Source organism: Myodes glareolus, chromosome 22 (assembly GCF_982192425.1).
Source record: "Myodes glareolus chromosome 22, mMyoGla1.1, whole genome shotgun sequence".
In the NCBI taxonomy this organism is placed as follows: domain Eukaryota; kingdom Metazoa; phylum Chordata; class Mammalia; order Rodentia; family Cricetidae; genus Myodes; species Myodes glareolus.
In genome coordinates, this window is record NC_142047.1 from 58,609,501 (window position 1) to 58,897,858 (window position 288,358).

Here is a 288,358-nt window from a genome sequence, read left to right on the forward strand (position 1 = left end):
TATCTATCTATCTATCTATCTATCTATCTATCTATCTATCTATCTATCTATCTATCTATCATCTATATCTATCTATCTATCTATCTATCTATCTATCTATCTATCTATCTTGCTTTAAAACTCATCTGTGGTCCACTGAGAGGCACTAAACACGATGAACTATTTTGAATCAGGCAATAGGGCCTTTGATGGTTGTATATTATATATTAAGCTCTCATAATAATGTGCGAAAGAATGAAGTCTAAATGTGGAGACTTAAAAATGTATTGATTTTTTTTCACTGCTGTCGTCCCTTAGCAAACCTTCCAAAGATGCACCTGATGCCTGGTGTGTATGTGTGTGTGTGTGGGGGGGGCGTCATCCCTGTGATTCTAGAACTTGGGAAGCTGAGGCAACACAGTTCCCATCCAGCCTGGGATATACAGTGAGATGTCTCAAAAAATAAAAGGGAAACAACATGAGACACTGGAGTGGGCAATGATGATCACCCAGAGTTGGAGGAGATAAATCAGACAACACAAAGACACTGGGTGATGCAGATATTCACAAACTTTCTGTTTATCATTTAAAAAAAATATTTTTCTTTTATTTCATTTTATGTGTATGAGTGTTTTGCCTGACTGGTGCCCTCTGAGGCCAGAGAAGGGATGGGTTCTCCTTGCCCTGGAGTTACAGATGCTTGTAAGCCATCATTCTTGGAATTGAACCCAGGTCCTCTGGAAGAACAGTTGTAACATGAGGGATGGCTAGCTTGCTGGGGTGTCCTCTGAGGATATGGATAGTTGGACTGGACGAAAGGGATATAGCTCATCAGGGGTGTGTAGGAAGAGCGGAAAATTTGCTGTGCCATCTGTAACATGAAGGCCGGCTTGTTGGGGTATCTGTCCTGCCCAGTACCCCACAGCCGGCAAGTCCCAAAGAAAATCACACATAGGACTCCATAAGATTATAAACTGATTGGCCCATTAGGTCAGGCTTCTTGTTAGCTCTTTTAACTTATATTACCCCATTATCCTTACCTATGTTAGCCACATGGCTCAGTACCTTTTCTAGCTGGGCGGCTCACATGTTGCTTCTTCGGTGATCTGGGCTGGACTGGAGGAATGAGCTTCCTCCTTCCTAGCCTTCTCCTGTTCTCATTGACCCGCCTCTACTTCCTGTCTGGTTGACCTGCCTATACTTCCTGCCTGGCCAATCAGCGTTTTATTATACAGGATTGACAGAATACAGATAATTCTCCCGCACCAAACAGTAAATACTCCTAACTGCTGAACCATCTCTCCAGCCCTGGTTACTCTTCTTAATGTTCCTCTTAACTAATATCAACCAGATAACTATCTCTTTAATTAGCATGAGTTAAACTTGACATTCATTAGTGGAATTGTCATAGAAAAAGACTGAGTCTGTGAGCAACGTTTTTGATGCAGCTAGTAATTTTACTTGCATATCTGTGCTAAGTGCTACGAACTGTTAAAGAAGCAATAGCTACATTTCTTTTTAAATTGCAATTATATTTATTATATTACATATTTGTGTGTGTGCCTAATATGTGTTGGTGCCGGCATGCCATGTCATGAAAGCAGAGGTTAAAGGTCAACTTTGTGAAGTTAGTTCTCTTTGCCCATGTTTATGTGGGTTCTGAGATTTGAACTCAGGTCTCCAGACTTGTGCAGCAAGTGCCCTTATCCCTGAGCCGTCTCACCAGCTCTCTGTGCTTTCTTTTCTAAACAAACCAATCTATATGTATGTGTGTGTGTGTGTGTTTCATGTTCACATGTGAGCTCATACATACACCTACATGTGTGCACAAGGAGGCCAAAAATCAACCTTGGGTGTCACTTCCTTTGACAGAGGGTTTCTTATTGGCCTGAAGATTTCCAGTTAGGCCAGAGCGGCTGACCAGGACCTTCAGAGAGTTTCTCTACCTCCCTAATGCTGGGCTTACAATCATTCACCATGCCTGGCCTTTTTTTCATGGGTTTTAGGGATAAAAGTCAGGTCCTTGTGTTTACAAGGCAAAGCCTTTTCTGACCGAACTATCTCTTCAGCCAAAACTGATGATTTTAATGTGAAAGACATTAAAACAACATATTTTCATTTCCTGAAAGAAATGTCCATGCTTGAAAGTGGAAGTGACGTGTCAGAGTAAGTTTCTTCTTCGACAGGCTCATGCAGAATAGTTCTGCAAATCAGACGATGCGCAAAGAACTACTCCTTTCAAACACACAGAGCACAAATGTCGTTTAATTGCTTTTACACCACACCAGAAGGTACTGCAAGGATCTTAGCTAGGAAGCCCAAGTTGGAAGCCAGCACCAAGAGGGCCATCTTAGAGACTGTTTCAGTGTTTCAAAGCTGTTTCAATGTTTCAAGCTGCTTCAATGTTTCAAAGAGTGACAAGGAGTTCTGAAAAGAAAGCGGCCTCGTCACTATCAACATGGACACACTCTAGCTATTCTGACACTCTCAATTTTCTGCAGTTTCGGTAACCGAAATACATTTTATTCTCACTACCTAATTACATTTTATTGTCCAACTATCTTAGATTTAAACATCACTGTTCATTCTGAATGGTAAAACAGAGTCCAGAGCATCCGTCTAAGGTATGTCCACGAAGCTCTTAATACACTGGACCCTAGGAATCAGTGTCCCCTGTTTGTTGGTCATTGCCTCAGCTATGTCTATTCAAAGTCCATACCCCACAAATTTCAATGCAAAGTTCCAGCGGCATGTGCTGCCCCGGTGCTCACTGATCTAGACAAGAAGACATTTGAGACTTGCTCTCCAAATAAGACGGTAGGGAAGTTGCTTCTGCAACTATGTAGCTAATTACTTAGTCATTGCTAATTATTGAGCTGTGCTTGCCAGTATGAGAGTCATTAGCTACTTATGGCCTTAAACAAAGTTACCTAAAATTAATCATCTCAGTTTTCACTCACTGTTTCTACTCACTGAGTACTCCTACCTGACTCACAGGCTCTACGTCAGAGGGCAGCATACACATTTACCCAGAATTCTAGTGGACTAGGGTGGAGGGTGTTCTGGAGAGACATTAAGTCCCCTCTGGGAGTAGATTTGACTGAAACAGATGCTTGCTGGTGTGCTTGCTTGAGTTCTTATAGTAATTTAGCAACCTCACAACACTCAGCTCTGGCTGCACATTAATGTCACACACAGAGAATCTGCCTTAACTGGACAGAGAACCAAGGTTTTTAATTTAATTTTTTTCTTTTATTTTTATTATTTATGTGTTTGAGTGTTTTGCCTACACACACATCTGTGCTCCACGTCTCTGCCTAGTGCTCAAGGAGGTGTTGCGCCTCCATGCGGGAGCTGAGAATCAAGCCCAGGTCCCTTGCAACAACAACAATTGCTCCTAATCACTGAGCCAACTATGTGGCCCCAAGAACCAAAGCTTTTAAAAGTACCCTATGTGGGCTCTATTTTGTGGACAGGCTTGAGATGCACTGCCTCTGCACACACATCTGTTCAATGTGGGGATGGGGAATCAAACTCTGAGCTATTACAATGATAGTAGGCACTCTTAACTGCGGAGCCATCCATTGCTCTATTTCTTGCTGGGGGAAAATAGGTGCTTTTAGGTTCAAAATAGTCACTGAGTCTAAAACCTTTGTCAGTGATAGCCCAGATTAGATTTAGTGTAGTCACATCTGGTATTTATGCTTCCTAGGAGATAATAATGTGATTAAAATAACATTTGAGCATTCAAAAGCATTAAGTTGACAGAAGCCATGCCCTTTAAATCCTTGGCAGTTGACTGTGCAATGTTTAGACATGAATGGCTTGAATGGGGTGAATACTTTTTCTTGTGACTTAAAGTTCCTATTATTTTTCCCCCAATCTCCCAGGGTCCTGTCATGACAGACAAGCTCTCCAACACTGAGCTGCATTCATTCCCAGCTCTTTCTTTGTGATTTAAAAGTAATTATGACTAAAATTAGGGGAATAAACATAACAAGGTGACAATAGAACCCACCTGCTGCCTCTGAAGGACTCTCACGATCTGGTCCTGCCCGTCCGTCACGGGCCTTCTGCACTGCTGTTCTGTGTGCAGGTCCGCGCACAGGGCTTCCCACACATGGGTTCCCAGTGGCTCCTTGCCTCACTGTGTCCTTGAACTTCCTGGTGTTCACTCTTGGGATTCTTTCTCTTAAGTATGAATGTGTGGCACACTTTCACAGAATGGTACTTAATTCTAAAGGAAAGATATTCAGGCACTTAATGTTACAGGATTTGATAATGTTGTTATTATATTCGGTGTCAGGGACAACAGGATATGAAGGGACTCTAGCGAGCATGGCAAACGAGGCTCTGAGAGCCAGGCCTTGTCCTTCTCCCCCATTCCCTCTGCCTTGCTCAAAATCGTGAGATTATATTCCTATAGCTAGCCACCAATGTCTATATACTTATTTGGCTGCTTTCTGCTCCTGAGGCTGACTACCAAGGTTCAGCTAAGGAAGTATTGAAGTTCAGCAATCAAAAGCCTTCTTTGGCTCACCTAATGACATGCCCAGTTAAAGTTAAACACCTCATCCTAACACAGGGGTTTCCCCTTTTACCTTTATAAACTGCCACTTGCCTAAACTGCCACATCTGTCTCCTCTCTATCCAGAGGCACTCCTTCGGTGTGCTCCCCCTGCCATGGAGACAAATAACCTTCTTTCCCCCCTCCCTCACCATCTATCTCCCGTCTTTGTCTCTTCTTCCTTTGTCTTGTATTCGCCCTGGGACAAATACATCTCCTTTGTGCTGACAACTTGGTCTGGGAGAGCCTGAGCATCACGATACTGGTCCATAACGGGATGCACAAGTCAAGCAATGGCAATGCAGCGCAGTGAGAGGTTGAATGCACACCGTCCATAGGAACGATGCGGGGACATTTTAAAGCGAGAGCAGTGTGAGCTCTGGTGGATCTCCAGCCCCCACCAGCATGAGGCAAGCTCAAGTTAGGGCAGAGGGCTGAATCTGGGCCCCAGAGCTCTGGCTGTCTAGCACTGTTTGGTTGGTTGTTTTTTTGAGACAGTGTCTCTCTATGTAGTCCTGGCGGTCTTGGAACTCACTTTATAGACCAAGCTGCCCTCAAACTCACTGAGGTCTGCTTCTTTTCTGCTTGAGCCACCACTACCCACGGGATTTGCACTCTGACTGCCCCAGGCTACACACAGTAGCGCTGCTGGAGAAATCTTTCTCAAACTGTGTGGCCTTTTGCCTTTTTGATATAGACTACATGCACTTAATATGCCTGAGATAGATGCCAAGCAAATAAAAAGGATGAAGAAATGTTGTTGAGTCAGGAAGGAAATGGCTATCAATCTGGTTAGAGCAAAAGACACATCTGGAGGTTGAGACAAACCAAGACTGGCCTGGATCAAATCATATGTGGAGAGAGAGAGAGAGAGAGAGAGAGAGAGAGAGAGAGAGAGAGAGAGACTTTGGAGCAGGCAGCCGCAAATGGGATAAGTTTGTGTGGAAAAATGCCTAAGCGTTCTAGTGCTATTTAAGAAAAGGGGAAATGGGTTTCCAAGCATTTACTGTCCTAGCTATTAATTACAATCATTTAAAATGTGTATGGCAGTATCTGTGAAAATTTAAAGACTGTATTTCCTTAATCCAAAAAATTGCACCAACATACTCTACCTTCTAGACACAAACTAGCATAATAAAGTTATTAATAATAAATAATAAAAATTAAGATAATAGCTATCTATTGAGCCAATGATTGCAGTTGCAACAGAAATGGAAATGTGAATCACAGAGAGGACTTTGGGATGGGTCATAATATAGTTTCTCTTTGGAACACCATACAGAAAATTAAGATCCATGATAAATAAAGAAACTAAACAGTTTAACCGAGGCAAAAGTAAAGAGGATCTATGCACAGGATCCCTATACTACATGGAAAGACAAAGCCCTCCACATAGGGTCTACTTAGAGGAGAAGTGTGAGAACCCATGCTGGGCTCATAACACTTGTTGGAAGGGCTGGCAGCTGAAGATACTGGTCAACAGAACCATAAAGCAGGGCTTGTTTCTGTATTTTAGTTATCTCCTTACCTTTAAGGAGATGCTTCCTTGTAACAGAGGCAGAAGGTTGCGAATTATCTAGAAGTTTAAAATTCTTTTCATCTGATTTTTCAAACTTAGGCTGTCCTGAAAAATGAAAACATTAGTGGATGATACCCCCGATTAAACAACTTCAGTTTTAAAAGACTTAAATATCAACCCTCTCCAAAGCACAGCTTCCTTCTAAGTACAGCTGTAACCCATATAAAGCGGTGTAACCAGTGCCAATGGTTTCGGTCAAGAATACCCACTATGGTGTCATCGCACACCCTGGTTCCAGCAGTCAGGTGGCTGAGACAGGGAGATGGGTATCAGCCACCTAGCCTTCCTACATGTGGCATATGATACCAGCCTTCCTAAACACAGCTCCCCTGTCTTAAAAAAACAGATAGGAGTCTGGAGGAATAGCTCAGTGGTTAAGGACATTGGGTGTTCTTTGAGAGGACCCAGTTTTGATTCCCAGGCTCGACATGGTGATTTACAATGATCTATTACTCTCATTTCCTCTTTTGATCTCCCCATGCAACAGGCATGTACACAATCCATTCATGCAAAATACTCATACACATTTAAAATCAATATTTTTTAAAGCAAATAAATTCAAAATGTCAGTAGGACAATTAATCATGAGTTTATGAGTATGAGTGGCTAAAATGTAAATTTTTGGTTGTAGTAATTTGTATATGGAAATAAACTTATTTTTGGAAAGGAAGGCGATATTCCAACAATGGGAAATGCAGTGCAAGAATAGAGGTAGGGCTGGAGTGTGGTTCCGTCCAGCACAGATGAAGCCCTGAAGGAACTCCTGGCAGAGCATGGCCAATGTGGTGGCATGCTACTGTAATGGCAGCACTTGGAAGAGTGTGGGTGGGGTGATCAGATGTCCAAGGCTATCCTTAGTTGTATAGGGAGATCTTTGCTGTCCATCCAAAAATATATTGGAAAATTAAGTATTGAATAGGGGTTTCCTTCTGTTTTAATTGTAGTATTTTTGTAGTTTAGCTCTTACTTATAGGTCCTTGATTCATTCTGAGTTGGGTTCTGAACATAATTTAAGGTAAGGGCCCTCATTTCCTGGTTCTGTACAGGATATCTAGTACCCAGCACCATCCCTGGCAGATGTCTCTCTCCACACTCTGTGGTTGGCCACAGAGGGATCTCTCTTTGTTTCACTGGCCTGGGTGTCATCTGTCTGTGTGTCAGGACCACAATGCTTTCACTTTTGTAGCTTGGGAGTAAGTTCTGAAATCATGAAGCATGACTCTTCTTACTGGGTTCATTGACTAGATTATTTGACCACCATAGTCTTTGGAGAGGTCATCTGAATTTGAAAATGAACTTTTCTATTTCTGTAAAATGCCTTTGGAATTCTCAAAGGGACTTTTCAGACTCTTTAGATCATATTCTGTAGTTTTGCTACCTAAAATATAATTCCATGCCAGGCATGGCAACACATGCCTTTAATCCTAGCATTTGGGACATACAGGCAAGTAGATCTTTAGGAATTCAAGGCCAGTCTGGTCTTCACAGTGAGTACTTGGCTATCTAGTGAGACCCTGTTAATATCAACCAACCAACCAACCAACCAACCAACCAACCAACCAACCAACGAATCAAACAAACAAACGAGCAGACAAAGAAATATATAACATTGTTAGCATTTCAGTTCATGAAGAGACTAATGCTGGCTAAGATAGAAAGAGGTATAGGATTACTAATTTGTCACTTATACACTGGAATCTATTAGGCGGTTAGCTAATCGATATGTTGTGAATGTGGCTATTTTCATTCTGTGTATGTTTCAGTGTGGTTTCCCTGTGTGAGCAGGTATGAGGTTAGCAGTGAACGCTGAGTTTCATTCCACGGGTGCTAGTCGCTGTGTTTCTTTTGAGACAGGGGTTCTCTCTGGCTCAGAACTCATAGATTAGGTTGAACAGACTGATTAGCGGGCCCCATGGGTCCACGTGTCTCTGCCTCTCCAGTTTTAGGATTACAAGCCATTTACTGAGCTATCTCCCCAGTCACACTGCCTGTTTTCCTTTCTCCCTCTCCTCCTCTCCTCCTATCCATCCCCCACCCCCATAAAAGCCAAAGGTTGATGGCAGGTGTTTTCCTCAACCATTCTCTACCTAGTCTAAAATTATTTATTTATTTGTAGTGTGTGTGTGTGTGTGTGTGTGTGTGTGTGTGTATGCCACTTATGTGTTTGGAGTCCCTCTACCTTGCCAGGTAAGAAGAAGATGTCTAATCCCTTGGATCTGGAGTTACAAGCAGTTGGGAGCTGCCTGTAGTGGGTGCCAGGAATTAAAATTACAAGTGGAAGAATAGCAAATGTGCAAAACCAGTGAGTCATCTTTCTAGTCCTCCATCATGGCCTTTGGGAAGAGTCTCTTCCCACCCAATGAACTCACCATATTGGCTAGACTTGCTGATCAATGACCCCCAGGGACCCACCTCTCTCTGCCTCCCCAGGGCTGGGATTACAGGAATGTAGGTTTTGCGTGTGGCTCTGTACGTGGTGCTGGGGATCCTAACTCAGGCCCTGGGCTGCACCACAAGCACTTGGCTGACAGAGTTCTGAGTCCATCCCAGCTCTTCCATGTTTGGTAGAAACAAAAACAATGTAATAAAAAGTGTTCAGTGATACCACAGCTCCACTGATGGTGGCTGTCACAGTAAAAACCTAAAGGTCTCTCAATAAGTGAGATATTGAGTAACTATGACCCCCCCTTTTCAGATCATCATGCAGAAAACAAAGCTGTGAGAGATGAAGGAACTGCATCCACTCACTTAGGTTAGTGGTAAGGGGGGAGGTCCACACACGGGGTCCTTTGTTGTACAGAACCGCAAAGCCCTCCACACCCCCATCTCTTTAGGTAGAGATTGTGCAAAACCTGCTGTGCTTGTCACAATGGCCACTCATTGGAAGGGCCCATGCTTGAGTATACAGGTAAACAGAAACCACGGACCTGGAAGGCAGAGAATCACCTCACAGGTCTGTATTACAGAGACTCCTTTACCTTTAAGGCCGCCCTTACTGGAGATAGATGTTAAAGGAACCAAATTATTTAGAAGGTCAACACCTTTCTTGTTTAATGTTGTAGGTTTAAGCTGCCCTGGAAACACAAGAACAATGTCACTCAAGGGTACTAGAAATAAACTAAGTTTGTTTTATAGAGACACAGTTTTTTTTTTTCTAGCCCTGGCATATCTAGGGTTCACTTTGTACACTAGATTGGCCTCCAACTCACAGAGATTGCCACCTCTGCACTGGGTGCTGGGATTGATAAAGTACCCCACCATGCAGGCTGGAAATAAACTAATTTTAATTCTTAAAAAGTTAAAAATGACCTTAATCTTCTTTGTAAAGCAGAGTATCTGACAACCCTCTTCAGTTATTTAGAGAAAGTGACTTAACCAACATAAATACATTCTATCAGCACTTTGCTTTGCTCACAGTGGATGTGTTATGTCGATGTAAGAATGTGAGTCAGACAGGTGGTGGTACACGCCTTCCCCCCAGCACTCGGGAAGCGGGAGCCGGCAGATCTCTGTGAGTTGAAGGCCAGTCTGGTCTACAGAGTGAGATCCTGGACAGCGAGGGCTTCAGAAAATCAAAGAAAGAGTGTAAGTCAGTGATGCTGAAGAAGAATTGATTGTGCCAGTATACACCAACACTTTTTAGGCCAAGGTCTGAGGGCGATGGCAATTTGGAGACTCTCTGGCCAGTATAGCCAGCATCCCTGCACATGGCAAGATCCTGTCTCGAAAGAAGAATGGTATCCTAATTCAAAGACTGCACACATGACAGAGAATATTAAGTACTTGTATTTCTGGGTCGGATTTGCCTCACTCAAAATTATTACTTTCGTATTTTCATCTTGATTTGTTTATCTTGGGTTTCATGACCTCAGCTTTTCTTACAGGTGAACAATATTCCACCGTGTATGTATGTGACTTTTCCATTATCTATTTATCTATTGATGGGCATCTAGACTGTATCCATTTCCTTGCTATTGTGAACATGGAAGCCATGAGTATGCCTGTGTAAGTATCTCTTGTTATAGGAGCCTGCTTGTTTGTTCCCGGCTGCTCAGCCCCAAAATAATCACACAGAAACCATATTATTAGCAATGCTGTTTGGCCAATAGCTTAAGTGTATTTCTGGCAAACTCATATCTTAAATTAACACATCTCCATTAATCTGTGTATGGCCATGAGGCTGTGGCTTACTGGATGAAGTTCTAGCATCTGTCTCTGGTGGGGCTACACGGCTTCTCCTGACTCGGCCTTCTTTCTCCCAACATTCAGTTTAGTTTTCCCCATCTAGTTCTACTCTGCCCAATCAACAGGCCAAGGCAGTTTCTTTATTAACCAATGGTATTCACAGCATACGGAGGGGAATCCCACATCACTCTCTATAGTAGGGTGCAGAGTGATTTGTGAACACACTCAAGAATAGTAAAAGTAGTTTTCTATATGAAACTTCATAGTGATTTCCACAGTGCCTAACAACAACTAAGTGTTTTTCTTTGTGCATATCTATGCCAATGTTTGCTGTCATTTTTTTTTAAATTGTAACTATTATTACCGGGGTAAGATGCAATCACAAAATAGCTTAAGTGTACTTTTTCCTAATGGCAAAGGATAATAAACATTTGAAAAATATTTGCAAATATTCTTGGCCATTTTTTTCTTACACACACTACAGTAGATGGTACTATACCCATATTCAAATAGGCAGCACTAAGTGGACTTGTGGATTTAAAAGCATAGTCCATGAAATTGTGAGGAAGAAATGGTGGATGGATGGGATGGCTAAGAAAAGGGTTAGATTTGATCAAAACACAGCACATGCATATGTAAAATCATCAAACAATAAAAGGAGTAAAAATAGAGCTACTATATACAAATGTCAGCGATAAAACACTTTCACAATAGTAGCATGATGAACAAAATCATGAGTAACTATATTATAAATCCTCAGATACACATCTAATATAAAGCCACATGCATAGCTAAATAGAAGGTGAAATTCTCTTTATGAAAATTACAGTGCATGCATGAAGTGAGGAGCTAAGAAATGCTATTGTGTGCCCATTTGAATAGTATTTTATAGAAAACATAATGAAGGTAGTTTTAATATCTGCTTATTTGCAGGCAAATTCTAACCTAATAAAAGGCAGAATGTGGAATCATTAGAAAATACTTTTAAAACTTAGTGGGCAAAATTTACACAAGCATGTTGAATTTTCCCAATATATTTCTTCATAAAAATGAGTTTTTCTCATTTATTAAGACAAATGTTTGAAAAATGTACATGTGACATTCTTTTTAGATCCAACGTTGGATGCACTGATAGAAATTATTTATCCTCTCATAATTTCAATTGCACACACGAAAGGTATTGATCGGTGAGGGCATGTGTGTTGCAAATGGTAGGGCGGATCAAGGAAGTCTGCTGCAGGTCAGGTGACACCGTGTGCTCGTGGCTCCAGCTTCTTGACATCCCTCCCAACATTTGTAGCGGTACTCTAGGGTCCCCACAAGGACTTAGAATACTGTGGTCCCAAAGAGCCAACCGACTTCTCAGGCTGGAAATATAACTGGGGAGCACTGGAGTGTTGGCTTGTCTGGCGTGGATCATGAAAACAAGAGGGGTCATGAATATCGGCTCCACAGTTTTAGAGAGCTGGTGTGGGTCAGAGTCCACGCAATCAGGTCCCAAGAGGTCACCGTGCGAAGCTATGAAGGTGAAGCCCAAGTTGCAATGGAGAACCCGGGATATTAGAGCTGCCAGGACTGTGGGATGTCTGAGTAAAGCTGCAGTCGTGAAACGAAGCCAGCTTAACCAAAGGCAGTGTGTGCTGTAGACAGCAGAACTGGAGGGGTGGGGCTGCTGAAACCCATTAGAACTCAGATGATCCCATTCTGCGTCCCAGATGCTGAACATGCAGCTGTAGATTTGGTGTTTTCCCTGCTGTATTTAGTCATGCTTTGGAATGGGAGACTCATTTGGTGTCATGATGAAAATATGTCCCAGGACTCTTATTTTAGGGGAGCACACAGAAACTGTCTTGTATCTTAGGTGACAATGTAAATTTTGGACCTTTAACCTATTGGAACTGTTAAGGATTACAGGGACTTTGGAACCTGGATTGTATTTCCATGATGAGAGGACCACGATTTGCTGAAAAGAGGCATGTGACTAAAGTGACATTTTTGGGTGCCAAGTTGACAAAAAGGCAGTGCTGTGATTGTTAGTGTTAATTGTCAATGTGATATATGTGTGTATATATATACCATATATATATATATAATCATCTGAGAGATGGATATCTGCACATGACTGTACAGGATTATCTTGTTTATATTCACTGAAGTGGTGGGAGTTCTTAGCGGGGATCCTGAATTTGCTTATCTGTTTTTCTGACTTGCCAGACCTACACCTGTTCTTCAAACTATCATGGCCTGCAGCTGTTCCAACTGCTGTGGTCTGCTTCCGGGCAGTGGAGGTCTGCCTGTGTCGGGGCCTCGGGCACAGAAGCATGGTCTGCTTCCGGGCAGTGGAGGTCTGCCTGTGTCGGGGCCTCGGGCACAGAAGCATGGTCTGCTTCCGGGCAGTGGAGGTCTGCCTGTGTCGGGGCCTCGGGCACAGAAGCATGGTCTGCTTCCGGGCAGTGGAGGTCTGCCTGTGTCGGGGCCTCGGGCACAGAAGCATGGTCTGCTTCCGGGCAGTGGAAGTCTGCCTGTGTCGGGGCCTCGGGCACAGAAGCAGGAGGGGATGGTGGTGGGGTGGGGTGGTACAGTAGAACGGGTCTTTGGGAATCAGATGCTAATTGTAGTTTTCAGGAAATTGTTTTCTAATACCTATTAAAACTGAAAACACGTATAGGTTGTTAATTTAACAATCTCTTCTAAAAAACTTCATAGAAACATGAGTAGTGTAATAAAAATGTGTGCAATAATACTTATACTTCCATTGACTGTGGTTACAACAGAGATTTAAAGGTGATTCAGAAAGGGACTATTGATGTGTGATATGTTTACATTTCAGAATATCATGCAGAATATTAAGGGTGTGAGACAAGAAGGAAGTTATTAATTCCTTTGGGGTAGAGGTAAGAGGCATCGATGCAGAGGATCCTATCAGTGTACAGAACCACCAAGCCCTCCACAGACATGTGTACTCCCAGGAAAAGACTGAGAACATAGACAGCGCTTATAATGTCAGCTGTGTGTCGGAAGAGACCACATGCCGGGGAATACTCAAACAGACACGGAAGTGACAGGGCAGGGCTCTGTCTCGCACACGTGGAGGCCAGGTATCTCATTACCTTTCGGCATCTGTTTCTTTACGGAGGATGTTGAAGTGTTCAGACTATAAGGACCATCAGCAACTTTCTTGTCCACGTTTACAGACTTATTTTGCTCTGAAAAATAAGAACATCAGTAGATGATGCTAGTAATAAAATGATTTGCAACTTTTAAAATAATAAATTTTAATTTTCTCTAAAGCACAGTTTCCTTCTGAGTGTTTAGCCATCTATATAAAGTAGTTCAGTCAACACAAACGGATTCTGTTAGAGCTGCCCTAGCCTGGAAGTTGATACGGAGTTGGTGCACCCCTGTTATCCCAGCACTTGGGAGGCTGAGGCAGGAAGGCAGGTACCAGGCTGTCAGTCTTCTCACACATGGAGCGCGGGGTACCAACTTTCCAACACACAGCACCTTGTCCCAAAACCAAATACAACGCTATAGATAAATAACTTTAAAAATCAGCAGAAAAGTAAATAAAAACCAGGAGCGGCTAACATGTAAAATTTAAGTTATAGTTTAAATCCCCAAGTTTGTTTGTGATTGTTTTGACTACAGCAGTCTTCTCAACAGAAGGTGTGATCCCCCCTAATAAAGGATACAGTATGAGGATGGAGGGAGGGGCTGGGGTATGGTTCAGTCAGTAGTGCCTGCCAGCACACGTGAAGCCCTGTCCTACCCCAGATCGAAAGGTCTTTGCTGTCCATCCAAAACTACACCGGCAAATCAAGTGTCACATAGGGTTTCTCCTAGGTTTTCTTTAGTTACATTTATAGCTTAGTTCTTACTTATGGGTCTTTGATTCATTTTTAATTGGGTTTTGAACATAATTTGAGATAAGGGCCCTCGTTTCATGCTTCTCCATAGGATATTTAGTTTACCCAGCACCATCTCTGGCAGACGGCCCTCTCCACACTCTGCAGTTGGCCACAGAGGTGAGTTTAATTCTGGGATCTCTCTTTGTTTCACTGGCCTGGGTGTCGTCTGTCTCCTGCTTGGGAGTAAGCTCTGAAATCATGAAGCATGACTCCTCTTACTGGGTTCTTTGACGAGATTATTTGACCATCACAGTATTTGGAGAGGTCATCTGAATTTGAAAATGAACTTTTATATTTTTGTAAAATGTCTTTGGAATTCTCAAAGAAACTTTTCAGACCGTATTCTGTTGTTTTGACACCTAAAATATAATTCCACGCTAGGCACGGTGTCACATACCTTTAATCCTAGCAGTTGAAAGACATAGGCAGGTAGATCTTTATGAATTTGAGGCCAGTCTGGTCTACATAGTAAGTACTTGGCCATTCAATGTCCATGTAGTGATTCCCTGTCTCAAAAACACCCAAAGTAACACATAGTTTAATATTAATATTTTTAATCTATCAAAAGATTAATGCTGGTTAAGGCAAAGGAGATAGCTTTTTTCATCATGAATTTTCTGGCAGAATTATTAACTTTTATCCCTCAGGTACTCTGTAATGGTTTGAGTAAAAATGGCTCATTGAGAAGCACTATAAGTAGGTGTGGCCTTGCTGGGGGAAGTGTTGCTTTGTTGGAGCTCTGAGTCCATCCCAGCTCCTCCATGTTTGATAGAAACACAAACAATGTAATAAAAAGTGTTCAATGATACCACAGCTCCACTGATGGTGGCTGTCACAGTAAAAACCTAAAGGTCTCTCTATGAGTGAGATATTGAGTAACTATGACCTCCCTTTTCAGACCATCATGCAGAAAACAAAGCTGTGAGAGATGAAGGAAGTGCATCCACTCACTTAGGTTAGTGGTAAGGGGGGGAGGTCCACACACGGGGTCCTTTGTTGTACAGAACCGCAAAGCCCTCCACACCCCCATCTCTTTAGGTAGAGATTGTGCAAAACCTGCTGTGCTTGTCACAATGGCCACTCATTGGAAGGGCCCATGCTTGAGTATACAGGTAAACAGAAACCACGGACCTGGAAGGCAGAGAATCACCTCACAGGTCTGTATTACAGAGACCCCTTTACCTTTAAGGCCGCCCTTACTGGAGGCAGGTGTTGAAGGAACCAGATTATTTAGACGGTTAACACCTTTCTTGTCTAATGTTGTAGGTTTAGGCTGCCCTGGAAACACAAGAACAATGTCACTCAATGGTATTAGAAAAAAAAAATTAACATCAAATTTTAAACCACTCTCATAATGAAAACAACACTCAGGGCTTGGTATCATAACGGTTAAGCCTGAAAAGGCATTTGCTCCCAAATCTTGGTAAGCTGAGTTTGTTTAGCCAGAATCCGTGTAAAAGGAGAAAACTAACTCCACAGTGTTGTGTTCTGATTTCCATAGGCACACCACGGCACACTGGTCTGTGCCTTTCATGTATATACATGCTCTAAACTAAAAATCCAGAGTATTAAAAAAACAGAAACAAGAAGAAATGTATAGGGACTGAGTGGAGCCAGAGACTGACATACTGATGTGACCACACGGCAATGGCACTGAAGCAAGAACACGGAAACAGGCTCAACTGGGGAGTGCGAACTTGGATTGGTATGTAAAATGAAAAAAGATAGTTTGTTTTCTTTTTTTTTAAAAAAAATATATATATAATAAAAAAAGAAAGGAAGAAAGAAAAAATAGGATTGATGTCTATTTGAATACAACTGGTAAAATAAATTGTAGCATGCAGGGTCATTAGAAGATGTCTGATAAATGGGACCCCATTTCCCAGTCCCTTCAGTGGAAACTGACCTAGAATGGGATCATATTTGATTCCAGGTTAGGGCCGCTGGTGCTTACAATGTTCCACATCTTCTAGAAGCTTCAGAGGTGTCTATGAATCCAAGTTAAGGACCAGATTTGTCTTTGGGCAAGGCCTACAGGTGTGCAAAGGGGTTCGCAGCTCACATGAAAGCTTAAGAACCAGGTAGGAGACACTAGGGGACACAGAACTCGGACTAACAATTAGAGGAAGGTGCCAGATGAAGCCTCCGGACCTAAATGCCACCCCACAGAGGGAATGGAGACCCCAACCCTCCTAGGCCTTAGTCTTCTACTCAATACTGCAAATACCACCACTGAAGAAAAAAAAGATGATTCGGATTTTAAAAATAAAAATCCAAAAGAGAGAAATGTGCAGGCCCTAGTGCAGATGCAGAAACATGATAAACCAAGACAACATGCATTCTTCACAAACCACTAGTCCCATAGTAATGGTGACAATGGAGAAGTCACTTAGAATTAATTCCTTAGCCAAGGAATTAAAAAGTGCAGTGTAAGCATTTTGAACAACTCAAAGAACGCATGAGTGTACTTCCAGAGAATGGAAACAGATTTCAAGTGAAACGAGGCGGTCAATACAAGATGTGAAACGGAGATAACTGGAGGAGAAAATCCTAAACTGAAATGGCGCTGGAAAGGAAAACTGAAGAAGCCAAACAGAAGCCTCAGGGGAAAGCTTCGCCTGTAGAATCGCTTATGCAGGAAGCAGAGAAGCAGGGATAGGACTCAAGGTGCAGGAACTGGACCACACGGCAAAGGTGGGAACAGCCTTCGGAAGACACATGAACAGAAAGGAGAACGCTGTGAAGCCTTTCTCTGTAATAGATGGGGTTTTCTGAGAACGTGAGACTGCCGCGCTGCAAACGGCAGGGGTGTAGACAGGAGGCCGCCCGTGCCTGCTGGAGGTGACGGAACCTCTGCTTGTACGCTGACACCCTCGCTGATATTTCCTCTGTTTTTTGATTGTTTGAAGTAGGTGTTTCGCATGTCAGGTAAGTTCTCCACCGATGCACTGCATCCATTCCCACCCTTGTTCTCACTGAAAAATTTGAGACCTGACCACACTCTGCTGCCTAGAGGGATGTTGTCTGGCGCTCAAACTGCTGAGCCATCTCCACAGGCCCCAAAATGGACTTTTCTCGTTCTACAGCATGTCTTTGAATTCCAGGGGTGTCCCCTAGACTCTTCATATTACATTCTGTGCTACTGTTAGCTGACCGGTATAACCTATCTTCTTAATATTTTCAATTCATTAAAAAAAAAAATGTCGTGCCAAGAATCAGGAAACAGTTCTCCCAGCAGTTGCTTCCATGGCTACTAACTACAGCCATTCTAGAATGGTTATGTAGACACCTTGTACAGTATCTGTGGAATGAAGAGCGTACGTGCCCTGAATCCAACAATCCCATGTAATTGGAAGTTGAGCATTCATTTTCCAGCCACCCAGACCCGAATAATCACACAGAAACTATATTAATTACAGCATTGTTTGGCCAATGATTCATGCGTATTCCTAGACAGCTCTTACATCTTAAATTTACCCATTTCTATTTATCTATGTATTGCCACAAAGCTGTGGCCTACCAGTAAGGTTCCGGCATCTTTCTCCTTCGGCAGCTACATGGGTGTCTGCCTGACTCTGCCTTCTTTCTCCCTGCATTCAGTTTATTTTTCTCACTAACTCTATTCTGCCCTGCCCTAGGCCAAAGCAGCTTCTGTATTAACCAATGGTAATAAAACATAGTCACAACATACAGAGGGGAATCCCACACCAATCCCACTTATACCTTCTATGGTATAGCCAGAAACCGGTAATTTTCTGTGCAGTGGTAGTTATTATACTTCTGATTGTGTTTGCAGCAATAGAAATACAGAGATCACATAAAAAGGAGTCACTGAGGAGGTATGACATACTCTAATTTTAGAATATCATGCAGAAAATGAAAGGTTTGAACTTTGAAAAAAAAAAGGACCAATTTTACTGGGCTAGAGACCAGAAGGATCCATGCACAGGATTCTATCTATTACTGTGCAGAACCACACACGTATCTGCTTATGGGAAACATGCTGGCATCGTAACTGGCTGCTTGTTGGGAGGTCTGGTAAATGGATCAACGGGGTGGAAGACTTCTATGCCCCATAGGTGGATGACAGGGACTCCCTACCTTTAAGCACATTCTTCTTGGAAGTCAAATTTGAAATGTGAAGACTAATTGGAAGTTGAGCGCCTTTACCGCCTATCTTTGTAGACTTGGACAGACCTGGAAAAAAAGTGTGGGGGGACACATTGAATAATACTGGCAATAAATTAATTTCTCAAGTTATCCTCTCTCAGTTGTTCAGTTAAAGCACTTTGATCAGCACAAGTGGACAGTGTCTGAAGTAGACTTGCCTAGCGTTGCTGTTTTATGGAAGAGCACCAAAGTGCTAGTCAGGAATAAAAGAGAAGAGTGTCTGTCCTGGCATTTGGGAGGGCAAGCCAGGGAGACGGCTGCCTGCCGGCCAGTCTGGCTACACACCAAGCTGGATGCCAACTTTGCTGTGCACACTTGTCTCGGAAAGTAAGTAGAAACGCTACGTAACAATGCCAGAAAACGAATTTAAAAAGCCATCATGTCAGAACGAAAACAAAGAGTGACTGGAACATAAATTTCCAGATAAAATTTAATTTCTATGTAAAATTTTCTTTTTAAATATTTTGTTCATATGAGTGCTTTGCCTGATTTATGCCTGTGTACCACATGCACGCCTGGTGCTCACAAAAGCCAGAAGATTGCCTGGGTTGGGTTTCTGGGACAGACAGTTTTGAGTTGTCCCGTGGCTTCTGGGAATCCAACCCTGGTCCTCTGCAGGAGCAACAAGTGCTCTTAACGCCGAGCCATCTCCCTAGCCCCCTAAGGTTGTGCTTTTAAGTAGAAATTGATATTCCTACAAGGAAAAAAAGTGCAAGAATAAAGGGAGAGCATAAGAAATATAGCTGTGTATATTTGGGATACTACTAAAAGGAAAATATGACAAAAAATGTAGATTGTGGGGCTCAGGGGCTAAGAGTTCTCACTGCTCTTCCCAAGGACCCAGAATCGGTTCCCAGCACACAAAATAAAATAAAAATGTAAAAAAATATAGATTCATTATCTCTCCATTGGGACACATGCTGAAGTAAAGTAGACTCATGTCTGTTAGAGAAGCTGCCCTCAAACTTGGCTAAGTATATAAGAATGTTTTCAGTTTCGACATTGTATGTCTTGCACAAGAATGAAACATTCAAATGTTCGTTCATCCAGGCAAGTGCATCCAGGCAAGTGCTTGTATGAACTACATGCACTTGGGAGTTTCCTTCAGTTTCCCGGGTTGGATGCTCTGGAGCAAATCCATTTACTCTCACATTCTGCACACACAAGGAGAACATCTCCCTCTCTCTGTGATCAGATGGTCAAATGTGAACGAGGGTGTGGCAGTTTGGCAGAAAATGGCCCCCACAGGGAGTGACACTGTGAGGAGATAAGACCTTGTTGGAGGAAGTGTGCCACTGTGGGGGCGGGCTGTGAGGTTTCTTTTGCTCAAGCTTCCCTCAGTGTGACTGAGACCACTTCCTGCTGCCTGCACAACGTAGTACTCTCAATTACTTCCTCAGCACCATGTCTTCCTGCATGCTGCCATGTCCCACCAGGATGATAATGGACTGAACCTCTGAACTGTAAGCGAGCCAACCCAACTAAATGTTTTCCTTTAAAGAGTTGCCACGGTCATGGTGTCTCCTCCCAGCAATAGACACTCTAGGGTCCAGAGGGTCACTGAGATTGAGAGACCAGTTGTACTGCAGGTGGCAGGGATACAGGAGAAGCTGGTTAAGCCTACTGCAGCATAGGGGACACCATGTGTACCTAGTCATGACTTCTTTTTCTCTCTGAAAACATTAAATTACAGTGGATTTATTTGCAACTGTCGATGTCAAAGGACAACTGGAACAGGTAGGTTCTCTGTTTCTAGCATGTATTAAGGGGATGGAATTCATGTTAGGTTTAGTGGTAAGTGCCTTTATCCATTGATAACCCTCCCCCACCTGTTTATAATTTCTTGACATCCTTACCAAAATTTATTCTCCTTTTCTGTTTGTTTCAAGGCAAGTAAGTACTCCACCTCTGAACCATATTAATCCCACCTCTTGCTTCTGACAACTTTGAGACATGGTCTCACTGTTACCACTACTCAGGGTAGGTGTGAACATGTCATTCTCTTGCATCAGCCTCCCAAGGAAATGGGGTTACAGGCCGCACCCACAGACTGTTCTTTCTTGCACACTTGTAAATGTCAATAATTTTTTCTTTCGCTTTCTGCTTTCCTTTCTGTTTTCTCTCCAATAGCCATACAATGACTATGAAGTGTTGCCTCTCTGTGATTGGGGTCAATGTTTCCCGTGAATATTCTTCCTCCTAGTCCCACGGTAGATACAACAATATGGAAAAGAAATAATGCAATACACATTGATAGTCGCCGTGTCCTCAGAGTGGGTGGGGTCTCGTTGACAAGCCCTCCATTCTTGATGGATGATTGAAAAGATCAATGCTGGCTAGTATCCACAGCTGCTCTGTGTTTATGGTTACAGCAGCAGTGTTGTATCTTCATGGAAGCAATTCATGGCAATGACTCCCATCTTCCTGCTCTTAAATTGTTTGGGACATCTCTTAAGTAATGTTTCCTGGTCCGTTTGGGTATGATGTTTTAAATGTCCCATTTAGGTGGTGGACCAGAGAAGTCTGTGAGCCCCGCCTCCCAAAGAACATATGCTATTGTCATTGCTTTTTGTTACCCACCAGACTTACATAACGAGACGTGATTGGTTAACATATCACACAGTTTATCCAGGGCACAGAGATATCAAGACGGGACTACACTACAAAGTTGCTCCTTATTGACTATTGTTCACTGTGCTTGAAAGCGCCATGCATGCTACCTGGGGAGAAGGGAACTCATTAAAGTTCTCAACCAACTGTGTGCCATGTAACCCATAATGCTAACTGTGCAGCAAGGTTTGTCTACTGGTACAATCGTGGCATGACTGTTTTGGAGATAACCAAGTACTTGCGACTGCATTTGAGGGCAGCTCCAGGAACAGTATGCGCATGGTCAAAGCCTATTCCTAGTAAAATCATGGGCCTGGGGGTCTTGCACTACTGTTGTTTGGTGAAAGAGACATGTCAAGAATTTTAATTCTGATAAAACCAAATTTGTCTGTAATTTTCCTTTTTGGCTGTGTTTTATGTCAACTATGAAATACATAGCCATATTTATTATTCTGTACATTTTCCCTATATATTTTTCTATTATTTTGTAGTTTAACATTCACTTGTAAGAATTTTGACTTACACTGAAGTATTTTTGTGTATAATTTAAGGGCTCAGGCATCCTTCTATTTGGGGACATTATGTCTTCCCGCACTATAGGGGCTAGACTGCCTTTTCCCATTAAGTTGTCTTGGTGCCCTTGACAATGCAGATGAGAGTTTATTTCTGAGGTCACCTCCTTTTCCTCTTCTTCCTCCCCCTCCTTTTCCTTCCTTCCTGCCTGCCTTCCTTCCTTTCTTCTCTTCCACTTTCTTTATTAGTTCCTTGTGAGTTTCACACAACGTGTTTATATACATTCCCTTCCCTAATCCTTCTCGAGTTAAATCTGTGTTCCTAACTTTGTGTCCTTTTTCTTTGAATTAGTTTTTTTTCCCAAGACAGGGTTTCACTGTTTAGCTCTGACTGTTCTGGAACTCTATTTTGTAGAGTAGGCTGATCTCAGGCTTACAGAGATCCACTTGACTCTGCCTCCCAAGTACTGGGATTAAAGGTGTGCACCACCAGTGCACAGGTTCTTTTGAGTTCTTCTTCTTTTTTTTCTCTTTGAGACAGGGTTTTCCTGTGTAGCTTTGGAGTCTGTCCTGGAACTCGGCTCTGTAGACCAGATTGACATCGAACTCATAGAGATCTGACTACCTGCTTCCCAAGTGCTGGAATTAAAGGCATGTGCCATCATTGCCTGGCTTCTTTTGATTTCTTTAAGACCAATTTGTGGAGCCCAAATATTCTTGGAGTGTAGTTTTTCCAATGGAGTGGCTATCTTGCCAGTGACTACATTCTGAGAGAAAGACAGGTCTCCAACTAGTAGCTAATAATTTCCAATAGCTCCATGCCTCAGTTGGGATTGTGTGTCCAACCCCTCTCCATGCTGAGATTTGGTATGACTTGGACTTACACAGGGTTTGTTCATGCTGTCATGACTGCTGTGAGTTCGTATGTGCAGCTGCCCTGCAGTGTCCACAAGAAAATATTTCCTAGCAGTCATTCACTGTCTCAGGCTCTTACACTCTTACCATCTTTTGGGTAGTGATCTTGAAGGTTGCATGATCTACGTGTATAACCACATTATACTGTTAAGTAGATATATTGTTAAACTGATTCCTAACACCATATTGTTTTTATTAGTCAGGGCTCTCTAAAGAAACAGGACTGGATAGCATGAATGTTTATGTATTAAAAGAGGGTTTGTTTGAGCTGCTTCCATTCTGTGGTCTGGCTGGTCCAGCAATGGCTGTCTCCTGATAGAAAGGCTGAGACTAGGAAGTTGCTGAGTCCTTGCAGCTCAATGTCCCGGAAGTCCCAGCCTGGTGCTGGCACTCTGGAGGATTTCTAGAGGACTGCTGGAACTCAGTCTGTGTTGGACTCCTGATGAAGTGGGTTCTAACACCCGTGAAGGAATGCCTCGGCTGCAGGGCGGATGGACTTACCAGTGAGGATGAGGGAAAGCAGGAGAAAAGCAAAAGCTTTCGATTTCCATGTCCTTGTACGTGGGCTGCCGCCTGAAGGTGTCGCAAGATTTAGGGTGGGTTTCCCCACCTCAAAAGAGTCAGAAAAACCCTCACAGGCGTCCCAATTACTTGGGTTTTAGCTGATTCCCGATGCCGTCAAGCTGGCAGCCGAGGTTAGCCATCACATTGTTGTACCTCTGGGATTAGTCTCTGTTTCACTGGTCTCTGTTACCTGCCTTTTGTGAGAATCATGCTGTCTTTATTAATGTAGCTCTGTAGTAAGCTCTGCAATTACGAAGTGCGATTCATTCTCAGTTGTTCTGAATTAATTTACCTACGACACTGTTTCAAGATTCCATGTGGATTTGAAAGGGATCTTTCCCTTGTTCTATTTACGTGTATAACTGGGGCGGAGGTATTTGCATATATTTTTGTGAGACCAAAATATATTTTTGTGGTGGTCAGAGATGTTTGTGAAGAATCTTCTTCCTTCACTCCTTCTTCTCATTCAATGAGACAGTGTCTATTGATCCAACCCAGAGCCAGTCCATGTGACTAACCTCAGCAGCCAGATTGCTCCGGAGATCCTGTCTCTGCCCTGTAACCTAGAATTACAGATGGGCTGCCATGTGCACTCTGCATTCTACATGGGTTTTGCGGATCTGAATGCTGTCCCCACTTTCTTTCATTGCAAGCCCTTTTAACTACTCAACAATCTCTGCAGCTTCCAAAATGGAATTTTCTAGTTCTACAACGTATCTTTATCATGTGGAATGTCCTTCTGTATGCTGCGAATATGTGTTGCTTTTATTGGTTGATGAATAAAATTGTGTTAGCCAATGGCCAGGAAAAATATAGCTAGGCAGGAAATCCAAATAAAGATGCAGAGAGAAGCAAGGAAGAGTACAGAAGATGCCACATAGCCGCCGAAGGAGTAACATGCTGGAGCATTGCTGGTAAGTCACAGCCTTGTGATAATACACAGACGAATAGAAATGGGTTAATTTAATTATGAGAGTTAGTCAGTAATATGCCTGAGCCATTGGCTAAACAGTTGTAATTGATATTAAGCCTCAGAGTGTTATTTCATAAGCAGCTATGGGGACCCGTGAGCAGGAAAGAAACTGTTCCGGGGGACCAATGTGACAGAGGAAAACATTCAACTACATCTTTGAGGTTCTAGGGATTTTTTCCCCCAAAGTTTGTAGCTCATTTTTTTGTGCTACTGTCAACTGACTAGTATAATTTAATCTTTTAAATGTTTCAGTTCCTAAAAACTCTAGTGCTAAGAACCAGGAAAGAGTTTTCTCATGCAGTTACTGCTATCACTAAACATTACAATAATTTTAGAATGGAACATAGATATTCTATCCTGTAGCTACTGAATTAAGAGCAGACATGTCTCGAATTTAACCACCCCACTCACACAGTCTGTTGTACAGACACAAAGTGGCAGAAGAAAATTGTGCAAGGATGTTGACTGCACCATTGACTGCTGTCATGACCACAGAAATATAAAGGTGACTTTAAAAGGAACTAGTGAAGAAGTCTCAAACATTCTCAGTTCAGAACATCACACATAATATCAAGAGTATAGGAGACGAAGGAAACCCACCAATTTACCATTGTTAGAGGCAAGGAGGAATCTCTGCCTAGAATAACAAAGCCCTCTACCCAGGAGTCTGTTCACAGGAAACATACCGGAACACATCTTGCTTTTGTAACTTTACCTGTATGTTGGAAGGGCCCAGAGATTGCAAATACTGGAAACTAGAAACAGGGAGGAAAGAACAGGGTTCTGTTTTACACATCTGTGCGCCAGCTACTGCTTTACCTTTGGGCCCGCGTTTCTTCGAGGCAGAGGCTGACTTGCGCAGAATACTTGTCCCCTTAATCATCTGCATCTCTAAATTTCTGGTTTTAGAGGGATCTGGAAAGTAAAAACAATACCATTCAGTGTATTGCAAGTTGACTGTTTTAGCTATTCAGGTACAAAGTGAACCATCATGAAGAGCTTCTGTCAAGCCCTTGTGTTCTACTTTGCTTTCTATTACGGTGATAAAGACCACGATTAAAGCAACTTAGGGAAGAAAGGATTTATTTGGCTTACACAATCTAATTACAGCCCATCAGAGATAGAAGCCAAGGCAGGAACTCAAGCAGGGCAGGAACCCGGAGGCTGTAACTGGAGTGAACACTAAGGAGGAAGGAACACTGCTTACCCCTCGCTTTCAGCTCATTCAGTTTGCCTTTTTGTGTACCTGGTTACCACCTGCCTAGGGGGCACCACCCATAGCGGGCCCTTGCACTTCAGTCGTTAATTGAGAAAACACCCTACAGACTTGCCTACAGATCAATCTGAAGGACATATTTTCTCAGGTGAGGTACCCTTTCCTAGCTGACTCAAGTTTATGTCACGTTGACAACAAACAAACAAACAGCAGACTCTCTGGTAGGTGATACTTAATAAAAGTATTTTATTAGAGCATAAATCATATAACAGGAGGACTAGAGCTGGGTGATGGGTCACACGCCTGTATTCTAGAACGTGGGAGATCCATCGAGACAGGCACATGAGCAACTGCCTGCCAGGCTGCCTACATACTGAATAAAATGCCAGCTTTGATAATCACAGAACCCGCATGCCAAAATACACATGGGATGCCCTTTATAAATGTCATAAGAAGAACTTAAAAACAGTAGGACAATGAACAGAACCACAAGGGACTGAAATATAAGATATCAGAATGTTTTATCCTGATGTGTAAAATGTATACAGGTTCTCCTGACTTTTTAAATCAAAGACATTCTGGAGAGTTGGAAGGGGGAGAATATGTGTGGGGTCTGGTTCAACTACGTTATATACCTGTTGTTGGAGACAGCTTCGGTTAAGACACCACTTACCAGGGTAGGGGTATGGGGATTAGAAAAATAAGTAAAGAGAAGGAAGACATGAGTGAAATAATAAAACTGAAACATAAAACCGTGCTGGAAGGGAGTTCTAGTGAATTCTGAAATCACCCGCGTTTAATTTCCATTTGCTTAAAATACCCTGACCCCGAGAGGTAGGAGTAAGATAAAAACTGCATTAACATGATACAAGGGACAAACCGACAAGTTGGAGATTGTGGGCTACATTCTTAGTTAAACATTCAGTTGCCAGAACAAGGAAAGTCACGCTTACGACCAAAGCATTCTATAGGCAAACCACTCCCTGGGTGGGATCCATTGTTGTCTCCCTAAGGGAGGAGACCTAACCCTCTGCAGTAATGGACTTTCTGCAAGTACTCCTAACCTCAAGCTTCAGCCAACTAACTGTTTATTGAGTTTAAGTGCTGAATTTCAATGTTTTCTGTCTGGGAACTCTGACCACTTAGAACTACAATTCCTTCTTGTGGATAGCCCTGTTGCTCCATTGGCACTGCCCCACTTTATTTACCTTTTAAACGCATACATAGTAAGTGCAAAATTATATTTTCCTTGGTGTTTATAAGTTTTTAATTTTGATGAACTCTAACTTGTCTATATTTTCTCTTGTTGACTGTGTCTTTAAGGCCAATACAAAAATACATTTCCAAAACAACCATCATGTAGTTTTCTTAAATATGATTTATGTTTCTTAAATATTAATTTACATTTTGTAATATGTGTCTCTGTGTGGAATATGAGCTCACAACATCCTATCTACTGAGTCTTTCCTGCAGCCCCATTATGTAGATTTTCACCTATGTTTTCTTCCAGTGTTTTTGTATTTTAGCTTTTTCTTGTAAGGTCTGTGTTCATGCTGACTTATGTAGCACAGGCTCCTTTCACGCTTCTGCTTCAGGATTTTCCCTGCACTGCATGGAGCAGACCCTTCTCCCCTATTATGTGGTTTTGAAATCATCAACCATGTAGGTTAGAGTTCATTTCTCAGATCTCTCTGGTATGGTTACTGCGCCTTCTGTGTGCATGCCAGACCCATACTGCCGTAGCTTGGTCAGGAACTTTCAGGTTAGAAGGTCTTTATTTTGCTCTTTTACCTGATTATTTAAACTATTATGGTCTCTGGAAATTCATGTGAACTTCCAAATGGACCACTTCATATTCCTGCAAAATACCTTTGAAATCCTAGGGATTTTCCTAGAGCTTTTGATCCCCATAATGTAGTGTTGGCTATCAACAATGCAATTCATGATTCACATTTCAAATTTATAAAGTCTATTTCTGGAGAAGATACTTAGAAATAGGTTCTCCACTTATTTACTGGCAGAACTATTATCCATAATTTTCAAATAAACTGCTGGTCTCTTAAAGTTAAAAGTATCCAGGCCCCTTAGCCGACAACACACTCTATTTTGTAGAAACATAAGCATACATAATAGGAAAATTAAGAAACCCTGACACCGCAGCTCTGATGATACAAGCACTACAGACTTAAAGGGCACCGAAGAAGCAACTGGTGGATAGGTCACAGCACATTCTCCTTTCGGAACATCGTGCAGAAAAGAGAAGATGTGATGGATGAAGGATGCGTTCCCTTTCCTACCTCCGAGTACGCGCTTCTTCTTAGCAGTGGCAGACGTACGCAGCATAGATGTGCCTTCACCAACGTTCTTGCCTAACGTTTTAGTCTTGGACTTATCTGAAAAATGAGAAAAAGGTCTTTCACTAACACAGCTAATCAGTATGACACTCAGGAACGAGGACTAGATTCTGTCTGAAGCAGCCAAGCTAGAGTTATCTGAAAGAAGAAACCTCAGTTGAGAAAAGGCCCCCATGAGGTCCAGCTGTAAGGCATTTTCTTAATTAGTGATTGATGGGGGAGGGCCCAGCCCATTGTGGGTGGTGCCATTCCTGGGCTTGGAGTTCCTGGGTTCTCTAAGAAAGCAGGCGGAGCAAGCCGTGGGGAGTAAGTCAATAAGCAGCACCTCCACAGCCTCTGCCTCAGCTCCTGCCTCCAGGTCCTGCCCTCATTGCTTTAGATGATGAAATGCTGTACGGAACAGCGAGTGAAACAAACCCTTCCTTCCCCAAGCTGCCTCGGTCATGGCACTTCATCACAGCAATGGAAGAAGCCTTAGCTAAGACAGCTGTGCAGACAAATTTGCATGCTTCCAGTGTCTACTCGTATTTCTCAGATGAGAATGAAATGGTCACACTTCCATCCGCCAAGGCGAATGCCTTTGCCAATCGTGGGCTCTTGGGGTTCTCCCACAGACCCAATGTCAGACGCTCAGGTGGAAAATTACTGTCCTCATGTTGTCCCCGTTCAGCCTACTGGATGAGGCAGAGGTTACCAGACAGGGGTCACCTGGGAGGCAAATGGCAGAGCTGTCAAGGGAAAGTTGCTGAAGCCTGCTGGAGCTCAGGTGATACCATGTTACCTTGGTACTCATTTCTTTCCTCTCCTAATTTTTTTTAAATTATATTTTTATTTGTCTCTGTGTGTGTGTGTTTGTGTATGTGTGCGTGTGTGTTTGTGTGAGCACACATGTGTGAATGCCCACACAGTGTGTTCATATTCTGTATACCATTCCTGTGGGGTCAGACGACAACTGGCCCAAGCCAGTTCTCTGTTTCTCCCATGTGAATCTAGGGCTCAACCTGCGAAAGGTTTGGGTCCAAACACCCTCTGAGCCACCTCATCAGTCACAGTTTGACAAACCTGCCAGCGCTTGGTCTCCTTTTCCTCCTTTTCTATTTGTGTCGAGCACTGTGATCTGAACCTGGGCATTCTGTATGCAAGACAAGTGCTCCACCCCCGAACGCCACCTGTCCCACCCTGTTGTTCTTGAGATTTTGAGACACGGCCTCATCATCTCAGCACGCTGCACAGGTTGGAGGTGCAGCATTAGCTTTTTTTCCTTCCTTCCTTCCTTCCTTCCTTCCTTCCTTCCTTCCTTCCTCTCTCCCTTTCTTTTCTTTTTGGAGACAGAGTCTCACTAAGTAGCCCTGGCTGTCCTGGAACTTGCTATGTAGCCCAGGCTGGCCTCAAACTCAGAGATCTGCCTGCCTCTGCCTCCCAAGTGCCAAGATTAGAAGCCTGAGCCGGCATACCCTGCCTGATATCCTTTTCCATCAGCTTCCCAAGGACCTTGGATTTCAGGTTGTAACCACAGGACAGGGTGCTCTCTCACACTTATAAATGAGATTTTTTTTTCTCTCACATTTTTGTTCTCTAATAACAGCCATTTAATGGACACAGTGTGCTATATCTTGGCAGTTTGGGTCCGGTTTATCTCACACTACCAGTCATCATGTTCATATTCAGTGAGCCATTGCAGAATCGTCTAAAGGAAGTATCTATTAGATATAATATTTTCCAGGTTTATGTGCATTTTATATCTCTATTTTCATGTCTTTGAATACGAATCCTTACCATACATAAAAATACATATTTTCTCCCATCCTATGAGCAGCTTTTTTTCTGCTGCAGCTGCACTTCTATTTCTGTTATACTTATCTATTAAATAAAAATAATGTTTTCAGGGACTGGAGAGGTGGCTCAGTGGTTAAGGCCACTGATTGCTCTTCCCAGAGGACTCCGGTTCAATTCCCAGCACCCATATGGCAATTCACAACTGTCTATAACTCCAGTTCCAGAGGATTTGACACCTTTCCAAAGACATACATACAGGCAAACACCCATGCACATGAAATAAAAATAAATAAAAGTTAAAAATACTTTATTCATGCACAAAATTTATTTTTTCCTTACTTCTAGAGTTTTCTAAGTTCATCCACTGAGCTATGAGTGCGCTCACCGGCCTATTGCCCTCTGGTGTCCCCTCTCCTTTATTTCTGCGTACATCCTCTTTTCTTAGTACTGCTGAGAATTAAGAAAAGATCTTCCTCTGCCAACATTTGCAGTCATCAGCTCCTGACATTGGACGGAGCCTAATTGGCAACTCCTCTTTCCTTGAAGGACAGTTGAAAGGTCCAATCCTGGCTAGAATCCATAGCTTTTGTGTATCTATGGTTGCAGCAGCAATGTCATAGCTTCAAGATCCCCATCTTCCTGCTTATAAGTTCTTTCTGCCACCTTTTTGCAATATTTCCTGAGTCATTTGAGCAGTATGATACAGTCACCTCATCCCATTGTTGGTGAGGAAGGTCTGGGAGGTGCCCACCAGGGTTGGCTATTGTTACTGCTCCTCATTACCAATCAGGGCTAGATGGCAAGAAAGTGTGCACTTTGTTTCTGTCACAGAGATATCAAGACAGAACTGAGCTGGAGACTCTTTCCTGTTGGCAAATGTCAACAGGGCTGGAAGCTCTAATGCAGGCTGCTGGGGAGAAAGCTCAGTCTCATTCAGCCATGTATCATGTAAACAACAATACTGATCATGGGCAGGCAAGACATGTCCACTGGTGCAATGGCGACATCACCATTTTGAAAATAACAAACTCCTTGTGATTGGAGTTGAGGCCGGCTCCATGAGGCGCAATGCATTCCTGGTAGTAGACACATGGTCCACAGCCTGTTCTCGGGAAGAAGTGGAGCCAAGGAGCACCTACCACCATTGCTTCTTTAAAAAACTGGTAAAAAAACCTTAATTCTGATGAAGCCTAATTTGAAGTTTTCCTTTTTAACTGGGATCTTATATCAGCTCCACAATATATGGCTAAATCTGCGATACTGTAAGTTTCTGCAATATTTTTTTCTAAGTTTTTTTTTTAAGTTTAACTTTCATTTGTGAGGATTTTGATTTATGCTGAAGTATTTTTTGTTCACAGTTTAAGCTAAGGGCTCAGGTAACCTTCTGTTTGGGGACATTCATTTTTTTTCTGCACCCTATGTGCTGGACTGCCTTTTCCCACTGAGTAGTCTGGGTGTCCCTGACCTCATAGGTGGGACTTTACTTACGGGTTCTCTCTTCTAAATCACTGGTCTATGTCACCTCTCTGTTGTGACTCAACTGTGTCCTAAGTTCTGAAATGGTGAAGTGCGATTCTTTCTTGGTTGTTCACAATTAACTTTATTATGACTTTGCTTCAAGATTCCATAGGAGTGAGACTGATTTTTTCCACTGTGCTCTTCACATGCATAGGTGTGGCAGGATTATCTGCACTAAGTGCGCCTATGTATACTTCTGTGTAGCTATTTGTGCTTTTGGGAACTTTTTTGTGGTGGTCTGAGGTGTTTGTGGAGAATCTTCTCTCGTCACTCGTCCCTCTTATTCCACGAGGCAGTATCTATTTATCCAACGCAGAGCCGGTTCACATAATTAATCTCAGTCGTCAACTTGCTCTGGGGATACTGTCTCTGCCCTGCAACCTAGAATTACAGATGGGCTGCTGTGTGCACCGTGCATTCTACATGGGTTTTAGGGATCTGAATTCTGACCCTCTTTCTTTCATTGCAAGCTATTTAACCTCTGAGCCACATTTGTAGCCCCCGGAATGGAATTTTCTAGTTCTACAACCTATCTTTGGGATTCCAGGGATTTTCTCAGAATCTTTAGGTCATTTTCTGTGCTATCATCAACTGACTAATACAATTTAATCTTTTAACATTTGGATCCCTAAAAGGTCTAGAGGTAAGAACTAGCAGTTTCCTCATGAAATTACTGCCATAATCATTAACTACACTCATTCTAGAATGGGTATGTAGAGATTCCACACAGTAGCTACTGAATTAAAAACAGACAAGTCCTAAATCTGGCCACTCAACTCACACTCTCTACTGCACGGTTACAAAGAGGCAGAAGAAATGCATGATGATACTGTTGGCATCCATTGACTGTAGTCACAACCACAGACATGTAAAGGCAATGTAGAGAGGAGCTACTGAGAAAGTGTCAAGGACTCTCACTTCATAATATAATGCAGAATATTAAGTAAGGGCGTGAGAGATGAAGGAAACCCATTGGTTTGCCTGGGTGAGAGACAAGGGGATCAGCACACAGCATCTTAGTACTATGCTGAACCACAGAGCCCTCCACTGAGGTGTCTTTTTACACAAGAAAAAAAAAAGGAAAGTATTGTGTGTTTAATATTGGCTGGATGTTGGAAGGGCCTCCGTGTTGAGAATACCGGAAGATAGAAACAGTGGGAAAAGAGCAGAATTCTGTCTCACACGCCAGTATGCCAGTGAGTCCATTACCTTTGTGCAAATGCTTCTTCACAGAAGAAGTTGATTTGTGCAGAAGGCTTGATCCTTTGACTACTTGCTTCTTGAAGCTGCTAGTTTTAGATGACTCTAAAAAGTGAGAACAATGCCATTCAATGATAATGCAAAAGGAAAAAAACCCACTTCTGAAGCACAATAATCTCCCAGCAACTCAGGTGGGCAGTTAACAAGCACAGACCCTGTTCTATTCAGCTTTGCGTCATACCTGATACTTCCTTAGACAGTGGTATTAGAGTATAAGTCAGGCAACAAAGAACAGAGATGAGAGAGTCACCTGTATTTCCAGAATTAGGGAAGCTGAGGCAGGGGGATGGTTATCAGCTTGCCAGTCTGTTAACCTACTACTGAGTGTCAATCTTGCTATATCCTGCACCTTGTCTCAAATAACAGATCATATGCAAATGTCAGAGGAGGAACTTAAAAAACGCCAGTACGACAATATATACCACTACAAGTGACTTAGATAATTCGCAAATACAGTTTAATCCCTCCATAAACCTTTCTCTGCTTTTCGATGGCATTTCTACAGTGAAAATTAAGCTATGGAAAGGAACGGAGATGATAGATGACAAGAAATGGTATAGTGTATATATTTGGAATACTGTTAAAAAGAAAGTACAAAAATACAGATTCAATTTATCTTTATTTAGGGATGAATCCTAAAATAAAATGTAGAATGTGGGTTTGTTAGAGAGTCCTATCTCAAAGTTAGCTGGTCAAATTTACATGGGGAAGTTTTTCCACAATGTGTTTCTTGCATAAGATTAAAATGTTCACACTTCCGTCCACCAAGGCAGGTGCTTGTTAGAACAACGTGCCTCTGCTTTCTCTCAGATCCAAAACCATTTGCCCTCACGTCATTTCCACTCAGCACACAAAAGGAGTCCATTATCCTTTCTCTCTAACTGGAGAGTTAAAATTTAGATGGGCTGACTGGGAATGAGGCCACCTCTGCTGCAGATGGCAGGGCAGGCGTGGAGGCTGCTCCATCCTGCCGGAGCTCGGCTGACCCCATGTGCCCTGCATACGAGCTGCCCACGTTAGAGGAGAGCTGGTAGAATCCAGTTCTCCGTTTCTACCAAGGGGGTCCTAAGGAGTAACGCCTGTCAGGTGTGGCAACAGGTGGCTTTACCCATCAAGCATGTCAACTCCTGCCAACCTCAGATACTCCTGCATAATTTCTTGACAACCTTGTCCATATTTGGTCTACCTTTCTCTCTCTCTCTCTCTCTCTCTCTCTCTCTCTCTCTCTCTCTCTCTCTCTCTCTCTCTCTCTCTCTCCCCCCTCCCCCTCCCCCTCTCCCTCTCCCTCTCTCTCTCTCTCTCTCGTACTAGGGACTGAACATGACCATTCTGTAAGCAAGGTAAGCACTCCACAACTTTGAAACAGGGTCTCACTGCGCTGTCCTGGGTGACTGTGAATTGCCACTCTCTTGGATCAGTCTTCCAAGGAGCTGGGATCACAGGCGGCACCCACAGGACGGCTCTTTCTCACCCTCTTGTCTTCCGTTTGCCCCGTGGCTTCTAGCGTCCGTCAGACAGTGAGCACAGAGTGTTAAGTCTTTGTAGCATGGGGTTGTCTTTCTCATGTTTAGGTGTGAACATCATATTTTTACGTTATGTTGGTGATTGCAAAGTTTGTTAAGGAGGAAAATGTCCGTGAGAGTACTTCTCAAATATGCTTACATTTTAGATCTATTATTGCATCTTTGGATAGGAATGCTTACTAGATATAAGTGAAATATTTTCTCCAATTCTGATTTTGCTTTTTACTCTGTTGTTATCGCCCTCTTATTTTCATTATTCTTTAATTTACCTATTAAATGAAAAATGATATCGATGTTTATGTATAAATATTTTTCTTTAGTTTTGAAAGTTTCATAACTATGTAGGGCACATTATTATTATATTCACTTTCCTTTTATCCTCTGGCGTCCCTTCCCCTCTCCCCTCTCTCATCTTCTCCCACATTATCCCTTAGCGGCTGTACTGATAGAGAAATGTCACTCCCTTTTCCTAAGTCTGTCAGCAGTCATTAGCTTCTCAAAGTGATTAGGGTCTCACTGGGAACTTCTATATCCTTGAAAGGGCCCATCCTGGCTAGAATCCACAGCAGCTCTGTGTTCGAGGTTGCAATAACAATAGCAATGCCCTATGCTCATGATCCCCATCTTCCTTCCCATAAATCCTTGCTGCCATCCTTTTGCAATGGTTTTTGGGCCAGGTGGTTAGGATGCCACAAATGTCCCATTTAAGCTTCTTGGCAGAGAGATCTATGAGGTACCCCCAAAAGAATATAGGGTATGGTCATTGCTCCTGGCTACCCCCAAGGATTTGATGTTAATACCCTACTGGCGAATAGATCACACACGTTGGTTCTAGGGCCCAGAGACAGCAAGATGGAACACACTGGACACTCACACCCACTTGGTCAGTGTTCATGGTGCTGGAAGATGCTATGCAGGTGGCTGAGGAGACAACGTACTAATGACCTCACCCATATGTGTGCCATCAAAGTCAAAATAGTAACTGATTTAGGTTAGACATGTCCATTGATGTAATAGTGGCATGACAATTGTGGACATAACCAGATAACTCCTTGTGGCTGCATTTGAGGCCAGCTCCATGAGAGGGAATATACCCCTGTTAATATACACATGGTCAAAAGCCTATTCCTGGGGAGGATGTGAACCAGAGGGCACAATACACTACCACCGCTTCTTTCAATAAGCATGTAAAAAAAATTTTAAGTTGAGACTAAGTCAAGTGTTTGTGTATTTTTCTTTTTTGACTGTGTGTTTTATGCCAACTGCCAATATAAAGCCAAGCCTGCTGCAGGCCTGTAAGTCTCCCCCACATTTTCGTCTGATATTTCTGCACTTTAGCTTTCATTTAATCAGCAACAAAAAGGACGTTGCTGTATGTTGAAGTGTCCGCGTATGAGAGGGCTCGAGCACCCTTCTGTTTGGGAATGTTCGGTTTTCCTGGCACCGTATGTGCTAGACCGCCATTCCCGCCTGAGTGATCTGGGTACCGTTGACTATGCTGGTGGGAGTGTCTTTCTGTCTGTGCCGTACCGTAGGCCTGTGTTGTCTGACAGCCAGCAGAACCATGCTGCTTTCATTGCTGTAGTTTGGTACTAGGTTCTGCAATGCTGAGATGCAGCCTTTCCTAGTTTGTTGCCAATATTTTTTCTTAATTTTATTTTTGAGATTATAATTCAACTACAATATTTATCATTATTAATAAATATTAAACATTTAGTTTAATATTTAATATTATTTAATTAATTTAATTATTTAATTTATTAAATATTAATATTAATATTATTTATTTTTTGTCTATTCCCTTCAACTGTCCTATATACCCCACCCTGCTCTCCCTCAAATGTTATTGTATGAACATGTTTATATATATATACATATATATTTCTAAATATAACCTGTTCAGGCTGGTAAGGCTATCTATCTGTATGTTTTTAGGGTTGACCATCAGACACTGGACAATGAGTTGGTGTACTCTTTTGGCTTTGACATTCTTTCAAGATTCTATATGATTTTTGAAATGGACTTCATTCCCTTTTTCTATGTGTATGTGTGTGCAGTATGTATATATATGGATGGGTTTGCACACAGGTGTTTGTGTGTACGTGTGCCTGAGGTGTTTGTGGAGATTCTTCTTTCTTCACTCCTGCACCTTGTTCATCGAGGCTATTGTGTCCATTGGTCAAACTCAGAGCCAGTTTGTGTGGCCAATCTCGAAGGCTGCACTGGGAAGCCAGTCTCTGCTTTGCAACCTGGAATTATCGTTGGTGCTGAGGATGCTGCATTTTACAAGGGTTTTTGGGAAATAAACTCTGTTTCTTTCTTGCATTGTAACTGGCTTAACTACAGAACCATCTCTGTAGCCCTCAAAATAGAATTCTCTAGCTCTGCTCTGTAACTTTAGAATTCTAGGGATTTTCTCAATCTGCAGGTCACTTTCTGTCCTACTGCCAAGTGACCAGTGTAGTTTAATCTTGCTGATATTTTGTATCCCTAAAATGTCTAGTGCTAAGAATCAGGAAATAGTTTTCTCACATAATTAGTGCCACAAATATTAACTACAACCATTCTAGAATGGATATATAGATATTCCATACAGTATCTATTGAAACTACATCCTGAATCCAACCACTCCAATCACACACTCTACTGTAGAGTCACAATGTGGCAGAAGAAAACTGTGTAATGATATTGATTGCACCATTGATTGCAGAAGTGTAAAGGTGATTAAAGAAGAAATTATTGAAAAACTGTCAAGTATAAAGTATGTCACTTTATAATGTCATGCTGAAAATTAAGGATGTGAGGCATGAAGGAAACACATCACTTTACCTGGGGTAGAGATAAGGCAGGATCCACACATAGGATCTGTTAGTGTGCAGAACCACAAAGCACGTCTCTATTTATAGGAGAAATACCGGAACACATTCTGTGCTAGTAAGATTCACTGTATACTGGAGGGGCCCAGAGGTTGAAAATACTGGTATATAGAAACAGTGGGGAAAGAACAGATTTGTTTCACGTGTCTGGATGGCAGTGGATTTTTTACCTTTAAGCAAATATCTCATTAAAGTGGAGGTTGACATGTGCAGGAGATTTGTCTCTTCACCAGCATTCTCATCTAAGTCACTGGGTTTACGTGGCTCTGAAAAGTGAGAAGAAAATCATTCAGTGGTTCTGGAAATACATCAGTGATGAAGCACACCTTCCTTCTGGCATTCGGGCACACAGTAAACAATCAGGAAAACACTGTCCTCTCAGCCTTGCCTCTTATCTGGTATTTTACTGAGGTTCATTACCCAGGTGCTTGTCAGACAACAGGAAGGACAGAGCTGGGGGCGGAGGTATTATAATGCAGCACTAGGGAGGCTGAGGCATGGAGAAGGTTGCCAGTCTGCGACATGCTGAGCGTGACTCTGGTCCTGCTGTATGCAGCACCTTTGCCTCAAATAACAAATAGAAATGCCATATACAAATGTTGGAGAAAGAACTTAAAAGGTACAATATGACAATATAAGAATCTTCAAGTGACTAAAATGCAGATTTTCAGATATAGTTCCATCTCTGAATACATTCATTTTCACCCCTGTGGTAGTGGACATTAAGTGCAAGAAGGAAGGGAGATAATAGGAAGTGTTACAGTGTATGTATTTGGACTACAAAGAAAATATAATATGGCTAAAAAGAAAATATAATAGATCAATGCCTGAAGCTGGTGGGAGAGCTGGCCCTGAAGTCATAAGAGCAGGAGTTGTCCTTGTCCCCCACCAGCTGCAACGCTCAGGAGAGCAGGTCCTGCACCTCACGGCACCCCGGGCAGTACGACAGAGCCAACCGTGTTGGCGGAGGTGTGGATGAGCCAGCCCCTAAGCTGTGGGCATGGGAGAGCTGTCCCCACTACTCTGCTCTCATGTGGAGACGTGGGTGGGGGAAAGATAGCCCCCCTACCCTTTGCCCCTTACTGCCTGTGACAGATGAGCAAGCCGACCCTGCCCTTATCAGCTGTGGCACTCAGAAAGTGGGCCCTACTCCTTGCCTTGACCACACAGTCGAGCTGACCCTGTTGGCAGAGGTGGGGGAGAGATAGACCTGGGGGCGTCAGAGTATTATATCTGGCCATGCCCTCCCCATTTCTTAGGTAGCCCTGAGAGGAAGATGCCCTCCCCTCTTAACTCTGCCACCTGTGGTGGGCCAGGGAATTGACCCTCTCCCTCACCAGTTGCCGCACTCGGGAATGTGAACCCCGAACCTCTCTTGGGCGGCACAGTGGAGGTGACCCTGTTGGCAGAGGTGCTCCTACGCTGTACCAGCTTGTCTTAGGGTTTCTATCGCGGTGACAAAACACCATAACCAAAAGCAGGTTGGGGATGAAAGGGTTTGTTCGACTTCCATTTCCACAGCACTGTTCACCATTGAAGGATGGGAACTCAAACAAGGTAGGATCTTAGAGGCAGGAGCTGATGCAGAGGCCATGAAAGGGTACTCTTTACTGGCTTGCTCTCCATGGCTTGCTGAGTGTACTCTGTTACTACTCAGAACTACCAGCTCAGGGATGGCACTGTCAAAAATGGGCTGGGCTATCCCCCCATTGATCACTAATTAAGAAAATGCCTTACAGCTGGATCGTATGGAGGCACGTTCTCAATTGTGGTTCTCTAGTTGGTGTCAACATAAAAACCAGCCAGAGTGGTCTATCGCTAAGTTTGTGAAGGAGAAAATTGCCTATGAGAATACTTCTCAGTTTTGCTTACATTTTAATCTATCATTACATCTTTGGCTAGGAATCCTTATCAGTTTTGAGTGATAGATTTTCTCCCATCTGTTTCTGCTTTTCCTTATTTTATCGACTTCTTATTTACATCATTCCTTATCTATTAAATGAGGAATGATACTGACATTTATATCGGTCAGGGTTTTCTAGAGGAACGGAAATTATAGAATGAATCTCTCTCTCTCTCTCTCTCTCTCTCTCTCTCTATATATATATATATATATATATATATATATATACACACACACACCTGTATCTATCATCTATCTATCTATCTATCTATCTATCTATCTATCTATCTATCTATCTATCGGATTTATAAGAATGGCTTATAGGCTGTGGTCCTGTGGTCCAGCTAGCCCAACAGTGGCTGTCTATCAACAGAAGGTCCAAGAATCCAGCAGTTGTTCAGTCCATGACGTTGGATGTCTCATCTGATCTTCAGTATATGCTGGAATCTCAAAGAAGTAGGCTATAATGCCACTAAAAGAACAGACCTGCTGGTGAGAGCAGGAGCAAGCAGGCAAAGAAAGAGCAAGCCTTGCTCTTCCACCTTTTTTTTTTTTTTTTTTTTTTTAAAGAGGCTGCCAACAGCTGTGGCCTAGATTAAAGGTGTATCAGGCCACCTCAAAGATCTGGATTAGAAGTGGATCTTCCCACTTCAAATTCTTTAATTAAGATGTGCTCAGTCATTTGGGTTTTAGTTTATTTCAGATGTAGTCCAACCAAAAATGGCTATCATAAAATTCATGTATAAAATTTAATTTTTAGCTTTAGTTTTAAATGTTATATATATGCATATATATGAATGAATGCTGTGTTATGGTTGTAGCTACCTGTGTGCCGTTATCACACTTCCTGTCATTACATGCCTCATCTTTTCCCAATTCATCCCTCAGTGGCTACAACATTAGAGAAAATACACGTTTTCCTTCTGTAAACCTTAATAGTCATTAGATCATCAAAAGGGATGGAGCCCCATTGGGAACACCTTTGTTCTTGAAGGGGAGTTGAAAGGCCCAATCCTGTCTAGCATCCATTGCTACTGTGTGTTCATGGTTGCAACAGCGATGTTCTGCCTTCATGATGCCTATCTTCCTCCTCACAAATTCCTTCTGTCATCTCTTTTCAATGTTTCTTGGACCATTTGGTTAGGATGATGCAGATAGCCCAGTAAGTTGTTTGCCAGAGAGGTCTAGTCATTTCGTGTTTACTCTGGATTTGCTGTTAATACCCTATCGGTGAGTAAACCACACAGTTTTGTTCCAGCACAGAGAGATAGCAAGGTGTTCACAGCTCTTGAATGTGAAATGCAAGCACCTGTGAAGAAAATGTATTAATGGTCTAACCTGGATGTGTAACGTGTAAGTCACAACACTGAATAAGCATGTAAGGCTTTTTTATTCATCCAATAGTGGCATGTTTAATTGGGGAAAAAAAACCCCAAACTGCTTGAGATTACATTTGGGGCAAGCTCCATGAGAAGGAGCACACCTGCGGCAGGACACACATGGCCGAAATTCTATCCCTGGGGAGGACATGAACCCAAGGGGTTAATATGCTACCACTGTTTCTTTAAATGAAAATGTATCAAAACTTTAACTCCTTTGAAGCACATTTTGTCTGTTGTTCTCTTTTGGTGGTGTGTTTTACTCCAATGACCAAATACAAGTTCAACTCTAGTATCCTGTAGGTGTTGCTACAGTTTCTTCTAATATTTTTCCCTTTGAGTTTTCATTGGTAAGTATTCTGGTTTATGCTGAAGTATTTTTTGCATATGTTTAGGCTAAGATCTCAGGCTCATGTCTGTTTGGGGATATTCAGTTTTCTCCGCACATAGATACCACATTGCCATTTCCCACTGAGTAATCTGGGTGCCTTTGGCCATGCAGGTGGGAGTTCACTTCCAGGTTCTCGCTTTTCACTGGCCTGCCCTTGTATATCTGTCATTAGAACCATCATGCGTTCATCTCTATAATCTGATATGAAGTTCTGAGTTTGTGATGTGTGACTTCTTAAAGTTTGTTCATGGTTATTTTGGCTTTGACATCTTTTCAAGATTCTATATGGTCTTCAAATGGACTTCTTTTCTCCGATTCAATGTGTGTGTTGTGTGTGTCACCTGCTTATGTCTATGTGTTTTTTGTGTAGGTGTTTTTGGCCACACTCAAATGTGTGTGTGTGTGTGTGTGTGTGTGTGTGTGTGTGTGTAGAGTTTTCTTCTGTCACTCCTCTGTCTTATTCACTGAGGCAGTGTCTACTGAAGAAACTCAGCACTTACCCATATGGCTAAATCTAAATAGCTGTCTTGCATTGAGGATCCAGTGTCTGCCTTGCAACTTGGAATTAGAAGTAGGCAGTCATGTGCATCCTGAATTTCACATGTGTTTGACCTGGTTGCTAGTCCTCTTCCTTGTATTGGAAGTCCTTTAACTGCTGAGCCAACTCTGTAGTTCCTAAAATGGACTTTCCTAGTTCTTCAGCATATCTTTGTGATTCTAGGGTTTTCCCCAGTGTCATTTTATGCCCTATTGCCAATTTATTTATATAATTTCATCTCATTAATGTTTTCAATCCATAAAAAGTTGAGTGCTAAGAACCAGGAAATAGTTTTCTCAAACAATTACTGTCATAACTTAACTATAATCATTCTAGAATGAATAAGTAAATATTCCAATTACAGAATCTACTGAATTAAACACATATATGTCCTCAGTCAACAATTCTACTCACATGTTTAACTTTCTAGATGTAAAGTAACACAATATAATGTGTAATGGTTTTGATCACGCTGTTGATTGTAGTCACAAGGTGATTTAAATAGAAAGTATTAAGTGTGGTACCTTCATACTTTAGAACATCTCACCGAATATTAGAGGTGTGAGAGATGAAGGAACCCATCAATGTATCTGGGTCAGATGTAACGGGCTTGGATGCCCAGGACTCTCTTACTGTGCAGAACTACAGAGTCTTCTGCGTGGGTGTCTAGCTACAGAAAAAGCACAGGAACAACTAGGGTACTCACAGTATTTACTATATGGTGAAAGAGCCCACAGGTTGAAGATGGCGGTAAATAGAAGCAATGGGATAATACAGAGGTTTATTACCTACATCTTTATGGCAGTGACTCCTTTACCTTTCAGCTCATTTATTGTAGCAGCCAAATTTGGTATCTGCAGATCAGTTTCAACTTCATCATATCCCTTCTCTAAATTTGTCGTTTTAGATGTCTCTGAAATATAAAAACAACTTCATGTGATGGTAGTTAAATATTACAATTTCTGAAGCACAGCTGTCTTTCCAGCTACTGAAGCAGAGTGGTTTAGCAAGCACACATGAACTTTGTCTTATTTTGTCTTGCCTGGTAGCTGAGAGTATATAAAAGTGTGCTGCAAGGGTATGGGTCAGATAGGAGGAAAGAGAAAGCTGGGAGAGGTTTTCCACATCTATACTCTGAGCACTTGGGAGGCCAAGGCAGGTCAATGGGTATCTTCCTGCCAGTCTCTCTATATTAGAGAGTGACTGGCATTGTTGTATGTATCACTCCTGTAGCAAATAACAGTTGGAATGCTATATACAAATGAAAAGAGATATCTTGATTGAGGGAGCCATTAAAGGGCTATCAAGAAACATGGAACTAGGGAAATGCCCAGGAATTCACAAAGATGACCTCAGTTAAAGCTCTAAGCAACAGTGGAGAAGACGTGTAAACTGGCCTTCCCCTATAATCAGATTGGTGACTCCCTTAATTGTCATCATAGACCCTTCATCCAGCCAGCTGATGGAAGCAGATACAGAGATCCACAGCAAAGCACTGGGCTGATGCTGTGGGACAATGGTCTTGTGCCCTGTAAAGATTTGTCGCTTTTATTGGTTTAATAAAATGCGGATTGGCCAGTAGCCAGGCAGGAAGTATAGGCGGGGCAACCAGAACAGGAGAATTCTGGGAAAAGGAAAGGCTCAGTCTGCAGTCATCACCCAGACCAGAGGAAGCAAGATGAGAATGCCTCACTGATAATAGGTACCAAGCCATGTGGCTAACACAGACAAGAAATATGGGTTAATGTGAGAATTTGTTAATAAGAAGCCTGAGCTAACAGGCCAACAGGTTTATAATTAATGTAATCCTCTATGTGTTTCTTTTGGGACTGAACAGCTGCAGGACCTGGCAGGACAGAAACCTCTGTCAACAGGCCAAGCTACCAGAGACCAGTCCAAGAGAGGGAGGATCAATAATATGAACATAGGGGTCAAGACCATGATGGTGACACTCATAGGAACAGCTGACCTGAGCTAGTACAAGCTCACTGACTATGGACTAATAGCAGGGCAAGATGCATAAGGCCAAATTAGTCCCACTGAGTGTGGGGGGCAGTTGTGAGGCTTGGGCGGTCTGTGAGACCATTGGGGGTGAGACCAGAATTTATCCCTTATGCTTGAACTGGCATCTAGGAGCACATTCTCTTTGGAAGGACACCTTCCTCAGCCTAGATATAGTGGGGAGGGCCTTGGTCTGACCTCAAAGTGAAGTGTCAGATTTTATTGACTCCCCACAGGAAGCCTTACCCTTTCTGAGGAGTGGAGGGATGGTGGGGTGGTGAAAAGATGGGGCAGGAGGAGGGGAGAGTGTGGGAATGGGAATAGCTATGTAAAATGAGAAAAGATTGTATTAAAAATTCTTAATAAAAAAGGGGAAAAAACAAATGTCACAGAGAAAATGTTGAAAAATAATAGGACAATAATAATAACCATGATTGACTGAAATAAAAAATTCAGCATGTAACAATATATATACCCATCTGCTCATGTGCGCTCAATTTCATAAAACAAGTACTACTCTATGTAAGATTACAGATTAACCCCAGAATAGTAACCATGGGTAACTTCAACATCAACTTGAAACATTAGGTGTGTCACCTGAGAAGCAGTAGAGACATGCGACATTAGAAATTAAATGGACCGAACAGACATCTAGAGGATATTTTGGCAAAACTCTAAAGAATACACATTGTTGTAATCAGACCATGAAGCTTTCCCCAGAATTATCAACACATTAGGAGACAAAGTAAGTCTCAACAAATATAGAAGAACTGAGATAATGCCTTGAACTGTATCTGACCATGACAATTGTATCTGACCATGACAGAATAAAGCTAGGCATGGACTGCAAGAGAAACTACAGAAACTCAGAGACCAAACAACGCACTATTGAATGGTGAGTGAGTCAATGAAGAGCCTCGTAGTTGCTTTGATACGGGAGGGTGGGGGGTGGCGTGGAGTTTTTGATGCTACAACTATTAATTATGGTCACTCTGCAAATTATTTGTTAGTACTTATGAAAATTAAAGGCATGCGTGTTCCAAATCCAGCGACCCCCTCACATACTCTACTGTATAGAGCAGGAGAATAGCAATGTGTTAGGACACCATAGTCGCCACAACAGAAATGCAAGGACAACATAAAGAGAAAGTCTACACAAATGCTGTTTCTCCATTTTGGAGCAGCATGCAAGCACGCTGAAGGGACAGTTCACCTTGGTTAGAGGTAAGGTGGCTCTGTGCGCAGGATCCTACTATTGTACACAAACAGAAAGCCCCGCAACAGGGGTCGCTGCACAGGAGAAGCATGGAAGGCAAGCTGGGCTTATAAAATTGGCCGTCTGAAGGGGTTCACGGGTTTGAGAATTTGGGTCAATAGGAAACCATAGGAAAGGAATATTTGAATTCACACGTCTGTTTTACAGCGTTCCCTTTACCTTTGGTCTTACGTTTCCTTATAGCAGACATGGACATGTACACAGCACTGGAACGTTGACTGACTTCATCGTAGAAATGAGTCGTTTTAGACAGCTCTGAAAAATGAGAACAGCGTCATTCAGCGACAATAGAAATAAACTATTTTTGAGCACAGTTTCCTCCAACTATTGACACAGAGCGATTGACAAGTCCTTCCAGACTCAGTCTGATGTATCCATGCCTGGCAGACGATATTTCATAAATGTGTATTGTAAGAGTGCAAGTCAGGGAACTAATAAGAGAAGCAGGAGGGCCTGGCCTGTAGTCACCCCGTTTCTTCTTGACATTTTTGGTTTTTTCTTTCTCTTTTTTTCTCTTCCTTTCATTTCCTCTTTATTTTACTTTTATGGTATTAAGGATTGAATACAATTCCTTGCATATGCTGGTTGAGAGCTACACAAATGAGCTACAATTAATTAATTAATTAATTAATTAATTAATTCTTTTGATGGGATGGGGTCTCATGGCCAGACTAGACTTGAACTCTGGGTATTATCAAAGCTGACTTGAAATTGTGATTTTCCTGCAGGACTCTCTGTAGATTCCTGAGGGATCTACAGGGACAGCTATGTAACCCAGAACCAGCCAGTTTTTCTTCCATGTCTCTCTTGGCCCCCCTTCCTGGAAATATCACCCCATGTGTGTGAAGCCTTTTTCTCATTCTGGTTTTGAGCTGAACTTCTCTAATGAGAGGAGACATTCCTATGTTCCTGTAGGTATATAAAACCTTCTCAGGAAGAGCGTTTCTTAGAACATTTCCCATGTGTGTTTTTTTTTGTTTTTGTTTTTGTTTTTGTGAGTTTTGATGTGGCTGAGCCGCAGACCATTGTTAGTCTATCATTGGAAGGTAATTCTTTATGGAACCCAGATAGGGAAATATGTCCCTTTATTTGGATAGCCCTTTTACTTTATTGATATTACCCCATTTTTGTTACCTTTTAAAAGCTACCAAATACAAAATTTAATCCTCCCTGACATGACCAAATTTTAAAATCTGATGAATCCAAATTTGCCAATATTATTTTTGATGCTAATCCGTTTTATATTGTCAAAACGAGCATCTTATTGGCTATGCCTGCTTGTCCCCATATTTTTGCAGGCGACTCTAACTTGTAAGGTTTGCCTTCAAGTTGATTTATGTTTTGAAAGCGGTTTAGCTTGTGAAACCCTTTCATGCTGCTGTTTGTGGATATACAGGCTTCCCTGGACCATGTGTGGATCTCTCCAGCATGGCTCTGGTCTCTGTGCCCCCTGTATGCATTTGAGAACTGCAATGCCCTCACTGCTGTGGGTTGGTCGTATGCTCTAAGGTTATTAAGTATTATTTTGTTTTCTTACATATTTACAAGGATTCTGTGTGAATGTTAAATGGGCTTTCTATGTATGCAAAAATACCTTTTGCATCCCAGGGACTTCTCTAGAGTTTTTTAAAATCCATTTCCTAGTATGGACATTTAACAATTAAATTTGTGCTTATGTTTTTTTTTTCCCCACACAAAGTTTGTTTCTCGATGTGACACTTAGAATTGAGTTTTTAATTTATTCTCTGGCTGAATTATATTAATTGTAAATTATTTGTCAATATGAATTAAATTTAAAAGCACACATGTATTTTCCCCACAAATCACATTACACAGTCTATCGTATAGAAACATTAGTGAAATAAGACAATTGCACACGACAGCTACTGAAGCACTGATTATTGACCCCTGCGATAAACACTGAAGACTTAAAGTGTAAGAAGGCATTAAAGTGGCTGCTGGGTAAGTTACCGCACATTCTCCTTTTAGAGCATCGTGCAAAAAAGAACGATGTGAGGGATGAAAGAAGTCTATCCATTTACCTGAGTCAAGGCAAGTAGGGCTTACTTACGCACAGGATGCCAAACTTTACAGAGCCACATCCTCGCACAAGCACATGCATGCACTCTCAAGAATCATGGGACATACTGTGTTCACAATACTGTCTGTTGGGCCCACAGGTTTGAAGGCGGATATTCGTAAAAAGCACCAGCATGAATGGTACGGAGTTCTCTCCCACACATCTGTAGTCTCACAACTCCGTTACCTGCAGTGAGGTGTTTGTTTGTGGCAGAGGTCGAACCACGCAAATTATAGTAAACTATGGCATCTTCGTCATTTAAGTTCACAGGTTGCTCTGGAAAATGAGAACAATCTCAATAAATTACATCAGAAGTAAAGTCATTTCAATTTTTTAAAAAGTTAAAATAAATCCTAATTCCCTTCTGAAGTCGTTCACTCATTTTTAGTTATTCTAGATGCTGCAGCTTAGCCAGCACAAATCAAGTCTTTCAGCTTTTTCTTACCCTAGCTGTTTGTGTATGTTATAATAGCACTCTATAAGGGTGTCTGTTGAGGAACAAAGAATTAACACAAAGCTGGCTAACTACTCAGTGCTAGTGAAGCCGTGTTTACTGGAGAAGAATCTTAAGGCTCTAAATTACTTACTAGGCCCTATTAGCCCACAGATAAGCAGCTAAGTGTGGCTTTCATCCCCAGTCAAGGAAACTTCTCTTTGTCACAGAGACTACTGCAGGAAACCACAACCAATCAAAACGCAAGAGCATGGAGCCCAAGCCCAATGGCGACAAAGAGCTCTCACACCTAAGGCACAAGGGACATTGCAGAAGAAGGGGTGAAAAGATTGTAAGAACCGGAGAGGTCAGGGAGTTTGCTGTGAGACTATGTCACCCAGGAACATCAGAAACTAGACACCCATAAAGTCTCACCAACACGACTGCTCAAACGTGAGATGAACAAGGACGAAACCAAAGAACATGCCAAAGTTGACAAGAAAAACCCATGGGGCCTCAAGCCTATACAAGAAACCACAGGCATTCAGGTAAAGACAGGAGCATGAGAGTTAGTCCTCCCCAGAGATGAACACACCCTTTGGTGGTCCAGTGCCAAATGGTCATCCTTGAAAACCTACAAACAATTAACATTATATAGACTAAACAGGTTATATTTAGGAATATCTATGCATATAAAATACATATACGTATTCAATAGCAATTAATGACTAAAGAGGCCATGGATTTGAAGGAGACCTGGGAGGGGCATGTGGGAGGTCTTGGAGAAACCGGAGGGAAGGGAGAAATGTTACATTTAAATTACAATCTCAATAATATACGACAACAAAAATAAATATAGTAGACACACTCACAGTCTTTGCTATACATTGCCTCTTATATTACTTCTTAGGATATCATCTAAGGTGTTTAATGCTCCCACTTCCTCATCTACACATGGAAATGATAGCAGTGCCGTTACCCAGAGTGGATAAAGATTTAAATATTGAAACGATGGAAAATACTCAGATCAGGACATAGAATTTCACAAGTGGTTAGTAAATGTTGGCTATTATTACTGGGGAACATGACATTTATTCCTTGCTTGCTGTTTTACCTGTGCTATTCTCTGACATGGGAGCTGGATCTTAACACAATGGCATTTTATTCCACTAAATACCCGTGATGGACTCTCAGAGATTTCAGTTGTAGTTATGCTTGACATGTGTCAAGGGGCAACTTTGGCTGCCATGTAGGAAGCACTACTAGCGATGTATTTCAGTAAAAATAATATCTTCAAAGCTACTGCTCTGCTAGAAAACTTAAGGAAATCTTATTTGAAGGATTTAGTTTTTTTCTTTTAAAAGGATATGGCAATTCTGAACACATATGCAACAAATACAGGCATACCCAATTTCATAAAACAAATACTACTAAATGAAAAATCACAAGTGAATTCTAATACAGCAATAGTGGGTGACTTCAACGCTCACTCTTACCATTAGACATATTGACTGGACACACAAAAGAAATCAACACTAAGCTGGGTGTGGTGGCGCATGCCTTTAATCCTATGGTCCAGGAAGTGGCGGAAAGTGAATCTCACAGAGTGGATCTCTGTGAGTTCAAGGTCAGTCTGCTATACTTAGTGAGTTTCAGAGCAGTCAGGGCTACACAGAGAGACCTTGTCGTGGAAAAAAACCAATAAGCAACATCAACACACTTTAGTTAAATAACATCATAAAGTAAATGAACTAGAAGACCAAAACAGTAAAGAATATATATTGTTATAATCAGCCATGAAGCTTTCACCAGAATTGTCAACACATTAGAAAATGAAGTAAGTCTCAACAGATAGGGGAAAATTGAGATAACATCCTGTATTCTATCTAACCACAATGGAGTATAACTAGATATCAACAGTAACTCTTACTACAGAAACGCATGGAGACTAAACAACACACTACTGAATTCTGGGTGGCTCACAGAAACATCTTATAGTAGCTTTGATACTTGGATATAGTTTTCATGCTCTTATTGCCACAGCTACTAATTACAGTCATCCGACAAAGTATTTGTGAGTACCTATGAAAATTAAAAGCACGCATGCTCTTAATCCAGCCACCCTACTCGCACACTCAATTGTATAAAGTAGTACAGTAACATTGGGAGCTCTCTTGGTTGCAGTTGCAACAACATAAATGTTAGGGTTCCATAAGGAGGAATGATAATGAAGGGTTATGTTTTTTCATTAGGAACATAACATTAGAAGCTCAAGCTGTGACATGAAGGAAATCCACCAGTTCACCAGAGTTAGAAGTCAGGGAATCTACACCCAGGATCCTACCACTGCACAGGAAGACAAAGCCCTCCGCACAGGCTTGGAACACAATTCAGCTGCTTGCTGGAAAAAGGACTCACGGGTTTGGATATTCCAGAAAACAGTAACAATGGGAAAGGATTTTTTTTTTTGAGACAGGGTTTCCTGTAGCTTTGGAGCCTTTCCTGGAGTTTGCTCTGTAGACCAGGCTGGCCTCGCGCTCACAGAGATCCACCTGCCTTTGCTTCCCGAGTGCTGGGATTAAAGGCGTGCATCATCACTGCCCAATGGGAACGAAATGTTCTAATTCACACATATGTACTACAACATCTCCTTTACCTTCAGTCCCAAGTTTCTTTGCAGCAGACCTTGACTTTCTCAGGTTATTTGAAAGTGAAGTTTTAGACAGCTCTGAAAAAATGAAGACAAAATCATTCTGCAGCGATGGAAACAAACTATTTTTGAGCACAGCTTCCTCCAGCTATTGACACAGAGTGCTGCCAAGCACCAGTAGACTCTGCCCGATTTATCCTTGCCTGGCAGATGCAATTTTATAAACATGCATTCAGGGATCTAAGAGAGCAGCGGGATGCCCCGCAGGCTTGCAGTCACGCGGTGCGTCTACTGCCTACTTCTTGACACCCTTGAAATTATCGTTTTCTCCCTTCTCTCTTTTCCGTCTCCACTTCCCTTCCTTTCCTCTTTTTGTGGTACTGAGGACTGAACATAACTCCCTGTGTATGCTGGTTGAGAGTTTCACGACGGAGGCTCCCTCCATCCCCAACATTCTACACACTTTTTACACTGAGATGGGGTCTCATGGCCAAACTAGACTTGAACTATGTTTGCTGTCAAAACTGACCTGAACTTGTGATTTTCCCGCATTATTCTCCCAGGGAGCTTGAGTGATTTGCGTAGACTTCCAGGACCAGCTATTTCCTCCCCCACTTTCCCTTTTCACTCTGCCTCTTTTCCTGCTATTAATAATATTCAAGGAGGTAAAGTATTTTTCTCATTAAGGTTGATTTCTATGTTCCTGTAGGTTTGTAACACTGTCTCAGGAGTGTCTTTCAGACTATTTCCCATTGTCTTTATGAGGCTTCTTGTGGTTTAACTTCAGACCTTCTTTAACTATGTAATTCTTTCTCGAATGTAGATATGAAGTCATGACCTCTCTCTGTGCATAGCCTTTTGAGTCCACTGGTACCTTCCCATTTTATTTGCTTTCTTTTTGACTAACATTTGTATCAATTGTACAAAATTGAATTTTCAATCTGAATTTGCCTACATGTATATTTCTGACCATCTCCTCAATGCTAATTAAAAATACATCCTAAGGCGAACATCTTGTATACTTATGCACACTTTTTTCTAAATATTTTTCTGGTTGGCATTAATTTGTAAGGTAATTAGTTATTAAATTCTCTAGGGTTTCTCTTATTTTACTGTTTCTCGTTATTATTTAGACTGTTACGGTTTCTGATGATGCCGTATGAATTTCTACTTTTCTACTCTAGTAAGATATCTTTGTAATTCTAGGAATTTCCCCACAGGTTGTAGCTAATTTCTGTGTTAGTGTCAGCTAACCAATACAGTTCAATATTGTTACTATTTTCAATTCATAAAATCTAGTGCTAAGAATTATGTAAAAGTTTTTCATGCCTTTATTTCCACAATTAGCAACAGTAATTATAGAATGCATATAGAAGTATCTATGGACAATAAAAACATGCATTTTCTAAATACAATAATCTCACTCATATACTCTACTCTACGAGACACAATAGCATTGTAAAATGTGATTAGCAGGGTATGTTGACACACACCTTTAGTCCTTACACTTGGGAAGCAGAGGCAGTCCATCTCTACGAGTTCTAGTCCAGTCTGCCTATATAGTGAGTTCCGGACCTGCTGTGGCTGCATAGTTAAGTCCCTGTCTCAATGAAAAAGTGAATGATTTTGATGGCACTATTGATTGTAGCTGCAACCACAGAGATGTTTATTTTAAAAGGGACTACTGATAAGTAATATATTCTCCTTTCAGAACGTTACAAAGAAAATGTAAAGTGTAAGACCTGAGCAAAGTCGATCAATTTATCTGGGGTAGAGGTAAGGGGGTCTGTGCACAGGGTTCTATTTCTGATCACCATCACATTACTGTCCACATGAGTCTATTTACAGGAAAAGGTTGTTTGTTGGAAGAGCCCACACTGAAGGATACTGGCACATAGAAACGGTATGAGCATGATACAGAGTTTCATTTTAAACACGTATTACAGTGTTTCACTTACCTTTAAGGACTTTGATTTTTGGAATGGAGTCAAGCGTCTTCATATTGTTTGGAAGTTCATCACTTCTTTCAAATGACGTTACAGGGTTATGCTGTTCTGAAAAAGTGAATAAGATTATTAACTGATACAGTAAGAAAGCCCTAACTTCAAAGTTTACAGTTGCAAAAATCAGCTCATTAATACATGTTTTTATCTAAACACATATAAATTGAAATTAAACCACATTACTTCCCCCTTCCCTTTTCTGCCTTCAGGCCTTCCCATGTTATTTCCCCCTCTCTCCAGGTGCCCCATTCTGAAATTAATAGCTTCCTTTTCTTTGATTATCATCATCATCATCACTTATATATGCACAAATATAGAAATACAATCTGCTGTGTCTGTTTTTGTTGTTGTATGTATATGGTTTCAGGGCTCACACTTTATAATAAGAAATCAGGGAGCTCATGTCTAGAGAGGCTAATTTCCCCTCTCTCTGTAGTCATTACATTCCTTCAGTTCTTTGTCTGGGGGTGGGGCCCTGTGAGAATTTTTTCCCTCTTCTGTTTTAGCATGCTTAATGATATTGTAGTTGTTCAGGACTTGAAAAGATCGGTCCTCGTCTCCTCTAACCCTATAGCAGTTTACACGAAGCAGTTTAATCAGCAAACATAGATTCTCTTTGAATTTACGTTGTCTGGTTGTTGTTGTTTTATTTAAGTTTATTATAACAGTGCAAGTTGGGAGCTAGGGAGACAAGCTAGGGATCAAGGGCTCGCCCTACAAGCGTGTAGACCTGAGATCAGCTTTCCAGCACCCGTCTGTAAAGTTCAGAGGTGGGGCAAGTGATTGTACTCCTAGTGCTAGGACACGACTCGAGAGGCTCCCCGAGGCTTGCTGTGCAGACAATCTAGCTCTGTGTGAGACACTGTGCCTCAGAAAATGGGCTTTTATACTGAAAGTATAAAATTTAATATGAGGCTCCAGGGCTCTGTTCCAAATGCCTACTCTAACTCTGTAGAAGTTTATTGAGTTCTATAGACTTCAAGTCTGGTTAATTTGATTGAGTGGTAGTTCTTATTTTTTTGCAAGGTTTCTTAAACAATAAATTTTATAAAATCAAAAAAGAAGAACAAATATGTTTGAGAGTGATATATATGGATATCAAACTTTGGCTTCCACAGGAATGCACCCACGCATACAGACCTACACATACATAGGAACGTGTACACATGTAACCCCCCACATACTCATAGAATATCATCTATAAGGGGGAAGAATAGAGCTGGGAGAGAGGTTTTGCGTGCCTGTCCTCCTGGCACTCAGAGACTGCTGCAAAGAGGTGGGCATCTGCCTGCCAGCCTGCCTGCCCACTAAATGTGACTTCAGCCTTGCTACACACAGCATCCCTGTCTCAGAAAACAGAGACGCTATATGCAAATGTCAGAGGAAGAACTTAAAAACAAACAAACAAAAATAAGCTGTAGTACAATAAACAAACCCGCGAGTGACCGGAACACTTTTTAGGATAGTTTATACCCATGTCAAGCTTTTTACCTGCTTTTTAAATATACGGTGACATTCTCAGAATGAAAACTACAGGGCAAGATGGAGAGAGAACATGAAACACTGCCATGTGTGAATTTGGAAAACAGTGTTAAATGCAAAGTGTAACAATGCAGTAGTTTCAGTATCTTCATTTGGGGGCAAATGCTAAGTAAAGTAGAACGTGCGTCTGTTCAAAGACTCGCCTCAAGGTTTGTTGGCCAAGTTTGTAAATTTAAAAACATTTTACTTTGTGTTTCTTGCACAAAAGTGAAACATTTAAACTTCCACTTACCGAGGCACGTGTGTGTGTGTGTGTGTGTGTGTGTGTGTGTGTGTGTTGTGTGTGTTGTGTGTGTGTGCGAACACATGAGGCTGGGGTTCTCTATCTAATTCCAAGTTGGATGCCCTTGTGGGAAACTTATCTGTCCTCACATTGCTTCCACCCAGCACGTGGAAGGAGAGAATTATCCATTTTCTCTAATCAAAAATCAACATGACGTTCTTGAGGGGCTGAGCCGGCACCTTTATTGCCAATGAAAGGGCTGTAGATGGAAGCCTCTCAAGCCGGCTGGAGCTCACGGGACAGTTTATAATCCTTCTTTTACTTCCTTGACAGCTTTACCAACATTTGTCCTTACTCTGGGTTCATTTGTTTCATATACTAAAGGAGAAACTAAGGCTTTGTGTGTGCTAGGCAAGGACCTCCATTTTCCTTCTACACAACAGAGAAATGCAAGGGCCTTGACCTCACTATGCACCTTCGTGTGCTAGAACCTGTGATCCTCCTGTCTCAGCCTTCCTGTTAGTAGGAAGGATTACTCATAATGCTATCTTTTATATTTATTTTTTATTGTTGGTTTCTCAAGACAGGTTTTCTCTGTGTAGCCCTGACTGTCCTAGAACTCTCTCTGTAGTCCAGGCTGGCTCTGCCTTCCGAGAGCTGGGATTAGAGGTGTGCACCACCACTGCCTGGTGCATCTTTTATTTTTTCCTTTCACCATGATCTTTCCTCTCTCTCTTTCCCTTCCTGATAATACCCAGTCAAGGTTATTAAGTGGTTTTCTTCCTTGTAGTTTTGGGTTGTTTCCCAGTCATTAGTGATGTTTACCAGGAATGCCTATTAGCATGTTTTTCAAGGGGTTTACTTGAGCTTTATCATTGTTGAGATTTGGGTATCTATTGGCAGGTATCTATTGGCATATCTTTGGAAATGTTAGCCCGTTAACAGTATCTGATTTGGATCCACTCGGAGGAGTCTCTTTAGTGTAAAGTTAGTTCATTAAAGAACTCCAAACATTTATTTAGTGGCTGGAAAGAGATGCTCAGTTTAGGTTAAAACATTTGGTGTTCTTGCAAACAAATAGAGGACTTGGGGTTCGAGTCTCTGTACCTACATGATGGCTAATGACCATCCATACCTCCAGTCAGAAGGAATCAAAGCCCCCTTCTGGCCTCTCCAGGCACCACAGTGCACATAAATACATGGAGGCAAAACACTTATACATATAAGATAAATTGCTAAAAATATGTATTTATTTGGATGTGTCGGTGTGTGCACACATGGAAATTGGAGCATAACTTTTGAGAATTAGTTTTCTTCTTCTACTGTATGTACATTCTGTATGTATGTATCTATGTATGTTTGGATGTTCCAAGGTTTGACTGAGGGTATCAGGCTTGGGCAAACAAGCACCTTGACGTATTAAGCTATCTGGCTAGCGCCAATTCAATTCATTTTTTATAAGCATTTATTAAGTGATGTGAAAAGCTTTAAACGCTTGTGACGTCAAATTTTCCATATTATTTTCTTTTCTGACAGTGTCTCTGTGGCCAGTTCAAAACTACAGTATCAAATTTATTATCATGTATGTTTTATCCTGTTTTCTTTTAATGTTTTTACAATTCAGTTCTCGCATGTGTTTCCTTGATTCAAGCTGAGCTATTTTTGAAAAGAGTCCAAGCCCAGGTCTCAGTTTTGTGCTTCTGCTTAGGGATGCCATTTTTCCCAGCACGATGTATGACAAACTGTCGTTCTCACTGAGCAGAGTTGGTGCCCTTCACCAGGCGCTTTACTTCCCATTCCCTTTTCTATTCCATGGCCTGCCTGGAATCTGTCTATATGCCAGAACCATGATGCCTGCGGCTTGGTAGCATGTTTGGGCTTTTGGAAGTGTGACTCTTCCTAAATTGTTCTTTTTATACCATTTTGATTATTACTGCTTTTCAAGAGTTCATATAAAGTTGAAAATGGACTTCACAAAACGTCTTTCAAATTCTGACAAGGATTTTCCTTACTCTCTCCACCACTTCCTGCTGTTTTTATATTTACCAGCATGATTTAATGTCTGCCATAGTTTCATCCTGTAAAAAGCCTAGTGCTGGATACATTAATGAAATATAATATTCTTAGGCACATGGGCACAACCATTTATTACACTTTTCAAGAAATTATTAGGTAACGCCTATTAAAATTAAAAGCATATATGTGCCCTTAGTTCAACAATTCCTTTTAAAACCTACTTCATTGAAACATAAGTAACACAATAAAAAAGTGTGCAAGCTACTTATAACTCCATCAATTATGGTCACAACAGAAATATAAGGGCAACTCAGTAAAGGACCTACTGATGAGTGTGGTACACTCTCGCACCAGAACATCATGCAGAAAAGGACAGGTATGAGACAGGAAACAAATCTAACGACTTATCTGGGTCACATGCAGTGGAGTTTACACACTGCATCTTATCCTCTAAGGAACCACAAAGCCCTCTGCACACGCATCTGTTTGCAGGGGAAGTGTGAGGACACATGTGGAGCTTGCAACACTGACTGCTTGTTGTGAGGGGCCCACAGATTTGAGCAGATTGGAACATGAAATAAAGTTTTATTTCACATGTTTGTATTACACTGTTTTATTTTACCTCGATGGCCATAGGTGTTTGCAAGGGAGGATGGAGTGTGCAGACTATTTAGAAACTCAAAACTTTTGTCAAGTTTTAGTTTTCTTTGCTCTGAAGTCCAGGAACAATATCATTCAATTATACTGAGAAACTGTTTTAACTTTGAAAAAGTTCAAATAAATCTCAATCTCTCTGCAAACCACAGCTTCCTTTCACCATTTTCAGTGGTTTGGGTAAAGGTCTGACACAGAGCTGGTCTAGTCTGAGTTTCCCTTTCCTTTCCACAAAAGTGCAAGTCAGGAAAGTTACAAAATTGCTGTCTCTCTCCCTCGCTCTCTGTCTCTTGCTCTCTGTCTCTCTTTGTCTCTGTCGTTCTCTTTGTGTGTATGCATAGCTCTAGTCCTAGGAGATTGGAGGCTAAAGCAGGAGGAGATCCTAACAAATGCTATTCTGATATCACTTGAACCCTGTTAAGAAACAAGATACACACATGAAAATGTTCAGTAAGCATTTAGAGGCAAATGCTTTAATACAAAAGCAGAATGTCTGAAAGTTACTCAGTGGGTAGAATGCTTGTCTGACATACACAAAGACTCTGGCTTAGTACTGCTCCGTATAAACTTGGCATTGTGTTTAATGCTATGACATAAAGTCAGGTACATCACATGTTCAAGGTCATTTTCAGTTACAAAGCCAATTGTCGGCCAGTCTAGGAAACATGAGAGCCTAATTCAAAACCCACACAGGAAACAAAATGACAGAAAACAGTCCAGAACAATTTTAGCAAATGTTCTTCTACTTATGACTGCACACATCAGCTCAAAGAATACACAATTGGCCTTGCCTTTTAGAGTCAAACCTTTGACGCTCTGATAAAAGTGTTTTATCCTGTAATCATTTTCATTCAACACACAAGAGCAGACCTTTCCCTCTGTATGCTGTGAATATATTTTGTCACCATTGGTTAATAAAGAAGTAGTTTTGGACTACGGAGGGCAAAACACAGAATATAGTAGGTGGGGTCAGGGAGATGCTATGTTGCTGCTGAAAGCGGATGCTGAACCCTTATCGGTAAGCCACAGCCTCGTGGTGATACACAGATGAATAGAAATGGGTTAATTTAAGATGTGAGAGCTAGTTAGGAATACGCCTGATCCATTGGCCAAACAGTGTTGAAATTATATAGTTTCTGTGTGATTAGGGTCTGGAAGCTGGGAAACTGAACGTGCAGTCTCTTCTTACAGAGTCTGTCGTCATTTCTCTATAATCAGAGAGTGAACATGCAGATATGGGTTACTGAGACTGAGTAGTCACTCACGCTGTGAGTAGCCTGCTGGAGCTCCAGTGATGCTTCCACCCTTGCTAATCATAACATTTGCTGTATTTATTTATTCCTATACCTTTGTTTTGCTTCTTTGAAATCCCGAGAATTGACTGTCCGTGTTTCTGTACGCTAGACAAGTGCTCTACCATTAAGCAACAGCAACCCTGACTTCATATTCTTTCTCTTTTGGGACAGGTTCTAGGTTGTTCAGTCTGGTCCTGACCTCACTCTGTATCTAAGGCTCATGTGAACTCTCAGCCTTCACAGTACCTGGAATTACAGGTCTGTTCCACTAGGTCTATCAGATTTCTCTCTTTCTTCTTCCCCCTTCCCCTTTATTTGTGATTTCAGCCGTTCATGATATGCTATCTGGCTGCAGTTTGGGATAATTTCCAAATGATTAGTGATATCTACCTTTTGATCTTTTGTGTATCTCTAGTTGTCACGCGATCTTCTTAGGAGACGTGTCTATTAGAGCAGTTGGCTCAGTTTTATCAGAATTTTGTTGCTCACCTTTAGATTTATGTTGATACATATTTTCATATCTTACCCCGTTTCTTCTACGCCTTTGAGGTCATTGTAAAAATGCAGTGCCAAATCTTGTGTCATGCAGGGTTTTCCCCATTATCTTGTAAAATTTCTACAGTTTAGGTCTTACTTATAGGTCTTTGCTTTGTGGTGAGCTATTTTTGAATGCTTCATCTTCCCGACTGGGGATTCAGTTTCCCCTGCACCATCTGCTGTGGGATGCTTTTTCTCACTGAGTGGCCTCAGTGGCCTTGACCATGTACTTGAAGGGAGGTCACTCCTGGGATTTCTTTGATATTTCATTGCTCTACAGGTCATCTGTCAGGATGCCAGACTTATTTTGTGGGAGGGGACAGTATTTGGAACAGGCCACAAAGATGCTCCTGGATCTACACTTGATACTAAGTTTTTAAATTCTATATGAATACTTTTCTGTACCCCCTGGTGGCATGCTGAATGTTTTTCCTTTTATTGAAAATAGATTATTTTCTTATACAATGTATCCTGATTATAGTCTCTCCTCTCTCTACTTCCTTCAGGTCCTCCCTACCTCTCCTCCAGATCCATTCCCTTTCTGTTTCTCATTAGAAAGGAACATCTTCTAAGAGGTAACAACCAAACATGTTAAAATAAAATACGATGAAAAAAACTATCATTTGAGGTTGGACACGGTAACTGGACAGGTAGAAAGGAGTCCCAAGAGTAGGCACAAGAGTCAGAGACACACTTGTTCTCACTCTCAGGACTTCTGTAAAAACGTCAAGTTAGAAGCTGTAATAGATATGCAGAGGACATGTTGTAGACCCATGTCGGCCCTGGGCTTGCTGTTTCTTTCTCCGTGAGCTCATATGTACCTTGCTTAGTTGATTCACAGGGCATTGTTCTCCTGGTGTCCTCCATCTCCTCAGCTTCTTACTCTCTTTCCACCTCCTCTTCCAAGGGATTCCCTGAGCTCTGAGGGGAAGGGTTTGATGCCAGACATGTAATGTCTGAGCTTAGTAGCATTTTTGACAATTATTAAGTGTGACTCTTCCCAGTTTGTTCTTTCCCAAGGCTCCGTAGAGTAGGATAGTGTCTAAAGTTTCCATAGAAATCTTACAATGGACTTTTCTATTGCAAGAGGTTTTGCAATTCCAGGAACTTTCCCCAGAGTCTCTAGATCTCAGCTCTGTGGTATTGTCATCTGAACAGCATAATTGTCTATTCTTACAACTTACAAGTAGTCCAGTGCTGGCTAACATATCTGGAGATTCTGGGCATTTATGGGCAAAATTGTTAACTGCATTTTTTCTCAAAAGTATTTGGGAGTATCTATTAAACTTTAAAATATATCTTTAACCCACAAATCCTACTTCTAGTCTTTTGCAGAAATGTGAGCAGCCTAATAGAAACGTGCGCAGTGACATTCACTGCACCCCTGGTGGAACTGCGAAAAACACAAAAAATGAAGGCCTTTGTAACAACAAAGCCCTCCACACAGGAAACAGGGCCAGCACCCGCCAGGCTCCTAACCCTGGCTCTCTGTCCGAGGGTCCAAAGGCTGGGGACACTGGTGAGCAGGAGTGGGGGGAACGAAATGCACTGGTTAGTCACACACCTGGAATACAGTGACTCCTTTACCTTTAAGCTTCTGCTTCTTGGTGGACGATGTCGAAGTGCGTAGGTTACTTCGAGACTCAGCTCCTTTTTTCCTTAACTTTCGTGTTTTAGATGTCCCTGAAAGATGAGAAAAAACGTCATTACGTTTTACGAAGACTAAACTAACTTCATCCTTTGAAAGGACAAGTTTTGTGCCTCTTCTGAAGCACAGTGATTTTGATGAGGCCGCTGAAGCAGCGCACATATATGAATTTTACTTGCCTGATAGTCATAAAACTGTATGTAAGGAAAATTGGCAAGCGGAGTTAAGTGTGTTGGCACATGTCTGCTCGTGTTTCTGCCACAGGGGGGCGCTGATGAGGTAAAGAGAGACTTGGGGGCCAGGTTGGCCCAAAGAGTGAATTTAATGCCAGCCTTGCTGTACATAGAAAGATCTTGTGTCAAATAATAAATCATAACACTGGAGGGCTGAAGACATTGTTCGGTTGATGGGATGCTTGGCTACTGCCCACAAGTCCCTGAGTTCAGTCCCCAGCGCAATGCCTACCAGACAAGACAGTACACGTCTGTAATCCCAGCACTCAGGAGGTGGATGCAGGAGGATCAGAAGTTTCAGGTAACTGTCGGCTACATAAGGAGTTTAAGGCCTGCTCGAGGTATATGAGACTGTTTTCAAACCTCTTCCCATATATAAAACCCCAAACAAACAAACAAACAAAAACCCCAAAATATATATAGTGAATATAGTTTCAGTGTTTACTCACTTGAAAACAAATGCTGAAATTAAAAAGCATAATCTGAACAGCAGGAGTGTTTTATATCTACAATTTCTTTTTTTCTTAATTTTGCTTTTATTGAGCTATACATTTTTCTCTACTCTCCTTTCTTCCTCCCCTCCCCCGTGACCCCTACACTCCCAGTTTACTCAGGAGATCTTGTCTTTTTCACTTTCCTATGTATATTCATGTATGACTCTCTTAGGGTCCTCTTTGTTGTCTGGTTTCTCTGGGGTTGTGGTCTGTAGGTTGACTTTGCTTTATGTTTTAAAGCCACTTATGAATCAATATATATTACATTTGTATTATATTAGGTTCCCCAGCTGTTAGTCTAGAGTCTGTGAACTCCCAAGAGCTCAGGTCAGCTAAGACCCCAATCTATACTAGCTCTGGGGGTTACAGATATGCACAGTTACAACCCACTTTTTCTTTTCTTTTTAAAAACTCATTTATCTATCTATCTATCTATCTATCTATCTATCTATCTATCTATCTATCTATCTATCTATCTATCTATCTATCTGTGACAGGGTTTCTCTGTAGTTTTGGGGCCCGTTTTGGAGCTAGGTCTTGTAGACCAAGCTGGCCTCGAACTCACAGAGATCCTCCTGCCTCTGCCTCCCGAGTGCTGGGATTAAAGGTGTGCGCCACCACCAGTTGACTTTACAACCTACTTTTAAAAGTGGGTTAGGGAGGTCTGAAATCAGGTCCTCATACTTGTGCAGTGAACACTACCCTGTGAGCCATATATCTGGGCACACTCACTCAGATTTACAGAAACGTCAGTAGAAGCAGCCCAGTAAAAATGTATGAAATAATATTGATTGTGATATTGATTATAGCCCTGATAAATAAGCATCACTAAAAAGTAAAGCATTGAATGTACGTGACAGCCATATTAACATTTTAGAACATCAGATGGAAAGATAGCAATATATCATTTAACCTGGTTTAGGGGTAAGGTGTATCTACGCACAGTATTCTATGACTGGACAGAACCCTGAGCCCTGCAAGCATGTATCTGTTCACAGAAAGGCAGGGGAGCACATGCTGGGCTCATGCAGTTCTTTCTTGGATGGGGTCGCAGAACTGAGAAGTCTGGCGACTAGAACAGAATGTTATTTCGTGTATCTGTCTTACTTTTTTTCCTTTTTACCTTTATGCAGGTATTTCTTTGGAGATGTGACCAAAATATGCATCTGATTTTCAAGTTCAGTCTTTGGCTTGTTTACATCCTGTTGTTTCGGAGCCCCTGGAAAATGATGCCATAAAATTATACAAGAAGTAAGCCAACTTTAAAAACATAGGATAAACCCCTGATAATGCACAATGCCATCTTTTTCTAATAAATTTAGATAAAACACAAAACAATTGCATTGTGAGAGTGCAAGTCGGGAAACTCAAGACTAAATCTCTTTCGGAGGGATGGGGAAGCACCTTGGCATTTGAGATGCTGGGGTGGAAAATCTGGGGGTCAACCTGGCAAATCTGATGCAAACCTTACTATATACACATTGTAAAAAAATAGAAATGCTACATAAAACTACTAGAAGAACGTTTTTAAAAACATAGCATAATGTACAATCCTAAGAGCCAATTAATTCTTTATTATAGATGGAATTTTACCCCTAGGCAGAATAATTTTTATAAAGAGAGTGGCATTTGTGCAGTGAAAACTGCAGAGAGAGATGCAGAGAGGGGCAATGAATACTGTTAAGAAAAACACATTTTTAACATTGTAACAAAACAAATGTCATGAAAATGTTTGACTTGGAGGGCAAATCTTGAAATAAGGAAGCAGAATGTTTGCGGGTAGAGAGTAGTTTGTCAATATTAACGGGCGACAATAATATGAAAATATTGAGTTTCTACAGTCAACTCTTCCATTGATTATGCCAACTGTCTGCATGCAAAATGTCCTGCTGTCATTGGTTTTTAGACTGAAAGTCTAACACTCTGGTAGAAAATGATTTATCTTCTCATCATTTCCATTCCAGACGGAGCAAGAGAACATGACTTCTTTCTAACCAGAGAGACATGGTGTGTGTTCTGAGTGGATGGTATTCTGGGCAACCGGTGCATATTCTGAGTGGATGGAGTGTATTCTGAATAGATGGTGTATATTCCGAATATGTGGCACATATTGGTAGGTTGTACATATTCTGTACATGGGTGGGTGGTGTGCATTCTTAGTAGATGGTGTATATTCTGACAGAGAACTCAAGGGTGTTGGAAGTGACAGGGCCCTTGGGCTTGGCTGCGCAAGCCTGCTGGGGCTCAGGTGATGGCACTATTTGCTAGAATATGGGACACGTGGCTGCAGAATTTTGTGTTTGGCCAGCTGGGTTTTGGTCTGGCTTTCCTCTCTTCTTCAGCGATAGCAATGTTTAATCCACTCCATTTTACGTCGAAAGGCTGTAACTTGCTCTTTGGTTCTTCAGGTGTTTGCTTTAGAGGTTCGGCCTGCATTTCAGAAGATACTTTGAATTTCTGCATAAATGTATCGTTGTTTGTGAGTCTATGGAGATAGTTTAAGTGGGATTAAATACCTTTTATGTTATAGGATGGTCCTGAGCCTCTGGAAGGCCTAGAATAGAATGTTAAGGTTGAGTCTAAAACGCACCCCGCCCAGTGGTTCATGGTTTGAATAGTTGTTACCAGGGTAATGGTGCTAATTTCAGAGACTACTGAGCCCTTTGATGTGGGACCTAGCTGGCAGAAGTTGACCTCTTGGGCAGGTCTTTAAAGGTAAAAAGCTCAGTTTTTGTTCCGGTGCTGTTCTCTGCTTCCTGTCAGCTCCAATCAGAGCAGTTCGGCCATCTTCTCCTGTCCGGTGCTGGGGCTTCGTGACCATGTCTTCCTGCCATGGGGGACTGAAACAAACCTTTCCTACCCTACAGCCTTGTTTCCAAGCAGTTTGGCTCCAGCCACGGGAAAGTCAGCGACACTCAAACTGCATGGTGATTTTCTTGTCTTTTTGTCCGTTTCTTTGGACGGTGCTATCACTGACACTGAATACCTTCGTTCTTTGATATGTGCTGTAATAGAGTTTCCTTCCCGAAGGCCCCACAGCTTCAGGGAACAGCACCGCCAACTGGGGAAGACTTCAAAACGTGAGCCTCAGTCTGACACATCACGTCTAGCCCAGAACGTGCCAGCTTGGCCCCCAGAAACTTTGGTTAAGAGCAGGAGTCCCGGGTTAGAGCTGAATCTAGGGCTGAGCCAATGGGAAGCAGCACTGTGGGTTAGATAATGGCTCAACCCAGGTTCAGTTACGTTTGTCCACAAGGTACAGGCAGACAACTGACACCAGCTTGAGAAGGTTTGAAAAGGGAGGGTGTGCCACTGAGAAAATTCCTGTCCACCTTCTCAAAAATTTTTTCAGTCTTCTGAGACTTGGCTCATTGCTTTTAATTGTTCTCAGCCATCAGACATAATTTCTGATCATTTCCTTCTAGTTCACAGCGGAAGAAAATGGCCTCACTTCCTTTACTTGTATTCCCCTTTCCTCTCCCAGAAAGCAGACCCCAAATCGTTTATCACTAAATATCCTCTGCATGTGCTTGTAACAGAAAGAGCCCAGTCATCTTTTTCACTGCTGCTGTCATTTTTTTTCCAGGAAATTTTATGGTGTATGTATTTCTCTTAGGCATTAGGGTGCACAGTACACCAAAGAAAAACCATTCATGTTACGAAATAGTTTGTACTTGCAGGGGCAATTACAAAATGCCGCTATGGTCACTAACACAGTCTTAGATATTAGAGGAAGAGGACCATGGAGGAGCTGGCGGTGAAAGAAGAAGGAAATGTGAACATATGGCTGTTTGTCTTTCTGCCGCGTCTCCTGCTTCACTTTCCCACAGCACACTTTGCTGGGACTGCAAAAGAGAGGGGTGTGTATGTGAAAAGAAGAGGATTATGGGTTTCTACTACACATCCTCAGAAGGAAAAAAACCTCTGGGAAGGAAGTGGAGCTCCAACTTTGTCCTTATGCCGAAAGACGAGAAATGGTGGAGATGCCGCTCCCCTTCTGATGAACGTGTGTGAGCTGAATGGAATTTGTTACGTGTCCACTTGCATTTTTTTTCTAAATTCTATTCTGATTAAAGCTAATACACTTGATCATTCCTATGTAATGGAAGTTTTCAGTTAAATAATCACGCTGCACACAAACATTATTAAGTGTTACCTGAAGTCCTTCTGTTTAGTAATTGCTGGAAGGTTGTGGGTAAGCCGGAACTTCCCCTGGATGTCCTATAAAATGGCTTTGGAATTACGTTCTCATACGGTGTAGAGTTTTCCACATTTTCCTCTAGAGAGATTTAGATTGGTAGTTGTAAGACGCCTCACATTTACAGCTGCCTTTAATAGTCACGGTAAACTAGGTGTCTATAAAGCGGAACTAAAGGAATGTAGACGACTTAAAATATTTTGAGGTTATTAATTTGATTGAGACTATAAAGACAGACACTGCGGAGTGAAGAATGGAACCAAACACCTTACTTTTCCTCAGTTACAGCAATCAACTCAAAGTGGATTCAAGATTGACGTGTAAGGCCTGCAATTATGAAAAAACTTGACGAAAACATAAAAGATTATGTTTCTGGACAATAGAATGCCAAAGGAGGTTAGGACGTAGCTCGGTGTTGCGCACTTGTCTAGTCTACACAAGAACCTCAGGACCACCAAGACTTGGTAGCCCCGTTGTAGAACCCAATGGCTGCACACTCTTATGAGATGTTACAGGTAGTTATGCAGACAAAAACATTCCCCTTCTAAGATGGTTGCTGCGGTCAATATTAATTTTAATAGCCCTTTAGGAAACCAGACTACAAATGTCTTTTAATATTAGAAATCCACATATATTTTAAAAGGAGATCTCAAATCTGGGCATTTTTTTCTTCCAAGGAATGCTCCAGTGTGTGTGTGTGTGTGTGTGTGTGTGTGTGTGTGTGTGTGTTTCTGTCTGTATTTATGTACCTATGAATGCATGCATGGGTACATTTACTGGTGTCAATAGCCTTTAAAATTCAATGCCCTTCAGTGGTTGAAGAAAGCATTCTCTAACTCTGAAACGCTACGCTTTCAACAGAAAGAACAACTAAAAGCTATTTCATCTTCAGACACCAGGAGAGCGCTCTATAATATGGTTAAATAAAAAACATATGGTGCAAAAAGAATAAGTGAATAGCGATACTTCTGAACTATTTTAGGCAATTAGAGCTTGTGATTTGTCTTTGTGTATACTCCCTTACCTTGATTGGTGAAGGGTAATAGATTGATCACTTTTGTTGGAAATGTCTTTGGTGGGTGGTACTTGGCATTAACATTTTCCTGAGGTTTGGTTTTCATTGAACTCACGCCTGAAGCAAAATTGGAAAAGAAAATTGGCACGACAGTTCTGGTTACTCACAAATTATGTACCAAACTCTGTGTACTCACTCGTATTTTTCATTCACCTTTTCTTTCCCATGCTTTATCAAATGCTTACTGTCTATTACTTCAATTTCTAGAATGACTTCCATCATTTTCTCTTTCTTTTCTTTATTCTGTGTCCTGTGCTAGCATCTTTCTTAATTTGGACCTGGACCCACGGCCCAGCATGCTCGTTTCTACATTTGAGCTACAGACAGGCAGTTAGAAGGCTAGCTTTAGAGAAAGAAGCTTTGCACATAAACTGCTGAGTCCCCCAGCCCAAACACGACTAACGATTACTAGATTCAGTCGTCACAAGTCACACTATCATAAAAGTAGCATATGTGACTGTAAAACAGAAAACCTGAACACAGTCAGCCCTGTGGCGTGGGCTAGTAACATTGGAAAGTTAGAAGGCTGAGGCAGGAGAACCACAAATTCAAGTCCAGCCAAGGCTTCAGGATAAGCTAATGACAGCCTGGACAACTTAGCCAGATCCTGTGTCAAATACACAAAAGTGTGTGTGTGTGTGTGTGTGTGTGAGAGAGAGAGAGAGAGAGAGAGAGAGAGAGAGAGAGAGAACACAAGACAGACATGCAGACAGAGACACAGGCACAGAGATTACAAGATTCATATACTTTAATCTTTAATTATTGGCTAGATATTGAACTAAACCTGGATGGTAAGAGATTTTGTAAGGCCACAATGATAGACCATGGAAAGAATGCATTATTACCGTTGAAAATTTCAGAAGCCGTGACTTAGGCTGTCATTTGTTAGGAAAGGAGAAAGCTGAGGAAAAGGTTGTAAGTCAATAAAAATAAAAACCTTAATGTACAGTAGGATGATGCCCAACACTGCAAATTTATTCTTATTATGTATATTACTTTCTTGAAATCATCCACATGTAATTATTTGTGTGGAGAGTCTTTGATATAGCTTAATACTGTAAATTGGATGCAGTTTTGGGTACAGTTGGCTTAGAAGTCTACCCCAAGTGATTTAATCTCAATAGATAACATTTAAATATATTTTCCCAAATATTGCTAAGATATAAAAGAGTAAATAGTAAATGCTGACGACCAAACTCAAAGGAAGAAACTTTTAGTTGAGAAAGATTTTTAAGAAAGTATTTTAAGAAAGATTCATGTGGGTAGTGTATGTTGTGAAAATTCAATGTGATGTCATGAAAAGAGGATCTAGGAAATTCACCAGTTAGTGGGAAACAAAACAAAAAGCTGTGGTGAAATTTCTAGAAAATACTTGCATAAACCATCACGATACAAATCCTACCACTGCACATGACGTCTGAGAAATCAGAGTGAGACGGTGACGGTGTAGAACAGACGCCGTCTGTGTGTTGCTAATATGCATCTTTGCTGTGCTCTGGATGTTTGGGTCCCCTATCCACACCCTGACACACAATCATCTTGTGATGGTACCGGATGCAGTCTTTGTCAAGTCATGATCGCTGTTAGTGTTGTCCTGAGGCCCCTGAGCTCTGCTTGCTCCTTCTAGCACTTGAGGATACAGAAAGAGTAGTATTTCTGAACCAAGCAGTAGCCCCCCCATGAGAAATATGTTTCTACTGTATATAGACCATCCAGCCTAAGATCATACAACTTCTCTCTCTTTCTCTCTCTCTCTCTCTCTCTCTCTCTCTCTCTCTCTCTCTCTCCCTCCCTCCCTCCCTCCTCTCAAATTTTAAAGTATTTCATTGAAGTAAATAAAAGCCCCACAGTATGAAAATTCTTCGAAGCAACCACTTACCTTACATGTTAATATATTTTCTTTACTTTGATTGTCCAGGTAAGGGAACTTACCTGGAGTAATATCTTCCCTTGGAGAGAAACTCATATCTAAAACAAATGTCAAAAAGTCACCCAATGATACTGTGGAATTGTGTGTACACATTAAGCCCCCAATGATACTGTGGAATTGTGTGTACACATTAAGTCACCCAATGATACTGTGGAATTGTGTGTACACATTAAGCCCCCAATGATACTGTGGAATTGTGTGTACACATTAAGTCACCCAATGATACTGTGGAATTGTGTGTACACACTAAGCCCCCAATGATACTGTGGAATTGTGTGTACACATTAAGCCACCCAATGATACTATGGAATTGTGTGTACACATTAAGTCACCCAATGATACTGTGGAATTGTGTGTACACATTAAGTCACCCAATGATACTGTGGAATTGTGTGTATGCATTAAGCTCTCTGTGCTGATTTTTATTTTTAAGACTTTTTTCATATATGAGTGGTCTCTTGTCTGCTACTCAAATTTATTTCCTTCCTTCCTTCCTTCCTTTTCTTTTTTTCCTTTTTTGTTTTTTTTTTTTTTGAGACATTATTTCTCTGTGTGACAGCCTGGCTGGCCTGGAACTTCCTTTGTAGACCAGGCTGGCCTTGAATTCACAGAGTCAGAAATCTGCCTGCCTCTGCCTCCCGAGTACTGGGATTAAAGGCGTGGGCCACCACTGCCCGGTCATACTCTGGTTCCTCTTCAGATCATATAAGTCTTTTGCCTTTTACTCCGATTACTATGAAGTATCTTGTCATGTTATCATCTTTGCCTGTGCCCTGTATCCTACAGTGGCATCTTTGTTAATTTTAACCCTCATCCAAACTCTGTTTTACTCTGAGTAAAATTATTAATTTTGACATCTGTCAGTAGTCTCTTTCCAAATTGTTTCCTCTTCCTAACTTTCAACTTTTAAAATTTTTAATTTGGATTGATTTTGTTATACCCTAACCACTAACACATGCATATAAATTGATCAGAAACATGGTCTTAACAAATGTGAATTGAAGGTGCAATGTCCCCACAGGCTCATGTGTTTGAACACTTGGTCCCTAGCTGGTGGTACTGTTTTGGGTGCTGTGGAATATTCAGGAAGTAGAGGCTCACTGGGTTAAATGAGTTCCTGAGGATGGGTCTTGAGGATGCATGACCTAGACCTATTTTTCTCTTTACTCTCTGCTTCTTGAATGCAGATGCAATGTGATCAGTGGACCCTCACCTTTGGTGCTATGCCTTCCTTGTCATGTGATCAGTGGACCCTCACCTTTGGTGCTATGCCTTCCTTGTCATGTGATCAGTGGACCCTCACCTTTGATGTTACACCTTCTTTGTCATGTGATCAGTGGCCTCTCACCTTTCGTGTTATGCCTTCTTTGTCATGATGTAATATTTCTCCTTGAACTGTAACCTAAGTAAATCCCTTTTGCCAGTTACTTCTGTAGGGTGGTTTTGGCCAAAATCAGATAAAGAACTAATAGAAAAGATAGATAGTTGAAATTGTCTAGACTTAAATGGAGCATTTTATTGCTGTGTCTAAGGATGTCACTCAAACATGGTAAGGATCTAACTAGTAAGAATCACCTAAAGCAGCCATACCTAAATGAAAATACTGAGGAAATAGCTCATTAATTTCAGTGTTTTTAGGGTATAACAAAATACAAATTTGAACATGTATTCCAAATAATGTCAATTTTCAATCCTAGTTTTCCCTCAGTTGTAAGCTTTTGGGTGAAGAGGCCTTACTTGATTCATTAACAGTATACACTCAATTCATACTTAATAACACATGGAAGTATGACATTCACAGTTAAAGTTACAAAAACCATGCCTTCCAGTAAAGCCCCTTCCCAGCACATATGTCTGTACTGGGATGGGAAGATTGTATGGCAAATGTCGGACTCAGCAGGGAGGTCGATGTTGAAGACTCCTTCTCCTCGTGTCCTTACAAGGAGGCAAGCATGGAAAGTCCCTGAGGACACTGATCAGGACCAACTCTGAAAAACTGTTCATAGCTGAAGAATTTCTTGGATCAAGGAGAAGTGTGTTTAACACCATTCAAGATCAATGATCTGTGACCCATACAGCCTAGGGGGGAAAAACCCACTGCAGGGCTGCACCATCCCCTCTCACCAACTTAGTCTGGTGAAAGGAGGTGCAGTGAGGGGCCTGTGCGCTGTCGTCCTCTTCTGGGCACGCTCCCCACAAGGACTTCCTGCTCATTCAACGTCAACACAACGTCTTAACTCTAAGCCAGAAATGGAAAGTGAGAGGAACAGCATCAGGGTGATCCCCCCACCCCCGCCACCCCGAGATGCTCCAAGATTGATGGGCACTGGGTTTGGATAGGTTATTTTCAATATTCGTATTGTTTATCTTATGCCTACTAATAATGAACACTAGAATTTATTTGTAAGAGAGAATCCACAAAAAGTGTTGTTTATGCAATGACACAGTTACTGTTACTATAGGTTAGAATGCAAATCATAAACATATGACTTGAAAAATTATTTTTCTTACTGTGTTGGTCTCTCAGTGTCGCCAGTAGTTTTGTTCCTTTAATAATATTTAGGTCGTCATCTAAAGACACAAAACACATTTCAGAATACTATGTAACAGAAAAAAAATAAATGCACATTCCCAATTCTGCCAATACCACGCTTCACGGACATCAGGGTGGTGGTTAATTTTGAATGTCAGATGAAACTGGATTTACAATCTCATAGGAGGCAAACCTCTGAGTATGTCTGAGCGCAGGTTTCCAGAGAGGATTAATGGAGAATGAAGGGTGGGTAACACTAGCCCATGTATGAAAACGAGACTCGTCTGTGTGTCCCACGTCTCTCAACAGTTCTGCACTACTGTCACGTGAAATACAACTCCATATTGCAGAGACTGTGCTAACGTCATAATTATTTAAGTCATGCTATGCCTATTAAAAAAGTTGAAAGAAGAAAGAAGTAGCCATATATTTACTAATATATATACAAATATTTATTAATATTTGGTTGAATTACTTGGTTCTTTATGTTTGTTACTGTGAACCTGAGTTAACAGCCGGTATCATTTTCTTATGTGAATACAGCGATGTTCTCACCCTTCCCCTCTGTGCTGCACTAGGAAATTCCTCAACTTCTCTTTTAGTATTTGATCAGCATGTGCTACTTTTGCAGAATAGTGTGCTTCGCTTCAACATTTGTGCTATATTTCCACGATCATATAGGCCCAAAGACAGATTGATAATGTGTCAAATTAGTAACACAAGAGAGATGTAATGAACATACACACTGTCTTGTAATTATAGAATTATTGCTAGTTATGTTCTTTTTGGGTAGTATTAATTACTGTGTGAGGCCCCCAAGTCTCACCCAGAATAGCGTTTTAAAATCAGGGTGTTTATTAACACACACTATCTAAAATTTTGCTTTGTTGATATCCCATCTTCATTTTAAAAAGACAGTTTTGCACATTGTGAGATGCCTGGGTGAACTTCTCCTCGTGTTTTGAATGTATATGCCCAGTGTTTCCCAGGGTTTGTAATTTCTGATCATCTCAGGGTCTTCCTTTTTAATGCAGAGTTATATCTTTTCTCACCGAGATTTGCTTTTCACCCTTTTTTTTTGTTTGTTTTTTGTTTTTTGAGACAGGATTTCTCTGTGTTGCTTTGAAGCCTGTCCTGGAACTAGCTCTTGTAGATCAGGCTGGCCTCAAATTCACAGAGATCCACCTGCCTCTGCCTCCTGAGTGCTGGGAATAAAGCTGTGCGCAACCACCGCCTGGCCTGCTTTTCACCGTTTGTAATACAGGGGATGGGTCTGGCTATGGATTTCATGGTGCTGATTTCATTGCAGTCTCCCAGTTTGGGTGTGGACATTAATAGCCATCCAATACATTAGAAATCAATTGTGATCTCTTCAGCCACCTTCCTGCTCTTTTTCTCTTCCTGTCTGTCTTTATATCGTCCACTTGCAACTTCTCTCACCCTTGCTTACATTTCAGAGCCAGTCCTCTGATTAGTTTTTCCTCAGAGTTACGTCCTTTCCCAGTCCTGTTGCAATCGTTGGTACCCTCTACAGGATGAGACAATGTTATGAACTGCAATATGTCGCTGTGATTCGCATCTGATGCTCTAGCAGCCAGTGAGCTACGTCTGGAGCCAAGGTCTCTGAGAAGACCATTAAGGCTCAACCAGTTCACAGGGTGAGTCCTTTCTGGTACTGGTGGTGACACTCAAAGAAAAGGGAGGGACTCGGGGAGGCTAGGGAGCTCTCTGCTTGTGTACTGACGCTGCTCCCTCACTAGAATTCTATAGGGGTGTTATTGGAGTGGATCGGTTTCAAGCTAGTAGCATTAGCTAACGGTCCATGAATGGTAGGCACAAGAGAGCCAGTTACAGGAGAGGATCTGTGGATAGCTGCTAAGGGGACAGCCGGTGCTCACTGTCACCTTGACATACTCTAGAATCATCCGGGAGATCCTCTTCTAGGAATGCCTCTGCCGCTTATGGAGACTGAGTTAACTCAAGTGGGAAGACCTGACCTGAGTCCAGGAGACTGGGACTGTCTAAGAGTAGAAACAGTCAGCTAAGGACTAGCGTGCATGTATCTATTGTTGCTTGCTTCCTCCCACTGTGAGGTGAAGTGGCCAGCTGCTTCAGGCTCCTGCTGCCTTGATTTTCCTGCCACAGTGGATTGTACTTGAACCTGTGAACCAGAATGAACCCCTTCTTCCTTAGGATGCTTTCATCACACCAATAGGAAGAGAAAACCAATATAGTTGGCAACTTAAGGGTAGAGCATTTAAGTCTAGCGGAGCTAATAAACATACACGTTAGACTTGAAAAGAAAAATATCTCTTCTTACCCTGCTTTCTCAATCCCATTTTCAGTGGTTCCTTTGGTTGGGATCTTGAAGGTATCCCTTTTAACTCTGTAAAGTAAAACTGGTTTGTAAGATACTTTGAAAGACAAACTGTAGCATCCAACTTTTTTCTCTTTCTCTCTGCTGTTTGCATACATGCATAGTAAAAATTATTTAATATTTATTATGAAATAATAATAATCAGAAGCTGGAAAGACAGTTCCATAGTTAAAAGACCTTAATGTTTTTAATGTAGGAGTGGTGTCTGGTTCCCAATCACCCATGCTGTGCAGCTCACAACTGCCTGTAACTCTAGCTCCAGGGCACCTGACCCCCTCTTAGAAATTCAAATTCATAGTATTTAAAATAGAACAAATACAAATAAATGTACAGCACATACTAGTTATATAAAACAATGGGCTTGGCCATGAAATTCTTATGCATCCACCCAACATTTTGATCATATTCTCTTATTACCGTTTCTAAATACCACCATGTCCTTTCTTTTTCTTCTCTGCATTAGTTTCATGATTTTCCCACCCCTAGATTCCACATATGAGAAAAAACATCCAGTCTCTAACCTTAAGCGTCATGGAAGTTCCCTAGTAGAAGAATATCTCCTTAGGTTATGTAACTGCACCAAGCGACAACAATGCCCACAAGAGAAAGTGTTCTCTCAGAGAAATAAAGGATTATTGGATACTGTGGCCATCAAGAGGGGTATGAGTAGCCAATGAAATAATTATCAATAATATTCTTCTTGTTGCTGACCATGGTGATCACTAACTCACACACACACACACACACACACACACACACACACACACACACACCACACACACACACACACACACACACTCACACAGCAGTCAGTCTTCAGTTCATCCAGAGGTGTTTCCGTGGTTTTCCTGTTACATAACTCTAAATCTAACAGGTGCTGGTGATGGAAAGCAATAGCCAGCAATGCCAAGGAACAAAAGCCTTTCTACATCATCTTAGTAGGGAGATTTAGTACCTCAATGAGAGAAAAAGGAAAGAATTTAAAGAAGTTTTGGAATTAAGATTGTGGTTTTCTTCCATTCAGTGTTTTGTGATCTATACTTTTTCTTGTATTTAGAAATGGATATCTAGATGCATCACCAAAAACAAACAAACAAACTCTAAAATGAAGCATGTTAGAAAGCGTCTACTTTGAGTGTGGTAGTTAAACATTAACTGGGAGGCCTATCACACCCAAAACGTTTTGTGTAGAAGCTGATTGCAGCAGGACACATACGGAAAGCCGAAGAATGTGTCCTGATACTGACACAGAATGGAGAAATGGCTGCAACTTAGACATCTTTATTGTTATGTATTTATTGTAAAGAGTGAAGGGATTTATAATGGAATTTTTGTTCAAGTACTAATGTACTTAGGTTATATTCACCCAGCACTTTTTCTTCTACTCCCTTCCCCTGCCCTCTTCCTTTTCCCAGAGAAGAGATTGTCAGCTAGTGTAAACAACTGCCAAGTCTATCTTCTTTATTTTCATCAGTCTGTAAGTCAGTGTTGTCCCTCACTGATTAAAAGCACCTCACCACCTAAATTGGAAGTAGAATGTGATAGAAATAACACTATGCACCAGTTTCTGTAATCTATGCTTGCTAAAACTGTGACTGATTTTGGTGGAACATTTCCTAAATGAAATGCTATCTAGCTAACTTTCAATTTTTAATAAATACCTGGTCTACAAAAAAATAAGAGAGTGCACAGACGGCTGTCCATGTCACAATAACAAAAGTTTTGTCATTAAAGGTGCACATTAATGAAGACAATGATGAAAAGTATTAAACTGAAGTTTTCTTACCAAGTCCAGTCTTGGAGCGTGCCTTGAATTCACTTTTTAATAAATGACGTTCAAAGGCCTCCTTCAAGTTTTGTAGGTCATTCTCTGTAGAAACGATGGATTTCAAAGACATTTGGTAAGGCAATTTCAAGATAGAAATGTAAATTTTTTTGTATGTGTGATATTCACTTTATTAGACTTTGACATTGATGAACTCTGGACTGTCACACCATGTAACTTTGGAACAGGAACATCTATGTGCACACACATAAGCCTCCATGCATTGAAGTTCAAGATCTTTGTTCCAAAAACACACATCCAAGTAATAATGTCATTCTTCCATGAACCGGTGCCTCAGAGTTCTTTAACTAACATTTGCCACAGAGACATCTCCTATCAAAGTTTGCTACCGAGCTTACTGAAAAGGAGATGTGTAGGTGAACAGTGATGATCTAGATTGGTGACAGAGTCAACTGAATCCACAAGGAAGTGTTAAAGCCCATGGTCAACTTTAGAAGCCATCTCAGACTGGTGCCTCTTCACACCCGGGAGGCAATGGGAATGTGCAGCTATGGCTCCCTCCTCCTTTCCTATTTTATGCACATTTTTACACTTTGCACATATAAATATTCTACACTATTATATTTTTATTTTTATACATTGCACATATAAATACCCTGCACTATTACATTTTTATTTTTATACACTGCACATATAAATACTCTGCACTGTTATATTTTATTTTTATATACTGCACATATAAATACCCTGCACTATTATATTTCTTTTTTTTTAGATTACTCCCATTTTATTCTGAGTGCCAATGATGAAATTATTCTGAAACAAATCATTGGGTCACAAAATGCCATTTCTTCAACAAATAAAAATTTAGTGGAAAAATTATACCTTAATTACATACAGACAAAACTCATTAAAGTGTAGTATATTTTCCTCCAGTGTTTTTTAAATGAGACTTGTTTAAATTAGGTTTTTTTTTTTACCACTCATAGATTTACTTTTTATTCAATGTAATGTTATAGACTTCTTACTTTGTTGAACCATGCCTGAGAACTCAAAGAAAGAAACGGTGCGATAGACAGCCATATCCACCAAGACAGTGTATGAAAACTTGATTCATGTGCGTTTTGATAATTTTACAATCTTAAAAAAAAAGTATGACAAGGCTTGGAATTTACATCTGCAGCAGGTCTTCAGTATTCCAGTACAGTATGCCATTAAACAAACCTCTTCACATCTGTCTCCAGTCACTTCTCAAACCTTAACCCCAAACAGAGTGGGGGTGAGGGAGCCTACTTTAGGGTAAGTCTGTGACTCAAGGTGTGAGATTACTTTTTAAGGTTTTTGGTGCCCAGTTTAACCAAGTTTTCAGTGTAACCAAGAATCTCAAACTTCTAACGACCCAACTTCCTCCTGACTGGCTCAGATCATGCCAACGTTATTGCCCAGAATGGCAAGCAGTTGGTCAGGAAACACTGGCCAACACCTCCCGCTTCCCACACAACACTGCTGCGTTCATTCACCAAACTGCAAGACATTGTCTCAAGTTGGGAGAGCTTTCCTCGTTTCCTGTGGCATGCCTGTCAGTAGTGAGCAAGTCTGAACTGCTTAAATTAGTTTTTAATCACACTGTAAATACAACTGTGTAAACCACTCCTTTCTTATAAGACTATTTTAGCATACAAATGAATCCTATGTCACAGATACTAACCTGCATTTGGGAGAAGGAAGCCTGCCATTCCAGGGCACAGCAGTGATGACAATAATATATTATACAGTTGATATCTAAAAGGGGACCCTGAGCATTTGTGCCACAGAGGAAGGAGAACTGTGTGAAGCACCAGGTCTGACAGCTACTCTGGTCATTTCTTACAGAGCATCTACACATACTGAAATGTCACAGGATACCCCAAGAGCACGTTCAATTATGCGTCAACTGAGATTTTCTACGTTGGTGGCTTTGTAGGCAGCAGTTGTATATAACTGCACATGGGTGGCTCTGGAAGTTCACAGTGAGTACAATTGGATCCTTGTGCGTAAAGTGTTTTCCCTTTTAATTGAGGCAAAAACCTGACTGTGGTAATGTTTCTGACACACACTGCTAAGATCTTTCCAACTCTGCCAACACCAGCAGCCATGCACACAAAGGTCTGTTCTGCTGCCCTGTGCCCTGATGACCTTTCTCATTCTGATTGCTTTTTTTCTTTTTTAATTGTTTTTATTGAACTATATATTTTTCTCTGCTCCCCTCTCTTTCTCCCCTCTCTCCTACTTCCATCTCCTGTGTACTATTATATTTCTTTATGAAGCTTCTCCCTTTTAAAGGAAATGATTCATGAAAGCATACACAACATTTGTGTTCTGCAAGAACCTTTGTTTTTTGACATTTCTGGATCTAGGCATTTGTTTCTCTGTGAGCTACCTCCTTAAGCATCATTTTCTTATTCCTTGATATCCTACCTGCTCCCACCTGCCCACACCATCTGGCTGTAGAGCAATGGGTCACATAGTTCAGTTATAAACCCAACAATGTGTTGTACGTGTGTGTAGTATTCAGCTGCCTTTTCAATCAATTGAGACAAGAAAGGAGATGACATGCTCACTTGCATACTCTTTTATAACTGGAGAGCCACGTTCTCTTTTTGTCTGTGGGAGTTCAGATAATTGAACTGTTGGCGTGTCTTTATCTTGAAGTTTCTCTGAAAGTTTCTTGGGTATTCGTTAGTATATATTTGTTGCGATGGGTTTCATCATGATGTTTTCATCCAAGTATATGACATAACTTGAAGATTTTTACCTCCGCTACCATCCCATGTTCCCCCCTCTCCGCTCGTCTGCTTCCCCTTCCTAATCATTATACTTTCATATCACACACGTGGACATACACACACATGTGTGATTCCATATGTGAGAGAAAACATGCAACATTCATCTTTCTGACTTTGGATCATTTTTTAAAACTATGACAGTCCATTATCATGACAACAGCAGAATCTCTGTGTCTGGTGAGGACGAGGGAAACTCCATTACGTAAGTGTGCCACACTGCCTGCGCCTGCTGAGACAGGATCTCTGGTGCCGCGAGTCGTACCTTCATAAACAGGGGCGCACAGCTCTCTCTGGGGTACTCCGACTTAGATCCTTTCAAGGTTGTACCGGGGCGACATAGCTGGGTTACCCCGTAGTTCTCATTCTAGCTTTGGGAGAAGCCCCTATACCCTCCAGTTTACATCCATCCTTCCTCGCCAGCATCCTTGCTGTTTGTGAACTGCACCCTTCATTCCTCCTTGTAATGGCCGGCTTATGTTCGGGTAGGGTTTGATCGGATGTTCGGCTGACAACGGCTTTCTCCTACTCTACAGATTGGTAGGTGTTTGCTTTGCTGAGCAGAGGCCTTTTCTCTCATGAGAGCCCATCGGTCAGTTCTTTGTCTATACCTGCATGTTGAAGACTTCTCCGTGCCTCTCCAGCAACTGTGCTTCATGTCTGTCTTCCTTGGCTCAGAATCCTGTCGGAGTCTGTGTGAGATCAACCAAGGACACCCCTCCACCTCTCTCATCTCCTCTCCCTGCAAGGCTGAAGACACGGAGGAACATCTGCAGCAACATTGGAGTCTAGGCCCCCGAGAGTCAGGAGAGGGAGCCATGGAGATAGCAGTCATTCATGGGGGTGAGGCTGCTCTGGACAGACTGATCCCTTCACACGATGACAGTAACCATAGCTTGTTCAGAGAACCTGCAGAACCAGGACTGAGGCCACACCCTCACTAGGACTGTTTTCTTGGGCTTTCTTGACCCAGTTCTTCCTCCGCTCATTTTTAAATTTTTTTGGTTTTGTTTTTTGGTTTTTTGTTTGTTTGTTTTGTTTTTTTGTTTTTTTTGAGATAGGGTTTTGCTGTAGCTATGGAGCTTGTCCTCAGCCTAGCTCTTGGAGACCAGGATGGCCTGGAATTCACAGAGATTCCTTTGCCTCTGCCCCCACAAGTGCTGGGATTAAAGCTGTGTGCTACCCCTGCCAGAGGATCTTCCTCTATTTAATCCAAAGGCAGACAGATTGTTGATCCCCTTCCCCAGGGTGCTGATCAGATCTCCCTTCTCTGTTTTTTTTTTTTTTTTTCTTTTTCATTACTCCTTAAGTCTTTAGTCAGCCTAGCCTGTTGGGGCTGCTGAAGCTGAGGATTCTAGCCTAGAGCTCTGGTTACAAAGACGCCTCATATGGTGTTTTATATCCTGTGAATTTGTTCCTGTTTTCTTTATCAGGGTGCCCTCTTCTACATAAGCTTTACAGTCAATGTATCAATTTTCAGTAAAAATGTGGTTGGCGTCTTAGCTGTAATTTGCATTGAGTCCATAGATAAATTTTAAGGAAATGAGTTTTAAAAGCCCCATTTTTCAGTTTATAAACCTGTAATGTGCTCCCATTTCTTTAAGCTTTTTAAGACTACTTTTATTAATATTTTGTAGTTTTCTGTGCAACTATTATTCACATATAGAGACTGCTGTATTAGGCTATTTGCAGAGTTAATGCTTACTATATTCTGTACTCTAAATTATATATATTTTTTACTCATTGAGTTCTCCATCTCCAAGATGTTTAATTCTACTTTATGATTATCTGTCTGTGTTGCTTTTCTCAGTTAGAACATGAATTGCTTTCCCGAGTCACTGAACTGTCTACGTATATGTTTTCAAATTTCTTTGATGTTATTTTAAATTATTTTTTCATGCAATTACTAAAATTCCATAGTTTGGGGGTCTTTTAAACATTAGATATAAAAACAAATACTACAATTCAAAACTCCAACAGCCCTGAAGTTCTTTCTTTTTCCTGTGGTTTAGTTACTGCCCGGCAGCTCTTTGTTTGAAGTGAAGAGGGCGCCCTTTAGCACTTAGTAAAGGGTGTGTCTGCTGTTAATGCCTTCAATTCCATAAAACTTCCTTTCCCTATTGAATGTGGCTTTTCCCCTCTGGTTTCTCAACTGAACTTTGCTGTGGTTTCTTGCTTGCTTGTTTGTTTGCTTTTTAAATTGTTTCTGTTTGGGAAAGACAGCTTGGATGTTGTTGGCTTGCCATTTTGTTGAAGTTTGGTGGTTACTTTTGGGATTGAAGTTTGAAGGATGCCATTATCAGCACACATCCTAAATTCTGATGTATTTTGATAATCTTTTCTATTATCTAAATTTCCCACCTGAGTGACAAGCACACTCTAAGCTCATCACAGGCAAAGGTGAATACACTATACATCACATGATTGGTTATTTGACGGAACAAATGATACATAATGTAAAAATACTAATACATAGGGCTATTAGAGCTAGTTTATTATTGAGAAAGGGTAGCTCTTGTTTAAACTTTCTTTTTTTTTTAACTAGAAAGAAACAAATTGCAAAGTTGAAACACCGTACCGATTGGACCGTGTTCCGTAGTGTTAAGGCATCAACATGTACTTACCAACCACTTTGTCCATATCCAAGCGAAATATGATCTCACTAATAATTGGGTTTAGTGTTTTTAGTGGTTCGGATGTCTTCTGAAAGTCTGTGACGGATTTGGTCTCAGCTGTAATAACAACAGACTCCAGATCAGTTCATTGCCCGTGAACATTCTGAGGTAAAGTTGAATCACTTAATAGGATGATGAGGAGGACTTGTTAAGCAATTATCTTGAAGAGGTGGAGCCAAGTTAGGGTGTGGCTTTCTGGGACCCAGAGGGGAAAAAAAAAAAAAACGGACACATGGCTCAGGTGCCCTCTCTCTCTCTCACTGTGGTTCCCACACAGCACAGCTGAGCTTGGACTTCTCGTTCCTTTTTTGTGAGTTTTTCCCTTATACTAAATAAAAATAAATTACTTTATCTTTTAGCTAGCCTGGTTATTTACCGAATCGAGCTGCCTTCTACAATGGGACTCCTTAGAGACAGCACACACTACAACTGCTCAACTTTATTGACTTCACAACCTGACATTAGCTGAAGAAAAATGCATCAATATTTCAAGATTTACTTTTATTAATGTGCATGTATGTTATGTGAGTTAAGTTTGTGCGTCTGTATGTGTGAGGGTCGTGTGAGTGCCGGTGCCCACAGAGGTGAGACGTTTTCTTTGGAGCCCTTGGAACTGGAGTTAAAGGCTGCTGTGAGTAACGGGACTGGGAACTCAATTCCAAGAAACAGAAAGTGCTTTTAAGCACTTAGCCCTTTCTCTAGCCCTAACTCATCAATTTACAAAAGCTTATAAAATACATGCTATACAACAATTATCCTGCTGACACTGCTTTGTGTGTGTGACGTATGTACATTGGTACACACTCATTTGAGTGTAGGTGTGTTGGTGTCAGGTGGCCTCTTCTATCACTCTCTGTTTGTTGAGAAGAGATTTTTGTCACTGAATCTGAGGCTTGCTGATTCATCTTGAATGGCTGCCGCTTGAGACACAGAGACCTGCCTGTCTGCACTCCCTCCAGCCCTGGGGAACAGACATGAGCTGCCATGCTCAACTGAAATATTTTTAAACTCTATCTATCTGTCTGTCTGTCTGTCTATCTATCTATCTATCTGTCTGTCTGTCTGTCTGTCTATCTATCTATCTATCTATCTATCTATCATCTACCTACCTACCTACCTACCTACCTATCTATCTATCTATCTATCTATCTATCTATCTATCTACCTATCTATCTATCTATCTATCTAACTATCTATCTATCTATCTATCTACCTACCTACCTATCTATCTATCTATCTATCTACCTACCTACCTACTTATCATCTATCTATCTATCTATCTATCTATCTATCTATCTACCTACCTACCTACCTACCTATCATCTATCTATCTATCTATCTATCTATCTATCTATCTATCTATCTATCTACCTACCTATCTATCTAACTATCTGTCTATCTATCTATCTATCTATCTATCTATCTATCTATCTATCTATCTATCTATCTACCTATCTATCTAACTATCTGTCTGTCTGTCTGTCTGTCTGTCTATCTACCTACCTACCTACCTATCTACCTATCTACCTATCCATTCATTTATGTGTGCATGTGCGTTTGTGTGTATGCAGGAAGGCACACACATGTATATCACAGTGTCAACGTACAGGGGAGTCAGTTTTATTCTCCCTCAGTTTGGGTTCCAGGGCTTAAACTCAGGTCATCAGGCTTGGCAGTAAGTACCTTTACCATCTGAGCCATCTTGCTGGATTCCATGACCAACTTTTTAGGAGGGTTCTAGGGATCTGAACTCAAGTCCTCATATCTGGGTATTTCTGCAGCCTCAGAGATGATCTCACTTTATCCTCACAGCCCCTGAATAGCATTTAAGCCCCGCCCAGACGAAGACAGTAGAGTGTAGAAATACATACTGTACATATATGTACATAACAAATACATACTGTAAAAAGGTACTTCGTTAGGGAACGTAGGAACTTGGGATGGAATGATTCCCTTTTATTTCATAACCTGTTCTCTAGGTCACAGCTCAAATGTGCAATGGGACCAAGCATGTAATGTGTGGGACATGGATTTGGTAGTGATTGGTAGCATGAAGAAGGGAAGGGAGGTGTGGAAGAGCTGTTTCTCTCTTGTCAGAATGACCCTTACTCCCATCTGTCTATAATGTTTTAGTCTAGTCATGGACACTTGGATGATCTCCAAGAAGATGAAGCCTTGCTATGTGCTTTCTCTACATCTCTAGTCATCTGAGGCCCACAGAAACAGCACTGTCTGGTTCAGTATCTGCCACTAGGGACACCGGATGGTGCGGGATTGCAGCCTATGGGTGCTGCCCCTCTGTAGCTTCACATGGCACAAGAGAAAAGGAACGAGGCATTCCCTGACACTGTTTTCGAGAGAACTTATCCCTTTCACAAGAGTGGGGCTTTTCTGGCTCAGACACTTCAGAGTGAGCATTACTATCCAACAAATGGAGTGGGAGGGAGGTGGCCATTTATATTTAGAGCTTTCAAAATTATACAAAAATAGAATAATTTGTCTGGACAATAGCTAATACAATTTATCAGACAATGGTAACTGATAAAATTGAAATATGAATATAAGAAGAATATACTTTAAAAATGGAAATAAATGTGACATAGCTACACAATTCTTAGAAAAGTATTTCTTAAAGTGATAGTTCATGAAATATTACTACAAATAAGAAAAAAGAAGAGCCTTTTTCTCAAGTGGGAATGTTTATAAAAACTTCATACATGTTGTTTGTGTTCATGTGTATGAAAGCATGTGCACACATGCTACGGTGTGTTTGAAGGTCAGAGGGCAGCCCTGGGTGTTGTCCTCACCTTCCATTTTGTCTGAGGCAGGGCAGGGGCTCTCTTGTTCATCCCTGTGTGCTTCTGACTAGCTGGCTAGCAAACTCCTGGGCATTCTCCTCTGTCTCCCTGGAAGTACAGACGCTATGCCATCTGGCTTTACATGGGCATATGGGTCTTGTGCTTTAGGGCCAGCGCTTTCCCACTGAGCTATTTCTCGAACTCCAAATAAAACTTTTAAGTGCAGTGTAGGTTGGGGACATCAAGAACTGCAGGGCGCAAAGGGCCAGTAGCGCTTTAACACTCAGCAGCGCCGTCAACTTAAATCCTGGTCAGTTAAGCTCTGAAGTGTTCACTCTGAGAAAGATTTAACTATAAAGCCACAAATAAAGTTGACCCACATTTAAAACAGTTGTAAATCATTAAACATTTCACGACTCTTATTTGAAATGTATTTAAAATATGCTACACACCTTTCTGTCCTACTTGATCCATGGATTGTAATTTTAGGTCTTCATTTGTAAAGACTCTGATCACATTTTCACCTACCCAAAATGAAAAGAAACACACAGCATTTTAAATATTAAACATAACAACATTGAGGCTTATGAATTATAGCCTAGTTCTAAAGTTACTCAAATGTCTGAAAGTTAGGTACATTTTTTACTCATCAAGAAGAAGAATGTTATTTAATGTCAGAAGTTAATTTGACAGATCAGGAATCATTATGCTCAAACTGAACAGTTAGGATTATGTTTACTCCTAGACATTTATTCCCATAAGATAATATCATTTCTGTTTTAACCCTATAGCTGACACCTTGATTTCCATATTCAAGTTGTGAATACACAAGAATTTAAACAATAATTTTCCTACAATTACTTATTTCTGTGAAAGTGAGTAGCATGAGGAGGAGATCGATTGAAGTACAAAGCAGCATGGTATTAATGCTAATATTATTTATGTGGCTACAGAGTTTTCCAGTAAAGATAGACTTTATATGTGTATGTGTGTGTACATGTGTGTGTGCCTGTGCATATACGGATGGGTGTGTGTCTGCATGTGTGTAGAGCAGAGGTCAGTGCTGGGTGTCTTCCTCAAATACTGTTCAACTTATGTTTTGCACTGAACCAGAAGCTCACTGATCCCACTATTCCTGGGAACAGGAACCTCAAGGTTCTTCTTGCCTGTGATTCTCCAGCACTGATGCTATAAGAATATACTATTACACTTTTTATATTAATTCTCAGGAATTAATTGGATCCAAATACTTTTGTGTGCGGCCCTTTACTGGTTAAGTTACATTCCTAAGCCTGTCACAAAGGTTTGCTTTTATGAAAAAAAAAATAGATTCCTCATAATATTCACAGGTAACCGGGACGGCACATTTTCAGGATCACGAATACTTAAGGGTAGAGTTTTAAAATAAGATTAAAAAGCATTTTCATACAGTCATTCCCCAGATGTTTAATCACAACCCAGTATATATGCTAAGCTCTGAGATCTTCTTCTTAGTAGGTGTTTTTCTTTGTCATCGACAGATGTCTTTAATTGAGAAAACACTGCTCAGGAGAGCTGCTACAGCCCAGGAATTAGATGCTCTGAAGTGAACTGCAAGTGACTGTAGCCTCTCCTCCTAGGTTAGGAAGAAGGAAGGAATGATTCTTGAGAGAAATCCTGTGGCTATACGATTCTGCTGGAGCGAGCAAAAAATCTGGCACCAAACTCTAGGGTTGTCCGCACCTTCACCGACCACCAAGGCAGGCAATGGCACCCACAACTATGTTTATATAAGATGCAAGCTGAGTCTGACACATGCATGGAGAAAGCAAATGGGGTCCTGGTGTGACGGTAGAACACAGTAGCAATGGTAAACACCATTCCCCCTGACCCCGAGTCTCTGTCAGTGAAAATGACACACAGAAAACATGACCATACAGCATTCCAGAGAGAAGGCAGTGGTCGCTGGAGTTCAGGGAGAAAGTACTTAAGGAGGCGATCCCCGAGGACTGGGACTCTCCAATAGAGGGCCTACCTGTGTGCAGGACTGACACAGCAAAGAAGTCATTCTGGTTGTAACTTGTTGGAACACACCAGAATAGCATCAGACCATTCTGCAGTGCCCCTAAACACTGGGAAGAATACACGAATTATTTCAATACCTGAAAGGAAGCAACTGAGAACCAAGGCTACTGTTTAACTAACTGAGTGATAAGAACACTTATAAACAAGCACAAAAAGGCAGTTCATGACCACCAAGCTAGCGAGCAGACGCTGTGTATAGGAGCATTCAGGCAGAGGAAGAAAGTCTCAAATACGAGAACAGAGGCAAGAAAAGATTACACGACAGGAATGAATCAATAAAAACAGAGAAAACTAGCAAGGCCCTGATACTAATGGGGAGAGAAGAAAGCAGGAACAACAATCCAATCATTCAGGAAAGCAGACAGCAGAACTATACGAATGAATAAATAGTTCTCTATTATAACCTGCGTTGCAGATGGCAGATGAATAAAGAGATGCAGACCAGCTGATGTGATTAAACAAACAAACAAACAAACAAACAAAAAAGACCCAAATATCTGTTGCCTTCAGAAACTATTTCTCACTGGGCAAAGATAGCTACAGATTACAGTCAAATGACAGACGTTTAAATGAGAGCTGAAAAATAGTTCCTTCTGGTATTGGTATCTTGAAGGTATGTATATATTTCGCAGAAATGTATTTATTTCCTCCAGGATTTTAAAAATATAAGTTCTCAAATGTTCCCTAATGCTTCTTTGGGTGTAGAAGACTTAAATCATATAAAGTAAAATTAAAAACCAAAGTTAGAATAGATGAGTTAGACTGTTATAGATGAACAAAGATAACGAGACATCAAAAAGACATAAGAAGTGTAAACGCATGTGCATTGAACACTGGGGAACTTCAGTTTCATGAAAAAGAAAAAAACACTAATGATCATAGTACTTCAGGGAGACTGGAATACAGTAATAGTGGGAAACTTTCATGTAGTGCTAGGTAATACAAAGTAAAAACCAACAAGAAAACTCCAACGTGCAATTACACCCTGAATCAAGATCAAATGTCCTTTCAACAAATATTCTAAAGAATATTTGACCCACCAGAGGCAAAATAAATATTTTCTTAGTAGTTCTTGAAACTCTCTCTAAAATAGAATATATTCTAGGCCACAAAGAACCTTTTAAATGAGAATAGACATATTTTATTCTTTCTTTTCAGATTTAAGAAGAATAAAAACAATATATCAATAGCAAGATGAACCATTGAGAACACACAAACTGAAGACTGAACAATATATGTTGAATGGTGAATGAATCTCTAAAGAAGTCAGGGAGGAAGTTTAAAAATTCCTAGAATCATCATCAGGTTCATCTTCTTACTTAGCTTCTCTAGGATCACGAATAATAGGCTCAAAGACCTTTAATTATGGTTAGAATCCACTTATGAGTGAATACATACCGTGTTCCTCTTTTTGGGTCTGGCTACCTCACTCAGTAAAGCGTTTTCTATTTCCATCCATTTGCATGCAAAATTCAAGATGTCATTGTTTTTTACCGCTGAGTAAAACTCTAATGTATATATGTTCCACACCTTCTTTAACCATTCTTCTATTGAGGGGCACCTAGGTTGTTTCCAGGTTCTGGCTATTACAAATAGTGCTGCTATGAACATAGTTGAACAAATGCTTTTGTAGTATGTTAGGGAATCTCTAGGGTATATTCCCAAGAGTGGAATTGCTGGGTCCTGAGGGAGGTTGACTCCCAGTTTCCTGAGAAACCGCCACACTGATTTCCACAGTGGCTGCACAAGTTTGCATTCCCACCAACAATGGATGAGTGTTCCCCTCATTCCACATCCTCTCCAGCATAGGCTATCATTGGTGTTTTTGAGTTTGGCTATTCTGACAGGTGTAAGATGATATCTCAAAGTTGTTTTGATTTGCATTTCCCTGATCGCTAAGGAGGATGAGCATGACCTTAAGTGCCTTTTGGCCATTCGAAGTTCATCTGTTGTGAATTCTCTGTTCAGATCAGTACCCCATTTTTTAATTGGGTTAATTAGAGTTTTAGTGTCTAGTTTCTTGAGTTCTTTGTATATTTTGGAGATCAGACCTTTGTCTGATGAGAGGTTTGTGAATATCTTCTCCCAGTCGGAAGGTAGCCTTTTTAATAGGAAATAGACATGAGTCCCAGGTAACCTCGGGTGCATGGGGGGATGGGAGGGTTGTTGGAAGGGGAGATGGTTAGAGAGAAGGGAGTAGGGGAGGAATGGGGAAAGCTCGGTGGACTGGGATGGGGGGAGGGAGGAAGGATGAATACGGGATCAAGGAAGAATATATTTCATCTAAGGGAGTCATTTTAGGGTTTACAGGAGACCTGATTATATATGGGATCCCAGGTCCAAGAAGAGATCCCCAGATTGTTCTCTGGACAGAGGAGAGGGTGCCTGAACCTGCCTTGGCCCATAACCATACTGATGAATATTTTGCTTATCACCATAGATCCTTCATCTGGCGATGGATGGAGATAGAGACAGAGACCCACATTGGAACACTGGACTTAACTCCCTAGGTCCAAACGAGAAGCAGAAGGAAAGAGAACGAGAGCAAAGAAGGCAAGACCAGAGGGAACCTTCATCCGACAATGGATGGCGATACAGACGGAGACCCACATTGGAGCACCGGACTGAGCCCCCCAAGGTCCAAATGAGGACCAGAAGGAAGAAGAAAATGAAAAAGTAAATCAGGACTGCGAGGGATGCGATCACCCACTGATACAAGGGGACTGATCTAATGAGCGTTCACCAAGGCCAGTTGGACTGGGACTGAATGAGGACGTGATCCAACCAGATTCTCTGAATGTGGCCGGATTCTCTGAATGTGGCTGGCCCGGAGTCTTTCTGAAAAGTCATTGACAATAACACTGGAACTTGTTTCCTCTGCTTATACTGGATTTTGGGGATCCAGTCTGTCTGGACACTCACCTTCCTGGACATGGAGGGAGGGGGGAGGAACTTGAACTTCCCACAGGGCAGGAAACCCTGACTGCTCTTAGGGATGAAGAGGGAGGAGGAGAGGGAGTGGGGGGAGTGGGGGGGTGTTGGGAGGAGGGGCGGAAATGGAAACTTTTATAATTTAATAAAATTACTTTCTAAAAACAACAAAAAAGAAAAAAATTCATAGAATCAGATGAAAATGAAAGCACAGCTTACAGGAATGTTTGGGTACAAGAAAGACAGTTACCAGAAGGAAAAAAAAGCGATGAATGACCACATTCAAAAATCAGAAATCTAAGCCGGGGCGGTGGTAGCACATGCCTTTAATCCCAGCACTCCAGAGGCAAAGGCAGGAGGATCTCTGTGAATCTGAGGCCAGCCTGGTCTACAAGAGCTAGTTCCAGGACAGGCTCCAATGCTACAGAGAAACCCTGTCTCAAATAACAAAAAGAATCAATAACAAAGAAAGAAAGAAATAACATCATATATGTTGTTTGTGTTCATGTGTATGAAAGCATGTGCACACATGCTACGGTGTGTTTGAAGGTCAGAGGGCAGCCCTGGGTGTTGTCCTCACCTTCCATTTTGTCTGAGGCAGGACAGGAGCTCTCTTGTTCATCCCTGTGTGCTTCTGACTAGCTGGCTAGCAAACTCCTGGGCATTCTCCTCTGTCTCCCTGGAAGTACAGACGATATGCCATCTGGCTTTACATGGGCTTATGAGTCTTGTGCTTTAGGGCCATCGTTTTCCCACTGAGCTATTTCTCGAACTCCAAATAAACTTTTAAGTGCAGTGTAGGTTGGGGACATCAAAAACTGCAGGGCGCAAAGGGCCAGTAGCGCTTTAACACTCAGCAGCGCCGTCAACTTAAATCCTGGTCAGTTAAGCTCTGAAGTGTTCACTCTGAGAAAGATTTAACTATAAAGCCACAAATAAAGTTGACCCACATTTAAAACAGTTGTAAATCATTAAACACTTCACGACTCTTATTTGAAATGTATTTAAAATATGCTACACACCTTTCTGTCTTACTTGATCCATGGATTGTAATTTTAGGTCTTCATTTGTAAAGACTCTGTTCACATTTTCACCTACCCAAAATGAAAAGAAACACACAGCATTTTAAATATTAAACAAAACAACATTGAGGCTTATGAATTATAGCCTAGTTCTAAAGTTACTCAAATGTCTGAAAGTTAGGTACATTTTTTACTCATCAAGAAGAAGAATGTTATTTAATGTCAGAAGTTAATTTCACAGATCTGGAATCATTATGCTCAAACTGAACAGTTAGGATTATGTTTACTCCTAGACATTTATTCCCATAAGATAATATCATTTCTGTTTTAACCCAATAGCTGACACCTTGATTTCCATATTCAAGTTGTGAATACACAAGAATTTAAACAATAATGTTCCTACAATTACCTATTACTGTGAAAGTGAGTAGCATGAGGAGGAAATATTCTGAAGTACAAAGTAGCATGGTATTAATGCTAATATTATTTATGTGACTACAGAGTTTTCCAGTAAAGAAAGACTTTATATGTGTATGTGTGTGTACATGTGTGTGTGCCTGTGCATATACGGATGGGTGTGTGTCTGCATGTGTGTAGAGCAGAGGTCAGTGCTGGGTGTCTTCCTCAAATACTGTTCAACTTATGTTTTGCACTGAACCAGAAGCTCACTGATCCCACTATTCCTGGGAACAGGAACCTCAAGGTTCTTCTTGCCTGTGATTCTCCAGCACTGATGCTATAAGAATATACTATTACACTTTTTATATTAATTCTCAGAAATTAATTGGGTCCAAATATTTTGTGTACGGCCCTTTACTGGTTAAATTACATTCCTAAGCCTGTCACAGAGGTTTGCTTTTATGAAAAAAAAATAGATTCCAGATAATATTCACAGGTAACCGGGACGGCACATTTTCAGGATCACGAATACTTAAGGGTAGAGTTTTAAAATAAGATTAAAAAGCATTTTCATACAGTCATTCCCCAGATGTTTAATCACAACCCAGTATATATGCTAAGCTCTGAGATCTTCTTCTTAGTAGGTGTTTTTCTTTGTCATCGACAGATGTCTTTAATTGAGAAAACACTGCTCAGGAGAGCTGCTACAGCCCAGGAATTAGATGCTCTGAAGTGAACTGCAAGTGACTGTAGCCTCTCCTCCTAGGTTAGGAAGAAGGAAGGAATGATTCTTGAGAGAAATCCTGTGGCTATACGATTCTGCTGGAGCGAGCAAAAAATCTGGCACCAAACTCTAGGGTTGTCCGCACCTTCACCGACCACCAAGGCAGGCAATGGCACCCACAACTATGTTTATATAAGATGCAAGCTGAGTCTGACACATGCATGGAGAAAGCAAGTGGGGTCCTGGTGTGACGGTAGAACACAGTAGCAATGGTAAACACCATTCCCCCTGACCCCGAGTCTCTGACAGTGAAAATGACACACAGAAAACATGACCATACAGCATTCCAGAGAGAAGGCAGTGGTCGCTGGAGTTCAGGGAGAAAGTACTTAAGGAGGCGATCCCCGACGACCGGGACTCTCCAATAGAGGGCCTACCTGTGTGCAGGACTAACACAGCAAAGCAGACATACTGGTTGTAACTTGTTGGAACACACCAGAATAGCATCAGACCATTCTGCAGTGCCCCTAAACACTGGGAAGAATACACGAATTACTTCAATACCTGAAAGGAAGCAACTGAGAACCAAGGCTACTGTTTAACTAACTGAGTGATAAGAACACTTATAAACAAGCACAGAAAGGCAGTTCATGACCACCAAGCTAGCGTAGCAGATGATGTGTATAGGAGCGTTTAGGCAGAGGAAGAAAGTCTCAAATACGAGAACAGAGGCAAGAAAAGATTAAACGACAGGAATGAATCAACAAAAACAGAGAAAACTAGCAAGGCCCTGATACTAATGGGGAGAGAAGAAAGCAGGAACAACAATCCAATCATTCAGGAAAGCAGACAGCAGAACTATACGAATGAATAAATAGTTCTCTATTATAACCTGCGTTGCAGATGGCAGATGAATAAAGAGATGCAGACCAGCTGATGTGATTAAACAAACAAACAAACAAACAAACAAAAAAGACCCAAATATCTGTTGCCTTCAGAAACTATTTCTCACTGGGCAAAGATAGCTACAGATTACAGTCAAATGACAGACGTTTAAATGAGAGCTGAAAAATAGTTCCTTCTGGTATTGGTATCTTGAAGGTATGTAGATATTTCGCAGAAATGTATTTATTTCCTCCAGATTTTTAAAAATATAAGTTCTCAAATGTTCCCTAATGCTTCTCTGGGTGTAGAAGACTTAAATCATATAAAGTAAAATTAAAAACCAAAGTTAGAATAGATGAGTTAGGCTGTTATAGATGAACAAAGATAACGAGACATCAAAAAGACATAAGAAGTGTAAACGCGTGTGCATTGAACACTGGGGAACTTCAGTTTCATGAAAAAGAAAAAAACACTAATGATCATAGTACTTCAGGGAGACTGGAATACAGTAATAGTGGGAAACTTTCATGTAGTGCTAGGTAATACAAAGTAAAAACCAACAAGAAAACTCCAACGTGCAATTACACCCTGAATCAAGATCAAATGTCCTTTCAACAAATATTCTAAAGAATATTTGACCCACCAGAGGCAAAATAAATATTTTCTTAGTAGTTCTTGAAACTCTCTCTAAAATAGAATATATTCTAGGCCACAAAGAACCTTTTAAATGAGAATAGACATATTTTATTCTTTCTTTTCAGATTTAAGAAGAATTAAAACAATATATCAATAGCAAGATGAACCACTGAGAACACACAAACTGAAGACTGAACAATATATGTTGAATGGTGAATGAATCTCTAAAGAAGTCAGGGAGGAAGTTTAAAAATTCCTAGAATCAGATGAAAATGAAAGCATAGCTTACAGGAATGTTTGGGTACAAGAAAGACAGTTACCAGAGGGAAACAAAAGCGATGAATGACCACATTCAAAAATCAGAAATCTAAGCCGGGGCGGTGGTAGCACATGCCTTTAATCCCAGCACTCCAGAGGCAGAGGCAGGAGGATCTCTGTCAATTTGAGGCCAGCTTGGTCTACAAGAGCTAGTTCCAGGACAGGCACCAATGCTACAGAGAAACCCTGTCTCAAATAACAAAAAGAATCAATAACAAAGAAAGAAAGAAATAACATCATATATGTTGTTTGTGTTCATGTGTATGAAAGCATGTGCACACATGCTACGGTGTGTTTGAAGGTCAGAGGGCAGCCCTGGGTGTTGTCCTCACCTTCCATTTTGTCTGAGGCAGGGCAGGAGCTCTCTTGTTCATCCCTGTGTGCTTCTGACTAGCTGGCTAGCAAACTCCTGGGCATTCTCCTCTGTCTCCCTGGAAGTACAGACGCTATGCCATCTGGCTTTACATGGGCTTATGGTCCTTGTGCTTTAGGGCCATCGTTTTCCCACTGAGCTATTTCTCGAACTCCAAATAAACTTTTAAGTGCAGTGTAGGTTGGGGACATCAAGAACTGCAGGGCGCAAAGGGCCAGTAGCGCTTTAACACTCAGCAGCGCCGTCAACTTAAATCTTGGTCAGTTAAGCTCTGAAGTGTTCACTCTGAGAAAGATTTAACTATAAAGCCACAAATAAAGTTGACCCACATTTAAAACAGTTGTAAATCATTAAACATTTCATGACTCTTATTTGAAATGTATTTAAAATATGCTACACACCTTTCTGTCTTATTTGATCCATGGATTGTAATTTTAGGTCTTCATTTGTAAAGACTCTGTTCACATTTTCACCTACCCAAAATGAAAAGAAACACACAGAATTTTAAATATTAAACAAAACAACATTGAGGCTTATGAATTATAGCCTAGTTCTAAAATTACTCAAATGTCTGAAAGTTAGGTACATTTTTTACTCATCAAGAAGAAGAATGTTATTTAATATCAGAAGTTAATTTCACAGATCTGGAATCATTATGCTCAAACTGAACAGTTAGGATTATGTTTACTCCTAGACATTTATTCCCATAAGATAATATCATTTCTGTTTTAACCCAATAGCTGACACCTTGATTTCCATATTCAAGTTGTTAATACACAAGAATTTAAACAATAATTTTCCTACAAATACCTATTTTTTGGAAAGTGAGTAGCATGAGGAGGAGATCGATTGAAGTACAAAGCAGCATGGTATTAATGCTAATATTATTTATGTGACTACAGAGTTTTCCAGTAAAGATAGACTTTATATGTGTATGTGTGTGTACATGTGTGTGTGCCTGTGCATATACGGATGGGTGTGTGTCTGCATGTGTGTAGAGCAGAGGTCAGTGCTGGGTGTCTTCCTCAAATACTGTTCAACTTATGTTTTGCACTGAACCAGAAGCTCACTGATCCCACTATTCCTGGGAACAGGAACCTCAAGGTTCTTCTTGCCTGTGATTCTCCAGCACTGATGCTATAAGAATATACTATTACACTTTTTATATTAATTCTGGAGACTGAATTGCGTCCTAATATTTTTGTATAAGACCTTTTACTCGTTAAGTTACCTTTTCAAGCCTCTTCCAAAGGTTTGCTTTTATGAAAAAAAATAGATTTAAGATAATATTTATAGGTAAAGGGGACGGCACATATTCAGTATCACTGATACTTAAAGGTAGATTTTTAAAATAAGATTAAAAAGCATTTTCATCAGTCATCCCCCAGATGTTTAGTCACAAGCCAGTTCGTATGCCCAGTTCTGAGACCTCCTTCTTGGTAGGTGTCTTTCTTTGGCATCTATACATTATCAATTCGTTTTTATGAGGTTACAGTTACCCTGAAACCGAAACCACATAAAAACTCAACTAGGAAAGAGAATTTAAGACCAATCTCTCTCATAAACATTGATGCAAAAATATTCAATAAATTACTGACAGACTGAATCCAAGAACACATCACGAAAAAAAAAAGAAAGAAACATAGAAAGATAGAAAATCATCCACCATGATCAAGTTGGCTTCATCCCAGAGATGCAGGGATGGTTCAACATATGAAAATCTGTCAATGTAATCCACCATATAAATAAACTGAAAGAAGAAAAACATATGACCATCCCATTAGATGCTGAAAAAACACTTTACAAAATTCAACATTCCTTAATGATAAACACCCTGCAGAGGTCAGGGATACAAGGAACGTACCTAAACATAATAAAGGCAAATACACTGCAAGCCGACAGCCAACATCAAATTGAATGGGGAGAAACTCAAAGCAATTTCACTAAAATCAGAAACAAGACAAGGCTGTCCACTCTCTCCATATCTATTTACCATCGTTCTTGAAGCTATAGCTAGAGCAATAAGACAACAGAAGAAGAACAAGGGGAAACAAATCGGAAGGGAAGAAGGCATGCTTTCACTATTGGCAGATGATATGACTGTATACAGAAGGGACCCCAAAAACTCTAAATACCTTCAATAATGTGTCATCATACAAGATCAAATGAAATAAATCAGTAGCCCTCCTATATAAAAATGATAAAAAATCTGAGAAAGAAATCAGAGATACATTACTCTTCACAATAGCCACAAATAAAGTAACATATCTTGGGGTAACAAAAGATACCAGAAAATGGAAAGATTTCACATGTTCTTGGATATGTAGGATAAACATAATAAAAATGACAGTCCTACCAAAAGTAATTTATAGATTCAATTTAGTCCCCATCAAAATCCCAACACAGTTCTTCACAGACCTTGAAAGAACAATAGTCCATTTTATATGGAAAAACAAAAGACCCAGAATATCCAAAACAATCCTGTACATTAAAGGAACTTATGAAGGCAGCCTCATCCCTGACATCAAGGTCTATTACTGAGCTACAGTAATGAAAACAGCTTGGTATAGACAGGTTGATCAACGGAATCGAAATGCAGACCTGGATATTAATCAACACACATACGAATACATGATTTTTGACAAAGAAGCTAAAATTATACAATGGAAAAAAGAAAACATCTTCAATCAATGATGCTGGCATAACTGGATGTTTGCAAAGAGATCCATGCACAAAACTAAAGTACAAATATATTAAAGGCTTAAAAATAATTCTAACTACACTGAACCTGATAGAAGAGAAACTGGGAAGTAGTCTTCAATGTGTGGGCACAGGAAATCACTTCCTAAATATAACCCCAGTAGCACAGACACTGAGAGCAGCCATAAATAAATGGGACCTCCTGAAACTGAGAAGCTTCTGAAAAACAAAGGACACTGTCAGTAAGACAAAAAGGCAGCCTATAGAATAGGAAAATATCTTCACTAAACCCACATCAGACAGAAGACAGATCTCCAAAATATATAAATAACTCAAGAAATTACACTTCAAAATACCAAATAATCCAATTTAAAAATGAGGTACAGTTCAAAACAGAGAATTCTTAACATTAGAATCACAAATGTCAAAAAGACACTTAAGGAAATATTCAACATCCTTAACCATCAGGAAAATGCAAATCAAAATGACCGTGAGATACCATCTTACACCTGTCAGAATGGCTAAGACAAAAAACACCAATGATAGCTTATGCTGGGGAGGATGTGGAGTAAGGGGACCACTCCTCCATTGCTGGTGGAAATGCAAAGTTGTCCAGCTACTTTGAAATAAGTAAGGCAGTTCATCAGAAAATTGGAAATCACTCTACCTCAGGACCCAGCAATACCACTCTTGAACATATATCCAAAGGATGTACACTCATACCACAAGGACATTTGCTCAACTGTGTATATAGCATCATTATTCACAATAGCCAGAACCTAGAAACAACCTAAGTGCCCCTAAACTGAAGAATGGGTAATGCAAATGTTGCACATTTACACAATCGAGTACTACTTACTGATTAAAAAAAAATGAATGCTATCTTAAAATTTGCAGGCAAATAGATGGAACTAAAAAAAAACATCCTGAGTGAGGTAACCCAGCTCTAGAATGATGAACATGGAATGTAGTCACTCATAAGTAGATACTAGTTGTAAAGCAAGGAAAACAAGCCTATAGCCCATGACCCCAGAGAAGTTAAAACAAGGAGAACCCTAAAAGAAACACATATAGATTCCCCTGTAAAGGGGAAATAGATAAGATCTCATGAGAAGATTACGAGCATGGGGTGTGAGGAGACAGTAGGGCAGAAGGGGAAAAGGAGGGGAGAAGACCAGTGGGGAGGAGAACTTGAGGGAATGGGGTAGTCGACCTGGGGAAGGACAGAGACATAAAGCAAGGACAGAGATATCTTGATTGAGTGAACCGTTATGGGGCTGGAAAGAAAGTTGGCACTAGAGAAATTTTCAAGAGCCTACGACAATGACCCAAGCTAAGACTCTAAGCAATAGTGGAGAGGGTGTCCTAACTGGCCTTGCCCTGTAGTCAGATTGATGACTACCTTAAATGTCACCATAGAACCTTCTTCCAGTAACTGATGGAAGCAGAGGCAGAAATTCACAGCAGAACACTGGTGAGCTCCCAAAGTCCAGTAGCAGACAGGGAAGACCTATAATATGAGCAAAGGGGTCAAGACCATGATGGAGAAAACCCACCGAAACACTTTACCTGAACTAATGGGAGCTCACCAACTCTGGCCTGACAACAGGGGAACCAGCATTGGACCAAACAAGGCTTTCTGAATGTGGGTGACAGTTGTATGGCTGGGGCAGACTGTGGGCCCACTAGCAGTGAGGCCAGAATTTATCTTTATTGCTTGTACTGGCTTTTTGGAATCCATTCTCTTTGTAGGGATACCTTGTTCAGCCTAGATATAGGTAGGGTGGAGGGCCTTGGTCCAGCCTCAAAGCAAAGTGCCTTACCCTCTGGGAGGAGTGGATGGGGGTGGGGAGGGAGGAAGGTGGAAGAAGTGGGAGGACTGGAGGGAGTGGGAACTGGAATTGGTATGTAAAGTAAAAAGATAGTTTTTAAAGATAAAATAAAAAAGAAAAACAAACAAAAAGAATAGTTTATAATTCATTTAAGTTATAATAAAGCACACAAGCAGACAGAAGGGCAGTAATAGCATAATCATCTCAGTAGATGCAGAAAAGGTCTTAGGCAAAGCGCAACTTTCCTTCGTGATAGAAGTTATATACACTACATCTGTAGACAGCATCATAATAAATGGAGGGATATCTAAAGCATGGGCTCCAGAATGAGGAGCAAGCAAGGGTTGTCCTCCCTCTCTGCTTTTACTCAATAACGTGCCTGACATTTTAGATAGAGCATAAAGCAAGAGCAAGAAATAAAACGGACACAAATAAGAAAGGAAGAAGCTAAATTATCCCTGTTGGTGAATAGCATGATCCTTTACTAAAAAGGACACTGAAGAGTACCAGGAAAGTCTCAGATTAACAAAGAATTAGGATACCAAAGCAATACACAAAACACATAGCTTTTCCAAATACCAACAATGAAGTTTCTGAGAAAGAAGACAGGAAAAAAAGAGGAAACATTCACAGTAGCTTAAAAAATATGTAGGAGAACCAAAATGAATAAGAATAAATTATAAGTATGTATACCACAACAAAACCATTACCTTGTGATGTACAGATCACAGGGTTTTATGTAAGCACAGAAACTAGTGTGAGTGTTGTTATGGATTCTCTATAGGAGAAGCACACAGCCTTTTATCTTCGCTCCCCCTGTTGCCTTCTACTGCTCTCCCCGCTTTGGAAGACATAGATTCTGCATATGAGGGAAATTATGCATATTTGTCTTTCTGAAGCTGGTTTATTTCATGGACATGATGATCATTTTTTACCAATTTTACTACAAATGACATTTTTCAGGATTTCTTTTTAGTGCTTAAATAAAATTCCATTGTATACATTATAATTTCTATATTCATTAATGTGTTGATGGACATTGGGCTGATTCTATGCACTGGCCGTTGTGAACAATACTACAGTCTACATGGATGACCAAGTGCCTCTGTACTATGGATGATATAGATTCGTGTGTGTGGCCGGGGTGGTGGTATAGCTTGATCATATGGTGGTTCCGTTTGTATTTTTCTAGGTTTACTTAGAACCTCCATAATGATTTCCATAGTGGTGACATAGTTTATATCTCCACCAGCAATCTTTTATATCCTTGGTTAGAGTTATTCCTTGATAGTGTTTTACATTAGCATACAAATTAATAGCTTTCATTCCAGTATATGTCATTAGACTTTGTGTTCACTACCTTCCCCCTAAGTATTTTTTTTTAAATCTACTGTGAATGAATTTTTTCCTAACTTCTTTTTCATCAACTTTATTATTAGTACTTAGAAAAGGAACTGATTTTTGTGTGTTGACTTTGCATATGTATGTGGGAGAGGCATGTTTGCCTGTATGTGGATACAGATGTGTGCACACATGCATGTGCCCAAATGTGGAGGCCAGAGGTTGATGTCAAATGTCTTGCTTGATCACTCTCCATTTGATACACCGAGGCAGGGTCTTTCACTGAACCCCAAACTTGCCAAAGTGGCTACTCTAGCTAGCTACATTGCCCTAGGGTCTCTGTTTTTGTCTCTTGAGCACTAGGATTAAAGATGGACTCTATTCCAGGCTAGCTTTTGTGAATTCCAGGGATCTAGACTTTGGTCTTTATGCTTGAGTGACATGACCTTTATCCACTGAGCCATCTGTCCAGTCTCTGATCAGATTTCACATCTGTTCTTCTCATATGCATCGTTACAGGTCTCAAGGTTATTTGCTGTCATTATACATACCAGGTGTTTTCTATGTGGGTAGTTTTCAGTTTCTTAAATTGAGGATGATCTTTTGATGTTGGGTGTACTGACATACAATTTTCGACCTTAGCTCGATGTTCTGACCTACAAAGCAGATGTGTGAAATTCATTGAAGAGAGTCATACACCAAAATCATGATAAAGCACAATGGCATATTTCTTTCTTCATTTTATTAAGGTGGTGATTTCCAATATTACATCGTGTAGCTAGATAACCATCATCTAAGTTTTTTTTACAAATTATAGAAATATTAACATGGTCAAGGAAGTCATGAGTTGGAATTTTTCTCATGAAATTAAAAAATACCGAGGGAGAGGGGAACAAATGTGGGAGCTTTAGGTCAAGGGAATGAGACTAGATAGGCTCAGTAGTTTTTGTTCTTAATGGAGAACCTAGATATTGAAATTTTGGAGTCTGGAAGGGCACAGAATCTGAACCTTATTGAGTATATTTTTGAAATACTCTCTTTTCTTTATCATTATACGCTTTCACTACATCAGACAAGTCTGTTTTTCTCAACCCATTTCTGTCTTTTGACTATTTATTTCTCAGATTGTTTAATATTGAAGTTTATTTTGTGCACTAACCCTTTGTTTGGCAATATTTTTCAGTTACTTTAACTGGAGACCATGAAACACAGCAATAAAGAGAAATCTTTGTAGGTAAAGCTTGGGGCAGCACAAAGGCTCAATGCTGTGTGGCCTGGAGAAGGTCTAGAACTCAAACTTTTGATCACGGACAAAAACTAGTGGAATCAACCAGGTTACCAGTGTCTTGGGAATAAGAGTGAGGAGAAAAATGGAGTAGTGTAAGGAGTTCACATGCACAGAATTCACAGGAATGAGTACAAGCTCCACCGCCCACAAGTCACAGTTTTGGTGTGCTGTGAAAAGCAGGGCCAATGCCTTAGTTGCTGTGGCGTCTTACGGAGAATGCTCTGGAAGACTACAATGCAGGATGTGGTATGTGCCTGAGACCAGATGTCAATATCCAGTCCTAGATGCCCCACAAAATGTATGCTTTTTACTTAATCCCCCAAATGACTGGACTTGAAAAGAGCTCTCACCAAAAGAAACAGTCATGTTCCCAACACACTACAAGGTAAGGCGTCATTTTGTCTCTCAGGCTGCTGTGCCATTAAAGCAGTAGGCAGAGAAAGTGGTTTCCATGCTGGCTACAGGATTCACTTTAATGACTGGGGAAAATGAGATGTTTTTAACTGAGGCCCGAGGCATTCCCTGGGTCACCTTATAATACTCTCTTGCTCGAAAGTCATGATAGACAGAAAACTAGCCATTTATAATGATAAAATTATCAAGGTATCATGAGAATAAAGGTTTGGGTTACCTCACTGGGTATCAAGATGGAGTTGAAGATAAATGAGAACGTGGAGGGATGACGCAACTTTACTCATGGTGAAGATGCTGTTGATGTGACAGCCAAAAGCTTAGAATATCACAAAAATGTAGTTGGTGGCATCTGGAAAGGTTGACTAATTTTGCAAGGAACTCTACCATGAGTTAAGTTATATTCTCTGCACATTTCTATGAAGTGGCTCCTCACTCATTTAAACTGAACTCTGAGAGTGTGGCCACGAAGATGTGTCCACAGGCTCCCCTTCTGGTTTGTCTTCTCTTCCTCTTTCCACACTCACAGTTTCTTCCTCTACCCAAGTCCTGGACGCCTCAAAGCCCTCAAGGCCGGAATCAGCTTCTTCCATATTCTTGTCAATGTCAACAATTTAAACTCTTCCTGGGGATCATGAATATTCTTGATGACATCCAGACTGGCGAGCTCTTCCCAGCGGTTCCCATTTTTTTTTTTTTGTGCAGATTCATCAGGAGGGACAGCAGGAGCCTTTGGAGTGCATTTCTTAAGACTCAACGGCTGAGGCTTTCGTGTTATCCAGCATGCATGTGCATTCCTTTAACCACACGGTTTCATCACAGATCCTGACCAGAGCATCTTTGAAAGCAGTCTTTGCTTGTGGGCAGTAGGTCTCCCAAAGGGCTTCTTCAGCAAACTGTTAATAAAGACATGAGCTGTCATCCAGGCAATGTTGCTGTACTTAAAGAGCACAGGCAGAGTAGATCCAATCCAATCCTGAGGTGTCTTAGGATTAATGAGATGACGGACACAGGTTTCAATGTGAAGTCACCAATCTGCACTCGCTCATAACAAAATCAGACTGTCCTGTGAATTCTCAGAGTCGGGCACTGACTTTCTGCAGTTAGAGTCCTGGATAGCATCTTCCTCTAATACGAGGGAACTTCGCCCGCGTTAGAAACAAGCTGTTCTGTCTAATCACCTTCAGTCATGCAGCTTTCAACGCTACTGGCCACGCCTCCAACGTTACACTTTTACATTAGTAGTTCCACTTCTTTCTTTGTAAGTCATGAGTCAGTTCTGTTGCAGCAAAAGCAGTGTTTGTAAGAAAATTGATAGCACCAAATGCATATATTAGAAAAGAAGGCCACAAACCAGTAACTGGTCTCTACTGTAGGAAACTAGCAAAGGGCGACCAAATGAATTCTAAAGTTAAAGAATAAAGTAGCTAAAGTAGGAATCTATAAGACTGAAAATAAAATTAACAGAAAAAAAATCAAGAAAACAAAAACTAGCTCTTTGAGAAGATAAATAAAATCCCCAACTCTTTAAGCAGGCTAAGTACAAAGAGGGTATAAACTGTTTAAAATCAGATAAAAATCCTGTAGACCTAAATGACAATAAACTGTAAATAAGTCTATGTTTAAACCTGGTACTCTAAATGAAATGGGCCAAGGCTTTGCGAGACACAACCTCAGGCTGCAGAGATGGCTCAGCAGTTAAGAGCACTGGCTGCTCTTCCAAAGGTTCCCAGCCACTTCTTGCTGACTCACAACCAACTATAGTGGGGGTCTGATGCCCTCTGCTGGCTAATGTTGTACATACAGATGGAACGCTCAACATTTTTTTAAAAAGAATAAATCTTTTAAAAAAATGAGACAGACACTACCTCTCAAGTTTCACATAAGAAAAATATAGTTAAAACGAGTCCATTAAATAAACTGAATATGTAATTAATAACCATTCATAATAGAAAACAGCCGAGTCAAAGAGACTCTCTGGCTGATTTGAACAAACATTCAAGACAAGCCACGTACCAAATTGCTACCATCTTTTCTAGAAGAGAATAAGATGGGCTCACTTCTACTTCTCTGAGGCCAGCACTACCCTAATACAAGAAGAGAAAATGACACAGAAATAGCACTAAAGCATAGACCCTCAAAAAATATGAATAAGCAGACTGTGCACATATGCAGAATTGGAAGCCATTGGGATTTAACTCAGCCTAACACAGAAGCATAATATCTGAAAGTTGATTATCTATCATTAGTAATAGGCCAAGAAGAAAAGATCACAATATCATCTCCATAGATAAAGAAATGTTTTAGCTAAAATTAAACTCTCATTCACAAAAAAAAAAAAAAAAATACCACCGGCAAAAGCAGAACAGAAGGGTATTTCCTCCACTTTGTTAAACCACATGTGTTGGAACTCAAAGTTATTATTGCACTTAACAGTAATCAGCTAGAAGCTTTTCCACAAAGGTCAAGAGCAAGGCAGGGATGTTCAGGCCATCATTGTTTCTCAACATCCAAAAAAGAGGTTTGAATAATCCAGCAGTATAATAAGTTAATAAAAAGCTTACACATAGGAAAGGAAAAATAATTCATTTGTGAACAAAGATTGTTTTATCTGTGTAGAATAAAGAGTCACAGTGGTGTTTTATTACTGTTGTTTTTACAAGATGATATATGTGTACTATGTAAGTGTGAATTAATTTTAAAAACTAAGTGTATGTGTGTAGAAGACCAGAAGCAGACATCAGATGCCCTGGAACTGGAATTAAGGAAGGTTGTGAGCACCACGTGGGTACTGGAACAGAATCCAAGTCCCCTGCAAGAGGGGCAAGTGCTCCTAAACACTGACTCATTGCTGCAGCCCATAAGTATAAATTAAAACAGCAGTGAAATACCATTTCACTATTACAATGGCCCTAGTTTAACCCTGCACCCCCAAAGTTAGGAATCTTTTAAGTGAGGTAAAACCAGGGCATGCTGATTCTTCTGTCTATAGGAGCAGCTATGAACCAGTAGCTTCGGTCAGGTAGTAATTCTATGTCCGGGATGTCTGTGACTATCTTAAATGGGATACTTTTGCCTGCTGATAAAGATAATTGCAGGAAGGCAGATTTCTGTGTTTACCTAGGAGAGAGGAAGGAAGGCCTGGCAGTGAGACTGTTTTCACGTGTACCTAGCAGAATGTGATTAGCAAACCCCAAAGGCATAGGAGACAGTTCCGAGCTGTGGGAATTAATTCCCAAATACGTTAACAGGAGGGGAGTCAGCTACAGTGAAAATCTACAGCAAAGGACAGCCTCTTTTTTCCATAAAGCAATAATGCCACAATTTCCTTGAATTTTGGTTTAACATTTACCAAGACTCTTGGCTCTGATAAATCACTCATAAAAAGATGGCCGAACAATTGCTGTATAATGCTGCGGCTTGTAACACCCCAAGGGCAGCAGGGATGTAGCAGTAGAAAGCCTCATTTATCACTGATAGGAATGAAAACCACCAACAATCAATTAAACATAATGGGCTTTCCCAGTTAGGGCACTGAGCAAGAATAGCATATCACTTTAACAATCCTGCTCCATGTACTACTCACTCATTAAGAGTTCTGGATCATGTTTAATACATTTAAAAAGTTATATAAGGTGCAATTTCTGATCTGCCTCAAGCAGTATTGCTCTAGGGATAATGGAGGTCTGACTGGAAAGAAGAGATGAACTCACAGAAACAGAGCAAATCTGGCATCTGGTGCCCTGAGCTCTCTGGTGGAGACGTTAAAGCATCCTTCAAGCTCAGTAGGATTGCTATATACAGTTGAACAGGGATATGGGGGTTGTTGCAAACAGCTGAATCAATGAGGCAGGTTAAGCCAATCTTGGTAGGGGCAGTCTCTGTAGGAGAGCTGCCTTTAGCCTGTATGGAGAAGGAAGCTATGGTGGTCATTTTCTGCACACAGTATCAACACGTCCTTGAATGGCTGAGGCAGGTTTTGCCATCCATCTGAGCCTCACTCTGGGTTGCCGCTGCCATCGGGTTGAAATACTGGATTCTTGATAAGGCTGAGCTAATCTCCACAGTATGCATTCACTTAGGGCTTTATTCTCTCAGAAATCCCTTCACTCCACATGAGTTCCCTCTCCTGCTTTTACTCTTAGGTGTTCATGAAGGATCTTAATGCTTAATCCTGGGGCAGTTCACAGCAATGCTTCACGCCAGGCCACATGGATAAGAAGGAAGGTCGTAACAGCTACTCTATCCAACAGACACAAATGAAGAGTATACGGTGTAAGGATTGAAGCCTCAAAGGTTGTCAAGGGTCATCTTCACAATATTAGCAAGAGAAACAGTTTTATCTTAAGCCCTTTGCTTCTCTGGAATGTGCCAGAGATACTGGCCTCATCCATGTTATCATTACTGTGGCTCCAAACACCTATGAGGTGGGTCCCAATTATCCTGTCTTAATTGCAGAACTATAGTCGGACAGAGCCCACTGGGACTCCATGTTGTTAGAGACAAGTTCCCTACCCCTGCCCCCTCAAAAAGAGAGAAGTAGTCATTAGCAGAAACAGATCAAGGAAGCTGTGGGACTAGACCACTGGATGAAGAAGCTAGGCCCACTAGGCTCTCCCTTGACCAGTCTTACCTGAGTGGATACAGTTACCAGACATACCAGACATCTCAGAAATACAGCTCCTGGGCTATTTGAGTAGGGTTGTTTAAAGATAAAAACAAACAAACAAATAAGCAAACAAAAAAAACAGATAGCACTTAAAGACATCAGGATTTTTCCTTTGGGTTACAGCCTCTTCCATGTGCCCACTGTCGACTCCAGGGTCCCACTTTCTCACCTGGCTGGGCTGAATTGGCTATATACCACTGCAGACATCTGTAAAGGATCAACTAAGCCCGCACCTGCTTAGAGCCCACGCTGCTGGCCGGTCAGGGCCTCCTCCTGCCCGCCCAGAACTCCACATCCCTGCATCAGGGCGGCCTCCTGCCCGCCCAGAACCCCACATCCCTGCGCCGTCACTTGTGCACAAGAAAGCGGCGAAAACTGAAAGCTAACACTGAAGCATACTCGGGTCCCTCTGCAACGCATCTGTTCCTCAATCTCCCGTTTCTTCCCATGCAGATAAACCACTGTCCCTTCTTCTGGAAGTCAAGGGCATGTCTCTCTGAACACCAGTTCCGGAACCAGGGAAACTGCATCGCCTCAGGAAATCGCCCCCAAGCACCAAAGTCTAACTGCCTATCTCTAGATTCTGCCTGGCAGCATATAACTAACTGCCTGTCTCTAATTTCTACTTAAAGATAACTGACGGTCTCTAGAGTCTATTTGTCTCAATGTGCTACACACAAGGAATTGAAATGGGCTTTCTTCTGCTCCTTTATCCTTATTTCTTTCCTTTTTTTTTCTTTTCCATGTGTTATCCTGCTTCACACAGGAGCATTCTCTCGTCTGACCAATGAGAGTTCCTTCTAGTCAGGATCCATTCTTTGTTCAGATGTCACCTTGCTCACTTTAGTATGGTTCCAGGGATTTGACCTCACTGGGGTGGTGGAATTAAGGAAATTAAGAAAGAACAGGCAGGGCAGACACAGCAAGTGTGGCATGAAGTGGAGAAGCTGCGGTACCCTGGAATCCCATCATATTTATGACATACAGTTGGACAGATGTGGATTTCTGGCACACAACTGAATCAAGGAGGTGGGTTTAGCTAATCTTGGTAGGGGCAGTCAACGAAGTGGAGGTGGGGAAAAGACTCCTGTGAATGTTTCCTGCACAGACTATTAAAATCACGGGAGGCTTTGCCATCCTTGAGGCTCACCCTGGCTGCAGGGAGGCTTTGTCACCCATGGGACTGAGCCAGGGGTCCTCGACATGGCTGTGTTCCTGTCCTCAGCATACATTAATTCAGAACTTCATTCATTCAGGGCTTCCTCTGCTCTTCACACCGATCCATTGAATTTACAATGTGTTACCTTATACCAAAACCCAGATGGACATTATAAGAAAGAAAAACTACAGTTTGATATCTCTTGGGACCAAAGCTACAGTAAAAAAAAAAAAAAGAAGAAGAAGAAGAAAATTTTGGCAAATGGAAACCAGTAATGTTCGAAAAAATTATTTACCGAAGCCCAGAGAAATTTCTTTCATGTATGCAATGTTCAATGTAAAACTAAAGAGTGGTCCATGTCATCAACATGGATAGAAAGACAGGGAAACTGCGTACATGGCAGGAACCAAGAGAACCCTCAAGCAGAGTCTAGCTGAAACCTCTCTTCCTATGGGAAGATCCAGCACAATTGACATACAGAGTTTTTATCCTTCTACACGTTCTGTGTTAACATGAACAATGGACCAGCCTATGGTCTGAAAGCCTGGCCTCGTGTAGGACCCCTTTCATTTCATCAGCCATCACGTGAGAATTTTTAGCAAAACTGCTTTGTCTGCAATACGGAGATCCTACCTTTTGTGAGCTAGACTTTTACTTTCCCCATTGTCGTCCTGTCAGGGGCCCCTCAGGAACCATCTTTTAAGGTCATTTAATTCTTTGGGTACACTTTGAAGAAAGTAGCTTCCACCCTCACCCAAAGCTTACACGTGGCTGTTGTTAGAAATGATGGGCAGTGATTCTGAGAAGCCCACAGCCAGGCTCTGGGATGTGTCTTACTTTCTACAGAGTATGGCTCCCACAGTTTTCATCCTGATGTCCATAATAACACAGCTTTATTAACCCCCAGCTCTGCTTTAGCCCTGAGATTCTTTTCTGTGCTGAAGCTTTTAATTCTGCTTTGGACTGCTTTATCAAGGCCCCTGCACGTCTAGGAAACCCCTTAGGCTGCCGAGGGTAACAGTGGGAAGCTGTGTCTTCTGATTCCATTGAAAGAGCCTCCATAATTTGATAAATAACGTACACAAGAACAGTGAACTTCTTACTTAATAAAAAACCAGGCATTTCCTCTAAGGCCAGAACAGAACGAGGGTAACCCTGCCATTTTCTCTTCATCACTGTACTAGAAATGTTAACTAATGTAGGAAGACTCCAAAAGAGGCCTGGCTTTCACTACCTAACGTCTGTGCCTCCAACTCTTTGGGTGGCCACCTAGGGTGGAGTTCAGTTAGCATGCCATCAAAATAGAAAAGGTACTGCTGTCACTTTCAAGGGTGGGCTTGGCAGGCAGTGGCCTGTAGCAAAATGTGATTGCTATAGAAGTCACTGACTATGTGATCCCAGACTCAGGGAGTTGTCCAGGATTATCTGGAGGTGAGAAAAATGCTTCCCAATCAGATGCACTGTCAACCTGTGAAACTTGTCTGTACTCTTTTCTGCAAAGAATTCCAATGTGGAACGCTCCTCTGTATTCTATGAGTACGTTTTATTATCATTGGTTAGTAAAGAAGCTGCTTTGGCCTATGGCAGGACCGAATGCAGCTAGGTGGGAAAACTAAACTGAAGGTAGGGAGAAAGAAGGCAGACTCAGGCAGATGCTGTGTAGCTGCCCAAGAAGCAAGGTAACAAACCACAAGTCCCATGATAAAATATAATAGACATGGGTTAATTTAAGATGTCAGAGCTAGGTAGGAATATGCCTAAGTCTTTGGCCAAGCAGTATGTAATTTATATAGCTTCTGTGTGATTATTCAGGTCTGGGTGACCAGGAAACGAAAGCAGAGTTCCCATTTACATAATGGCGCTCAACATTTGGCAGCATACTTCCATATAAAGCCTAAGAAAGCTTTAAAAGAGCACTTCTAAGCTTCTTGGTGGCCACACTTCTTTCAGATAGGCCCTGTTTGCTGGTGGCAAGCAGAAGAACGGCTTCCTTAAGAGACAGCCTGCTGGTTCATGCTGCCAGCACGAATGGCTCTGGCCCTTTCACGAGGTTTGTGAGCAGAACGCTACAAGTGGCTTAATGGTGACATAGGCCTGCTGTGACCCTGGAGCTGGGTCGGTGAGCATGGCTCGCAGAGGTGGTGAACATTACCTCCTTCATATTGGATGGGGTGGAGCCAATGGGGAAAGCAGCAGTGTCAGTCCTAGCTATGCGTGTTTAACACGAAAAAAAAATCTCTCTATTCAGAAAATGATTCCAGATACACAATAAGACAGATTCAGGAAAAAAAAAAGACCTTAGAATGGGTCACATTATTGGATAAATGCAAATGGACTAGCAGAGTGAGAAGAAAGAGAACAGACAATCATAGATTAAAGGAGTAAACATAATAAAAATAAATATTAAAAAGTGATAGAGTAAAAAATAAGCCATGAAAAGATGAAATACACACAGAGAGTCTGGATTATAAATATTATTGTTTTCTTTGGATTGTTGGACTCTTAATAAGTTAACTGTTGAAAAACATCTGATTCTGTGGGTCTTTTAAACTAAACCAAGAAATATAAAGGTATTTTAACTTTAAAATTTGAGTCTAAGGATATGTTACTTTGGAAAAGAGGTTTTGCTTTTGTTTTCACAGAGCATAGGAACTTGTGGATTCTTTCCAGGCTAATGTGATTTGATGGAACAAGACCCCCTGAAAGGTCTCTGTGAACCCTAAAAATATTTTGCCCAACAAACATCAGGAAGTAGTTCGGAGAAAACAACACCAAATTCCCTAAATGATTGTTTATAAATGTTTGTTTTCATTTAAAGGGGGTTGATTATAAGTGGTTAGTAGTCACAGTCAATTTCTTTCTTAAAAAAAAACAGAGGGGGTATGATATAGAAATGAATATTTTACATTGGTATGGACTTTGCTTTATTAGTACAAATTTAAGGTCAATTTTGTAATATGTATACTTCTATTTTTATTTAGGTATTATGTTTATACAGATCCTTTAAAATGCAGTGTATAATTAAAAATTACAGATTAATAGATAGTTATTTATAAAAGTCAAACTTGTAGTCATGTTAGATTTTCTAGATACACAGAGATATATTTCATTTAGATATATAATCTTCAACACTTCAAAGACCTACAGAATATGGCATTTAAAAGATTTTAAGAACTTAGAATTTTTTTGACAGTGAGACAAGCCTGCTTCTGGTAGCATCAATTACTTCAAAGAGGTTGATGGGCATTGAGAAAATTCATTATGGAATTTGGCTTCAATGTGACAAGGCTAGCCATTTGGGCAAGAAACTGCTTTTGCCTGGATTGCCTGAGGGTGTGCTGTATAAACTGTACCTGCAGGACCCATAGAAAAATGCCTGCTGAATTTGCCAAAAGAAGATGAGACAGTCCTTCAGGGTTCCTACTTCAAGAAAGAGTCTGCCAGACATTCTGCAGGACACAGAAGAAAGTAACTGACAAACTGCCAATATAGGTGAAACAGTCTTTCAAATTTTCTGCTTCATGACAAAGTCTGCCAGATACTATGGTCCTGTATGCTGAAGATGGATGCCCCAATGATACAGAAGAACTTTGGGTGACTGTCCAGGTAGTGAGCTGTCTCCATCAATTCTAGAGTTTTGGAAGTTGCTTACAATGTACTTCTTGTTTACTTAGGTAATATTGTATCCTTCTGGGGTATTTGATAAAGTTGAAGACAGATAGTTATAGTTTTCCTTAGCTATGATAAAAGAAAAATTAGATATGAAGCTTCAGATTATAAAGATAAAATAGAGGATAAAATATTTTCTGTAATTTTACAAGATACAAATAGACTAAATATTATAACTGTAATTCTTGCTTGATATGTTTTGTTATATGTAATTTTACTATGTTAAAATTAAACCCTTTCTTTTTATCCAGACAGAAAAAGGGGATTCTCCTCTGTATTCTATGAATAGGTTTTATTATCAATGGTTAATAAAGAAGCTGCTTTGGCCTATGGCAGGACCAAATATAGCTAGGCAGGAAAACTAAACTGAATGCAGGGAGAAAGAAGGTGGACTCAGGCAGAAGCTATGTAGCTGCCCAAGAAGCAATATGTGAGGTAACAAACCATGTGCCTCATGATAAAATATAAAATAATATAAATGAGTTAATTTAAGATGTAAGAGCTAGCCAGGAATACACCTAAGCCTTTGGTCAAACAGTGTTGTAATTAATACAGTTTCTGTGTGATTATTCAGGTCTGAGCAGCCAGGAAACGAAAGCACAGTCTCCATTTAGAGAAGTATAGTGACACTCCTGTCTCCCTGGAAATGGGGAGTTTTTAGAGAAGTGGCAGGCCTAATGCCTACATATCATAACTTCAGAATGTCCAGCACCGCCAGGACAGACTGTGAGTCCTTCTGATGACAAAAGGTGTCTGTGTTACGGGGGACAAGGTGTGTGTGGGGGGGGACAAAGTTTGTGGGGGAGGACAAAGTGTGTGTGGGGGGAACAAAGTGTGGGGGGCAAAGTGTGGGGGGGACAAGGTGTGTATGGGGGGACAAAGTGTGTGTGTGGGGGACAAAGTGTATGTGGGGGGACAAGGTGTATATGTAGGGGGGACAAGGTATGTGGGAGGGACAAGGTGTATATGTGGGGGGGACAAGGTGTGGGGGGGACAAGGTGTGTAGGGGGGAACAAGGTGTGGGGGTGACAAGTGTGTGTGGAGGGACAAGGTTCAGCAGCAGTACCAACGTACAGCAGGAGTTTGTCTTTCTTCCTAGAATCAGCAGGACGTGTTTGGCAGATTAGAAGACTGTCCTAGAGCTGCCTTTCCTGGAGGAGCCACGGGAAGGAGAATGTTGAGTGTGCAGAACACCCTGGAAGAGCAGTGGTGGGCGCCAACTCTAAGCACTCTATCCAGCGAATTCTGAACACCTATACCAAGCAAAGCAGGAGTGTCGGTCCGACTCCAAGCAGCCAGCGGATGTAGGTTTGGTCACCTGCAGCGTGAAGGTGCAGGAACCGCTCCACTCAGAAACACGTGGAAGTTGCTCTCACAAGTGAATGGAAAGGAAAAATTGCTGCACTGTTCAAGGATATCAGGGAGGATGAGGCCTTCAGGAGGCACTGTAGGTCCCCTAGTGAGCCCATGCCCACAGGTCAAGTGGTGGGCATTCTTCAGAAATCCTGCTGATATTAGATAGTGGCATATTCTCTCAAGGAGATGTCTAACCATGGGGGAAATCAAATGGTCAGAAAATCTGACTTATACTTCAGGATTATAAAATTCTCCAAATCTGAACAAGTACTCAGCAAGCAGAGACCCTCCAGGATTTCAGGGTGGCTATGCACACTGCTCCTGGGAGTCAACACTCATGTATCCATATACTCGAGGAAGAGTTGGTAATCTGGGCAGTCTGCAATCACTCAGGTGGGATTCTTAGAAGCTCACATGTATGATGCCAGTAAACATACCAGAAAAATCTCTGGAAGGTGAGTCGGAAGGATGTGGTCACGCAGACCCAAGGACTATCTGTTTCTCGCTCAGGACCAGACCGAAGGGTTGGGAAGATACGGGCAATGTACATTCAGAACCATAAATGATGGCCTCATGGGGTCCGTCTTGCAGGTGGTGCCTAGGTTTCCAAACTGATGTCAGAACTTAGCAGACGGGTGCTATACCACGCTGCCTTTACTCTCAGCGAGGATCCACGGTCCCTCCAGAGAGGCACTGCTTGATATGACGTGCCCTATGGGAATTGGATAAAACTTCTTATGAAATTAAGAAGGGGACACGAGAGACCCCTTATCCAATCGGCTTTACAGAGTGTTTATGATGTTTCCCGGGGTTACTGTGTAGAAACTTCAACATTCGTGGTGATCATCCAGAACCGAGAGGCTCAGAGAAGGAGATCAGACAGACCAAGGTGGAAGACTTTGTGTGGCCAACTGGAAAACTGAGCGATAAAGCTTTCCACATTCAAGCAAAAATAGACCCCTGGAGTGCCCTGCAACTGGAAGACATGGAGGTTTGAGTCCAGCTGGGTGACAAAAGGAATAATTATGACCTTATCTTCAAGCAGGCCCCAGAAGCTCATGAGACTGTGGCCAAATGTATAACCCTGGCAGACCACAGAGCAGCCAAGAAGATCTTGGAGAGCACCCCTCCTCAGGTCTTGCCCTATTAACATCCTCCTCCACATCCTGATTTCTTTTTACATTGTTTATTTTTGAGATTGTAATTTAATCACAAAGTTTTTGTCATACCTTTCCTCCATCCAGAAACCTTGCTTTCCGTTAAATTCATGGCATTTTTATTAATTTTATTGTATGCATACATGTATGTGTATATAATTATAAATATAATTATATATATAATTTGTTATAACCTATTAGGTCCATATATTACTTATATGTATGTTTTCTAAACTGACCATTTAGCACTGGACAACCAATTGGTGTGCTCTTTCCCAGGACAGTAGTTTATTTCTGACTTATTCTCTGGATAATAAAAGCTTGCAACAATCATGTTGTACACTGCTGGGAGTAGTGAGCCCTCAGATCCCTGAATTTCTTGTAAACAACTTGTTTTCCCCTGATCTGAGTGCCTACAGCTGCTCTGAGCATGAGACCCTCAGGAGTTCCTGATGGCAGGAGAGTGGTTTCTGGTGGGTTTGGCTATTTCTATATAAGCTGCCCCTGAACACAATACAGGGGGCATTCTTGGGGTGTTCTAACTTCAAGGAGGATGACTCGTGTCTCTGTCTGTGTGTCATTGTGGGCTTCAATCTCCAGCCCCTCGCCCGAGGCTCAGGAACGCAGACAGGCGTGGCGCGCTGCAGCACTCGGGTTGCTGGGAGCCACAGCTCCACAGTTGTGTCCAGTGTGCTCCGTCTTCTCTACTGGATTATGTGTAGAGGACAAGCTGCCTCTGCGAGGAGAAGTTCAGATCGTGTAGCATGAGGACTATGAAGAGAACCATTTCAGGGAGCAAGACGTTGGGAGTGAGAATTTGTTTAACAACAGAGGTCTCAGGTGCTACTGAGACGACAGCCTCCTCATCCTGTGAGGAACCACAAGGAGCCCTTCCTTGGCACCGATTTTAAAGGCAAGACCTGGAGTCTGAGTTATTCATTTAGGACAGAGGGCAATGCTGCTGCACTACACCCCGAGCAATGGGGCTTCTTCATCACAGATTGTACCCGCACTATCACAAAACCACCCTTTTCTTCTTCTAAGTTGACAATCTCAGATGTTTAGTTACAGTGGTGGAAATCAGCAAGGCCAGTGGAAGACTGGTGAATCAACTAGACCACAGTGAAATTAGCAAACCCACAAACAGATTCAATGACCCTAGACAAAGAACCAAAGGAATCTTTTGAACCAATAGTGACGGATAACTATCCACTTGCAAAAAGCTACATCCAGACACAGACCTGATATATAATATATAAAAAACAACTCAAAATGGGTCATGAACATAAATATAAAATTCAGATCTACACTCTCTACAAAATTAACACAGGAGAAAATATATGTACCACAATCATTAACAACAAAAAAAATCAATGTTACATTGTCTTAAAGACTTCTGTTCTGTGAAAGACACTGTTAGAGAATGAAAGCCCAAGACATGGGCAGGGAGAAAGCGCCTGGACCCAAGGCCCCATCACAACGTGCGGATGTGGGCTGAAGAGTTGAAAAGACGCTTTGGCAAGACTGGTGGCAAATAAGACAACAGTCAGATGCTCAACATATTTATCACTATGGTGTTGCAAATGAAGTCTGCACCGAGTCCTCAGCACAGCCCTGCTCAAAGACTGAAGCCTGAAGCACCCCAAACACTAAATGCTGGCAAAGGTATGCCATACAGGAGCATGCAAGCATAGCTGGTTGGACTAGGACACAGTACATCCACTGTAAGACCGTTTGAGGGCGCAGAGTCAGTGATGCTCTAAACATAGGATCCAGAAACCAATCCCCTTAGTATTTATTTGTGTCTCCACAACGGTGTATAGTGCCCAGCAAGTTCCAAGGTGTTAGACATAACTAAATGACAAGGACAGTGCTGGGCTTTTCCTGTAGTTTATGATAATCTGGGAACCTCTGTATGAACTGTTTATGAAGGAGTGAGTAAGAAATTTGGACATAAAATAGAGGTAGCATGGGTGTGGTAGGATACACCTAGGTTTTTAAGACACCAAGTATTAAAACAATAAAATAAAAAATAAAGTAGCAAAAGAACCAAAGACAGCAAAACAAATATCCCTACTGGCACCAAATTCAACGCTCACAGTAAGCCTATTGTAGGAGAGTCTAGAATCTCATCACAGAAGAAAAACCTTTTAGTTTACATGTAATTAGTGAAGACACATGGATTGTCTAGTTTCCAGGTATGCAAGCAAATATGACACAGCTATCAGAAGGTGCAGAATGATCTGTAACCACAGGGGGGAGAATTTAACATTCACTTCTTACTAGCAGAGCGTAAATAAAACCAGTAAAAGTAAAAGCGAAGAAAACACAATTATATGGTCTTGTAAAATCGTACAAATGCTATGCCTAAAACTAAGTTTTTACATAGAACTTAGTTTATGTAAAACTAAGAGCAATGTTCTTCAGTTAACTTTCGCGATAACATTTATCCTTTTCACATATCCTTTCCTTTCACTGTGACTTCTCTCAAAGCCCCAGGCTGACCGAGTTTGTAACCAGGGTACATGTCTTTACTGTAGCTTCCTTGTCTACTGTTAGGCAAAACTTCCACACCTTCTCTCATTTCCTCCTTGTCTGCTCTTCCCACTCCTTGAAATGTTTCCTTCTCTAAAGTCCATTCAATAGCTTAATTCATTATAATCAGTAGCCCTACTGTGATTGCTTTCTTCTTTTTATCTTTGTTTGCTTTCTGCTCATACTTACAGCGATTAACATATTTAGTGTGAACAAAATTATCCGGGTCCCTTTCCTGCCTAAAACAACAATGGGTACTTAGCACATGTTTGTTTCGTCATGCACTGCTCCTCTCTTTAGAGTGAGTTATCATCGAGCAGTGACTGTCGCTGCAGTGTACCAGAACACATCAGCACAGCTACTAGACCTAGTGAATCTAAATCCGGACGGGCAGATCCCAGAGCAAAACCACAAATAACATAGAAAAACCAAGACAACACACCTCCTTCAGAAATTATCAATCCCACTGCCATGCTCCCTTATGAAAACCACTTATGTAACATTCCCCATGAAAGGCTCAAAAAGAATGGTTAAACCAAAGTTTAAACAAACCAAAAATTAATATTTTCCAAGAGAATGCAAACAGCAAAATAAAATACTCCATTCACAACACAGAAATAGGATTAAATAGACAGAAATACTGAAGAAAACCCAAACTCAAATGATAATGGAAAACATAATAGATCAAGTAAGTTTAATGGAAAACTTCATGAACACAATGGATCTTGTGGAAGACAAAGTAGAGGAACTGGTCATTCAGTAAAGAGAAGAAAAACACAAGTATGAATGGACCAGGCAAGAACTTTGGAACACCATGAAATGGCAAAACTGATAATTATGTGCATAAAAGAGGTAAAATAATTCTAAACAACAGACATAAAAAATGTTTTTAATGAAGTCATAGGAAAAAAATCTAGAGAAAGAGAAGCCTATTTATATATACACTCATACACATAAAAGGCAAATCTAAAAAAAATTGAAAATGAATATTCATACTTTGATTACACATGTCCTTAAAAGCTTATTGAAAAATAAGTATCAGAATAAGCACAAAAGCATCTGCAGTACCACATTTCCTATAAGAGAAACATTGGGATCATAAAACAGAAGAAAATTAAAGCAATGGAGACAAAAAGTCATTGAGAAACTAGCCAGAAGAAGGTGTACTGAACCACGTAACAGCAGATAAGGCAGTTATTAAGGGCAATGAAGAAAATTATTAAGCCATGAGTGTCCCTTTAGCAGGATAATATGCTCTGACCTTGAAGACACGACTTTCAAGTCTGTATTTACATAAAGACTATAGCATTATAAGCTTAAAGCAGAAGCAACACTACAATAAGAAGTAGAAATCTAGAAAATGGGCTCTGAGCACAGGCAAAGCAGCGGTTAATTATGAAAGACCCCTAGATTATCAGAAGATTCAGAAGTGGGGTGCATGGATTAGTCCAAAGAAACATATGGCTACAGACCTATTCACAAACCCACAGGAAGGATTTTCGAGTTTAGTTAGAAACAATGTAAAAGAGGAGGACATACTCTCTGCACTTTCCTCCTGAGGAGAGGCATACTTCTTGATCTGAGTCGGGCTTCTGGTTATAAGAAGTTTCTTCTCAGGAAATATATTGTCCACTGATACATCCTTTTTCTGGTATTCTACAGGAACGGCTAAGGAGAAAGAAAACATAGGTGTTAGGGAGTTTCTGAGCACTCAAACTTCTCACTTCTATGGGGAGTGTGGAAAGCCACGTCCAAGACCCACGAGCACGTGACGCTATGTCTCAGCAGCTCCTGCCTAGCAAAGCAGCTCCCAGACTCCACTGATCACTGTTTGCTTTCTTTCCCCATTTTGCATGTTTTATTCATTCTGACTGCCCTCTCTCCTCCTAGAGAACCTACACTCAGGTCAGGGCACAAACTGTCCACAGAACACGCTCCCACGGAATCCAGGACAAGGAGACGCGGGCCTCCTGTTGGGTTTGACGTCAAGCTCTTTATGCTTGGTCTACTCACGGCTGAATCGCGCATCCTCAGAAGTTGTTCCTCTCTCTGCTTGGGCCTGGAATTTTAATGAGGACTCTTGATGCAAATGAGCAGAGATATCATCCGGTACTGCAAAATGAACTACATAAAGAGATACATTCAGTCTCTTCAACACAAAGGAAAAAAAAATCTATGGAACATCAGGGTTCAAATTTCTAATGATATGACAAGCATATAATAGCAATTCCTCTGATTTTCATAAAGTCCAAAATTGCCATGTTATATCTGGTGTGAGTATGAGGAGAGTTTTATCGACTGATTATGGAGATTGTCAAACTACTTCATAAATATTCTGTGGCACCAGCCGTGTCGGAGTCTGTCTCCTAGCTTCACTGACTGACTTCTCATGCCTTCCGTTATCATTTGTTCCCAGACAGGCCAAAGAAAACCAATGGCCTCAAGGCTACTCACCACCACAGCATTATTTGCAACTGTGAAATGTCCAAAGTCACATAAATCAAGCATGGGAGAAGGGCTAAATAAACAGACACATGTAGCAGTAACTGGTATAGAATAGAAACTGCTGGATGTGAGGGGCACAAGGTGCTGAGCACAGCTGTGAAGAACAGCATAGAAGCATTTATATAATGCACTTGGGAAGATTTATTAAAAGAATGTTAAGTAAAAACAAAAACAACAGCAACAACAAAAAACAAAACCAAAATTCTGGCTCAGAGTTTATGGGAGTGGCCAATTAATACTCATTTAACATATGGCCCAATCCATGAGGAAGTCCATGCCCAATACTACCTGGATGGATGGCCCAGAGATCTGGGGTAGAGCCAAAGAAGACTGACATACACAAAAAAAAAAGAAGAAGAAGAAGAAGAAGAAGGAGAAGGAGAAGGAGAAGGAGAAGGAGAAGGAGAAGGAGAAGGAGAAGGAGAAGGAGAAGGAGAAGGAGAAGAGGAAAGAAAGAAAGAAAAAAAAATCAATGGGGAATCCTGTGGAAGATGAGGAGAAAGGACTGCAGGAGCCAGAGGAGTAGAGGATACCTTGAGAACAAGGCCCAGAGAATCAACTAAACAGGGCTCATAGGGCTTCACAGAGACTGAAGGGCAATCATGGAGCCTGCATGTTTTGCTAGGTTCTGTGCATATGTATGTTGTGGTTGTTCAGCTTGAGGGTTTTGTGGGACTCCTGACAGTGGGAGTGGAAGGCTGTCTCTGACTCGTCGCTTGCTCTTGAGATCCTTTTCCTCCCACTGCGCTGCCTTTTTCAGCCTCCACATGAGGGTTTGTGCCTGGTCTTACTGCTTCTTGTTATGCTTTGTTTGGTTGATAGTCCTGGGAGGCCTGCTTTTTCCTGAGGGGAGGTGGAAGAACAAGTGAATCTGGGTGTGAGGGGAGGTGGTTGTGGGGGGACTAGGAAGAGTGGAGAGAGAGGAGGCTGTGGTCAGGATGTATTGTGTTGCGGGAGTATCTTCCACTGCCTCAGCCAATAGCCGCTAAAATACCAGCCCACTGGGGCGTGGTATATTTCTCTTTTAAAAAGACCCACAGATCCCGGATCAGGCCTCTTGGTTCCGGCGCTTGGTCCCGGCTCCTGCTCCTGGCTCCTGCTCCAGTGACTATTGGCTGAGGCAGCGGAAGGTACTCCCGCAACAGTATTGAACGAGAGAAGAATAAATAAAGGGATAAATAAAAGGGGAGAGACCTAAAAATAAGGTGTCTAGTGTGCTAATGTTTGGACTGAAAGACAAGCAGAGAATGCTGTAGCTGGGGAGTGTGCGGACTGTGGAAGGAAGAACAGTCCTCTTGGGGCACCTTGGTGATCGTGCATGCTTCATTCAAAAATAAAATTAAATCAATGAGGAGCGAGGAACAAACTGCAAACAAGCTACAGAGGTGAAGCAGAACCTCACACGAGTAACTAGGGAGTGAGTGCAGCCTGGACACCTGGGGATAGGTGGGGTCTTGGTTCCTCCTCCTGTTGCTGTGATGAGATCTCTGGTAAAGGCTCCTTAAGGGATAAACTTTTATTCTGGCGCACACTTTAAGGGTATAGTCCACCTTGTGGGGGAAGTCACAGTGGGCCATGCTGCACATTTGGGAAGCAAAGTGACGAATGCCTGGCAGCATCTGCTTGTTCTCTCTCCATCTTATCCCATCTGGGATCTCCTGCCAGGGAACGACCTTACAGAATATACACACGATTACTCGTCAATAAAAATATCTGAAAAGAAAACCCTTTCTCTATTCTGATTTGATGTTTCTCTTTCCTTGACTCCTTCCCTCTTCCTCCCAGCAGTACTTGGGGACTGCATTTGAGGCATCTTCCACTATGAGGGACTTAATCCACTATAGTCATTCTGTAAGGAAAAATGAAACCCTGGTGGAGTTTGGTCATTTTTTTAACTTTTACTTTCACTTATTCCAATGCAGGGTGTGAGTAAATGCTCAATGGTTACTTCTAGTTGGGCTTAGTATTTTAACTGGCAAACTTAAAACCTAACATTTTTCTATAACGACATAGGCAACAAGCAGGTTAGCAAATGAAGCCCTTCTAGGGCAACGAAACCCTCAGAGACCCCACGGAACATGTTGAGGGGGTGCTGGAATGTCTGGGAGCATGCTCACACCCTCGCTGTCACAGTAAGACACCATGTCAATGTGTGCCCTAAGTGTCAGTGGCGTGCAGAGATTCCCAGTTACCTCCCCTTCGCAGTTCAGTGCCTTAGCTTCTGTGCTAGGACAATTTAGAGAAAGCACAGAGTGATTGGCTGGTCCATTCACTGCACAACGAGGGGGCAGAAAACAACGGAATGCAATATTGTTGACCAGACTCAAAGATTCTTTTGGGGGCCGGGTTAGTTGCTTTATATTGGTTATCAAACTCAACCAAACTTACGCTGGGGTCATTCCAATCGGTCTATGACAACTCAAAACTTTAGTTGATCACTTTGGGGGCATGGAAAAGTGGCTGCTCAGACAGTAAACATGGCCCAGCAGAGAGATGGAAACACAGCATTTGACCATCTGCTGGACACTGCAGGCCCTTCACTACTGAAGGTTTCATTGGTTTTGTGTTTTATGTGTGAATGACCTTAGGAAAGAGATGTTGGTACTACTAAACAACCTTGTGTCAATCTACTAGACGGATGGCCTCTCCATTAAACATGAAGACCAGATAGTGAGCCACGGTGTGTGTGTGTGTGTGTGTGTGTGTGTGTGTGTGTGTGTGTGTGTGTTTGCCAGAAAGTACCAATATCCAGATTTGATAGGCTTCAAGGAAGGGTAATTTGTTCCAGTCTTCCCAGTAGATCCAGAGGCTTGTGTGTTTTGCCTCCTTGATGAAGAAAGGAGTTAGTACAAGGGGTTCCTTAATACAGATTTCAACTTTTATCCAGACTTTTCAAGTTCCATAACTGAGCATGACCAGGGCTTAGCAGTAAACTAAGTGTTGCGATCACACAGTTCCCACCATGAGAATGAGAGGAAACCAGGCAATTCCTTCTAGTTTTGTTCAGAGGCAAACAAAAGTGAGCTTTTACATTCTCTGCTATTGGTAAATCTCCTTCAGGCCACTAGAAACTCCCACTGTCACAGCCTTTACAAGGGCACACACACTCTGAGAGAACTACCCACAGGAAAGAGTCTCCCACATCCTGCACCCAGGCTACCGCCACAGCAAAAACATCTTCACTATCCAAGGAAGAAGGCGAGCATGATTTTCCATTGTTGCTGGAAAAAAAAAAGCCACAAGCTGTTTTTCTACTTAGCAGCTAAGTCCAGCTCAAGGGCAAGATGTTGGGCACCCAGACAGATTGAGAGCCCATACAGCCTCGCTGCCACTACCAGTACTGTGGTTACCTGAGATGGTGACAGCGATAAGCATAGGATGCAGATTAGCACCCCAATCATTTTTGTAACTTTTCAGGTACAGATGGTCAGGGTTGGTTAGCTTTGTGAAGGGGGCATCCAACACATTTCTTGAATCTTTCCATGGCGGACCCTGATGTTCTAACTACCGCACAGATCATGATCTGGAAAAATCCATGTCTGGGGAAACACTAGTTTCCCACTACTGTATTGACAGAATCATCTAAATAGGCTTAGGATAAGGGCACAGACCCAAAAGAGTCACATGTTGTCTTCCACACGTGGCACGTGACTGGGGCTATTATTTTCTGTAAGGCACAAGAAATTCCTGGTGTGTGAAACTCGTGAGCAGGATCTGAAAGCATCCTGGCCTCTCACTTTAGAAAAGATGACCACGTGTAGTTGGTCCTCCCACCTCTCATGCCAAAGTAACAGGAAAACCTGATGGGGCTGCACAGCTATTTCTGCATCCGTGGTCTAGCCAGAGAGCTCACATGGTACTCATCTCCCTGCTTCTCACGAAGACCCCTCAACTCTGAGTAGGCCACAGACAACATGGTACCGCAGACCCTTCTGCTGACCATCCTGGTGGGCCCCTTTCTGGACCCCTGTGACTTGCATTTGCCATTTCAGGGTCATACGAATGAACCATCCCTCTGCTGACTGCAGCCTGTAGTAGAGCATTTGTCTTGGGGCAAGCCGGAGGGAGGTGCTGGGATCAGCTGGAAACACTAACTGTTCATGCAAGAGTGATTTACCCATCACTATTCTTGGTATTCATGAACCATAGTCTTGTTATAGGAAACAATAGTCAAAACACTGATGATGCTTTTGATTTTGAGTGAGGCTGACAGTGCTCAAATTTCGTGTTTAGAGTGTAGACTTTTCTATAAGATATGCAATTGCATATACATTTGTGAATCAAACAAAAGTTCTAATGAATTGAATTTAAAATAATCTAAGATAGTTACAGTCATTGTACTTACTAGTAAATATTTCCCCTCCCAGTGATTTTTGTTTCTTTAACTGGACTTGGGAGCTTGACTGTGCTTTTTGATCTTCCAGTTTAATGTTCTTATCTGATACTTCACTTTGAACTATATTGAGAGAGAAATTTCACCACTTATTAGAAAAAAAAACAGATTTGAAAAGCATCCAGATTTCAAATTGATACATGCATAGTCATATTTCATCATCTTGTAAATGTAGAATGATCAGGATGCTAAGACATGCTGAAGACTGGTAAGCAGCTGTAATGTACATTAAGGTTCCATTGCTCTGTATGTTGAGGTATTTAATGCCTTATATTAGCCTCTGACTCCCTCAGGTTCTTTGCACTTTATACTAAGATCTAGTCATAGACGCACTGATGAAAACACACATTTCCCAGGCATTATTTACCACTGAGAAGTAATTAAGACCATCCGTGTTTTCCAGCACAGGAAGTTGGTCGAAGGACTCCTATGCTCAGTAGGCACTGAATGAAAAGGATATGTGCCTGTACATACGCAGAGGATAAACATGGTGTGGATGACTGCTTGCTTCTGAGCCATTCCCCCTCTATGGTCAAAGACGTCCCCTAGAGTCTTCCTAGTGGATGCGGCCCTGACTAATACAAGTGCAGTTTCTTCTCCTCCCAGTAAATTCTGAAACAAATCCATCAGCCCTGACAAATTTTACGCCAACGCTTGACTCCAGCCTAATAAACAAAAAGTAAAAATAAGACTACGAGATGGCCAGTGTTCTTCTGGCCTGCTTGGGGAAACGGTGAGCCCGGCTCAGAGCTAAAGTTTGAGGGGTGGGGGAACGCCTTTCGCTCATGTCAGTTGGGTGCTAATATACAGGTGATGCCCACTCCCTGAGTCACTGGCATGCTGAACCCCTGGCATGTTGAGCCCCTGGTATGCGGAACCACTGACATGCTCAGCCCCTGGCATGAGGAACCACTGACATGCTCAGCCCCTGGCATGAGGAACCACTGACATGCTGAGCCACTGGCATGCTAAACCGCTGACATACTGAGCCCCTGGCATGCTGAACCACTGACATGCTGAACCACTGACATGCTGAGTCACTGGCATTCTGAGCCACTGGCATGCTGAGCCCCTGGCATGTTGAGCCCCTGGCATGCTGAACCACTGGCATGCTGAGCCACTGGTGTGTGAATGCTGGAGAAGCATGACAGCATCTGGGTTCTGCTGAGAGGGTCTCTGCAAGCCCTACACTCTTCACTGTCATAGCAGCCAGTATCGATTGGGTCCTTGTCAGACACAAAGTGGCCAAGATACAAAATTTCTATAAATTCTATGTTCATGTGCATATTGATGAACAAAGAGAAGGATTTGATGAGACTAACGCTTTAAATTTGAAGTTAACTATAACTTTTACACTTACCACTTTCCGGTTTGAAAAATTTTAGCTTCTTTGCCTGGATCTCAAATTTCAACTCGTTGTCTTGATGTTCAAAACTTTTGTCTGGCACTTCATGAGAGACTGCATGAAGAAACGCATTTTATCTCTCATTAGAACATAGATCCATTTTCGGTTCTCTAGATTTCAAAGTTGTAATAATAGTGTAGCAGGATTTTCTCTCATTTTGATAGTTGTAGATACATTATCACAGGATCCAATGCAACAAGAAAATTGTGAAGCTATTCTTAGAGGTTGTGTGTTGAAGCGCGACTCTACACGTCTAGGTGTCTACTCTCTGTTCATCTCCAACTGCCTCGGGTGATGTGTTCTTTAGGCAACAGCGTATTCATAGAAATAGGAAGGAAGATGCACATGTTCAATGTTCAGAAAGGAAAAAACCTGCCATGGAGAAATCTTGCATGCTCTCTTTGTGTTTAGGAAGAGGAATAACTAGAAAATGGAGAAAGAGCAATGGTTATTTGTTTACATTTGTGGTATTGAGGTTAAACCTGGAGCCTTGTTGTCTGTAAGGCAAGCTCTGAACAACAAAGCTACAATGCCCAGCCTTCTTTTTGCTTTTTACTTTGAGACAAGGTCAGGGTTGCCTAGGGAGGCCTTGAAGTCTTCCTCTTGCTGCTCCCTACATGATAGACATCCAAGCCAGCACTGCCTGCCTAGCTGAGATGGCTGTCTTTTCAAAACCAGCCCAGGACTGAGAGAAGAGATGGCGATGGTTACCTACAAAGTGAGGGGCCAGAATTAGGGAAGGAAGGAGACCCCTTTAAGTGTATTTTTCTAAGTAGATTTTTACTTTGTGTGTGTGTGGGGAGTTCAGGTTCTATATATTCGGAGGAGAAAATTTTATCAATAAGTACATAAGGCAGAATGAAAACAGAAAATGAAATTAAGGTATTATAGGAAAACAAAAACAATGACTCAATGATATAATATTGGACACAAACCTGCACTGTGGAGTCGGATTGGCAGATATGAAATAAACCTAAAGGATTTTAGGATATATAATACACATTAGTTTTTTGAGACAGGGTTTCTCTGTAGCTTTGGAGCCTGTCCTGGAACTAGTTCTTGTAGACCAGGCTGGCCTCGAACTCACAGAGGTCCACCTGCCTGCCTCTGCCTCCTGAGTGTTGGGATTAAAGGCGTACACCACAGCTTCCCGGCTAGGCTATATTATTGTTCCAGAGGCATGTGCTCAGCAATTCCAAACTGTCTGGTAATGGGGGTGGGGCATCTTGGGTTCTAGCTGTCTTGGCCTCAGAAACTACAAAACCAAAAAGGCCTTTGGTTTAGTCTGCTGGGGCTGAGACACCCACCATGCGCGCACGCCCATCTGCTGCTTTCTGTGCTAATGTGTCTGTCCCTTGTAAAGAGCTATTGGGTAAAGGAAATCTAAGCAGTTTTTTTAATGATGCAGTAAGTCATGGTTAACTGTTACCTTGAGATAGGTTTGTTGTTTTAAAAGCCCAGCTGAAATACTGGCACTTGTCTCTGTCAACATTTCTGAACATAGAGCAGTTACCATTAAGACAGCATTGTTTGAGTGGAGGACAAAGGGGCCTAACAGTGATATGGTGTGGGACAATGGTCTGTATTCTGTCAATTATATTTTAAATAAACGCTGATTGGCCAGTAGCCAGGCAGGAAATATAGGTGGGACAATCAGACAGGAAGTAGAGGCAGGTCAATGAGAACAGGTAATTCTGGGAAGAAGGAAGTCCTAGTCTGCAGTCCTGACCCAGCCACAGAAGCAGCAAGATGTGACTGCCTTGCAGAATAAGGTACCGAGCCACATGGCTAGCATAGACAAGAATAATAGACTAATATAAGTTATAAGAGTTAATAAGAAGCCTGAGCTAATGGACCAATCGATTTATAACTAATGAAGATCTCTGTGTGATTTCTTTGGGACTTAACAACTGCGGGAACTGGGCAGGACAGAAAACTCAGTCATCAGTGATAAGTGGACACCCTTCCTGAATGACCAAGTAAGGGTTCCTGCCAAAAGAATCTCTGGCCCTAGTTACTTGACAATCTTATCTGAAGATACTTTTATTTCAAGTCCTCACTTGCCTTCAGTCTCAGGATCTCAAGCCGTGGTCCTCAACTTTCCTAATGTTGCAACCCTTTAATACACCTCCTCATGTTGTGGGAAGCTCCCTCCCCCAACTATGAAATTAGTTTTGTTGCTGCTTTATAACTGCAATTTTACTACTCTTATGAATTACAGTGTAAAAATTCTTTGGAGATAGTGATTTGACATACATCCCACAGGTTGAGAACCACTGTTCTCGGGGAACCTGCCATAAAAGAGGTCCAGCTGTGGCTAGGGTCCCTCAGGTATCTGCAGGCATCTCCTTCATGTGGATGTGTTTCTTGAGACCCACCTGTGAGGTTACCAGAGAGGCTTCTTCAGTTCAGGGGCCGTGAACAAGAGGATGCCTGGATGTCCTAACGAGGCCTCCTATGTGCTCCTTAGGCTCTTTGGCTCCCTGATTGTATTTTACTCGCTCATCTCAATAGTGTCTGTATTCGTGACTGCAGTCTATGGCAGGGGACCATAGTCCAGGTCAGAGACACCACAACCTCTAAGGAACTCTGTGTGTGTGTGTGTGTGTGTGTGTGTGTGTGTGTGTGTTGCAGTGTAACCAGGGGGTGAGATGATGTTCTCATGTTCTGCTTCTGAGGCCACCAGGAAAGAACAACCCTGGTCAAATTCTGCTATGGGCATACCATTTTGGGCTAACATGAGACTCCAAAGACACACCAGAACTCTGAAGAGGACACTGCTTTGGGAATTTATGAGACTCAAGCAGTTGGGACTCAATGGTAGCATATTCTGTGACCATTAAATAATATTAGAGCCAGAACTTCTATTTGGGAGGACGAGGGAGGGGAACTTAAGTTGGAGGCCACCCTGAGCTATGTAATTCTATTATTAATTCTTTCTTGTTAAGAAGTTAACATTTTAGTGGAGGGGAAAGGTTTCAGTGAATGTGTGCTTATATGGATATTCATGAAGCAAAGTGAAAGACCAACCAGAGAGACTAATGGAGAGAAACTACCGTGTGTGTGTGTGTGTGTGTGTGTGTGTGTGTGTTGCATACTCACCAGGGAGTCTTTCTCTTTTGTAAATTCTCTGTTTCTTTGTTTGCTCGTCTCCTTTTGATACCGAACCTTGACTCTCAGGGCTGAGTGCTCCATCATCTGCTTCATGAGCTGCACAAAACAGGTGCATTTAGTTCACTGCATGAAGACAAGCATGCTCGAAACTGTGTCTGGTGGCACGTGCCTAGAATCCCAGTACTCAGGAAGTGGGTACTGGGGGATTCAAGGTCATCTTTGGCTACATAGCCAGTTGAAGACCAGCCTGGGATAGATGAGACTTTGTCTCCAAAAATACTTAAGTTTGAAATCCTAAGTTCAAATTTCTGACAAGTTTGCTACAACACTGTCCCTTGTATTTATTACTTCTTTTTTAAAAAAAAAATAAAGAATGCAAGTGTCTGCAGTTCAGTCACCATTGATCTGCAGAGATGCAGAGACCTGAATAGTTTCTTCTGCCACAGAGGAAGGAGTCTTGTTAACTCAGTGTATGAAAGTGGCTGCTTCTGCTAGAAGACTGTCATAGCCCATGGCAGTCCTGGGGGAGGGTACTACCTAATAAGAAATTCATGCTCTGCTGACTCTTATACACCGTTACTGGTCCATTAATACAGATAAGGTGTGTAAGACCATATATTTAAATGAAATTCTTTGAAAAAGTTGGTAGGAAAATAGAGTCTCATTCTTGCTTAGCTAACTGCCAAACTTTGGTGTCTTGGTCCCAATACAAAATAAGTGGTGTTATTTGTGGGCCTCTTCTGCTCTCATTCCCATCAGTGGGATGCCACCAGAAGTAACTGCTGAGTCTCCGGAGCAGACCTCATCTTATGAGTGAGTCTGAACCTACAAATAGCCGTGGGGGCCATCCAAGAGGCCCCATGGCTGCTGGCCTCTATCCTCATCAACCCCTCTAAACTACATCTAACTTACAATTCCAGCAACAATTTTGCTCCACAGTGGAAGCGTAGGGAATGAGCTCACTGCACAGGTTAGTGGAGTGAATTGGGTTTTACCAGCTTCCTGGACCTGGAGAACGGGAACACACATTGCTAGGCAGCCTGTAATCAAGTCTTTGAAATGACTACATTCACAATGACTGAAGAAAAACAATGTGTACCTTGGCTTTTGTTTATCAGTTATTGCATAGGTAAGTGCAGCATTCCCATAACACACAGTAAAATACAGATTCTTGAACCAAAGACAAGATTTTTGGATCTGATTAAGATAATTTTAGTATACATTGGCACAATGGTGTGCCTATGTAATTCCAGCATCCTGGAAGCTGAGGAAGGAAGGCCAGTCTCAGCTGGTCCCATTCTACAAAAACAAAAAAACAAAAGAGTAAAGTAATCTGTAGTTTTTATACTCACGAGCAAGTTCCTTTCCTTTAGAAGCATCTGGTTTCTTTGCTGAAACTTTGGCTTTTGCTGCCTCTTCATAGACCATCCTTTCTGATTCCTCCTCATGAGCTATATATAGAGAGAAACAGTTTGTGCACCCACCAGAAAAAATAGAACTATTTTAAAGCCTCTAGTTCATATATCAAACAAATTCCCAGTGTTATTCTGTGCTGTTTTCACAGGGTCATAAATAAATGACCAAAGCGATAGATCTGACAAGACATTGGTGGGGAGTTCAGGGACTGTCTCCTAAACTTTGTCATGTTATATTTTATGAGGACAATATAGTTAGTATTTACTCTTCTCACTTTTGGACATAATTTTTATGCATATTGGTGTGTGTCGGTGCCTCCATTGCCAGAAGTATTGTATACTCTGGATCTCAAGTTACAAGTACTTGTGAGCTGCTAGATCGGGGAACTGGGAAATGGTTTCAGGCCCTGCAGAAGAGCTGGAAGCGCTCTGAAGCTGCAGGATCATCTCTCCAGCGCCTCTCCTTTCTTAAGCTGCTTTTATTTTACAGATCACATAGGTTTCAAAGGCAAAACAATAAAAATACATGTGTGGCTTTATTCATTATTTCATTGTAACTGAACATAAAAATATAAATGTTCAATCATGAAAATGAGTTTGAATAAGCATATTATATATCACTGTAAGACTAGTACATGTTAGATGCTATGGTCATGTACATGTTTTACCATGTACATTATGATAAAACAACTGTACACAGATCTGAAAATGGATTGAAAAAGGTCTCTATAATGGGAGAATATGCCTAGAGGAATGGGCTTGAACATTGCCTTTTAAACAGGAAGAAAGGTAAGCAATGAAGATAAGAGAAAAATCACACATAGTCATCTTTAACAACTGAAATATAAGAAGTATCAGAAAGTAGTACACATGCTTAACTACAAAATGGAACAGGGATGCCTTGGGAAGAAACTGTATTTCCCTAACTAAACTTTTCTTTCATGTCTTAGCTTAGGAATCTTGTGCATGTTCCCCACATTTCAAAACTAAAATTAAATTACAAACATAAGGGGACACTTTTTTTTTTAAATGTCACCCCCAGGAAAGTCACAAAACACTTTGTAAAGTCAGGTCATTGCACATGACCCAATCTGGCTATTAACTAGAAAATTATGAAATATTAAAAAGAAACTAAAGCCAATAGGCAGTGACTGGTTAGTAATGAACACAATGTAATAAATGATAATTAGTGCTTATACTTGGACATTAAGTGCAAAGCCCTTCTGGACATAATGTTTGGGGGCACAGTGAAGTCTTAAGGCAGCACACTGATGGCCTCTCTACAGGGATCTCAAGGCCCAGAGGGAAGTCAAATGATGCCCCAAAGGTGACACAGTGAGGACACATGGTTCCAGTCCCTACGCCAAATGGAAGCTCCATTACTCAGTTCTTGAGATGGTTTAAACTAAGAGACTGGATAGATACATGGGGATTGACATCACAGGTGCTGTCTCAGAAGCCTGTGGTCAGGCTGAAGATGGTCAGTGTGACCTGTTCATGAAATAGCTTGTCATATGCTACCCAATATTCCACGGGGCCATAGAAAACTCTAAGGATAACTGCCATCAAAGGGAAAGTCCCATCCTCAGAGGAAACACTGGGCCAGCGTTTCATTGATAACCTTATCTGAACATCAAATACTGCCCTAAGGACCCATATATGGCAACCAGGTGGACAATTATTGCCCACAAGGTGCAATTACCAAGAAGCCTGGGGAGGGTCTGGACATGTTTTGGAAGGGGTATGATGTCTCAATCTGAACATGGCCAACAGTTGGCCTTCTTTGCTCCAACAATTACAAAAGGGACCCGCTACCATGAGGTACCTCAGCACCCTGCACTGCCATTTCCCCAGGCGAAATCCTTAAGAACCACCCATCTCGTGTCAGGTGCTGTTCCCGTTGACCAGGGCTACCGTCAAGAAAGAGCTGGGGCTTTCCAACAGCGCACTACTGTCCTACTGGGGAACGCTGACACCCACTGCTGTTTGAGTTAAGATCTGCAGCCACATCTCTGCCTGCTTATCTGAGGTTGTGGCAGGGGTCGTTAGTACAAGGAAGAGACACTTTCCATAGTATTTTGTAAAATATATAATCTGTAGGAGGAGCACACACTTAAAAAGTCAGTTACTGGCCTGTTTCAGGGCCTTGGTTCATAGGAGCTTTATTCATGAAGTAACTACAGAATCAGAAATTACGCACAAAGGGTACAAACTCTTTGTCATTGTTCTCCAGTTATCTTAAGGTATTTTAGGACCAAATAAAGATTCCCATAAAATAGATCTCAAATTTTCATAAATAGAAAATGGGGTAATGAGTTTCATTCAAGATAACATAATATCACAGATAATTCTCACACTTACTATATAATCTCTCAGTCTTAGAACTCTTTTGTTTTGGTTTTATGTCTGCTACTGAATCTTCGCTGCCAAACTTTTTATCTTGTTCTTCATAGTCATCTACATAAAAATACATTTAGTATAGTAAATAACAAGACAGATACCCACATTTCAAATTCATAAAATGAGTGTAACAACATTTTCCAAATTAACCAGATTACTATAATGTGAGGAAAAGGTTAAAGAGATCTAATGGATATTATCAAATTTGTACCCTTAATTTATACACATGTATTAAGTTTCTACCTTAGTGCCTAGCTATGCTCTGCTATTGTGTTTTTATGCTAATGCACATAAATAATAGGGCGGTGGCACTGTATCTGTACACAATGTACACAATTCTTGTAGCAATTACAATATAGCAAAAACCCAATGATGGGGGATAGGTTAAAAAAAACTAGGGCACATACAATATTGTAAACTAAACATCTCTGTAAAACAATGTATAGGAATTCATTGAAGGTAATGTTAAGTGGAGAAAAAGAAGGAAAAGCATCGCTTATGTGTTAATAAGAAAGAAGGGCAGGGCATAGGGGAGAAGAAGAAGCAAAGAGACCCATCCTTATAAAAGAAAATACAGTAAAGGTATCAAAATCAATGCAGCACTTCTTATGACTACCCATAAGAAGTGGTGGAGGAGACAAAAGTCTGGATGTTCTTTTAGGTGAATAAGACTTCCTACAACTTCCTTTAGAAACAGGTTGATTTCCCACATATTCCAGAAATTGAATAAAACCATCAAGTGCGATATGAAGAGAAAAGTTGAAACAGAACAAAGGAAAAATGAAAATTTAAATAAGTGGGTCTCCTGAGAGGGAGGGTCGAAAATGGTCCGAACAGTCAGCCAATATATGGGAAAAAGAGAGGGACAGACCACAAGCAAATCAAAAATCTCTCTGGATTCAAATAAGCAACCTCAATTCTCAGAAAATGATGAACAAAGAAAACAACCGCTTCCTTTTGCAATACGTAGGAGATTTGGCATTGCCGGCCTTCCATGCCATCATCAGGCCGCACCGAGCCCGCCTGACAGAGCATCCTGTGGACTGTAGCCTCCCTCAAGACCTTCAGGAGCTGTCTGGAAGCATACTGTCGGAAATGGAAAGCCAAAAGCAGCACTATTGGCCACTGATATGCGAGCAGAGCAAGCCAGTCACACTAAAGCTGGTCACCCCCTGGCTAGTCAAAGTGCTTGACTTTGGACGGAAACAAGACGGCACTAAGGAAGAGCAGGAAAGGAAAAGACGAATCCGGCAAACACAAGCCGGAATTTAAAGGCGCCGTCCAGGAGATCCGAAAGGACAATCAGTTCCTGGACAGGATTCAGCTCTCAGAAATCATGGAACATGATGCGGAAAGGAAGCGGAAGGTACAGCAGCCTTTGAACCCGAGGACCCACAAGAAGGTGAATGGAAGGCTCTGAAGAGGAAAAAGTTAAAAAAATAAATTGCATTGTAAACGTAAAACAAAACAAAACAAAACAAACAAACAAAAACTCAGAATGTGCCAAAACCTTGAACATGAGACAAAACAGTAAGTGCTTGAGAAAAACAGACAACACCTTCTGGATATTAATAGAAGCAATGATTTTTCTCGATAAGACTCCAAGATCACAGTAAGCAAAGCAAAGCAAAGCAAAGCTGACGTGTGGGGATCCTAGCAAACTCACTAACCTTATAGAAAAGAGAACAACCACAGAGTAAACCAGCAGCCTACACAAACGGAGAAAACCCTTGACAGCTGTCAGCTAATAGCCAAGATATGTCAAAATGTAAAAGGCCCTAACCTAACACCAGAAATTAAGGAATGCAATTAAAAATGGCTACCATAGACACACTTTCAAAGAAATGCAAATAGTCAATACATGAACAAACTATGTAACACTAGCTCTCAGGGATATTCAAGTTGAAGACACAATCCAGACCAAGACAGAACGGTTATGATAAAACAGATATTGCCGAGGATGTGAAGGAAAAGAACCCTTGTGTGCTGCTGCTGGGAATAAGCTAGCACAGAAAGACAAGTATCACAAATGGTGCATGTTATTTTGTGGGTGGAAACTAAGAAAAAAATGACTTACAAGTGGAAGAGGGGTTTCTGTGGGCTGGGGAGGAGTCAGTGCTAGGGGACAAGGGTAGAAGAAAGTTTGATGGAGATTAGTACATCTAAAACTATAATGTGATGATGATATAACACAAATAAAAATGAAGAAAATAAGAGACCATATTAGAATATCTGACTTTACAACAGCAACAATATTAAAACAGCAATAATATTAAAATTGTGTTCTTGCAGTGTTGTGTGTGTAATTTTGAATAAATCAAACAAATTATGAAAATTATAACAGTGATATTACCAAGAGAATACAGGGTCAATCTGCTACTGCACATAGACATGGATAACTTTTTATTTCTATGGGTGTTCCCTCTTTGAAAAGTTTAAGAGTGTGTGCATGCATGTGTATGTATTTGTGTGTGCATGCATGTGTAAGTATTTGTGTGTGCATGAACGTGTAGGTATTTGTGTGTGCATGTATGTGTATGTATTTGTGTGTGCATGCATGTGTATGTATTTGTGTGCACATGGTGGAAACACTATATTTAAATACAACCTAGCTGTAAACTGTTTGCCTCAAAAGAAAGTATATAAAAAGGACATGTCATGAACGAACTGACAAACAAATCAGGCTGGAAGTGCTCAACAGGAGAGACAGCCTATGCCGCCTGAGGCCTTGGGTTCAGTAATCCCCTCCCCAAAGGATAAATACAACATGGTTCTATCAATGTTAGAAAGAGAAAAAAGATGAGTTCTTCAGAAATATGGGGATCTATATATGGTAGATACCAATAACGTAAGAAGTCTGAACAGTGGAGAGAATGGGAGCTTCTAAAAGAGCAACAGGATGCGCGTTCACTGTGCTCAGAACAAACACTACAGCTATTTTCACTGTAGCATTTCTCATCACTCTTAACTCAGGCGCAATATTTCTATCAAAGCTGCCCCCACACTTAGGGCTACAAAGACAAAGTCTTCTAAAGCTCAGAATTGAAGCCATACATGTTATATAAATACTAAGTTCATAATATATAGTAATCCAGACAAAAAGAATTTCATACTTCATGACAATAAACTAATAAAGGAACTGCCTGAACTACAAACATTATGCTACTTTTCAGATACACAGGTAGATGATACGTTCTCTAGTGTTCCTAAAGTATTAAGATAAGATTATCAAAAATTAAAAGTTTAAAATATTTGTTATTAAATGCCTAAGTAAAAAAAATGTGGTTATAAAACTATACAGCCTTAAGGACAGTTATAGAAACAAATTTAAAAATATCAAGACAGAGAGAATATGCTGTATTTAAACTTCAAAATAAGGAGTAATTATATTTAATGTGAGTATGAGTACTAATTAAAAGACAGCCAATTGTACTTAAAAATATATACCATTATCATTATAAGCATCATAAAAGGCATGTGAGGGAGATTACACTGCTAAGATGGAAAATGAGGCATCACAAAAACATCAGATTAAAAAAAACAGTAGAACTTCACGAACAGAAAAAATAATAGTTTTTAAGTCAAGCATATTTCTACTGAAGTGATAAGACGGTGTCTTTCATCAGGACTAAAGTAAGTTTCTGTATGATGGGGTCAGTAGAAAAATTAACAACTGCTATAGTAACCACAGGTAAATCATTAATAAAGAACAGCAACTAGGAATAAATTCCTTACAAACTAAAAAGCTGACAAAACTGTACATGTAGCTATGAGGTGAGAGACAAAGTTATCCTGAATTCCACTGAAACCAGATTAACAATATTTTAATAACTACTTACTGATCACATTCTCGTATCTGGTGGCTTCAAGATTCTCAATTTCAGATTGCGTTCTTGAAATTAAACTCAAGTGTTCAGGTGGTTTTGCAGTGATAAAAAGTGCTGAAAAAAGACAGGGTTATGATGAGGCTTCTGAGCAGGCAGCACCCAAGCCAGTTGTGCAAGGCAACACAAAGAGGATGCAGAGCTGAGTTCACCAACTATGCAGCCGAAAGGGACAGGCGAGCTGACGAAGGAACATGTGAGGAGCTTCCCCATGGGTGGAGAGCAAGCTGCAGAGTGGTCACTGACCGTACAAATGACAGCCAGAAGGTGCCAAAGCTTGCATTTTAGTTCTCCAGGTATCTTAAAGTATGCTGCATATTTAGATGAGAAAGTTCTAAGTATGAATATGGGAAAAGGAATGGCAGGGATGTGAGTATGTGTGATAGCAATGGGAGGGAAAGAGGGGGGAGGGTGGAGGAGGGAGTAGTAATCAGAATACTATCATCTATCTATCATCTATCTATCTATCTATCTATCTATCTATCTATCTATCTATCTATCCATCTGTTCATGTATATGAAAGTGCTGAAGAATAAAATTTTAAAATTATCATAATGATGCTAAAAATATATGTTCATATAAATAATCATGATCAAATGAAAAATGCATGGCAGTTCTGTTTTGCTTAGTATAATAATGTTGTCAATATTCTATGTGACCATGCTCACGTTTGCGTCTCCCTTGGCCATAGAGTTGTTTCACTGTAGTTACTTGGGCTTCTTGTAGCAAATTTTCTGGTGCAGGAATTTCACTTGACATTTTATAAGACACTGCAAAAAAACAATTGTTCAGTATACTAAACAGAAAATCCTATTATGAGCTAGCTAGAATTCAAATGTAAATGAATGTGGTCAGAGGTTTCTAGCCCGCTCAGTCCCACAATAAACACACAGAAACCTATATTATTTCAACCACTGTTTGGCCAATCACTTAACTGTATTGCTATCTAGCTCTTATATCTTAAATTAACCCATTTTTTATTATTTTATATTTTACCATGAGGTTTGTGGCCTACCAGGAAGGTTCCAGTGCATCTGTCTCCGGCAGTGATTACATGGCTTCTCCCTGACTCTGCCTACTCTCTCTATATCTCTTTCGGCCTACTCTCTCTATATCTCTTTCAGCCACTGGCCAAAAGCAGCGTCTTTATTAACCATTGGCAATAAAATATACTCACAGCATACATCACCTCCCACATCAAAAGAAAATGGCAACAACCTTTTCTCTCACTTTTAAATGTAAATAACCTAGATGCTGGACTTCCCAGAATCTTTCAGTCTACATTTTGACAAGTTGATATTAAGTGCAGTCAGGTAACTATTGGTCTATTAGCCACAAGATAGAAGATACTATTGTACCTGTACACCCAAGGCTCAGAAAGCATCTCAGAAGGGAAGAAGAAAGTCTTGTAAGGCTAGGAAACTAGAAGGCCGGCAGTGGAAAACTGACTTTTAAACATGACAGGGATGGTATACATATGAAATGTCAACAATATTGAGCATAAACAGCAGAGGCACAATGACCACCCCAGTTGTCATGCCAGTGTGGATGGAGGATATTTCACAAGGCTTCACCTCTAGAAAAAGAGCTGCAAGCAATTAATAGCTGAGAGAGGAAGAATCAGGTTTGTGTGTGTTTGTGTTGTTTGTGTGTAAATACATGTATGTGTTTGTGTGTGTGTGTGTGTTTGTGTATGTGCTTGTACTTACATATTTGTCTAAAGAGGAAGTGGTCATGAATTTGGAGGAAGGGGTAACACAGGAGGAGCTGCAGAAGAGAGAAGGAGGAGTGGAAATGGTATAAATACAGTATTTATGGACAAAATCTCAAAAAATTTTAATTAAACAGAATAATATATCAGCAAATAAGTTTTTCTTATTTGTTAATATAAGAAAATGAAATGACAAAATTTTATAAAATAAGGAACTAAATATGAGAAATAAAGAAAAAAGAAATTTAAGATACCTTTAACAAAATTGCAGAGGAAAATATTCCCAGTCTAAAGAAAGGGATGCCTATCAAGGAGAGGAGGTAGAAAGAACGGAAAATAGACACAGCCAGAAAGGAAATCCCCACGCACAGAGCACTCAAAAGAGTAACCGTGCAGAACAAAGAAATGATACTGAAAGCTTCAAGGTGAAAAGACCAAGTCACACATAAAAGAAGGGACATTAGAATAACATTTGGGTTTTCAAAGGTGACCCTAAAAGCCAGAAAATCTGGACAGATGCTCTACAAGCTTTGAGGGAACATAGATGTCAGCCCAAACTACTATACCCAGAAAAATATCACTCACATTGATGGAGAAAGAAAAACACTCCATGATAAAAAATAAATTCCAACATTTTCTGTCCACTGACCCAATTCTATAGAAGGCAGTGAAGGAAAACGTCCCAGTCAAGAGCTACACTCAGAATTGAACAAGGAATAAATAATCAGAAGAGGGGGAAGCCCACACCACCATAACAAAATTGGGCCAATATCCCTTATTAATATAGGTGCAAAAGTTCTCAACAAAATATATGTCAGTTGAATTTAAAAACACATAAAAATGATGATCAACCATGAATAAATTGGCTTTATCCTTGAGAAGCAGGGATAGTTCAACATATATAAGTCAATAAATGTGATCTACCAGAGAATCAGACTGAAAAAAAATCTCATTAGTTGTAGACAGGGTCTTTAATAAAACCCAACGTTGGCGGCGGTAGCGCATGCCTTTCACCCCAGCACTCAGGAGGCAGAGGCAGGTGGATCTCTGTGAGTTTAAGACCAGCCTGGTCTATGAGAACTAGTTCCAGTACAGGCACCAAAGCTACAGGAACCCTGTCTCGAAAAAAACAGAAGACAAAACAAAACCAAAAAAAGAATAAGAAGAAGAAAAAGAAAAAGAAAAAAAAGAAGAAAAACAATAAAAAAATCAAATCCCAACATCTCATGATAAAAAGTTTGGAGATAAGGGACATAGCTCAATATAATAAAGTCAATTTATAGTAAGCACACAGTCAACATCATCCTTAATGGAGAAAAGCTCAAGAATCTATATGGAATTATAAGAGATTCCGAAAACACACACACACACACACACACACACACACAAGAAAACAGGTAAATTCCATCACTTATAATAATATAAATGGCATCATGCTAGTAAAGCTTAACAAAAGACCACACATATTCTCTCTCTCCTGTTTCTCCTCTCTCTCTCTCTCTCTCTCTCTCTCTCTCTCTCTCTCTCTCTCTCTCTCTCTATCTCTATCTCTCTCTCCCTCCCTCCACTGCCACGGGGCAGATGCAGAGGTACTTCCACTGAGAAGCACAGCAGGCATGCTTCCCACCTTAAACCTCAACCATTACACTTTATTTGAAAAGGTCAGGCCAAGGCTATGCAATACAAGTGGGGTATTAAAGATAGGTATACAGACCTGGTCAGTCATCCTCATCAGCTTAGACCACGAAACCCAATACGAACAGAACCGCCATATACGGGCTGTCCATGCATGCTTTGGCACTGCCAGGGCATAAGTTTCATTTTCATACATAAAGAATAGCTCTAGACTTATTTTTATATGTATTGTATGCCAAATTCTCAAAGAACCTAGCAACATCCCAGTTTTTTCACTACCAGAAATCGTCATCTCTTCTGATAAGTCCAGATGGATTTCTGATACACTTAAAGTTTACAGTGCTAATTCTACTCTTGGTTTAGGCAAAGCTGCCACTTCCTTCCCGCAGAAGTCTTAGTGGAAACGGAGTCTGAGTGATGTAGTGAGGCTACATCCAATTAATTCTTACATAAGCTCCAGTGAACATATGCATCATCTGGTACTATCTTACCTTGATATTTAAAAGGTTCTTACTACTGGGGAGACCCAAACCTTCACATCAGGATGTATAACAGAAAATCTTTTTACCTTCAACTTGTTCTGCTTCTGTGTGAGACAGGACATGTTCTGAAACTTCAGCCTTAACGACAAAAATTATAGTGGATAGTTACAAATAGTGTACATCAAAGCTCTATTTAATTTTTCTTTTATCAGGAAGCTAGCATTTCACCCTAATCTGCATTCTCATTTAAGCAACATTTTATTTTCATTACTCCCCAAATTTATTAAATAAAACATCATGAACAATATGAAGATCTTAGCTACACCTGGAATCGCCGAGACTACTGAAATGGGCGGTCAACCCACCACTACAGAATTACATTTTAGCTGACTTAATTCTTTAGAGAAAGCATAATGGCTCACGCCATGATAGAATAAACTGTGGAGACATGTCACGTGTACATGGACTGTTTCATCCCAGGATAGAATAAACTGTGGAGACATGTCACGTGTACATGGACTGTTTCATCTCATGATAGAATAACTGTGGAGATATGTCACATGTACATGGATTCTTTACCCTTTCTTTTCACCAACATTTTTGGCCCTAAAAATGCCAAACTAAATACTTTTCTAAGTAAAGTGGTTCTTACAGTTTCTTGGGTTTTTAAGTGTATATAAAATTACTCACAGTGGTTATGATTTCAGAGTCAAATTTTTTATACTATAAAAATCATTGTTGATGAATCTCGAATAAAAACTGAAAATTTCCCTCATCCTATGAATTAAATGTTTTAATTCATCATTAAATCAAATTTTCTGTCAGTATCAGCTAGCATGTCTTATACATCAATATTTTTCCTTAGATTTTCCAAATATTAATTCCAACATACTAAATACAAACCAGTTGTTATTAAAAAACAAACTTGCTATTCTCTGGAAATAAAGAAGTATTGATAAGGTTTAATCAGCAACCATTCAAAACACTAAAATCAACAGTTTTCGGGTTGTACTGTACCACACCTTCTCCATTTCTTCAGCGAGATTAGGAAAGGACACCAGGGACCACATCTCCGTTTCCTTCGGTGGGGGCGAGTCTGATTCTAGGTACTCTTCAATGAGAGGCATTGCTGTAAATGACTTAAAGATCTCTGGTGGGAATGCTGGCACGCCTGGGACACCACCGTAACCCTCTAAAGGGTCTACAACAGGAGCGCTAGTGTCTGTCTTCTCCAAGCTTTAGAAGTACAAAATGTCCAACATTAGATGAGGTGGGGAACACTGGGTTTGCAACTGAAGAGACATTTGATTGACAAGGATATTAGGTAAGCAATTACAACGCGTCAAGTGATCAAAGGTGATTCGGATGCAAAATTGATGGCCCACGAGTTGAAGATGGTAATACATCTTGAGAGATGTGAAGTGGAGACACGAGACGTGCATTTAAAATATTGCAGTAGTCATTCATTATGATAAGAGGGCATAGAGCAAGCAACACTGGCTAGCCAAGTTGAATGTATGAGAGTCTGGAAGCTGAAACCAACCTCAGAATTTCATTTCAAAATGGAATAATAACCTCTCCAGAGAAGTTTTGACGATAAAAGTTTTTGGTTTTGCTTTTCTAAAAAAAAAAACAAGCCAACTTCAAGTTCAGAGTAAGTTTCCTTTGAAGTAAGGTTTGCAGTGTAAACTGAGGCACAGGCTTTAACAGTGTCCATGACACAGAGGGATCACATCCCCTATAGCTCATACAGTGCTGGAAGGACAAATCCCTTTCTGGCTGACACCCGTATTATTCTCCCATGTTGGGGCATTGCAACATCTTCACACCGAGTTACCAAGCAATGCTTGCCATCACAGCCACACCATGGACAAAAGCTCTTACTACATGAGCCAACCAGGCAAAACAGAAAAATGCCCCACTTTCTTACTCTCAATATTCTTTTCAGGGTAACTTTGCTTAGCTCTATTTTCACACTTTCAAGACATACTTCAGCCATGACCCTCCTCTTTAGGGGAAAAACAAAATTCTCATAGGTGTTTTTGTCTACACTGAATTTTTAATTATCAACTCAAATATAGAAGAGCAAATTTGATATTATCTTATTATAATATAAGATGTGGAATACAATCTTATGTAAGAAAAATCTGAGCTTCAAAGTGTATAAAATATTATAACCTAAGGTATTCTAAAATGAAATTTATAGAAAATATCAATATTGAAAATATAAAACTCAGTAGTTAAGTTGTCCACATGTGTGTGTGTGCAGGTGCATATACACAGATGTGGGCATGTGCGTGGAGGCCAGAGGATGACTAAGGTTGGCATACTCATAATTAATTCCTACCTCCTTTGAGACAGGGTCTTTGTGGGCCCAGAGCTCACCAATTAAGCAATTAAGCTAGGCTGGCTAGAAAGAGTGCCCAAAGGCCAGTTTCTTTTGCCTCTCCAGTGCTAAGATTTCAAGTGTATACCACCATGCCCTGATTCTGTCTATGTCGCTTCTGAGGACCAAATTCAGGCTTTCCCACTTGCAAGATAAGCACGTTACTAACTGAGTGTTTCCTTAGTTCTAGCACAGACATTGATAATTTAAAAATTACAAATGTCATTGGTCAAAATCTTCAGAGTAATGTGTTGTAGGCCCTTCAATTAAAGAGAAGCTCAGAAGGTTTAGTAGTCCATACTATTATAAGACTGCAAAAGCCATAGTTTAAAGATACTTGGATTAATTTACCTGGAGAAAATATGGGCGAGGATCACTAAAAAAGCCTGTATGTGATAGTTCACACAGGAAATGTTGACTGTGCACCTAGCTCCACCATTTTAATGATACACATCATTAAAAATAGAACTTAAGATATAAGGAAATTATATAAGACAAATCCAAACTATTCTAATAGTGGGAAAATTACTCTTTGGTGTAAATGATGAACAGGGTTTCTCTTCAGTGGTTTCTCTTTACCACTTTATAGCTTGGCCAAGACATGGTCTTCTGTGAATGCCTACAATATTGGACTTGACTGCTTTTCCCATGCCCCTTTCCCAGCTCAAGAGTTCTAGAATTACCTATTTTTTCTATGAACTTATAAATTACTATGTGGACAAGCTCCTTTCCCTCCTATACTTCCTACTGTTCATCAGAGGCCCCTAGTAGAAACATACACTGTTGAGATCTATGAGAGCCTAGTGTACTCCATGTGTTTGGCTACTACTTTGTATAAAGTACTCGATGAAGCTTATTATATAAAGATGTGGTACAGGACTCATTTGGTTATTACTGCTTTTGAACACAGAAGTTTTACCCCACTCTCAAGAATGGGAAGTGACCCATGTGAAGTCTTATACCAGACAAGTGAGTTGCTATAGCCTGTATCTCAATGACTGTGTTGTAGATGGTCTCAAAAGTTCTACAAAGGACAAATTACTTGATCAAAGTGGAAGCAAAATTATATACCCACAGGTATATGGGACAGAATAACCTGGGGATAATAAAATGGCCAAAGAGGTAGAAAGGTTTCTTGAAAACATTGGAGCAGAAGATTTGATGCAAAAGACTATTCTGAAGAGATGTATTCACAAATTGATTGTTAATTCCCAAGTTATAGGCTGTTATATAATGTAAAGACCCTTCACTAGGTTTAGCTCCAGAGAGACCAGGGTTTGGCTATGTGGGGAAATCACTTCAATAGGAATAAAGTGTTTCATTTGTCTTTCCCCCTTGCTTCAACTACACTGCAAAGTGAGTACAATATAGTATTCATTTAAAAGATAGACATCATTCTTGCATTAGGATATTCAGTAGGTGGTCATCATGGCAGGCTCTCCTAAATAAACCATTTAATAAAATAGAGTGTCTGCATTCTATATCTATGGAGCATTAACAGATGTGTTTGTCAGGCATGCACACTTCTGAGTCTGGGGAATGGTTGGAGAGTACGTCAAGGGAGACAACAAATATGTTTCTATTCCAGATAGGGAGCAGACACCCAAAGCAGCTCTCTGTGACTTGTTAAGGATACGGGATCTAGTCTACGTAGCTCCCATGATGCTGTACTTCCACCTTCACCTACTGGTGAACCTGCTAACTATATCTTCTCTTCTATTGGCTAATACTTAGAAATCAGCTTGTTCAAAGCCAGGTCACAGCCAGAGGTGATGGGGAGACTTATGGTAATGAGACCCAAGCACAATGGCAAGACATGGCAGAGGCAGTTAGTTCTTCATCTCTGGGTGGTGTAGGTGACTCTCTTACTTCCCCTTTCATGACTCGGAAGAGATGGCTCTGCAGAAGGGCTAGGTAGAATCATGTGTGCGCTGCTCCACTTTCATGTGACTTTTTATAACGAGGGCATTGCCCTGACCAGAAAGCTCTCCCATGTACGTGGTTGACTGGGTATTCCCTATTATCTTCCAATTCCCCTATCATTTGGTAATGATACGTGAAGAGGGTATGTGAAGAGGGGTCCCTTTTTTGAACACTTTCAGGGATGAACTCAACTGTGCCAGTTTATGAGCATTTCTCCACAGAAGGGTGTCTTCCTTGAGGATATTTTACCTCCACTGTTTCTTATATTACTAGGTTTCCTCTAGAAAACCTCTCTTATGTCTAAGTCACTAGTTATAGACCAAGGCCAATGCAAAGAGCAACATTTAACTGAATAAATTAGGAAATCTCCTCTGGAGTCCGTAATGGTAATATAAACTTTCACTTGTAGAATTGTAAGCAAATAAAATCATTTTGATAGCTTCTTGCATAATTAGATCTGAATCAACCTTCCCCATGCCGTGACATACATAGCCCCACATGTCTGGACAATTGGTGCCCAGCTGGTGGATGGTTTGGGATATGAGGTCTGACTGAAGGCAGGGGTCACTGAGGCTGAGTTTACTGGCCCAGCCACCATGCCAGTTCTTGCTGTGACACTGTGGACTCTGGAGGGCTCTGCTTCCTCTGGTTCGCTTCTTGTGTTTGGTCATAGCAATGAGAATAATACAGTTAGGGGTTTTAAAAACTTGGTTTCATTGTCTTTGCTATTCTAGAGTTAGCGTGTGCATTTGTTTGCTTTATTTTGTTTTCTGGACCCTCTCCTGTTTGCATGTTGGCATAAGGAAAGGGACCTATTTGCCTTTGCTGAGTATGAATTTCATAACTAGAGAATGATTGACATTTGGGAGTGGCAAAAATACGTGTTGAGCAAGTGATAAATGAATGAAATAAACTTAGCAGCTATTAATTTATGGAAGAAAACCAGCATGGATTAACGCTTTTTCATTTTTGTCGTCTTGTGATTTATAATAGGCTTCTGTAATATTGGGGAGAAAGACTTTCCATGAAAATATTCTGAATAATGAAGATTGGATGTATAACTCTTAAAAATGAAACACCAAGAAATAGTTTACATTTTCATGCCTTGAAGGTTAAGTTTCAATGTGAAACACTTTATAAAATCTAACAATGCATATGTGTGAGGCAATAACCTATTAAAATCTGTTGTCTGATTAAATATTTATCACTAGCTCATTGCCTAAGCCAGAATAAACTGCTAATCATGCCACGTGCAGAAGAATGTTCTTTATTGTAAGCAAGGCCATATGTCTGCGGAGGTGGGGTCTCCTTTCGCGCCCATCCACTCTCGGAAGGTCGGGGGGCTTCCAAAGAATTTCACAAATTCTATTTGGATCTAAGGAGCAACCCAAAATGAAGGCTGGTGAATCATACTGTGTGCCATGTGCTTAACAGTTTGAATTTTAAACATATTTAGCGATACTTAAAATATGTCTGTTAACAGGCAATTCTATAAGGTATACCAAGTCAAAATGTCATACTTCTCAGTATTGCCTTTAGCCTATACTCCAAACAATACAAATCACGGGGTTTCTCCTTGAGCACCTTATGCAGAGTCTAAACAGGCTCATGTAGGCCTCACGAACTATCCATACGGGGCTATCTTTTATCATATTGCCCTGTAAAGGCCAACCCCATTGTTTCTGAAATTAAATGCCATATAATACTCAGCCTAGTCAAAGGTGTTGCATCATCTCGAGTGTGCTACACCACATTCAGCTTCTTCTGCATGGGTTACATCTAACCTGTTCTACTGCTCAGGCAGCGAGGGTAATACTTATGTGTTTGTCACCCTTTGCATCCCTTACACTCCAGCCGAGATTTTGCAGGGCATGGAGAGTTCCTATAACAATGATAAACTGAATGGAAATGAATTGAAATGATCTTCTGGATGCAATGGGTTCTTCCCTGGCAATATGCTTCATATTACCTGTCAGTTCAGTGATCTCCCATTTCATTCACTAGTCTCTGGCAAGTCTCAAATTTGACTCACTGATAAATGTGAATGGGGTGTAACATCTCCTGAGAAATTATTTAAAGGTGTACAGCAGGTGATAAGATTTGCTTTTTAAAATAAATTTATTTATTTATTTGAGACAGGATCTCACTCTGTAGCACTGATGGCTTAGAAATCCCTGACCTTGAACTCACAAGGTCTTCTGGCTTCTACTTTCTGAGAGCTGGGATTAAAGGCATGCACCATTATGGCCAGCCTGAGACTGCTTTTCTTAATGCCTCCATTGAGACTTCTATAAGATATGTTATGTTTTTAAAGTCTCCATGACTCTGCTTTCTGAGATGTGGTTTACTAATGTAGTTTACTGGGTTTGTCAACAGCAGTATAAAAACAAGTTGAATCAATACTCATCACTTCCTCCTCAGACAGCACAGAACTTCCAAAGCCTGCTCTCCACCGCGTTTCTTTAGAGAAGCCACAGAACTCTGCCATACTCCTCACTCTCCCAGCATGAGTGTGACAACATCCTGCTTGGTTTCTCTTTCCACATGGTTCTTGAGATGGTTAAGCTTCCACCAGGAGTCTAATTATCAGTACTTTTACTTATGATATTATTATATTTATGATGCTGACTATGCATTTTAAAATGTAAACAGACAAACTAGAAGCCCTTCTCATAGTAAGGTAGCAAAGGGAAAGGGAAAGCAATGTCTAGTGTTTGCTGAAATAGAAAAAGGCACGCACTTTAAAGATATATAAAAAAAACAATACAAACATTAAAAATGGGGCCCAATGCTTGCTAATTGACTTGGCCCTGTGATCCAGGAAATCTAAAGATGTTAAGAAAGCATAGAAGCACACACTTCCAAGCATTCTCTCCTATTTTCTGCAAGGTGATCAAAGTAAAAACTTTATGCACAAGGCTTTGTATAATTAAGGAATAAATAAATAAACACTGGCAATTTATTTGTACTCAGTAAAAACCTAACTCCCCTGACAGAATGTGCTGTGTGGTAAGTACCCTGCTTCAGGAACATTGTCCCCGACTGAGCAGGTTTGTAGTAATCACAGCATGCTAACCAAAGAGACTCAAGGGGGAAAGCTATATGGTTTCCATGGGTGACTGGAGCAACTCAGCTAGCTTCCTGCTCCTGCATGCACCGAAATGGGAATGGCTGGGACAACGAAAGGCAGAATCGGGTTGAGTTGTTCATAGATCTAGGTCACATATTTTGATAACTAAATTCAAAGTAAGAGTCAGTTCATTGCTCTAGAAATCCAACCATGCTTTAAACCACGGCAGAAGACAGCACTCAGTAACAATGGTGCAATATTTTCCTTTTGTTATTGCTTGGCTTTATATCTCCTGACACAGGAGATGACAAGGTATAAATCCTTAATATAAAGTTATCCTAAAATTTTGAGTTTTGATTGCTTCTGACCTCCATTTTTTGACATCTAAACTTTGAAGCATTTTGTATGTGAAGTTAGTTGTCCAAGGTAATAGCACAGACCAAGTGATGGCATAAAGACTTGGTTTGCTATTTTAATGCCTACATATATAAACTGATGAAATTGTGAAAAGACAGAACAAACAAGAAATGTTTTACCTTTCATCAACTCACCTTTTGCTTTTCTCAGGTGGCACCTGTAATAAACACAAAATTAAATTTATGTGTAAAAATATGTATAGGCAATGTTTACAATGAATCGATTAGAGAAAACACTCAAAATAATTTTCCTGCTCCTCCCCGTCATTGACACAGATCAAAATAGCCTTGGCTAGCCTGGAGCTTATTATGCCAACCAGGCTGGTCTTGAATTCATAGGGATCTGCCTGCCTTGGCCTCCCAAGTTATGGGGTTAAAGGCATGCATCACAATGCATCAAAACAGTTTTCTAATATGACAATCATATAAGACATATGCTACAAAGGCTGAGAAATTATATTTTGGTATTGGAAGAGATTATGGAAAAACTATCCCTGAAACTTACATTTCTTAATTAAGAGCCAATAGTGGTTTTTAAATAATAATATTAGTAGATGAAATTATTTTAAAAGTATCCACTGCAATATTATTTTAAATGAATGTGCTGTTGTTTATTATAGTAATGCACTAACATGATATTTCCTTTAGAATTTCTGTATTTTAAATAGCCACTGAGTATGCCTACTAGAATATTTATTGAGGTGTCTGATCAGAGAATAACCTGTGGCCTAACAAATGTGATTTTATTAATAGAAGAATTCCTTTGGGCAGTAACAGGCATTTTTCTGTCACATAGATGTTGACACTGGGTTCCATGCCAGGCCCAAAGATCAACTAGTTTTGCTTCTTTCAGATGAACATTCTTTGCTCGCCTGCAGCAAGACTTCCGGCAGTTCACCTAATGGATTCCCTTGTCTTCTTAGACACGTTGCTAGTCTGCATCTCTAAGTTTCCTACAGCTTAAATGTGGCGAGCAGAAAAGGCCAGTGCAGAGCAGCAAGGCTGAGGGTGGTACCAGATGCCACTTGTATGATGGTGAAGATTCTATATGCCAGGACACATGAATGCCCGCAGAGAGCTTCCCAACAGATACTGCCCCTGGCCTACCCTCAGTGATGAACTGGTATAACAGAGCCATTTCACGTTTTGTGTCTGCCACAAGAATCACGCAGCACGCTAATATATCACAAAGGATTTTCATACAACCAAGCAGAGAATGGTGACTGTGATAAAAAGCACGAGAAATGCATGCAGTAGTGCTCACAAAATACATAAGCAGTTTGTGAACATTATGTCATTTTATACTAATTCTTTAAAGCGCTACCGTATCCATTTAATTAAGGACTGAAAGAGAGTTGTGCTCAGCTCCTGACAGAAATAATAGCAATTCTGTCCCCTTACTAATTTAAGCAATATTGCAAGCGAGTCACTCTTTTTCCCCTCATATTTAAGATCACACGGCAGAAGACAGCACTCAGTAACAATGGTGCAATATTTTCCTTTTGTTATTGCTTGGCTTTATATCTCCTGACACAGGAGATGACAAGGTATCTACATGAAATCCAGATCCCAGAACTGATGCCCAGTCTCCCACAGCAGACACAGAACTTACCCTGGACAGTAACCATGCCACAGCCAGGAGTACTGGCATACCAAGAGAGGGACAGTAGCAGAAACCGGGGTAAACTCATTTACCATATATGAAAGGGACTTTTAAACCATGGGCTCAATAAAGGGGAATAATCCACGTGTCTTAGCAACTCATCATTTGTTTGCTTTAAAAATACAGGTATTTATACATCACTCCTTTGCCTGACATCTTTCCATGGTTCTTTCTGTCTTGAGTATCGAAAGTCAAGCTCCTAAATTTAGTGCCCAGTTCAGGATGGTCACAATCTCACTCAATTTACTTTTAGCAAACAACCTCTCGATTGCTGACCACACGCTCATTCCAGTAAGGACTTCTCTTGTGTATGGTCTCGCCATAACCAAAAGTTCCCCAGGAAACTGAGCCTTTCTGGTGCAGGGGATGTAGTGAGATGGAGAACTTGCCATTTCCAAGATCAAGCATGACTTAGTGTCTCATCTCTCCCTGACTTTGTTTCTGTGTGGTTGTTTTCCTAGCTTCAGAATAGCCTTCTGTGACAGCTTCCTGACCCCGTCACAGCCTTCAGGGGTGCGCCAGATGTTCTCTCTCAGCTTTGGTCTGCGGACTGAGAGAGTTAATCCCATTTGGGGAAAACAATAGCTTTACAGCTCTATAATTAAAATTAAAAGTTATAAAAAAATTTCACCTCTAAGGGCAATATTTAATTCCCATGCATTTCTCTAAGTTGTTGGTGTTATAGGATGTAATTATGTAAGAAAAATAAAAACCTGTATGATATTAGAATGGCATACTATGAGCAGGGAAATTAATACCATAATGTCAAGGAGGGAGTGTTGAAAATCAATTTATTTCTTCTTAAAAGAAAACTCAAGTCTTTTAACTAAAAAGAATAAAACAAAAAACCTAAAATCTCATTACAGAACGAAAAATCAGTTAATATTTTGAGTTATGAACTTTGAAATGATGTCTAAATATAGCTAGAGTGTACGTGATACATTCTTGCCATCATCATCATCATCATCATCATCATCATCATCATCATCATTATTATCATTATTATTATTATTATTATTATTATAGGGAAGGCATTGATCCTTAAGACCACAGCCTACCCAGGCCTGAAGTGATAACAAGTACACCTTGCTCTATGTGGATCCTAAGGCCAGAGCAGTCAAAACTGATACTGTGAGTGCCCCCATCCCTAAAGAGACCAAGATCCAGGAGGCCCAGCTGAGGCACACCTGGATCTTGACCTTCAAATCTGAGATAATCGTGTATGCTGTCTGGGCCATGAAGTCCTGTGGCAACTTATTACACAGTCAAAGATAACTAATTGAAATGCTACTTTTCATTCTTCACCTTTTTATTTTTTTTAAAAAAAGATTTATTTATTTATTTATTTATTTATTTATTTATTTATTATGTATAAAGTATTCCTCCTGCATGTCTGCCTGCTGGGCCAAAAGAGGGCACCAGATCTCGTTAAGGATGGTTGTGAGCCACCATGTGGTTGCTGGGAACTGAACTGAGGTCCTCTGGAAGAGCAGCCTCCGCTTTTAACCCCTCAGCCATCTTCCCTTCTTTTTGTAACAGAAAGATTTTCGAAAACAAGGGAGAAACAAGCAGAAGTGGCAAATTGGGAAAGCCTGAACATAATAGAACACAAAGTGTTTTCCATTGACTTGGAGAGAACTAGTGTGGCCACAGCGGAAGACACATGTCCGTATGCACACGTGAGCATCGTCATGAGAGCACGCATGAAGACCTGCAGACTGAGCAAGGAAGAGGCTCAGTTCCCAGGAAAGGATTAGGTCCAACAGACCCAGAACAAAGTTCAAGAAAGAATTTTTAGGTCGGGGTTGGGGGGGGGGGGGGTGAGTTTCTGAATCCACAGTTCAACAGAAACAAAATAAAATAATCTTTAGAATTTTCCTCTATGATTTTGCATTTATATTGAATCTTATCCATTTTAAGCTTGATATTTTTATTCTTTGAAACCCTATTTTCTTCCTGTTCTCAAATAAATGCTTAAATCATTACCCAAAATTGTTAACTTATAGTTGGTATTTCAAATGTCAATGAATCCATACATCTAAAGAGTAAAAGTAAGAAATCCAAATAAATAAATCCAATTTATGCAAGTAAAGTACAAAAGGATATGAAAATAGATTTCTTGTAGATTATATACAGACTGCTTAGTTCATTTTTCTCCCTCACCTGGTCATAGATCTGCTGTTGTCCACCCAACTGGGCATCTTTCTCCACTAACAGGGAATGTTTGGAATCCTCACGCCCACTCCTCGATCTACTCAAACCCCGTTCCACTTTCGTCTTACTCTGCTCTTCTTTAAGCACCTCCATCTCATGGTGTAGGATGTACTCGAGTTGATTCTTGTTTCTCTCAGCTTCCTGTTGGTGAGAAAGCAGTTTGGCCGTTAGTCCGGCTTCAGTTACATCTCCTCGCCAAAGGACGTCTTTCAGGAATCTGTGCTCATTGGCACCAAGGTTTTCTCTAATTGACCCGGGGAAGCTGAGTTAAATAACCTGGGGTAATGCGACAGCTTTACAATTAGCATCAATAAAAGTTATGAGGAGGTTGGAAAAACAAAGAATAGTAATTTAAAAAGCTTCCACCTTTGTCTTATTAAAACAAAGCCCAGACATTTTTCCAGGTTTTGATTTTTAAGACCATGATGAACAGCAGCACCCAGAAAGTCCTCAAAATGGGGGTGCTTCCAATGTCAAGGATCAGAATTTATTCTACAAAGGAAAAGACGAAAAAGAAAAGTCACACCAAAAAAAAAAATCCTCACCACATAGAAAAGTCACTCAACATTTATATGGATTCACTGGTATATCTATGGATATACACTTTGATTCTATGTATACTGTATTATGTTATACACATATAGTATTTTCATTAAAATGCCATTTTTACAACAAAATATATTTTCACAAGGATAGATAATAGAATACATTTGGCAACATGGTGTTATTTAATTTGCAAATACTTTACCAGTGCTCTGGTCAATTCAAAACTTTTTGTATTAAAATTCTTTATACCTTAGTTGGAATTTTCTGTACATTTTTTTCTTTAGAATAAACTTTTAGAAGTGAACTTAATAAATGAAATGGCTTCATTTCCCCCAAGACTTTCACCATTTGTTTCTCTCAAAGAAGTAACAATTCACAGAGATATAATAAAAACAGGGGAAAGATTATTTCTTTTGGCAAACATCTGCAAATATTAGGTATTTCTGTTCCTTAAGTCCTAACAGAACTACAGGTGAGTAGCACCACTGGGTAAAGTGAGATTCAATTAGCACATAGCTGAGTCTCATCCTTTACATCTTATAGTAGCTGTCTTATGCTCAGTAATAACTACATCTGCACACACGAGCAGATTTCTTTATGCTTATGTTTCAATGTGAAAAACATGATGCACTGAAATATTGATAATATGAAACTTTCAAGCTGGGAAACTTATGTTTCTTCACTCTTCATCTACGACCATAAAAAAAAATCTATCTTTACTTTTGTTAAATGTTATCCTAAATCATACTAATTTTTTTGTATTACATTTTCTGAACGATGTAGTTCAATAAATATTTTAGATAAACATCTATCGCTTTTTCATTATTTCATTATAAAATCCAGTCTCTTTGTTACTAGTTACCTTAAAAATTATATAATAAATGAATTCTATATTTTGAGTAAAAAGTTATACAGAATATAGTTATGTGTGTAGCTATTTATATTCTTTCTATATCCATTTAGATATAGAAAATTTTATACCTCATTTTAATTTTTCCTTGGCTAGAATCGAGAAAGAGCAGAAATAGGCAATGTACTCATCTCATTAGCTTTAATTGGAACCAGGAGTCAGTTCTTCATTCCTTTCTTGTCCATGTGTATGGGCATCTGAGTGTGGGTATGTGCACGTTTGTGTGCAGTTTCCTGTGCAGCCCAGTAGAGGGTAGCAGATCCGCTGGGGCTGGCTAAAGGCTGTTGTGAGCCATCAGACATGGGCTGGGAACCAGGCTCCCATACTTAGCAAAAGCAGTATACACTTTTAATTGTGAGTCCTCTCTCCTCCTCTGAGAAGATAGCATTTTACATTCAAGTAAATTGTGAATCGGCAGTTTGAAAGAGACATTTTTGTCATGGAAAAGGGCTTATTTTCCTTCTGAATTGCTGCTTTAGATAAGAATGAACATTGTGTTCTATTAATATATTCACATGCATAAATGACTGCGTGCACCGATGTATTGTGTGTATGTGTATGTGCGTTTGTAGTGTGTAAATATACACTTGGTGTGCATATATATGCATATGCGTGTATACAGGATGCACACTTGGTTTTTAAGATCCAGGTTTAGAAAGCTCCTGCTGGGCATCCTCTGGGCTCGCTGTCACTCAGAGGCACTCCCCTCACCTGCAAAGCCCATTTCAGTTGCTCCTGAAGGGCTTTCTTCTCCATCTTCAGTGCTTCTGCTTCTTTCTAGGAAGTAAAAAGAATGACGTTCACTCTGGTGCTTTTCAGATTTACTTTCTGTGGTTATGACATGTCTCAAGTTCACCGATTGCCAGTAGGATGGTTTGAACACATCTCGCTAGAAAGCTCTCCTATGCAGTGGTGAATACTATCTGACACTGTATCTTCCTGTTGATTTCTCAAAGGCATGCTAACCTCGAATCTGTAGATTGCAGCTACTACAGTTGGAACATTTCCCATTTTTCCAGGTCTGGCATATTTCAGTGGAAATGTGTGAAATGTTACTAGACCAAGAATCTCCAGTTTTAAATTATAGTCCAGGTTTAGCAGAAATAAGTACATTACACATTCAGAAAACCTATGGTGGATATGTTTGAGAACCATATCTAAAGCCCTGTGTGTGCCTCTTGTGTGTCCCGTCAAGCTCCTTGAGGACAATCTAGGCGGCATCTAACCATTGTGCACTCTGCACAAAAGAGAATCACCAACACTGATGTGCAAACAAGGGTAAGTGGTCCATGGAGGGAAAGGAGGCCAAATGGCAACAATGGTAGCATCCACAATTAATCATGGTTTAAAAACCAAATGTGTGGACAGAACAGCAAGTTGGCTACGACATTGAAAAAGTGAAACCACATAGACATATCAATGTAAAATACGTAAATACAGAGATAAACCTTTCACAAATGTTTGAGGAGCACGTAAAGTGGCGTTGGATTTCTGTCACCCAACTGTATCTTTGTACAGGGACAGAAAGAGGTAGAAATGGGTTTGAACCCTTGGCAAATGTTACATACTCAAGATGCTGCGCACACTCCCACTTAGTGTGATAAGAACAGTCATGGCCCCGTGCAACAAAACCAAACTGTTGAAAACAATGAAACAGTGACAATTAGAAAGGAAAAAACCAAACAAACACGATGCAGGAAATAGACACCATGAAGGCTGCATTTTGCCAAAAACACTAACATCAAATAAAAATAAAAGACTGGGGCTGGAGGGATGGCACAGTGGTTAAGAGCACTGACTGCTCTCCTAGAGGACCTGGGATCAGTTCACAGCACCCTCATGCCCGACACTCACGGCAAAATACAAACGCACATAAAATAAATAAACTTGAAAAAATAAAAACATCTTCAAAATGTAAAACAAATACCTGTAAATCTCCTTTAATAAAGCAATTGCTTTAATAAAAAGTTTGAAATCTGTATTATTCTTCTTATTGAAATCTGAGCGGAAATGACATCTACTAAAACAAAACATGTAGCAATGGAGACACAGAGCAAACAAACCTCCAGCCACCAATCAGGGATCGCAAGGAACTGGAGACTAAAGAAATGTATGGCAAAGAGGTCAGAAATCGAGTCAGGCTTTTAATGTGACTCAGACACCTCAGAGGAGACCAGAGCTCCAAAAGGGCAAGTGAGCCTCCAAAGTGGGGTTCCTAAGAGGCAAAACAGAAATGACAGGCAGAAAATAATTTTATATCATTTAAATATATAAACTCAGAGAGGGTGTATCTTACTTGGATTTGAACCAGTTCCATTTCTTTGGTTGGAGACAACTTCCTGTAATTAAAAATATTAAAAAAAAATGTATCAAGATATTTGAAAACACACCACTGCTTTGCTTTCCCTAGGACTGTAGACCATTTAAAATCTTAAAAGAAATACATGCCTTTAACACACACACACACAAACACACACACACACACACACACACACAGAGAGAGAGAGAGAGAGAGAGAGAGAGAGAGAGCATACTTATGTTCAGGTCACAGTGTATGCTTGGAGGTCAACATTTTTTTAAAGAAAGTAAGAGTTTCTTTTATTTCTAAAGAGTCAGTTCTTCGCTTTTACCTTGTGTTTGGGTCAGGAGCTCTTGTTTCTTCCTTTGCACTGCACATACGACCTGCTCCTGTCTCCCATCTTCCCCGGGAGAGCGCTGGGATTATAGACATGAGCCATGCATCTCTTTATGTGGGCCCCAGGGATCAAACTCAGGTTGTCGGGCCTATGTAGCAAATGCTCTTACCTGCTGAGCCATCTCCTCAACCCCTCACACATTAAACTAATCATTAAATCCATGAGAGTTAAGTAGTAAATAAAGGAATAACTTCTCTGAAGCCAACTTTTCAATGGTATGATTAAAACATGACATGGCTAAGATTTTGAAAGTGTGTTAAACATTTATCTTCCCTAACCACGATTCTTCAAAGAACAAATTTTGGGTCTAATAAGTTTCTTTCCAGAAACTAACACTCTCTGCAAACACTGAATTCATTAAAATACTTTATTCCAAATAAGGTATACCAAGAAAATTTGAATTACAATCACCAATTTGCAATACTTATATTCACTTAGAAGAACCATGTTACAATAATCCATTCATAATAATAGGTAATTGTTTCTTTTTTTTATGAAACTGAACATAATTAAAACCTGCAGCAGAAGAGAACAAGTTCCAAGAAAGGAACCGATCACACATCTCCATGCCTCACCTTTCTGAATCTTTATCTTTTTTCTTTTCTGGTCTTGTGAATTTTTTGGCTCGATCTTCTTTACTTGTCGGCTTTGCTTTCTGCACAGTTTTGAATAAGTCAAAATTAAAATAGTTTGAGTTATGGGAGGTGTATGGGAGTATATGCTGCTGAGCTTTCCCCTGCACCCCGAGTGCCATTCTACTGTAGCCGGGGAAACCATCCGAACAGAAACAAAGCAAAGTTAATGATATACCTACTGTTCGTATTTGTACTTAACAGAAAAGATAAGGCGGGGCTACTTGCGCATGCCCACATGTGTACAGGTCAAGGGTCCTCTACTGCTCTCTAGCTTCGCTTTTGAGATGTAGTCTCTCATTTAACGTGGAGTTCACCATTTCAGCTCAACTGGCTGGACAGTAAGCTCCTGGAATCTGGCCATTTCTATGCCCCAGTGCTGGGGCTACAGATACACACCACTGTGCCCAGTCTTTCACGTGAGTGCTGGGGATCCACATTCAGCTCATCACGCCTGTGTAGTAAGCATTTTACTCACTACTGATCTCAGTATCCTCTGGATCCATACATTTGAGTAATTTCATATATTGAAATAATTAACTTCCTCTGACAGTTTCCCAGTTCTGCTATGGTGTGGCCTATGGCTCCTGAAAGTCACCCCATTGTGCCATACTAGCAGTGGAGCCGACAGGACATGGAGAAATGTGTTAGAATGACATCATACAAAAATACCATCAGTGATACATTTAAAAACTAAGGTGAATGACTCAGAATACACAAGTTTATTGAGAAGATACAGTCCCATGTCCTGAATGTTTAGAGGTTGAACCTGAAGGGAAACAGGCTTATCTGAAACTGCAAAGAAAACTGAAAAACCACACATAGCTTATGTGAGACTTTGTATCTTGAGAATCATTGAGCTGGCAAAGCTGCCTTCAACTGGTGTTTAGTCTGACGAAATGACACACACGCAGAAGTGAAATTCAAATTATACTAAGTTATGCAACATACTTGGTACAAATTTGTGTCCTAAAACCATCAGTATATCATAGCTGAACATGTGTTAAAGCATTTCTGAGACAGGATTTAAGTTGTCTAGACTGGACATGAGCCCATGAGTCCATGATCCTCCTGCCTCAGCTTTCAAATGATAAAATTGCAGGTATACATCAGCATGCCTGGGCAAAATATTCTTGAACTACTCTGAAGGACCAGACTACTTTATATATGAGTGTAGAGAAAGAATTTTTATCAAGTATTAAAATTATAGATAATGATAAAGACAAATGAAAGTAGCATGTGATTATTTTATATTAAAAATTCCAATGTATACAAATATACTATCATGGTAAACTTATCATAAGATAAACATAGGTGAAATAATTCTCCACAAATAAAAAGTTACAGCCAGGAAGTAGTGGTACACACCTTTAATTTCATTACTCAATATCAGAGGCAGGCAGATCTCTGTGAGTTTGCGTCCAGTTAGGGTTACACAGAGAAACCTTGCCTCAAAAAATTCTGACTTTCAACCACTAACAAATTTATGAAGTTAAATATTTTCCATAGAAATGTCTTTCATGAAATTTAGGAGGATACAGAAAGAAAGAATTCCCATGTTCATGGATTGATAGAATTAACATAGTAAAAGTAGCCATCCTACCAAAAGCTGTCTACAGATTCAACACAATTCCCTTCAAAATTCCAACACAATTCTTTACAGACCTAGAAAGAACAATGCTTGACTTCATATGGAAAAACAAAAAACCCAAGACAGCTAAAACTATCAGGTATCACCATCTCTGATTGAAAGCTGTACTACAGAGCTGTAGTATTAAAAACTGCATGATATTGGCATAAACACAGACACATTGATTAATGGAATTGGATTGAATTCCCAGACATAAACCCACACACCTGTGGCCACTTGATTTTTGATAAAGAAGCCAGAAATATATAATAGAAAAAAGAATCTTCAACAAATGGTACTGATCTAACTGGATGTCTGTGTGTAGAAGAATGCAAATAGGATCATATTTAACATGCTGCACAACACTCAAGTCCAAGTAGGTCAAAGACCTCAACATACAACCAGACACACTGAACCTGGTAGAAAAGAATTTAGGGAATGTCCTTGAACACACCGGAGAAGCAGACACCTTCCTAAACAATACTAATAGCACAGGCACTAAGATCAACAATTAGTAAATAGGAACTCGTGAAACTGAAAAGCTTTTGCAAGGCAATGGACACTGCCAGAGGATGAAATGGCAGCCCACAGAATGGGAAACATTTCACCAACTCCACATTTGAGAGAGGGCTAATATCCAGACTATATAAACAACTGAAGAAATTAGACAGCAACAAACCAAATAATCCAACTAAAAATGGGGTACAGATCTGAACAGAATTCTCAGATGGCCAAGAACCACTTAATGAGATGCTCAATACCCTTAGCCATCAGGAAAATGCAAATCAAAACTATGCTGACTCACAGGATACTTCAGTCAGGACTTGATTATAACTCTAAATCTTCTTTAGGTCCTTATAAGATTATCAGCACCCCCAACCAGCAGGAAGTAGCCTGGAAAACTACGCCCACATTCCCCAAAAAAAATGGACTATAAATATTTTCTTTTGTTTAAAAAAAAAAAAGAAGGAGAAGTGGTGCCAATCAGTTTATAATCTTATGGAGTCCTCTGTACGATTTTCTTTGGGGCTTGCCGGTTGTGGGGTACCAGGCGGGACAGAAACCCCAACGAGCAAGCCGGCCCTCATGTTACAGCACTGGATCTGGGGAAGAGAAGAGGCAGTGGCGGGAACTGGAAGAGGTAGAGGGAAAGGAGGCAGCAGTGGGGATGCATTGTATTAGAGAAGAATATTTAAAAAGAAAAAAATGGTTAAAATGAAATAAATGTTTATCACAATAACTGAGCTGTTTCTGTTTTCTTAGCATCCTTACGGATCTGATAGTTAATACTGAAATTCAGAGTTTTGATTTGGGTTTTTAAATCAGCTTCTAAAAATTATGACTATTAGAAACATGTCATAAAACAAGTAAATGTCACTTTGAGTCCCATTTCTATGGGACTAGGTCTTCTTGGGTATGGCATTTTCATCACTCGTGAGCACCAACCTCTGGCTCTTTCATCCTCTGTATTTCCTTTTCCAGTAGGGTTTTCTCCAATAATAACATCTGAAAATCAGTTTCCATCTGCTTATATTTCTAAAGATAAATGAAATAGGTCTAATTAAAATCAAGCATCTCAGTAATATTTATTTCAATACTCAGTTATTAATGTAATTCTAACTTCACTGAATCATGAAAAAATGAGCCACTAGCATGAATTTCTAAGTTGCCATTGTGACTGATCTACCTAGATCAGCAGGAGACTCCAGCTTGGTATTTCAGGAGTGTTTCTGAGTGGCAATGATGAACAAGGGAAAAGAGCATGCAACGCCTTCTGGTTCTGGAGCTCAGAGAAGCTGGGGGAACTGAGCAAGTGATAACCTCTAGTTGCAATAGAAAATGGTTGTTTGTGGAGTCTCTTCAAAAATCAAGGACAAAGTACAATATTAAATTAAAAACGTTATACTTACAGTCTCAACTATACTCTGATCATTTAAAGCTCTGAAAAACAGACAAAAGTAGCTATGCTGTAATAAATATGTACAAATGTTTTAGTTATGAAGCACATTAGATTTTTAACAGACTCCCCTGTCTTTTCTCACAACCTCTTCTTGTGCTGTAGCCAACATCTAGACTCCTGCCAGGATCCTCCCTACATGCATCCACCCACACAACCCTTTGGGCGGCTGTCACCACACCATATCACACCCAAATATCCCACATCTTCTTTCAGAGTCCAGCCTGATGAGTATCTTCCCCACCCAGTCCTTGCTTTTTCACATCCCACCAGACCTTGCGTGGATCCCAGCCCTCTGGCCTAGTCTGGCTAGCCTTGGCAACTACGACCTCGCGTGGATCCCAGCCTCTGGCCTAGTCTGGCTAGCCTTGGCAACTACGAAACGGAAAGGAAAGCTGTACAAGCAGAACAAATAAAGTGGAAGACAGAATATCAGGTTTCAGAGACAAAGTAGAGGATCTTGACCAAACAAAAAAGGAACCTGAAAAATTAAACAACAACAACAACAACAAAAATATATAGGAAATGAACACACAGGAAATGTTGGACACTATGGAAAAAAAAAACTGCCTCCAAAATATAGTCATACATGAAGAGAAAGAATCCCAAATCAATGACATAGAAACCAAAGTCACAGAAAACTCCCCTCAACAGAATGCCTCCCCCATACAGATGTAAGAAGCACACAGAACACCAAACAGACAAGGCCAGAAAAGAAAATCCCCATGGCGTATCATAGTTAAAACACTACTTATATTCTGAAAATACCTGCTGTGGCATGTTGTACAATCCAAGGAAATTGTTTAGAAAAATGTATCACCTAATGGCAAACTAACCCATGTTGAGAACTGGTGATTCTATCAGAACTATCTCACAGAAACTAACATGACTCACTCACAGCCAGTACATTTGTGCACCCTGACCCTGGGAGTGTGATTTTCTTCTCAAAAGCTCCCTTGCATCATACAAAGCAAAATGTTTATTTGTACGTGTATGTGCACACAAGCACACAACCATGGTTAGTGATTTACACTCAAAAATATTTTTTACTTACTTTGTCCCCCTGTTTTAACCTTTTCCCAGTTTGGAAATATTTAGTCAGAACAGAAATGTGTGGACTATATAATAATACCTAGGAAGGGAAATCCAACATTCATACTTGAGTGGAGAGACTCAGTATCAGAAGCTCCTGTGAGGGTCTTCCTCATAAGCTTATTCTTCCCAGAATTCCATCGTCCTGATTTATAATCATTGCTAGTGTTTCTACTTGTAGACAGTGTAGGTTAGCGTCATGTGATTACTGAAATCTGCGTCATTGTGTTTAAAACCCCAAGGCTACAGAAAAGCAGCCAGGAGCTACAATGAACTTTTCCACACTTCACTTAAATTCCTAAATTTTAGTGTTTTGCTATGTTTCCTTTGTGTCTTAATCTCTGTGTATGTATATATGACATGTATGTACATGTACATATGTGTGTATATATTTGCTGAACCATTAAAATAAACTCTAGTTTAAAAAAACACTAAGGATACATAACAAAAGCTACAAGAGAAAAATCACAAATCACAAATCAATCAGGAAAACTATCAGAATGAAAACTGATTTCTCAATGGAAACTTTGAAAACATGGAAAGCCTGGAGCAATGTATTTCATGTACTAAAAGACTCTGATAGCCAACCTAAAATAATACATCCAGCCAAAATATATGATATGACTAAAGGATAAATAAAAATTTTCAGGAGATAAGCAGCCTACAACAATTATAAACAACTCAGCAATCCTAAGGAAAGTACAGGAAAGATTGTTTGGGCTGAAGAGAAGATGAATATAGCATATGACAAGAAGAGCAAAGCCATAATCACTAAAATGGCTAGGAACACATCAAAAAATTCTCATAATCCCTAGCCATTAAGGGAATGCAAATAAACAACTTTAATATTTTATTTTACCTGAGTCAGAATGATGAAGCTCAATGGAACAACAGACCACAAATGCTGGAGGGATGCCAAAGGCGTGGGGCAACCTCATTCACTGTTAGTAGGACTGCAAACTAGTGCAGCCCCCCAGGGAAATCAGTGTGACCCAGCTACACCACCCCTTGGCCTGTGGCCAAAGGACTCTGTATCATACTTCACAGACACTTGCTCAGCCATGTTCACTGTGTCTCTATTCACAATAGCTAGGAGATAGAAAAAGGATCTCTGTGAGTTCAAGGCCAACCTGGTCTACAAGAGCAAGTTCCAGGACAGGCTCCAAAGCTACAGAGAAAGCCTGTCTTGAAAAACAAAACAACAACAAAAATACTCAGTTCTAGTGAAATCGTGGTTATTGGAAGAGAATTTACAATCACTAACTTACTAACCCACGATTATCCCTAACAACAAGCTATAAGTATTTGTATTTATACCACAGATAAGTGTTCTCTTCACCCGTCATCAAGGAAATTTCTCTTTGCAACCAACAGAGACCATGACAGAAAACCACAGCCAATCAAAATGCAGAGTTGTGGAGCCCCGAACCAAAGGTTCCATGTACAAAGCACTCTAAAAGTTAAGACTCAGAGACCATTTGGGAAGAAGATGTGGAAAGATCGTAAGAGCCAGAGGATCAGGGAGGTTTCTGTGAGATCATACCTCTCAATAACATCAGAAGCTACACCTGTGAAGTATCAGCAACAGGACTGCCAAAACATGCAGTGAACAAGGAGAACACGAACGAGCAGGTCAAACTGATTGGGGAAAAGCTACAAAGCTCTGTACGTATTGAACAGTAATTGCTGCTTACTCTGCTCCTCATTCCTTGATGATCATTATTTCACACACTATAAATCTGACCACTCTAGGTAGCTCCTGTAAAGGGAACCATATGCTCTTAGTGTTTTTGTGGCTGACTTGTTTGATTTAGCATAATGTGCCCATGTTTTAGTCACATGTGACATCTGTCCACACTTCTTTAAAGATCAATGATCCATCGTGACACATTTTGTTTTTCTAGTCCCCTATCGTTGGAAATTTGTGTTTGGATGTTATAAACAGTGCTGAAGCAAAGACATGTATATGCGTCTCTTCAAGACCGCAGTGGCATTTTTCAGTGTATTCCCAGGAATGGAATTGTTAGAAAATGTTTCATTTATACTCACTCTTCATTTTTTGAGGAATTAGCATATTTTTTCCCAAAGCGTATTTTTATAACCTGAGAGTTTGTAATTTGAATATTTAAAATTATACATATACATAATTAAATTATATGCATGCATGTATACATTTACATACACATATATAGATACATACACACATTTAAGAGGCAGTTTTCGATGAAGGCCTTATTTTTATCTATGCTCCCAATGCTTCTATTCTATGAACTCAATTTTATAAGTAAAAAATAATTATTTTCAAAACTTACTTCTCTAACATATTTGTCTGATTTTCAAATATTCTCATCATCATCTTCATCCGTGTAGTCACTGAATAAGGAGCTTCTATTACAAAAAAAAAAACCATAAAGGTGTTATAGTGGCTGAAGTTATACAATCATCCAATTCAGTGATACAGATGAGAAACTAAACCAGCATAAAAAGGTGACATGATACTTACAGATGCACTTACCTTATTTTATCCTATACATCATCTCTGGCTTCCAACTGGAAATAGTTACATTACAAGGCATACTCAGAGGAAAAAAAAAACCCACAACCTGAAGATAAGCAATTATGAGCACAGAATTCAGATACAGCAGGCATTTTTTTATGGCTTATTTAACTTTATTTTATGTGCATTGGTGTGAAGGTGTCAGATCCCCTACAACTGGATCTTCAGACAGTTGTGAGCTGCCATGTGGGTGCTGGGAATTGAACCCGGGTTCTCTGGAAGAGCAGTCAGTGCTCTTAACCACTGAGCCACCTCTCCAGCCCCTACAGCAGGCATTTTTAAGTTATCGGACAAGAACTTCAAACAACTAATTAACAGTATTTATTACCTAGGGAAAAATTGGCAACATACAAGAGCAGATGGCAGTGCAAGCAGAAACTCTAGTAACGCAGGACCCTCACTGCTACTCTCCTTGGAGCACCTGCATTGTGCCAATCACACTAGTGTTGTTGAGGGGTTTCCCTCTCTATGCTGTGAATATGTTTCATTACCAGTGATTAATAAAGCAGCTGCTTTGGCCTATGGCAGGGCAGAATACAGCAAGGTGGGAAATTCAATCAGAGATAGAGGAGAAAGGAAGGCAGAGTCAAAGAGATACCATGTAGCTGCCAAAGGAGAAAGACACCAGAAACTTACTGGTAAGCCACAGCCTCGCGGTGCTACATAGACTAATAGAAACGGGTTAAGTTACGATGTAAGAGCTAGCTAGGGGGCTGAAGAGATGGCTCAGCAGTTAAGAGCACTGACTGTTCTTCCAGAGGACCTGAGTTCGATTCCCAGTAACCACATGGTGGCTCACAACCATCTGTAATGAGATCTGGTGCCCTCTTCTGGCCTGCAGGCATACATGAAGGCAGAATGTTGTATACATAATAAATAAATAAATCTTTTTAAAAAAAAAGCTAGCTAGGAATATGTCTGAGCCGTTGGCCAAACAGTATTATAATTAATATAGTTTTTGTGTGATTATTCGGGTCTGGGTGGCCGGAAAACAGAACAGTCTCCACTTACAATGTGCTGTAATCTGTGAGGGCTTCTTTAATCATGATAATAAGCAAGTAATATTCTATTGTTGTCTAATAAATATGCATACTCTGTATGGCTACTAACACGAAAAAATGTGATTAAATACTTGGAATACTTTGGAAAACAATCTTCATATTTTTAGATAATTATTAAGGGTATTTTACAAACCACTAGAGCAACTCTCTTGAAAAGTCAGTGAGAACAGACTGTGACTTCACGGAAAGGACCAAGAGGTGAGTGACCAGCCCCTCAGTAGGATCAGTCTCTAGGCCCTAGGCCCCTCCCCCATTAGCACTAGCTGACCAGCAGCAAGCCTCCTACAGGCAGGCTGCTCCAACACATGCCCAATGGGTGGACCCTGTAATCCACCGACTGTACCCATTCCCTGTGCCTCAGTGCCTCACTAAGACGCAGACTTAGACTGGAACGGCACAGACCTGATGAAGAGGTGAGTGACCAGCTCTCCAGCTGTACAACCCAGTCTCTAGGCCCTAGAACCCCAGGCAAAACCCTGGGCCCCTCCCCCACGCGCCTCAGCTGTACTAGCTGGTTAGCGGGCAAGCCCCCTGTAGGCTGGCTGCTCCACAACCCCTCACCGGATCTGTAATCTTTAAGTCCCACACTCCCCCACCATCTCCCACGAACTCAACACTGGAGAGCTCACTGGAGACGCAGATTGTGACTGCCACAGAGCTGACCAAAAGACTAGCCCTCCCACCTTGACAGCCCAGTCTATAGGCTCTAGGCCCCAGGGCAAACCCACAGGCTCCTCCCCCACCCACCACAGCTTCAGTGGCTGAGTCGGCAGGCAAGCTTCCACCACTCCTCACCTGCTGCTTCCTGTAATCTTCTGGTCCTACTCCACCACCAAACCCACCCAGCCCCTGGAAATCGACTCACTGAGACACAGACAGATACTGCAATGATCGGTCCAAGAGAGGATCCCTGAGACACAGACACCAACTGCGAGGATGGGACCAAGTGGCAAAGACACTGCTTGTATCAAGTGGAGGAGGAGATGAGTAGGTGCCAATGCAATAACACATTTAACAAACTAAATTTAACAAACTAAAGAGCAATATGACAACACCAGAATCTAGTGGCCCTACAACAGGAAGACCTGAACATCCTAACCCAGAAGAAGCTGGAGGAAATGACTTTAAATATAACTTTAGGAAGATGATAGAGACCCTAAAGAGGAAATAAAAAACTCCCTTAAAGAAATGGAGAAAAAGCCAAACAAACAAAAAACAAAAAATGGAAGAAATCAATAAATCTCTTAAAGAAAGCCAAGAAAACAATCAAACAGGTGAAGCAAATGATTCAAACAGTTCAAGGCTTGAAAATTAAAATAAAGGCAATAAAGAAAACACAAACAGAAGGAATTCCAGAAATGAAAAAGCTAGGTAAATAGACAGGAACTACAGAGGTAAGCATAACCAACAGAACGCAAGAGATGGAAGAGAGAATCTCGGGAGTTAAAGATACAATAGAGGAAACAGATTCATCTGTTAAAGAAAATGTAAATACAACAAGTTCTTAATACAAAGCATTCAGGAAACCTGGGACAATCTGGAAAGACAAACCTAAGGATAATAGGGTAGAAGGAGAAGAACTCCAGCACAAACGCACTGAAAATATATCAACAAAATCATACAAGAAAACTTGCCCAACCTGCAGAAGGTTATGCCTACGAAGGTAAAAGAAGCTTACAGAACACCAAATAGACTGACCAAAAAAAAAAAGTCCCTTTGTTACATATTAATCAAAACACTAAACATACAGAACAAAGAAAGAATATTAATAGCTGCAAAGGAAAAAGACCAAGTAACATATAAAGACAGACCTATCAGAATTATACCCAGCTTCTTAATGGAAAGCTATTGAAAAGCCAGAAAGTTCTGAACAGATGTGCTGCAGACATGCGAGATCAAAGATGCAAGCCCGGACTACTATACCAAGCATAACTTTCAATCAGCATAATGGAGAAAGCAAGATATTCCATGACAAAAGCAGATTTAAACAATACCTATCCACAAATCCAGCCTTACAGAAAGTACTCGAAGGAAAACTCTATCCCAAAGGGAGCTAATGTGCTCAAAAAATACAGGCAACAGATACCCTCACACCAGCAAATCTCAGAGAAGGGAAACACACAAACACTACTACCGAAAATTATAGGATCATTAATATCTCTTAATATCAATGGACTCAATTCACCTATAAAAAAGCATAGGCTAACAGAATTAATATGAAAATAGGATCCATCCTTCTGCTGCATACAAGAAATACACCTCAACCTTAAAGACAGACATTAGCTCAGAGTAAAGTGGTGGAAATTTTTCCAATCAAATGGACCTAAGAAACAAGCAGATATACCTATCCTAATATCTAACAAAATCAACTTCAAACTAAAATTAATCAAAAGATATGGAGAAGGACACTTCATACTCATACCAGGAAAAGCCCATCAAGATGAAGACGAAGACTCAATTCTTTACATCAATGCCCCAAGTACAAGAGCACACACATTTGTAAGAGAAACATTACTAAAGCTTAAATCACACATCAAACCCCACACACTAATAGTAGGAGACTTCAACACTCCACTCTTGACAATGAACAGGTCTACCAGAAAGAAACTTAACAGAGAAGTAAGAGAACTAACAGATGTCATGACTCAAACAGACTTAACAGACATCTATAGAACATTTTAACCAAACACAAAAGAATATACCTTCTTCTCTGCACCTCATGGAACCTTCTCTGAAATTGACCACATACTCAATAACAAAGCAAACTTCAACAGACACAGAAAGAATTGGAATAACCCCCTGTGTCTTACTGAATCATCAAGGCTTGACGTTAGAATTCAACAACAACACAAATTGCAGGAAGCCTACAAACTCAGGAAAATTGAACAATGCTCAAATGACTCACCCCTGAGTCAAGGAAGAAATAAGAAAGAAATTAAAGACTTCCTAGAATTCAACACAAATGAATACACAACATCTCCAAACCCATGGGACACTGTGAAAGCAGTGCTAAGGGGAAAGTTCATAGCACAAAGTGCCTGCGTTAAAAAAATGGAGAAAAATCTCACTAGCGACTTAACAGCACACCTAAAAGCTCTCGAACAAAAAGTAGCAGACTCATCCAGGAGGAGTAGATGAAGGGAAATAATCAAATTGAGGGCTGAAATCAATAAAATAGAAACAAAGAAAACAAACAAAGGATCAACAAAACAAAGAGCTGGTTCCTTGAAAAAAAAACTAATAAGGTAGACAAACCCTTATCCAAACTAACCAAAAGGTAGAAATAGAATATCCAAATTTAAAAAATCATAAATGAAAAGGGGGACATAACAACAGAAACTGAGGAAATCCAGGGAATCATTAGGTCATATATCAAAATATGCACCCAAACATACAATAACATTCAAACTTCAGAACTATCAGAGACGAAGAGAAAAAAACCTAAAGAACCAAAGGGACCAAAATGACCTTCTAGAGAGGAAAAAGATGAAAAGCATACCAGACTGCCCTCCCTCCCATAGAAGCAGCGAGGAAAACCATCTCTGCATGTCACAAGTCCCCAGGATCCCAGAACTTCACGGTGTCCACACAGTACTGCAACCCAGTCCTCAATGCTAGTCTGTATGCCCATGACTCGAGCATAAAGCCACTACCAGAGCAAGTGCAGCTTCTGCTGAGTGTGTGCTTCTGGGCCAGTCGTCACCAGAGCTGCAGGTGCGACAGGAACATCTCCAATGTGGTTGCTGAGGAAGCAGCATCCAGACCTCATGGTCACTGCTAGGCCATGCCCACCTGTGGTTCAGAACTCAAACTCATACGCATTTCATAGGCAACAAGACTCAGTGCTGGCGCTACCATCATTAAGATCAGCTATATTGGCTGCCATCAGTTATTCCCCTGAAACAGATTTCCTTAGGTGAAATACACACACATGCACATGTGTGCGTGTGCACACATAAGCACACACACACACACACACACACACACACACACACTCACACATGAGAATCCTAAACAGTCCTTAATGCTAAAAATCTCGACAGGTCCCCGTGAAAGTACTTGTGTATAGTATATGAAGACTCCTACACTGGTCACTAATGCACAGACAACAGAAAGAGCTTCAAGGATTCTGAGCTGCTGTTTGAGGCCAATCTTGGATACACGAGACCCTTCCTTAAACAAACAAACAAGCAAACAAACAAACAAAACCTGATGAAATCTTGAAAGCAGCAAGAATACAGAGGTTTCTTACTATGATAGTATGAATGAGAATGCCCCCCACAGGCTTATGTACAAGACCACTTGGTCCCCAGTGGGTGAGGGTAAATGGGAAGGCTGTGCAGTCTTTAGGAGGTGTCAGCATGATGGAACGCAGAAGAATGGCCACTTACCTGGCTCAGTTTCAGAAGCAACTTGAGATTCATAAACTGAGTGAGTTTTTATGAATTCTGAAAGAGATATATGTATCTGCCATTATACATTTCATATATTCATCCTATGCATTCATTGGGTTGACAGTCTACATTTTTAATTTTAATGATTTGCCCAAGGGGAAGACGGAACAACTCCATGGGAACAACAGCCAAATCATAATAGCATTCATCTTCTAAGAATATTTATTTTTACTGTATGTGCTTGAGTGTTTTGCCTGATAATGTGTATCTGTATCTTATGTGTACAATGCGTGCAGACGCCAGAAGAGGCAAACAAATTCCCTGGAACTGGAGTTACAGAATGGTGTGAGCTGCCACGTGGGTATAGCAATCAAACTTGGTTCTTCTGCAAGAGCAGCCAGTGTTCTTAACTGCTGAGCCATCTTGGCATTAATCTTTTACATTTCCAAAATCCAAACTGTAAGAAAAGTTGCAGTGAAATAGAAAACTCCTACTGAACAGTGTATTCAGTTTGCCACTGTGTAATTTTTTAATTGCAAAAATTGAGCTTTAAGTATCAAAGTGCTAATATAGTTAGGAAACTGAATAAACATTTATAAATATTACCTTCGATTTGGTTCTCTATAGCTTCGTAACTTTTTGCTGAACCTGGGAGAGTGTCTTTTTCCCTGCCAAGAGTGCCAATAAATAAAACTTGTCATACACATTAAGAGTTGTTACACTGCCCAAGGAACTATATTTTACAGATTAGACATATGGTGCCAAGCTAACCTATCATTTGTCCTTCATTCATAGTTACTAAGATAAATAAATTATAAAACCATCCTACGCTATAATGGCCAAATTCTGTGAATTGTGCATTCCAGAATGTAGTTATATACACCAGTAACATTTAGAACTAAAATAACAAAACCCAGTCTGTAGAAACTGGAGCTCTCTTTTTGCTAATTCTCACTTGGTGCCATGCTCAGAGCACACGGCTGAGAGTGAGACAGTCTTCTCCAAACCTCTATGTGGCCTGGAGCCAGTTACTCTGCCTCTCTCCTTAGATTCTTTATTTGTTCAAACTTATATACGCTATTTCCTGTCTCATAAAGTAGTTATGACGCTTCCAGGAGAAACTAGAAAAACACCTTGTGCACAGAAGACATTTAAAGGTCAAACATAAACACATTCAGAAAGCATTCCTGACAGCAAACAGCTGAGAAATGTACAGAAGCCTCCTTACCATACCAGTGTAATAACAGTTCACAGAAAGCACATGGAGAGACTGCATATGGAGTATTGTTCTCTTCCGACTGTGAGTAGTTTTTCTTTTAGCAATATGAAACTGCTTTGTATATACTTGAAAACCAATGGGGGAAAGTACAATTCTAAACCTGGTTTTATAATTTTTTTAAAAAAACGTTGGGTTTGCTACTAGGACTTACTCGATCAAATTCAGACGTGTGAGACCCAGAAACACAATGTTCGGGCTCACCTGTAATTTCTGACTCCAAATACTCAGATGTGAGCATATGACATGAAGTCCTGACTAAGACTAGGAAAGTACAAAGGGACTATAGGCATGGGGGAGGCATATGAGAAGGGAGAGCAGCGTATGGGTGATATGAAATGGGAAATAAAAAAAGCATGGAGGATTTCAACTAGAGAGGAGGGGTGGGAGGTCAATACAGAAAGATAAAGACAGAGGAAGAACAAATAACACCAAGATTGCTGGATAAAGCCTCAAGAAACCCTATTGCTTTATATTTACTTAAATTATACACAATACATATTAGTGTCTATCTATCTACCTATGTATCTCATAGATACATATGCCTATCTACATCTATAGATACATATATCTGTCTATCTGTCGGTATGTATGTCTATTTACATGTCATCTATCTATCTATCTATCTATCTACCTATCTATCTACCTACCTCTATCTATCTATCTATCTATCTATCTATCTATCTATCTATCTATCTATCTACCTACCTACCTCTATCTGTCTGTCTGTCTGTCTGTCTGTCTATCTATCTAGCTATCTTCTTACCTACCTACCAATCTACGTAACACCAAGGAAGTTACACCAATTGGATGACAATGATCCCCACCAAACACCAGAACTAACAGAGACACCAGTACCAGGAGTGAGAAACTGTCTATTGAATGGTTGGTCGGGGTATCTGGGGTGGTCCCTAAAACAATACAGACTATCTATAGACCTTGGTTGCTTCTTGGGAGTTGAGGGTAGAACCCTGAAGAAACTGTATACTTTGGACACGCAGTCAGATGACTTGAGCTGTATCTGACCTGATGGCTTTCTTCCTGCAGTCTAGTTTCTACAGTGCCAAAATATACTTTGCAAGCTGCCAAACAAGGGAAGCAATTAAACAGTCCTGCCCAGTTGACCTGTGAGGATGAACAATGTAGCAAGATCTCCGTAAGGTGCCATAGGGGCCTTCCCATGTTGTTGGTAATCATCCGCTGTCTAACTTGACATAAGGCCCACTCAACAGGAAGGAAATCATGTCTAGTACTGGAAACATAGCTAGTGAGATCATGTACCTCAAAAAATAATCTACCATCGCCAGTTCGCTAAGCCTGAACAATGCCTAACTATACTCTAAGTCTTATCCTTAATTTCATAGTTAAGCGTAACTACGCTTCTCATCAAAGAGGCCTCTCTTTATAGCAAATGCAGGCCTTCTTAGAAATTCTCAAGTGGACAGAATGCATAGGCCAACAAAGCACAGGGAACCTAGCCCCAACAGATATTTCTATATCATAGCACCTGCATCATTTTTCAGAGAACATTTCAGAAAAGGGAATGGAAAGATTGTAAGAGCCAAAAGACCAGGAAGTCTAGTGTGAAACAGTCTCTCCTAGAAATGCCTGTGCAAACAAGACTAGAGAACACTGGCAGTGTTGGTGAACATGCAAGTGTGGAGGTGAAAGTTTTTGCAGGGTCCCACCCCTAGACAAAGAATTACAGTTATTGACTGCTGGGAAAGGAATAATCCTGTCTCAGAGATGATCCCTCTTTATGGGCTGTCCAATGCAAAATAATCAGCCCTGAAACTATCAAACACAAGCAACAAACTCAGCAGGTTGTAATTATGTATTTGTGCATACCTATAATGCATATATACATAGGTGTATGCAATGATAATAAACAAAGGGGGTTATCAATTTGAGGGAGCATGGAAGGGCACCTGGGAAGGACTAGAGGGAGGAAAGGGAGTATGATGTGATTCTGTTTCAACTAGAATATATTTTTAAAGTATTCAGAAACATGTTTACAATCCAGATGTCTTAAAGAGACTATTACCCAGTACAAGTTGTAAATAATAACTATACATGGCTGTTGAGTAGTTAAAATATGTTTTGTATGATCCAGAAGCCAATTTGTCTTACTAAATCAAATTTGAATAGCCACACGTGACTAATGTCCAGTGCACTGAATAACACCATCTCAGACTATTAAAATTTCAAATCAGATGCCGGGCGGTGGTGGCACATGCCTTTAATCCCAGCACTTGGGAGACAGAGGCAGGTGGATCTCTATGAGTTCGAAGCCAGCCTGGTCTACAAGATCTAGTTCCAGGACAGGCACCAAAATTGCACAGAGAAACCCTGTCTCAAAAACAAAAACAAAACAAAATAAAACCCTTCAGAATCAGAAAATGTAACTAAACATTCATATATCATTTAGAAGTTTTTTTTAATAGCAGGAACATTGAGTTGGTTTACATCCAATGCTAATTACTGACTTTATCAATTAATCCTTATATTTCACTTACATTTGTTTAAACATCAAGGATCCCTTACGCCCTCTCAAACGAGTTTTCAGATCTTCAACTCTATGTAACAGATTTGCTATTTGTGCGATGTTTAATTTGAGCGTTTTATCATCTGTTGGGAAATCTCCTTCTAAAATGCTTTGGTCTTTACCTATCTGAAGTAACAAAATTGGCCAGTTACTAAAGACCCGCTTGATCGCATACTTCCAAAGCATTTCGTTATTTCCTTCATCAACCTGAATAACTTGCATTTAATCTAATGGTTGGTCATATCCAAACACTGGTATAGTAGCTACAAATGCAAAGAAGGGCCCTTCACCATCAGTAGAGCTACAGCTCACTCAGGATACTTATATGGCAAAGTTGATGTTTACTATTCACATATATATACATATACATATGTATATGTATATATATGTGAAAATCCAATAACAATGCAACTCAAGAATATTTAAAAGAACAATTTAAAAGAATATTTAAAAGTCACCTATTTTTTCTAAGAATATTCTGCTGTAATAAATTATAGAAAGACAATGATAAAGTCATGACCCTCTACTGCCAAATCCCAGATGTCACTGTGCTTTCATTTTGCATGGGGAACCATATAGAAACCTTTGGATGTCTCAAGCTTGAGGGAATAAAAACAAAGAGACGTTTCTGAGTGATGCTGACGTTTTCTGTCTTCAGCCTTTAATTTTATAAACCAAATAACCAGCCCCCCTCTCTTTAAAAGAGTGTTGAGCTAGAGAGGATGATAAGCATAGCAAATGGGTGCAGAAAAATTCTGAACAACCTCTGAAGCTACCTGGGAAGTAATTCTTTCAGGCTAGGGGAATACACATAATCTCTTCCAAAAGAGAATTAAAAGCACTTGAAGAGGACCAGTTGTTCTCAATCTAGTGGTTAAAGTATTTGAAAATCTAAAATGCAAAGGATATCATTTTAAATCATTTAAAAAGTCAACGTGTATATTATGCATAATTTTTAAGCAGAGGAGAGATTTTAAGTTGATAAATTCATATAACTTTTATGTAAACCAAAAAGGAAAAGTGAGTGAAATTTTCGTTGCTCTTTAGGAGAAAGAATGATCCAATAAATACTGTTCTGTCCTGAACTCATGTAGAAAAGACATATGCAAATTACTGATAAATATTTTTACTAGCAATTATTTTTCAACATAAATTAAAATATTACTTTAGAATCAATGATTATTGAAACATTTGATTTATACATTACTTTAGACAGATTTTCAAATGGGTCAAATACTTGCTAATGTAACCAATAGTTAAGAAGTTTTATATATTACCTCCTCCATTTGGTTGACTTGTTGCTGAAACCACTTCATAAAAAAGGAATAAAAAAGAGAGAGTTAATACATGTGTCTATGAGTCTGAATCTGCCAAGCACCATTGCTGACTCACACACACACATCTCACAGGGTTCAGAATGGGGCTAGTGCAACATACAAATGCAAATAGAAACTTAAAAATATCTCGTAGCAACCATGGAAGCCTGCAACTGCAAAACCTAGATCATCTTTGCTTCCTATGCATTCTTTGTGGTTTAAGTTGTAATGAATTGAAACACATACCTTGAAAAGAGACTCCAAAATCTGGAAAACAAAGTTTTTGTTAGTATATTTAAAGATAAAGTAAGTATCATGCAACTCTTAAAATTTTGAATTATAAATTTGCTAAAATAACTACAAATCTACAGTTTCAAAGCTATAATAATTTTGTAGATATGGTGTGCAGTCCATTTTGCATGCATAAATACTTCGATTACTCCATAGAATTTTGGAGTCAATTATTCACATCTAATATTTTGTTTGTGAAATAGAGTATTCAGAAGAGAGTCATATCTGTGTTATATGTTCTACAAGGGGTGATTAACTTATCTTAACACAAATGGTTATGGAGAGGTGCAACTTCAGAGGGAAATCACCTTAGGCTATCTTAGCTGCAAACAGTCATTTATTGTCTACCTCAGTGTATGACCTGGTGCTCTCATGACTACTAGACCAATTAGTTTCCGGTGTACAGACAGATCCACAAGTTCCCTCAACTGAATGGCTAGGAATGCATGAACTGGCAACCAAGTCCCACAGCAAGGATTTCCCCACCGTGCCACAACCTGCCTACCTGATGTTCCTAGAAAAGTATTTGAAAAAAAAATGCTTGATTTATAATTGTCTTTGTTCTCATAATTTATGCCAAGACAGTTTATTTTTTGAGGCAATTATTAATATTGCTTCCCTTTTTTCGCTCTCTGCTTGTCATTTGTCAACAGGAAGGCTTCTGAGTTTTGTGCCTAAATTTTGTGTTCACTTATTTTACTGAATATATTTATGAGTAGAGTTTTTTGTTTGGTGGCATCATTAGGGTCTTTTATATAGAGAATCATATCATCTGCAAATTAGGATATTTTGACTTCCACCCTAGGTGACTGAATCAGGTAATTAGTGGGGCCAGCAATCAGCTGCTGACTTTAAGTGACAACTTTTTGTTGTTGTTGTTGTTTTGAGACAGGGTTTCTCTGTTTAACAGCCCTAGCTGTCCTGGAACTAGCTCTTGTAGACCAGGTTGGCCTCGAACTCACAGAGATCCGCCTGCCTCTGCCTCCCGAGTGCTGGGATTAAAGGTGCATGCCACCACCGCTCAGCATACGACTACTTTTCAGGCTAAGGTCTGAGGTGAACTAAATTGTGATTAATGGAGCTGGAGTGTAAAGCAAGAATACGAAATGCTTCCTGAAGAGAGGATTGCATGCTTGTCTTAATACTGTTAAACTGCTGTGGCAAAACATAACAGCAGAGGCAACTTATAAAAGAAAGCGTTAGCGTCCAGGATGATGAAGCAAAGGCGCTGTGGCAGGAACAGGCTGGAGCTCACACCTTGATCTGAAGTACCAGGCAGAGAAAGCACACTGGGGATGGCCGGAGCTGTTAAAGTTTCAAAGCCACCCCTGTGACACACGTCCTCCAACAAGGCCGTACCTCCCAAACAGTTCCACCAACTGGGGACCAGTTTTTAAAATATGATCTATACAGGCTACTCTCTCTCATCCAAACCCCCACATTCTACCTCACAGCTACCCCAAAGATGTGTGGCCATATCATAATGCAAGATGTACTTAGTCCAACTTCAAAAGGCTCTGTCATTTTTCAGTCTCCACACTGTTTCAAAGTCCAGCATTCAGAATCTATTGTCAGTCTCAAGTCAATCATATAACTGTTAAAATCAAGATGCACATAACATACTTTCAACACATAATGGCACAGAACATACATTACTATTACAAAAAGGAAGGAACCCAGTCACTGCGGAAACGCTGGACCAAAGCAACGAAGCCACATAGCTGGGCCAAGTTCAAATCCTGTAGCTGAGCTCTGAGTTTATGAAGGAAAACACTTAATTGGGTGAGAGTCCATGAGGGCGGGGCCGAAGCATGGCAGTAAGAAGGCTGGGGGCCAAACCACAGAGAGATATTACTAAGAAAGAGAACTACAGGCCAATCTCACTCATGAACACTGATGCAAAAATACTAATAAAATACTGGCAAATCAAATCCAAGAACACATCAGAACCATCATCCACCATGATCAAGTTGGCTTCATCCCAGAGATCCAGCGATGGTTCAACATATGAAAATCTGTTAATATAATACAAACAAACTGAAAAATGAAAACCACATGATTGTCTCATTAGATGCCAAAAAAGCTTTTGGCAAAATACAACATCCCTTCATGATAAAGGTCTTGGAGAGAGAAGGGATACAAAGAACATACCTAAACATAATTAAGGAAATATACAGTAAGCCAACAGCCAACATCAAACTAAATGTTGTTGAGAGAAACTCCCAGCGATTTCACTGAAATCAGAAATAAGACAAGATTGTCCACTCTCTCCTTATCTATTCAATATAGTTCTTGAGGTCTTAGCTAGAGAAATAAGACACAAAAAGGAGATAAAGGGGATAAAAATTGGAAAAGAAGTCAGACTCTCACTATTTGATGGTGATATGATAGTTTACTTATGCAACCCAAAAAATTCTACCAAGGAAATTCTACATCTCATAAGCACTTTCAGCAATGTAGCAGGATACAAGATTAACTCAAAAAAATCAGTAGCTTTTCTTTACACAGATGTTAAAGGGGCTGAGAAAAAAATTACAGAAACACCACCCTTCACAATAGCCACAGATAACAAAACATCTTGGAGTAACTCAAACCAAACAAGTGGAAGACTTGTATGACAAGAACTTTAAATCTTTAAAGAAAGAAATTGAAGAAGACACCAGAAAATGGAAAGATCTCCCATGCTTTTGGGTAGGTAGAATTAACATAGTGAAAATGCAATCTTACCAAGAGTAATCTACAGATTCAATGCAATGCCCAGCAAAATCCCAGCAAAATTCTTCACAGACCTCAAAAGAACAGTCCTCAACTTCATATGGAAAAGCAAAAAACCCAGGTAGAAGAACTTCTGGAGGCATCACAATCCCTGACTTCAAACTCTACTACAGAGCTACAGTCCTGAAAACAGCCTGGTATTGGCATAAGAACAGACAGGAGGACCAATGGAACTGAATCAAAGACCCGGATATTAATCCACATATCTATGAGCACCTGATTTTTGACAAAGAAGCAAAAAATATCAAATGGAAAAAAAAGCATATTTACCAAATGATGTTGACATAGCTATATCAACATGTAGAAGAAGGAAAATAGATCCATATCTATCACGAAGCAAAAAACTCAAGTTCAAATGAATCAAAGACCTCAACATAAAGCCAGCCACACTGAATCTTATAGAAGAGAAAGTAGGAAGTACACTTGAATGATTGGCACAGGAGACCACTTCCTAAGTAAAACCCCAGTAGCATAGACACTGAGAGAAACAATTAATAAATGGGACCTCCTGAAACTGAAAAGCTTCTGTAAAGCAAAGGATACGGTGAACAAGACAAAACGACAGCCTATAGAATGGGAAAAGATCTTCACCAATCCCACATCAGACAGATGTCTGATCTCTAAAATATACAAAGAACTCAGGAAATTGGTCATCAAAATAACACACAATCTAATAAAAAAAAATGGATTATAGGCCTAAACAGAGAAGTCTCAACAAAGGAATCTAAAATAGCTGAAAGACACTTAAGGAAATGCTCAAAATCCTTAGTTATCAGAGAAATGCAAATCAAAACAACTCTGAGATTCCATCTTACACCTGTAAGAATGGACAAAATCAAAAACACTGATGACAACTTATGCTGGAGAGGTTGTGGGAAAAAGGGAACACTTCTGCATTGCTGGTGGGAGTGCAAATTGGTGCAGCCCCTTTGGATGTCAGTGTGGCGATTTCTCAGAAAATTAGGAAACAACCTTCCTCAAGACCCATCAATACCACTTTTAGGTATATACCCAAAGGATGCTCAATCGTACCACAGCAACGTGTGCTCAACTATATAATAGCAGCATTGTTTGTCATAGCCAGAACCTCCAAACAGCCTAAATGCCCCTCTACTGAAGAATGGATAAGGAAAATGTGTAAATGGATAACATTTACACAATGGAGTACTACACAGCAGAAATAAATAACAGCATCTTGAAATTTGCTGGCAAATGGATGGAACTAGAAACATCATATTAAGTGAGGTAACCCAGACCCAAAAAGACAATGATCACACGTACTCACTCATAAGTGGTTTTTAAACATAAAACAAAGTAAACCAGCCTACAAATAATAATCCCAGAGAACCTAGACAACATTGAGGACCCTAAGAGAGACATACATGGATCTAATCTACATGGGAAGTAGAAATAGACAAGATCTCTGGAATAACTTGGGAGCCTGGGGACCGTGGTAGAGGGTTGAAGGGGAGGGAAGAGGTAATGAGGGGAGCAGAGAAAAAATGTAGAACTCAACAAAACCAATAAAAAAAAAAGAAAGCTGGGGGCTCATGTATTGACCCAAAGGCAGGAGGCAGAGAGAGCACACTGGACATGGCGGGGCCTTTTGAAGCCTCAAAGTTTACCCCATGACACACTTTCTCCAACAAGGCTACACAACTTCCCAAACAGTTCCACTGACTGGGAACCAAGTATTCAACCACGGTCTATATGGGCAATTTTCATTCAAAGCACCACAATGTTTAAAGTTGAATTTTCAAAAATGGCCTTCAGAAGGTCATGATTTAGGTAAGCACAGTGACTGTAAACACTGTGTGTTTCAACAGCAATGCTTGCAGAGCCAGACAGATACAGGGCCCCACCTGAAGAAAATGTGCCGTCAATAGAGGGGTTTAATACAAATGTTGGCTTTAAGACAATCAACATTTCATTCTTGTCTAGTAATGAGACATGGTCCAGTCACGTTCCTTGGCTTCTACAAACTACTGAAAGAATACAGTGTGGGATTTTTTTTTGATACATTTATGAGCTATTTGTGTTTTTTCATCTTTGAAATACCTTTGTATGTCAGTGACCTATCTTTCACTTTTTGGTCCAGATTCATAATAATCATGATAGTCACTTGTCACTTGGACATGATCCAAATGTTTTGCTTATATGACTTTTTCCTGTCCTTTTCATAAGGAATTATGAACAGACAGATGGAGAGGGAGGAAAGGGAAGATGGAGAAACAGCAAAGACAAATGATGTCAGTTACACATTACAAATCAGTTACAAATCATTACAAATTGGACATACGTATATAGTATAGTAAGGATTATAAAGTACACAATATTATATATTATTAACTATATAATGTATATAGAACAGAAACCAAATATTGACCCTCACCTATAAATACTGAATCTATTTCTCAGGTAACACAAGAAAACATCATAAAATAATCAGCTTTAGCCTGCCCCAGTGTCTTGCAAAGGTAATCATGATCATGGTGTGTTCTGAAACTCACAGTGTATTGGCAAATGAGAAAAACATGATTTTATTTAAGATTTAAAAAAAAATTTTTATTTTCAGTAGGTGTTTTGTCTGAAAGTTCATCCATATAAATTACATGTGTGCCTTGTACCCCCAGAGGCCAGAACCCATGGGTGTTGGGTCTCCTGGAACTAGAGTTACACAGGGTTGTGAGCCACCAGGTAGTACTAGGAACCAAACATAGGTATTCGCAAGAGCAACAAGTGTTCTTCACCACTGAGATGTCTATCTAGCCACATATTATTTTATTTTTGAAATATAATGTATATATGAAATAATGATAATATATAAGGAGAAATGATAATATATAAAGAAAATCAGGGAGTCAGGCAAAGCTATGCTAACAGTATTTTTTTTTTCATAGTATTCTTTTCATACTGGGAAAGAATCCCCATGGTGATACTTGGCTTTTGTTTTTTTTAAACCTGTCTTTGGTTTGAAATTAACAATAATTAGAAAAAGATTTTGATAATGCAAACTTTATAAAAATGAGAATTAAAATATAGAGATCACATTTAAAAGCACATATGACCTTATTACTACTTTACTTAAAGAAAAATCCACAAATATACGTCCTACATTGAGAATAAAGAAATATAAAAAAGATTCTCTAATGACCCTTGTCATCCTCCAAAGGATTGATTCCAGACTAATATGGCTGATTGCAAATCGCATCACAGTTTCGATGACCAAAGCAAGTTCTCAGAGTTGACACTGGACACTGACTCGGAATACATACGTTACGTTCTTCCTTAACTGCTTCCTCCATCTGAGCTGCAAACTGTGAACAGCACAGCAAGAACGCATTCATATCAGCACCAAGCTTCCAAAAAGAACCACAAAACAGAGTTACTGTCAGTTTTAGAAACCACTTGTATACCCACTTGCTTCTTAATGTATCTTGAAAGTATTTTAATTTTCTGCAATTTCCATCCCTTCAAACATGGGTGGCAAAAAACTATGTTTCAAATGTTATCCCAGAAAACCCTCCTTGAAATGAAACATGGAAGAAAGTACATCCTAAGGAATGATGAAACACAACATGCTTTTGTTTTTCTGTTGGCTTAAGAGCTGCACCTGAATCTACTGATATTTTAACTACCATCTGAGGGCAGCAGCCCCCATCCATATCCCCACTCACAGCAGTCAATACTGCCTGCTTAGATTGTGGTCTCGTGGGATTTCTGGTCCCATTGGCACCAGCTAGCACCTGCTAGGCTGCAGTTGTGGCTGCCAAACGTAGGTTTTAACTTAGTCTTTATTGTACTATTTACCAATAAAGACCTGGGAGTCAGATGTTGGGGTGAAAACCTGCTAGATCAGAGAAGCCAAGAACCAACCAGCTGACTTTCCTCTTTAGGTGGAGACCCAGCAAGAGAAGTGTCTCTCCATTCATTCTGATCAAAAAGATTGTGAATCTTTAAGGCCCTCCCTACTCCTTCCTGTGCCCCCCCCCTTTTTCCTGGGTCCTCTGTACTTTCGATGGCTAATTCTTGTCAACTAGTCACTGGATCCACCTTCTGGTCCAAGGTTAATTTCATTAACATAGTTTCACAATGCGATCAAATATTCCACAACAACATCAAGGAAGCTTTTTTTTTTTTTTTTGTAGCCAATGGGAGACCACCATAGAAACTCACAACTGTCCAGAATACAAAAACAATTGACCATTGGGTGCTCATCCCCAGTAAATACATCCACAGCACAGCCCACATGGAATAACAATAGGTAAGTAACAGTTTAAAAATGTAGGTGCAAATGTATGGTTGAGTCGAACAAATGTGACTGGCAAGATGGCTCCGCAGTTAAGAGTTCCTGATGCTCTTGAAAAAGAGCAGAATTCAGTTCTCAGGAACTACAACATTGGGTGGCTCACAGAGCCCTGTCACTTTTCTCGACTCCAGACTCCACTGCATGTGCTCATTCACATATACAGATAGGCACATGTGCACATAAATACAATTTAAAAGAGACCTTAAAACATTAAAACAAGCAAAAAGTGAAACCTAAACAAAGCAAAAACAGTCCACTAAATGAGAACCATGCTGTTATGCTCATAGCTACATTATAACAATATGTACAACAAAGACATTTGCTAGGTCCAAAAAACTTTGGTATTTTTCTTTCCACTTTAAAATCTAGCAAAGAAGGTATTTTTAATTACATTTTATTATTTATCTGTGTGGGGAGGGGCTCGGGAGTGACTCATGTTTGCCTGCAACAGTAAACATGTGGAGGCCAGAGTACAACCTGCAAGAGTTGGCCCTCTCCCTACGCCATATAGGTCTCAAGGATTGAACTCAAGTTTGTCAGGCTCTTTGGTAGGCTCCTTTAGCCACCGCCCATTGCTGGTGCAAGAACACTGTCTTATATTCAACTCAAACAAAGTAACCAAGCTCATATTCAAAACTCAGCACAGAGGCAAGATCGGAAAAAAGCGGACTACAGATAGTTAAGACAGGAGTTGGCAGAGGCTGGAAACACTAGCACATGTCTATCAAGTGTCGTAAGAGGATCTCTGTATGGATAGGGGTCCACTCGGACGGCGTGTGTTTATTCCAAAGGCAACGGTTAACCCTTCCAACGCTGAATTTATTTCCTTAGCTTATGTAACACATACAGATAAAGATACCCCTTCATCCTTGGGTTTCGTCAGTATTTGCTCTCCATCTTCGTCGACAGTTCCATATGTATCTTCCAAAGCACTAACAACCTTAGAGAAATACAAATCAAGTTGAAATCGTTATTGTCAAAAATGCTAAAGCCATCACACCACGATTGTATAGATGTCACTTGATTGCCGGTGGCAGGAGGTTCCACTTTCTACCCTCTGACTACCCTTTGACGTATCATTAAGAAGATGCCTGCTCAACAGTGCTTAATCCTGCTCCCTAGCCATGGGGACATCCCAAAACTCATCCTTCTCTATGTGAAAAAGAAGTGAAAAGTTATTCACATGCCTGGGAATATCTGAAGAAAGCAGAGGTTTCCTCAAAGTCTGATTTTCCTTTGAATATTGCATTTAAAGAAAAAGAAGTATAACGAGCAGAAAGCAATAAACTTTAAAAGACATTCTCCAAGATGACACACTGACCAGGTATCTGGGAAGCATGATGAACTCTAATTTTTACATTGGAGTCTTTCTTGTTCGCATTTAAAAGAGGATTTACAGTTTGACTGACAATCATTTTGTAAAAAGAAACTTAGAGAAACATTAAGTCCTATGATTTCTGAGGTGCAGACAAGAATGACTGCAGTTGGCATGAGATCTCAAAAATGCCTATACCGACAAAGCCCTGCTTGTGAAGAGAGGGTTACCTGGTTAGCTAGGAATTTTGATTTTAGGAAGACAGTGTGTTCTATGCTGAGCTGCTTTCCTTGGAATTCTAATACATGCTTGACAGAGAATACTTTAGGTTCTCAACCCTCTGCATACTGTGTTTCTAATGATATCTTCTGGTCCCCATTCTACTTAACTCATCATGATTCATTTCCGAAGGAACTAAGCATGCGTCACATGACTTCAGACAGAGAACACTCATAGCCTTGGCCCTGTTTTATTTCTAATCTCCCTCCATATGCTGAATGTAATAAATCTTATCATTGATATAATGATATACAGAGTTCATCATAATTGATTCTATCCTTATATAATAGCAAACCCTCCCAGCTAGTGACCATCTTGGGGGTTACCTCAATAGGACACACAACAAATATCTTACCATCTTCAGGTGTTTGGTAATCTTCCTGACCATTTCATCTTCTGCTATTAAATCCTTTGTCTTACTTGATGGTATTGGCAAGGCATAACGTACAATTGATTCTCCTGTGGGTGGCGACCGTAGGACCATTGGTTCGATCTTCTCATATTGTGACTTGGCATTACGTTTTTCTTTTGGCTTAGGTGTTGAGTTGAGAAGTCCTTTTTTATAAGGTAATTCTGGAACACTTGTCAATTTTTTATTAATGGTTGATAGGGGCTGTGCCCGTTTCATCTTTATGGCTGGTTTAGTTTCCAAATTACATGTGCAAAATTCAGTACCTCCCTGTGAACAAAACATTAAGAGATTTAAAGAAAAAAATCCTACTCTGTTCACTTAATTAACCACTGAGTGAGAAGTATACATGTGCATACATGGATCCACATGCATACTCTCCTTGTATTTCCCAAGAAATACATAGATTAGATATTAAGACCTTTGACAGTTTCTTAATCATCAACTATCAGACAAAGTAGCTAGTCCACCCTGAATGCATATACGCTAACAAGATAAGACAATTTGACGTAAGAAAAACACAAATCACCAGAAAAGTACAACCACAGGCAGAAAAATGCATCATGCATGAAGATGATCGAGAAACGCTTAAGACAGAGAAAGACGACAGGCACTGGAAGCAGGGGTAAGTGGTGTTTTACAAGACCCAGATGGAAATAGTACAAGCGAAAATGGAAACGCATAGCTGACCACACCACTGCAGAACAGGTTTGCAGGGTGGATGATCAGACAGGGGTGACAGGACAGAGAGCAGCAGAGAGAAAACAGAGAGACAAAGATGTGTTGAATTTTTCAAATGCTGATAGACAGATAAGGGAAAGATAAAGCATAGACGAAGAAATACTCCAACAAATAATAAAGACGAATTTCTCAGACCTAAAGAGGACCCGAAGGGACAGATTGAAATATTCTCAGAACGCTCATAGGAAACAAACAAAAACACAAAACACATCAGAAAAAAAGGTAAACACCTAAAAGGGAAAAGTAAACTTTCAGAGAGAACAAGAAACCTAAAAAGGAGGGAAAAACTGAATGATACCATTTAATATTTCTCCTCACAAGATTATATATTTCATCAAAATTTCAAACTCATTAAGGATTAAAAAGACACACAGTTCAAAGAATCAACCAGCAAAGGAATGAGCTGGGGCTGAAGCTATGGCCTGGGGCTAGAGTCCAAATCCCTTGCCACCACCAGCTCAGTCAGAGCAAGTGGTGAAAAAAAGATGACCAAGTGGTCTGCGTGGGTCACTGAGCAGTTTCTCATGGCCAGCAGTGTGGTAGTCACTCCTTATCATCAGGAGTTCAGGCCTGCCTAGCGAGGCTAGACAGGTTCAGGATGGCTCATTTTAGTTGGGTGCTTCAAACTGAGCACTCTTTGAATTTATGAGATTGGCCACAGAAAGACGATCAGCTCAAATCCTAACCAGCTTCCTCACCCCAGGCCTCAGCATTTTCTGGGCACTCATATAGTGTGGGGTGGTAGTAGCTGGAGGCCTCTCCTGCCACCTGTCAAGCCAGGGAATAGGGAATTACCACTTCCTGCTCTGCCACACCTCCTCTTGCCCATTCAAAAGCAAGTCTCTTGCTTCTCTCCATGGGAAGTCCTGTCTACAGTTCAAAGTGCATCCTTCCCCAGCTCCTGTCCATTCCAAGAAGACAAGGCTGAGACTTTCATTCTTGATTTAGGTCTTTGCTCCTTAGTGGACAACAGTCATTCCTCTCCTTTTAATCTCACACTAAGGGATTTATCCATTTTGATCACCAGCTCCTTGACCATCTCCTTGTGACTTCCCCACCCATCTGAGGTCCAGCTTTACTGGGCTCCATTTACCAGCTCCCAGGAGATCGAGTCAGTCTCACTCCAGAGTGGGAATGGTCAGAGGGATCCAGCTCAGAATTTTCCCTGCTGGAAGGCAGCTCCAAGCCGGCAAAAATAATTGGGTTTGAAGTATGAACCTGGCATCTGGTGTGGGAGGTCCTTCTGTCTATGTGTTGCTTTTATTGATTAATGAATAAAGAAACTGGCTTGATCTATAGCAAGGGAGAAGGAAGGCAGAGTTGGGGAGAAGCCATGGAGCTGCCACCGGAGACAGACCTGCTGAACTTTGCTGATAGGTCACAACCTCGTGGTGATGCACAGATTAATAGAAATGGGTTAAATTAATATGCAAGAGTTACCCAATAAGAAGATAGAGCTAATGAGCCAAGCAGTGTTTTAATTAATACAGTTTCTGTGTGATTATTTTGGTTCTAGGAAGCTGGGATGAACAAGTGACCTCCTTCAACAGGCATCTCTACTCACCTTGAACAGGAAGACAAAAAGGCAAACCACAAAACGCTCACTGCAATCAGTTTGCTGGCAGGAGAGCTGGAGGAGCCCAAGAAAGGCTCAAGGCACAGGTCTTTCTTTAACACTGAGCCTCCGGACTTAGACTCCGGTACAATTCAGAGGAGTAAGAGGATTCCATGTGATGAGAAACCACTCTTTGTAGCAAGCAGGACTACTTACTGTGCTGCTGCAGGATCCGTTATCCTCTCCGAGCTTTCGTCATCTTGGAGGCAGGGCCTGGACTGGATGCCGTGTTGGCTTGATGGAAATGCACTTTGCTCTCAAGGAGGATCTGGATTCCCTCAAGGAAGAGTTAGAGCAACAAAATCTAATCAGAAAGGCTCACTCCAGGAAATGTGCAAACCTAGTGAAAGATTGGAGCAAAGTCAAACAACAACTTGAGAAGATAAATGGGAATGTGGGCTCTATTGCAGAGTGGAGTAAACAGATCTGTCTGCTGACTTCTGAGGTAAACACCTCAAAACCAGAGCCCTCTTAGCTGTGCACTTGGCTTGCCTACCACGGTGGAGGGTCTTCAGATGAGCACCACTCTCACTGGCAACGTCTTAAACAGTGTTCGTATTGCCATGGAGGCAATGTGGAAAGCTGAGTGTACAGAATGGAATTACGGCAGAGTGATGTGGAGAGTAATTTAATTAACCAGATAATCCCATCACCATCAGCCACACCGAAATTTGGTAATAAAAACCCAGGTGACAAGGTAGGTTTGGCCTGGGAGCTGTAAATAATTCTGGGGGGACATCGTTAGCTTTAGGATTAGATTCGTTGGCTTTTTATTCTTTGTTTAATTTAATCCCAATCTGGGAATCACAGAAGTCTTGTTGGGGTTTTTCACAAATCTCTTTCAAGATTTGTAAGTGTAAGAAGTATTCAGAGGAGAACTACATTTTCCGTCTGAGTGGGTTCCAGTGGTACTCAGCCTTCCTAATGCTTCAACCCTTTACGACAGTTCCTTATTTTGCGGTGACCACCCACCTCATGATAAAATTATTTTCATTGCTACTTCATAACTGCAATTTTGCTACTGTCACGAATAACAATGTAAATATCTAATATGCAGGGCATCTCACACGTGACCCTGTGAAATGTTGAGAATCATTGTGCTGGACTGTTTGCCCACTCCAGCTGCACAGAAAGAATGAGAGAAAGCGTTCATGACACAAAGGTTTGGTCCAATTTATCCTGACAGATATGAATGCTGTCTAGTAGTTTTAAGCCTTCCAAAGCTGCCATCTTTCTTTATTAGACATTCAATTTGATATTGTCTAATCTTCATTTTTTTGTAGAAATATTAAACTTAAATGTTTTTCCACGAGAGTGTTTACATTTTTCCTTCTAATTTTTTTTGGCGTAATATTGTCCTTGTCTACCTGCACTATTTCATTTTGCTGGGGGTTAATGAATAGTTTAAAGTCATCTGGGCACTTTAAGAAACGTGATGACTCATGCTCTTCTGGGAGCTTTCTACACGACATTCCCACTCTTGATATATATACCATTTCAGATGTCACAACCAAATAAAGCTCTAACAGCGGACTGAGAATGAGAATAAACAAGTTAAATGTACAAAGATTAGACTAACCATAGTGGCAAATACATGTGATTCCTGTATTCGGAAGGCCAAGGTGGGGGGATCATGAGTTGGAGGCTACCTTGGGTTACATAGGCAAAACAGTAAAGATGAAGCGGAAGAAGGGGAGGCTGAGGGTGAGGAGCAGAAGCAGCAGCTACACCAAAGCTGACACAGCTTTATAGCAGTTACACTCTGGAACATGTGAGTTGCCCATCAATAGTGTCAAGGAGCCAATGTTCACACCAGTTTTGAGAAGTGAAAATAACTAGTATAAGGCTAGCAAAACTGGACTTGGTGGTTTTCTATAAAGAGGACACAAGTTAGGGGGTTAGGGAAGGGGAGTTGTATCTGGGAGAAGTTAAAGGGTTGAATATGATCAAAAGGCACTGTATAAAATTCTCAAAGAATTAATGCTAATTTAAAACAACAAAATAAAGAGAAAATTTTATATTAAACATACGCACAAAATAAAAAGAGAAAATATAAGGATCTATTGGCTGGAACAAAACAAATAAGATTCTGGTTTGGGCACCCAAAATCTAATATTAAGAGGGTCATTCAACGTATTTATAAAAGCGTGATAAGATTTTTAACTTGTCAGAAATTATGGAAAAAGTTCTTTGTATCTTGCTTACACATTCATGTGGAATATCACCATTGGTGAACATAGTAAACTATCTTAGCAACTAGAACACAAAATAACAAAAAAAATAGCAATGGCATTCAGCTGGACAACATGCAGAGAGTGAGAGACCCTGGAACCGTCATCTCTAATGGGATGTCTCAATCAAATCCCTCCCCTCGGGGCTCAGAAAATCCTACCGAAGGGGAAGCAGAAAGACTTTAAGATTCACCAAGAAGACAAGACTTTCTAAACACAGTAGGACTGACGCACATATGAGCTCATACTTGTTGAGGCAGCATGCACAAGCCTGAGCGTATCTATGCTAGAGAGGACCAGCGCTAACGGTGGGCAGGGGTCACCGCCACAAATGCAGAAGCTCTCCCTAGTTGATAATTGTTCACACATGAAAAACTAGTGTTCTCTTACAGACTCTCGCCGAGTACACAAACCACTCAAGGGCAGGCCAGATACTGGCAGTAAATGGGTAACCCAAGAAGAACTCAATGGCATTTTGGAGGTTCTTTGTCTCATAACATTTTTGCTATGGCTCTCTCTCATTTTCTTACAGGTCCTTTGTGTTTTATGGGATTTCTCTAAGTGTGAATGTGTATGTTCCTGCAGCGATGCTTTTCTAATGCTTTTCCTTAGGTTCTTTGCTTAGGCTCTTTGTCTTGTTTGTTTTGTCCTATTCTTCTTGTTTTAATTATTCTATCTAATTATATATCTTTCTTAGATACCTGTTTGCTTCCTGATGAGAGAGAGCAAGAAAGGATGCAGATTTGGGTGGGTGGGTGGGAGGTGGGAAAATCTGGGAAGACTTTGAGGAGGGAAAACTATAATCACAATAAATTGCATAAAGCAAAACCTATTTTCATTAAAACATTAGTGATGGTATAAAATAAACCATTTTCATAAAGGTTTTAAAGACCCAATTTCTCAAATACATTGGACATGATTCCTAATGTCAGCAGTAAGTGCTTATTGATACAATTGTGGATTTGAAAGAGTCGGCTCTTTCTGAATAGAAACAGAGAAGAGGGTGGATGGGATAGGGATGGGGTGAGAGGAGAGGAGACAAGCAAGACTGTGGTCAGGATATAAAAACATAAATAAAAATAAAAAATGAAAATGAAATAGTTTTACTTGTGAGCTTTAATTAGCACGTTAGCCAACAGCAGACATTTCTGGTAGAAGTCTAAGAGCCATCTTATAAAAAAATTTCACTATGCACATCCAGAGACAGGGATGTACATTTCAAATATGTGTGAGCAAAAACATGGAAGTCCAGTGCCTAGTTGACTTAACTTTCCTAGAGAGCTATCAGGGAGGGAGTAGAGAGCATAGGAATACAGGAACTCTAGAGAAACTTAGCTGTAATAGGGACTAAATGCTGTATTCCTAGAAGGAAGAAATGTGGTCAAGGGGAGTTTCCTAATGAGGAGAAGTAAAAGTTTCATCTTGTGATAGGCTGAAATGTATTCTTATCCAAACGTATCCAGAACCTGTACGAGTGACCAGGTCTACTTGTAGATGTCATCCGCTAGAGTTCATGTTAGACCTGAAGAGACCTCAACTCAAGGGCTTTCTTACACAGAGTAAACACACAATATAAGCACATAGAGAAGAGAATGTCCCTGCATGTGGTGCAGATACTGGAGCGACATGTCTCCAAGACAAGGGCAGTGATGGCTGCGAACAAGCTTAGAGGTGAGCGGAGCAATACAGTCTCCCTAATCCCCAGGAGCAACCTGCTGCCCTGGAACCACCTTGACTTTGAGCTTCTAGCTCCAGAACTAGGGGATGGTCATCTTTCATTCCAAGCCACAAAATCAGTCCTGCCTTGATACACTAGCCTCAGGCAATACACACACACACACACACACACACAGCGATGGGGATGAACCAATGGGAAACAGGGTCCGAGTGGCAGAGATCCAGCTGTGGAACAAATGCCCTTGAGAAACAAGAAGGGGCCTTAAAGATGGCAACGTGCTTCAGGCAGATATAAAAAAAAACTTTCATGGGGCAAACGTGTGGGTTACTTTAAGTAACGAGTAATAGTAAGGTCACAACACTTAGTGATCAGAGATAGGCCCTAACAAACGCATCCACAACGTTCCAATAAATAAAAGATGGAGCCCTCCTTCTAACAGTCTAGGAGGCGGCTCGGATGTCACCATTTATTCGCTTGTCATTTCCCACCATTATTAACAGTTATTTCACCAGGTTAATTTGCTCATTTTAAGCCTAAAATATTGAGCACAAAAAAATGTGACAGGGTCAGGAGGGCCATTTTGGGAAAACAATGAATTGCGTTTGATTTGGCAGCCCGAGGAACCAGTTGCTTTGGTGACGATTGTACATCAAGGACTCATCAGCAAGGATGCACTTGCCGAGGTGCCTAACGCGCCCCTCTCTATTTCAAGAAGGTAGCACCTCCCACCTGCTCCCTTCTTAGAGGAGTGTACCTGCTGACGCTGTTGTAAGTTGGCTCGCTGGGTGGCTTGACTTTGAGAAGGCAGGCTGTAAGGTGAGAATCTATTTGCCTGAGAAAGTTGTAAAGTCCGAGTCTCCTAAACTTCTTTGGAAGAAGCCAGTAAACTCTCCAGACAACAGCACTGCCCCAGTACAAACAGACATTTGTGCTGAAAGGGAAAGGTGGGCCTCTGCGCCCAGGGTGGTAACAACCGACCACAGGGCACGCGCCTAGCCTACCCTGATCCTTTGCGAAACGACTACGGGGCATGCGCGTGACCCTTGACTCGTCAGAAGCTCTCACGTCCACAAAATGCAGCAAAGACCGCAGGGCGTAAGTCAGCTCTGCTACTTAAGCAGCTACAAGAAGTCCTGTGGGTATCAGAGATCATGGACACCTAGAACACCTATGCCACACTTTTTTTTTTTTTAACACAGATGTTTAAATTAAAAAGCCAACAGAACTAGGCGGTGGTGGCGCACACCTTTAATCCCAGCATTTAGGGGGTGGAGGCAGGCGGATCTGGATCAGTTCGAGGCCAGCCTGATTTACAAGACCTAGTTCCAAGACAGGCTCCAAAGCTACAGAGAAACCCTGTCTCAAAAAACAAAGAAAAAGCCAACAGCAAGCTTACAGTGCCCTGCTAGGAAACAAGGAGCAGTGGTTTTTCCAGAATGGAAGAGGACAGAGAGTGACAGTTATAGGTTTTCACAGAAAATAAAACAAAGACATAAAAACTAAAGTAAATAAAATGCTTTGGGATGCTAAGGGAGAGATGCGTCTTTAAGCAATTGCTTGCTCTAATGACTGACATCAGGAGCAGCCCTGATGTTGCAATGTCATGAGAGAGCTCTAGGTATGTACCTTTAATGATCACGTATTTTCTGGGAATGAAGAGAAGGTTTTGTTTATGTGCAATAGCAAATGAACAGACCTGGGATTCCTTTGGAATATGCAGTCTGAGGTACCAACAGGGTCACTGATTTGGATGGTGTGCTGATAATATCTGTTGCTGCATAAATAAGCAGATGTTTATGTTTGCTAAAGTATGTTAGTTAAAGAAATACTCAGCTTATTGAAGCTTTTTCCCTGTGAAGAAAGTTGTTACTCTTCAGGAACCTTGGGAAGATCCGTAGATGAGTACTGATTGGCAGTCACAAATGTAGCTCTATAGCAGGTTTATCTATTGCTATACAGCTTAACATATCTGATGATAAACATCACTTGCGAAGCATACTATGAAACAAATGAGAAGAGCTTCGGGGTTTAAAGTCTGGTGGCGAGGGAGAGTTAACTTGGCTTCTCTATGCCTCATTCTGGGGATAGTAATACGAGAAAGGATGAAAGAGCTGAATCTCAGTGTTAGAATAACGTCTAGCAACTGTATAGCAGGTTCTGAGGAAGTGAACTCCTGACATCATTAAGGAAGACTTTGCCCTTTTAGGACTTCAGCTGTATTTTCTAAATGTTTTTTTTTTTCCACAAAAACTTGATTTTGTTGAAAATGACAATAATAAGACATGCTGACATACTTCCCTCTACTAAATATTGAAAATAGCATCATTTTTCCTTCTCTTTTGACTTTTAGAAATTTGTTAGACTCTGGTGGGTGTGATGGTCATACCTGATATCTAAGCATTCAGGAGGCTGAAACAGGAGAATTTCTTTGAGTTTAAGGCTAGCCTAGGCTACATACCAAGTCCAAAGCTAGCATTGGGTAAAGAGTATAACCTAATCTCAAAAGACCACGCCAAGTTTTAAAATTGTCAGCGACGTTATTGGCGATAGTATTTGTTCTGAGGTTACACTGTAATTGGTAATCCCTGTATAACTCACTAGTCCTTGTTAATTTGGATGATACGTCATCATCTTCTGCAAACCCCAACAAGGTAGAAGAGCAAGCACAAGTATAAACATAAGCCTTTCAGGTCAAGGTATAGTCCATGAAGGGAAAACAACAGGTTTCCCTTTCTATACAATAATAAACGACAACTCTCATGAAATCGAAAAGCCCAAGTATTTACTAGTAAGTCAAGAATGGAGCTTAACTAGACAGAGCACTGACATTTAGCTCAGTGCCCAGCACCCTCCTCCCGTGTAACTGTATAAATGCCTGAACAGGACAAAATGGGACAAGATAAGCATACGGGAAGGGTGCTGCAGAGCTCAGGCACATGGGATGTAAATAGAGGTCACTTGAATGAACACTTGGAGCTAATTACATCACCATCAGTACGCCGACGTACTGGCCTCCTCTACAAAGTCAGCCATTTCATTATCAAACTTAAAGTTCTATTTTCGCTTCTCATTTGCTCTGATGAGCATAAACAACAGGATCAAAAGCAATTTGGGGGAGGAAAGAAAGGGTTTCTTAGGCTCATCATCAAGGGAAGGAAGCCAAGGCAGGAACTCGAGGGAACCTGGAGGCAGAAACTGAAGCCCCCCCCCAACCCATTCACAGTAGACCTAAAAGCATCAACAGCTCACAATCAATACAAGCGCAACAAACAAGATTATCCTTTTTAACATTTACTTTTATTTTCAACTCTATGTACACATGTCTGTCTGTCTGTCCTTATTTCCACACAGAGGTAAGAAAAGGGCAATGGGTCCCATGAAGCTGAAGTTACAGGAGGTTGTGAACTCCCTCATGTAGGATGCTGGGAACCAAAGTTGGATTCTCTGCAAGAGCAGTATATATTCCTAACCATTGAGCTGTCTTTTCAGTCCTAAAAATCTTCATCTTGACACTGATCTCCTAAGGAATATAACTGAACTATTCTCTTGTGATAAACATTGTTAATATTAGTCAAAATAAATTATTCTATAACTAAGTGTACATGGGACTAAATCAGCATTAATGTAAGTTGTTGTGTAAACAAACTTAGCAGCCAAACTTCAATTTTATTGCTAACTCAACACTGTTGTGCAAGAAGGGAAAGATTAAAAGATTTTTTAAAAGTTTTCCAGGCAAGAACCCACTAAAAATGTACCTCTCGCATGATCTACGCAGTAACGTATGTTTAATGGCTGGAATAGCCTGACAACCCAAGGGCAGAATTGAGATTTGTTCCTTAATTAGGAACAAATTTGATCAGCTGTATCATTTCCAACAATGAAATTAAATCCCTACTGTGGCGCGCCCCCTGACCAGCAGGGGAAGAAAGACCACCGACACGAGGATTCTTCTCTGATCACGCTTTTAATGAAGCCTGCTTGGTTGAGGGAGAGCTGGAAGTGAGGGGCCCCGAGCTGGGAGGAGTGGCGGCTTATATGCAGGCTGAAAAGATGTTCCCCCCTAACAGGACACTAGTCAGGCTAGGATTGGTGCAAAGCTGTTGCTAGGCAAACTAAGGCAAGACTCGCGCCAAAAATAGAATTGCTTATCTTGTTTACCATGCTTCTCAGCGCCATCTTGTAATGGCGGATCTCAAACACGTGTGGATCCCCACACTTCCCCCTTTTGTTTTAAATCGTATAAAATATACCGGTCATAGCTGGGGATAGTGGATGCTGCCCTGAAAAATATTGCCACTCCTTTTTCCAGGGATAGGGTAACATTGAGGGCGACCTATATGCTCAGCATCATATCCCCCTGATAGGATCTGATCAGTGCACTCTCAGGTGCAAGCTATCCGTGGTAGCCTCTGACCGGTGCCAACCGGTCATCCAGTCCCTCTGGGTGCAATGGCAACAAGGCCTCCAGGTGCAAGGGCACTGGATTAGAGGTCTTGAAAAATGCTGATCCATGCTTGGGGGGACTGGCCGGCTTCCAAAGCTGCCAAAGCTCGAGCAATTGCAACCTTCTCCCGTTTCCTAACACGCAGCATCCTACAGAGCAGGAACAAGACAAGTATCAGACCTGCAAAAATTATCATGCCGAACATGCCAACTCCAACCCACTCTTTAAAATAGGTGAATGTAGCTACTAACCAATCAGAAAACTGTCCCAATGTAACAACTTCTACTTCTGTCTGGTTAAGCATGTGTATCTTAAGCGTAAAATTAGCTTGAAGCTGTTCAAGTTCTCGGGACCAATTTCCACTTAATAAGGCTGATATAGCTTTGGAATCATTAAGGGTAGCAGGATAGGGGGTAATCATAACATCAAAAACTTCCACCTAGACACAGCATGCCAAGAATATCTCTGTTCCCACCCATTCCCAAGGAAGGAAAAGGCAAAATAGAGTAAGAGATGAGAGGTTGAAGGTCATCTCTGCTGCCTCCACATGAATCTTCCACAGCAGGACACTCAGCATCCACTGGGTCATTTTTCTTCTTTATTTCTCTTGTCGGTCTTGCTGGCACTCAGATGTATGTCAGCATTCCTAGAAAAACATAAACAAAACTCTCCTCCCAAATTAATATTTAAGAGTATTAAAAACTCTCAGTGTAAAAATTCAGCACAATCAGTACTGGAAGTAGACTGGTTTTGAACTTAGGGATCTACAGATCTCTGCAAAGAGCAAATCTTGTTTGCCTGTGCCATTACAGCAGGCCTTAAAATTAGACGGAATTGCTTTCAAACAGAGCATGTATGTCTGTTGCTGTTTTTCCAGCAAAATCCTTCTCTTCTTGCTCAGTTAATTCATCCTCCTCCTCTGAGTCCATTATCTCGAGGGAGGCAAATTCTTCCAGCACCGGATATAAGGACGCTGGAGGCTTTTTCTTAATATTATCCGTTTTTTGTTTCTTTATGAGGGTTCTTTTCTTCCCTCTCTTTTTCTTCCTTCTGGCTAGCCTTTTTCCTTTCTCTTTTATTTTTGCGCATGTTTTGATCCTCTCCTTTTGATTCTGCTTCTGATAAACTGTCCTGGTGCTCTGATAGTACCCTGCGTCCTTGCTTAATTACTTCTATATTTTTCCCTTCCTTAAGGCACGAATGTACCAAACTCCACAAGGGGAGCGTTCCTCTGCCTAATTGATCATTTTCCTCAAGGTCTCTGCCTAGTTTCTCCCAACAGTTGAGGGTGAGATCACCAGAAACGGCAAACCACGGTGCAGTCTTATCTATGTCCTTGACGATGGCCTGAATCGTACTCGTAGAAATCTTTAAACCCCTTTGTTACTGCCCACTATTTACGAGGTTTTTGGCATCAGTCGAAAGCCGCTTTATCTACAGCGGACTTACTTTCGATTCCTTTATTTACGAGGCCTTGGCATTAGTCGAAAGCCGCTTTATCTACAGCGGACTTACTCTCGATTTCTACACCCAACAAAGACACTCCTTTCCAGGTTCATCACACCGCAGCCAAAAGCAACAAAAATAGACCACAAGGGTTAGCAGAATAATAAACAGAGCAAACCACAGCTACCTGAGAGGACTTACCGACGTCGTCCGCTTCGCGTGTAGAGTTCTGAATCCTCTTCGGCCCCTCACAGGTGTCGGCTAGATGCTCAGTCCCGCATCCGGGGTTCTGGCACCAGCTGTGGTCCCGGGTTTCTGGCACCAGCTGTGGCGCGCCCCCTGACCAGCAGGGGAAGAAAGACCACCGACACGAGGATTCTTCTCTGATCACGCTTTTAATGAAGCCTGCTTGGTTGAGGGAGAGCTGGAAGTGAGGGGCCCTGAGCTGGGAGGAGTGGCAGCTTATATGCAGGCTGAAAAGATGTTCCCCCCTAACAGGACACTAGTCAGGCTAGGATTGGTGCAAAGCTGTTGCTAGGCAAACTAAGGCAAGACTCATGCCAAAAATAGAATTGCTTATCTTGTTTACCACGCTTCTCAGCGCCATCTTGTAATGGCGGATCTCAAACACGTGTGGATCCCCACACCCTACTAAGAGGCCAGGAAAATGTTTATGTGGCTTTGACTTAATACACTATTATTACTCTCTCCTAAAATGATCAACAGACTCTAGAGTAGTCAATAAAGGAACTAAGAAAAATAGAATTACCTCCAAATATTCTTAGACTAATAAGTCATAGTAATTAGCTTTTCAACTATTGACCCCAAAATATTTTTTATTGATTTTATTGAGTTATACATTTTTCTCTCCTCATCTCCCTTCCCCTCCCCTCCCCTAAAACCCTCTCCTCCCATGGTCCCCATCTTGTCTTTTTCTACTTCCATGTAGATTAGATCCATGTATGTCTCTCTTAGGGTACTCATTGTTGTCTAGGTTCTCTGGGATTGTTATTTGTAGGCTGGTTTTCTTTGCTTTATGATTAAAAAAACACTTATGAGTGAGTATATATTGTTTGGTTTAATCCTAATAGAAGTCGCTCCATCGATGCATTAATAATTCCAATTAAACCAGATTAGACCAAATTAAAATGCCCGTGTTTAATAAATGCTGCACTCTCAGGTGGCTAGGAGCATGGCAAGGGAGAGAGAGACAGAGGGAGGACACACACAAACCAGAAAATCACATGTTCCTTGTTTTGGTGCTATCCTAAATACCCTGTAGGAGTGGTCCTGGCACTCCCCAGGGAGGGGTCAGCGATTGGCAGGCTGGGAGTTGGAGTCCAAGTGCTTGGCAGGCTGGGAGTTGGAGTCCAAGTGCTTGGCAGGCTGGGGTGACACTTCCAACTCAATATTACATTCCAGACTCTTAGGATATAGGGTTGTGACAAGGAGCTGAGGTGATATTTACGACCAACATTTTAGGTTCTCTTTGGATAAAGGGGCGTTGGCTCAAGTCTGACTACTTCCTGCAGGCATGGGGTGATGTGGGAGAAGGGAAAGCTGAGAGTTCGTGTAATATCCAGAACCTGAAAACAACTATATGCCCCTCAACCTAAAAACAATTTTTTTTTAAAAAAAGTGACACATTTACTCTCCGGAGTACTACTCAGTGGTAAAAAAAAACAATGACATCTTGAAATTTGCATGGAAATGAAAGGAACTGGAAAAAATATATTGAGTGAGGTAACCCAGACCCAGAAAGATGAATATGGTATGTATTCACTCATATGTGGATACTAGCTCTAAAGCAAAGGATATTGAGGCTATAGTTCATGATCCTAGAGAAGCTAAGTAACAAGGTGGACCCTAAAAAAACATACATAGATCTACCTGGAAAGGGAAAATAGACAAGATTGCCTGAAAAAATTGGGAGCATGGGGTAGGGGGGAGTTGGGAGGGCAGAAGGGGAAGAGGACGAGAGAAGGGGAGGGGCAAGGAGAACTTAAGGGAATGGGACACAATCATGTCTGCACCATGATTTATTAAATGTTTTGTCATGAGGAGTCTCCTTTCTTGGAGTGCTAGCAGCAGAGGTGTACAACCATCCAATAATGATATCAATGAATGATTCACAATACTATATTAACTGAATTTAAATACTACATCGCTAGCCCCATGAACATAACATTTACCATAGACTATAGAGCAGCCATCCTTTCCTTCTCAGTTCACAGTTCATTTTCATGTTTCTCAGCATTGCAATTCTCCAACCCTGCTTACAGTTGTCACAAGACTTCTAATCCTCTCCAAAACTCATGGAAAACACTTGTCCCATGAGCCATTGGTTCCTGTCACAACATTTATCATGATATTTTCCCAAGAGTATCGCAAGAGACCCGAACAAACATACAATAGCAAAGGTTTTTCAATCCTTTTACATGGATGAGTTAAATATTCTTCACTATGTCAGAAGTTCTCTTGTGTTTCAAAAGGCACGTGACAGATGTACCATTTCCCAACAGAAACATTTGATTAAGAATTACACCAGCCCAGCCACAAAATCTTTGACTTACAACCTGTCCTGCCTGTAAGACTTATTAGAGCAATGGCAGCCCAGAGCTTTGTGGGAGTGGTCAACCAATGACAGGTAAAATTTGAGAGGCAGGCCATGAGAGGGAGCCCATGCCTGACACTGCCTGGATGACCAGAAACTGGAGGCTGCATAGCCCAAACACTACTGCCCCATTTGCTTCCCACAAAAAAAAAAAAAAAAATCACTGAAATGATTAATTCTGCTGTAGTAATAGATGGGTGCCTAGCCCAGCCTCATCAGAGAGGCTGCCTTGGCAGCTGGTGGGAGAGGATGCAGAGACCCACAACCAAACCTTAGGCAGAGATAGAGAGAGCCCAAGTTGGAGGTCTCTACTGGGTCCTTCCCCTTGCAGCTTTGGGTACCCTACAGAAGAGGAGGAGGACTTGTGGGAGACAGAATGGTTGAGAACACAGGGAGAGCAGGACCCAATGAATCACCTAAGCAGGGCACATGGAGACTCAACTAAAATGGCAATCACAGAGTCTGCATGTGTCTGTGTTAGGTCTGCGGCACATATTTTATAGTTGTTGGCTTAATGTTTTCAGGTGACTCCTGACAGTGGGACTGTCTCTGACTGTATTGCTTGCTCTTGGGACCCTTTTGTTTCCATTGGGCTGCCTTGACCACACTCAAGGTTAAGTTTTATGCCTGGTCTTATTGTATCTTCTTGTGCTGTATTTGGTTGATGTCTTTTCTGGGGGCAAACGGGGGGGGGGGTCAGGGCAGTGGTGGTAGAGGTGGGTGTGAATCTGGAGAAGACAAAAGGGAGGGCCTGGAAGGTATAGAGGGAAAGGAAGCTGTGGTTGGCATATATTGCATGAGAGAATAAATAAAAATTAAAAACGAGAATTATGACAAAATTGTGGAATTGTCCAGCATTTGCAAAATGTTTTCTGAAATTCTGCTTGGCAAATATTCTGTGGGGCAAGCATTAGCAACAGCAGAAGTTGTTTAAACACACAATACCTAGAGTCTTGTGATGGCATGGATGTTTCCTGAGGATCAGAAAAAGCTCTGCTAGATTCTGTGTGGAGGAAGGACCCAAGGTAACAATTTCAGGATCCTGCTCCAAATAGGTCACCAAAGCAATGGACTCAAAATGAGTAAGACATCAGAGAAACTTAGATTGTTTACCTTAAAATGGATTCTGTCCATTTATAAGTTGAAAGTCGACTAAGCATTTAGAAAATCCAATACACAGTTTCAAAAATGTTTTTAATTTAAATTGTTTGTAAATTCCTACATGAGTACTGTATTTACATAATTTCTACCCCATCACTTCCTCAATTCCTGTTTCCCCACTTGCTCTCAAATTCATGACCCCTTCTTTATTACTGCCATACACGTATGTGTATATGTAAAAGCTACTAATTCCATTTAATATTGGTAATTTCTCTTTGTCTTTGTCTCTTTCCCTCCCACCCCACCCCACATTCTGTGTGCATTTGTATTTATGTCTGGATATTGGGCTTGGATAATCTATCACAGATTTCATCCCTGAAGAAAAATGAATACTTCTTCCATGAAACACGCATACTGGGCAACTTTTCGCTTAGGGGTGGAGCTTTTATGCTTTCCACTATCAGTGTTTACAAGTCAGCTGGTGCATTTCTATTAATCTATGTATCGTCATGTGGCAGTGGCTTACTGCAGATTCAAACTGGTATCCAACTCAGGCAGAGGATCCATGGCTTCTCTGACTCTGCCCTTTTTCCTCCCAGCATTCAGTTCTGTTTTCTCCACCCACCTAAGTTCCACCCTATCAACTAGGTCAAAGCAGTTTCTTTATTCATTAACCAATGAAAGCAATACACAAACAGAAGGACCTCCTACACCATATCCTCTTTTCTGTTTAAACAAAAAGGAAGGCTTTAACTTTAACATAGTAACATTACATACAACAAACAGGTATTAAGCAAGGATTACAGTTACAATATTTATATCTACTTTATCTTTTATCATAACTAAGGAAAGCTATATTATTACAATTTATTCTTCAACTTCATCAAAGATTCCAGAAGGATACAATATTACCTAAGTAAACAGGAAGTACATTGTAAGCAACTTCCAAAATTCTAGAATTGACAGAGACATCTTTCTGCCTGGACAGTCACCCAAAGTTTTTCTGTAGCGTTGGGGCTACTGATTGATAAATGTAAATGGTTTGCCACACTGATTACATTCATAGGGTTTTCCCACAGTATGTGTTCTTTTTTATATTTGAAGATGACTGCTATGTTCAAAGGATTTACCACAATGATTACATTCATAAGGTTTCTCTCCAGTATGTGTTTTTTTGTTTTGTTTTGTTTTGAGACAAGGTTTCTCTGTAGCTTTGGATCCTGTCCTGGAACTAGGTCTTATAGATCAGGCTGGCCTCAAACTGACAAAGGTCCACCCGCCTCTGCCTCCTGAGTGCTGGGATTAAAGGCATGTACCACCACCGCCTGGCTTTCAGTATGTGTTCTTACATGTTTTTTAAGATTATAGCATTGTGTAAAGGCTTTACCACATTGATTACATTTATAAGGTTTCTCTCCAGTATGTGATCGTATATGTTTTTGTAGATTACAGCATTGTGTAAAAGTTTTGCCACATTGATTACACTCATAGGGTTTCTCACCAGTGTGTATTCTTTGATGTTTTTTAAGACCAATGCATTGTGTAAAGGCTTTACCACATTGATTACATTCATAGGGTTTCTCACCAGTGTGTGTTCTTCGGTGTTTTAGAAGACTACTGCCTTGTGTAAAGGCTTTACCACATTGACTGCATTTATAGGGCTTCTCACCTGTGTGTACTCTTTCATGTATTTGAAGATTTTTGTGATATGCAAAGTCTTTACCACATTGATTACATTTATAGGGCTTCTTACCCATGTGTATTCTTTTATGCATTTGAAGATTTTTGTGACATGCTAAGGCTTTACCACTTTGATTACTTTCATATTGTTTTTCTCTTGTATGTGTTCCATTAAAATGTATTTGAACACTAGCATGGTGTGCAAAGACTTTACCAAATTGATTACATTTATAAGGTTTTTCTCCAGTATTTGTTTTTTTATGTATTTGGATACTACTGCGTTGTGTAAAGGCTTTACCATATTGATTGCATTCATAGGGTTTCTCTCCAGTATGTATTCTTTCATGTATTTGAAGATTACTGCATTGTGCAAAGGCTTTACCACATTGATTACATTCATAAGGTTTCTCTCCAGTATGTGTTCTTTTATGTCTTTGAAGATGACTATGTTGTATAAAGGCTTTACCACAAAGATTACATTCATAGGGTTTCTCTCCAGTATGTGTTCTTTTATGTCTTTGAAGATGACTGTGTTGTGCAAAGGCTTTACCACAATGATCACATTCATAGGGTTTCTCTCCAGTATGTATTCTTTTATGGCTTCGGAGATGACTCTGGTATGCAAAGGCTTTACCACATAGATTACATTCATAGGGTTTCTCTCCAGTATGATTTTTTTTATGTATGTGAAGACTTTTGCATCGTGTAAAGGCTTTACCACAGTGATTGCATTCACAGGTTGTCTCTCCAGTATGAGTACTTTCATAGCTGCAAGGATAATTGGCACATGTAAAAAAAAAATGGTTCACCACATTTCATACACGGTTAAGGTTCACCACATTTCATACACTGTTGAATCTGTATATGTGTATGAATTAATTTCATAATTTGGTTAAATTGTAAAAAGAAATCAGATCTTACAGTTTTATCAATGTTTTTGTGTTCATGTTGCTCCCCATTATTAGGGCTTGTTTTACATTTTGAAGACACCTATGATGGTAAGACCCTTTATTAATCAGATCACTATACAGAATCTTTTTTTCTGTATGTAATTTTTTACATATTTGAAGACACCTGGAAAAAGTCAGACATTCACATGTGGTATGCTATGTCTGTTCATATTCCTATAGTCACATGAGTGGTATACAGAGTGCTAACAAGAAAAGCAAGAATACCAAATAAAAGATTTACACATTGAATAGCATAGTTTGACTATCTATTCCTCACAGACATATAGTATAGGCATTATGTTTTCTCAGCAATGACTGCCCCTTGACTCTTGACTCTAACTGCCCCGAACTAAATTTAGTACAGTCATAGCAAGCACATGGCTAACACTAGCTTTACTATGCACCGTTTGCTTATTAGAAAGCTTTGGAAATGTACTTATCACGCCTTCAATATATATACATTTTTCAATATGAGTGGTAAGAAACTAAATAGATCGGCAGTTCTATAGCATAGCTCTCATGGAGCTATGATTCAAAGGGTGAAATCTGTTAAGGCATTGCTTGCTTGTCTTCTTTCTTAAGAATGTCTTGTAAATGCAATTCACCTATCTATAACTGAGGAATATGGTTTTGTGATAATTTAATAATCATCAGTGCGCATGAAGCTGTGCTTCTTTACACTCTTGCCTTTGTTTAAAACATCTAGAGTGCATTACAATTTCTTCAGAGGCACATTTGTATCCGCTTGCACATGATAATTACCTTCCATGAATTCTGGAACTTTGACAATGTTCTTCAATATTATGGTCTTCCCAACTGTATCCTAAAAAAAAAAAAATAGCACCAGAACATATATGGTATATAATTGAAAGTTGTACAAAATTTAAGTTGCTATCTTCAGTAAAACTTAGAAGCTTGCCTGATTTACTTGCCTCACTCTTCTTTCTCAATCAGATTGTAAAAGATTGTCAAAAAATAAGGACCGATGTTCCCTTATTTGAAACCCTGAAGGAAAATTCAATCTCACCTATGATAGCGAGGTAATACCTGTGGGTCTCCAGCATCACCTCTTTGTAGAGACTCCTTTGCGAAGGATCCAGCAACTTCCACTCTTCCCAAGTGAAGTCAACATGTACATCATCATAGGTCACTGCATTCTGAAATGTCCCAAATATGTGTACAACAGAGATCATGATATTGACAACATGGTAAACATAGACTTCTCTGACTGTATAGTCATAAGTCTCTGGTGGTCCTCACACATATTCCATGACACAGACATTATAACATAATCACAAAATATTTTTGGGAGGTGTGAATGGGATATCACAGTGCAAGAGAAATCCCTATTAAAAACATAGAGAGAAAAGTAAACAAATCAACAGTAAACATGAGAGAAATTGTGTAAACAATTACAAATTAGAAAAGAAAAGTAAAATGGACAAGCTGTGGTAGAGGCTCACACATTTAAACCCTGCACTCAGAAGTTAGAGGCATGTATTGAAAGACCCCCGGAGTTGGGAGACTCTCACCCAAGTCTCAGGATAACATGACCCACTGAAAACTCATGAGAGACTGTCCTTGCTGTAATCACACGAGGTTTATTGACAGGAGCCAGCATGCTGGGGCCGAGATGCATATCCCATGCAGGGGTAGAGGATAGCTGGGAGAAGGAGTATTTAAGGGAAGAAATAGCAACCCAAAGTGGGGAGGGAGGGCGTCATTGGAAAATTCTGAAAATACCAGTGATAATCACAAGGAGGTAATTCCCTGTTTCTCAAGATTGTTCTCAAGATTATAATCTAACTTTGTGGTCAGCCAGTTCCTGGAACAGGGACATGGAACCAGCTAACCTAGATTTTTGGCTCTACTCTTCCTGGATTTATCCTGGTCTTTCAGTATATCTGCCTCACAGTTAAATTCCAGCCTAGGTTACGCAGTCAGTTCATGGACAGCCAAAGTACATATTAAGACCCTGTCTCCCCTACAAAAATCAGTCAAAAAAAACAAAAGAGATATAAAGAACTCAGAGGTTTTTACTGATGTTTCTACAAAAAGTTCTGTATTTATCTTCCAGAAACCTGACATGCCCCAATTTAAAGTATAATATTAATAAGAATATACTAAATGGTACAGTGAGTTTAAATAGTTACAAATGGACAGGTGAAAACATGAGTAATTTAAATGTTGATCATAAATGATCAAATAGGGAAGAAGAAATGGCTCAGTAGTAGGGAGCTCTTGCTGACCTTGAGGTGGTCTCAATGGACAGTACTTATTTGGAGGATCACAACTATCCATTATCTCAAGTTCAGAGTTGAACTACCATCTTGATCACTGTCAGGGCCAGGTACACACACAGTACATACCCATAGATACAGGTAAAATACTTACTTTCATTGATGAATTCAAAACATGTACAACATGGAGGAAGAAAGTTATGTGCATGCAGTTCAGAGTCACTGAGCTCCCCCTGGGTTAGGTCAGCTGCTTCTATGGGTTGCCCCATTACGGTCTTGATCACTTTGCTATATTATCGCTCCTGCGTTTCCTCGATTGAATTCCAGGAGCTCTGCCCAGTGCTTAGCAGCTCAGCCCAGGACTGATATTAGTTTATCCAAGTGCTTAGCTTGTGTGGCTAGGACGGTTTGTGGGGCCATTGGCACTGAAACCAGATTTATTCATAGTGCATGAACTGACTTTTTAGAGCCCATTCCTTGTGGAAGAATACCTTGATCTACCTAGTTGGGTGGAGGAGGTTGGTCATGTGATGTGACAGACTGTTGATTCTCCATGGGAGGCCTCATACTCTGTGAGGATTAGACAGGGGTGGGGAGTGAAAGGAAAGAAGGGAAGGGAAGGAGATTGAAAGGTAAAATTAAAAAAAAAAGAATGTTTAAAAATCAAAACAAAATAAAATAAATCACCCATGGCAGCATAAGTATCCACATTCTTGCCAGGCTGTGGTGGCACAAGCCTTTAATCCCAGGACTCGGGAGGCAGAGGTGGGCATCTCTGTGACTTTGAGACTAGCCTGGTCTACAAGACCTCATTCCAATACAGGCTCAAAGCTAAAGAGAAACCCTGCCTTGAAAAACCAAAAAAATATCCACATTCTCCAACTAGGAAGGTTGAAGTTTGAAAGCAGATTTTGGTCATGCACTTCTGACTAGACCATGAGGTTTAGGCTTGGCTTTCACAACCTGAATAGCAGAGGCAGCCACCAATCAAAACTGGGGGCAGAGGATTCAGGTGTAGCTTAGGAGTTTAAGTTTCCTCACATGGTCAAAAAAAAAAAAAAGGCTTAATGATAGGCAGTAAAAGAAGCTCAGAGGAAAAAAAATACCTGTAAACCGTTTACATTGTGTTTTCAAATGTGAATAGGCTTATGAATAAAAAGAAAATGGGTATGTAGTTGATGAAAGAAAAAAAATAGATTGAAAATAACAAAGTAGGAAAACCACAGCCTGCTACTACACAGAGGACCAAGAAGTAGGTGGCAACCCACAAGGTGGGACATACCACTCTCTAGGCCCTCCATACTAGGGGCAAAACCCCCGGACCCTCCCCCTCAGCTTCTTCAGCTTCTCTAGCCAGCCTGCAGGTGAGTTTCCTGCTGGTAGGCTGCTCCAACTCCCCCATCCCATCCATTGGACTCTGCAAGTTACAAGTCCCACTCGGCCCTTAAACCCTCCAATCCCTCCTCCACCCCTGCAGCTTCAGAAAAAGTCTGAAACCCAAGCTGCAACTACGTGAAGAGGGACAAGAGAGAGGACCAGGAGGGGAACTCTGAAGCACACGCTGTGACTCAGAGAGGGGAACAATAGAGCCAACCAAAAGAGCAGGCCAAGATAGAAGGCCAAGAGGGACCTCAGTGACCCCCTGAGACAGTGACTGTATTCAACAGACCACGAACAGTTTACAAACACACAGTCAGGGCAAGGATTGACCAAAGAGGCAGAGACACTAGTGGCATCAAATGGAGGAAGAGATGGGTTGGTGCCAATGCAAGAAATTAATCATCAACTTCAAAAGCAACATGGTAACACCAGAACCCAGTCATCATACAACAGGAAGACTTGATCATCCTAACCTAGAAGAAGCAAGCTAAATGCCCCTCAAGCCCCTCGACCAAGAATGGATAAAAAAAATTGTGGTACATTTACACAACAGAGTACTACACAGGAAAAAAAAATCTTGAAATTCCAGGCAAATGGATGGAGTTAGGACACATCATTTTGAGTAACCCAGACACAGAAAGACAATTATCATATGTACTCACTCATAAGTGGTTTTTAAACATAAAGCAAAGAAAACCAACCTACATATAACAATCCCAGAGAACCTAGATAACAATAAGGATTCTAAGAGAGACATACATGGATCTAATCTACATGGAAAGTAAAAAATTACAAGATCTCCTGAGTAAATTGGGAACATGGGGACCTTGGAAGAGGGTGGAAGGGGAAGGGAGAAGCAGGGAGGAGAGCAGAGAAAAACGTAGAGCTCAATAAAAATATAAAAATAAAAAGGAATAAACTGACAAAAAATATTCCACCTAAACACAAAAGACTATATCTCCTTCTCAGCACCTCATGAAACCTTCTCTAGAATTGGCCACATACTTGGTAACAAAGCACACCTTAACAGATACAAAAAAATTGGAGTAATCCTTGTATCTTATAGGATCACTAACTATGGTTTAAAGTTAGAATTTAACAACAACACTAATTGCAGAAAGCCTACAAGCTCATAGAGATTGATTAGTACTCTATTGAATCACCTCTTGGTCAAGGAAGAAACAAAGAAAGAAATGAAGATTTTCTAAAATTCAAAGAAAAATAATGCACAACACACCCAAACGTATAGGACACTATGAAAGCAGTGCTAGAGGAAAAGTTCATAGCACAAAGTGCCTACATAAAAAAAGTGGAGAAATCTCACACTAGTGACTCAACAAAACACCTGAGAGCTCTAGACCAAAAAGAAACAGACTCACCCAGAAGGAGTGGATGAAAGGAAATAATCAAATTGAGCTCTCAAATCAATAAAATATAAACAATACAAACAATCAATGAAACAAAGAGATAAGTCTTTGAAATAAATCAATAAAATAGATAAACCTTTATCTAAATTAATCAAAAGGCAGAGAGAGAACATCCACATTAAAAAAAAATCAGAAATGCAAAAGGGAACATAGCAGACATTGAGGAAATCATTAGGTCATACTTCAAAAACCTGTACTCCAAAAAACTCGAAAATGTAAAGAAATGGATAATTTTCTGGATAGGTACCACATACCAAAATTAAATCATGACCAGGTGTTCAATTTAAATAGACTTATAAACAGCAAGGAAATAGAAATCAGTCAACAACCAAAAAAAGTCCGAATCCAAATGGTTTCAGTGCAGAATTCTACCAGAATGTCACAAAGAGCTAATACCTATATTCCTCAAAGTGTTCCTCATAATAGAAACAGAAGGAACATTGCCAAACTTTTTATAAGGCTAGAGTTATCCTGATAACAAAGCCACACAAAGACTCAACCAAGAAAGAAAATTAAGGACCAATCTCACTCTTTAACATAGGGGCAAAATGCTCAATAAAATACTGTCAAACTGAATCCAAGAACACTTCACAAATCATTAAATATAATCAAGTCTTCTTCACCCCAGAGATGCAGGAATGGTTCAACATACAAAAATGCATTAAAGTAATCCACCATATAAATAAGCTGAAAGATTAAAAACAATGTGATCATTTCATTAGATACTGAAAAAGCATTCAACAAACTCCAATACCCTTTCATGATGAAGTTCTTGGAGAGACTGGGGACACAAGGAACATATCTAAGCATAATAAAAGCAATTTACAGCAAGTCAACAAACAACATGAAATTAAACGGAGAGAAACTCAAAGTGATTCCACTAAAAGCAGGAACAAGACAAGGCTGTCCACTCTCTCCATATCTATTCAGCATAATTCTCCAAGTCCTGGCTAGAGCAGCAAGACACCAAAGGGAGTTCAAGGGGATTAAAATTGGAAAGAAGTCAAATTGTCACTAGTCGCATATGATATGATGGCATACATAAGTGAACCAAAAGGCTCTACTAGGGGACTCCTAAAGCTGATAAATCCAAAATCAACTAAGAAATCACTAACCCTACTATATACAAATGATAAAGAAGCTGAGAAAGAAATGAGAGGAACATCAACCTTCACATTAGCCACAAATAACATGAAATACATTGTGGTAACACTAATCAAGAGAGTGAAAAAGAACTTTAGGTCCTTGAAGAAAAAATTGCAGAAGATACCAGAAAATGGAAAGATCTCCCATACTCTTCTATAGGTAGTACTGACATAATAAAATGGCCATCCTACCAAGAGCTACCTTTAGATTCGAAGCAATACCCATGAAAAGACCAACACAATTCTTCACAGACATTGAAAGAACACTGATCCACTTCATATGGAAAAACAAAAAGTAAGAATAGCCAAAACAATCCTATAAAATAAAGGAATTTTTGAAGGCATCACCATCCTTGACATCAAGCTCTATTAGAGCTACAGTAAAGAAAACAGCTTGGTAATGGCATAAAAACAGACAGGTTGACCAAAGGAATTGAATCAAAGACCCAGATATTAATCCACACACCTATGAACATCTAATTTGTTGACAAAGAAGTTAAAATTATACAATGGAAAAAGATAGGATCTTCAACAAATGATGCTGCATAACTGGACAACAACATGTAGAAGAACGCAAATAGATCCATACCTATCCCCATGCACAAAGCTCAAGTCCAAGTGGATTAAAGAGCTCAATGTAAATCTGACCACACTGAACATGATAGAACAGAAAGTGGGAAGTAGACTTCAATGCATAATCACAGAAGACCATTTTCTAAATAAAACCCTACTAGTACAGACACTGAGAGGAACAATAAATAAACAGGACCTCCTGAAACTGAGAAGCTACTCTAAAGCAGAGGACACAGTCAATAAGACAGAAAGGGATCCACTGAATGGGGAAAGATCTTCACCAACCTCATATCAGACAGAGATCTCCAAAATATATAAAGAACTCAAAAATTCAACATCAAAATTCCAAATAATTCAATTTAAAAAAATGGGGTACAGAACTGAACAGAGAAGTCTCAACAGAAGAATTTCAAATGGCCTAAAGACTCTTGAAGAAATGTTCAACATCCTTAGCCATTAGGAATACACAAATCAAAATGACTCTGAGATACCATCTTACACCAGTCAGAATGGCTGTGGTCAAAAACACCAATGATAGCATATGCTGGAGAGGATATGGAGTAAGGGGAGAACTCTTCTTTGCTGGTAGCAATGCAAACTTATACAACCACTCTGGAAGTCAGTATGGCTTTCTCAGAAAATTGGGAATCAGCCTACTTCAGGATCTAGCAATATCATTCTTGGGCATATACTCAAAAGATGCTCAATCATACTGTAAGGACATTTGTTCAACTATGTTCATAGCAGCATTATTTGTAATAGTCAGAACCTGGAAACAACCTAGATGCCCCTCAACTAAAGAATGGATAAAGAATATATGGCACATATACACAAAGGATTACTACTCACTATTAAAAAATAATGACATCTTGACATTGAAATGCAAATGAAGAGAACTAAAAAAAGCCATCCTGTGTGAAGTGATTAGGAACCAGAAAGATAAACAGTGTATGTACTCACTCATAAGTGAATACTAGCTGTAAAGAAAAGGATCTTGAGAATACAGTTCATGATCTTAGACAAGCTAAGTAACTAAGTAACTCCCACCCCCAAAATACATAGATCCACTAGGAAAGGGAAAATAGGCAAGATGGCCTGACAAAATTGGGAGCATAGGGGTGGGAAAAGAAGGAGGGGGTGGAAGTGGAGAAAAAGAGAGGAGGCAAGAACTACAGAAAAACTGTTAGCTACTCCAGATGGAGGAAGCATAAAGATGAGAATGAGGAAAGAGATATTTTGATTGAGAGAGCCATTATAGGACTAGCAAGAAACCTGGAACAAGAGAAATCCCAGGTACCATCCACAAGGATTGACCCAGCTAAAACCCTAAGCAATAGAGAAGGTGCCACCCAGCTGACCTGAGAATATAAACACCTGGGTGAAGGAAAAATGAATTTAATTTCTTTCTGTTTCAGTTGGTATTCAGAATATAATAAACAGCAGAGATCAAGTAACTCATACAGAAGAGGCCTCACCAGCTCTGCCCTTCCAACCCAGCAGACAGGGTAATAGTCTGGAAAGTTAGAATTTTAGTACACATCCTTCTATGCTCCCAGAGCACTTCCTGTTCCTTGTCCAGAGCACAGGATCCTTCGTGTACACACTCCATTACACACTCAATGTCCAGTGCAGCCAACCCTTTGCTTCTTAGTTTTGAAGTTCAGCAGCCAAACAGGTCACATTCAAACAGTGAGTGTTGTTAAAGCAAAAAAGAGGCCATGGGTTAGAAAACAATGAGAAGCCATGGTAAGACTTGGAGGCAAGAAAGAGACTCCACATATGACATAGTTTTTATGTCAAATAGTTATTTTGAAAAGGTGAGCCGGCTTTAGGGCCATAAACTCCAGTGAATAAGGATTTGAAAGAGAGCACACCAAGGATTACTCACACCTTTCTCTCAGCCAGTATATCTTAAACCTGGTTACATGATAAGGTCAGTCCTTTATCCAAATTCTGGATTGCCCAGGTCTGTGGATCTCAATGAATGACAGCTCAGATCATTTACAGAGCATCTAAAGTTGATGCTCTGAGTTCACATTTCTAATATCAGCTACCGCCAATGCAGGAAGCTTTCACCTTCCTTCCTGTGCTGTGACTACATCAGATTCAAAGTTGGTTAATGAACGCGATTCTTACACAGGTTGTTCTTCATTTTGTAACTCCCTAGGAAAAGTTAAGTTAGAGAGATTGGAGGACACTCATTCCCTGGTCTCTTAACCTTCTAACTGAACAGTCAAGGCCCAGCATGGAAGGAGCTGCAGGACTGTCTTTCCAGCAATGAGCAGCAGAGGCAGTACTAGGCACTGAAATCAATTCTCAACTTTATAGCTCCAGGCAAGCCTGGGATACAGGAGATATTGCTCCAAACAAATATAAATAAATCAATAGCACTCGATAAAAAGGGAATAAAATTCTAAGGAAAGATTGGAGAACAGAAATACAGATGAGAGCACAAATGAACATAAAGAAAATGGTAAAATATGATACCATAAGTGACTTTTTAAAAAGATAAAAATAATGGATTAGGATTCAAAAATTTAACTATATTGACTTTGAAAAAGAATAGGTCCTTTCCTAGTAGAATAAGAGATTGATTGATCTTGACTATATGCACAGGTTGGCTGCTGAGATCTGTAACCTGTCATACAGTTACAGACAATTGCCCTATTCTCTAACATAAATGTACAAAGCAGGAATGAACATATCTGCACAAGAAATTCACTGATTGCACATTTACTTTTTATTGCCGCCAGGTAACTTTCTAATATTGTTCACCCACCAATCCAGTCTGACTTGAATCACATGACATGAATTAATACATGCTGGAAAATTACAACTGAACTCCTCTTTCCACAATGAGGTCCTTTTTTCATAATGGTGACTCCAGCAGCAGGATTGCCTACCCTGCTTCACTTCTGTGTTGTACACCATAAACTATTCCTGCTATTCTGGTCTGGAAGCCAAAGCCATGTTCTACATGCAAATACTTTTCCTGTAACTGCAATGGACAGTCGACCACACGACTCAATGAATAATTTTAAATCTCTGAGGTGGTACAGTCATTCAATTTAAGAATGTTGGAGGTGTAATACAGAGGATAACAAAATCATGGCCCTGAAGTACAATAGTCTCAAATCAAGGCCACCTGAGTCAAAAGAAGAAAGCTTGTCTCAAAACTATCTTTCTAAAAGGCTGGAAATGCCCTGCGTAATGCCCTGGACCAGGCCATTAACAGTTCTATATTCCTAGTTTTAGAAAAAGAGCTCTGTTTTATTCTCCAGACATCAAGACCTTGGGCAAAGCTCCTGAGGCCTAGACACCAGGCTTTTCTCTTTCTCATTCTCTCTAGAATGTTCTTTCTCTCTGTCTGAGGGTCAAAATGAAAGTGTTGCTCCACCAAGACAGGTCTCAACACCAGTGTTTACTTTTCAAGTAGTTGTCACCTGGTGTCATACTGCCCCTCTCTCAGAAGTAATCTTGTCTCAAGGAGAAAACTGGAACTTTAAGACACACCAGGCATTTAGGTAGACGCTGTAAAGCCTCCTTAAGCACCTTGCTAGAGGCCTGCTCTTTGATAGGTGAATGGGACTAGGAGACTTTTGTCAACCTGGGTGTAATGATTTGCAGTCAAATGTCAGAAAAATCCTGGTGATAAAAGTGTGTGTACCCTAGCATTCTAACTCTACCGGGCCTGGTTAGCATTTACTTATCTTTGGGATGTTTTAGAGGCAGCCCTCCCTCAGTTAAATTTTACATTCTTTGCCTTTCGAGCTCCTAAGTACTGGTAAATCATTTATATCACCAAGTCTACTCTTCCACATCACAGTGTAGTGTAGTGCTAACCAACATAAGAGATTCCTTTTACAACCACCACAAAAGTAAATGTAATTGGACCGTTCACGAAACATTTAAATGCAAAAAATGCTTAAGATACTGGAAAAACTAGGTCTCTCCAAGTTTGGCAATATCCTTTTCATGGCTGCACCAAAAGTACATTATTGTTGACTACAAATACATTTCTACACACATTTTTAAGCTCTCAGTGCTGTGCACAGACGCCGCCCAAAGACCAGTTATTCAGATGCCTGTTTGGTACAGGGAGTTGCAAGGACCATGTGGAAATTCACAGGTTAAAGAATCTTGACTGCAGATTCCCACCCAGGCCTCAGGAGAACCAGACACACTGACTTCTGCACCTCCTCATCCGCTCTCCACCATCTGGGGACAGTAGCCCCTTGCTCACCATTTTATGGCATTCCTGCTCGCCCATGACTGGCTCACAGCTCCCTGAAGCAGAACTTGAAGTGCAGTACACCAAAACAATGGCACCAGCTCCTCTGCAAATCCAGCCTAGGCTCCCGGAAAGACCCTGCACCACTTGGGACTGGCAGTTCAGTCTGGAGACTCTGATTGGCTAGTGAAGCCTGAGTGACAAGAACACTGGCTTTAGGATTACAGTGTACTTAAAGACTCAGCACAATGGTTCTTGACTCTGCTTTCCACCTCAGACCCAGACCTTTCCCAGATCTACAGCGATTTGCATTTCAATATCACTTACCCCAGGCTCCAATTGCTGACTCTGCTGTCTTCCCGCAGTCCATAAGCACTTCCCTTTCTTCCCCTGCTCAGGGTGTGTGAGTAACTTACACAACACTTTCCTCAAGACGAAGTGGAATGATTCTCTGTCCCATAAATGGAAACGTATCCAGAATATTAGCTATTTTAAAGAGAGAATTAAGAACACAAAGGAGATTTTTTTTTCTCTTGTTTCTCGCTGAGGTCATGTGAACTGAAGATACTTTCTAAGTGTAAGTCACTTGCACTTCTGAGAACTAGAAGAGAAATTCAGGGACCAACTAAAAATCTGTTAGATCTGTGTCCCACTAGAAAGCTAAATGATGGCTCATTACTTTTGAAGTGCTTTTCTAGAACTCAGAGAAAACTCTTGACAAATGAATAATAATAAAAAGAGTAGGTTCAGGGTAAATTGAATACTTAAGAGAACAATGGAAGTAGGAAGACTGTCTTATGAGTACTATTGTTAGCCAGCACACCTTCCTCAGGGGGCAGGTGAAGAAAAAACACTGCTACATAATTCAAGGGTCTCTACACGAGCAGGACTGGTAGAAATCAGTCTCTCCATGTTGGTAGAAAGTGGGTTTATTAGAATGCCTCATAGGCTGTGGTCCAGTTAGTCCTACATTGACTGTCTGCCAATGGGAAGTTCAAGACTGCAGTTGTTGTTCAGTATATGAGGCTGGAAGTCACAGCTGGTCCTCAGTATACACCAATTCAAGAACATGGGCGATCCTTCCATTTTCTGGTGTCCTATTCAATTTCTTTCTTCAAAGCCTTAAAGTTCTTCTCAAACAGATCGTTCACTTCCTTGGTTAGTGTTATCCCAAAATACTTTATTCTATTTGTGGCTATTGTAAAAGGTGGTGTTTCTCTGATTTCCCTCTCAGCTTCTTTATCCTTCGTGTATAGGATGGCTACTGTTTTTTTTTTTTTGAATTGATCTTGTATCCTGCCATATCACTGAAGGCATTTATCAGCAATAGGAGTTCTTTGGTAGAGTTTTTGTGGTCACTGATGTACACTATCATATCGTCTGCAAATAACAAAAGTTTGACTTCTTCCTTCCCAACTCAAATCCCCTTGATCTCATTATGTTGTCTTATTGCTATTGCTAGAACTTCAAGCACTATGTTGAAGAGATATGGAGAAAGTGGACAGCTTTGCTTTGTTCCTGATTTTAGTGGAATGGCTTTGAGTTTCTCTCAATTTCATTTCATCTTAGCTGTTGGCTTGCTGTATATTGCTTTTATTATATTTAGGTATGATCCTTGTATCCCTAATCTCTCCAAGACTTTATCATAAAGGAGTGTTGAATTTTGTCAAATGCTTTTTCAGCATCTAATGAAATGATCATATTGTTTTTTTCTTTCAGTTTATTTATATAATGAATTACATTGATATATTTTCATATGTTGAACCTGCCCTGCATCTCTGGGATGAAGCCTACTTGATACAAAACATTTGTTCAACTATGTTCATAGCAGCATTATTTGTAATGGCCAGAACCTGGAAACAACTTAGATGTCCCTCAATGGAGGAATGGACAAAGAAAGTGTGGAACATATACACATTAGAGTACTACTCAGCGGTAAAAAAACAATGACATCTTGAATTTTGCATGCAAATGGATGGAAATAGGAAACACTATACTGAGTGAGATAACCCAGACCCAAAAAGATGAATGTGGTTTGTACTCACTCATTAGTGGACTCTAGCCATAAACAAAGGACATTGAGCCTATAGTTCACAAACCTAGAGAAGCCAAATAATAAGGTGAACCCAAAGAAAAACATATATAGATTCTCCGGAAATTGGAAGCAGACAAGATTGCCAGGCAAAAGTTGGGAGCATGGAGGTGGGGATAGGGGGAAGGGAAGAGGAGTAGGGAGAAGGGAGAAGGGAAGGATTGGGGAGAGCTTGGGTGAGTGGGAGGGTTGAGATGGAGGAAGGGTGGATATAGGAGCAGGGAAGAAGATATCTTCATTAAAGGAACCATTTTAGGGTTGGCAAGAGACTTGGCTCTAGAGGGGATCCCAGGTGTCAATGGGCATGTCCCCAGCTAGGTCCTTGGGCAGCAGAGAAGAGGGTGCCTGAAGTAGCCTTGTCCCATAGTCACACTGATGAATATCTAGAATATCACCATAGAACCTTCATCCTGTGATGGATGGAGATAGAGACAGAGACCCACATCAGAGCACTGGACTGAGCTCCCAAGGTCCAGTTGAAGAGCAGAAGAGGAAAGAAGATGAGCAAAGAAGTCAGGACCGCGAGGGGGAAAAAGGAGGGTGAGTAGGGGAGTGGGAGAAAAATGGGAGGAGGGGAGGAGGTGGAAATTTTGAATGGTATTATTTATAAAGCAATAAAAAAGGGGAAAAAAAGAAAAAAAGAAAAAAAAACAAGTAGGACATTTCCTTATAATTTACTTGGCTTGTTGCCACATGATAGAAAAACCTTTTAATACTCTTCCATTGAATATTTTTAGGACATTGAGGGCTCCAGCACATTTCCTATCAATAGCTGATCAATTTCATCATTACCTTGTGTTACAGGGCCTGGAAGACCCAAATGAGATGACTCTTATTCCTGATTATTTCTTGTAACTGAAGAAATAATGCCAAATCTGTATCATCTTGCATAAATTAAGCAGTTTCAATATGCAAAACAACTTTCAACATGTTGCAAATCAGTAACTATATTGAGAGTTTTTCTCTGTAAAATCCATTAATATCATCATAATAACGTATAATTCTGATTTTTAGACAGAATTGTAAGGTGTTTGAACCACCTTACTTAAACTTTCTGACTTATACCTTGTCTTTCCTGATTTATTTATATCAGTATCGTGTTTTCCTAAAACAAAATTCCCAGGAAAATTATAATTTCCTGGTGTCTACTGCTTCTCTAGTTCTTAACCAAAGAAAGAGAAATAAATGTCTCTTAAAATATCCTTATTCATACCAGAAAGGCAAATACCAGGTGGTATGGATAGTCCTTCTGTGTATGTGTTAATTTTATTGGTTATTAAGGGAGCTGCTGTCGACCAATGGCTTAACAGAATATAGGCAGGCAGGGATATATAGAGAGAAAGTAGGTGGAGTCAATGGAACAGCCAGGGGAGAAAGAGGAGAATTCCCAGGCAGAACCTTGCTGGTAGGCCACAAGCCTCATGGTAAAATATAAAAATCATAGAAATAGGTTAATGTAAGATATAAGAGCTAGCTAGCAATACGCTTAAGTTATTGGTCAAGCAGCAATTTAAATAATACAGTTTCTGTGCAATTATTTCAGGAGTCTGGGAGACTGGGAAGTGAACAGAAGCCTCCGACTACAACCAGAGATTAATGGGATGGAGACTTAGGAGCTTTAAGTTTGGAAGTCATGCTATGTGGAGGGCTGCAACCACATTCTCCATTACTTTAAGGGGCAGAGGTAGTTGACCTCTGTGACTTCAGGGTGTGGCAGTACACACCTTTAATCCCAACACAAGGGAGGCAGAGGTAGATTAACCTCTGACTTCAAGGGGCAGAGGCAGATTGACCTCTGTGACCTCAAGGTGTGGTAGTATACGCCTTTAATCCCTATGCCTGGGAGGCAGAGACAGATTTCTGTGAGTTCAAGGTGTTGCAGCACACGCCTTTAATAACTTTCCACTGCTGCTGTCCCTGCCTACTTCCGAGGCGTCATCTGGGTTGATGGGCAGCGGACCAATCCAAGAGTGACACGTCCAAAGCGAGGACTGTTTCCTATATAAGGGATGGGTTCCCCTCATTCTGGGTCTCCGCTTTGTAAGCTTATGCTCTCTCTCTCAAGACGCATTAAAGCTTTTCTGCAGAAGGATCCTAAGTGTGTCGCGTTGTTCTTGCTGGTGAGACGGTAGCGTGGGACAATGCTATACCTACACCTGTGAAAGGAAGTATCCTGGATATATATAGCTGTGAGGGGAATCCTCATTGTTGGGAAATCATGCTATAACTGAAGCTGTAGAGGGAAGGTATCCTGGATATCTTCAGATCTGACGTGAAAGACACCATGACTGCTGTCAATAGCTGTGAAGTGAAGGAATCTTTAATGCATAAATCTGGGAGGAGAAAGAAACCTTGACTGTCGGGAACTCAGGCTATTCCTGAAGCTATGTTCTGGTTGGGAATGATCTGCCCATAGGATGTTCCAATCCTGCTCTTCTCCATCAGAGCCCACACAGCTGAGTTCTGTTCCACTTGCTAAGAGAGCTTCCCAGGAAAGATGTCCATTGCTATTCTGCTCCACCCTAGTAGGGATTCCCAGCAGTGATGTCCATTTCATCTCAGCTTTGGACCAAGTTTTTAATTTTCTGTTTCACTCAATGAATGGAAAAACACCTAGAGAAATGTAGACATCTGTTCTGGGTCAAATAAAATGTTGCTACTTCTGCTCTACTCCCTAGATGGATTTCCTGAGCAGAGGGGTCTTTTTATTCCATGCTGTGATACCCTAGGAAGTTTCTAAACAGAGGTTCTGCACTGTTCCAGCAAAAGAAAAACTTCACCCTAAACTTACTCAAAAGATTTATTTGGGATGTGATAATGCAGATAATTGCCTGAATCTTTCTGAGTGGAAAAGATCAGCTGTCAACTGAATGGACATAAGTTTTATATGGGGCTTATTAGGGTTGAAGTTTTTCCAGGGAGATTTTTATTGGGGGAATTGAACAGACTTCATTCAATCCCTCAGTTTGAATAAGCTCAGAGATTTGCTGGAGTTTGTGTTCAGAAATTCATTGATTTTCCTGCTTGGGGATTGGTTGGGTTCACACTCAGTTGGTCAGAGGTAGAGAGCATTTCTTTAATGTGGGTTTCAGGGCCAAAGTGTTGTTATTTCACTGATTCTGGTTTCAGAATCACATAGGGCTTCATGAATTCAGTTTTTCCATGAACTTGGGGTAAGCAATGGATACTAGTCTGCTGAGAACCAGCTGCTCGCTCTCAAAATAGGCAAATTTGTGAAATCCGAGAAAGAAGTGCTGGTCCTGCCTGGATACTACTCCAGACACAAAGCCGGCACCATGAAGAACATTGATGATGGCACCTCAGACCACCCTTACAGCCATGTCCTCGTGGCTGAAATAGCCTGCTATCCTGGAAAAGTGACAGCTGCCATGGGCAAGAAGAAAGTCTCTAAGAGATCCAAGATCAAGTCCTTTGTGAAGGTTTATAACTACAACCCCTGATGCCCACAAGGTACTTTGTGGACATTCCCCTGGACAAAACGGTTGTCAACAAGGATGTCTTTAGGGATCCAGCCCTGAAACGCAAGGCAAGGCGGGAAGCCAAGGTCAAATTTGAGAAATGATACAAGACAGGGAAGAGTAAATGGTTTTTCCAGAAGCTTCGCTTTTAGGTATATTTTTGTTTATATCATTAAATGTTAAAAAAAATGGATACTATAAAGTTTGAATAGGTTTTTTGCCACTATCAATTTGTTTTAAATTATTTTAAATGATTTTTTTTCAAAATAATCTTGGGTAACTGGATGCAAGTATGTGGTATAAAAATCTTACCAAATACGATAAAATAAGACCTCAGTACTGGCTGGGCAGTGGTGACACATGCCTTTAATACCAGCACTCAGGAAGAAGAGGCAAGTGAATCCCTGTGAATTTGAGGCCAGTCTGGTCTACAAGAGGTAGTTTCAGGACAGCTAGGACTGTTAAACAGGGAAACCCTGTCTTGAAAAACCAAAATCAAAGCTAAACAAACAAAAAACAAAAAAAAACTTCAGTATTTTTCACACATACTCAAAGACTGTCATATTAAGTCTTTCAAATATTTATTGCATGCAAAATGTATTACTCTTGTATAAACTGCATAACTTTCCCAAAATTGCTATTTTTTTAGTTTTTTTTCTACAGTAATCCTTTTTGACATGACTTCAAAGACTACTGATAATTGTAAATGGTTTGCCACACTGACTACATTTTTAGGTTTTCTCTCCAGTTTGTATTCTGTTCTTCTCTATATTTGACGATGGCTCTAATGTACAAAGCCTTTACCACACTGATAACATTCATAGGGATTCTATCCAGGATGCATTCTTCTATGTATCTGAAGATTTCTGTGATGTGTAAAGGCTTTACCACATTGATTGCATTAAAATAATTTCTTTCCAGTATGTTCTCTTTTATGAATTGTAAAAGAACTGTCATAGGCAAAGGCTTTACCACATAGATTACATTTATAAGCTTTCTCTCAATTATGTTTTTTAAAAGCATTTTAAGATTGCCACACTGATTACATTCATAAGGTTTTTTCTCCAGTATGTATTCTTTTATGCATCTGAAGATAACTGCATCGTGTAAAGGCTTTACCACACTGATTACATTCATAAGGTTTCTCTCCAGTATGAATTCTTTTATGTCTTTGAAGAGAACTGCATCGTGTAAAGACTTTACCACACTGATTACATTCAAAAGGTTTCTCTCCAGTATGTGTTCTTTCATGTCTTTGAAGATGACTGTGTTGTGTAAAGGCTTTACCACATTGATTGCATTCATAGGGTTTCTCTCCAGTATGTGTTCTTCCATGGCTTTGGAGATTACTACGGTGTGCAAAAGCTTTACCACATTCATTACATTTATAGGGTTTTTCTCCAGTATGTGTTCTTTTATGCAATTGAAGATTTCGGTGACATGCAAAGGCTTTACCACATTGATCACATTCATAGAGTTTCACTCCAGTATGTGTTACTTTAAAATGCATCCAAAGACTTGATCGATGTGCAAAGGCTTTTCCACACAGATCACATTCATAAAGTTTATCTCCAGTATGCATTTTTTTATGTATTTGAAGAGAATTGCATCGTGTAAAGGCTTTATCACACTGATTACATTCAAAAGGTTTCTCTCCAGTATGTGTTCTTTTATGTCTTTGAAGATGACTGTGTTGTGTAAAGGCTTTACCACATTGATTGCATTCATAGGGTTTCTCTCCAGTATGCGTTCTTGCATGGCTTTGGAGATTACCATGACATGCAAAGGCTTTACCACATTCATTACATTTATAGGGTTTTTCTCCAGTATGTGTTCTTTTATGCAATTGAAGATTTCGGTGACGTGCGAAGGCTTTACCACATTGATTACATTCATAGAGTTTTGCTCCAGTATGTGTTACTTTAAAGTGCATCTGAAGACTTGATCGATGTGCAAAGGCTTTTCCACACAGATCACATTCATAAGGTTTCTCTCCAGTATGTGTTCTTTTATGTATTTGTAGAGTGCTGCATTGTGTAAAGGTTTTACCACAATGATTACATTCATAAGGTTTCTCTCCAGTATGTGTTCTTTTATGTCTTTGAAGAGAAATGTGATGTGCAAAGGCTTTATCACATTGATGACATTCATAAGGTTTTTTTCCAGTATGTGTTCTTTGATGTATTTGAAGACTAGTTCTTTGTGTAAAGGCTTTACCACATTGATTGCATTCATAGGGTTGCCCTCCAGTATGTGTTATTTTATGCCCTTGAAGTTGAACATGTCGTGTAAAGGCTTTACCACATTGATTACATTCAAAAGGTTTCTCTCCAGTATGTGTTCTTTTATGTATATGAAGAGAACTGCATCGTGTAAAGGTTGTACCACACTGCTCACATTCATAAGGTTTTTCTCCAGTATGTGTTCTTTTATGTCTTTGTAGAGTACTGCATTGTGTAAAGGTTTTACCACACTGATTACATTCATAAGGTTTCTCTCCAGTGTGTGTAATTTTATGTCTTTGAAGATTATCACGTCGAGTAAATGCTTTACCACATTGATTGCATTCATAAGGTTTCTCTCCAGTATGACTTCTTTCATGCCTACAAGAATAATTGGCACATGTAAAAGCTTTACCATATTCAATACACTATTGAATCTTTATATGAACTAAGGAAAATGAATTAATGTATGAATTAATTTCATGATTTGGCTCAATTGCAAAAATAAATCAGATCATACAGTGCTATCACTGGGTTTGTATTCATGTCACTCCCCCTTTTTAGGGGTTGTTTTGCATTTTTGAAAACACCTGTCGTGGTAAGACCTCTATTATTTGGATCACATTTACAGAATCTTTTTCTATATGAGTTTTTTTTTACATATTTGAGGAGTTCTGGAAAAATTCAGGCATGCATATGTGATGTGTTATGTCTTCTAATATCCCTATGGTCATATGACTTATATACAGAATAACATATGATATACCAAGTAAAGAATGGACAACAAATAGAAGATTGACACACTGAATAGCATAGTTTGAATTTCTATTCTTCATAGACATATAGTATAGGAATTAAGTTCTCAGCAATGACTGCCCCTTGACTCTTGACTCTAACTGCCCCCTAAATAAATTTAGTACAGTCACAGCAAGCATACGGGTAACACAAGCTTTATTATGCACCATTTTCTTATTAGAAAGTTTGAGAGATGTGCTTATCACATCTTCAACATATATACCTTTCTTAATATGGGTGGTAAGAAACTTAATAGATTGGCAGTTTTATACCATAGCGCTCATGGAGCTGAGATTCAAAGGGTGAAATCTATTGAGGCATTTTTTTTCTTGTCTTGAGAGTGCCTTGTAATTGAAATTCACCTATCTATAATTTAGGAGTATGGTTTTGTGATAATTTAATAATCATAAATGCACATGAACTTGTGCTTCCTTATACTTGCTTTTGTTTAAAACATCTAGATGATATTACACTCTCTTAAGAGGCACATTTGTACCAGGTTGCACATGATAATTACCGTCTATGAATTCTGGAACTTTGACAACGTTCTTCAATATTATGGTCTTCCCAAATGTATCCTAAAAAATAGTACCACAAAATATATGGTATATTATTGAAAATTATACACAATTTAAGTTACTACCTTCAGTAAACTTTAGAAACATGCCTGATTTGCTTGACTCACTCTTCTTTCTCAATCAGATTGTAGAAGAGCTCAAAAAATGAGGAAAAGCTGTCCCCTTATTTAAAACCCTGAAGGAAGATTCAATCTTACCTATGGTAGCGAGGTTCCTGTGGGTCTCCAGCATCACATCTTTGTAGAGATTCCTTTGTGAAGGATTCAGTAACTTCCATTCTTCCCAAGTGAAGTCAACATGCACATCATCATAGGTCACTGCATTCTGATATGTCCCACACATGTGCACAACAGAGATCATGATATTGACAACATGGTAAACGTAGACTTCTCTGACTGTATAGTCATAAGACTCTGGTGGTCCCACATTTATTCCATGACACAGACATTATAATATAATCACTAAATATTTTTTAGAAGGAAGCTGAATAGGAGATTCAAGTCTGTCATATCTGTACCCTGTGAATGGAATATCACATTGCAAGAGAAATCCCTAATAAAAACATAGAGAGAAAAGTAAACAGGTCAACAATCCACATGAGAGAAATTGTATAAAAATTACAAATGACAAAAAGAAAAAATAAGATGAACAAGCTGTAGTAGAGGCTCATAGGTTTAACCGCTGCACTCAGAAGTCAGAGGCATGGGTTTCTGCCTCCCAGTTATATTTCAGCTGAGGCTATGCAGTCAGTTTATGGACAGCCCAAAGTACATATTAAACCCTGTCTCCCATGCCAAAATCAAAGAAAGAAAAGAGGAATGAAGAACTCAGAGGTTTTTACTGACGTTTCTATAAAGAGTTCTGTATTTATCTGAAACACCCTAAGTTAAACTATAATATCAGTAAGAATTTACTAAATGGCACTGTGAGTTTAAGTAGTTACAAAGGGACAGGTGAAACATGAGTAATTTAAATGTTGATCATAAGTGATCAACATAAGTGATCAACATAGGGAAGAAGAAATGGCTCGGCAGTAGAGAGCTCTTGCTGATCCTGAGGTGGTCTCAATGGACAGTACTTATTTGGAGGATCACAGCTATTCATTATCTCAAGTTCAGAGTTTCTGAGGACATCTTTTGACCACTGTGAGGACCAGGTACCCACATGGTGCATAGCCATACAGAGAGGTAAAGTACTTATTTTCATTACTGAATTCAAAAGATATATAACAGGGAGGAAGAAGGTGATATGCCTGTGGTCCATGACTCAGAAGACTCAGACAATATGAATGTCATGAATAAATGCCATCGTGGAAAACAAAATGATACCGTCTGCCAAATTTGAAAATTCAAAATATAAGCAATGTTCAGAACAACAACATATGATTGACATGGACAGAAACCTATATTCCAAGTTCAACATACAATAAAATGAAAAGAAAATAAAGCCAGGGATATTGGCCCACTTTTTTTCTCAGCAATTTGGAGCCAGAGTCAAGGGGATCTCTGAGTTTGAGGCAAATCTCTTGTACAGAGTTGCTTTCAGGACAGTCAGGGATACATACACACGCAAAAGGGTGGCAAACCAGCCCAGCACTGAATAACAATTGCTTCTACTATATCTTATGTGGTTTACAGATAAAATCTGTAATGGTGGTGAAGGCATGAGAGCACTAGAAGGAAGCTGGAAGAATAGCTCCAACCACAACACAGCAGGCAAAAAGAAAAGGACATGGAGCCACTTGTTGGTGAACAGCTTTAATCCCAGCATTTGGGAGGCAGAAATAGGGAGATCTGTGTAAAATTGAGGCCAGCATGATCTACAAGATCTAGTTCTAAGTCAACCAGTGATGTAACACAGAGAAACCCTGTTTCAAAAAAAAGGAGAAAAAGGAACTGTGTTGAAACTATAGAGATTCACATCATATCCCTAATGACGAATTTCATCCAGATAGGCTCATCCTACTAACGGTTTCACAAGAAATAAAAAGAAATTCATGAAAGTGTGACACATGTTCAAATATATCATCATTTGGGAGGTTTTTCATTCTAATAACTACATTCTGACCCAGGTCAGCATAGGCTCTGTGTAAGATGCATGGTCCTTCGGTTTGAAAGGGCTTACATGAGCCTGTCCCTGCAACTGCTCGCTCTTTGCTAACTTCTACTCCCTTTATGCTGCTAGCTCTCCAAGGAAGATGAGTCATAGTTTATGTATATCAACATCTTGTGTTCTCAAAATTCAAGTTAATGTGGTGAAATATTATTTTAACATGTTTATATTTGTTTATACAAAGGAACATTTGTTCTAATGATGTGAAGATGTGCTGCAGTCTTTTGTGTTGCATTTTTTGACTCTGTGAAGCCCTGATACTTTGCATAATATAGAGGGGAACAGTCAATAGCTTGGAAGAAAAGGATAGATGGGGCTGGCAGACAGAGAAAACAAACGGGAAGAGAAATCTGGAACGAAAGAGGGAAGGAGAAGCAGGGAAAGGAGAGGACATGAGGGTCAGCCACCAAGATACACAGCAAGTCAAGGAGTAAGGAAGAAATGTATTTAGAATAGGGAAAGAAAAAGGACAGAGGTAGAATGGAGGTGGAATAATTTAAGAAAAGCTAGCAACACACAAGTGAAGTTCATGACCACCATTTATAACTAATCATAAGACTCGGTGTGATTTATTTAAAAGCTTGGTGGTGGAGCACCCAAAGGAATAAAGGGCAAAAGAACTAAGGCCAAGAGAAATAACAACAAACAAAATTTTGGCATACCAACATGAGGCTCAAATTTTAGCGTTCCCCAAGGGTTTCTGACTTATAGCAAGACTTTCTGCATCAGGTACATTAAATAAAAGCACCTGATTTATGCAGGGCACCCAGCTGTCAGTCCAGAGTCAATGAGCTCCCACTTGGTCAGGGCAGCTGCTTCTGTGGGTTGCCCAATCATGGTCTTGACCCCTTTGCTATATTATCACTTCTGCGTCTCTTCAAATGAATTCCAAATCAGTCAAGTGTTTAGCTTGTGTTGCTAGGGTAGTTTTGAGGGCCATTGTCACTGCAACCAGTATTCATAGTGCATGAACTGACATTTTGGAGCCCATTCCTTATAGAGGAATACCTTCATCTGCAGAGAAATGGTGGCTGGGGGGGGGGCTTGATCCTGCCTGCATATAATGTGAGAGACTTTGTTGATTCTCCATGGGAGTCCTTACACTCTGTTAGGAGAACACAGGGGTGGAGAGTGGGAAATGTAAGGAGAGTGGGAGGATGGGAGAGAAGGGAGTGGGATTGGAAGGTAAAATTAAAAAGAACGTTTCAAAGCAAAACAAAATAAGAACAAACCACCCATGGCAGCAAAAGTATCCACATTCTACAACTAGGAAGGTTGAAAGCAGTTTTCAGTTATGCACCTATGACTCGGCCATGAATTTCAGGCTTGGCTTTCAGAACCTGAAAAGCAGATGGAGGTACCAATCAAAACTGTGCGTGGGGGATCCAACTGTAACTTAGGAGTTTAAGTCTCCTCACATGGTCATAAAAGGCTAAATAATAGGCAAGTAAAAGAAGCGTAGAGGAACAAAAAACCCGTAAACAGTTTCAATTGTGTTTTAAATTGTTAATAGGCTTATGAATGAAAAGAAACTGGGTATCTACATGATCACAAAAATGAACAGATTGAAAATAAGAAAATAGGAAAACCACAATTTGCTACTACACAAAGAGCACATACAGAAGAAAGAAATAAGAGCTGCAAAGGAAAAAAGGCCAAGTAACATACAGAGGCAGACCTATCAGAATTGCACCTGATTTCTCAATGGAAACCATAAAAGCCAGAAGCTCCTGGACAGATGTGCTGTAGACTCTAAGAAACCACAAATGCAAGACCAGACTATAATACCAAGCAAAGCATTCAATCACTATCAAAGGAGAAAACAAGATATTCCATGACAAAATCAGATTTAAACATTACCTCTTCACAAATTCAGCCCTACAGAATGTACTAGAAGAAAGAAACCAACCCACGCTAGCTAGTTACACCCACCAAAACACAAGCAACAGATAACATCAAAGCAGCAAACCCCAAAGAAGGGAAACACATAAACACTACCACTGAAAAACAAGAGGAATTAACATTGTTAATCACTAATACCTCTTAATATCAAGGGACTCAATTTACCTATAAAAAGACTCAGGCTATGAGAATGCATACTAAAGCAGGTTCCATACTTCGGTTGTACAGAAGAAACACATCTCATCTTCAAAGACATTAACTCAGGGTAAAGAGTTGGGAAAAGATTTTCCAATCAAATGGACCTAAGAAACAAGTAGGTATAACTATCAGAAGAGATGAAGAAGGACACTTCATACTCATACCACGGAAAATACATCAAGATGAAGACTCAAGACTGAATATCTATGCCCCAAATACAAGAGCACCTACATATGTAAAAATAAGATTACTAAAGCTTAAATTGCACATCAAACCCCACACACGAATATTGGGAGACTTCAATGCCCCACTCTCCACAATGGACAGGTCAATCAGAAAGAAACTTGTTGACTGAGATTTCTATCCTGCCCAGTTCCTGCAGTTAAGTACCAATGAAATCACACAGAGGTCTACATTAATTATAAAATGATTGGTCTAGTATTTCAGGCTTCTTATTAACTCATATAACTTATATTAGCCCATAATTCTTGTCTCTGTTAGCCACGTGGCTTGATACCTTCTTCAGCTAGGCAGTCAAATCTTGAGTCCTCTGCTTCTGAGTCTGGACTGCAGACTGAAACTTTCCTCTTCCCATAATTCTTATTGCCCTGCAGCTATTTCCTGCCTGGTCACCTCATCTATATTTCCTGCCCAGCCTCTGACCAATCAGTGTTTATTAAACAAGTACAAGAAATAAATCTTTGCACGGTAAAACCACTGCCCCACAGCAGACACTTAACAGAGATATAATAGAAATAGCAAATATTAGGACCCAAATTGACTTAACAGACATCTTTAAAACATTCCAACCAAACACAAAAGAATATTTTTCCTTCTCAACACGTCATAGAACCTTCTCTAAAATTGGACACATATTTGGTAACAAAGCAAGCTTTAGCAGATACAAAAATAATTGGAGTAAGTCCTGTATCTTATCGGATTACCCTGGTTTAACGTTACAATATAACAAACACACTAATTGCAGGAAGCCTACAAACTCATGGAAATTGATCAGTACTCTATTGAACCAACCATTGTTCAAGGAAGAAATATAGAAAGAAGTTAAAGATTTTCTGGAATTCAATGAAAAATACTGCACAACATACCCAAACCTACAGGACACCGTGAAAGCAGTGCTAAGAGGAAAATTCATAGCACAAAGTGCCTACATAAAGAAAGTGGAAAAATCTCACACTACTGACTTAACAGAACATCTGAGAGCTCTAGAACAAAAAGAAGCAGACTCACACAGGAAGAGTAGATGAAAGGAAATAATCAATTGAGCACTGAAATCAATAAAACAGAAACAAAGTAAAGAGTACAAAGAATCAATGAAAGAGCTAAATGTTTGTTTATGTCAACAAGATAGATAAACCCTTATCAAACAAATCACAAGGCAGAGAGAGAACATCCAAAATAACAAAATCAGAAATGAAAAGAGGGACATAACAACAGATATTGAGGAAATCCAAAGAATAATTAGAACATACTACAGAAACATGTACTTTAAAAAACAGGAAAATGTAAAAGAACTGGACAATTTTCTGAAGAGGTACCACAAACCAAAATTAAATCAAGACCAGGTATGCAATTAAAATAGATGTATAAACTGCAGGAGAAAAGAATCAGTCAACAACCAAAAAAAAAAACAAAAAAAACCCACACACAAACAACAACAACAACAACAACAAAAAACCCCAGGGGCGAGATAGTTTCAGTGCAGAATTCTACCAGAACTTCACAAAGAGCTAATACTTAATACTCCTCAAATTGTTCCTCTTAATAGAAACAGAAGGAACATTGCCAAATTCTTTTTATGAGGCTGCAGTTACTCTGATACCAAAACCAATACCAAGCCAAGACTTAACAAAGAAAGGGAATTAAGGACCAATCTCACTCATGATCTCAATAAATGGCAACTCAGGTCATTTACAGAGCATCTAAAATTGATGCCCTGACTCCACATTTTTAGTATCAGCTACTGCCAATGCAGGGAGCTCTCCCCTTCCTTTCTGTCATTCTCTTCCTGTGCTGTGAATTCAAAGTTGGTCAGTGAACATGATTCTTACACAGGATGTTCTTCACTTTGTAACTCCCTAGTAAAAGTTAGAGAGATTAGAGGACACTCATTCCCTGGTCTCTTAACCTTCTAACTGAACAGTCAAGGCCCAGCATGGAAGGAGCTGCAGGATTGTCTTCCCAGCAATGAGCAACAGAGGCAGTATTATGCATTGAAATCAATTCTCAACTTCATAGCTCCAGGCAAGCCTGGGATACAGGAGATATTGCTCCAAACAGACATAAACAAATCAATAACGCTTGAGAAAAAGGGAATGAAACTCTTAATGATCAAGAAAGATTGGAGAACAGAAATAGAGATGAGAGCACTAATGAACATTAAGAAAATGGTTAGCATTAACATATCTTTGGGGTGTTTTAGAGGCAGCACTCCCTCACAAAAAATTCTACATTTTTTGCCTTACAAGATCCAAAGTTTGGTAAATCGTTTATATTACCAATTCTATTCTAATTCACAGCTGAGTAGCGGAGTGCTAACCAATACAAGAGACGCCTTTTACAACCACCACAAAAGTAAGTGCAAATGGACCTTACCCGTAAAAGTTTAAATGCAAAATGCTGAAACTCAAAAAGAAACTGGAGAAACTAGGCCTCTCCAAGTCTGACAATATTCCTTCCATGGCTGCACAAAAAAGACGTTGTTGTTGTTGACTACAAATACATTTCTACACACATTTCCCAGCTCTCAGTGCTCTGCACCGGAGGCAGCCAAAAGAGCAAAGTTATTGACATGCTTCTATCTGGGTACAGGGAGTTGCAAGGATCACGTGGAAATTCACAGGCTAAAGAATCTTGACTGCAGATTCCTACCCAGGCCCCAGGAGAACCAGACACACTAACTTCTGCACCTCCTCATCTGCTCTCCACCATCTAGGGACAACAGCCGCTCGCTCACCATTTCGTGGCATCGTTGCTCGCCCATGACTGCCTCACGGCTCCCTGAAGCAGAACTTGAAGTACAACACACAAAACAATAGCGGCAGCTCCTCTGCAAATCCAAGCCTGCAACTAGGCTCCGGGAAAGACCTTGCACCACTTCTAACAGGCAGTTCAGCCTGGAGACCCTGATTGGCTAGTGAGGCCTGAGTGACAAGAACACTGGCTTTAGGATTACAGTGTACTTAAAGACACAGCACAAAGTCTCTTGACTGTTTTCCACCTCAGACCCACACCTCTTCCAGATCTACATGATTTGCATTTCAATATCACTTGCCCCAGGCTCCAGTTGCTGACTCGGCTATCTTCCTGCATTCCATAGGCACTTCACCTTCTTCCTATGCTCAGGGTGTATGAGCAGCTTACACAACCCTTTCCTCTAAATGAACTGGATGATTCTCTGCCACATAAATGGAAGTATATTTATATATTGAATTTTATAAAACAAATTCTGATAAACTTTTTATTCTATACCATTGACTCATTATTCAAACCTTTACAATTTTCTATATAAGAGGTAGTTTCTTAGCGATTTGCTCCTTGTTTATTTATATCTGAATCGAAGTGGAAGTGGGGGATGTTTACAATCTTCACAAACCTATAGGTTGTTTTCTTTCATCCATTCATTCTATGAAATCAATAAGAATCTTTTCTTGAATTCTTTATTTCAAAAACATTTTGACTAGTTGTTTGTAAACTGAGCTGTTTGAACACTTTGTGTTGATGCTAAGACTCCAAATGTGGAGCTGAAATAATGCCTATTGAAGTAAATATTCCATCTACCAGGAAACCAATAAATTTTTATGAATATTTTTCTATCAGGTCCAGAAATTCATAGCCAAACTCTGGGCCAAGCTTCTGGGAGTCCTCTTAAAGAGAGTAAGGGGAACTTGTACAAGCAAGGGGATGTCAAGTCATGACAGGGAAACCCACAGAGACAGCTGAATTCGGCTCCTGAGAGTTCATGGACTCTGGACCAACAGGTAAGGAGCCTGCATGGAACAGAGAGACCAAGGTCCTCTGCATGTGGTTGACAGATGTGTAGCTTGATATGTTTGTGGGTTACTAGTAGTAGGATGGGGGCCTATCCTTTGCCTGTGAGCTGGCTTTTTGGAGCCTATTCCCCATGCTGAGTTGCATCTCCCAGAATGGTTGCAGGGTCCTGCCTCAAGAAAACTTACTTCACTTTGTTGATACCCTTGGGAGGCCTAATTCTTTATGCTTGGAGAGGAAGGAAGGAGTAGTGGGGCCAGAGTGAATGTGGGGGGAGGGAACCAGGGAAGAGGAGGGACGGGAAACTTCAGTCAGGATGTAAAATAAATTAAACAACTTCAAGTAATAGAAATTAAGTAATACATAAAAACAAAAAGAATGTTTTCTAAAATAGTTAATAATTTTCCATGCATTGCATTAAAGTTTCTGGAAGATTGCTCTTTTTCTTATTTTACTATGACCCAAAAGAAAAAATAAAGTCATTGAAACATAATTATTGTATTCTTTTTCTTTTCTTTATTCTTTCTTCTTCTTCTTCTTTTTTTTTTTTTGAGACAGGATTTCTCTGTGTATCTCCAGCTGTCCTCAAATTCACTCAGTAGACCACATAGGTGGATTTGAACTCAGAGATCCACTTGGCCCTGCTTCCCTGAGTGCTGGGATTAAATTCATGTACCACCACTACCACCCTGTGTCATATTATTTCTTATGCTAACAATGATTCGAATTAAGTAGTGATAATTTTATGTTACATGACATATAGAATAGAATGAATATACTGGATTTTTAAGTTATCTGTTAACCACACAGGAGTACCAATGACATAAGTCTACACATTGTAGGATTCATTGTTCATTAAATCAAAAGTAAAGTTAGAGCCGGGTGGTGGTGCTGCAGGTCTTTAATCCTAACACTTGCAAGGTAGAGGTAGACAGAACGCTATGAGTTCAAGGCCAGCTCAGTCTACAAGAGCTGGTTCCAGGATGGGCTCTAAAGCTACAGAGAAACCCTGTGCATCCTATCCTCTTCTGTGCCCTTTCCTCTAGGACACAGTGGAGCCAGAATCTGCCTTGGGTGCCCCCTGTGCAAAGAGCATTGGGGATCCAGGCACTGAGATGACTGTGAAGACTGTCTACTTACCAAAAGTGGTCTCCCCAAACTTCACCATGGGTGTGTCTCTGATAAAAGATATCACCCACACCTCCAAGGCCATCAGGTAGCTGCTCTCTGACCTGCATCTAGAGTGGTTCCTGTGCTCATGAATGCCTATGATTTGTTAACTGGGCAGTTTCAGAGGCACATATGCAGTGTTGATGACTGTTTGGTTTTTAGGCATTTGAAGAAGTCAAAACAGGATATAGTAAATGTTAGTATCTAGGCACAACTTGGCTCTGCCCCTTGGGAACCTAGCACAGTTATCCTTCTGTGCATGGCAACAGTTCCCTAACTGTATGAAAGTGCAAATTTCTATTTAAGAGACAAACTCCACCCAGTCCTTTCCTCTTCCTTTCTGCCATTCTCTCTGAGGAAGCAGCTATAAACAACATTTGTAGCCAGACTCAGCCAGGCTCTCTCTGCGATTTCTGCCACACATGGGGATCCTGAACTCAGACCAATGGCCCACATTCCAATTATCTATCTGCTGGCATACTCTGCACAATACTGGCTACAATTGGTGAGCTACCCTACACCCTACCACTGTCTTCATGACTACAGCTTGTCCCTTTTTCTAACCAGTGTCCATCCCAGGTGGAGGATCCATGGCATCTCTCTGAATTCTGCTTTCTCCCTCCCAGCATTCAATTCTGTCCTACAGGGGCCCAAAGCAGCTTCTTTATTAATCAATGAAAGCAACACAAAGACAGAAGGACCTCCTACACCACACTAGGGATTTTCCCAGTAGTGATGTCCATTTCATGTCAGCTTTGGACCAAGTTGTTACTTCTCTGTTTCACTCAACTAATGGGGACACCTATAGCCATCTGTTCTAGGTCAAGCAAAATATCGGTACTTCTGCTCTGCTCCCCTGATGAAGTTTCTGAGCAGAGGTGTCCCTTTATCTGTGCTGTGTTCTACTAGAAAATTTCCAAGCAGAGATACTGCTCTGTTCCAGCTAAAGAAAATCTTCACCCAGAACTCATTCAAGAGATTTAAAGAAATCCAGGAGATAACCTGTGTCTCCCAGAGTGGAAAGGGGAAGCAGTCAAATGAACAGGCACAACTTTTATATGTATATGGGGTTTCTTAGGGTTGGAGTTTTCCAAGGATATTTTTAGGGTTGGAATTGCTCAGAAATTCATTGGTTTCCTGCTTGGAAATTGGTTGAGTTCACATTCAGATGGTCAGAGATAGAGAACATTTCTTTAACTCTGATTCCATGGCCAAAGTGTGGGTTTTTCACGGATTCTGGTTTTAGCATCGCCATGTGTTTCTTTCACTGACCCTTTCACGTAAAACAGGGCTTCATAAATTCATTTTTTCCATGAGTTTCTGGGGTAAACAATGGATACTATAAAGTTTAAACAGATTTTTACCATTGTCAATTTCTTTCAAAATATTTTCAATTATATTTTCAAAATAATCTTGTGTAACTGAATGAAAGTGTGTAGGATAAAGATCTTACCAAATACTTTAAAGTAAAAAGACCTCAGTACTGGCCGGGTAGTAGTGGCACATGCCTTTAATCCCAACATTCAGGAAGAAACAGCAGGTGAATCCGTGTGAGTTTGAGACCAGCCTGGTTTACAAGAGCTAGTTCCAGGACATCTAAAAGTACTAAAAAGGGAAACCCTGTCGCAAAAAGCCAAAACCAAACAAACACAAAAAACAAAAAAAAGACCTCAGTATTTTTCACACCTACTCAAAGACTGTTGTCATATTCAATCTTTCAAATATTTATTGCACACAAAAAGTTTTACTCTTGTATAAAGTGCATAACTTTACCACAAAGGCTATATTTTTAGGTTTTCTCTGCAGTATTACTTTTTGCCATGACTGCAAAAACTACTCATAAATCTAAAGGGTTTGCACACTGATTACATTTATAGTGTTTCTCTCTAGTATGTGTTGTGTTCTTCCTATATTTGAAGATGACTCTTATGTACAAAGGCTTTAACTCACTGATTACATTTAAAAGTTTTCTTTCTGTCATGTGTTTTTGTTGTTGTTTTTTTGTTGCTGTTGTTGTTTTTTGGAGGGTTTTTATTATTTTCCCATTATATTTATTGAGCTCTACATTTTTCTCTGCTCCCCTCCCTGGCCTCTCCTCCCTCCCCTCTTCAAACCTCCCCCCAGGTCCCCATGCACCCAATTTACTCAGGAGATCTTGTCTTTTTATACTTTCTACTTCCCATGTAGATTACGTCTATGTGAGTCTCTTTTAGTGTCCACATTGTTGTCTAAGTTCTCTGGGATTGTGGTTTGTAGGCTGGTTTTCTTTGCTTTATGTTTAAAAACCACCTATGAGTAAGTACATGTGATAATTGTCTTTCTCTGTCTGGGTTACCTCACTCAAAATAATGTTTTGTAGTTCCATCCATTTTCCTGCAAAATTCAAGCTGTCGTTATTTTTTCTGCTGTGTAGTACTCCATTGTATAAATGTACCACATTTTTTTATTCATTCTTCGATCGAGGGGCATTTAGGTTGTTTCCAGGTTCTGGCTATGACAAACCAAAGCTGCTATGAACATAGTTGAGCACATGTCCTTGTGGCACGATTGAGCATCCTTTGGATATATACCCAAAAGTGGTATTATTGGGTCTTGAGGAAGGTTGTTTCCTAATTTTCTGAGAAATCGTCACACAGTGACATCCAAAGGAGTTGTACCAGTTTGCATTCCTACCAGCAATGCAGAAGTGTTCTCTTTTCCCCACAACCTCTCCAGCATAAGTTGTCATCAGTGTTTTTGATCTTGGCCATTCTTACAGATGTAAGATGGAATCTCAGAGTTGTTTTGATTTGCATGTCTCTGATGACTAATGATGTTGAACATTTCCTTAAGTGTCTTTCAGTCATTTTAGAATCTTCTGCTGAGAGTTCTCTGATTAGCTCTGTACTTCATTTTTTTTTATTGGATTATGTGATCTTTTGGTATCCAATTTCTTGAGTTCTTTGTATATTTTGGAAATCGGACCTCTGTCTGATGTGGGGTTCATTCTGTAGGCTGTCATTTTGTATTGTTGACCATGTCCTTTCCTTTACAGAAGCTTTTCAGTTTCGGAAGGTCCCATTTGTTAATTGTTTCTCTCGGTGTCTGTGCTGCTGGCATTCTATTTAGGAAGTGGTCTCCAGTGCCAATGCGTTCAAGCGTATTTCTCACTTTGTCTTCTATATGGTTCACTGTGGCTGGTCTTATGTTGATGTCTTTGACCCATTTGGACTTGAGTTTTGTGCATGGTGATAGACATGGGTCTATTTTCATTTTTCTACATGTTGATATCCATTTATGCCAGCACCACTTGTTAAATATGCTTTCTTTTTTCCATTTGATATTTTTTGCTTCTTTATCAAATATTAGGTGTTCGAAGATGTGAGGATTGATGTCCAGGTCTTCTATTCAGTTCCATTGGTCCTCTTGTCTGTTCTTATGCCAATACCAGGCTGTTTTCAGTACTGTATCTCTGTAGTAGAGTTTGAAGTCAGTGTTTGTGATGCCTCCAGTAGTTCTTTTATTGTACAGTATTGTTTTGGTTATCCTGAGTTTTTTTGCTTTTCCATATGACATTGAGTACTGTTCTTTCAAGGTCTGTGAAGAATTTTGCTGGGATTTGCTGGGGATTGCATTGAATCTGTAGATTGCTTTTGGTAAGATTGCCATTTTTACCACGTTAATTCTGTCTACCCAAAAGCATTGGAGATTTTTCCACTTTCTGGTATCTTCTTTAATTTCTTTCTTCAAAGATTTAAAGTTCTTGTCATACAAGTCTTCCACTTTTTTTTTTTGTTAGAATTACTCTGAGATATTTTATGCTATTTGTGCCTATTGTGAGGGTATTGATTCTCTGATTTCTTTCTCACCCCTTTTATCATTTGTATACAGGAGGGCTACTTTTTTTTTGAGTCAATCTTGTATCCTGCTACATTGCTGAAAGTGTTTATGAGTTCTAGAAGTTCCGTGGTAGAATTTTTGGGATCACTTATGTAAACTATCATATCATCAGCAAACAGTGAGAGTTTGACTTCTTTTCCAATTTGTATCCCCTGATCTTCCTTTGGTGTCTTATTTCTCTAGCCAGGAACTCAAGAACTATATTGGATAGATTTGGAGAGAGTGGACAACCTTGTCTTGTTCCTGATTTCAGTGGAATCACTGGGAGTTTCTCTCCATTTACTTTGATGTTGGCTGTTGGCTTGCTGTATATTGCCTTAATTATGTTTAGGTATGTTCCTTGTATCCCTGCTCTATCCAAGACCTTTATCATGAAGAGATGTTGTAGTTTGTTAAAAGCTTTTTCGGCGTCTAATGAGATGATCATGTGGTTTTTATTTTTCAGCTTGTTTATATGGTGGAGTACGTTGACAGATTTTCATATGTTGAACCATTCCTGCATCTGTGGGATGAAGCCGACTTGATCATGGTGGATGATGGTTCTGATGTGTTCTTGGATTCAATTTGCCAGTATTTTATTTAGGATTTGTGCATCAATGCTCATGAGTGAGATTGGTCTGTAATTCTCTTTCTTAGTAATGTCTTTCTGTGGTTTGGTTATCAGAGAAATTGTAGCCTCATAAAAAGCGTTTGGCAATGTTCCCTCTGTTTCTATTGTGTGGAATAATTTGAGCAGTATTGGTATTAGATCTTCATTGAAAGTCTTGTAGAATTCTGAGATGAAGCCTTCTGATCCTGGGCTTTTTTTGGTTGGGAGACATTTGATGACTATTCCCATTTCTTTAGCAGTTATAGGTCTGTTTAATTTTCTTATCTGGTCTTGATTTAATTTTGGTAAGCGATATTTATCCAGAAAGTTGTTCATTTTCTTTAAGTTTTCCAATTTTGTGGAGTACAGGTTTTCAAAATATGACCTGATGATCCTCTGTATTTCCTCCTTGTTTGTTGTTATGTACCACTTTTCATTTCTGATTTTGTTAATTTTGATATTCTCTCTCTGCCTTTTCGTTAGTTTGGATAAAGGTTTGTCTATTTTGTTCATTTTCTCAAAGAACCAACTCATTGTCTCTTGATTCTTTGTATTGTTTTCTTTGTTTCTATTTTGTTGATTTTAGCTCTCAATTTAATTATTTCCTGCTGTCTAGTTCTCTTACGTGAGTTTACTTCTTTTTGTTCTAAACTTTACAAATGTTCTGTTAATTCACTAGTAAGTGATTTTTCCAGCTTCTTTATGTAGGCGTTTAGTGCTATGAACTTGCCTCTTAACACTGCTTTCATTGTGTCCCATACATTTGGGTATGTTGTGTGGTCATTTTCATTGAATATTAGGAAGTGTTTAATTTCCCCCTTTATTTCTTCCTTGACCCATTGATGATTCAGGTGAGCATTGTTTAATTTCCATATGTTTGTGGGTTTTCTGGAACTAGTATTGTTGTGGACTTCTAGTTTTAAACCATGGTGATCTGACAATGTACATTGTGTTATTTCTTTTTTTTTTGTATTTTTGAGGTTTGTTTTGTTACTGCATATATGGTCAATTTTTGAGAAGGTTCCATGAGGTGCTGAGAAGGTATATCCTTTTCTGTTTCGATGGAATAGTCTATAGATGTCTGTTAAGTCCATTTGAGTCATAACATCTGTTAGTCTCTTATTTCTGTTCATTTTTTGTCTGATTGACCTGTCCAGTGGTGAGACGGGAGTGTTGAAATCTCCCACTATTAGTGTGTGGGGTTTAATATATGATTTAAGCTTCAGAAGTGTTTCTTTGACATATGAGGGTACCCTTGTATTTGGGGGCATAGATGTTCAGTATTGAAATTTCCTCTTGATGGATTTTTCCTGTGACTAATATAAAATGACTTTCTTTGTCTCTTTCGACTGATTTTAGCTCGAAGTCTACTTTGTTAGGTATTAGGATAGCTACACCTGCTTGTTTCTTAGGTCCATTTGATTGGTATATTTTTTCCCAACCCTTTACTCTGAGACGATGTCTGTCTTTGATGTTGAGATGCATTTCTTGTATGCAGAAGAAGGATGGATACTGTTTTCGTACTGAATCTATTAGTCTGTTCCTTTTTATAAGTGAGTTGAGTTCATTTACATTAAGGGATATTAATGACCAGTGGTTGCTATCTCTTGTTAATTTAGTTTGCATCGTTGGTGATATTAATTTGTCCATTTTTTTCTTCTTTGGGATTTGCTGTTATGAGATCATCAATTGTCTGTTTTTGTTGGTGTAGCCATCTTCCTTGGGTTGGAGTCTTCCTTCTAGTATCTTGTGCAGGGCTGGGTTTGTGGCTAGGTATTGGTGAAATCTAGATTTGTCATGGACTATCTTGTTTTGTCCTTCTATGGCGATTGGCAGTTTTGTTGGGTATAGTAGTCTGGGCTGGTATCTGTGGTCTCTTAATGTCTGCATTATGCTTGACCATGACCTTCTGACTTTCATTGTCTCCAATGAGAAGTCAGGTATAATTCTGATAGGTCTATCTTTATATGTTACTTGGCCTTTTACCTTTGCAGATCTTACCTTTTCTACTCATCTTTTCCTCTAATAAGTATGGCTGGGGCTGTCTGAGATTCTGTTGAATAATCTTCTAGGTGCCAGTGAATACAAAGCCTTAGAGTTTGCTGTCTCAGGTCTACTTTGGCCTAGGTTGTTGGCTTCAATGTATTTCTGTAAATCCTAGTCTGGATCCCCTCCTGCAGAAGTCCCTGGCTTGGAGTTGGACCTGTCCTGGTGGAGATCGCTGATTCTGGATCTGGTCGCTGGCTCAGTTCTGATCTGCCAGTGTTCTAGGACTGGGTTGGCTTCTGGGACTGGATTTGCTCCTGGCTTCTGCTACCGGTGGAGCTTGTTTCCTTAGACCCTCTCTGTTATAGGTGTCTCATTCAGTCTCACTACTGTGGAATTTGTTGCCCAAGATGGAGTTCCCTGCCTCAGGGAAACTTTGGTCTAGGTTATCTACTTTGACCTGTATCTGTAAATCCTGGTCTGGATTCTCTCCTGCAGAAGTCCCTGGGTTGGAGTTGAACCTGGAAAGGTTTCTGGTTCCGGCCTACTACTTCGGAGGTCCCAGGCTCCGATGTACCCAGACCTGCAGAGGACCTGCTTACTTCCTCAGAGGTCCCAGACTCACACTCGGACCCGGAGAGGTTCCAGGTTTCTGACCATTCCCTTTGATGTCCCAGACCAATGCCCTAACGCATAGAGGTCCTGGCTCAGGCATATTCTCCTTGAGGTCACACACTCATTCCTGGCCCTGCACAGATTTCTGATTCCTGCCTATTCCCTCAGAGGATCCAGGTTCACTCACGCCCAGACTGGCAGAGGTCCTGGGTCAGGTCTAGTTCCTAGGAAGTCCTAGACTCACACCCCCAGTATGTGTTCTTTCATGGCGCTGGAGATGACTCTGCTGTGCAAAGGCTTTACCACATTGATTGCATACAAAGGGTTTCTCTCCAGTATGTGTTCTTTTATGAATTTTAAAATAACTGTGATAGGCAAAGGCTTTCCCACATAGATTACATTCATAAGGTTTCTCTCCAGTATGTGTTCCTTTAAAATGCACTTGAAGACTGGAATGACATGTAAAGGCTTTACCACATTGGTTACATTCATAAGGTTTTTCTCCAGTATGTGTTCTTTTATGTATTTTAAGACCACTGCATCGTGTAAATGCTTTACCACATTGATTGCATTCATAGGGTTTCTCTCCAGTATGTGTTCTTTTGTGTATTTGAAAATTTCTGTAATGTGCAAAAGCTTTACCACATTGATTGCACTCATATGGTTTCTCTCCAGTATGTGATTTTTTATGCCCTTGAAGATGACCACGTTGTGTAAAGGTTTTACCACATTGATTACATTCATAAGGTTTCTCTCCAGTATGTGTTCTTTTATGTATTTGAAGAGAACTGTGATGTGCAAAGGTTTTACCACATTGATCACATTCATAGGTTTTGTCTCCTGTATGAGTTCTTTTCTGTATTTGAAGACTACCATGTCGTGCAAAAGCTTTACCACATGGATTACATTCATATTGTTTCTTTCCAGTATGTGTTACTTTAAGATGCATCTGAAGACTGGCATGATGTGCAAAGGTTTTACCACAAAGATCACATTCATAAGGTTTCTCTCCAGTATGTATTCTTTTATGTATTTGAAGATAACTGCACTGTGCAAAGGCTTTACCACACTGATTACATTCATAAGGTTTCTCTCCAGTGTGTATTCTTTTATGTATTTGAAGAGAACTGCGTTGTGTAAAAGCTTTACCACATTGATTGCATTCATAGGGCTTTTCTCCAGTATGCGTTCTTTTATGTGTTTGAAGATTACCATGTACTGCAAAGGCTTTACCGCAATGATTACATTCATAAGGTTTCTCTCCAGTATGTGTTCTTTTATGTCTTTGAAGATGACTGTGTTGTGTAAAGGCTTTACCACATTGATTACATTCATAGGGTTTCTCTCCAGTATGTGTTCTTTCATGGCATTGTAGATGACTATGGTGAGCAAAGGCTTTACTACATTGATTACATTCATAGGGTTTCTCTCCAGTATGTGTTCTTCTATGCATTTGAAGATTACGGTGATGTGCAAAGCTTTTACCACATTGATTACATTCATAGTGTTTCTCTCCAGCACGACTTCTTTTGTGGCTGTAAAGATAATTGGGACATGTAAAAGCTTTACCACATTTAATACACTGTTGAATCTTTATATGTGTATGAATTAATTTCATGATTTAGTTCAATTGTGAAAAGAATTAAGTTCTTATGGTTTATCGCTGTGTTTGTATTCATGTTGCTCCCCCTTTTAGGGGTTGTTTTGCATTGTTGAAGAGACCTCTGATGGTAAGAGCCTCTATTACTTGGATCACATTTACAGAATCTTTTTTCTATATGAGATTTTTTTTACATATTTGAAGAGACCTGGAAAAATTCAGGCATTCATATGTGGTATGTTATGTCTGCTAATATTCCTATGGTCATGTGATTTGTATATAGAATATATAATATACCAAGTAAAGAATGAATAACAAATAGAAGATTTACACATTGAATAGCATAGTTTGAATTTCTATTCCTCATAGACATATAGTATAGGAATTAAGTTCTCAGTAATGACTGCCCCTTGACTCTTGATTCTAACTGCCCCCTAAATAAATTTAGTACAGTCACAGCAAGCATATGGGTAGCACTAGCTTAACTATGCACCATTTGCTTATTAGAAAGTTTTGGAGATGTGCTTATCACATCTTCAACATATATACCTTTCTTAATATGGGTGGTAAGAAACTTAACAGATTGGCAGTTTTATACCATAGCGCTCATGGAGCTATGTTTCAAAGGGTGAAATCTACTGAGGTATTTTCTTTCTTGTCTTGTGAGTGCCTTGCAAGAAATTCATAACTTAGGAGTATGGTTTTGTGATAATTCAATAATCATCAATGCACATGAACTTGTGATTCCTTATACTTGCTTTAGTTTAAAACATCTAGAAGACATTACAATTTCTTCAGAGGGACAGTGATATCAGGTTGCACATGATAATTACCTTCCATGAATTCTGGAACTTTGACAACGTTCTTCAATATTATGGTCTTCCCAAATGTATCCTAAAAAATAGTACCACAAAATATATGGTATATTATTGAAAATTATACACAATTTAAGTTACTACCTTCAGTAAACTTTAGAAACATGCCTGATTTGCTTGACTCACTCTTCTTTCTCAATCAGATTGTAGAAGAGCTCAAAAAATGAGGAAAAGCTGTCCCCTTATTTAAAACCCTGAAGGAAGATTCAGTCTTACCTATGGTAGTGAGGTTCCTGTAGGTCTCCAGCATCACATCTTTGTAGAGATTCCTTTGTGAAGGATTCAGTAACTTCCATTCTTCCCAAGTAAAGTCAACATGCACATCATCATAGGTCACTGCATTCTGAAATGTCCCACACATGTGCACAACAGAAAGCAGGATACTGACAACATGGTAAACGTAGACTTCTCTGACTGTATAGTCATAAGACTCTGGTGGTCCCACATTTATTCCATGACACAGACATTATAATACAATCACCAAATATTTTTGGAAGGAAACAGAATAGGAGATTCAACTCTGTCATAACTGCACCCTGTGAATGGAATATCACACTGCAAGAGAAATCCCTATTAAAGACATGGAGAGAAAAGTAAACAGATCAACAATACACAGGAGAGAAAATGTATAAAACTTGCAAACTACCAAAAACATAAGTAAGATGGCCAAGCTGGATTAGAGGCTCACATGTTTAACCCCTGCACTCAGAAGTCAGAGGCATGGATATCTGCCTCACAGTTAAATTTCAGCCTAGGCTATGCAGTCAGTTCATGGACAGCCAGAAATACATATTAAGATCCTGTCTTTCATGAAAAAGAATGTTTAAAAACAAAATAAAATAAAATAAATCACCCATGGCAGCACAAGTATCCACATTCTACAACTAGAAAGGTTGAAAGCAGTTTTAGGTCATGCTCTTCTGACTAGGTCACGAATTTTAGGCTTGGCTTTCATAAACTGAGAAGCAGATGGAGCCACCAATCAAAACTGGGGACAGAGGAGCCAGCTGCATCTTGGGAGTTTAAGTTTCCTCACATGGTCAAAAAGGGGCTAAATGATAGATAGTAAAAGAATTTCAGAAGAACAAAAACCATGTAAACTGCCTACATTGTGTTTTAAATTGTGAATATGCTTATTAATGAAAAGAAAATGGATATGTAGGCAACGGAAGGAATGAATGGAATGAAAAAAACAAAGTAGGAAAAACAGAGTCTGCTGCAACAGAAAGAGGCCCAAGAGGTGGTTGACATCCCACCCTACAGGTCATCCCATTCTCTAGGCCCTCCATACTGGGGGCAAAATTGCAGGTCCCTCGCCTAGCTGCCTCAGCTTCTCTAGCCAGCCTGCAGGTGAGTTTCCTGCTGGAAGGCTGCTCCAACTCCCCCATCCCATCCATAGGACTCTGAAAGCTACAATTCCCACTCTGCCTCCAAACCCTCCTATCACTCTTCCACCCCAGCAACCTCAGAACAAGTCTGAAACACCAGCTGCAACTACAAGGTGAGGAATGAGAGAAAGAACCTAGAGAAGAACTCTGAAGCACAAGCTGTGACTCAGAGAGGGGAACAATAGAGTGAACCAAGAGAGCAGGCCAAGATAGAAGGCCAAGAGAGACCTCAGTGACCCCCTGAGACATAGACAGTGACAGTATAGAGCAGACCAAGAATAGTTCCCAAGACACAGACAGTCAGTGCAAGAATCGAACCAAGAGGAAAAGACACTGGCCACACCAAATGGAGGAAGAGAAGGGTTGGCGCCATTCCAAGAAATCAATCAACAACTCCAAAACAACAAGGTAAAAAGAGAACCCATTCGTAATACAACAGGAAGAGTTGATAATCCTAACCTAGAAGAAGTAGAAGAAAATGAATTGAAATGTAACTTTATGAGGATGATGGACACATATAAAGAGCAAATGAAAAATTCCCTTGAAGAATTGAAGGAAAAGACAAACAAAAAATTAGAAGAAATCAATGAATCTCTCAAAGAAACCCAAGAAAACAAGAAATAAAAATCAAACCGATGAAGCAAGCAGTTCAAGACTTGAAGTTTGAAATAGAGGCAATATTGTTCTTTGGAGGTCTGTGAAGAATTTTACTGGGATTTTGAAGGGTATTGTATTGAATCTGTAGATTGCTTTTGATAATACTGCTGTTTTTACTATGTTAATTTTGCCTACCACAGAGCAGAATTACCATTGGAGATCTTTCCATTTTCTGGTGTCTTCTTCAATTTCTTTCTTTAAAGATTTAAAGTTCTTGTCATACAAGTCTTCCAGTTGTTTGGTTAGAGTTACTCCGAGATATTTTATGCCATTTATGAGTTGTAGAAGTTCCTTGGTATAATCACTCAGGTAGACAATCATATCATTAGCAAACAGTGAGAATTTGACTTCTTCTTTTCTGATTTTATCCCCTTGATCTCCTTTTGGTGTCTTATTGCTGTAGCTAGGACCTCAAGAACTATATTGAATATATATGGAGAGAGTGGACAATACTCAACTTCATACGGAAAAGCAAAAAACTCAGGATAGCCAAAACAATCCTGTACAATAAAAGAACTACTGGAGGCATCACAAACACTGACTTCAAACTCTACTACAGAGATACAGTACTGAAAACAGCCTGGTATTGGCATAAGAACAGACAAGAGGACCAATGGAACTGAATAGAAGGTCCATGAATTAATCCACACTCTTTAGAACAACTGATTTTTGACAAAGAAGCAAAAAAAAAATCAAATGGAAAAAAGAAAGCATATTTAACAAGTGGTGCTGGCATAAATGGATATCAACATGTAGAAAAATGAAGATAGACCCATGTCTATCACCATGCACAAAACTCAAGTCCAAATGGGTCAAAGACATCAACATAAGACCAGCCACAGTGAACCATATAGAAGACAAAGTGAGAAATACGCTTGAACGCATTGGCACTGGAGACCACTTCCTAAATAGAATGCCAGCAGCACAGACACCGAGAGAAACAATTAACAAATGGGACCTTCCGAAACTGAAAAGCTTCTGTAAAGGAAAGGACATGGTCAACAATACAAAATGACAGCCTACAGAATGAACCCCACATCAGACAGAGGTCCGATTTCCAAAATATACAAAGAACTCAAGAAATTGGATACCAAAAGATCACATAATTCAATAAAAAATGGAGTACAGAACTAAACATAGAACTCTCAACAGAGGAATCTAAAATGGCTGAAAGACATTTAAGGAAATGTTCAACATCATTAGTCATCAGAGACATGCAAATCAAAACAACTCTGAGATTCCATCTTACATCTGTAAGAATGGCCAAGATCAAAAACACTGATGACAACTTATGCTGGAGAGGTTGTGGGGAAAAGAGAACACTTCTGCATTGCTGGTAGGAATGCAAACTGGTACAACTCCTTTGGATGTCACTGTGTGACGATTTCTCAGAAAATTAGGAAACAACCTTCCTCAAGACCCAATAATACCACTTTTGGGTATATATCCAAAGGATGCTCAATTGTGCCACAAGGACATGTGCTCAACTATGTTCATAGCAGCTTTGGTTTGTCATAGCCAGAACCTGGAAACAATATAAATGCCCCTCGACTGAAGAATGGATAAGGAATATGTGGTATATTTACACAATGGAATACTACACAGCAGAAAAAAAAACGACATCTTGAATTTTCAGGAAAATGGATGGAGCTAAATTAATTTTCAGTGAGGTAACCCAGACAGAGAAAGACAATTATCACATGTATTTACTCAGAGGTGGTTTTTAAACATAAAGCAAAGAAAACCAGCCTACAAACCACAATCCCAGAGAACTTAGACAACAATAAGGACACTAAGAGAGACTTACATAGATATAATTTACATGGGAAGTAGAAAGTAGAAAAAGACAAGATGTCCTGAGTAAAATGGGAGCATGGGGACCTATGGGGAGGATTGAAGGCGGAAGGGGAGAGCTAGGGAGGGGAGCAGAGAAAAATGTGGAGCACAATAAAAAAAAGTATTAAAAAATGATCATCAAAACCTGAATAAACACAGAAGTAAATGATCCTCTGAACATGATGTATCAATATCAGGTGCTGTGTATGGTAAACTTGCACCATAAAGTGAGTACAATCCAATGACAATGCCCAACAATATATAACAGGGAAACAGATGACCAACCGACATTCACAGTGGAAATATGTATAATGCTCAATGGTGTTATGAAAACATGGTACATATGGTGATACAATAGGAGTTCTATACATACTACAAAGCTATAATAATCAAACATGCTTACAATACTTGTGAAAGAATAAAGGGGATGGGAAGAAAGGCCAAGAACAAAGGCAGAAATTACAGCCAACTTTTAATCAAAAGACCAAAGGAAATTCAACCAGGAAAGGTGTGATCTTGACCAGTGATACCCAGCTCCCTAGGAGTATATGTGTATAGAAATTAAATAAACACACTTCACAACTTCCACAAAATTAACTCAAATTGACCCTTAAATGGTTATGTTTCTGACCCTTCAGCTTTCTTTCAAAGATGGAAGCTCTCTCTGCAAATGGAGGTGATCTCTTTTTTTTTTGGCTCTGCAGCTCCTATGGCTCCTTGTGGTTTCAGGTAAACCATGTTACACTGATACCTAATCCCAAAACAACAGAGAAGAGTAATTGAAAGTCTGCTTCCGGCCACATGGATTATGGCACAAGATGTAAAACTGCTCTCTCTACCTTTACAACACGATGGACACCCAGGAAATCTCTGCAGGTCAGAAACTCCCTTCGTCCCCTAGAACTAAACTGAATCAATGAGTCACACCATGCTGACTGGTGGTAGCAGAAAGTTAAAAGCATTCTAATCAAATATTTCTGAAAAATGATCCACATCTCCTCTTTCTACAAGTTTGTAAACTTTTTGTAACTTTATAACACAAACTTCAAAGTAGAATGAAATATTCAGAACCTCTAGAAAACAGACCTTCTTTTTCAAATTCATTTTCCCACCATGCTCCACAACAATGCCTGTATGGGCACACTGGACAGTGGATATTATAAGTCTCACGTCCTCCAAGTTCAGGTTGCAGAGCCTCCCCCTCCTGAGAAAATCCCACCCAGGTCATCACAAGAACCAACAGAACCACTGTCTAGCTCATGGTCCACTCAAGTCCCAGCAGAAATGACAGCACAGCAGACCTGCTCTGAGCATCGCACACCACTATGGCATGGCTTATGGTCTTCCTTACAACTCCCTACAGCTGAAGCAAAAAATAATTCTGAAAAGAACCTGCAAGCTAGTACACCTGTTCCTAAGGCTTGCCAGAGTCCCTCATTATTTAGGGCCACAGAGCTGGGCCTGATAATATAATAAGCAGTTGCATGAAGGAAAAATGAATTTCATTTCATTTTATTTCAGCTGGACCTCAGAATATAATAAACAGCAGAGATCAAGTAACTCAGACAGCATAGGCCTTGCCAGTTCAGCCCTTCCAACCCAGCAGACAGGGTCATAGTCTAGAAAGTTAGAATTTTAATACACATTCTTCTATGCTCCCAGAGCACTTCCTATTCCTTGTTCAGGGCACAGGGTCCTTTGTGTACACATTCCATTACACACTCAATGTCCAGTGCAGTCAACCCTTTGCTTCTTAGTTTTGAAGTCCAGCAGCCAAACAGGTCACATTCAATCAGTGAGTGTTGTTAAAGCAAAAAAGAGGCCATGGGTCAGAAAACAATGAGAAGCCATGGTAAGACTTGGAGGCAGATTTCATGTCAAATAATTATTTTGAAAAGTTGAAACAGGCTTTAGGGCCATAAGCTCCAGAGACTACGGATTTGAATGAGAGCACACCAAGGATTACCTACACTTTTCTCTCAACCTGTACATCTTAAACCTCAAAAATAACACTCCTGTAAGGCAGGGCCATAAGTTTTTACAATGATCTTCTATTTTGGTTGAACTAATGTAACTCCAGTAATTTGGTTACATGGTAAGGTCAGTCCTTTATCCAGATTCTTGATTGCCCAGTTCTGTGGAGCTGAAGAAATGGCCACTCAGGACACTTATGGAGCATCTAAAATCGATGACCTGACTCCACATTGCCAATATCAGCTACCACCAAAGGATCAACGCTCTCGCCTTCCTTCTTGCCATTCCCTCTCTGTGCAGCACCTACATCAGATTCAAAGTTGGTGAGTAAACACAATTCTTGCACAGGTCATTCTTCATTTGGAACTCCCCAGGAAAAGTCAGAGAGACTGGAGGACACTCATTCCCTATCAAGGATCAGCCTGTGAGGAGTTACAGGACTGTCTTTCCAGCATTGGGCAGCAGAGGCAGGATTAGGTGAGCAATGCAATTCTCAACTTCATAGCTCCATGCAAGCTGGGCTATGGGAGATATTGCTCTAAACAGATAAAAATAAATCAATTGCACTTGAGAAAAAAGGAATGAAATTATCAATAATCAAGAAACATTGGAGAACAGAAACAAATAGAGATGAGAGCACTAATGAACATAAAAAATATTAAAACAGGATAAAAATAAGTGACTTTTTAAAAAATATTTATTTATTTATTATGTATACAATATTCTGTCTATGTGCATGCCTGAAGAGGGCACCAGGTCTCATTACAGATGGTTGTGAGCCACCATGTGGTTGCTGGGAATTGAACTCAGGACCTTTGGAAGAGCAGGCAATGCTCTTAACCACTGAGCCATCTCTCCAGCCCCAATAAGTGACTTTTTAAAAAGATAAAAATAATGAACTTTGAAGTTTTAAAAACTTAACTATATTGACTTTGAAAAAGAGTAGGTTCTCTAGTAGAGGGAAGGCCACTGAGAAGAGATTGACTGATTTTGAATATATGCACATGTTGGCAGTTAAGATCTCTAACCTGACTCACAGAGTAACAGACAATTGCCTGACTCACAAACATCTAATTTGATGTAAATGTGTGAAGGAGGACTGGTCAGTAAAGTTTCCTAATTGCAAATTCAGTTATTCATGGCTTCAAGATAACTTTCTCAAATTGTATATCCACCAATCTGGTCTGACTTGAATCACATGACATGAATTAATAGATGCTGGAAAATTACAACTGAACTCCTCCTTCCACAATGAGGTCCTTTTTTCATAATGGTGACTCCAGCAGCAGGATTGCCTACCCTGCTTCACTTCTGTGTTGTACACCATAAACTATTCCTGCTATTCTGGTCTGGAAGCCGAAGCCATGTTTCACATGCAAATCCTTTTCCTGTAACTGCAATGGACAGTCGACCACACGACTCAATGAATAATTTTAAATCTCTGAGGTGGTACAGTCATTCAATTTGCAAATGTTGGAGGTGTAATATAAAGAACAAGATCATGCCCTTAAGTACAATAGTCTCAAATCAAGACCACCTGAGTCAAAAGAAGACCGCTTGTCTCAGAAACACCTTCCTAAGAGGCTGGAAAAGCAGATGTTCTAGAATTACTATGTCTTCCCAGGGAGAAATCACTACCCACATTTAGGAGATTAATTAAAAAAAATCTCTTTATGAGAGCATTCATCTCTATGTCTAATCCTCAAAGAATAGGCATCCTAGACAGATTTTGCATTTTGCATATACTTTTCTTTTAGGGTCATGCTCCAGGTTGCACTTTGAACAATTTAAATACAGACAGGAGACTGCAAGTCTAGACACTTAGGCAGATGGGAGACTTACACTGATGGGGAAAGCCTTGTTAACCAATAATCTTTAAGAGGTGGAACCTAGTTTAGGCATGGCTTTCTGGGACTGGGAGATAAAAACCTGTGCACCACCCAGGTGCGCTCTCTGCGTAGTTTCCCCCACAGTTGTGCAGAGCCTGGATCTTCCATTCCTGTGGCGTGAGTTTTCCCCTAATAATAAATAAAATATATCTGTCTAACTTCAAGCTTTCGTGGTTATTTCCATATCTACATAACTTCTACGGGTGGTGCCCAACATGCTGGATATAAAAATCCCGGTCCTGATGTGCAGGCGCGGGTGGCCCAGTCCCGCTGGAAGTGCATTCTTGCTGTGTGCCGGCACGGGCGGTGGTGTGTGAATGATGGTGCAAGAGCAGTGGCCACTAGTACCGCAGCCCCACACCACGGGAATTCAGAGGGGACACAGGCTTTCCCAGGGCCCCTGAGTGCCCGCAGCAATCACAGCTTTTTCTGCACTCGCAGAGGCCAAGGAGGAAAAGGCCGAGGAGCTAGCGCCCAGAGCTGCCCTCCGCGCGTGCACGCGACCGCTCTGCGTCCTCGTCCTAGTCCTAGAGCAGCGCTGTGGCCCGGGGCTGCCAGTGAGCAGATCAGGTTCGGCTTTAGGTTGGCTCAGCAGTAAAGATGCCCCGGGAGACCTGGCCTTCGCTAGTCTGAGCCAGCTGTTCGCTGTTTCAAACAACTTGTCTGCTTTTGCTATTCTAGTGATTGTGCGGTCGCTGACCAGTCAGGGATCTCTGTGGAGCACACAGTCTGTGATTCGCACTAAGTAATTGTTTTTAATTTGAGCAAATTTCAGAATTTAGCGCCAGAATCAGATTCAAGCCAGCCACACGACTGCAAGTATGCAGCGACACCTACTGGCAGGTAATGGTTATTGCATCTAATTCAGCTAACTAAACCACAGGTAAGATTTAATACTCAAAATATAAATCATAAATTTATAATTTAAAAGGAAAAAAATTACAGACAATTCAACCATACAGCAGACTTTTCACTTATACCATGCATAAGGTTTTGCAAGGCTTATATTATTTCCCTCCTACACCACTGTACCTGATTCTGGGGATTAGTTTTGTCCTCCATATTCTTTCCTTAAAAATATGGTTTGATAATAGCGCCAAGAATGAGGCACTTTTAGAAATGGTAAAGTCCTAACAGACTGATGCCACCCTTCTAAAAGAGAAAATCACTACTATGGAGAAGGATAATGTTGAGACACTGTCTGAGAGAATTCATACTCTTGAATGTATTAATTGGACTCTCTCAAAGGATTGATAGACTGACTGATAGACTGTCTCTCCAGGAAGGTAATATGCATTATATAAACTTATGTCCAAGGATGAGACATTATCTCTACTGGACAGACTTCACACCTTGGAATCCTTAATGAGGGCATTAGAACAGAACACTGGACAGGAGATCCAAACTTTTAAAAAGGCAGTGGTGAATAGATTTGAAAAGATTGAGGAATTTATCAAATTTGATGACCAGGGACAAAAGGTACAAAGGAAAAATTTAGCCTCATCAGTATGTAAAAACCTCCAGGATAGCTTACCCAGAATTCTGCCTGCCTTTCCGATAATAGCATCAGAAAGAGCATCTGGCACAAAATGCCCTAAGGTAGTCAAAAAATATACATGGGAGTCCATACATATGACTGACCTAAAGGAAGTTAAACAAGCTATTGTAGCTTATGGACTACATTCGTCCTTTGTTAGAGAAATAGTCAAAATGTGGGCTTCCACTAGCAAAGCAAGGCCACAAGTTCTGGACTCAGTTAATCTTAGCAGTCCTAGACAGTGGACTGCAGTTGCTTTGGAGGTGCTATTTTAGGGAAAAGGCAAAAATTTTAGAGCAACAACAATTAAAAAAAAAAGAAAAGAAAAAGGACTTGAGATTTCCCTGAATCAAATTCTGGGCAAGGGACTTTACTCTGATCCTCAGGATCAAGCTCTTTATGATAAACACACTTTGTCCCTATGTAGCACAGCAGCTTTTAATGCTTGGGATAGGATTCAGGAACTAGGAAAGAGTTGAATCATATCTTAGGGTTAAACAGGGCAAGAGAGAACCTTTTAGTGACTTATTACAAAGATTAACTAAGGCTGTGCAAATAGGGGTAACTGCCCCAGAAGCTAGACATATAGTAACTGAATCTTTGGCATATGAGAATTCCAACTTAGAATGAAAAAGGATCCTTGGACCTTTAAAGATCAGATCAGCACCCATGGATGAATGAGTCTTGCATACAATAAATGTCAAGACACTTGACTATCATTTGGTAAGCATGGGTAGTTTCAATGACCTGAAATCCCAACATTCTCCTGCACTCCAAAGTTCTTCTAATGATTCACATGCAGACTATGCTGTTTCCTGGGTGCTTTCCTATTTCTCTCATGACCTTCACACATAAGATCAATATAACTATGAACTCTATGAGTAAATTGGTATTCACTATGTCTGAGTGGATATGCCATGCACACACTCTCACACAGCGCCCCAAATTACAAAGCTGTTACAACATAAGATGTAATTTTCAGCCTCCTTACACATTAGCCCAGAAAGTCTCAATGTGTCCCCTCGCTGACTTGCACATATGTCCCAACATTCCTGTTGTTAGAAGCAGGTCTGGGAGTCACAAGAAAATGGGGCAATACAAAAGTTTTAACTTCTGCAAAATGGTTTACAGTGGTAAGTGAAGTGGATGTGCTAGGAGGTTTTTATTCCTAACACAAAGGGGTCTCGGGCCCTACTCTGAGAAGTCAGAGCCTGGTTTCCCACGCGTATAAGACCGGATAACTTAAAGCAGGGCAGCTGATAAGCAACGTGAAGCTTTGGGAAACAGGACACAACCTGGAGCACATACTTTCAAAAAAAAAAAATGCTAGCAGGGGGAGGGATTTCTGCCAGATGGCATCTTCACAAATTTCTTTAAAGATGGAACTCCTTTTGTCTCATTTAACCCTTTGAAAGAAAAGATAGTATATTCCATTTACATTTCACATGGGGAAGAAGGTCAGTACAGCCTTAATAAAGAAGATTATTTTGTCTTGGTGCTATCTACCCACCCTCCCTAGGGCTGCAATTCTCTATAAGTTCCCTTGAATATTTCCTCTCTCATCTGGTCAACACCACCACTCTGCAGCCATTCATTTCCCAAGGCATTTTGCCACTCATTCCAACAAATGACATTATTATTACAGCTCAGAGCATGGAGCCTCCCCACTCCTTATAGAGCAACAATGTATGAACACTCCCATGAGGTGGATGAACTGCACAGGCTTAAAAAAGAGTAGGTGTGAACAATATAAAGCCTTTAAGAAGGGTATAGATTGCTAACGCTAGGTGAGCATCAATTTCCCTGTTTCTCCTGTTAGTACCTGGATGGCCATGCATATTCCTCCCTCCGTTGACTCCTTCACTAAGATCTTGAACTCCTGATTATTCAGTCTTCTCCGCCTTGCTGCGGTTACAGGCATAAGTCACACTCCTGGTTTATGTGGGGTAGGGGACGTTAAAAGAACCCCAGCTCCCCTTCACTATTTGAAAAGGATTGAGAATATTGTTCTCCTCACCTTAAATTCTTTCCAACATTTATCTTGGTTCACGGAGCCAACCCAAGCACAAAATCCATGCATCTGAAACATAAAACAAGTGTAATCCAAAACGCGGAACACTGCAGCTAATTCGTCACGATTCGTCAGTCTCTGTCCCCAGGCTTATTCTCAAGTGCTCCTCGAGCCTGACAGAACAAGGCGCTCCCAACTCAACCTGGAGCTGATTCCAATGTCAGCCACACTCCGAAATCACCAACCTTCCTCAGACAAGAGGCTGTGCTAAGTCTCCGTGCGGCGGGCGCCCCCTCGTGGCTCGGGCGCCACTAACTACCTCCTGCCGGGACGACTTGGAAGGGGAGGAGCGGAAGGCAGCGCTGCTGTCTCGGCGGTGCCCGCCGGTGCTCATCTTCCGGCGACGAAATTCTGCTTCCAGAGCAGAGGGGAGAGGCGGGGCCGCGGCTAGGGGGCGGGACCCATCAGAGAGGTGTAGTGGTAGTGAACCGGCATGGGGCGGGGCCGCGCGGATGGGCGGGGCTGGACGGAAGAGGGCGGGCGTGGGGCGGGGCTGCGCGGATGGGCGGTGATGAACGGACGCGAGAGGGCGTAGGGCGGGGCCGCGCGGATGGGCGGAGCTGGGCGAACGCGGGCGGGCGTGGGGCGGGGCTGCGTGAACGTCAGCTTGCGCGCCGCCTTTCGCCTCGGGCCGCTGGGGGCGCTCACGCTCCTGCCGCCCTCCTTGGCTATTCCGCGCGTGCTCGCGTGTCCCCGGCGTGAACCGGAACCGCTTGCCGGAGTCGCGGCTGCGAGCCGGGCGCTGAACGAGGGCGCTGTGGGAGGCGGCCTGCGCGGCGCCGCCCGCCATGGCAGCGGCGGGCTGAGCTCTGCCCTGGGCCGCAGTCGCGGACTCAGGCTTCGCCGCAAACCAGGGGCCGAGGCCGTAGCAGCGGTAGCCGCCTGCTTGTCGCCGCCGCCCATGGCGAGGCCCCGCCGCCGCCGTCGCTGCTGACCCGGGGCCGGCGCGGCTTCCGTCCTCCGCGGGGCGCGGGCGGCCTGCCTTTGCGACCGCGCCCGCGCCCCGGGGCTACCAGCCGGGCGCTCGACGATGGGGAACACAACCTCGTGCTGCGTGTCGTCCAGCCCCAAGCTCAGGAGGAATGCGCACTCGCGGCTGGAGTCCTACCGGCCCGACACGGACCTCAGCCGTGAGGACACGGGCTGCAACCTGCAGCACATCAGCGACCGGGAAAACATCGACGGTGAGCGGCGCCGCCTCCCCCTCCCCTCCCGAGCGCGGCTTGGAGTCTTGCGGATCCACTGTCCGGGGCTACTAGGCCCACAGGGAGCGTGGAAACTTTGCTAGCCAAAGACCTCCAGGCGTGTGGCATGCGTGTACAGGGGCGCGTCTGTATGCATGTGCGTGTGCTGCCTGCCAGGAGGTGACAGGGGAGGCCTCGGACCGGGTGCTTTTGGAATGTTGCCATAGTCGTTATGTTTGGGATGGCGGTGGTATTTGTCCTTTCAGGAAATTGTCACAATGGTGACAGTTTTACCTGGAGGTCTTTACCTGGAGTTGGCCTGCGTTCTATTCCACCCCTATTCCCTTGAAAACTAATTCAGGCCCAAGGGAGTATACTTGTGACTATAGATACAGAAATGTATACGTATGTATGGTAAGTGTACATACATCCCCCCACACACATAAATACCCTATGGAAATGGTTGCAGGGCTGAGGTAAAAGGTTCACCTCAGAATGTTGTTTTAAAAAATTATTACCAGGCAGCTGTGGGTTAAGTGATCTAGTTTTTGCTTGGGCTAGAATTACAGTCCTATGAATTTCAGATTCATCTGGGTGACTTGGATTGTATATTTTGAAAAAGTATATATATCTGGAAAAAGTTAGAGGAGTCATTACTACAACTAGTAATGTTTTATCTTAACTGATTTTGCAGTAGCCTTCTGAGTACTGTTTCCTCATCAAGCTCTCAGTCGTTTGTGTGATTCCCAACTCAAAAGATTAGAAGTTGGAAATATATCATTATATCTTAAAAAAAACCAAAAATCCTCACAGCGTTTATCTAGTTAAACTCACCTGAAATCTTTCTTATGAGAATGAATTAACAACTGGTATTGATTTATTCTTGTCGTCTTTGAAGAGTGGAATGTGCCTTATAATGTGAAAAGCTACGTTTAAATGCTAAAGAAAAGAATTTTGCTGTTGTTTTGTGTTAGGATGGCAGCTTTGTTAAATGAGTATCATAAGGATACTCACACAGTTTATAGTAAATTCTGGTACTACATGATTTTTCTAGTGTTATTTAAGATTTATTTTTATGTGAATGTGTGTGTCTGTGAGTGTGTTATTTGTGTGTGTCAGCTGAGATTAAGAGGAAGATGTTGTATCTCCTTGATCTGGAGTTACAGGTGGTTGTGAACTTAGGTGCTGGGAACCCTATCTCAGGTTTTCTGGATGAACAAGAAGCAGTCTTAATCAGAGTCATCTCTCAAGCGCTCTATGTGTGTCCATTAGCTTGATCTCTTTAGATGACTAACATTTACACATAATAAAGACATGTGGGAGAATATTTAAGTTAGAACTACTAAACACCACAGTAAAACTGTATTTTAAAGGAAGGAGTGAAGAAATGGATAAGTTCATTGTAGAAGGCTGGTACCAGTCCTGTACATGATTGACAAGTAAATACACATGGAAGACTTTAACACTAATTTTACAGGATTACATTAGGCCCTTTTCATGCAAGTAGGTAATGTACTTTGAGCTTATCCCCTCCATCTTTCACTGCCCTCACATTTCTCATACCTTCCTTTTTCCATTAATCTCCTTTATTCCCCAACAGCTTTGCTTCTACTTTCATACCATTTCACATGCAGCATTTATATATCAATTAAATCCGGGACCCATAAGTGAGAGAAATCATGCAGTATTTGCCCTTTTGAGACAGACTTAATTTGCTTTATATAATTATCTCCAGTTGTACCCATTTTACTTAGAATGACGTAATTTCATCTTCATGGCAGAATGAATACACTGTATGTAAGCCACATTCTCTTTTTCCATTTCTCAGTTGATGGACAGTGGTGCAGTAAACATTGATATGCAAGTATTTCTGTGTTTTTTTTTGTTGTTGTTATTGTTTTTAACTTTTAGACAATTACCCAGGTGTGGTATAGCTGAGTTATGAGGTATATTTTAGCTTTTTCAGCGATCTCCACACTGACTAACACATTCTGAACTCGTTTACATTCTCACCAGGACTGTATAAGTGTGTCCCTTTTGTCTGCATTCTCACCAGCATTTGTTATTTTTTGTTTTAAAAATACCATTCTAAATGAAGTGAGATAAAAATCTCATTTGTATTTCTTAATGGCTAGTGATGTTAAATATTTTATATAGTTTAAATATTCACTTATTCATTTAATTATCTATGAGGCAAAATCTCTCTATGTGGAACTTGGTGTATATATCAGGCTGGACTTGGTTAGTCTTGCAGAGATCCACCTGCTCCTGCTCCAAATGTTGGGATTAAAGGTGTGCTCTGTCATTCTGGGGTCCATACTTTGTTGCCAGTTTGTGACTAGGTAGTTTAGTTTTTTGATCACACTGGTGATCAGGTTTTTGAGTTCTTTGTGTATTCTAGATTTTAACCCTCTGTCAGATGCATAGTGGCAAAAATTTCTCCTATTCTGTAAGCTGTCTCTTCATGCAGTTATTTTCTTGAGTGTGCACAGATTTGTGTGTATTTGTTTCTTTTGCATTCATGAAAACTCATTTATCATTGTTGGCACTATTTCTTGAGAGCCTGTGCTACCTATGTTAGTACCTTAAATGTTTTTTCTGCTTTGTCCTTATTAGTTTTAGGGTTTCAGGTCTTACATTAAGGTCTTTGATCTGTTTAGAGTTGGGTTTTGTATATGGTGAGAGTCACTGTTCTAGTTTTATTCTTCCGTGTGTAGATAATTTGGCCAACAATATTTGTTGAGGAGGCTATTTGCTCAAATGTGCTTTTTTTCTGATTTTGTAAAAAAATTCTGTGGCTGTCTGGATTTATAACTGGGTCTCCTGTGCTGCCATTGATTTGTATCTGCTTTAGTACTATTATTATTATGATAGAGTCTTACCTTTGTAGCTCTGGCTGGGCTTAAGATTAGGCTGACCTCAAACTCACAGAGGTCTGCTTGCCTTTACCCTTGAGTGCTTGGATTAAAAGTGTGTACCAGTGATGTTTTTATTACCATGTCTCTGTTGTAGTGCAACTTGAAATCAGGTATGATAATTTCCAGCATTGTCTTTTTGCTCAAGATTGTTTTACTAATTGGTCTTTGGTGTTTCTCTGAATTTTCAGCCCCTGCTTCCCCCACCATTTGTAAAGAAGAATGGTGTCAAAATTTTGATGAGACTTGCATCCATTGTGTAGATTGTTTTTGATAGTATAGCTATTTTCATAATATATATTGTTCACATTATAAACATGGAATGGTTTTCCATCTTATAGTATCTTTGATTTATTTATTTAACATTTTAAAGTTTTCAATGTAGAAGTTTTTTTACTTCCTTGGCTAGCTTTATTACAAGGCTTTGGTTTGTTTTTGAGGTAATTGTGGATGGGATTATTTTTCTGATTTTTTTCTCAACATGTTCATTATTTGTATCTAGGAAAGCTACTAATTTTTGTATATTGAGTTTTGAGCCCTGTCTCTTTGCTGAAAGCATTTTTTATTAGCTCTAATAGTTTTCTGGTGGTCTTTAGGGTCTCTTATATATAGATTATATTATCCGTAAATAAAGTTACTCTGACTTCTTTTTTTCTCTGCTTCTATCTCTTTTATTTTCCTTTCATCATATTGTCTTACATAAAACTAAAGGCGTAATGTTGAATAAGGGTGGAGGTGGGACATCTTTGTCTTTTTCCTTCTTTTATTGGAAATGTTTTCAATTTCCCATTAGTATAATGTTAGGTATAGGTTTGTTATATGTGGCTTTTATTATGTTGATACTTTCTTTGTATTCCTAGTTTCTCCAGAACTTGAATTATGAAGGGTATTTTGTTGAAAGCCTTTTCTGCACCTACTAAGATAATCATGTGCTTTCTGTCTATGAACCAATTTGTGTGATGCATTGCATAAACCATTTTTTAAAATCATAAATGATATTTTTGATATGTTCTTAATTTCTGTTTGCAGAAATAATAAGGGTGTACACCAATATTTGGTAGAGGTTTTCTGTTTTAAATAAGAACAGAAACAACCCATAAAAAGAGAAAAACAGAAGACTGACATTTCAGAGAGCCAAGTTGAATATTATGGACTGTAGTAAAAGAAATGGAAATAAAGTGGTTGCAATCAGCTGTTTAGCACTAGGGCAATGTCTTAGCTTAGTGCTGTGATGAAACACCAAAACCCAAAGCAGCTTAGGAAGGAAAGGGTTCATTTGGCTTCCACATCCAGTCCATGGAGGGAAGCCGAGGTAGGAACTCAACCATGTGGGATCCTGGAGGCAGGAGCTGATTCAGAGGCCATGGAGGGGTGCTGCTTCCTGGCTTACTCCTCATGACTTGCCTAGCCTTCTTCCTGATAGAAAGCAGGCCCACCCACCAGTCCAGAGGTGGCCCCACCCACAATGAACTGCACCCTCCCATATCAGTCACTTGTTAAGGAATGCCAACAGGCTTGACTTATGGACACATTTTCTCAATTGAAGTTCTGTCCTCTTAGATGACACTAGCTTGTATCAAGTTGATATAAAAAAACAGCTGGTGCAGCATGGGCTTACAGAATTTTGCCAATGTAGAATGAGGTGGTACAGTGTGTTCTCTCATTTGAAAGATATCTAAGTTTCATTTGTTAGGCATTTTTTAGAAAAATCTTTGGAAGACTACAAACTTGCTCTGCACATTTAGGGTAATTTAGAGCAAAGAGCTGTTAGTAAGCTTTCTAATGGAGGCTGTAGTGTAGTAGCCTCTAGTCCATTTTCTATGACCATGCTAGTTTAAACATGTATACTAATTTGTTGTTTAAATAGTATTCTGTCTCCCAGATTCGACAGATACATCTAGGATTTATCTAACCAGAAGTCTTTAGAATTGGTATCATTTAGAGCAGAAATGTAGGCCTATTCATTAGTATGAATAGGTTTATTTAAAGGTTGCAGCTGGACTGACTGACAGTACAGCCTGCTGTTTTAGGGTTATTTTGGTAGCGAATCACATAATAGCAACAGATTTAAGGAAAGTGTGTATAGATACACTTGTGAGTATCTATGTCTGACTATCTCAATTTCTCTGCTACAGTTGGTTTTTGGTGTCTTTGAGTTCCATATGTATATTTAACTGCTGACTACAAATACTTGTAAACACTTGTGTGTGTACTGAATACATGTAAACTTGTTTTGTATTTGCTCTCTGCACAGGCTAATAACTATTTAAAGAGCAGTTACGTTCAGTATTGTTAGTAATCTAGAGAGGATCTGGGTGTATAAAAGATGTGGGGCAGGTGTGTGGAAACACTTGGCTGTTTTCTAGGAGAGACTTGACTCAGACTCTAGTATCTAATAGGATTCTGGAACAGGCACCTGCAGTTACTGAGGGAAAGCTGTATATTGTTAAATTATTAGTAAGTTTAAAAAAATTGCATCTCAAGTGTGCCATCACTGTCTTATATTTTGAAAACTGTCCTTGGCAACTACGGGTATTGAAGGTTATAGTTTGTTTATGACTCTTCCCGAATATCTGAGTTTCTCTAAATGGCAGGTATATGCATTTTTCTACTACACCACAAACATAGAAATGACCAGCATTTGTTCCTGCTCCCATTTAAAGAAACTTGCTAGCCCTTTTTTACTAGTGTTAGATTATTTGTGGTTTTGAAAGTTGTGGTTGGTTTAACCCACTCCCACTCCCTAAGAGTTACTTTTCATGAAGTCACTGAGATGTCTAGAATCAAGACTTATCACTCATACTCCTGTACCTAACACTGCTCAGAGTGTAAATGTTAGGGTGGATACAGTCTTAACGGTTATAAAGGTGAATAGGAAAAGATACAGGAGATGAGGAAGGATGGAGAATGCTGGTAAAGAACACATGGGCCATGGCAGGATATAAAGCTGTTTTTCTAGTTTTAACTGTCTTGAATCCTCTCCACATACAAACACACACACACATGCACACACTTGTAGTGGATAAGTATATAAAAATTAATTCATAGTACACATATAAAATGTAAAGCAAAGCTCCACAGCTTCAGAATAGCTACTGTAACTATATAGAATTTCTTTGAAATATATGAACTTTGGATCTGGGTAAGCACTTGCTTGAGTGGCTGCATTTATCTAGCTAGCTCCCTGATATCTTTCTGCCTGCTTTTCTTTCTTTCCTTCCTTCCTTCCTTCCTTCCTTTCTTTCTTTCTTTCTTTCTTTCTTTCTTTCTTTCTTTCTTTCTTCAGTAAGTTCTTCACAATAAAGTGGTTTTTTATAAAAATAAAATGAACGGGCAGTGGTGGCGCATACCTTTAATCCCAGCACTCGGGAGGCAGAGGCAGGTGGATCTCTATGAATTCGAGGCCAGTCTGGTCTACAAGAGCTAGTTCCAGGACAGGCCCTAAAGCTACAGAGAAACCCTATCTCGAAAAACAAAAAAACAAAACAGAAAAGAAAACCTAGAGGAGCTGAAGAGATGGCTCGGTGGTTAAGAACATTGCCTGCTTTTCCCAAGGTCCTGAGTTCAATTCCCAGCAACCACATGGTGGCTCACAACCATCTCAAATGAGGTCTGGTGCACTCTTCTGGCCTGCAGGCATACACGCAGAAAGAATATTGTATACATAATAAATAAATAAATATAAAAAAGAAAGAAAACCTAGATATTTGTATTTCAGAATATTGTGAAGCATTGAGTTTGTTTTGAAATTGTTAAACTATAGGAAAGCAAAAACTTACTTGTTTTCATAGTGAAGATCAATTAAATGACTTCTGCATGAAAGTGAAAGATCTTTGTAAGCTGAAAAATGTACTAAATTAACAATAGTTACTTTTTATTTCACATTATATACAGTTGTACACAGCAATCTTACAATCTGTTCTTTAAGAACTATTATTTAAAAGAAAGTCAATATAAAATATTTAAGTTTTGCTTAAAACCAGAAAGGCAGTAAAGTCAGTAAAGATTAAAATGATGCTAAAGTGGTTAATAAACTGAAAGTGCTTGTGAGTGTGCCATTATGAACATGACACCATTATCTTACTTTTCTTGTGTTAACTGTAAAATGTGCTCCAAGAGCTACAACCAGCTGTTCTAACTGTCCCTAGGAAGAGGACTTTGAAACCCAGAACCAAAGCCTGCTTTGGCTATGTGACGGGTGACAGGGAAAGAGTCACAGCACCGTTCATCTGCCTGTAGCAGGCTGAGGAGCTCACCAAATCTTTTAGTGCCTTCAACTTAGGCTAAACAGGAATTTGTGAAAGAATTTTAGGACTAGCCAAGAAGCAGGATAGAGGTCTTATTAAAGGTATTTTATAACATTTAAGCATGAGGATTAAGAAAAAGATGCACATAGAAAGTGAAGAGCATAGGGTGGGCTTTTAAAAGAATAGTCAAATTTCACCGTCTTTACAATAGTTATGTATAGGACTTTGGTGGTTTTGAGATTATGACCTTCAAGGAATGGCTAAGGAATCTAAGTGATTCCTTGGGTTTTGTTGAGGGTACTTGACAGGACTAGGTAAATCTGTAGATGCAGCTATGCAGGAATTTAGGATGTCTTCACTAGAAACAAAGGTCTGTAGTCCTATTTGAACTGTCCCCCGGGTGGGGCGTGGGGGGCGGGGGGGGGGGGGGAAGAGGGGGGGGAGAGAAGCTGTACTCAAGGTCATATACTGTCAAGCCGTCAGTCTGGGTTATTGCTATTTTAATGTTAAATTAAGTGTTAATTTATTATATATTAAAATATCTGTATACAAAAGAGTTAATCCCAGGTTAGCAGCAAATGTAAATTTGGTAAAATTCTTGCTACTCAGATGACAAGAGGTTTGAACTGTGAGGCACTTCTTTAACTTCCAATGCCCCCATAATTTAATTTCCCATGTCCTTTTGTTATGCCTCAGATAGAACTGGTTAGGGTGAGGTGAAAGGCAGCTGTATGATTTCTGAATGGGAAACTATCTGGCTTTGGAGTTGGACATAAAAATACCCCTCTTATTTTTTCTAATGTCCCAGTGTGATGCACAATGTAGTCAGCAGGCTTGAAAAATTTTCCCAGGTACCTACAAGCGGTGTAGTCCTCCTAGGCTCACTGTGCTATCACAGCCTGTTCAGTTAGATAGAAGCTGAAACCAGGGTTTTATTTTGAGAAAATTATTCTTTAGATAATGGGGTTTTGAGGTGTGTATAAATATTCTGTGTGTTAAATGTTTGCTGTCCTTGGAGGTGAGCATTGGGTGTAAAGAGAAGTTCTATCAGTATTGATCAGGTTGTTAGGGATCTTCTAATATTTCTTTTAGGAATGAGTCTGACTAGGTCCACAGTTTATAAAGCTCAGAAAATAAACTACCCTTTCTCAGCTCCCTAAACCACTTGTATCTGTTGCTGTTGTTCTTTCCCTTTGGAGAAAAGAGGCATGCCATGACAAAACCTGAGCAGTGTGTTGGTCTGACAACTCACAAATGGACAGATTCTTGCCCTCACAAGATTCTGCCTGTTAAGTATCTCAGTAGCTTTGACAAGCAAAACCTATCGTTTCAGGACTTGGCTAGCTGCAAACCAGCAGCCGCTGCCGTACCAGAGGCAGCCTTTTCAATACAGACAAAAACCTTGTACACTTTTTTTTCACCTTTATCAGAATGTTGACATTCTATGTATTAGTCTTGACTTTGTAATGGCATTTCTTTAAAAGAAAAATCAACTCAGGTTTTGGTGTAAAAGTGAATTGTGTAAAGGACTTATAAAAACACTGCAGTTATGACAGTGCCTCTGGACTAGGTGGCTGATGGTCTGTGTTTGTACTACTATTACAGAAGATCTCAATGTGGTTTTATTGCTTTACAGACTGTAAACTAGGAGATGTTATTGTTTTGCTTCTCAATCATTACTTGATGATCTTTGTCCCCCTCATCCCCCCTGGATGACAGACAAGTTCCATGCTTAGGAGAGAGGTGCTAGCATCCTGAGATGTGGGGTTACACAGCTGGCTCCTAATACCTAGGCAAATACAGCTGGGTTACACTGAAGATAATTGTTAGCTACAGTTATATCCATGCCAGTTTGCTTTGTGAGCCTTGCAGCAGTCTTTGCTGGGTGGTGAAATGCAAGTTACTTCTGTTTTACACTCTTCTGATACAGACCTTACTGAAGGGTGAACAGGACATGGCTCTACATGGGAGTTTATATACTGGCAGATATTTGCACATGTCTTAATGCTGGATGCAGAAGAAATGTCTTAAGCAAGTGTTTTACTGTTGTTGGGTACTTCTACTCTTGACAGATGAAAAGGGACAAATCGTTAAAGATGTGTTGTGAACTCCTCCAGACTTATTTGTGGTTTTATTTGTTTGTTTGAGAAAGGGATCTGTCTGCATAACCCAGGCTGTCCTGAATTCCTATTTGCCTTCCTATTTTAAAAAAGTAAAATGTTTTTTATTAATTCTTTGAGAATTTCTTTAAATGCATTTTGACAGGGCAATGGTGGCACATGATTTTAATCACAGCACTTGGGAGGCAGAGGTAAGTGGATCTGAGTTTGAGACCAGCCTGATCTACAGAGTGGGTTCTAGAACAGCTGAGGCTACATAGAGAAACCCTGTCTCGGGAAAAAAAATACATTTTGCTCATATTCACCTTCTTCCATCTCCTCCTACATCCCCTATTCTATCCACCTAACCTCATCCTCTCCCTCCACCTCTCTTTACTCTGGAGCACCAGTCTCCAAGGGGTTATATAGTTAAAGAAAACTGACTCCCCTCCCAGCAGCTGTCAAATGCTAATAGCTTCTCAGCTATCATGGAAGGTCATGCCCACCTTCTACTCTCCATGTTGGAATTTTGTCTGACATGAGCTTGAACATGTCTTATGCTACAGGCTGTCACAAACAGTGGGAATTCATATTACTCAAATGTGCTGTTGCCCTGTTGTATTTGGAAAACACCGTCCAATCATCTGCCACCTCTGACTTGTACTTCAATCTTTCTGCCCCCTCTTTGACAAAGATGCCTGAGTTTTGGAAGGAGAGAGTGTGATCTGATGTCCCAGTTAGGCCTGAGAGCCTGACAGGCTCATATTCTCTGTACATTGACCTGTTGTGGGTCTCTGTTAATCACCACTTACTGTAAAATGAAGCTTCTCTGATGGGAGTTGAGAGATACACTAATCTATTGGCATAACAATAATTACTAAGGAGATGATTTAACACTTGTCCGTTTAGCAGAATAATAGTAGAAGATTTCTTTCCTATGGCCTATGACCTCTCTCCAGGTTATTTCTGAAAACAATGCCAGGTATGGGCTTCAACTTGCAGGATGAACCTTAAATTCAATCAGGAACTCCCATAACATTTGTACAGCTATTGCACCAGTAGACATTTTACTAATCCAGTCATTATTGTAGTTGGGTAAGATCAGAGATTGCTTTTTCCTCCAGTAATGGGCTTGTTTACATTGCAGCAATCTAAAAGCTAGCCAGTTGGGGCAAAACTACAAGGTCAGCACCATCTTGTTGTCTTATAGTCAAATTTTGGAGGGTAACTAAGAGCAAGGGCAATAGCCTGTAGTGTTTGGGAGTCTAGGACAGCACTGGCCAACAGTTCAAGTGTCTTTCCTGGTACCTGACTTTTTATTTGCCAACATGAAGTATCTAGTTGGTATTGCTGTCGCTGTTATAAGGTGACTCCATTTAAACTCTATATACATGTGTATTTTAGGACATTCCTACAGTAGTTGGTTTCCATATTTGCTGCCATTTAATCCTCTACCCCGTTGTTCCCCAGTTCATTATTCCTTTTTTCCCTTGATATCATTACATTCTATATTCCCTTCTTTGAAAGAGTTCCTCATCCCCCATAGCCTCTTACTAGTTCCTTAACTATTCCAAATGAAGCATATATATTTAAGATTCAAAGACAACAACCACGTGAGAGAAAACATTCAGTGATTGTCTTTTCTGGGTCTGGGTTACCTGTACTCATAATGATTGTTTCTAGTTCTATACATATACCTGCAAATTTCATAATTTCATTTCCTTAACTGATAAGCAATATCCCGTTGTACACATGTACTACATTTTTATTTTTCATTCATCAGTTAATGGACATCTTAGGCTGTCTGTGTACCCTGGCTACTCTGATTAGAGCAACAATCAACATGGATGAGCAGGTATCTCTATAGTAGGATAAAGAGTCCTTTGGGTATATTCCAATGAAAGATGTAGTTGAACCATAAGGTTATGTGTATTTCTAGCTTTTTGAGGAACTTCCACACCAATTTCCATAGTGACTGCAGCAGTTTGCATCCTCACTAAATAACTTCCCCTTTCCCTGAATTCTCACCAATGTCTGCTGCCAAATGTCTTTTATCTTGGCCATTCTGACTGGAGTAAGATGAAATCTCAATATAGTATTGATTTGCATTTCCCTGTTGGCTAAGGATGGTGAACATTAAAACAAAAATATTTGTCAGCCATTTGTATTTCACCTTTTATGAAATACAGTTTCACTCCGAGTTTGGTTCCAGGATCTCATTATGTATCCCTGACTGACTTGAAGTACACAGACATCTTTACAACTCTACACCCAAATGCTGGGATGAGAGGCTTTTGTCACCATGCCCAACTGTGCTTCAGTTTTAAATTGGATTGTTTGCTTTCTTGATGTTTAGGTTTTTTGAGTTCTTGTATATTCTGGACACTAATCCTTTGTTGAAAGTGTAGTGAGTCATTTTGGCATTGCAGCTAAAAAACCAGTTGGATCCTACTGCTTCCATTTCTGCAAAGGTCAACAACTCTAGTTTAATTGGAGTGGGTTATACTCAGACTCTGAGGCCTGGTGTGAAGCTTACATTGTCTGCTCTGGTAGATGGGAGGAGCTTTAATGCTGAAGGCTACAAACTTGGGCTTGCCTTGGAATTGGAGGCTTTAATCCAGTTGAAAGAAACCTCTGGGAACGGATATCAGAAGATTTGGCCTTAATATATTTCCATGTGACCAGCAGTCTCCTCCCCTTCCCCCCAGAAGGTGATCAAATCAAAGGATGATTAAACAAGAGTTGTATTTTAAATATTTAGATAGTTTCCTGTTGGCTGGTTTCTAGTTGGATGGTTACCTGGTTGTCAGTGCTGCCGTTGTGCAGTCACCATACCTTATTTAAATGTATTTAACAGTTAAATGTGCTACCCACCAGTGATGAAATAGACGTTTGTGGAAACCAGGCCATGGTGTGCATGTTTGTTTTATGTTCTTTTAACATTGACTATTGTACTGAACGTGATGGATCAGTGGATGTTTTAAGATAAGGTAAAAGATTTTTCTTTTGTTATAGTCAACCATCATTAGAATTACTTTGGTAATCCCCAAACATGATACATTATGAATAAAACAAGTGTACATAACTTAAAAAAAAAAAGGAAGGAAGGAAAGAAAGTGAAGATTTTCTCACTCTGTAGGCTATCTTTGTACTTGGTTGATGGTGACTACTGTACAGAAACTTTTCAATTTTATATGGTCTCATTTGTTAATTATTGATCTTAATGCCTGTCCTGTTCAGAAAACCCTTTTTTGTTGTTTATAAGTTGAAGTGTATTTTGTCCCTTCTCTTCTGTTGGCTTTAGGGAACCAGGTCTTATGTTGAAGCCCTTTATCCATTTGCAGCTGAGTTTTGTGCAGGTTGAAAGATAAGAATCTAGTGTAATTTTTTTTTTTACATATAGCCATCTAGTTTGACCAGTACCATTTGTTGAAGAAACTATTTTCTCCAGTGTATTTTTGGCCTTTTTGTTAAAAATCTGGTCACCATAGGTATGTAGACTTAAATCTGGGTCTTTAACACCACTTCATTGATTAGTGTATCTTTGTTTTTATTACTATAGCTCTTAAAATGAAGAATTTTGATAATTCAACAGTGTTTTTATTGTTCAGAATTATTTTGACTATTTTGGTATTTTTGTATTTCTTTATAAAATTTAAAACTTTTGTTTCATTTTCTGTAAAGAATTGCATTGAAATTTTTATGGGGATTGCGTTGAATCTGTGAACAACTTTTGTTCAGGTGGTCTTTTTCACAGTATTAATACTACCAATTCATAAGCACAGGACTGACTTTCCCTTTTTGACAGTATGGCCTTTTCTTCCTGAGTGCTGAAATATCAGTCAATGGCCGCTTTCCCTGGCCTTAACTTAAAAAAAAAATTATTGTTGTTGTACTGGGGATGGAAACCAGGGCCTTGTGCATACTGGGCAAGTGCTTTACCATTGAACCAAACCCTTAACCCTTGAGAAATTTAACATTAATTGCAGAATTAGTGTATAGTTACTGGGTAGAGTAAGAAATCTACTTTTTTGCCTTTGAAGGAAAAATTTCCCTCCAGTTTTATTATCTTTTCCTTAAGTTACAGGATTTCAAGATTGTAAATTTAAGAATTTTAATTCATTACTGCTATTTTATCTGATTTTCTGATTTATGAAAATCATTATCTTATTTTATAATAGATTTTAATTTATCTGGTTCTTTTTTTTAAGGCAAGAGTTTTACTCTTGTTATTCTGGCTAGATTAGAACTCAGTATGTGGTCTGAGCTCATCTGGGACTCTGAGCTCTCCTCCCTCAGTAGCCCAAGTGCTAAGGTTGTAGGCATGTGCCATTGTTCAGCTTCTGAGGTCTAAGTTGAGAAAGGAGCTGCTGTCCTTTGTGAATGGAATCCTTTCCATTCGCTGTATAATTCCTTGTTGGTTTATAAAGTAATTTTATTTACAGCCTTTATTTCTTCATGGATATGTGCTGAATTATTGTGTAGAATTTGAAAAACCATTGGTAAAGAGTTTGTAAATTACTTTATAGCATTACAGTTTTTCTTCTCATTTCTAGAAGCCCAGATTGATTTTGCTGAGTGGACACATCATTCTTTATCTTTTCATTTCAATTATACTGTGGGTTTTGAAGAAAACCTAGTAAAACTGGTACAGTTGGTTTTCTATATCTGTGGGTTTTGCATACATGGATTCAATCAGCTGTTCATCAGAAATCTTGGGAAAAATTGCATCCTTGCTGACATTCCCTGAATGGTACAGTGTGTTTACTGTTTACACTGTTTTAAGTGTTGCAGGAGACCTAGGCGTGATTTACTGTGCAGGAAGTTGTGTATACCTTTATGCAACACTATCCCATTAAAAAGAGCGTGAACACCTATTGATTTTCTATCCAGAAAGAGGTCTGGAGTATTTACTACAAGGGGACAAATTTCAGGGTGTTCTTTGCTTCTATGGAACATTGTTGTGTCTGACAGGTAGTCTGTCTTGGTCACTTTTGTGTGCTTTCCAAGCACCTGTAGCTCCTGTAGAAGAATTTGTCTTGCCATCTCTTGTCATGAATCAGTGAGCAGCCTTTGTGTGCTGGAGGGGACAAATGGGTGAAGGAGATGTGGAGGAGTTGCGCCAGCATTATGGGTGGGATTTGATAAGTCAAGGAGGCAAGCAAGGACACACACACACACATTGTACATACCTAGCAAGACCCTGGGATGTAGGAAATAGCTAGCAGTGGGTAGGGTGCTTTTGTTCTTGATGATGCATGTTGACCAAGAGTGACTTAGGCTTGATGACAAGTGAGGCAGAGTTTTCAGAGCCAGTGGGATGATTACTTGGGGAGAGGCCTTTTGGAGCCTCTGACATTAAGCCAGGACAAGATTAGAAAGTCTTACAAGACTAATTTTTTTTAAGATTTATTTATTTATTTATTTATTAAGTATACAGTGGTCTGCCTGCATATGTTCCTGCAGGCCAGAAGAGGGCAGCATATTTCATTACAGATGGTTGTGAGCCACCATGTGGTTGCTGGGAATTGAACTCAGGACCTTTGGAAGTTCAGCCAGTGCTCTTGACCTCTGAGCCATCTCTCCAGCCCTTACAAGACTAATATTATAAAATATTACCAGACTTATATTCTGAGATGAACAATTTTGAGGAGTGTAAAGTGAATCTTTGGATAATTAAACTCTATGTTTGGAATAATACAGCATCATGATGATACTAAAAGGACAAGAGGGGATTGTAGAAATGGAAGGGATGCATGTAGTGATGTTTTATTTATGCTTTAGTAAATAAAGTTTGCCTGATTATCAGAAGGGCAAAGTTAAGCCACTAGAGGTCAGGTAGTGGTGGCACAAACCTTTAATCATAGAATTTGCGAGACAGGCAGATGGATTTCTGTGAGTTCAAGACCACCCTGGGCTACATAAGATCAGTGCAGAAACAAATCCAAGTGGTGATGTCTCACACCTTTAATCCCAGTTACAAGAGAGTCATACACCCTTATTCCCAGCACTAGAGGGAATATAAAATGGGAGGAGAGAGAGGCTTAGTTTGCTTAGTCTGTGGTTGTCCAGCCTTGGGAGAGGTGGGACTTCTCTAGTGACTTGATTGCTTTGCTTTTCTTGTTTTCAGGTCAAACCCCAATATCTATCTCTGGTTTTTAATTAATCATGCTACATTTGGATCCTGAGATTAAGAGTCTTGTGCTCTACTGGCTGAGTTTGAAAATGAGAAGAGTCTGTAGATGAATGAGCTTGGGAGACAGCAGCTGTCTTTGGTTTGTTCAGGCTTGTAGGTAGCTTAATGCAGCCTTATCCTTGGTTACTCCCATCCCTGAATTCCCCACTAAGATGTGCTCTACCTGTAACTGCTCTTCACTTTGGACTGGAATGTTGACCATCAAAACATTGATTGATTTCTCTTTACTGGGTATTTGGTTTTGGTTTTAGCATGGTTTAGAACATGGTGTTTAAAACTTTTATGTCCACTAGAGAAGGATATGATATTGACTATATACTTTTTAGTATTCTACTTCTGAAATTAATTTTAGTAAGTGCATTTCTGCCTTGATAGCAGAAGTTAGATCACTAGGGGCAGGCTTTGAGGTGTCATTTTATTTGGTGGTTCTGTGCCTTTCTCTAGTTTTTGGTTTCCTGTCAATGCCTGTAACCAGTAGCCTTAGATTCTCACTGCCATAGCTCTGATATGATGGACTGTATCCATTAACCAGGAGCCAGAATCAATTTTTCCTCCTGTAAGTTGTTATTGTCAGGTACTCTGACAATAAAAAGTATCCCAAGCACATAGAGGGGTGTTTGAGGGTAAGCCCTTCAGAGCACATCTGGTTTATTTTTTATCTTCTTTTTATTTTCCAACATGATCTGGAGTATTGTTTTTGAGTGAACATGAAGTATAAGTGATCCTAGCTCCTTGAATAAAAGGTCTGTCTAGTCTATCTCAAGTGAAGTGTGTTCTTTAGCTCTTTCATGTGGTTTTCAAATGCAGATAATCAAGAAGGTTGTACAAGATGAAAATATGACATTTTATGCTGCAGATATAATGTATGCTTAGCATATTTCAGGAACTGGGAAACATGGGATATTATGGGATGTTTTAAGTTCTTATTTTAAACGTAGGACACCATTGGGACAAGATTAATAACAAGTGCTTCTCAACTTCCTGTGTTCATCAGAGTTTTAGAGGACTAGAGCCTATAAGACATTTATTAAAAGAGGATGTATTGATTTGGCTTCTGTGATCCAGGCTGGTAGTTTAACAGTGACTATCTTTACAATACCATTCCATTATTCTAACAACTAGCTGTTTCCAGGTGTTGGGGAGCATGGTGAGCCCATTGCTACACTTCTCTAGTTATGAAGTGAGTTCCTTGTTCAGAAGCAATGTGTGGAGTATCCTGACAGTGGATAAGACATTGTGTAAGTCCATGGATAGTAGTTTTTGCAGAAATGTTATATGCATAACCAGAAAAAGTATTCATTCCAGTAGGGACAAAGCCTTGCCTTTTTCACAGTGGAAGTGGTCCAGTGGAATCAATTTGCCTCCAGGTTTTGGCTGATCACTCTGGAGAATGGTGTCTTGGTGGGCTCAGCATCAGCTTCTGTGGCTGGGAGATCGGCACTCACAGCAGCTATAGTGGATCAGTCTTCTTAAATAGAAATCCATGCTGTCAAGCCCATGCCTATAACTGTCACCATCAGCGCTTGTCATGGGCCCACCAGTATTGACGAGATAGCCAGAAAAAGAGGATATTATCCACAAATGGAGCATTCTGTTTGTTCAACTACAAGTTACCTTTTGATGATGATAATATACATGAAGCATAACTGTCTTCATGTCCTTTGTCCACTTGGACCTACCCACATAGCTCTTCCCAAATATCTTTCTCGTCAGTTTTGCAATTATTCTTCTATGTTCCTGACCATTTGGTCAGATCGTTGGCTTTAGCCCATCATTCATTATATAATCACATATCTAGGCCTTTTCTTTTCAAAACAAAAAGTATAAAACCATACACATTGCCTGAAGTTCTGCCCACTATGAAGATTTCCTTCATCCAGCGTTCTTGAGCGTTACCTCAAAAAGGGACTAAAGCTGTGGCTGTCCACTACTGGGTGGTACCTGTATATGTCATGCCATTTATAAACCAGGCCCTAGTTTGTTTTTGTTTTTTGATCCCCTTCCCTTCTCCCCAGTCAGCAGATAATCATAGGGCATACCCTATAAGGATATGGGTTCATGCTTGGGGACAGAAACCACTGTAACAGGAGTAGGAACCATAAACTTTAGGGCAACTTCTTCATTTAACTTGTTTGTACCCTCAGGACCTGCTTGGGCCAATTTTGTTTATGTCACTTCCATTTGGTGATGGATTTTTGCTGTGTATGCCGAACTTTATGACTCAGTGAGTCAGATAATGCCAAGTTCATGATGAGTAGCTCAGGTCATATGGTAATTCGGTGGCCCATTGTCAAACATTCTGTTTCCACTAAAACCCAATAGCAAGTCAAAAGCTGTTTTTATGAGAGAGAATAGTTGTTGCAGATGATAATAGAGGCTTGCTCCACAATTTCTGTGATTCACTTATGGGGGTGCTGCTAAAGACTCCAAGCACGACCACTGTCTGTTGCTGACATCTCATGTTTTTAGGGTCTGCTGGATCATATTGCCCAACTGGTAGAGCAGCCGGAACCTGTTGAAGAACCTTCTCCAGTTCTGGATCCCACAGAAAATACCAGTTTTTGAGCCACCTAGTATATGGGGCAGAGTAACACTCTGAAGTGAGGAATCTGCTACCTCTAAAATCCATATAGGCTCACCAAACACTGTGCTTCTTGTTTTTGTTGGTAGGAGAATCTGGGTGTAATAAGTTTTTTATTTTGTTTTGTTTTGCTTTTTATTTATTTATTTAGCCTTAGGAATATTTCTTTATGCTCTGTGGGCTCCACCAAATTCTTAGAAATTTCACTGAAATAAGAAAACTGTTAATTTTGGTTGGATTTGTTTTCCATCTGCTTTATTGTGAAGTCTAGGGTAGTTTCAACTCTACTTGGTCCACTTACATAATGTTAATATAGATATAATGGACAAGTACAATATTTGGGAAAAGACAGACTATCAAGAGCCCAGGACTGGAAAATTAACATACATTTGAGATAGAATGGTAGGGATACACTACTGGCCTTGCAAGCTGAAATCAGATTGCTTCTGGTGATCCTTATGAACAGGTATAGAGAAAAAAAAACCATTTACTACATCAATAGCTAAGTACCAGGTACTAGGAGATGTATTAATCTGCCCACCATGCACATCTTGTACAGTAACTGCAGTTAGAGTCATTACTTAAGTTTGTTGTGATCATTAACTGTCATTCTCCAGGATCCATCTGTCTTCTCCACAGGTCAGATAGGAGAGTTAAAAGGAGATGTGTTGGGAACTCCTTTCAAGGCCCTGATGGTAGAATTAATTTTATACATCTTAGGTACACAGTATTGTTTTGGGCTCACTATTTTCCCTGGAAGAGGCAACTCTAGTAGCTTCCATTTGGCCTTTCTAACCATAGCAGCCCTCACTCCACAGGTCAGGAAACCTGTGAAATTCTGGCATCTTCTAAGTGTACTAATCTTCAGTCTTTATCCTGGGACTGGGGAATTATCCATACGATGAATCAGGAACCCCACTGGACCCCACTCTGAATCAAATTTCAGACTAAACTCTATGGGTCATCTCACCTCCATCGACCCCTGTTTTAGCTATAGGGTTTCAGTGCTTCAGGTGGGGTATCTCCTAAAATCACTGCCAACTCAGAGCAACTAGATCTTCCCAAAGTACACATTGACTTTGGTAGACTTCAGTATAGTTCATGACAAGCATATTTGTCTTTTCCCCCCTGAGCCAATTCTCAGCTAATTATTAAATTATTCTTTACTGAGATTTTATTGTGTATTCCACATCATCTTCAACCAAGCTCTGAATTCTGACTAATGGTTGGAAGCTTGGTCAAAAGCATCTGGAACACTGGTGGTGGAAGAGTCTGCTGTAACACTTGCAACAGCTGCTGAGGCTGCCCACACACAGCAGTTGCATTTGTCAGGTGATCTACACTGTTCTGTCTTTTCAAAAAAGAATCTCTGAACAGCTTCAGCATCTTTTAAGTCAAGTAACTTGGAAAGCCCACAGCTCTCTCCTGAGCAAGCTTCTGTTTCTTCATTCTCAAGTCTGTTCTTAAAGTTAGGATTACTTTGCTGTTTGCAATCAAAGTACATGTAATACCCAATAATGAGGGCACCACACATGTCTGAGGCAATGGCACTGTATCTGCCCACTGTCTTCTCTGGGCTTGGGTGTGTGCTGGTCCTCAGCAGTCTGCTAAGCAGTGGTTGACTCCAACTCATCAGCCTCCATCCCAACAGTAAAACTTTTTAACCAATTCTCATATTGTTTTTCTTTTTAGTATTTTAACAAAGTTTATTCTTAAGAGGACTGGCCTTCAACCAAGACTAACCACCACAGTGCCTTCCAGAACTTCTAGGTTAGCAGTTTTATAACTACTAACTAGATTATTAAATATTAATGATACTTACAGTGATGTTGAAATCATAATGTGCTAAGAAAAGCCAGTATTGTGAAGCCATTTTTGCTATACACTTTGGTGGCTGAGTTTACTCTTTCTGTATTAGGAGCACTCACTGTGACATAAAGTGATCATGTTGTAGTGTTGCTTCTTAGTGTATAAAGATCTAATAATCTCATATTTTTAAATGCTTGGAATATTTTAGCTTTGGTTCTCTTGCTTAATTCTTTCCTTCCTTCCTTCCTTCCTTCCTTCCTTCCTTCCTTCCTTCCTTCCTTCCTTCCTTCCTTCCTTTCTTTCTTTCTTATACAATATTCTGTCTGTGTGTATACCCGCAGGCCAGAAGAGGGCACCAGACCCCATTATGAGATGGTTGTGAGCCACCATGTGGTTGCTGGGAATTGAACTCAGGACCTTTGGAAGAACAGGCAATGCTCTTAACCTCTGAGCCCTCTCTCCAGCCCCCCTCTTGCTTTATTCTATTAAGTGTTCATACAGAACATTTCTTGTTCTTTCATTTGAAAATGATAATATTGACATTGGGGTCAGTGTGGGTAGGTTGGCTATCCCTCCAAAGCATATTGTATTTTTAAATCTTTATCAGAGTTGAAAAATAATGAGTTCTTCAGTTGGAATTCTCTCAATAGATAAAGATGTTAATGCAAGTAGGATGCTAGTAGTGTGAGGAGCTAGACAAGATGAGGAGCTAGTTGAGTTTAGACAAATTGTTATGCTTCCTATAATGGACATGGTTCTAGTATGTTGTCTCAGTTACCGTTCTATTGCTGTAGTAACACACTATAGCCACTGTAGGTAGGTTACAGAGGTGCTCCCACTGAGAAGTATTAAGAGCTTGGTGCCTCCAGGGAATTTATGGGTTCTTTTTTCTGTGGGTTCACAAACAATATTCATTTAAATTTTAAATTCAGGCTTTCTGCTGGAGGTTAGGAACACAATGATCAGTATCACCAGGACCTTGTCCTTAAGAACCTAGTGCTCTGCTGGGTATGCAAATGAGCATTTACTGTTCTGTGTGCAATGGAAGGAGGGTTGAGGGGTATGGTCAGGGAAAGTTTACAGGACAGTATGATGAGTAGCAGTTTTAGGAAACCAGTAAATGTGCCTCAGAAAGAGTCGTTGTTGTAGTTAGGTAGGTTAGATTTGCTAGTGACGCAGTCTCCACATGTCTTGGAAAACGAATTTGGCTCATTCAAAGGATATTTGGTAGAGATTGCATAACGACTGGTGTACATCAGAAACTTGTTTCTTGTATATCTTTCATATATTTTAGATTTTGAAAAGTGATCAAAGTGTCTCGTGGAACATAGGATAGTTCTCTTTAGAAATGACAATGAATATGGTATATTTTGTTGAGCATGAGAAAGTGGCTTTCATGGAATCAGAGAGTTCCTAGCTGCAGGATCCTAGAAACCCTGTTTACATGGAGGACAGCCGAGCTCTTAGTCTCTCCTCAGCACATCACAGAACAGTGTCAGCTGTGTGTCAGGACTCCAAAGCATAGAAACTTTTAGTGAACCCTGCTGCTCCTCTTCTGATCAGTTTGCATAGTATGACTATAGATCGCAAAGAAGAAAGTGACTCATCATCTCACAGCTTTCAAAACAAAACAAAAAACCCACATTAGTCTGAATAAGAATTACTGCCCAGAGAATTGTGTTAGTTTTCAAACTGTATGGCAGTGTGGAATCACCTGATCCGTATAATCTGCTAGGTTTTATAGTTTAGGACCTTGGGTACAGCATATTTTGAATATAAAGTTAGGTCTGCTGTCACCTGTGTTCATTCTTGTCCCAGGGGCTCAATTCTTTGTTTCCACTTTTCCTCACAGGGCTGTACCTACCTCCAGTGCTTACCAGTGATTGGATAAAGCATCACTTCCTGCCACATTGACCTCTGCAGCTAGTAATAAAGTGCCTTCCACTCAAAGTTATCTTAGGAAAAGCAAGAGAGGTCTCCAAGAAGGAAACCATAATATTAGTTTGATGAACTAATATTTGTTCACAAGTGACCAAAGTCCACCACACTCAGGAAATGATACCATATAAAAGTCTCAACACCAGAAGATATATTGTTGTCAACCTTGGAGACTGCCTATGACAAACATTAATTAAAATTCTGTCAGTTATATTTATCAGAAGTCTGTTGAAATTGACTTGGGTAATTCATTTGGCAGAGTGCCTGGCCCAGCATTTACTGGGTTTTAGTCTCCATCCCATATAGTGTAGTGGTGTCATGGTACAAGCCTGTAATTCCAACTCCCAGGAGGTGGAGGCAGGAGGATTAGAAGGGATTCAAGATCATCTTCTACTAGGTAGATTTGAGGCTAGCCTGGGCTACCTTGTCATAAAGACCAACTACTAAAAACTGGCTGGAGTACTTGGGCTGAGGAATTGGGAAGAGAAAACTTACTGTATATGAGGGTTTCTATGGCGTTCAAGGGCAAAATATACTGAGTTTCACAAGGAACTGGAACTAGGAGTTGGATGAGGTGATTACTTCCTTCACTAGTCTTTCCCTGTGTCACAGATTTGTTTCTCAAATTCGTTATAAAATAGTTCCCTTTCTTTGTGTGTGTATAATTATCTTCTTCATTAGCCTCTCCCTATGTCACAGATTTGTTTCTCACAAATTCTTTATAAAACAGTTCCTTTTCTTTGTGTGTGTATGTATGTAGATATGTATGTGTATATTATATATATGTATATATATATATGAAATTTGCCACCCATAAATCCTTGCCTTTAGAACTACTAAAAGACTAAGGAGTCTTGTTTCCAATAGAGAGTAAAGAGTTGACTCAGACCATTCAATGGGTGGCTTCTCTGGAGTAAAGGATCAAATGAGATGAAGTACTGAGCTCTCTGACTTGTGTTTCTTGACCCTGGCCCTTTAAGGAACACTTAAAGAAACACAGACTTGCTTTAGCTTTCAGTTTGGATTTGTCTGATGTTTATTCTGGATTGACTTCAGGCCATGCATTTTGTCAGTAATGTGGCAGGAGTCACATATCACATCAATAGACTATGTTCCCTGTTAGTGCTCCCTTGTTCTGTGGACTTGGACCCCTGGCCAGACTGAGGATCTGTCTGTCTTCCGAGCAGATAGGAGGTAAACCAGGCTTGACCTCCTAGAAGATCCAGGCCTCCTGTGTTCCAGAAGGATCAACTAGTGTGTTCCTACACAGACAGTTGGAACTTGTGACTTCTTATAATACGTTAATTAATTTAGGGGATGCAAATCAGCGGTAGAACAGTTCTCCAGCCTTTTTCTACTCTGTCAGCTCTGACTTGTCAGTCTTCTGGCTATTCTGCCTCTACTGTCCTGTCTTCATGATTCAAGTCGGTCCTACAGCTGATTGATAGGATCTGGTTATTATTGGAGACTTTTCTTGATCTCCCACTGCTCCACCCTCCCCTCTGTGTATGGATGCCATTTGTGCTCTAAAGGGAAATTTCCAATGTTTCTCAGATGTCTCTCAGAGCTCACCAACAAAGTTGACAAGGCAGTGAGCACCAGATAATATGTCTGTCTCCTCTTGCCCAGTGCTAGGATTACAGACCACCATTCCTGTTTTGCTCCCCCTCCCAAGGTCTTCATGGTTGTACTTTAGTGACTGAACAGTCTCCCCAGGCCTCTCTTCTATACTTCTTTGTAGATGTCTCTTTCTTATTTGTTACTTGTTTACGTTTCGGGCTAAAACATACTATAAAAATGACGACTTAAATAATACAGTTCAGTAGTAGTAAATACATTCATACTGTTTTTTTTGCCAATTACACCAGCCATGGCTAGAGTGTTTCATTCACCCAAACTTTCATTATTGTCCAGTTATGAAGCAGTGGCTCTTCATTTCTCCATTTCCCCATCCCCTCTTTGAGATTTATTACTCTGTCTACTTTAAGTAAGTGGGACCTGAAGTATTTGTCCTCTTGTAACAGGCTCAGGTTTAATGTTGTCTGGATTCATCCATTTTGTAGTATGGTCAGGATAACTTCCCTTTTCAAGGTTGATACATCTCATTGTCTGTGCCACATTTGGTTAATCATTAGCTTGTCATGGGCATCTAGATTGCTTCTATCATTCAGCTATTCAGATAGTGTTACCATAAACAAGATACGTAGAAACATCTGTTTGATCCTTTGCTTTTGATCTTTGGGGTATATACTCAGAAGTGAAATTTTGCTAGAACTGCTATACTTTGAAACTTTGAATCTTTGGCAAATTTGTGTTCTCAATGTTCAATGTGACAAGAATAAAATTGATCAAGAAGCTGGATCACTGTATCATGTACCATAAATACCAAAATAGGTGACAGCAATTTTCAAAGTCATTCATTTTTTAAAATATTGCTTACCACCTTGCTTATGGAGCTGCATATTGAATGGAAAATTGAGAAAAGAATGTAGAAAGGAGTTATTTATATTTCTATCTTACAGAGTAGTGCTTGTTTTTGATATTTTAAAGTATCTTAGTTGACTATGAATATCCTAGTGGGATATCTCTATATGATTATATACAATGTATAGCTTGAAGTATGTTTGTATCAGAGAGCAAATTTATTTATTCACTGCTTGATTTTTTTCCCCTCAAATGTATAAAAGTTTTCACACTTATACGTATGGATATAAATGGGACAATAAGATGACTATATACTTCCCTTTTTTATTATTATTAAAGGAAGACCTCTAAGTGCTTTGGAATAAACCTCTTGTACACTGTAAAGATTTGTCACTTGAATTGGTTTAATAAAATGCTGATTGAGCAGTAGTCAGATAGAAAGTATAGATGGGGCAACCAAACTAAGGATGATGGGAAAGAGAAGAGCCGAGTCAGAGGTTACCAGCCAGACTTGGAGAGAGCAAGATGGGCACACTGCTCTACTGAGAAAAGGTAACACCATGTAAGTCAGGAATATGGGTTAACTTAGCTGGTTAATAATAAGCCTGAGCTATTGGTTGAGCATTTATAAGTAATATTAAGCCACTACATGGTAATTTGGAAAGTGACTGCCTGGTATTTGTGACTGAGTAACTCCAAGACAGGAAGCTTCCACCTACATCTGAGTGATTATATAAAACATTATTATTAAATATTGTTAATAGCAAGATGTATCAGTTATATAATTATTTTATTTTTGTGAGACAGGGTCTCTTGAAGTCCAGGCAAGTCATTAATTTTGCTGTGTATTTGATGGTGACCTTAAACTTCTTTTATTCTTGCTTCTGCCTCCCAAGTGCTAGAATCACAGACTTTGCACCACCACAGCTGGCTTTTGCAGTTCTGCTGATGAAGCTCAGGCCTTTGTACATACTAGGCACACACACTATGGACTGAGCTGTATCCACAGTACCCATACTTGAAATCGTTAAGAGTATTGATCATACTAGACTTGAGTCATTTGATTTAAATTTTGGTAAGAGCTTTAAACAAACGAACAAATAAAACCCTTTGGTAAGTAGTAATGTAATATCTTGTTTGCATTGTTTTGAGGGCTTTCCTTAGGATATGTTCCTAAAAGTAAGTTTGCTTTCAAGGCTGAGCATTTGGTCAACCGACTGGTGTGTTCTTCCTAGAGAAGACTATATCTTCTGCTCTCAACATTTGTTAGTATCCTGTATTTCTTTATGTAAAGTTTAGGCCATGAGGTCTTTCTCCTTTGCACATATTAGCATGTCTCTTGTTTTCCTTTTTCAGCTCTTGTTTAAGTAATCAGGTTGGTGAGACGATGCGTGTAGCTTCTGACATTATTAGAAAACACTGCCTCACAGGAAACTCTGATACTGTGGCTCTTACACTCTTTCCACCCCCATCTTCAGCAATATTCCGTGAGCATTAGGTGTGGGAATGTTCTGTAGATATATCCTTCAGTATTGTTCTCCCCTACTCTGCAATTTGATTGGTTGTGGTTTTCTGTAATGGTCTCTGCTTAATGAGAGGTAAGAACCACCCTTATTTGTGGATATAAAAGAACAGATATTTGGAATATAGTTAGAGGATGCACTGCTTTAGTAAAGTGATGGTTGTAAGTTCTCCTTAAGATCTATGACTTCACTAATTCAATAGATTTCCAGTACCAATCATGGTCTCCCTCTTGTTGATTCAGTCTTAAATCCAATTAGAGAACTGTTGGTTATTGCCAAGGTCTGGGTGCCACTGTTGACCCTTAGGATTATCATGCCTAAATTATATATTTAGGGGTGTGTGTGTGTGTGTGTGTGTGTGTGTGTGTGTGTGTACGTGTGTGCACACATGCGCTAATAAAAACAATTAATGAGAAAAGGTGCCATGAATTTGAAAGAGAAGAAGGAGAGGTATATGGACATTTTTGGAGGGGGAAAAGAAGGAATAATTGATGTAATTATAATCTCAAAAATTTCAACAATTTTTTTCTGTTTTGTTAACTAAATTTTTCATTTATTTTACATCCTAACTGTAGTTTCCTCTCCCTTCTCTCCTTGTGTTCCTTCCCCACACTCTCCCATCCCCAACTGCCTCCTCTCTGCCCCCTTCCTCCTCTGTTTCTGTTCAGAAAGGGGCAGGTCTCCATGGTGTCAACAAAGCATGGCATATCAAGTTGAGGTAGGATTAAGCTCTTCCCTTTGTTTTGAGGCTGGGCAGTGCAACCCAGTATGAAGAATGGGTTCCCCAAAACCAGCACAAGTGTTAGGGCCAGGCCCTGACTCCTCTGCTAGAAGTCCCACAAATAGACCAAGCTACACAACTGTCACACATATGTATAGGGCCTAGGTTGGTCCCATGCGGGCTCCCTAGTGTAGATCCAGAGTTTATGACTTCCTATGAATCCAAGTTAGTTGTTTCTGTAGGTTGATTTATGATGACCTTGACCCTCCCTGTCTTAAAATCTTTCTTCCCTCTCTTCAATAGGATTCCCAGAAGTCAGCCCAGTGCTTGACTGTGGATCTCTGCATCTGTTTCCATCAGTTATTGAACTAAAGCTCTCTGATGACAATCATCAATCTGATTACAGGAGATGGCCAGTTCAGGCACCCTTTCTGCTATTGCCAGGAAGCTTAGTTGGGATCATCCTTGTGGATTCCTGGGAGTTTCCCTGGCACCAAATTTCTCTTGACCCTAAAATCCACCCCGCATCAAGACATCTTTCATACTCTCCCCCTCTGTCCCATCCCCCAACACACCCAACTTAATCCCTCATGCTCACATCCTCCCACCACCACCACCAGTTTGCCTAGGAGATCTCTTCTATTTTTCTTTCCCAGGAGGATTCAATGCGACCCTCTTTGAGTACTTCTTTTTACCTAGCCTCTCTGGGGCTGTAGATTGTAGCATGGTTATCCTTTCCAGCTAATATTTATTGTTGAGTGGGTAAATATTATGTTTGTCTTTCTGGGTCTAGATTACCTCACCCAGGATAATTTTTTTTTTCTAGTTTCATCCATTTGGCTGCAAATTTCATGACGTCAATTTTTTTTCCAACTGAGTAGTATTCCATTGTGTAAATGTACATTTTCTTTATTCTTTGATTGAGGGGCATCTATATTGTTTCCAGGTTCTGGCTATTATGAATAGTGCTGCTATGAACATAGCTGAGCAAGTGTTCTTGTATGATTAAGTATCTTGATTAAGTTTCTTGATTGCCAGTTTTCTGAGATACTGCCATATAGATTTTCCAAGTGACTGTACAAGTTTACACTCCCATCAACAGTGGAGGGATGTTCCCCTCCACTTCCTGTCCAACATAAGTTGTCATTAGTGGTTTTGATCTTAGCCATTCTGATAGTTGTAAGATAGTATCTCCGAGTCATTTTGATTTGCAGCTAACTGTTGCCTAAGGATGTTGAACATTGCTTTAAGTATATCTTGGTCATTTGAGATTCTTCTGTTGAGAATTCTCTGATTAGATCAGTACCCCAATTTTAAATTGGATTATTTGGTATTTTGATGTCTAGTTTCTGGAGTTCTTTATATATTTTGGAAATCAGTCTTCTGTCAGATGTGGGCTTGGTGAAGATCTTTTCCTATTCTTTAGGCTGCCATTTTGTCTTCTTGATAGTGTCCTTTGCCTTACAGAAACTTTACAGTTTCAGGAGGTCCCATTAATAATTGTCTATCTCAATGTGTGTGCCTCTGGTATTCTATTCAGGAAACTGTCTCCTGTGCCACTGCATTAAGGCTACTTCCCACTTAAAGAAACAGTTTTTTAAGAAAGCAAGTTTTTTTTTTACCTTGACCTTTGTTCATCCCAAGATAACCAGATTTAGTCCTTCCTCAGACTCTGATGTGCAAGGATTACAAGTGTGCATCACAAAGGCTAACTTGGAAAGGTTTTGGAGATTGAATTCTTTTTAATAGGCAAGAATATAAACAACACTATTAGAGATGTTGAAATAATCTCAGACTTGGGTATTTGAGGTTAATTCCTGAGTTCAAGAACAAGTTGGATTTTATATCTCTAATTAAAAATATTTTTTTGAAAACTGAACTCTGGGCATGGTGTTTTACATGGACTTACATTGTTAATGTCAGCATTGTTTATCCTGAGATAAGAGTATTTCCTGGAATCTGAGGCTAGCCTGGACTACTAAATGTTATTTTTCAGGTGTTTAGTATTTGATAGATCATTACACTCAATAGATTCTTCCTTTATTCTCTGCAGCATGTATTGAACATCAATGAGGACGAGGACCATGACATTATATTAAGTATATCAGAATTAAATGTTGCCAATTTCTGAAACCAGAGTGGTCCGCTTTACCTGTTACAATTGTGCAACCAATAACAAGATCAAGCAATGAGACCTGAGCAGGGAAGGAGGCTTTTGGCTAAGAATAGAAGTGAGAGATAAGATAAAAGTACAAAATCAATTTCTTAACTTCTTGGGACTTAGGAGGTAATAGTTACAGAGTCAAAGAAATGGGAGGATTTTTACTCTTTTTTTTGGGTGGGGGGAGTGTCAAGATAGAGTTTCTCTGTAACTTTGGAGCCTGTCTGTCCTGGAACTCACTCTGTAGACCAGGCTGGCCTCAAACTCACAGAGATCCGCCTGTCTCTGCCCCCCCCCCCTCAGCCCCGAAATGTTGGGATTAAAGGTGTGTGCCACCACTGCCTGGCCCTTCTTTCTTCTTTTATGATTCTTCCATATTGTCATGGCAGTTATTAACTGCTGTGTTGTTGGAAATGTGTCATTTAACTTACAGGTGAAATTATGAAATTAGAAGCCATCTGGCTGACACTGTGACAGCCTTCTTAAATACAACCAGTTTTAACCAATCCACCTAAAGAACAACTTCTAGCCTTAAATCCTGTCCTTAAGATTAACAGAAATAGGGAATGGAGTAGGTGGGAATTGCCAAAATATGCAAGATATGACTTCTGCTTCTAGTCTCTGCATGTTAGGCTACGTGTGTTACATATTTTGTTAGTTGAGCAAAAGTTGGTGCTGAAAGCAATATGCACAAGAGAATGGGTGGTAAGTGTCAAAGGAACAAGGTGGGACTTACAGTCCAAGTGATCTGGGAATGTTTAATGGTAAAGACAGAACAACATAGAGAATGTTTCTGACTGGGAGAGGCAGTGGGAAGGATCTAGATGTGGAAAGGTGCGAGGTTTATACAGGTCATGGTTAGTAGGGTCAGGTTACTCCAGACCCTTGGGGTTTCTTTCAGGCAGGGACTGTCAGGTGTGGGTAGTAGACTTCTCTGATCTAATAGGAAGATTATTATACTAGAAAAATAGTAAGAGCCAATGAGACTAGTCTTCCTGGTTCCATGAAGTCTGTGTATTTGAGTACAGGTTGGTGGTGGTAAAAAACAAATTACAAGAAGCAAACTTGTGGTCTACACAAACACAGACTGTACCAAGCCTTTCCATAAAGCCAGGCTTTATCTGACTGGCCCTGGGCAGGTGAGAAATCACCACTGAAACTGGGTGGAACAGTAGTATAAATTTGTACTCGACGTTGTTAGAAAGGTGGACTCCAGAGTTTATATGTCTTAGGAAGCCTGCTAAGAAAGCTGTGTTAGTTGATTGAAACTGGAGTTTCAATGGAAGAGTGAGGTCTGGCTTTGATGAGGATGGTGTTTCCAAAATTGATTTTAATACATTACTGTTTTAGAGGTAATTTTCTTTTTTAATCTAGTGATACACAAAAAACTATATCTTCTGATTGATGCTCCCAAATTGGTGTCAAGGTGATAATAAAATTTATACTGTATGTACTCAATGAGAATGTGTATTGATTGACAGGAGCTTGAACTGCTTTGATTCTGGTACGACTCATAATTCACCATCCATATGCAATAAAGAGGCAAGCAGGAGTAAAACCGAGGTGTTCTGATTATCTGAAGTTTCTTTTCTTTTGTTTTCTTGTCATTAAGTGAACTGGGTGCTCATATAGTCTATTACACAGGTCGATATATATCAGTTGGCTCTTTTCTAACTTTGAGCCATGTTTTTGAAGTAGTTAAAAACAATGTTATGACCAGGCATGTTAGCACACACCCTTAATTTAGGCACTCTGGAGACAAAGACAGCTAGATCTGTGTGAGTTTGTTGCCAGCCTCATCTACATAGTGAGTTCCAGAACAGTCAGGGCTTCATAGAGAGACCTTGTCCCAAAAACAAACTAATAAACAATGTTATGTTTAATTTAAAACTATTGTTATGTAGAGTGCAGGTACAATAACATTAGGATACTCAGAGTTCAGGCAACAGTGCAAAATACTAAGAAATGACACATTTATAAAGTATTTTGAATCCTTGCATGAGAACATCCCCATCTCTTTGAAAGAAAGTGCTGACCTCAAAATTGAAATTTCTCTCCCTGCAACTTACAAATGCTGGAATCACAGGTGTATGCCCCCAGACTGGTAAGTTAACCTTAATAACAGTGTACACTATTATGGCTTTCTTGCATCTCACTTCTGTGAAATGTGTTCTATGGGATATTTTTGTTGTTGTTTTGTGAGATGGGGAGAGAGAGAGAGAAAAACATAAATTTATTCTGGACTACAAATACTGCCCTAAAATGTGAATTAATATTTTTTCCAGCTATTGTCTTAATGTTTTTTCAAAATTTTGAGTTTCTTACTAATTTAGCCTTGTAATTACAGTTACTGTAATTTAAAGATACCATCGTCTTAAAAACTGAGGTTTGAGGCTAGAGAAATGGCTCAGTGTCCAAGAGCACTAGTTACTCATGCAGAGGATCTGGGATCAGTTCCCAGCATCCACACCACATGGTGACTCACAGCCATCTTTAACTCATCTTCAGGGGATCCAGTACTAGACACATACATGCTATGTGCATACATACGTACAGGTAAAACATCCATGCACATTAAAAATAAATTTGAACTAACAAAGATTTGGGGCCGGTGAAATAGCTCAGCAGGTACTTGTAGTCAAACTCTATGATCTAAATTGTAGATGCGCATAGTGAAAAAAGAGAACCAGCGCGCGCACACACACCACCACCCCTCCCCCCAACACACCCCAGCTGAGGTTTTTGTCACAGTAAAAGTGGTGTAAGTCTATTCTGGGCCATGTTCCTGAGTGAGAACTTGAAATGTGACTGCCTAGATCCAATGCTTGTTTAAGTTGAAGACCTCCTTGTGGGTGCTTTGTAAGCTACTCAGTTTAAGCGAATGTATTTACATCGTTGTTGAACTTGGACATTGGAACTTGGGAAGATGGAAAATCTCAAGTGAAAGATTTCTGATATTGGGTTTTTTTTTACCTGTCAATCAGCACTGTCTCAAGTAGGAGACAATTGTAGGAGGTAATTCCACTAAGCAGGTAGGTGAAGTGTATGAAGTATAAATAGATAACCACCACTGGAGGACATTTGAAGTTGAGAACCTAGGAGAATAATGAACTTCACTGTCAGCTAGCGGAGAATGTTTGCACAGGTTCACGTTCAAATGTTTACAATGGAAAGACTTTCTTTTTTCTTTTTTCCCTTTCTTATTTTGAAACAGTTTACCTGTGGCCCAGGCCCTCCTGGAAATTACTATGTATTTCTTGTGCCTGTGACCTAGGCCCTCCTGGAAATTACTATGTATTTCATGCTTGCCTTAGTCTTCTGGGTGCTGGAATTCCAGGTATGAGCTTTCATATCTGGAGAAACTTGTTTTTCCTATTTAAAAAAAAAAAACTTGCCTTATTTTATATGAAACTTTAACGTCTTATAGTCAAACAAAACTTAGGTTCATAGTTTGTCAATTTTGAAAAGGTATTTTGTGGTTTTGCTACCAATGAAAGCAATACTGATCATAAAAATAAAAAAATACAGAGCTAAAAAGACTCTTTTATGTCTATGTTGCTACTACAAGAGTACCTGCTACAGGAATACTTACTGCAAGTGGAGATGGTTTTGCTTAATTTTCCTTGGTTATAAGATTGCTTTTGTTTTCTGTTGCCTCTTATGAATTAAAATTGTCATTTGAAATGTACTATTAGGTAAATAGGAAATGATTAGAGGTCTAAATCAGTTGATTATGTACATACACTTGGGTGTGACATCTTTGCTTTGTTGTTTAGGAAAACATTTAATATTAGAATTGCCAAGTTAGGCTTAGTGTGCATTTATTTAGGTGTAGGGTTTCTGTGGCTCTTCTAGCACATTCTAAAAAGGAGGTCCTTCAGCCTCACCTGGAGCATGCTGTTAGCCCAGCTCAAAATCCTCCTGACTTGGCATCCATAGTTGCTGGAATTATATATATAGTCTGCCATGCTAGTGTAACAAACTTGAAGGTTTCCCAACACCCTTCTCTTTGCCCTTGCCATACTGTTCAGTCATGGAGATTTTGCTTTGGGTAAGTGGTGTGGTTAAGTGGGAATTTGTTGTTTGCTTATTTGCTTTTGAGACAGTGTGTGCTGTGTAATCCAGGCTTTTCTAGACCTTGCATTCCTCCTATCCCAGCCTCCTCCTGAGTGTTAACATTATAGGCACATACCACTGTACCTGATTTAGCTGCCATTTTAAGGTGATTTCCTGGATGCTTCTGAGTAGGATGATTAGCAGGAATTGGCAGGGAGGTGTAGGGGTCCGCTGAAAGCCTAGGGTCTAACCTTGAGTCCACTTGCAGATTAGAATCCTTGCTTTACCATGCAAAGACCTGTTTTAGTTAGGATTTCTGTTGCTGTGCTAAAACCATGATTGTACTATTAAATATCAGCTTTCTACCAAATACCATAAACTTTTGTTTAGAAAAGGAGTTCAAGTCTTTTTATCTTAATATAATTCCCCACCAACACACTTAGTAAAACCTTTGTGTAGACAAAGGCTCCCTGCTGCATTCTAAAAATTTGATGACCCACAGCAGTGGCCCTCAGCCTTTTCTCCTTTTTACCTGGAGCTTTTCTGTCCTGCTCACCAGTCCCTCAGCAGCTTATAAAATAATCACCCAGAGGCTTAATATTAATTGGCTAGTGGCTCAGGCTTCTTACTAGCTATCTCTTACATTTAAATTAACCCATTTCTATTGATCTATGTATTACCATATGACTGACATTACCTCATTTTCTACATGTCTTGCTTCCTGGCAGCTGCTAGCATATTCTCTCGACTTTGCCTTTTTTCTCACTGTATCTCTGCTTGCATTTCCCGCCTACTTATATCCTACCCTACCTTAGGCCAAACCAGCTTTATTCATCAACCAATAAAAACAACACATACTCACAGTGTACAGAAGGGCATCCCACATCACTCATTGTTTCCTGTGTGCCAATTCTTTTATTTTAGGACTTGTCCTCATCTCAAGCACACAGCTGAAGGGCTTTGAGTTTAGGAGTGGGGCACTTTCATTAATATGTGTTCCTCTGTGGGCTTGAGGCTGTGCCTTATGTCCAGAGACCTAGGTCCACACCCACATTCTCAGGAAGCTTTTGGCATTAATCAGATGACTGCCTTTCAGGCACAGCTTCAGTTAAGAATAGTCACCTCTAAGAACTCACATGTACACAGTTTGATTGCATGATAGAGAACAGCTGTGTGACACAGTTGTTCTACTCAGATTGGAATGGTACTAATCTGGTTATTTATGTCTTCCATTACTAGAAATAGGTTATGTTTGTGTATATGGACACCTGTATTTGAGATGAGATTGTGTGGAAGAGATCATCATATGGTATTATTCTGCAGACACTATGTTAATCCCATTGAGTAAGAATAAGACCACTACCACAATTTTTGAGTCACTTTTGAAGCAAACTTTTTTGAGTACTGGCCAGAACTATGGACACTGGTCAGACCCATACCAGGATTCTCAGAGTATCCCACAAGACTACAAACTTCCTGCCTGTGTAACTCCTGTCTGTGTTTGATCAAGCACATCCTGTGCAGTTGGGGCACCCAAGCTTGTTTACAGAAATGAGAACATACGGCTTGTTTTCTATATGAACAAAGCCCCCAGCATTCCAGGAACTCCTTGGGCAAGTGGAGCTTATAGGTTAGAGGCTTTTTGTTTTATAGATCTCTTAAACATAGTTAAACTTAAAACACTGACTTTAGCCATTACAATTGTCCCACCTTTTTGTTTGTTTGTTCGCTTGTTTTTGATACAGGACCTGTTGGGCCTGGAGCTCACCAAGTAGATTAAGTGTCTCTTCACAGCAAGAGAAAAGTAACTAAGACAAAGTTGAGGGAAATTTGTTCTCTTGAAGAAAGACTTAAAAACCTTGTAGCTTTATTGAAGAAGATGATGAAGAAGAGCAGAAGCTTAATTCTTATCCCTTTTCTTCCTTCGTATATTTTGGACAAGGTCTCACTGTGTAGCCCTGACTATCCTGCAGCTCAGGCTAGGTTTCTAGCTCTGCCTGTCTCTGCTTTCCAAGTGCTACGATTAAAGGCATACACAACTTTTTTGGCTTTTTCCCACTTTTGAAATAAATCACAAACAAATAATTATTCTTGTACCTTAACCCAGACTCAGAGGTGAGTACACAAACCAGTTTTGCCAAGTGTAAAGCTTCTCATTAAGAAAAAGAACACACTTCTTGAATAAAACTGTGTACTGCTAGCAGCTCCCATACCTCCAGCACTCATCCCGGTGGCAACACTGATTGGGCACTGGCTTGACAGACCTGGTCAGTGTTTGCTGAAGCTCCCATTTGAATTCTGGGACACTTTATTCCTTGTGCGCTTTATGCCTGGTCCCAAGTCTGAAACTGGTAGCCCTACATTTCCAGAAGTAGGTGTGAAGGCATTTACTGTATTTTCCAACTCTTGTATTGCATTTGGGTTTGTAGGCATCAGCCTTTGTTGCCAGCCTGGTGACACCACAGGTTTTTATCTAGTTACATGAAGAAGCAGCCACACACATGGTACAGGCCACAAGATAGGTAGTCTGAGTCAGTGTAAGGAGCTGCAGAAAGCTGGAAAACAACTGTAAACAGAATTTTTTAAAAAAGACTCTAACAGAAAAGAAGTTGAGGAACAGCTTGGGAACAGAAAAATGTAATTCCAAATTTTTTTGAATTACTGAAGTTGTAAATGATTTTTATATGATTCTTAAGTTAAAAAAAGACAGTATAGGAAATAAGTTGAAGAAACCACTTAAAAATAGAAGTTAAAAGAATGTAATTGTACTCTCTTGCCCAGGTGTGTAAAGGAAATCTGTGACTTTTACGCATTAAAATAGTACAGAACAGCAAAGGAAGGAATCTCCTCCCTGTTCTGTCCTTTAGGAGGAGGGAGCTGGAGGGATGTATGAGAACCACTGGCTAGAGAACAGGTCCAGATGGAGCCATGTACAGGTGGCCACTCAGACATCCATCAACCGTTCTGCACCTTCTTCAGTTTGTGATGTGGGAGAATTGTCTGTATTCTGTCAATCATGTATTTTAATAAAACGCTGATTGGCCAGGCAGGAAGTATAGGCGGGTCAACCAGACAGGAAGTAGAGACGGGGCAATGAGAATAGGAGAAGGCTAGAGAGGAGGAAGCTCCCTCCTCCACTCCTGCCCAGATCACCGAAGAGGCAACATGTGAGCTGCCATGCTGAGAAAGGTACTGAGCCATGTGGCTAACATAGATAATGATAATGGATTAATATGTTACAAGGACTAATAAGGAGCCTGACCTAATGGGCCAATCAGTTTATAACCTAATGTAGACTCTGAGATTTTCTTGGGGCTTGCTAGCTGTGGGATACCGGGCGGGACAGATACCCCAACAAGCCGGCCCCTTGTGTTACATATGGTGCCGGCCACCATGTAACAAGTTTGTGTCTTAGCTGGAACCCAGACAGGGGAAAAACTGCTCTTAAAATTCCTTCTGTTCTAGATGCTAAGAGAAAGAACACATGAAACACTACAGACAAAATGAGAAACTGTCAATGGGTGGTATATTTGTTATTTCTATCCTGTTGTTGGTAAAGAATAATGGTGTTGCACAAGGAAACACAGACAAATCCAAAGTAACGCAGCAAGGCAATCTCTTTTCGTAATAAGGTTAGTGGGCTAATGTGGGGGTCGCCATTCCACGCCACCCACCTCCCACGAGTTCTGTATTTCCTAGGGGTTAAAACACAAGACGCACACACAGATACAGAGTTCGAGTCATCCTCAAGAAGAGAATGCCCAATTTATTCAACTTAATCCAGGGTTAAATACTTTTGGTCCCAGTAAAGAAAAACTCCTCCCACCCAGCGGGGGCTGGGGAAGCTGGTGCCTGTGAGAGTTTCTCCGCGAGGGTGCAAGGCAGTGTCAGACAGGGTAGATGGGCCTTGGCGCCTGAGCTTCTTTTAGGCAGGTTGAGAAATTACCATTTTAATGTAATATAGACCCCTCAGGCTATTGTACCAGGCTGTAGCAGAAGCAAGCACGGAACTTAGCAGGAAGCTTAGCTGGTTAGCGTAAACATTTCTTGCATCCTGTGTTTTGGCTTCGAGGAACAGGGAGGACAGGGCCTCACAGGCTAAAGAACGTGCATGATCCCTGACACAGCTGATGACTGTGTCTCATCCCTCTAGTAGGTACCTGATTTCACAGTCCTATGCTACTGGCTAATAAGTGTGAAGCGGGGGAAAGGGTATGGTAGAGTTCAGGGATGTCTAGGGGTTGGGTAGACAGACATGTTACAAGATGGAGGAGCTTCAGGGAATAGGGGCCCTTGTTGGGCTAACTACCTTTGATTTGGGGTGGATGGCATTTCTCGCACTGAGCAAGTCCCTGAAAGAAGCAATTTCAGGGTATAATGGTTTATTTTAGCTAAATTTGAGAGGTTACAGACCAACATGGTGGAAGAGACATGGTTATCAGAGAATGCCTGGACTGCTGGCCCCTTTGGCTACAGGAACTTGAGGTGGCTAGTTACTTCACTTTGGCAGACAGGACACAGAGAGCTCAGCCCACAACCACATGCTAATAACGTGTAACCCTGCTCTCTAAATCTCAATATCAGCCAACTATGCTTTTTGTCTAAATATTTCCTAAATCAGTGTTGCCAGCAGGAGACAACGACTTTAAATGCATGAGCATGCGGGAGTCAGTTTATATTCAAACCATTACACATGCGGAAGAAATGTCACAAGATAAGACAAGAGAGCTTCTGTGTCAGCAGTCAGCTTATGAAGGTTCAAGATACGTGGACTTCCTGAAAGCTGGTGTCATTTCTGTAGAAGAGATTCTAGGGTAAAATAATACTCAGTTTTGAGAGGATTATCAGAAAGGACAGCTGTAAAATATTCTGGAGTTCTGCCTTTTTATCTGGGGCTCTGTCAGAATCCCTGAATTCTCTTTCTGAAAAATGTGGTGCACACACTTACATTTCTGCTGAGCTCCAGTTGACGGTAGTCTGGCTGACCTGAAGAGTCTGCTGGTGTCTAATAAAACTGGACTTGGGGATGATAACACTTTAGAGAAAATTATGAAGCTGGTTGGAAATATTAACGGTGTTCGGTGGTTCCTGACTGTTGTCTGTTTCTTCCTCTACAGAAGAGGGATGCTGAGAGTGCAGTGCCTCTTGTCACATGCTTAGAGTTAGTGTCATAGTTCATATGCTGTACTGTATGATTTTTGAAATTCTTAGTGGACAAGTAGGTGAGAAGTGAGCCGAGTGTCTAATGTGATCATTATGCTAAGTAATTCAGACCTTGCCCTGTGAATAGAGGAATGGTGAGAATGTCACATGACTAGTAGATATCTGTTAGTTGAGACTTGAGGTAGCAGGAGAGTCCTGGCAGGAAGGCAGGCTGCTGAGGAACTCATTGACAGTGTGGTTATGGTGTACACCAGTGCGTTTGGATTTTCAGATAAGGAGTGGATGACAAGGAAAACCTTCAGCTATCCCTAAATTGAAAGCCACCTGAAGTCTTAAATTGTTT

The 288,358-nt window shown here is 40.3% G+C and overlaps 5 protein-coding genes and 2 pseudogenes across 9 annotated transcripts in view; 2 read left to right on the forward strand and 5 right to left on the reverse strand.

The window, feature by feature from the left end:
* Positions 1-2,228: 2,228 nt before the first annotated feature.
* Positions 2,229-187,307, reverse strand: Ccdc7 (coiled-coil domain containing 7). The gene is made up of 58 exons (XM_087900322.1): positions 187,070-187,307; positions 182,563-182,674; positions 179,997-180,320; positions 178,895-178,987; positions 177,014-177,097; positions 170,919-170,939; positions 170,634-170,666; positions 169,328-169,482; positions 166,142-166,203; positions 165,533-165,589; positions 159,836-159,911; positions 156,385-156,415; positions 155,921-156,010; positions 152,788-152,867; positions 151,813-151,855; positions 150,228-150,293; positions 148,010-148,201; positions 144,319-144,341; positions 137,411-137,624; positions 136,475-136,526; positions 133,229-133,330; positions 132,516-132,617; positions 128,638-128,733; positions 126,214-126,312; positions 124,850-124,957; positions 121,703-121,801; positions 120,295-120,405; positions 115,458-115,568; positions 114,984-115,112; positions 91,729-91,800; positions 87,993-88,064; positions 82,428-82,499; positions 79,127-79,234; positions 73,681-73,764; positions 71,838-71,903; positions 69,496-69,555; positions 66,987-67,022; positions 65,004-65,111; positions 63,938-64,060; positions 60,905-61,000; positions 58,994-59,089; positions 51,095-51,190; positions 49,143-49,214; positions 46,240-46,329; positions 44,133-44,228; positions 41,514-41,609; positions 36,656-36,751; positions 32,036-32,131; positions 27,476-27,571; positions 24,649-24,877; positions 22,513-22,547; positions 18,320-18,415; positions 15,401-15,496; positions 13,421-13,516; positions 9,104-9,199; positions 6,075-6,170; positions 3,998-4,216; positions 2,229-2,406 (listed from the first exon to the last, which is right to left on the reverse strand). Exons 3-57 carry the CDS (start codon positions 180,267-180,269, stop codon positions 4,197-4,199), a joined length of 5,097 nt encoding a protein of 1,698 aa, XP_087756448.1. The 5' UTR covers positions 180,270-180,320; positions 182,563-182,674; positions 187,070-187,307; the 3' UTR covers positions 2,229-2,406; positions 3,998-4,196.
* Positions 187,308-196,239: 8,932 nt separating this feature from the next.
* LOC125410532 (uncharacterized) lies at positions 196,240-213,023 on the reverse strand. 2 transcript variants are annotated; one of them, XM_085681961.2, is made up of 5 exons: positions 209,874-213,023; positions 209,559-209,739; positions 199,578-199,707; positions 199,313-199,373; positions 196,240-198,368 (listed from the first exon to the last, which is right to left on the reverse strand). In XM_085681961.2, the coding sequence occupies exons 2-5, from the start codon at positions 209,583-209,585 to the stop codon at positions 197,177-197,179; spliced, it is 1,410 nt and encodes a 469-aa protein (XP_085538087.2). In that variant the 5' UTR covers positions 209,586-209,739; positions 209,874-213,023; the 3' UTR covers positions 196,240-197,176. The 2 variants fall into 2 exon arrangements, with proteins under 2 accessions (XP_085538087.2, XP_048306090.3); XM_048450133.3 differs by lacking the exons at positions 209,559-209,739; positions 209,874-213,023 and having other exon boundaries at positions 199,578-200,537.
* A 1,896-nt stretch (positions 213,024-214,919) lies between these two features.
* LOC125410601 (large ribosomal subunit protein eL27 pseudogene) lies at positions 214,920-215,277 on the forward strand (annotated as a pseudogene).
* A 746-nt stretch (positions 215,278-216,023) lies between these two features.
* LOC125410531 (uncharacterized) lies at positions 216,024-219,910 on the reverse strand. Its single transcript, XM_085681955.2, has 3 exons — positions 218,910-219,910; positions 218,652-218,712; positions 216,024-217,720 (listed from the first exon to the last, which is right to left on the reverse strand). Exons 1-3 carry the CDS (start codon positions 219,070-219,072, stop codon positions 216,166-216,168), a joined length of 1,779 nt encoding a protein of 592 aa, XP_085538081.1. The 5' UTR covers positions 219,073-219,910; the 3' UTR covers positions 216,024-216,165.
* A 10,321-nt stretch (positions 219,911-230,231) lies between these two features.
* Znf33b (zinc finger protein 33B) lies at positions 230,232-249,332 on the reverse strand. Of its 4 annotated transcripts, none has more exons than XM_085681959.2 (5): positions 249,258-249,332; positions 248,945-249,007; positions 237,863-237,989; positions 237,605-237,665; positions 230,232-236,706 (listed from the first exon to the last, which is right to left on the reverse strand). In XM_085681959.2, exons 1-5 carry the CDS (start codon positions 249,330-249,332, stop codon positions 235,389-235,391), a joined length of 1,644 nt encoding a protein of 547 aa, XP_085538085.2. In that variant the 3' UTR covers positions 230,232-235,388. The 4 variants fall into 4 exon arrangements, with proteins under 4 accessions (XP_085538085.2, XP_048306088.2, XP_085538083.2 ...); XM_048450131.3 differs by having other exon boundaries at positions 249,184-249,322; XM_085681957.2 differs by lacking the exon at positions 249,258-249,332 and having other exon boundaries at positions 237,863-238,216; positions 248,945-249,184.
* A 546-nt stretch (positions 249,333-249,878) lies between these two features.
* Positions 249,879-288,358, forward strand: part of Ccny (cyclin Y) — a 104,778-nt gene continuing 66,298 nt past the window's right edge. The window contains exon 1 of the mRNA XM_048450129.3: positions 249,879-250,182. Within this exon, the coding sequence (XP_048306086.1) occupies positions 250,029-250,182 (154 nt within the window). The 5' untranslated portion in view covers positions 249,879-250,028. The remainder of the gene's footprint in view (positions 250,183-288,358) is intronic.
* Positions 269,384-269,853, reverse strand: LOC125410528 (mitochondrial import receptor subunit TOM20 homolog pseudogene; annotated as a pseudogene).

Coding starts and splice junctions, on each gene's coding strand:
- Ccdc7 (XM_087900322.1), bottom strand. CDS start 180,269: ATGAAACGGGCACAGCCCCTATCAACCATTAATAAAAAATTGACAAGT. Junction 120,406..121,702: donor ATTTTTCAAACCGGAAAGTG/GTAAGTGTAAAA, acceptor CTCTCAATATAG/TTCAAAGTGAAGTATCAGAT. Junction 46,330..49,142: donor AAAGAAACTTGGGACTGAAG/GTAAAGGAGATG, acceptor CTCATTTTCCAG/AGCAACCTGTGAACTTAAAT.
- LOC125410532 (XM_048450133.3), bottom strand. CDS start 199,743: ATGATCTCTGTTGTACACATATTTGGGACATTTCAGAATGCAGTGACC. Junction 199,374..199,577: donor GTATTACCTCGCTATCATAG/GTGAGATTGAAT, acceptor TTTTTTTTTTAG/GATACAGTTGGGAAGACCAT. Junction 198,369..199,312: donor AGTTCCAGAATTCATGGAAG/GTAATTATCATG, acceptor TTATCCTTGCAG/CTATGAAAGTACTCATACTG.
- LOC125410531 (XM_085681955.2), bottom strand. CDS start 219,072: ATGATCTCTGTTGTGCACATGTGTGGGACATATCAGAATGCAGTGACC. Junction 218,713..218,909: donor CAGGAACCTCGCTACCATAG/GTAAGATTGAAT, acceptor ACTATTTTTTAG/GATACATTTGGGAAGACCAT. Junction 217,721..218,651: donor AGTTCCAGAATTCATAGACG/GTAATTATCATG, acceptor TTATTCTTGTAG/GCATGAAAGAAGTCATACTG.
- Znf33b (XM_085681959.2), bottom strand. CDS start 249,332: ATGAGCACCGGCGGGCACCGCCGAGACAGCAGCGCTGCCTTCCGCTCC. Junction 249,008..249,257: donor CCAAGTCGTCCCGGCAGGAG/GTAGTTAGTGGC, acceptor TTTATGTTTCAG/ATGCATGGATTTTGTGCTTG. Junction 236,707..237,604: donor AGTTCCAGAATTCATGGAAG/GTAATTATCATG, acceptor TTATCTTTACAG/CCACAAAAGAAGTCGTGCTG.